This window comes from Loxodonta africana, chromosome 27, assembly GCF_030014295.1.
Source record: "Loxodonta africana isolate mLoxAfr1 chromosome 27, mLoxAfr1.hap2, whole genome shotgun sequence".
Taxonomy (NCBI): Eukaryota; Metazoa; Chordata; class Mammalia; order Proboscidea; family Elephantidae; genus Loxodonta; species Loxodonta africana.
In genome coordinates this window covers 36,841,260-37,129,617 of record NC_087368.1, presented here as the reverse complement: position 1 = coordinate 37,129,617, position 288,358 = coordinate 36,841,260, and the positions used below count along the sequence as shown (strand labels likewise).

Here is a 288,358-nt window from a genome sequence, read left to right as displayed (position 1 = left end):
CACACACAACACATGCGCACACCACACACAATACACACATGCACACGTGCACAATGTGCAGCACGCACAATGCACAGTGCACACACAACTCACACATACACACACGGGTGTGCACACGATGCACACACACATAATGCACACGCGTGCACACAGTACACGCATGAACACACCATGCACAGGTGCACACACGCTTATTTGCATTTTCCTGGGGAAAGGGTCTGCAGCTTTCACCACCTTCTCAGAGGGTCCAGGACACGAAGAACAGCATGCAGGATGGGACTCTCTGCTGGGCTCCCTGTAAAGGAGGTTCTGTAGGGGAAGCACCAGGGTCCAGGGGCTTATCTGGGGATTCTGCAGGGTAGACCACCACAGAGGCCCACTCAAGCTGCGGTTCTCTGAGGTTCACATGCCCTCACCCAGCTGTAGGGCCTGGGAGGTGGGCCAGGTTCTCACATCATCAGCCTCAGAGAGACCTCTGAGGACTGGGGAAGGTGCCCAATCCCCCCAACAGGCAGAGCCTGGAGGCCAGCAGGCCCGAGGACAGGTAGCAGACGATACCCCTCCCTGGCGAGGGGCACTGACAGTCCAGGGCTCTGTGGTCCATGTCCTTGGCAGCTACCACGAGACCAAGGCTAGGGACTGAGGGTCACTGTCCTCACTCACACACACCCTCCTCCCCCTGAGGCAACAGACAAGAAACGTCTTCAGATCAGAGAATGGTAGCCTGTCAGGCCTGCACTTCCCAACGGGACTGGCCCCCCTCCCCAGCCAGCAGCTACTGACACTCCAACTCAGAACACTGCTCCAACCCGCGTACCCTGGGCCCCCAACCTGAACCCCAAGGGCAGAGACAGACACCAGGAGCGCTTGTGGAATACACAGGATGTTGGGGTCATCCAGGCAATACAAGGGCCAAATGACATGTTTCCCAAGGACACTGGGCCAGGCACGGACCAAGAAAGACCTGCAGAACTGACCCAACACCATCTTACCACCAGCACCCTGCCTCACGGTTACAACACAAATTCTGCTTTTCCTTCTAGGCCTGCACTGGCCACTACGGTAACCCCAGACAAACCTGACTACCCAGCACTTGAAGTGTAGAGAATCTGAAATGAGGTGTTCTCCAAGTGTAAAATACACACACTGGATTTTGAAGACCAAAAAAAGAAAAAAAATGTAAAATATCTCAATAAGTTTTAGTACCAACTGCATGTTGAAATGATTATTCAGTATACATAAAGTTAAGCATTTAACTAAGGTGCCCCTGACCCAAGCCATGATGTTTTCAATTACCTCCCATGCATGTGAAAGCTGGGCAATGAATAAGGAAGACCAAAGAACTGACGCCTCTGAACCGTGGTGTTCGTGGAAGAATACTGAATATACCGTGGGCGGCCAAAAGAAGGAACAGATCTGTTTTGGAAGAAGTACAGAGTGCTGCTTAGAAGCAAGAATGATGAGACTTGGTCTCACGAACGTTGGACATGTTATCAGGAGGCACCAGTCCCCGGAGAAGGACATTATGCTTGGAAAAGTAGAGGATCAGTGAAAAAGAGGAAGATCTTCAATGAGGTAGACTGACACGGTGCCTACAACGATGGGCTCAAGCATAACAACGATTGCGAGGATGGCGCAGGATCAGGCGGTTGTTTTGTTCTGTTGTGCACAGGGTCGCTAAGAGTCGGAACCGACTTAATAGCACCTAATAACAATGACAACATTTAAATGTACTTCAAGTATTCTTAATACATTTCAAGGACTTAAAACATTACTGACATTAATTTCACCCGTTCCTCTCCCTTTTTATTAAGGCTAGCAGGTCTCAAGTCACATACGCAGCTCACAGATACTTCTGCTGAAGAGCATTCTTCTAGATCTTCCTTCTACCAGGGCACTGTATGCAGCAGGGCTGGGGGTCTTTCCAAACAGCAGGACAGGAGCTTGAAGGGAGGTTATCCCTGAAGCCAAGGGAACAAGACGGCCAGCTACGCCCTCACCTGGGCCAGGGGCAGCTCTTCCCACCGTTTCCTAAGGTCCAAGCAGCAGCCACCAGAGAGGACTGGCTGGAATAACAAGAACACCCAGCAGCCTCCACCCTTCTCCCAGGGCAGGAGTCTTGATGTTTGGACGAGTCTGGTGGGAGGGGAGAGCAGCACTGCCCACGGGAGGGAAGGAAGTCCTCCCAGGGCCCAATCCCATGCCCTGCCCCGCCCAACGAAAGTGGGAGCGGGTAAGGCTGGTGAGGCTGGGATGAGGCAAACTGGGGGAGGAGTCCCCAGCCCGAAGGCCCGAGGCTGTCCTGACCTGGAAGGGGGCCCTTCCAGCAGTCCTGGGCCTGAAGTGCCCTCAGAGCCCAGGTATGTCCAGGGATCAGGCGCCCAGAGGACTCTAGAGACAGCCAGGCGGCTTCTACTGCCTAGTAAGACAGATGGCTGCCCCCTCCCCTCCGCTGGCCCTTTCACTTCAGAGTCCTCAATCTTGGATAAAACGTCTTAAAGTCCACTGCCACTGAGCGGACTCTCAGCCATTCCATGAGCCACACGGAGCAGGGACGGGACAGAGAGAGAAACAAGCTCAGTAAAATCACCACGTCCCCTCCATCACACAGGACAGGCTCCAGGCGGCCCCCGAGGCCCCCGCCCACGGAGTGTCCCGGTGCAGGTCGGGGGGACTGTCCTCTGGTCCTTGCACTCAGCCTGCGCGGCTCCCAGCCCCCCAACATAGCACTCTCCGTGTAGACAGCTGAACCTATCAACTCCGCAAAGGAGCCGGGTGTGAGTGGGGTAGGGATGGGGAGGCGACCCCCCCCCGCCCCCGAGCAACAACAAGGGGATCCCGGCCCCGCCCCCCAGGCCCGGCTCCGCCCCTCGCGGGTTTCCCAGCCTCCGCGCTGCTGCCACTGAGGGCGGCTAGGGACCCGCGCTGCATGGGTAATGGGGGCTGGGAACAAAGACGAACGGGACCTGGCGCCCCGACCGCCGCGCACCAGGGCCCCGGCTGCCGGACTTCTCTCCAGAGAGTCAATGCTCGGCTCCCCACGCCTCCCAGGGCTGCTCTCCAGAGTCACCCGAACCAAACCCCGGAGCGGGTCCAAGTGCGCCCACCCAAGCTGGGCGCGCCCGGGCACCGCTGCGGGAGGGAATTGCGTGCTTCGGCCTCGGGGAAAGAGCGCTTTCCTGGCGGAACTCCGTGTGTGCACACTCGCATCTACACCGCCCCAACAGCGCGCACGGGCCGAACGCCAGACCCGCGGCCGCCGGCGAGTTGGTGCAGGTCCCCTGCACCCTGGCCACGTGCCTCCCGGAGGCCGGAGCGAACCGGGACCTGTTGGTTTTCCTTTCTCGCCCCACCCCCTCCTCCCAGGCACCCAAAACAAAGCTGTCTCGCAGGGCAGCCGCACCCTGCGTCCCGAGGCCGGCCGCAGGGAGAGCGCGCGCAGGTGGGCGCCAGCACCAGCCGCCCGCCGCCCTGGGAGCGCGACACAGACCGGGTGGGGTGCAGAGGAGTAGGGGAAACTCCTCCCGGCTATGCGAGGCCGCCCCCTTCGCTCCGACGCCCCTCGTGGCCCTGAGGAGCGCGCAGTTCTCCCCAGCCGTTGCTGCACCTACGATCTCGCCGCCCCCCGATCAGAGCTGCCCGCCCCGCTGGGCCGATTCCCCCCCCCCTCCGGTTTTCCTCGCACTCACCCTGGGTTCCAGGCGCCCACGGAGCCTGAAACCCAACTCTGGGGCTCCGGATCCCGGGCCCTATCGCGGGAGGCGCCTCCGGCCAGTGCGCAGCACTCCTCCGCCCCCGAGGTGCCGCTGCGACCCCGAGTCCCGCAGCCAGACGCACAGAAAACATCGTAACCCCAAGATACGCGAGCAGGCACCCCAGCCCCGGGCCCGGCTCCGGGAGGTGCGAGCTGGGTGCAGGTGGCGCGGCGAGGAGGCCGCGGGCCCGCCCTTTGTTGGTAAACACTGCGTGTCCGGGGCCCGGCCCGCACGCCCCCGCGCCGCGCCCCGTCCTTACCCGCGCAGAGCGATCCCAGGAGGAGGGCGAGGGCCGCCCAGGGCGCCGTCATGTTCCGCGGCACCGCCCCGCGGACGCCGGGAGCCCGCGGGCAGGGCCGCGCGGCGCTCCCGGGGCGCGCAGGGCCCGGCGGCTGCTGCGCTCTCCTTCCCGCTGCTTCCTTCGCCCTCGCTCCCCGCGCGCTTCCTGCGCCTTCGTCCCGGGCAGCGTGCGGGCGCCAAGGGCCGGGCGGCAGGGCCGGGCTCAGGGCCGCTGCGGGCGGCGCAGGCTGCGGCCCGGGCTCCGGGGCGACGTGGGGGCCGGGGCGCGGCGGCGGGGCGCGGGCCTTGGCGCGCCCGGCTCGGGCATAGCGCGGCGGGGCTGGGCCGGGGCCCCGGGCGCAGGGGCCGCGTCCGGAGGGGCCATGGGCGGGGGAGGGGCGGGGGGAGGGGAGCTGAACCGAGTCCAAAATGGCTCCGGAGCGGCGGCCGCGGAGCCGAGCCGGCGGGGAAGCCCGGATGTTCGATACAAAGAGGCGGGCGCGCCGGGCGCGGGGGAGGGGAGCTGCCCCTCCGGCCGCGTGGTCCGCGCCCCCCGGGGGCGGGGCCCCAGGAAACAACAACACGGAGGCCCCGCCCCCGGCTGCGCCTCGGAGGGCGCGCGCGGGGGTCCCCGGCGCGCGGGCGCCTTCGCCCCGGGACCCCCGCAGCCAGCGCCCCGGGGCTGCTGCTCCGCGCTCGCCCGTTACCCGAACGCATGCCGCCCTGCGATGCTGGGGTGAGTGGACGGTCCCCCGATTCTTGGCTGGACTCGCCTTGGCGCCTCCGTTCCCTGCCTGTGAACCGGGGGTCACCAGGAACCGTGGGAGAGTCATATCTCTGTGGATGTGCACATTAGTTGGCAGAAAAGGCTGCTTTCTTCGATAGGACAAGTGGCCCCGTCGTCTGCAGTCCCACCCCACACAGAAAGCTGGGAGTCCTGGTGCCCAGTGACCTGGAGTAAGGGCGAGCGCTGAGGCCCGCCCTGGAGAGCAGCAGCAGGTGGAAAAGGGCCTGTGGCAGCCTGCTTCCTTGCCCTTACCCCAAATGGTCGTCGCCACCCCCGGCTCCTTCAGTCTGCACATACAAAACTCCCAGCTGGCCCCCAGATCCCCGAAGTTGAAGATCTTATCCAGTGAATGGGAGTAACCCCCACCTTTTCCCCTTCACACCCCATGTTCCTCCTTGGGGGCCAGGGTTCTCCATCTCAGATTCCGCCCTCCTTAATGGACACCTGAGCTGGAGAGGGTAGAATAGGGCTCCCAGCTAAAGAGGGGAAACCCAGCACAGCTCGGAGTAGAGGTACCAGAACCTCGGATTCAGGAATTGTCCTGCTTCTGCTGACTTGTCACAGCTTCGGTTGGAGCTGGGCAGGAGCAAGACAAGCCTGCTGGAGGGAGGTGGCCAGAAACTGAGTCGTTTCAGTTCTCTGAGCCTCAGTTTCCTCATATGGAAAACGAGTTAGACTCCATCGGTGCTTGGCATTTTTTTATGACAGAAACTTTCTGCAAAAAATACCTTATGTAGAAGTCCACCGAGGAGAACATACACAACAGATATTGCCCTGATTAACGTTGAAATGGGGATCCTCCACCCCCAGTCTCCAAAGTACCAGGAACACCTCAGGAACCACACTTTGCAGACACTACCCAGAAAGACTTCTGGTTCTCTAAGGGTCCCTTCCAGTTCTGGGAAAGCCTATGTTAAAAATGACGGCCCCTCTCCTAGTTTGTCATGCAGTGCATGGGGTCTTAAAAGCTTGCAAGCGGCTGTCCAAGACACAATTGGTCTCTCTTCACCTGGAGCAACAGAGGAAGAAGGAGCGTCAGGAATAGGAGCAGGACCCCTGAAACGATGGCCCCCAGACCCACTGTTAACCCAGAACCAAGACTACTCCGGAAGGCCCACTCTTCAGACAAAGATTAGGCAGGACTATGAAACAAATAAATAATATACGTGGCGAATGTGCTTCTTAGTTCAATTAGATTTACAAGACCAAATGGGCAGCTCCTGTCCAAAAGCAGGATGAGAAAGCAGGAAGGGACAGGAACTGGTCAAACGGACACAGGGAACCTGGGGTGGAGAGAGGAGTGCTGTCACATTTGTCACATTGTGGGAATTGCAACTGATGCCACAAAATAATATGTGTATAAATTTTTGAATGAGAAATTAACTTGAGCTGTAAACTTTCACCTAAAGCACAATAAAAAAAAGAATAGGAGGAAATGGAATGTGTGGCTAATTGCCTCCATGCACAACTGCCTTCTCTGCCACGAGACCAGAAGAACTGGATGGTGCCGGGCTGCCGTTACTGAACATTTTCATCAAAGATTCCACAGAAGAATCCTGATTAAAGGAGGAAAATGCAGAAGAATCTCAAATTCTCCTGGACTCTAGACCCTCTGGAGCCATGGAGGGTGGATGAACCCCTGAAACTATTGCCCTAAGATAATCTTTAAAAGTTAAACCTGAAATCAAAAATATCCCCTGAAGTCTACTTAAAACCAGAGTTTAGCTTACTTCAGGAGTGATCTTGGAGCAAATGCCTGTAGAAGGAAGGATTAGATGCAGGACTGGGCAGAGTGGGAAGTCAGGCTATTATGTCAACCCAGCCACAGCCTCGGCTACGCCCACGTCAAGTTTTGGAGCTCGATTGGTTCTTCAGGATTGTCCCGGGTTGGGCTGTGTTGGCCAAGCCGTAATAATAATCACACATCCATCTCTGGATGCGGGCTACTCGGAGAGGGGGATGACGTTGGGCAAAGTGGCTCTCTGCAGCGGAGAAGATCCCTGAAGGGGCTGACAGCAGAAACCTGTCTGCCTACGTGTGTCTCAGAAGATGGAGGAACAATTACTTCTTGAGATACTTTTTGATTGAAGCGAGATCTGAACAGCACTTAATAGTATCCACAACAGAAAACCAATAAGCCAATAGTGGAGATAAAATGGGATAATTAAAAAAAAAAAGACTCAAATAACTCAAAAGAGAGTAGTAAAAGAAGAAAGAAGGAACAATGAAAAGATGGAACAAATAGAAAAAAATAGCAAAATGTTAGCTTTAAACAAACCACATCAATAATCACAACGTAAAAGGACTCTAAACACTCCCATTAAAATCAATCTTTAGAGTCCAAGTAGGTTAAAAATTAAAGGATTTTTAAAAAGCCATACCATGCAAACAATAATCATATGAATGGTGAAACAGCTATATTCGTATCAGGAAAAGTAGTATTCAGAAGAAGGACTATTACCAGGGATAAAGAAGAACATTTCATAATGATACATGGGTCTACTCATCAAGAAAGCGTAACAATTCTAAATGTGTTTGCCCCCAGTAACAGAACTTCAAAGTACATGAAGAAAAGTGGGGGGAACTGAAAGGAAAAGTAGAGAAATTCACAATGATAGGTGGAGATTTTAACACCCCCTCAATAATTAATATAACAAGTAGGCAAAAAAATCAGTTAAAATATGAAAGACTTGAGCAAGTCAGCCAACTTGACCTTATTGTCATTGATTGAACACTGTACTTAATAAGAGCAGAAAGCACATTCTTTTCAAATGCACATGGAATATCCCCCAAGATAAGCTATATGCTGGGCCTAAAAGCAAGTTCAATCTTAAAATGTTGAAATTATAGACAGTATGTTCTCAGACCACACAGGCTGAAGTTAAATAAATTAAATTATAGCAAAAAAAAATTTGGAAAATCCACTAACATTTGGAAATTAAATAATCCATAAATCAAAGAAAAAAATGAGAAAACATTTTGAAGTGAATGATAACAAAAAATACAACATATGAAAATGTACGAGATGCAGTCAAAGCAACACCTAGAGGGATATTTATAACGTTAAGTGCTTACATTAGAAAAGAGGAAATGTCTTATGTCAATGTTCTAAGTCTCTACCTTGAAAAGTTAGAAAAGTAGAGCAAATTCAACCCAAAATAAATAGAAGGAAATAATAAAGAGTGGAAATCAATGAAACAGAAAAAGGATACAATCAATATAATCAATAAACCTCTAGCTAGGCTGATTAAGAGAACTTCTAGCTCAGAGGATGTCGCTGGTGAATTTTATCAAACATTGAAGGAACAAATATCCTTTCTATACAAACTCTTTCAGGAAATGGAGGAGGGAAGATTTCCCAACTCATTTTACGAGGCCAGTATTAATACTCTCAAACTAAACCAGTTAAAGACATTACAGAAAAGTAAACTAATAGATGCAAACATCCTTAACAAAATACGAGCAAGTTGAATCCAGCAATACATTTAAAGGATGATAGCACCCACATGACCAAATAAGGGTTATCCCAGGAAAACAACCTTGGTTTAACATTTGAAAATCAATGTAATTCACCATTTCATCAAAATAAAAGAGAAAAACTAAAATAGATGCATATAAAGCATTTGCCAAAATTCAAGACGCGCCCAGGCACACATGTGTGTTCTGCTCGCTCGCTCTCTGAAAACTAGAAACAGAGTGGAAATTCCTCAACCTGATAAAAGGCATACACAAACCCCACAGCTAATGTGATGCTTAATGGTTACGATAAAGAATAAGGCAAGGATGATTAATCTCTATACTTCTATTCAACATTGTACTGGAGGTTCTAGCCATTGCAATAAGACAATAAAAAGAAATAAAATTATAGATCGGAAAAGAAAGAAGGAAAACTGTTTTTTCCCAGATGACACCATATATAGAAAATCCTAGACATCCTACTAGTACAAAATACTGCTAGAGCTAACAAATAAATTTAGTAAGGCTGAAGGATACACGATCAAACAAATATTTTCTATATGCTAGCAATAAATAATTGAAAATGAAAAATACTTTTACATTAGTATCAAAAAACATTAATTGACAAGGGTGCGAAGTCCATTCAACAGGGATGGAAGAGTCTCTTCAATAAATGCTGCTGGTGACCAATGTCACAAAACAGTATGTGTATAAATTTCTGAATGAGAAAAAAAAACTGGTGCTGGGAAAACCGGATTTCCACATGCAGAAGAATGAGTCAGGATCCATGCCTCACACCAAACACAAAAACAAATTCAAAATGCATCAGAGACGTAAATGTGAAAACTAAAACCATAAAATTCTTAGAGGAAAATGTAGGGGTGAGGTTGTGGGGCCAAGTGTTTAGTGATAGATCATCAGATAGTACAAAACTTAAACAGCAAAAGACAAAATGGATAAATGAGACCTCATAAAAATTGAACACTTTTGTATATTAAAAGACTTTATCAACAAAGTGAAAAGACAATATACAGGTTGGGAGAAAATTTTCTGGAACCGTATATCAGATAAGGGCCGAATATCCAAAAAATATATAAAACTTTACAACAAAAAGAAACAACTCAATGAAAAATGGGCAAAGGACTTGAACAGACAGTTCACCAAAGAGGACATTCGAATGGCCAACAAGCACGTGAAAAGATGCTCAACATGACTAGCCATTAAGGAGATGCAATCAAAACCACAATGAAATAGCACCTCAGCCCCATTAGAATGTCATTGATCAAAAACAAAAAAAAAGAAAACTACAAGTGTTGGTGAGGTTGTGGAGAAACTAGAATCCTCGTCCATTGCTGGTGGGAATGTAAAATGGTGCAGCCACAGTGGAAAACAGTTTGGCAGTTCCTCAAAAAGATGAGCACAGAATTACCATATGACCCAACAACCCCTAATCCTAGGTACATACCCAGAAAAAGTGAAGGGAGGAGTGCAAACAGAAACCTGCACACCGAAGTTCATTGCAGCACTTTTCACAATGACCAAAAGGTGGAAACAACCAATTGCCCATCAACGGATGAATGGATAAGCAAAACATGGTATATACATACAGTGGAATATTATGCAACCGTAAAGAGAAATGAAGTCCTGATGCACGCTGTAACATGGATAAACCTTGAAAACTTTATGCTGAGTGAAATAAGCCAGTGCAAAAGGACAAATACTTGATGATCCCACTTATATGAAATAAGCAAATATGTAGAAAACAAAGATTACTAGTGATTACCAGGGGTGAGAGGAAGGGACAGGGGAAAGGGGAGTTTCTGTTGGGGGGCACTGAGTTTATGTGAGTGGCGCTGGAATGTTCTGGCCGAGGATAACGGTAATGGTAGCACAACATGAAAAAAGTCATCAATGTCATGAAGTTGTATGTGGAGGTTCTGTTGGCAGATAATAAAAGAAAGGAGAAAAAAAAACTCTAAATATCTACGAATGGGTTTAACAAAATATAGCACGTACGCTAAAAACTGTAAAACTCTGCTGAGGGGAATCAAAGAAGAGCTAAATAGAGAGCTGCCCCATGTTTGTGGCATTCGCTCCGTACCCATACATACAGACCTTACCCATTGTTTTCTGCTGTGTAGATGCCCCATAATCTATTTAACCAGGCTGTATTAATGGGTATTTGTTTTTCCCAATATTTTGCTATTATTAATAGTTTCACAATAGTCTTGTGCCTATGCTGTTTTCGTATGTTGGAGTTGTGTCCTCAAGCAGGTTCTGAGAAGTAGGATTGTTAGAGTATGCGTGTGTACTCGCGTTGTCAGGGGGAGCATTCCCCTCCATCGGTGGCACTGCTACCAGCGATGTACAAGAATGCCTTTTGTCCCGTATATTTTATCTAACTTCTGGACTTGAATTTGATGGGTGAGAAATGGTATCTGAGTGTATTTTTTCTGATTTTTAAAATGTGCTTAAAGACTATTTTAAAGTGTTAAAAAGCAAAGATGTCACTTTGAGGACTAAGGTGTGCAAGACTGAAGCCATGGTATTTTCGATCGCCTCATATGCACGTGAAAGCTGGGCAATCAATGAATAAGGAGGAGCAAAGGAGAAGCGATGCTTTTGAATTATGATGTCAGCGAAGAATATTGACTATGCCATGGACTGTCAGAAAAACAAACAAATCTGTCTTGGAAGAAGTACAGCCAGAATGCTCCTTAGAAGCAAGGATGGCGAGACTTCATCTCGTGTACTTAGGACATATTATCAGGAGGGACCAGTCTCTACAGTAGGACATCATGCTTGGCAGAAGATCAGTGAAGAAGAAGACCCTCAATGAGATGGATTGACACAGTGGCTGCAACAGTGGGCTCAAACATAGCAACAACCGTAAGCATGGCACAGGACCAGGCAGCGTTTCATTCTGTTGTATGTAGGGTCCACCATGTATTTGCTTGTAAAAATTTTTCCATTGGGTTTCTGGCCTTTTACGGTTGTTTTTTTTTGCGGGGGGGTGGTGCTGGGGGAAGGGGGAAGAAGCTGTTTCATTCCCAGGAATTCTCCAAGTAGAGTGTACTGGTCTAAGCTGTAAATCCAAACATTAAGAATGTTTTTTGATGGACGTTTCTAAAACATACTATACATATGTCTGCCTTTGAAAAGAGAGTATGCAATTTAAAAACTCATTGCCACCAAGTCAATTCCTACTCATAGCCATCCTATAGGACAGAGTAGAGCTGCCCCATGATTTCCAAGAAGCACCTGGTAGATTGAGCGATTTTTTTTTTAATAATTTTTATTGAGCTTTAAGTGAATGTTTACAAATCAAGTCAGTCTGTCACGTATAAGCTTATATACACCTTACTCCATACTCCCACTTACTCTCCCCCTAATGAGTCAGCCCTTCCGGTCTCTCATAACAATTTTGCCAGTTTCTAACCCTCTCTACCCTCTTATCTCCCCTCCAGACAGGAGATGCCAACACAGTCTCAAGTGTCCACCTGATACAAGTAGCTCACTCTTCATCAACATCTCTCTCCAACCCACTGTCCAGTCCCTTTCATGTCTAATGAGTTGTCTTCGGGGATGGTTCCTGTCCTGGGCCAACAGAAGGTTTGGGGACCATGACCACCGGGATTCTTCTAGTCTCAGTCAGACCATTAAGTCTGGTCTTTTTATGAGAATTTGGGGTCTGCATCCCACTGTTCTCCTGCTCCCTCAGGGGTTCTCTGTTGTGCTCCCTGTCAGGGCAGTCATCGATTGTGGCCGGGCACCATCTAGTTCTTCTGGTCTCAGGATGATGTAAGTCTCTGGTTCATGTGGCCCTTTCTGTCTCTTGGGCTCATAGTTATCATATGACCTTGGCGTTCTTCATTTTCCTTTGATCCAGGTGGGTTGAGACTGATTGATGCATCTTAGATGGCTGCTTGTTAGCATTTAAGACCCCAGACGCCACATTTCAAAGTAGGATGCAGAATGTTTTCATAATAGTATTATTTTGCCAATTGACTTATAAGTCCCCTTAAGCCACAGTCCCCAAATTCCCGCCCTTGCTCCGCTGACCTTTGAAGCATTCAGTTTATCCCGGAAACTTCTTTGCTTTTGATCCAGTCCAGTTGAGCTGACCTTCTGTGTATTGAGTATTGTCCTTCCCTTCACCTAAAGTAGTTCTTATCTACTAACTAATCAGTAAATAACCCTCTCCCACCCTCCCTCCCTCCCCCCCTCGTAACCACAAAAGTATGTGTTCTTCTCAGTTTATACTATTTCTCAAGATCTTATAATAGTGATCTTATACACTATTTGTCCTTTTGCCTCTGACTAATTTCACTCAGCATAATGCCTTCCAGGTTCCTCCATGTTATGAAATGTTTCACAGATTTGTCACTGTTCTTTATCGATGTGTAGTATTCCATTGTGTGAATATACCACAATTTATTTAACCATTCATCTGTTGATGGACACCTTGGTTTCTTCCAGCTTTTTGCTATTGTAAACAGAGCTGCAGTAAACATGGGTGTGAATATATCTGTTCGTGTGAAGGCTCTTATTTCTCTAGGGTATATTCCGAGGAGTGGGATTTCTGGGTTGTATGGAAGTTCTATTTCTAACTTTTTAAGAAAACGCCAGATAGATTTCCAAAGTGGTTGTACCATTTTACATTCCCACCAGCAGTGTATGAGAGTTCCAATCTCTCCGCAGCCTCTCCAATATTTATTATTTTGTGTTTTTTGGATTAATGCCAGCCTTGTTGGAGTGAGATGGAATCTCATCGTAGTTTTAATTTGCATTTCTCTAATGGCTAATGATCAGGAGCATTTTCTCATGTATCTGTTAGCTGCCTGAGTATCTTCTTTAGTGAAGTGCGTGTTCATATCCTTTGCCCACTTCTTGATTGGGTTGTTTGTCTTTTTGTGGTTGAGTTTTAACAGAATCATATAGATTTTAGAGATCAGGCGCTGGTCTGAGATGTCATAGCTGAAAATTCTTTCCCAATCTGTAGGTGGTCTTTTTACTCTTTTGGTGAAGTCTTTAGATTCGCATAGGTGTTTGATTTTTAGGAGCTCCCAGTTATCGGGTTTCTCTTCATCATTTTTGGTAATGTTTTGTATTCTGTTTATGCCATGTATTAGGGCTCCTAACGTTGTCCCTGTTTTTTCTTCCATGATCTTTATCGTTTTAGTCTTTATGTTTAGGTCTTTGATCTACTTGTAGTTAGTTTTTGTGCGTGGTGTGAGGTATGGGTCCTGTTTCATTTTTTTGCAAATGGATATCCAGTTATGCCAGCACCATTTGTTAAAAAGACTATCTTTTCCCCAATTAACTGACACTGGGCCTTTGTCAAATATCAGCTACTCATATGTGGATGGATTTATATCTGGGTTAGACTGAGCAATTTAAGATCTAAGTTTTCTTGTTTTTTGTTTTTGTGCTTTAGGTGGTTTACAGAGCAAATTAGTTCCTCATTAAACTGTTAATACACGTTTTGTGACATTGGTTGCCAACCCCATGACTTGTCAACACTCCCCTTCTCAACCACATTTCCCATTCCCTCCTGCCTTCCCGTCCTTACCCCTGGGCTGGTGTGCCTATTTAGTCTGGTGTACGCGGTTGACCTACGTGTATTACTGTTTTATGGGCTGTCTAATCTTTGACTGAGGGGTGAACCTCAGGAGTGACTTCTGTACTGCTTTACCGAATTCTCTTATTATTCACATAAAAGGGTGTCAGGGGCCATCTCTTGGGGTTTCTCTAGTCTTTTCAATTTTTAAAAGGTTTTTATACATTAAGAGGATTAACTCTGTCTTTGGTGTAAATTGCAAATATGTTCTCCCAGTTGCCATTTGTGCCTTGATTTTGTTTATGTTTTTTGCCATGACACACACACACCAACAAATTTTATGGAGTCAAATTTATCAATTTTTATATTATTGACTTCTGGATTTTGAGACAATACGAGACACTTTCCCCACTCCCAAATTATAAATGAATTCATCCGTGTTTTCTTCTAGGACTTGTACGGTTTCACTTTTCACGTTTACATCTCTGATCCATTTGGCATTTATCCTATTTGAGGCATGATTCTAATTCTACATTTTTCCATATGGCTATCTGGTTTTCCTAATACTGTGTATTAAAAGGAAACCCTGGTGGCGTAGTGGTTAAATGCTACGGCTGCTAACCAAAGGGTCGGCAGTTCGAATCCGCCAGGCGCTCCCTGGAAACTCAATGGGGCAGCTCTACTCTGTCCTATAGGGTCGCTATGAGTTGGAACTGACTTGAGGGCGCTGGGTTTTTTTAAATGTATTAAAAAGTCCATCTTTTCCCTGTTTTAAAATGGCATCTTTCTCATATACTGTGTCTGTATGCAATTGTTTCATTTTGGAGTTATTCTGTTCTATTGGAGCCAATACCACGTTTTTTAATTTATCAGAGCTTTGTAATATGTTCTGTCATCTAATAGTGTGCCCTCATTGCAGTTCTCTCAGAAGGTTTTCCTAGCTATTCTTGCTTATGTGCTTTTCCAAGTGAACTTGAGAATCACCTTGTCTAGATGCAGGCCAGGAAAAAAAAAAGTTGGTATTTTTATTTGGATCACATTAAATCTTTGTGATGTAAGTAATTCTATCCAAGAATGCAGATAGATACCTTTCTTTTGCCTCAAATCTATTTTTACACCTTTAAGGAACATTTCAAAATTTTTCTTCCTATGTCAGCTTTATTTCTACACATTTTAACTTTTTTCTTGCTATTGTAATTGGACTCACGTCCTCCATGACATCCGATTTTTATTGACTGATTGTATGAACACTACTCTTTTCATACTAAAATTTTATATCCTACTACTTTACTGAATTCTCTTATTATTTGCATTAGTTTAAGCATTGATCCTCTTATCTCTTCTTATCCCTTTTTTAAAACTGTGGTAAAATATACATAAAATTTACCGTCTTAACCATTTCTAAGTGTACAACTCAGTGGCATTAAGGATGTTCAGTGTTGTGTAAACATCCTCAGTATCTATTTCCAGAGCTTTGATATCATTCCAAACAGAAACTCTGTGCTCATATAATACCTTTTCCTACTCTTATGCCTTTGTTTTCTCTTGTTGGACCTGCATTAGCAGCAGCCATAGCTCTTAACCACTGTGCCACCAGGGCTCTTCATGCAACATGTTAACTGGTAGGGGAGACGGTGGGCTTCCTTGACTCGTTCCTGGGTTTAGCAGGAATAACGCTAATGCTTCCTCACTTCGTAGATGCTGGCTTTTATCAAGTTGTTTTTTTTTTTTAAATCAGGAATGAGTGTTAAAGTTTGTCAAAGGACTTTTCAGCAGTTATAGTCGAATTGCTTTTCTTCTTAGATCTACTAACATGGAGAAATATATTTATTGATTTCCTAATTCTTAGCCAAAATACTTTGCGTTTGATCCAGGATGGCTTTGACCAGGCTAGCTTAAGCACAACATTTTCACGACTAAGGCAGAGAACAAAGTGAGCGCAAGCCCAACTGCACAAGTACTTTTCAAGCACCTGCTACTATCACATCTGTGAAAATCCCATTGGCCAAAGCAAGAGACAGCTGGGCCCAGAGTCAGAGTCAGAGTCCAAAAAAACAAACCCATTGCCATCAAGTCATAGCAACCCTATGGGACAGAGTAGAGCTGCCTCATAGGGTTTCATAGTGGTGGTGCATACAAACTGCCGACCTTTTGGTTAGTAGGCCACCTCTTAACCACTGCGCCACCAGGGCTCCCAGAGAGGGTACTACAAAATCCCATAGCAGCATGTGTGGATATAGGAACAAATGAAGACTTGGGGCCAATTTTTCTTTTCTTTGCAACCTGCAAGAGGGATCAATATTATGTTGTTATTGTTGTTAGGTGCCGTCAGAACCAGTTCCAACTCACAGCAACTCTATGTACAACAGAACAAAACACTGCCTGGTGCTGCGCCATCCTTACAGTCGCTATGCTTGAGCCCATTGTTGCAGCCACTGTGTCGATCCATCTCATTGAGGGTCTTCCTCTTTTTCACTGACCCTCTGCTTTACCAGGCATGATGTCCTTCTCCACGGATGAATCCCTTCTGATAACATGTTGAAAGTATGTGAATGAAGTCTCACCATGCTTGCTTCTAAGGAGCATTCTGGCTGTACTTCTTCCAAGACAAATTTGTATTCTTTCGGAAGTTCATGGTATACTCAATATTCTTCGCCAACACAATTCAAAGGTGTCAATTCTTCTTCAGTCTTCCTTATTCACTGTCCAGCTTTCAAATGTATATGAAGTGACTGAAAATATCACGGCTTGGGTCAGGAGCACCTCAGTCTTCAAGGTGACATCTTCGCTTTTCAACATTTTAAAGAAGTCTTTTGCAACAGATTTGCCTAACGCAATGCATCTTTTGATTTCTTGACTGTGGCTTCCATGGGTGTTGATTGTGGATCCAAGTGAAATGAAAGCCTTGACAACCTCAAACTTTTCTCCATTTATCATGATGTTGCTTATTGATCCAGTTGTGAGGATTTTTGTTTTATGTTGAGGTGTAATCCATACTGAAGGCTGTGGTCTTTGATCTTCATCAGTATGTACTTCAAGTCCTCTTCACTTTCAGCAAGCAAGGTTGTGTCATCTGCATAATGCAGGTTGTTAATGAGTCTTCCTCCAGTCCTGATGCCCCGTTCTTCTTCATATAGTCCAGCTTCTCAGATTATTTGCTCAGCATACAGATTGAATAGGTATGGTGAAAGGATACAACCGTGACACACACCTTTCCTGACTTTAAACCATGCAGTATCCCTTTGTTCTGTTCAAACAACTGCCTCTTGGCCTATGTACAGGTTCCTCATAAGCACAACCAACCCCCAAAAAAACCCCAAACCTGTTGCCGTTGAGTAGATTCCGACTCATAGCAGCCCTACAGGACAGAGTAGAGCCACCCCAGAGAGTTTCAAAGGAGTGCCTGGTGGAGTTGAACCGCCAACCTTTTGGTTAGCAGCCATAGCACTTAACCCCTAAGCCACCAGGGTTTTACAATTTGAGTGTTCTGGAATTCCCATTCTTCGCAATGTTATCCATAATTTGTTATGATCCACACAGTGCAATGCCTTTGCATAGTCAATAAAACATGGGTAAACATCTTTCTGATACTCTCTGCTTTCAGCTGGATCCATCTGACATCAGCAATGATATCCCTCATTCCACATCCTCTTCTGAATCCAGCTTGAATTTCTGGCAGTTCCCTGTCAATATATTGCTGCAGTCACTTTTGAATGATCTTTAGCAAAAATTTTACTTGTGATATTAATGATATTGTTCAATAATTTCCACAGTCCATTGGATCACCTTTCTTTGGAATAGGCATAAATATGGATCTCTTCCAGCCAGTTGGCCAGGTAGCTGTCTTCCAAATTTCTTGGCATAGACGAGTGAGCACTTCCAGCTCTGCATCCATTTGTTGAAACATCTCCGTTGGTTTTCCATCAATTCCCAGAACCTTGTTTTTCACCAATGCCTTCAGTGCAGCTTGGACTTCTTCCTTCAATACCATCAGTTCCTGATCGTATGCTACCTCCTGAAGTGGCTGAACATCGACCAATTCTTTTTGGTATGGTAACTCTGTGTATTCCTTCCGTCTTCTTTTGATGTTTCCTGTGTCGTTTAATACCTTCTGCATGGAATCCTTCAATATTGCAACTTGAGGCTTAAATACTTTCTTCAGTTTTTTCAGGTTGAGAAACGCTGAGCATGTTCTTCCCTTCTGGTTTTCTCTCTCCAGGTCTTTGCACGTCATTATAATACTGTCTTCTTGAGCTGCCCTTTGAAATCTTCTGTTCAGCTCTTTTACTTCATTATTTCTTCCTTTTGCTTTAGCTACTCAATGTTCAAGAGCTAGTTTCAGAGTCTCTTCTGGCATCCATTTTGGTCTTTGCTATCACTTGCTTCATAAAAATAACCTGGAAGTATTTCTTCTTTTTCAATGTTCTGGGACAGATTGTATAGCGCTGGGATTAACTGGTCTGTGAAGGTTTGGTAGAATTCCCCCATGAAGCCAGCTGGTCTAGTGTCTTTTTTGTGAGGGTAGTTCTTTGATAATGTCTTTCTTTTATGAAAACTTTGTGTTTTTTTTTTTTTTAATGAAAATTAGCTTTTTTAACTTTCTATCTCTACTGGAGTCATTTCCTAGGTTATCCATTCCACCTAGGTTTTCAAATGTATTTGCAGAGTTGAGCAAAAACAGTCCTTAGGATTAAAGTTATTTAATTTTTTAAAATTCTGTTAATTTTTTTATCATTTTTTCTTGGATGTTTTCTTTTTACTTAAGTTAGCTAGTTCTCTGTTTTTTCTTCAACTAATCAACATACTATTTATGAGTTCAGTGTTTTGCTTTTCTAACTTACTCTAGTTTTTTCCTTCCATTTTTACTTTGTTATTCTTTTTGCAGCTTTTTGAGCTGGATATTTAGTTTACTTTTATTCTTTCATTGTTATTGATATTACAGTATTTTACAGCTATATTCCACTGACCACTGCATTAATTATATACCATGAATTTCATTATCAATTATTTTTTTAAAGCTCTGAAATTTTGGTTTGTATTTCCCCTTTTGCTACAAGAATTGTTTGAGTAGTTTTCTCCAGGGAGGACTTTCAAAAATGTTTTAGTTTTTCATTTTATTGCATTGTGATTAAAGACTGCATTGTTTCTATTTTGCGGAAATTGAGGTTTTCTTTGTGGTATTATAAATGGTCTTTTTTTTTTTTCTAACTCCCAATTCCCCTTTTCCCCCAATCCCCAGTAACCACTCATCTTTTGTCTTGATGGATTCGCCTATTCTAATTTCATGAGTGGGATCATACAATATTCGTTCCTTTGTTTGACTTATTTCACTTAGCATAATGTTTTCAAGGTTCACCCATGTGGTAGCGTGCATTAAAGCTTCATTTTTCTTTATGGCTGAATAATTAATATCCTATTGTATGTATATATCATATCTTGTTTATCCATTCCTCTGTTGATGGGCACTTGGGTTGTTTCCACCTTTTTCACTATTGTGAATAATGCTGCAATGAACACTGGTGTACGTTTGTCTGTTTGTGTCTCTTTCAATTCTTTTGTGTATACACTTAGGAGTGGAATTGCAGGGCCATATGGTATTTGTGTTTAATTTTTTTAGGAACTGCCAAACTATCCTCCGCGCCAGCTTAAATAGTCAGTGTTTCTAACAGGCATTTCTCTATGATCAGAATGTACAGCTCAATACATATTCAGGTCTACTTTATTCTGTTTAGCTCTCCTACATCCTTTCTAATTTTTTCTTCTTAACTTCAGTCTTGGACTGAGAGTAGTGTTTTAAAGTTCCCTATTACTGCTAAGTTTCTGTTTTCCTCACGTAGCTATTCACAACTAATAGATCTTCATTGTGAATTGATGGCTTTTAGAATTATAAAGTATCCTTTTTAGTCTTGTCTAATGTCTCCCCCAAATTCTACTTCGTCAGATGTGAATACTGTAGTCTTGGCTTCTTACGGTTTGAATTTGCCTGGTATATCTCTGCCCATCCCTTTACTTTTTAGCTTTTCTGAATCGGTTTATTTTAGGTGTGTCTCTAGTAAGTAACAAAAAATAAGATGCTGGTTTGTGAGCCAATGTAAACTTTTTAATAGCTGAGTCTTTTCACATTCATTGATTTGCCTGATACGGTTGCCCATATTATACACTTACTGTATATAGTGACCCTACATACAACAGAGCAAAAAACCTGCCCAGTCCTGTGCCATCCTTACAATCGTTATGCTTGAGCCCACAATCGCAGCTACTGTGTCAATCCATCTCGTCCAGGGTCTTCCTCTTTTTCGCTGACCCTCTACCAAGCATGATGTCCTTCTCCAGGGACTGGTCCCTCCTAATAACATGTCCTAAGTACATGAGATGAAGTCTTGCCATCCCGCTTCTAAGAAGCATTCTGGCTGTACTTCTTTCAAGACAGATTTGTTCTTTCTTCTCAGAGTCCATGCTATAGTCAATACTCTTTGCCAATAACATAATTCAAAGGCATCAAATCTCTGGTCTTCCTTATTCATTGTCCAGCTTTCGCATGCATATGCGGCAACTGAAAATACCATGGCTTAGTTCTCAAAGTGACATCTCTGCATTTTAACACTTTAAAGAGGTCCTTTGCAGCAGATTTGCTCAATGAAGTACATTGTTTGATTTCTTCGCTGCTGCTTCCACGGGTGTTGATTGTGGATCCAGGTAAAGTGAAATCTTTGACAACTTCCATCTTTTCTGTTTATCATGATGTGGCTTATTGGTCCAGTTGTGAGGATTTTTGTTTTCTTCACGTTGCTTGCTGACGCCTTCCTTGATGAAAGCGAAGACGACCTGAGGCACTTACAGATGAAGATCAAAGGCCACAGCCTTCAGTACGGATTACACCTCAACAACACAAGGGTATAATCAGGAAATACTGAATTTGGGAAATTCTCCCAGATAAATGACCCAGTTTCTTCAACAAGTAGAGACAGAAAAAGAGAGAGAGATAAGCCCTAAATTGTGCCACCTGGGAGATGACCTCTCCAAGTCATCTGGTGTGCCCAGGAGTCAGGCAGCCATGGTCGCAGCTGAAGGAGGGCACAGGATGCCTGTCCGTCAGGGCTGTCAGGTTTCTCAGGTTGGAGGTGTCACACCAGGTGGAGGGGCGAAGGGAGCAAAGAGGAGAAATCAAACGGGGAGGGGGGCAGATGCTGAAGGGAGAGGAGGATGAGGGAATGAAGGTGGGGTGAGCATGGGACAGATAAGAAAGGAAGCTGGGAGGGCACTTCAGATACCTGAAATGTGGAGGGAAGACTGGGGACATGGGGGGTGTCAGGCTGTGTGAAAGGCAGCTGGGGGATACGGTGGGAGTGGAGGGACGGGGGTGTTTGGCGCGTGGGTGACTGTGGGCCAGAGCTTGGGGAGCGATGGTCAGAGTCAGGGTTGGAGAAGGGGGTGGGCTGGGGTCAGGGTATGGAGGGATGGCTGATGGGGTCAGGGTATGGAGGAGGGATGGCTGATGGGGTCAGGGTATGGAGGAGGGATGGCTGATGGGATCAGGGTGTGGGGGAGGGATGGCTGATGGGGTCAGGGTGTGGAGGAGGGATGGCTGATGGGGTCAGGGTGTGGGGGAGGGATGGCTCATGGGGTCAGGGTGTGGGGGAGGGATGGCTCATGGGGTCAGGGTATGGAGGAGGGATGGCTGATGGGGTCAGGGTATGGAGGAGGGTGGCTGATGGGGTCGGGGTGTAGGGGAGGGATGGCTGATGGGTTCGGGGTGTGGGGGAGGGATGGCTGATGGGTTCGGGGTGTGGGGGAGGGATGGCTGATGGGGTCAGGGAGTGGAAGAGGGTGGCTGATGGGGTCAGGGTATGGGGGAGAGATGGCTGATGGGGTCAGGGTGTGGAGGAGGGATAGCTGATGGGGTCAGGCTGTGGAGGGGGGATGGCTGATGGGGTCAGGGTATGGAAGAGGGTGGCTGATGGGGTCAGGGTATGGAGGAGGGTGGCTGATGGGTTCGGGGTGTGGGGGAGGGATGGATAATGGGGTTGGGGTATGGAGGAGGGATGGCTGACGGGGTCACAGTGTGGGGGAGGGATAGCTGATGGGGTTGGGGTGTAGGAGAGGGATGGCTGATGGGGTTGGGATGTGGGGGAGGGATGGCTGATGGGGTCAGGGAGTGGAGGAGGGTGGCTGATGGGGTCAGGGCGTGGGGGAGGGCTGTCTCCCTCCATTCTAATATCTTTGTATTTGCCTTAATTCTGCTTTCTGAAAGGGGAAACGGCACAATTTTTATTGGATGTATCTCAGACTCAGCAGTGCCCTGCCTCCTGGAATAAGACAGGAAAAGAGAGCTGCTTTCCTGCCCTGGGGCATGAGGGCACAGGGCAAAGGCAGCCCGTCTGTCTTCAGGAAGACGCGCTAAGGCCGGGTTCCAGGTGCTCCTGGCCAGGGCTGGGGCACTGGAGGAGTCAGCACAGGCAGGCAGCGCCCCAGAACAGGGATGGTCTCTGCCGTCCAGGGCCACGTCTCCATGTGGGCTCAGTGAGTCTGGGCAGGCAGAATTTACTCAGGGGGCCCCCGGGTCTGGGACAAGATTCTCTGCTCCAGTTTGGCGTACTGTGGGAGGAGGGCCTCATAGACCTGGAGGGCAGAAAGAGCAGGTTAGAATGGAGGGGACATGCCTCCCGCATCTGTTTGCAACTTAAAATTTTTAAATTTTACATCCCGTTTACTTGCAATTTAATCTTTTTGCTGGCCCAAAGAAAGGAAACATCGATTCACAAAAAAGGCAATAACGGTAGATCTCAAACCTGTAGTGTAAAAACCCTCTTTTTAAACAATGCAAATTACAACAAGAAACCCATTTTTGTTATCGAATCCACAGAGGTTAAAAAACATTCCAGCGGTCGTGCAACGGTGATGGAGTTGGTGGTGCAGCCCTTCTGGAAATGAACTTGACTTTATGTCTGTCTGTGTTGTTTCTGTACCGTTGTCAGCTGCCATTCAACTGGCCCCCGCTCATAATGACTCCATGCACAACAGGACTGGACAGTTGTGGTCCACAGGGTTTTCACTGGCTGACTTTCAGAAGCAGATTGCCAGGCCTTTCTTCCTAGTCTGTCTTAGTCTGGTAGCTCCACTGAACAGCATCATCGCAACAAGCAAGCCTCCACTGGCAGGTGGTGGTAAGTGTGCGTGAGGTGCACTGGCCAGGAATTGAACCCAGGTCTCCCACATGGAGGGCAAGAATTCCACCACTGACCCACCGCTGCCATCACACCTGTTACAAGGGGATTGAAAACATCCTTTGACCCAGTTATTCTACTTCTGTGAAGCTCTCCTAAGGAAATAATCCTAAATGTAGGCTGCCTTGTCCACCAGGGGTCTTCTTAAACTCCTCTCAACATTCAGACTCAAGACTATCATGGACCCCAGACCTTGGTCCTCAGGACACACTCTACAAACAGCCTGTGGGCAGGGTGGCTGCAGGCGCGTCTCTTCAATGGAGACCACCTAGCAGTCCAAACAGCCGTGCACACACCTGTCCAGGAGTCCGTTTCTGACTCCCTGCCTTCCTCCTTTCCCCCCAGGTTACAGCTCAGGTGCAAAGCAGGGCTTCAAACCGGTTTGTTACGGTTTGAACCCCTGCTGAGAATTTGCATGTCCACCCAGATACACTGAATCAGAATCTACACCTGAACCAGACCCCCAGGTGATTCGTATGTATAATACATTCTGAGAACCACTGCTCTACCAGTGACTCTCAGAACTGGTCCCTCACCAGCAGCATCAGCGTCGCCTGGGAACCTGTTAGAGATGCAAATTTTCAGCAGGTGCTCGAAGCCCTCATGCAAAGTGAGGAGACCCACATCCAGGTGCAAGACCCACCTTGGCTTCCAAACGTCGTCGTGCCCTACAGGAGTATCTTTGTAACAACTCCACAGGCAAGAGACATGCCCATTATGAGGCAGCGTACTCAGGGAAGCCTTCAGCATGACTTCCCATCAGGTGTTTATAATGTTCCCAGTCTAGGTGCAGTTTTCCAATCAAAGCCCATTTCTACATAAGCCACGTTGCCTAGAAATACTTCTCACATTCCATTCATATCAGGTCTCCAGGGAGATAAGAGCTAGACAGTTAACCAAAGGTCAAATTCTCAGGCAGACTAGGAAAGGGTTTTGTTAAACTTTTACTCACATGGGGTTAGTTGCAATAATTGAAAAATGAGAAGCAACTGCACTAAGACTTGGGAAATGGTCAAGTACATGATGGTTCCATTCACCAGACAGAATATTATGTAGTCATTAAAAGTAACGTTAGTGGTTGCCGGAGCGGGCAGGAGGGAAGGGGTTAAGGAGACTCACTGTTTAGGAGACACTGAGCTTCTGTTTAGGGTGATGGAAAAAGGTAGAAATGGATAATGTGACAGATGCACACAATAAACAACGTCACTAAATGGTGAACGTGAAGAACGCTGAAATGCAAAATGTTTTGCTCCACACGTATGTACCACAATTTATAAAAATAAATAGAATGGACTACAAGACATAAGATGATACTTGTGAAGACCTAGTTCAAGCAGATGCATGAGACTAAACGGGCAGCTCCCGTCCAGAGCCGAGATGAGAAGGCAGAAAGGGACAGGAGCTGGTTGGACATGGGAAACCCGGGGTGGAAAGGAGGCGTGTGGGGTCACATCATAGGGAGAGCAACTGGGGCCCCATAACAACGTGTGTATAAAGTTTTGTATGAGAAATCAACTTGGGCTGTAAACCTTCACCTAAAGCATAACTAAAAAACAAAAATACAGAAAAAAATAATGTACGTGTGTATGATAATATTTATGTTGTAATGTTGAATTGGAAAAAAAAAGCAGGCTACAAAATCATATACACAGCATGCTGTGTAATAAACCCAAACCTCAGAAACCACCACAGGAAAAAGGCTCAGAAAGAAACACAGCCCCACAGTCTTCCTCTTCCTGCCCCTTGTTTTAAGTGGTTTTCGCCCGTGGCTCTGTGAGTGTTGCCTCAGAAGGTTACACAACCAGGTGAGCACACGCTGTATTCAACACCAAACAAAAAACCCACTGCCATCAAGTCGATTCTGACTCACAGGGACTCCCCAGGGTTTCCAAGGCTGTAAATCTCTGCCGAAGCAGACTGCCACACTGTTCCCTCACACAGCTGCTGGTGGTTTCAAACCGCTGACCTTTCCGTTCGCAGTTGATCGCTTTAACCACTGCGCCATCAGCGCTCCTCATATTAAAGACAAATGGTACTTGAAACCAAGGAACCCAGATTTTTTGCCCCACCGTGGGACTCACAAATTAACAGCAGTAGTAACTCATGATAATCCCATTCCTCCTTAATCTGACTGAATTAGCTCCAGCCAGTTCTAATAACTGATTATGGAGCAAGGGCCTGATCTTGTGCAGCTGGGGCAGCTGTCAGCTGACGGCTCAGGAAAGGCCTCGCAGGCGGTCAGACCCAGGGAGAAGGTGCCTGCTGGCGTCTAAAGCCGTGAAGAGTCTGAGCTGCTGGGGGGGCCTGGAGAAATAACCCCGTTGTTCCCCCAAACGGAGATGACACAAGTGAGGTTCTGATTCTGGACATCCACCTGTGAAGTATGCTGAAATCTCCCGGAAAAACGGACTCCATGGGTAAAATAACGCAAAGGATAACAGCTGGCCCTTCGTGACGAGGCCCCCAGGAGAGGCGTCTTAAGGCCGAAGATGAAGGAGTCAAAAGAATAAAGTTGAGGGGGCTTTGGTTTCTTCCCCGTGGAGGCAAGTGCAACGTTCAGCTGAGCCAAGGAGTAAATGCTGTTACTGTTTGTGTTTCCACGTGAGCACAAGCACAGCTGTAGGTGAGATAAAAGAGAACAAGACATGGTTCTGCTCACAAGGAGCTTACAATCCAGTCCACACACAGGTCACTGTGCCAGCAATCGCAGGCTGGCACCGATTACAGCCCGGTGTTGGGAAGGATTCTGAGCTTACACTGGGGTTCAATGGTAGAGTTCCATGAACTATGAGTCATTCTTGTCGTGGGCAGGACAGGAAGGGTGCGGTGCACACACCGAGTAACCAGGCAGGTGGAACTGTTGGCTACCCTAAAGCTTTGCCAACTACCTTCTTTGTTGCTGGCCTCTAGAAAGCGGAAGAGCCAGACTCCTCCCCAGCCTTTCCTATAGTGAGGGCTGACCCTGTGACCAGGTGGCAGTCTGGTGGGGGCTTTGGAAGGAACAGACATGTATTTCTCTCCCTGATAAGCAAGAAGAGAATCTCTGCTCAAACCAACGAACAAAAAAAAAGTTGCCATTGGGTCAATTCTGACTCATGGCGACCTTGTGTGTTTCAGAGTAGAACTGTGCTCTACAGGGTTTTCAATGGCTATAATCTTTTGGAGGAAACCCTGGCAGCGTAGTGGTTAAGTGCTATGGCTGCTAACCAAAGGGTCGGCAGTTCGAATCCACGAGGCACTCCTTGGAAACTCTACGGGGCAGTTCTACTCTGTCCTACAGGCTCGCTATGAGTTGAAATTGACTCGACGGCACTGGTTTTGGTATTTCTTTTTCTTTTTGGAATCTTTTGGAAGAGCCCTGGTGGCACAGTGGTTAAGAGCTACGGCTGCTAACCAAGAGGTCAGCAGTTTGAATCCACCAGCCCTACTCTATCCTATAGGGTCGCTATGAGTCATGATCAACTCGACAGCAACGAGGATGGTTTTTTGCTATTTTAAATCTTTCTGAAGTAGATCACCAGGCTTATTCTTCCAAGGTGCCTCTGCACGGATTTGAACCGCTAACCTTTTAGTTAGCAGCCATGCACGTAACTGTTTGGGCTACCCGGGGTCTCCTTCTCTGCCCAGAGCCACCCTCTAATTTCTGCCGTTGAGTGCTGATTGTGTTGTGTGAGGACGTAATGTCCGGAGCAGCTGCAGACATCCTGTGACCACCCAGAGAACATCCAGAGTTGCACGTGTGTCTCTGAGCAGCTGGAGTGCATCTAGCGTGTAACTACAACATGCACACCAGATTTCAAACACTTTCAAAATAAAAAAGCATCACATTAATAATTTTTCATACCGCTTACATATTGAAATGACACCTTTTGGGTCTACTGGTTTCAATACAACATTATCAAAACTAGTTTCACCTATCTCTATTTTTACTTTTTTAAAACACGAGACCACCAGAAAACGTTTACATCTGTGGGTCACACTAGGTTTCCACTGGACACCGTTAACGTGGAGAAGCAGCTCAGGGAGAAGACCCAGAGCCAGACGTGCTGAACCACTGAGCCAACGCTGGCACTACCTGCAGGCTTCCTGTTGTGTGAGAACTCTTTCCACTGCAGAGCCGAGGATTCTGCTTGTTTGTTTTTTTTTCTTTGGTGGCTGAAGGCATTCCCATCTGACCCACGTGATGTGGTAAAAAAGCCAACCCTGACAGCTGCCGTCTCCAGCTTGTACCCGCCTTCATGTTTACAAAGCACTTTCGCCCTCACCGTCCATTTCAGCCTCCCCATCAGTGGGTTAAAGGCGGCAGAACGGATGTTGGGTACACTTCACAGGCTCAGAGATGAGGAGTGTTGCTCAAGGTCACGTGAAGGTCACATGGTAAGGGACAGGCAGGAGGAGGAAGAGAACTCACACATCCTTGGTCACAATGCTGGGTCTTCCCACCGCATCCAGCTGCCTCTCAAACATAAAAAAGACCAAACCAAACCCATAGAGTTGATTCCGACTCATAGCAACCCTGCAGGACAGAGCAGAACTTCCCTGTGTGGTTTCCAAGGCTGCACTCTTTACAAACCACCGACCTCTTGGTTAGCAGCCATAGCTCTTAACCACTACACCACCAGGGTTTCCCTCTCAGACATGAGAACCCCAAACCAAACCAAACTCACTGCTGCAGCGTCAATTCTGGCTCGTGGCGACCTTGCAGGGCAGAGCAGAACTGCCCCGTAGGGTTTCCAAGGCTGTCATCTTTACAGAAGCAGACGGCCACATCTTTCGCCCACAGAGCAGCTGGTGGGATTGAACCGCCGACCTTTCAGTTAGCAGCTGAGCTCTTAACCACTGCACCACTAGGGCTCCTTAAACATGAAGACACAACAGGGAACAGGAGCTCGGGCACCGCTACAAGTGTGGGTGTCTGGTCACTGATAAGTATGAGTAGCTGCTTCCAAGGTGTGTTGGCAGACAATTCTCCAGGGCGTGTCTGGAGACAGCTTTTGTTTCAGGCCATCTTGTCAAGGCTGTCTGTAAGCAAACAGCTTCAGAAGATAGAAGGAGTCTCCCTCTGGGGCAGAGGGCAGATCTGTTTGCTGTCCAGGAAAATAAAGACAACTTCTCCTTTGGGGGCAAAGGTCAGGCAGGTTTGCATGCAGCTCCTTTGTAAGGCTTCCTGAGCTTGGGGGCCCTCACCTGGGATGCAGACACACTGTGTACACACTCCGCACCTGCGTCCACTTCACACCACCCCATGGGGCTTAGGGGACAAGGGGAGCCAGTGAGGGCACCAAGCTCATGCAGCCTGCTGGGCTGTGAGAAAGTCCTTGTCTCCGACCCAGGAGTCTTATGTCTTCTGCCAGCAGCTAGGAAACTGTGCAGGCTCATTTGTTAGCTTGCAGGTAGAGTGGACTCTCAGACCCTCCATGGTTCCTGACAAGGTGCATCCACCCTGCTCCTGGACAGCGAGAACCTTCAGGTGTGGTGGAGGCTATGGTGCACCGCCCAGACGCTCCTTCAGGAATGAAGCACTTCTCTCAGCTCCTGGGAGCACTGCTGGCAGACAGCCCTCAGCTGTCAGCCCCCTTTGGGGATTGCTTTGGCTATAGAGAGCTGCCTCACCCCATCCTGGGGAGGCCCACATGCAGTGACTGGTTGACACAAAGTAAAAAGGTCTAGCCCCCTACCCGAACTGGGTAAAACCCAGCTTCAGAATTGGCTGAAGGTACCACTGAGATGGCACGGCAGATGGCCTTCTCCCTCTTCCTCCGCCTTCTCCCTTCCACAGGTGTGGATCCCAAGAGCACCTCCAATGAACCTCCCACATCCTAACTGACATCTCAGGACCTGCTCTCCAGGGAACCTAACCTGTGACAAGTAGGGTCTGTCTTCACTCCCGGCCTGGGTCACTGCATGGCTATCTTGGATCCAGGTTTGAGATTTGAGTGTTAGGAGCCCAGCATATGTTGTGCCTAGGTGACAGCCTTTCAGTGGCTCCTGTCACCTGGTGAGGTGGGGGGGGGTCCATCCTGAGGCACACAGAATAATGACAATATGCTCAGCAATCGATCTGACCCTGGGCTGAAAGATCACCGATATTCATGAATCCGATCTTGTCTTCTTTCGCTCAGTTTTCTTGATCATCTCAAAAAGGAAGGACTGCCCCTTTAGCACATCAAGTTAAATGTGCTGACAAAGAAAAACTGACCTTTTGGGGGGAAAAAAAAAAACCCAGTCGGCTTTCACAATGCAAACGCTTTGACCAGAGTCCGGTGGTCTCTCACCTGAGCGGCTCCTGGGGTCGGGGTCACAGCTAACCTGGGCTGTGGAGCTAACTTCACCACGTCTGCAAAGGGCACCGCTGCTCCAGCTGCAAGGCCTGGAAGGGAAGGCTCATGTCACATGGCTCTCATTCCACAGGAAGACGTCAAGGCAGGAAGCAGGACAAAGGAGCTCACTGGGGGTGAAAGGGCACTAAGACTGGATTAAGGTGAAGGTCGCATGACTTGGTGAGTTTACTAAAAACCACTCAATTGTTCATGTAAAATGGGTAAATTTCACATCTTGCAAATTATATCTCGATAAGGTTGTGTGGTGCAATTAATTACTTTTGTGTGTGGACTGTCTAGCCCTGGTCTTGTAACCCCAACTCAGGTGACTGGGCGGGACTGTGTGACAGGGTAATTGCAGCCCACCAAGGGGATTGGTCAGTTTTGCCTTAAAAGAGCCAATTCCAGAGCAGAGAGGAGGAGCCTACCACCACCAAGGAAGGAGAACGGGAAAGCTGAGTGCCTTTGGGCAGAGACTGAGGACCAGGGAGAAGCCTACACCTGACCCACGAATTTGGGACTTGCCAGCTCCACAACCTCATGAGCCATTTCCTTTATATGGTCCATGAGCTCTGTGAGACGTTGCAGGAAGTTAGGAAACCCAAAGACAGGAGAGGGAGCGGTTGATTTTAGAGATGATGGAGTGGAGAGCAGCTTGGAAAGGTTAGACATTTGGGACGTCTTTAACCTCAGCCTCGTAGGAACCAGCTTTGTGCTGATCCTTATAAAAGACATTATTCATCTAGTTGTTCAGAAAAAGAAAAAAAAATTCAAGCCCAGGTGTCTCTTTGTTGTTAGGTACCATTGAGCTGGTTCGGACTCACAGTGACCCCACGTGACAGAGCAGAGCTGCCCCATAGGGTTTCCTTGGCTGTAATCTTTACGGAAGCAGATTGCCAGGTCCTTCTCCCACAGAGCCGCTGGGTGGGTTAGAACCACCAACCTTTCAATTAGCAGTAGGTGCTTAACCATCTACACCACCAGGGCTCCCCAGGCCTCTCTTTAGTAGGGGTCTAGTTTGTCTTGCTCACTGTGGTAATGACTTTCACAGAACAGGCCAGTTAACCCCAGAAGGAGAAGGAGCACACGCCACCCTCCCGGTTACCCGCCACGTTCAAGCCACCCTGGTCTTTTCAATTCGTTCTGCCTCAGAGCTTTTCACCATATGGAATGTTCTGCTTTCGATGGCCTGTTTCTTTCCCCTCCTGTAAAGATGCACCTAAAAATACCACTTGTTCAGGAGGCTCTTCCTGACCTGCCAGCCCTAAGTACCATCTACTTTTCCTCAGTGTCCTTTTCACAGTCTGTGGCCACATACTTGTACGACTGTTTACAGGCCCTTCTTTGCTGAACTGTAAGCTCCATGAGGCCAGGGACTGTGTCTCCCTGGGTCACCTCCCCAGTGCCAATGCCCAGCACATCGCCTGGCACACAGAGGCCCTTGATAAACACCCACTGCTGTCAAGTTGATTCTGACTCATAGTGACCCTACAGGACAGAGCTGAACTGCCCCATAGGGTTTCCAAGGAGCGGCTGGTGGATTGGAACTGCTGACTTTTTGGCGAGCAGCCGAGCTCTTAACCACTGACCACCAGGGCTCCTGGACATATATATGGCCTCAGAAAATTATCGTCTACCAAACTCCTGGTTAAAAATTTATGTAGGTTGTATATTCTAAACAACTAGCACAGAAACAAAGGAGAAAAAATTGAGGGGAGAAAAAAAACAGAAACATTCATAGTTAAGTGCAAATAAAAGCCAATGATATAAAATATAATTAAAAACATAACCACCTGGAAATAAATTCCCCACATGATCTTGATATAGAAGGTGGCGTGAGGTGGAGGGAGGCGCACATGTAGGGAGGCAGAAGAGGAAGAGGTTAACCCAACTTAGAGAAGGAGAGATACGTTCACTGATTAATTTTCAACGTTGAAAAAAATACCTCAGTTTAAATGCGTGGGTTAAGAAGTCAAGACTCTGGGCAACACCTGCCCCAAAGCAAAGATGAAAAGACAGGAAGGGACAGAGAAAGTGCATGAATGGACATAGGGAACCTGGGGCAGATGGGGAAAGGGGGAGTCCGGACGCATTGCGGGGACGGCACCAATGTCACAACTTGTGTATAAATTTTTGAATGAAAAACAAATTTGTGCTGTAAGCTTTCAATTAAAATGCAATAAAATAAAAAAGATGTCAAGAGTAAACCACTCTAAGAGTGCAAGCACTAGAGAGAAAGAACAAAAACCCTGAGGTACGTGGCAGCCTGAGGGGCTCCCGGAGCGGGCAGCGGACACAGCAAATGGGTCCAGACTGGAGGAAGGATGCCCTTGAGGGCAAGTGCCCTCCCTGGGGAACTCCCGTAGGCGGGGCGATTCCTTTAACTTCTGAAGTTCTGGGGAGGCCGTCGTGAGAACAAAAGGCCTCTGTGGAGCTGTCCAGGGTCCTGGACTGTTTGGGTCTGAAGCCTTCAGCTCCGTCTCAGCTTCCTGCTGAAAAGACTGCTCCCGACTTCGCCGCCTCCCCTCCCAGCAGCTGTGAAGCCCATGCCTGGGTGCTCTCAAGCTTGTCCACGTCCTTTTCCAATATCTGCTGAGCCTGACTCTGACCAGGCCTCGTTCTGGACAGGTCCTTTCCCCCTTTGCCAAGGTATGTGGAGAATAAAGGAACAGAGGGTTTGGGTTGGTTTTGGCCTCGGGGTAGGGAGACAAATGAAGCCAAAACCCCAAAGACTGCAACAGCCTATCCTTACCCTTCCACCCTCCTCAGCCCAGCCAGTGCCCCAAGGCCTTGCAGAGGCAGCTGTCCCCCAGCCATCGACCTACCGTGAAAAGCTCGGTACGCGGAGCCCACACAGGCCGAGTTGGCAGTGTCTGTGACATACACCGGGGCATCAAACACATCTGCGAGCACCTGGAGAGGACACGCTGGTTTTTACTGTCCTGAGTCATTCTCAGAAGGAACATGGACATTTTGGGGTGTGTTTTCCAGACTCCCCTTCCCCATATGTCTTCCTATCCCTTCCATTCCACCTCTACTGCTTTAAAAGTGTGCTTGGCTATGCCACCAGATCCCACCACACTGGTGACAATAAGGCCAGGATGACCTGGGGGAGATCCTGGAGGGAGAGTGCCTCAACATTTGTGAGGTTCTGATGACGACAGGACACAACACAACGATCTCCGGACAGATGAAGGGCAGGACTCTGTTACTTACAGCTCCAAAGGCTGTCACATGAGGGCACACTGGGGGTCCTAACCAGGGAACAGGGAATAGCGAGCTGGAGCTGTGGGAGGGGGGCTTATGTGTGGAAAGTGGGGTGGGGTTGGCTAGGTTTCAAAGGATTCCCAAGGATTGGGTATTTTGAATGATTCTGGAGACCCAAGGATCTATAATCAACGCCCACGGAAGCAGCAGTCAAGAAATCAAACAACGTAATTGCACTGGGCAAATCTGCTGCAAAAGATCTCTTTAAAATGTTAAAAAGCAAAGATGTCGCTTTGAGGATTGAGGTGTGCCTGACCCAAGCCATGGTATTTTCTATCACTTCATATGCATGAGAAAGCTGGACAATGAACAAGGAAGATGGAAGAAGAATTGGTGCCTCTGGATTATGACGCCGGCAAAGAATGTTGAATATACCGTAGACTACCAGAACAACAAACAAATGCGTACTGGAAGAAGTACACCCAGAATGCTCCTTAGAAGCAAGGCTTCATCTTATGTATTTTGGACATGGTATGGGAAGGGACCAGTCCCTGGAGACCGACATCATGCTCAGTAAAGTAGAGGGTAGGCAAAAAACAGGAAGACCCTCAACAAGATGGACTGACAAAGTAGGTACAACAATGGTGTTATGGATTGAACTGTGTCCCCCCAAAACGTACACCAACTTAGCTAGGCCATGCTTCCCAGTATTGTGTGACTGTCCACCATTTTGTCATCTGATGTGATTTTCCTGTGTATTGCAAATCCTACCTCCATGATGTTAATGAGGTGGGATTAGCAGCAGTTATGTTAATGAGGCAGGACTCAATCTACAAGATTAGGTTGTGTCTTAAATCAATCTCTTTTGAGATATAAAAGAGAAAAGCAAGCAGAGAGACACGGGACCTCATACCACCAAGAAAGAAAAGCCAGGAGAATAGCAAGTCCTTTGGACTTGGGGCGCCTGCGCTGAGAAGCTCCTTAACCAGGGAAGATTGATGACAAGGACCTTCCCCAGAGCCAACAGGGAGAGAAAGCCTTCCCCTGGAGCTGGCACCCTGAATTCGGACTTCTAGCCTCCTAGACTGTGAGAGAATAAATTTTTCTTTGTTAAAGTCATCTACTTGCGGTATTTCTGTTACAGCAGCACTAGGTGACTAAGACAAATGGGCTCAAACACAACAATGATTGTGAGGAAGGTGCAGGACCAGGTAGTGTTCCATTCTGCTGTATGTAGGGTCGTTGTAAGTTGGAGCAGACCCGACAGCACCTAACAACAAGAAGGAAGAAGGGGCCGTCCCTGGTGATGGGCATCTGGGGGCCTCTAGCAGTTGGGTGTGTATTTTGCAGCCCAGGCGTGTTACAGAGTCTGATTAAGGAAGTGGTTGGGGTGTGGGCTTAGCAAACTGCCCGTGAACGGGAACCTAAAACTGTTCAAGACAGCACTCGTGAAGTATATCACAGAGGGCCACAGCACTCCCGCTGTCCCTGTGCTGTTTTACTGTTTTATTAAAAATAGGATGAAGACTCAGTATGTTTAATAAACGGTCTAGAGCTGGGGACGGTAGAGTATCAGGCTAATATAAACAAGCTCAAACCAATTCAAATGAAAAACGTTATGTTTCATAAGGATAAAAATAAATTTTCCATCCAAGTCTGAAAGTTCTATCACATAAACGTAGAATGGGAAAGACCTGGGGGTCCTGGCTGAGCAGGGGGATTGCAGGAGGTGGCACTGTTGTCCTGTCCAGACCCCCTACTCCGAGACAGGTGCGCGTCCTTCCCCAGCTGCTGTGAGCACTGGCTGCTAGCGGCTCAGAGCTGCCCCTCCTGGAGAGAACTGCCCTCTGCTGAGCAGTGGCCACCTCTCACAGGAGGCTGTGCCCATCCCTCCCCACGGCAGACAGCTGGTTCTCTTGACCCAAGGCAACCCTGTGGAGTCATTCATGCTCCAAGGCTCCCCATGGGATCAGGCCAAAGCAGACTCCCACCAAGACCATATCCCTCCTTTTCCTTCTTCGGCTGACCTATCCCAATACCCTCATTGCCATTCTCCTGGAAGCATTCTGAAATCACTTCCTGAGAATTCTCATTCCAGACTCTGCCTCTAGAGGACCTTACACAGGACAGGTATATGACAAGCCAACAGCTGACGCAGTCACTCCAACAGCTGGGGCAGCCTCGGGCTGTATCCAAAACACGGGATGTCCCAGTGAGAACACACACACGGTGTGACGGCCCTGAGTGTCAGATATCTACAGGCTGAGTCCACGTTTGGTCATGTATTTCTAGCATGATGGAGGATCAGAAGGACAGTGACAATGTCTGGCAACTGTGTTACAAGAGGAATGACTGGCAGATAACCAGAGATGTTCACAGTGGAAGGGAGGGGACTGGAGGAAGACAAGAGCACTGATGTTAAACGCCAGAAGGTTTGCTACTTGGAAGGAAGGGTACTTTCCATGTGACTCCAGAGGGCAGCACTGGTGTCAGAGCGCAGACCCACAGGGCAGCAGATATCACCTGAGTGTAAGACAGAACCTGCTTACACTGTGAAATGCAACTGAGCTGGCTTCCTGGGAGTCTGGGAACAGCGGTGGCCCTTCCTTTCGAGTTGGTGGCTCCTCCAAGTAACAGGTGGAAGACGCCACAGGGCCTGCTACCCGCACTTACCTGCAAGATGTCTCTGTTGTGAGACGCTCCCCCAGTGGCCAGAATCTTTGTCTTAGGCACTGCAAGGAAAAAAGACACAAATGAATGGCTGTGGCTATTCCCCAAGGGAGAAAGAAGAAAGGGCTATTTTCCAGAATTGCTCAGCCACACAGGGCTTGGGGTGGGCTAACGCCTCCTGTGTACGACGCAGTCTGGGGGGCCGGGGGGGATCCAAAGCTCGCCTCTGTCCATGCAGGCCTGTCAGACATTATCTGCTTGTAAGGCTGTTGCAGAGGACTGCCCCATTCGCCTCTTATTAATAATAATAATAAAATTCTCAATGAACCAGGAATAGAGAGGAGCTCCTTAAACGGAAAAGGGTCACATACCCAAAGCTTACAACCAACACCACTCTTACGAGAGACATGTAGAAGCTTTCTCTATGTCTGAAGTGTGTCCCTCAAAAAGACATGCAGGCGTTCTAACTGCTGGTACCTGTGAATGCGACCTTGTTTGGAAATAGGGTCTGTGAAGATGTTATCAGTTAATAGGAAGTCATGCTGCAGAAGGTTGGGTCCTAACCCCATCTGAATAGTGTCCTATAAAAGAGAAGAGACACAGACAGACAGAGGAAAGATGGCTGTTATGGTCTGAACTGTGTCCCCCCAAAATGGGTGTCGACTTGGCTAGGCCATGATTCCCAATATTGTGTGTCTGTCCACCATTTTGTGATCTGATGTGATTATCCTGTATGTTGTAAATCCCGACCTCTGTGATGTTAACAAGGCCGGATTAGAGCCAGTTACATCAATGAGGCAGGACTCAATCTACAGGATTAGGTTGTGATCTAAGTCAATCTCTTTTGAGATGTAACACAGGGAAGCAAGCAGAGAGGAAAGAAACCTAATTACCACCAAGAAAGAAGAGCCAGGAGCAGAGCACGTTCTTTGGACCCGGAGTTCCTACGCGGAGAAGCTCCTAGACCGGGGAAGACTGATGAGAAGGACCTTCCCCTGGAACTGATAGAGAAAGCCTTTCCCCGGAGCTGGCGTCCTGAATTCAGACTTCTAGCCTCCTAGACTGTGAGAAATATACTTCTGTTTGTCAAAGCCATCCGCTTGTGGTACTTCTGTTATAGCAGCACTAGGTAACTCAGACACAGCCACCTACATGCCAAGATACGCTGGGGGCTCCTAGAAGCTGAGACAGACAAGAAAGGATCTTTCCCTACAGCCCGCAGAGAGAACAGGGCTCTGCTGACTCCCTGAATTCAGACCACTAACTTCCAGAACTGTGAGACAATAAATTTCTATTGTTAAAGTCACCCACCTGACTGTACTTTGTTATAGCAGCCCTGTGAAAGTAATACAGATTTTGGCACCGGGAAGTGTGACGTGTAACAGACACCTGAAAATGTAGAAGTGGCTTTGGAATTGGATAAGCAGAAGATGGAAGAATTTTAAGGTGCTTGATAGTAAAAGCCTAGATTGCTTTAAAGACCAAAACCAAAACTCATTGCCCTCGAGTCAATTTCGACTCATAGCGACCCTATAGGACAGAGTAGAACTTTCCCCATAGGGATTCCAAGGAGTGGCTGGTGGATTTGAACTGCTGATCTTTTGGTTAGCAGCCAAGCTCTTAACCACTGAGCCACCAGGGCTCCACGCTAAAGACATTGTTGGTAGGACTGTGGATATTAAAGGCAATTCTGATGACAGCTCAGAAAGAAGAGAGGAGAGTCGTAGAGAAAGTTTCTATCACCATGAACAGAATGTTGCTAAAAATATGGACGCTAAATGTGCTTCTGGTGAGGCCTTAGGGGGAAATGATGAACACGTCACTGGACACCAGGGGAAAGGCGATCCCTTGCTATCAAGAGGCAAAAAACTTGGCTGAATTACGTTCAATCGTTTTCTGGGAAGTAGAACTTGAAGATTCGGAACATTCTCAGCCTATCCATATCGTAAAAACTGATAAAGCGTGCTCTGAAGAGGACACCACAGCTGTGGCTGGACCTTCCCCGGCACACTCTGGGAGAACATGGCCCTACTGGGGTTTTGTTACAGTGGTAGTAGGAAAGTCAGACAACTGATATGTCAGCCAGATCTAAGATGCCCTCAAGTGATCCCTGCCTCCCGTTCTTCGTGCCCTATTGTAGCCCCTTCTCTCATTTGATAGAGTTGACTCGTATAACCAGTAGGCTATTGTGTAAATAATGGTGTGTGAATTCCAAGACTAAGTCATAAAGGTCTTGGAATTCACACACCATTGTTTTCCAAGACTAACTCATAACAGGGAGCTTTGGTGGTGCAGGGGTTAAGAGCTCAGCTGCTAATCAAAATTCAGGCCGTTTGAATCTACCAGCCACTCCTTGGAAGCCCTGTGGGGCCGCTCTACTTTCTCCTATAGGTCGCTACGAGTTGGAATCGGCTCGAGGGCAACAGGAAAAAAAAGTCATAAGACACTGAGGTTTCCATTTGCTCTCTCATAAATCACTCTCTCTCGGCTGTCAGTTTACTAACAGTGCCTATTAAGAGGCAAAAAGATGGAACGAAGAAAAATCACCCAAAGACATTTACAAAATTATTCATAGCAGCACTGTTTATAATAGCAATGGCTATCACCGTAGATTGGATAAATAAATCCTGGCATAATCACGTAATGCAATACTACACTGCGATGGAAGTTAACTCCTAATAGCTAGGCTCTTTAACATGGATGAACTCATAACACAACATTTAGTTAAAAAAGCAAGTCACACAAGAACACACACAGTATTATTCCATGAATTATGAAGTTCAGAGGAAGGCAAAACAAAACAAGGTAAGGCTGGGGATGCGTACAAAGCTGGCAAAAGTATTAAGAACCCCTGAAGAATGATAATACAAAATCAGGATAGAAATTACCCCACGGGGGATGAGGATGCAACGGAGGAGGTACACACAGAAGTTCTGTGGTTCTGGCAGTGTTCTTTCTTCACCAGAGTGCTGAATAAACAGGTATTGGACTTATTAATAGCTTTACAATTAGCCATATGATGTATAAACTGTACGCATGATATTTTTCACAATAAAAAATATTAAATCTCAACCTACTAAAAGATATATAGTTCAGATTCTGGTTAAGACAGAGTTGGTCAAGAAAGAATACCACTTGTGCTGTAACAATGACAGAATGCTGAATAAACAAAAATATCCATATTTTAATTAAAGCTATCAAAAAGTTGTGGATGTACAATTGGTCTCAACCCACCTGGATCAAAGGAGAATGAAGAGCACCAAGGACACAAGGCGATTACAAGCCCAAGAGACAGAAAGGGCCACATGAACCAGCGACTACATCATCCTGAGACCAGAAGAATTAGATGGTGCCTGGCTACAACCGATGACTGCCCTGACAGGGAGCACAACAGAGAACCCCTGAGGGAGCGGGACAGCAGTGGGATGCAGACCCCAAATTCTCGTAAGACCAGACTTAATGGTCTGACTGAGACTAGAAGGACCCCAGTGGTCATGGCCCCCAGACCTTCTGTTGGCCCAGGACAGGAACCATTCCTGAAGCCAACTCCTCAGACATGGATTGGACTGGACAGTGGGTTGGAGAGGGATGCTGGTGATGAGTGAGCTTCTTGGATCAGGCAGACACTTGACACTATGTTGGCATCTCCTGCCTGGAGGGGAGATGAGAGAGTGGAGGGGGTTAGAAGCTGGCGAAATGGACATGAAAAGAGAGAGTGGAGGGAGAGAGCAGGCTGTCTCATTAGGGGGAGAGTAACTGGGAGTATGTAGCAAGGTGTATATGGATTTTTGTGTGAGAGACTAACTTGATTTGTAAACTTTCACTTAAGGCACAATAAAAATTATTAAAAAAAAAATTTGTGGATGTAGTCCAAAGGACTAATGGACCACAACTACCACAGCCTCCACCAGACTGAGCCCAGAACTAGATGGTGCTCAATTCCACCACCAACTGCTCTGGCAGGGATCACAACAGGGGGTCCCGGAGAGAGTGGGAGAAAAATGTAGAACAAAATTAAAAAAAAAAAAAACAGGCCTGCCAGCCTGACAAAGACTGGAGAAACCCTACAAGTATGTCCCTTGGACACCCTTTAAATCAGTACTGAAGTAGCTCCTGAGGTTCGCTCTTCAGTCAAAGATTAGACAGGTTTATAGGGTCAACAATGATACACGTGAGGAACGTGCTTCACAGTTCAATCGTGTATACGAGACCAAAGGGCACAGCAGCCCAAAAACAAAGACGAGAAGGCAGGAAAGGACAGGAAAACTGGACGAATGGAAACAGAGCCTGGGGTGGAGACGGGGAGACTGTTGACACATCGAGGAATTGGCAACCAGTATCACAAAACAATTTATTAACTTTTTAACGAGAAACTAAATTGCTCTGTAAACTTTCACCTAAATCACACACTAAATAGCTGTGAATCCAGGCAAGACTAAATAAACTATCACAGAATGAGATGAGCCCTTACGTGCTGATTCATCCCTGTAGTATGGAAGGGGTCGGGGAGTAAGTCTCCAAAGGCAGAGAAACTCCACCCAGGATAAGAAGAAACCCGTCAGACATTGAACAACTGCGTTTCCGTTGGTGTGGCAGACTGGAATCTCCAGGAGATTCTCTCTCAAATGTAGAGCTACGTCTCCCCACCCATCAATTCTCCCATAGACATCTACTGTTTAAGTGTGATGTGGAAACTAGGGGCAGGGTTGGAAAGCAGAAAGAGATTTCTATAACATCACAGTGCTTAGATCCCAAAGACCTGATTGAGAAGGGGGCCTGATCCCAACCTCAAGACATTGTAACCACTGGTGAACTAAAACTAAGTAAAGTGGCAATACTATGTTGACCCAACTCACAGTTAGATTTAGAAAGACCACACTCTTACCCTAGCAGGCTGAAGAAGAACAAGCAAAACCTTTCTACAGTTAAATGCCGTATTTTTACACAAAGAACGTGTGCCTTCTACATTTGCCAACTGCACCCTCCCCGCGAGGTATTTTCGTAAGCATCATGATGCCAATGTTTTTACATGTTGCTGTAAAAGATTAGCGTAGCGCACTTATGAAAATACCTCTCGAAGGAAGGTGAGGTTGACAAACAACCACAGAAGGTGCGCATTATTTGCGTAAAAATACAGTATCAGACACTTATTACAACTAAATGTGAATCTATAATTATCTCAAAGTGAAAGGTTTTGAACCAGAGACCTACATCATCCTGAGACCAGAAGAACTAGTTGGTGCCCGGCCACAATCGATGACTGCCCTGACAGGGAGCGCAATAGAGAACCCCTGAGGGAGCAGGAGATCAGTGGGATGCAGACCCCAAATTCTCATAAAAAGACCAAACTTAATGGTCTGACTGAGACTGGAGGAATCCCGGCGGCCATGGTCCCCAGACCTTCTGTTGACACAGGACAGGAACCATCCCCGAAGACAACTCATCAGAAATGAAAGGGACTGGTCAGCGGGTGGGAGAGAGACGCTGATGAAGAGTGAGCTAATTATATCAGGTGGACACTTGAGATTGTGTGGGCAACTCTTGTCTGGAGGGGGGATGGGAGGATAGAGAGAGAGGGAAGCTGGCAAAATTGTCACGAAAGGAGAGACTGGAAGGGCTGACTCAAGAGGGGGAGAGCAAGTGGGAGTAGGGAGTGAGATGTATGTAAACTTATATGTGACAGACTGATTGGATTTGTAAACGTTCACTTGAAGCTTAATAAAAGTTATTAAAAAAAAAAAAAGGTCAAAAAAAAAAAAAAACTAACTACTTCAGTTACCACTGTACTTTAAATACAATGTCCAGCATTTAATCAAAACCACATGACATTTTAAGAAGCAGGAAACAGGGGCAAAATAGTCAATAGAGGCAGGCTCTCAGCTGAATTAGCAGATAAGAACTTTACAGTAATTATAAAAATTCAGAGGAAAAGATGGGTAATATGGCTAAAATATGGGCGACTTCAGCACAGAAATAAGAAACTATAAAAGAACCAGATGAAAATTCTAGAACTGGAAAAAAACACAGTATCTAAAATGAAGAATTTGTTAGATGGGCATAACAGCACGTTGTCTACATCAGGAGAACGGGTTAGTAAACAGGAAGAGCCAATGGAAATTATCCACACTGAAGAAGGGAGATAAAAAGAGAAAACAGAGAGCCAAAGGCCTATGGGAAGATAACAAATGTGTAATTTACGTCCAGAAGAAAAGAAAAGAGGTAACAGAGGGACAGAAATATTTCAAGAGACAATGGCTAAGAATTTTCCAAAACGGGTAAAAGATATCAACCTACACATTCAAAAAGCTGAGTAAACCACAAGTAGGACAAATACAAAGAAAACCATATGTAAACCCAGTGCCGTCGAGTAAATTGTGATTCATAGCGACCCTACAGGACAGAGTAGAACTGCCCCACAGAGTGTCCAAGGAGCGCATGGCGGATTTGAACTGCCAACCCTTTGGTTAGCAGCCGTAGCACTTAACCACTACGCCACCAGGGTTTCCAAAATCATATGTAGGGCTGCCATAATCAAACAGTCAAAAATCAGAGATAAATAGAAATATTTTACATCAGCCAGAGAAGCAAACTATATTATATTCAGGGGACCAGCTCTAAGAATGACAGCGGTCTCTCATCTCGAACATTACTAGGCCAGAAGACACTGTAATGACATTTTGAAAGTGCTAAAAGAAAAAGTGTCAACCTAGAATTCTGTAGCTAAAAACAACATGAAAATAAATATTCTTTTGGACATGAAAATAAATACATTTTCAAACAAACAGAAACTGCGAGAACCCACTGCCAACATATCTGCACTCTTAGAGTTGCTCTATATTTTTCCTAAAGATCTGACTTTCCATCTGGTATGATTTTTCCCATTTGCCTGAAAAAAACTTCCTTTAGTCTTTCTTCTAGTGCAAGAGTACTGGTAACAAATTCAAGAGTATAACATTAATTAAGGTAGACTGTTTTAAGGACTTCACTTTAAAACTTATTACAAAGAAGCGTAGCTAAAAGGGAAAAAAAAGAAATACTAAAAATTACTCAGTTAATTCAAAAGAAGGCTAAACTAAAAAGGAAGTGTGCCTTTGTCCAGCCTAGCTAGATGCATATATTTGATGGTGTCTGTAAACATCGAGAGAGCCATCATTCCTTAAATAGAGCAGATTGGCCCAGAGGTTAAGAACCAGGAGTCTAGGGACAAGTTGGCTTGGTTCAGATCCCAGTTCTGCCGAACTTGAGCAAGTCACTTAATTGCCACGAGACTCGTTTCCTACTTTGTGAAGTGAGAGCAATAACAGTACCTACCTTAAAGGACTGGTTAATAAGGATGACAGGCTTAGGAACAAGGCCAGGCACACAGTAGGTGCTCACTAAATGTTGGCTCTATTATCACTCATGAGTTCCTGGGTGGTGCTCGACTACTAGTAGAAAGTTTGGTGGTTCCAACCCACCCAGAGGCACCTCAGAAGACAGGCCTGGCAATCTGCTTCCAAAGATCACAGCCTTGACAACCCCACAGAGAACAGTTCTACTCCATACACATGGGAATGACAAATAACAACAACAAATTATTAGTACTATCAACAATCTTCGTGAATTACACCTCAACATACAAAAAAACAGAAATCCTCACAGCTGGACCTATAAACGACATTATGATAAATGGAGAAAATACTGACGTTTTCAAGGATTTCATTTTACTTGGATCCACAATCAACACTGGCAAAGGCAGCAGTCAAGAAATCAAACGACACACTGCGTAGGGAAAATCTGCTGCAAAAGACCTTTTTAAAGGGTTAAAACGCAAAGATGTCACTTAACGGACTACGCTGTACCTGACCCAAGCCATGGTGTTTTCAATCGCCTTGTGTGCAAGTGAAAGCTGGACAATGAATAAGGAAGACCGAAGAAGAATTGATGCCTTTGAACTATGGTGATGGCGAAGAATATCGAATATACCATGGAGTGCTGGAAGAACGAACAAATCTGTCCAGGAGGAAGTGCAGCCAGAGTGCTCCTTAGGAACAAGGATGGCTAGACTCTGTCTCATGTGCTTTGGACACGTTATCAGGAGAGACCAGTCCCTGGAGAAGGACATCACACTTGGTAGAGTAGAGGGTCGGTGAAAAAGAGGAAGACTCTCAATGGGATGGGTGGACACAGTGGCTGCAACAATGGGCTCAAGCGTAATGACTGTGAGGACGGCGCAGGACAGGGCAGTGCTTTGTTCTGCTGTACACGGGGTCGCTGTAAGTAAGAACATTATCACCATTCTTAAGGAGCCCTGGTGGCACAGTGGTTAAGTGCTTGGCTGCTAACCGAAAGGCTGGAGGTTCGAACCCATCCAGTGGCTTCATGGGAGAAAGATGTGACAGTCTGCTTCTGTAAAATTACAGCCTTGGAAACCCTATGGGGCAGTTCTACTCTGTCCTACAGGGTCACTGAGTTGGAACTGACTGGACGGCAACAGGTTATCATTGTTCTTATGTAAAGTGCCTTTTTATCCTTTTTAGACACTCATAAAACGGAGTAAGATTATGATCAACCACGAACAAAACAAGAGCTGGTCAACGCACGTATGTGCCCTCATGTAGGTCTTTGTATATGGTCTCGTATGTATTTTCTCATGTACATCTTTGGTGAACACACGCATGCATTTCTGCTGGACACTGACCTAGGAGTGAGGCCGTCGGGTAGGTATATATTCAGCTTTAGTAGATGCTGCCCATAAGGTTTTCAAAAAGGTTTACCTAATGCATATTTTTATAGTATCCTCTTCCTTGATTGGTTCAAAGATGTAAAGCATATAGAACATGGGTTGTCCACAAAAGTATTGCAAGCAAGCCCTCAAGAACGAGACTTCTGAGTTTTTCCATCTTCTCCAGTGACATCAGCTGCTACCCAGAGGGACAAATACCTCTTAGAAATACATCTGGGAGTCCATGGTCCATCAGTTCAACCTCCTTACAGACCATCCATTCCAACGCCATCAGTAAAGGGAGTTCACTGACCTCCTAAAGCTGTCCGTTCCACAGCTCAGGTTCTTAGAAATCCCCTTCTCCCCCTTATCTGCCTCCCCATGGCCCCAGTTCTACCCTCTCAGCCCCTTCTCTGATGCAGTCTTCTGAGTTTTGACAGAGGTAACATATCCCCAGTCTTCCCTGCTCCAAGCTGAAAGGCCCAGGATTGTCTCCATAAGGAAACAGGGCCTGGCTGGGCTAGAAGGCCAAGGTCCAGCCATGGCTCCAGACCAGACTCCTCCCATCTACACGGCCACACTGCCCATGTCCTCAGGGTCCAGAGCTTGGGACATTTAGTCTGGGGCTTGAAGCTTGGGGTTGCAGAAAGACCTCTCCAAGTCCTACCGCACTGGCTAGGAGATCTGGCTACGGGGGGGGACAGGAGAGAAGCAGGAACAAGCTGCCTCCTAGTCCACGCCTCACCACAGGTACCCGCTGACTCACTCACCCCACCACTAGGGGCCAGACTCCATCTCCTTCTAGCATGAAGCCCCCTGTAACAGAGCCTCAATGGACCCTGCTCTGCGAGCCCAGGCCTGGAGGATGAGAAACACTCAAGCACCTCAGGGTGTGAGCCAGGTCCTGGGACCCAACCCCAGAAGAGATCTTGCCAGCAGCTCACTTACTGACTCGGTAGCCCAGGCCCTCGGCATGAATCCTCTTGGCCATGAATTGTCCTTCGATCAGTGCTCGAATCTCCACATCCCTGGGGAATGCTGAGACCTGTGTCCAGAAGAAGGGGCACAGGGTGAGGACTCAGGTTGTCCACTCACGCGTGTGTGTGCCATGTTTTTAAACCATGACCCAGACTGGGAACTCCAGTGAGCTCCAAATGTAGTCGGGCTCTTTAGGCACTAACTTTGCCTGTCTCTCTCTGTCATGCACACACCCAGTTACACTCACACACATCTCATACACCCACACATCACACCCACATTCACACACACCTCACACACACACTCACACCTCACACACACACCTCATACAACCACATCTCACAAATCTGGACAGATTTGCACAAATGAACAGGCATACCTCCTCTCTGTGGGCAACAGGGACCAAACTGATCCTCCGTCACAAAACTGGAATCAACTCCCCAAATGTGACATAAAGCTTTCCATTTGCAATCCAATGGGTAACGCTATCGTCAGCTGCACAGTCCAGCGCCGACTCTGGCTGTCACGGTTACGAGCTAGGGCGTCTTACCGCACAGTCCAACGCCGACTCTGGCTGTCACGGTTACTAGCTAGGGCGTCTTACCGCACAGTCCAGCGCCGACTCTGGCTGTCACGGTTACTAGCTAGGGCGTCTTACCGCACAGTCCAGCGCCGACTCTGGCTGTCACGGTTACTAGCTAGGGCGTCTTACTCAAGCTCCCCAGACATTTATCAGTTTCAGAAACATCTCTCAGGTCTGACCCATAGTGTGACGATGTCTCTGGTAACTAGCTGAAGGGTCAGCTCATAGCAGCAAGTACTGCCTGGGTCCTTCCTGCAGGAAGGCAGGTGGTGGTGGTGTGGGCGGGGGGCACCAGCTTCGGACCCAGAAGACTGGGTCTGAGTTCCCTCCACTACCAATGACCTTGTGACTTTGGGCAAGTTATTTAACCTCTCTGAGCCTCAATTTCTCCATCTGTAAAGTGGGTAGTAATGCCCACCTCAGAGTTGCTTTGAGAAATGAGATGTAGAAACCCACCAGCACAGTGCCTAGAACCAAATCACAGTCAGTAGAAGTTTATGCCTCCACCGGCCAGGAGGCTCCTTCAATCAGAAAGAAACTCATGACCTCAAGGTCAGTGTACCAGGGCTTTGAACTCCTTCACTCAGGTTTGAACCCCTGCTGAGAACTTGCATTTCTAACAAGTTCCCCGGCAATTGCTAATGCTAATGCTGCTGGTGAGGGAACAGTTCTAAGAACCACAAGTAGAGCAACTAAACCAAAACCCGCTGCTGTCCACTTGATTCCGACTCATAGCGACCCTGTAGGACAGAGCAGAACTGCCCCATAGGGTTTCCAAGGAGTGGCCGGTGGATTTGAACTGCCGACCTTTTGGTTAGCAGCCAAGCTCTAAACCACTACACCACCAGGGCTCCATTCACTGAGGCAAGCCCTTGGGTTTTCTGTGCTCTCTCTGAAGGACAGGATGGTGCCTGTCTTGGGCCCTGCTGACTCCACAGCACCTAGAATGCGCCCCACAGGGCTCACCCAAAACGTCTGTAAAAGCAACGGACGTGCAAATGAATGAAGTCTCTAAAGTTAGTATAATTTGATGGGTGATTATTAAATTTAATACTCAGCTCCGACACTAATAACACACGTACCTCGCAGTTTTCTGCATTAAACCTGTGGCGCCCAATAATTTCTGGGGTGATCTCCATTACGTCAAAGTAAAAACCTGAAACAAGGCCAGAAGGAGATGAGCCGTCAGCGGTCAGGGAGCAAACAGCAGCTTCTCAACAGCCTTAGACAAGAGGACAACAAAAGGACCCCACGTCCTGGCGTCCCCAGGCCCCTCTGGCCCCCAGACCTTGGGATACTCTCAGTTCTTCTTTCCAACAGGATAGAGGGGACTGGAAAGGCCTAGGCTAGCTTTTCTTTGTGAAAAACTTCCTACTCTCACTTGGTAGCCCAGATCAGAAAGAAGCTGCCCAGCACCGAGAACACCAGCCAGGTTCTGATCCAGGGAGGCTCACCCTTTCCCTGCTCAGAAGGCTGCCCCAGGTGCTGGGCACTTTTCCCAACAGAATGTGGTGTCTGGGGCAGAAAGCTGTGAACAGGGCTACACCAGGTAGAGCAGGTGTTGCAGCTGCCACCTCTGATGCTGTCACTAGGGGCTTCAAGGGCTTCATGGAGTGATTCACACTCTGTACAGACAGAGGCAGCCAAGGGATCCTTGGGGCCCTACCTGCACCCACACCATGGGGTCCCACACCATCTTGTAAGGCCTGCAGAGCAGACGTGCAGACAGACAGGGCCCTCCTCTCCCCCCACCTATGGGAGCCCAGGCCCTGGCCCTCCATCAGGCAGCAGCTGCCCTTCGCAGGCCGGGCATCACCGAGCAGCCTACCCAGGTTTCCGCCGTTTCCCATCTCCGTGGCCAGCAGCGCCTTAGAGAACTCACTCCAGGAGCAGGAGGCTGACTCATCTCGGATCCTCTCTCTCATCAGGGAACCATTTTTAAAGCTGCAGAAACACAGGCACCAGCTCTGGGGGAGGGACTCAGCGCTTACTGACAGAACCATACCCATCGGTAAAGAGTCCTGGGCAGAGGGGCTGCAGGTCAGGCTGGACCCCCAGCCAGTACACACAGGTGCCCTGAACCACCCTCCTTCAGGTCTCAGGCCCCAGCGAGACGCACCTGGCTTGGGTTCTGTTTACAGAGGAGGCTGCCATGAAGGAGCCCCAGGTAGACACAGGCAGCTGAGGTTTCCGCATGTTGTATCACTTGTACAACACACAGGGCTGATTAGATTTACAAGTGCCCGGGTGGTGCAAACAGTTAAAGTGCTAGGCTGCTAACTGGAAGGCTGGAGGTTCCAGTCCACCCAGAGGTGCCTCAGAAGAAAGGCCTGGCAATTGACGTCTGAAAAATCAGCCACTGAAAACCGTACGGAGCACAGCTCTTCTCTGACACACGTTGGGTCACCATGAGTCAGAGTCGACTCAAGGATGACTTTTGGTAGCAGGTGCTGTGGACATACTCTCCCGTGGTTTTGGGGGGCTCAGAAGGCTGAGAAACCTTCTCCCGTGGTGGCCTCTGACAGGTGTCCAAAGGTCTGCAGTCAGACTGCAGAGCAGGCCCTTCTGTGAGCGTGGCCAGGAAGCAGGTGTCTCACTCCACGTAGGACGAGCCTGCTGTTAGACACTTGTGAGGCGTCAGGGGTTACAACACGTGAAGTAAACACTCTGGCTCTCTCCACTTTAAGAGAGGGAAGTGGGGCTCGGATATGTCAAGGGGTTTGCTGAAGGCCACACAGGACATGAGTGGTGGGTCAGGATTTGAGTCCAGGACTGGGGACTCCCCACCCAGCCCTGTTGTCAGCAGTAACCCATGGGTGCTGGGGTCTGAGCTCCCACACGAGCCTGCTTCATGGAAAGACTAGGGGTGCTCAAGATGGCTTGGTCTGCCGCGTCTCCTTCCTCCCCACCCCGGGAGTGGGGCACCAATGCCCAAGCCTACCACAGGAGGGCCATGTAGTGCTGGGGGTCAACCGGGTTGCAGAAGATGTGGCCTTCCAGGGAGGGCGTGGGCTCCCGGAGCCAGAGAAACAGGGTGTCGCTGGTGCCCAGGCTGACCTGGGGCAAGATGGGTAGAGGGGAGGGGCGTCAGGCTGCTCCTGGCCTCTGTGTGCACACAGATGGCCCTCTGTAGAGAGCCCTCTATGCTCAGCACCCTGACCCCAGCACTACACACCTTACACTGCAGCCCTTCAGTTCAATTCCCCTTCCTCCAGAAACCTGTTCTGACCCTCCCATACCAGACAAGTTCATGGTCAGCACTCATTGAGCCTGTGTGCTGGCCTTCCAGAATCTCTACCTAAACTATGCTTTGAGTAATGACTGGTTCCCCAAACTTTCCCACCAGGCCCTGGAGGGACCAAGTCACGTCTCCCTCATTCATCCGGGGAGCTCACAGCCTCTGCCCAACACATGACCCTTCTACCACTGTGCCCCCAAGCCTGGCCACTTAGCAAAGGGCAATAACTTTCTCAGAAAGGAGATGTGGGCAGGGCAAGTCCTGGGCCTCCCCACTGCCTCCCTCAGCTGCCTTCTGGGGTTGGCAGACCCTCTGCTAAGTGAAAAAGATGCTGCTAAAACCCAGCCCCTTCTCCCCCAGGGCAGAAGGAGCTGTGGGTGTGAGGAGAAGTCACCTTACCGCAATGTCCCCTTCCTCCAGCCGCATGCCTGCCAGAGACGCTGAGAAAGGGAGCGGAGCCTCTGGTTAGCTGGAGGCCACACAGGAGTCACAAGGCAACCACAGCCTCCCTTCAGATGCAGGCTCAACCCACTCTCACCCAACCCACCCCCCAGGGAGGAGGGTGAGCAGAGGCCTCAGGGGGCCCTGAGAGGAGATGGGCTCAGGGGCCGGGAGGTGGGGCCTCTGTGCCAGGGCCTCTTATTTGGGTGGGGAAGCATCTTTCCTAAAGGGGTCCAAACCCTCCACACCTGGCAGGTGTTCCCAGGAACCAAGGGGCTTTGACAGATGCACAAAGCAAAGGCAGGAGTGAGAGGGGCCTCACCCCATCTCAGCAGTGTGGGAAATAAGGGGCTGAGGTCATGTTTACCATGTGTGTCCCCCACTTAGACATGAGGCCCCAAACAGAGATGTCTTGGAAGAAAGTCCTGGCCATCTACTTCTGAAAAACCAGCCCCTGAAAACCTATGGAGCACAGTTCTAGCACGACACACGCGGGGTCTCCATGAGAAACTACCACGACACACACGGGGTCTCCATGAGGAACTACCATGGCACACACGGGGTCTCCATGAGGAACTACCATGGCACACACGGGGTCTCCATGAGGAACTACCATGGCACACACGGGGTCTCCATGAGGCACAGCTCTACCACGACACACACGGGGTCTCCATGAGGAACTACCACGACACACACGGGGTCTCCGTGAGGAACTACCATGGCACACACAGGGTCTCCATGAGGAACTACCATGGCACACACGGGGTCTCCATGAGGCACAGCTCTACCACGGCACACACGGGGTCTCCATGAGGAACTACCATGGCACACACAGGGTCTCCACGAGGCACAGCTCTACCATGGCACACACGGGATCTCCATGAGGAACTACCATGGCACACACGGGGTCTCCATGAGGCACAGCTCTACCACGGCACACACGGGGTCTCCATGAGGAACTACCATGGCACACACGGGGTCTCCATGAGGCACAGCTCTACCACGGCACACACGGGGTCTCCGTGAGCCTCAGTTCTACCACGGCACACACGGGGTCTCCATGAGGCACAGCTCTACCATGGCACACACGTGGTTTCCGTGAGCCACAGTTCTACCACTGCACACACGGGGTCTCCATGAGGCACAGCTCTACCATGGCACACACAGGGTCTCCATGAGCCTCAGTTCTACCACGGCACACACGGGGTCTCCATGAGCCTCAGTTCTACCACGGCACACACAGGGTCTCCATGAGGCACAGTTCTACCACGGCACACACGGGGTTTCCATGAGGCACAGCTCTACCACGGCACACACAGGGTCTCCATGAGGCACAGCTCTACCACGGCACACACGGGGTCTCCATGAGGAACTACCATGGCACACACGGGGTCTCCATGAGGCACAGCTCTACCACGGCACACACGGGGTCTCCATGAGGAACTACCATGGCACACACGGGGTCTCCATGAGGCACAGCTCTACCACGGCACACACGGGGTCTCCGTGAGCCTCAGTTCTACCACGGCACACACGGGGTCTCCATGAGGCACAGCTCTACCATGGCACACACGGGGTTTCCGTGAGCCACAGTTCTACCACTGCACACACGGGGTCTCCATGAGGCACAGCTCTACCATGGCACACACAGGGTCTCCATGAGCCTCAGTTCTACCACGGCACACACGGGGTCTCCATGAGCCTCAGTTCTACCACGGCACACACAGGGTCTCCATGAGGCACAGTTCTACCACGGCACACACGGGGTTTCCACGAGGCACAGCTCTACCACGGCACACACAGGGTCTCCATGAGGCACAGCTCTACCACGGCACACACGGGGTCTCCGTGAGCCTCAGTTCTACCACGGCACACACGGGGTCTCCATGAGGCACAGCTCTACCACGGCACACACGGGGTCTCCATGAGGCACAGCTCTACCAAGGCACACACGGGGTCTCCATGAGGAACTACCATGGCACACACGGGGTCTCCATGAGGCACAGTTCTACCACAGCACACACGGGGTCTCCGTGAGCCTCAGTTCTACCACGGCACACACGGGGTCTCCATGAGGCACAGCTCTACCACAGCACACACGGGGTCTCCATGAGGCACAGCTCTACCACGGCACACACGGGGTCTCCATGACGAACTACCATGGCACACACGGGGTCTCCATGAGGCACAGCTCTACCACGACACACACGGGGTCTCCATGAGCTGAAACTTACTCGATAGCAACTGTTTTTTAATTATTATTATTATTATCATACATGAATTTTAACAAAGCCCTTCAGCTCTATTTCTAGGCATACGACCCACTTCCAGACGTATGTGTCTCTCTCTTTACATTTTTCTTTTTTGTGTCCATTTCCTTCTCATCTGTACAACTACTAAGAGGTAAGTGCAGGGAAGCTAATAAATGGGTATGGAAACCCCCAAGACTATGGTCCCTGGACACCCTGCTAACTCAGAACCGAAGCCACTCCCGAAGTCCACCTCTCCACCAAAGAGTAGACAGGCCTATAAAACAAACGATAACACATGCAAGGAACATGCTCCTTAGTTCAGTCAAGTGTATGAGACCAAATGGGCAACACCTGCCCAAAAGCAAAGACAAGAAGGCAGGAAAGGATAGGAAAACTGGACAAATGGACACGGGGAACCTGGGGTGGAAAGGGAAAGGGGGAGAGTGCTGACACGTTGTTGGGGTTAAACCAACATCGCAAAACAATTTGCGTACACATTTTTTTGAATGAAAAACTACTCCGATCTGTAAACTTTCACCTAAAGCACAATAAAATTAAAAAATGGGTATGAAGACCAGGAGGACATCAGAAAATAACTGAAAAGAGAATTTTTGAAGAGGAGGAGACAAAAGAAGAGTGAGCCACACGTCCTGACCCCAAGAGAGGCAGCAGTGGTTCTAAGGGGACGTCAGGCTCCCTCGCCATGCAGCCCCCAGGGACCATCCCCTCCACGTGGCTGTGCTGCATCCTGTGATCCTGTCACCTCCCCCTACCACACACAAACACCTGGACCAGGAGCGGCTACTCAGGAAGGCGGCGGGGCAGAGTTACCAGAGAAAATACAGGACACACAGTTAAGTTCGCGTTTCAGATGAACAGTATTTGGAACATAGCAAAAGAAAAAAACAAAAACAAACCCACTGCCATCAAGTCGATTACGAGTCACAGTGACCCTATAGGACAGAGTAGAACTGGCCCATAGGGTTTCCAAGGAGCAGGTGGTGCATTCGAATTGCCGAACTTTTGGTTAGCAGTCAAGCTCTTAACCACTGCCCACCAGGGCTCCACCTGAGAAATACTTACACTAAAAAAATGATTTGTCATTTCCCTGAAACTTAAAATTTAGCTTGGTGACCCATGTTTTTATTTACTAAACCTAGCCACCCTGATTTGGTGGCTTATTAAGTATAGTGGTGTTGGTCAGTGTGGCCCACCCTGGTCTTTGTTCAGCTGGTCCCTCGAGGAGGAGTGGGTCTCAGGACCCCGTGGAAAAAAGGAGAAGAGGACGAGAGGCTGGAGGAGACAAAGGATGCAGATTACAAGGACGTGAGGACAACAAGCCGCCATACCTACAGCATACCTACAGCATGCCTACAGCATACCTACAGCGTGCCTACAGCGTGCCTACAGCATACCTACAGCGCGCCTACAGCGCGCCTACAGCGCGCCTACAGCATACCTACAGCATGCCTACAGCGCGCCTACAGCGCGCCTACAGCATACCTACAGCGCGCCTACAGCATACCTACAGCACGCCTACAGCGCGCCTACAGCGCGCCTACAGCATACCTACAGCACACCTACAGCGCGCCTACAGCGCGCCTACAGCATGCCTACAGCGCGCCTACAGCGCGCCTACAGCATACCTACAGCGCAATGACAGGGCGGAGATGCAAAGCCACTCCACAGAGGAAAGGCTGGAGGAACTGGAATGCTCGGCTTGGAACAGAATAGGCAGAGTGGTGGAAGGGTTAGCATGCTGCCTAATTTAATGTCCTGATCAGTTTTTACCTGGAGGGGGCAGACGGCTGTGCCTGAGTGGCTCCAGAGGGCAGAGTTAGGGCCCAGGTGGGGGCAGGTACAAGAAGTCACCTTTCAGACCAGGAGCAGACTGCCAGGGAGGGAGGGAGGGAGGCCCACAACAGAAGGCTTCACCAAGATGCCTGACTTGAATTCTCAAATGTCCAGCCTGGACCCAGTCAGGCTACCTGGAGAGTGAAGTACCCCTGGTACTCACCTGGGTTGTCCCCAGTGAAGGCCACCACTTGGCATCCTGGGTGGAATCCATAGCGCTGGACGTAGTAGGAAGAAATGGTGCCCTGTGGAGAAGAAGCACACTCTGTGAGGTAAAGCCCACCTCCCCAGTCAGCGGTGGTCACACCCCACGGGCGTTCTCACCCCAGACCACAGTTACCTCAGGCTCCAGGTCACTGGAGCTGAAGGAATTGTTTGTGGCGCCTCCTGTCACTTCACTCTGTCACAGACCAGGGATGTCCCTCCTGTCCACAAACACCAGAGGAGCCCAGTGGGGATTCGGGACCACAAACACGAGGACAGCTGTCTCGGGCTCCAGGCATCTCACTGCCTTGAAGACCACTTGATTTTGAGATTCAAGTAGCTAGAACAAGCCAGTCCCCAACTTGTATCTGTTTTGTGAGCCCCAAATAAATAAGCCCTTGTGGCACAGTGGTTAAGAGCTTGGTTCCTAACAACCAAAATGTCGGCAGTTCGAGTCCACCAGCCGGTCCTGGGAAATCCTCGGGGCAGCTCTACTCTCGTATAGAGCCACTATGAGTTGGAACTGACTTGAGGGCACCTAACAACAAATAAATTAACAACAGAACACCAGTAAGCAAACTCACGGGAGTAGATACAGCCTCACCCCACCCCTCATCAGTGGATAACGGGACAAGCGAGTGCAGAGGCCAAAGCTGTAAAGCAAACAAACCAAAAGAGGCAGGCCCTGGGGAGGGGGTTCAACCAGGAACCACAGCCCTCAGGGCTCCTCCACAAGAGCCCGTGAGGTCAGAGGACAGAGACACCCTCTGGGTGGATCTCTAGTCTTTAGAAAGCACAATTATAAATAAAAAAAAAAATTTTTTTTTTAATTTCCCTGACTTTATCTTAGTTGCAAACATTTAAAATAAACGAGGGGATTTTTGGGTGTCTGAGAAAGAAATTTTGCTCCAAAATTTCAGATTTAAGCCAGAATAGCCATCTCTCAGGAAAATAAATGTTTTGGCCTCAGCTGCTGCAGAAAACAGAGCAGGAGACAAGGCATGGTGTGCAGGGGGTTTGTTTGTGGGCGTGATCTCAAGAAACAGGAGCGGGAACCAGGAAGAAGGAACCAGGAGGAGGAAAAGCCAGCCCAGGGTGTCTGGTAAGCTTGTCACCACACGGAAAACTGCAGCTCAATCCACTGGAAATCTCTGAGAGCTGTGTGAAACGCACCACAGGACTGTCCACCCGGGGTTGGGAGGGGCAGAGCCGTCCACCCGGGGTCGGGAGGGGCAGGGCCGTCCACCTCCTATGGGTGAAGGATGCCCCAGGGGTGGGATGAACCCTGTGCACCCCCAGGTTTGTAGAGCAGACGTGGAGGCAGAGAAGGCCATGGTGGAAGGTGAGAGAAATGTGCAGCAAATAAGGCAGGGTGCTGCCAGGTGACACCTGGGTAAAGCCACACAGGTGGGGTAAACGGTAGGCTGACAGAGCATGTCTCCAGGTATCTTCCTATAGAAAACTCACTCTCACATTAACTAAAAGCCATGCATGGAGAACTTCAAATGACATCTGGGGGCCCTTCCTTTGTCTTTCTGATCGACATCAGAGTGTCTGGGCCCCAGCTTCGGGGGGGCAGCACACGCTTCCCTAAGCTCCGTAGGTAATCACACCTGGCGTACGTAACCACAAACGACGCATGGCCTCATGCGTGCTCTGGATGATGTGGGCTGGCTTTCAGATCTGCCTCACAGTGCTGAAGGCTGTTTCCAGAATGTCAGCCTTAATCTGAGAACAGGGGCATTTCTGTGGGTGAAATCCAGCTTCAGCTTTGACAGGGAGTCCCAATGTGGAGTGCTTTCAATGGCCATTGCTCCTTGGGGCCCATCCTCCCAGCTCCACCTCTCCCCAGGCCTCCGGGTCCTCCTTCTCCTTCCCTCACACACAACACTCCATCTCACCTGGGTGTTCTGGTTGTCCTGGCCGTGTGCCTGTGCTACCCACCAGGGATCCACTAAAACCAAACCCACTGCAGTCAACTCAACTCAAAGCAACCCCGTGGGGTTTCCAAGGCTGTATCTGTCTACAGGAAACCCTGGTGGCATAGTGGCTAAGTGCTGCAGCTGCTAACCAAAGGGTCGGCAGTTTGAGTCTGCCAGGCGCTCCCTGGAAACTCTATGGGGCAGTTCTACTCCGTCCTATAGGGTCGCTATGAGTCAGAATCAACTCGACGGCACTGGGTTTGGTTTTGGTTTAGTTATACATCTACAAAGCACACTGCCACATCTTTCTCCCATGTAGCTGCTGGGGGGTTCCAACGGCCCACCTTTTGGTTAGAAGTCGATCACTTTACCCACTATGCTACCAGGGCTCCTAAAAGACTCTCCAGCCAGGACCCAGGCCTCTCTACTTCATTCACCTAACAGGACAGACAAGAACAGGGCTGGCCAACTCAGGCACCCAGGGGCGTTCACAGCCAGCATCTATTCTGAATGGATGGTGTCACATTGACGGTGTGTATTTTTAATATTAACGTTACCTCTGGGACCAAGCACTCTCCTAAGCACTTTAAATGCATTAAGTCATTTAACCCACAGAACAGCCCCAGGAGGTAGACAGTCTTATTCCCATTGTTCTAGATAAGAAACTAAGGCACAGGTTAGAGTCACAAGCTGGCTAGTAGTACAGCCGGGATTCAGCCCCAGGCAGCAGGGCATCAGGGTCTGTGCTCCTCAAATTACACTCCATCAAGCTCACTGTCTTTTCTGTTTCTTTCCCCCGAGACTGCCTACTTCAAGCTTCAGTGGTGGTCCCTAGAATTTCAGGATTCTGTGCATGTTTTTCCTCAGGTGTGCAATCACCCAGAAATTATGCCTTCAGTTTTTTCCCCTATACTAATAAATTTCTAGTGGAACTTTCCAAAGTTTCCCTTGCCCTCAGTCACAAAAAAAAAAATCCGTTGCCCTCAAGTTGATTCGGACAGAGGAGAACTGCCCCATAGGGTTTCCAAGGAGCAGCTGGTGGATTCGAACCACGGACCTTTTGGTTAGCAGTTACGATCTTAACCACTACACCACCAGGGCTCTACCCCTGCCCCCGCCCCCAACCTTGGCTGCAGGCCATAAGGTCAGCAGTTTGAATCCACCAGCCGCTCCCTGAAAACCTTATGGTGGGTTCCAACCGCCTCGTCCAAATAGCTCTCCCAGACTCAAACACCACAGGTAGCCCGAGAGCTGCTGCTCCAAGTCCTGGTCAGAGGTGGGGGCCTATCAGCAAAATGTCTCTGTGGTTCAAAGTATCTACTCAGAGACGGCCCTGGTACTGAATGTGGGTCAGCCCCCAGGGATTTCCCCATCACACCTAACTTTTCCAGGGATGCTCAGACTCCTCTCCTCAGACAGCTCTACTCTGTCCTACAGGGTCACTACAAACTGGAATTGACTAGGCAGCCATGGGCCCCCCGCCAGGAGGCGGTACTTTATGTATGCAGTTAAGTGCCTATCACGGGCAAGGCACTGACACGGACACTTGTCTCACAGCAGACTGAAAATCCCGTCTGCGCGCCTGTGTGTAAACTAAAGACGTGTACGTGTATTGTACATATTGCCCAGTAGCTGCTAGCTCTTAAATGAGCCATCTCCCTGGCAAAGGCACCTACCAGAACTGAAGACGAAGGCACAGGCCGTCCGAGCTTCTCCTCTAAATCAGGGGCACAGGCACTAAGACAGGCCTGGGACCAGACTTTGTCACAAATCTGCAACAGGTTCATCCCAGAACCTAAGGAAGGGAAGAAATGAAAAACAAAAGGACACAAACCAGGCTCATTCGTTCACAGCAAACCTGCCCCTGGAGCTCTTCCCTAATGGAATGCCTGAGTCCTTCTGGAACCAGAGAACCAGAACACCAGCAGGCAGGGCCCTTGGAAATGCCTGGCACCACCACCTCCTCCAAATTCCCTCACAGACTCAAACACCATAGTTAGCCCAGAGAGCTGCTGCTCCGTGTCCTGGCCAGGGGAGAGGGCCTATCGGCAGGCAATGTGTCCCTGCGGTCCAAAGCGTCTACCCAGAGGCAGCCCTGGTCCGAATGTGGGTCAGCCCCTGGGGTTTTCCCAATCACACCTAACTTTCCAGGGATGCTCAGACTCCTCCATGCACCTGATGCTGGTCACTGAGATCAGCTCTCTAAACCCTCCCTAAAACAATCTACTCCCTCGAGGCTTCCCTGAGGGTGGGAGCAGGGAGTGAACCCACAGCCCAGGTGGAGAGACCTCTTCCTCCACTGGGCAAAGCCAAGGGAGACTGGGATGCCGACAATGCCACCTGTCTGGGTAAATCAGGTGATTTCTTAGGTGAGTGATGGGATCAGTGTGGAGGCTCCAGCTGAGGTTGGAGAATGTGAACCTTGGAAAGCCTACTGGGGAGGTGGTGTGGCTTTCTCCAGCGGTGCTCAACCACCTCAGGAGAACTGTGTTGAGAACATGGGTGGACGCTCAGGCTGTTCCAAGCTGAGGGCTCTGCCAGTCTGAGTTCAGTGGCTATGGCCTTAAGGAACCTTGTCTTCCCATCTAGACTGTGAGCGAAGCTTGGGGACTACGCCTTAATCACCTGCTTTTCCTCCCTGAAAGCCAGAATAATGTCTGGTACACATCAGCATTCAAAATCCTTCAGACGGATTCCCACAAGGCTTGAGCATTCAGGGTTCCTTTCTACAGCCTCTTTCATAGGTCTGGGTTCTTGCTTCGCATTCTCCTTCCATCTTCTGTCCACATTCCTCTTGGTCTAGCCTCATCGTGAGTCCCTGCAGCAACCTCCTCCCAGCTTCCTGGAACTCCTCACTGGCATCGTCTGCATTTATTTTTGTCAGAGTTTTGATTCCGGAAGCTCACAGCTCTCATGAGTTCCCCCAAAATGAATGAAAACTCTAATAAATAACCCCTTATTGTAGCCAACCTCCCAGATGGTGACCATTGATCCACTTCCTGGTATTCACACTCTTGTGTACTCTCCCTATGCTGGGTTGATCTGTGTGACCAATAACAGAGAAGGGACAGTAGGTCACATCCAAGACTAGGTTATAAAAAGACTCTGCAGCTTCTGTTGGGCCATTCTCTCTCTCGCCACATGCTTGGGGGGAATCCAGCTGCAATGCCATTCAAAGCCTTATGGGGCAGCCTCCACGAAGAGGAACTGAGGCCTCCTGCCCATGGTCGTGTGAATGACCTAGAAGTGGATCCCCCAGTCCTGGTCAAGCCTTTATACGCATGCAGCCGTGACCAACAGCTTGACTACAACCTCATGAGAGATTCTGAGCCAGAATCACCCAGCTACGTCACTCTGAGATGCCTGACCCTCAGAATTATGTGAGACTGAGAATAAATGTTTGTGGTCTTCAGCTGCTAAGTGCTGGGGTCATTTTTTAGGCAGCAAAAGGTAACAAATGCCCTCCTTGGTTGGCAACAGATGACAGGGGTAAAGGTTGGCACCTGCCCAGGCTGCATGAGGCTCACACTGCCTGCCCACATGCTGCCTGCCACCGTGCTGCCTGCCTCTGTGCTGCCCGCCCACATGCTGTCTGCCCACGTTACCTGCCCCCGTGCTGCCTGCCACATGCTGCCTGCCCACGTTACCTGCCCTCATGCTGCCCGCCCACATGTTACCTGCCCCAGTACTGCCTGCCCACATGTTACCTGCCCTGGTGCTGCCTGCCACATGCTTCCTGCCCACATGCTGCCTGCCTCCGTGCTGCCTGCCACATGCTGCCTGCCCACGTTACCTGCCCCCGTGCTGCCTGCCACATGCTACCTGCCCCCGTGCTGCCTGCCACATGCTGCCTGCCCACGTTACCTGCCCCCATGCTGCCCGCCCACATGTTACCTGCCCCAGTACTGCCTGCCCACATGTTACCTGCCCTGGTGCTGCCTGCCACATGCTTCCTGCCCACATGCTGCCTGCCTCCGTGCTGCCTGCCCCCGTGCTGCCTGCCCCCATGCTGCCTGCCCACATTACCTGCCCCCGTGCTGCCTGCCACATGCTACCTGCCCCCGTGCTGCCTGCCACATGCTGCCTGCCCACGTTACCTGCCCCCATGCTTCCTGCCCCCATGCTGCCTGCCCCCATGCTGCCTGCCTCCGTGCTGCCTGCCCCCATGCTGCCTGCCCATGTTAGCTGCCCCCGTGCTGCCTGCCCACATGCTACCTGCCCTGGTGCTGCCTGCCACATGCTTCCTGCCCACATGCTGCCCGCCCACATGTTACCTGCCCCAGTACTGCCTGCCCACATGTTACCTGCCCTGGTGCTGCCTGCCACATGCTTCCTGCCCACATGCTGCCTGCCCACATGCTGCCTGCCTCCGTGCTGCCTGCCCCCATGCTGCCTGCCCACGTTACCTGCCTCCGTGCTGCCTGCCCCCATGCTGCCTGCCCACGTTACCTGCCCCCGTGCTGCCTGCCACATGCTACCTGCCCCCGTGCTGCCTGCCACATGCTGCCCGCCACCGTGCTGCCCGCCCACATGCTGCCCGCCACCGTGCTGCCCGCCCACATGCTGCCTGCCACCGTGCTGCCCGCCCACATGCTGCCTGCCCATATGCTGCCCGCCCACATGCTGCTCGCCATGTGCTGCCCGCCCACATGCTGCCCGCCACTGTGCTGCCCGCCCACATGCTGCCTGCCCACATGCTGCTCGCCACTGTGCTGCCCGCCCACATGCTGCCCGCCACTGTGCTGCCCGCCCACATGCTGTTCGCCATGTGCTGCCCGCCCACATGCTGCCCGCCCACATGCTGCTCGCCATGTGCTGCCCGCCCACATGCTGCCCGCCACTGTGCTGCCCGCCCACATGCTGCCTGCCCACATGCTGCTCGCCACTGTGCTGCCCGCCCACATGCTGCCCGCCACTGTGCTGCCCGCCCACATGCTGCCCGCCCACATGCTGCTCGCCATGTGCTGCCCGCCCACATGCTGCCCGCCCACGTGCTGCTCGCCATGTGCTGCCTGCCCACATGCTGCCTGCCACCGTGCTGCCTGCCCACATGCTGCCTGCCACCGTGCTGCCTGCCCACATGCTGCCTGCCCACATGCTGCTCGCATGTGCTGCCCGCCCACATGATGCCCGCCACTGTGCTGCCCGCCCACATGCTGCCCGCCCACATGCTGCTCGCCATGTGCTGCCTGCCCACATGCTGCCTGCCACCGTGCTGCCTGCCCACATGCTGCCTGCCACCGTGCTCCCTCCCACGTGCTGCCTGCCCATATGCTGCCCGCCCACATGCTGCTCGCCATGTGCTGCCTGCCCACATGCTGCCCGCCACTTTGCTGCCCGCCCACATGCTGCCCGCCCACATGCTGCTCGCCATGTGCTGCCCGCCCACATGCTGCCCGCCACCGTGCTGCCCGCCCACACGCTGCCTGCCACCGTGCTGCCTGCCCACATGCTGCCTGCCACCGTGCTGCCTGCCCACATGCTGCCTGCCACCGTGCTGCCTCCCACGTGCTGCCTGCCCACATGCTGCCCGCCCACATGCTGCTCGCATGTGCTGCCCGCCCACATGATGCCCGCCACTGTGCTGCCCGCCCACATGCTGCCCGCCCACATGCTGCTCGCCATGTGCTGCCTGCCCACATGCTGCCTGCCACCGTGCTGCCTGCCCACATGCTGCCTGCCACCGTGCTGCCTCCCACGTGCTGCCTGCCCATATGCTGCCCGCCCACATGCTGCTCGCCATGTGCTGCCTGCCCACATGCTGCCCGCCACTGTGCTGCCCGCCCACATGCTGCCTGCCCACTTGCTGCCTGCCCCCTGCCCCCGCCCCCGCCTGCCCACATGTTATGTGCCCACATGCTGCCTGCACATCAGACAGGCTCACACCAGGTCTTGGAAGGCTTACCATCGCTGTAGTCAATAGAGGAGTAAGACCCAAGGAACAGGGAAGCAGCAAAGCTACTGACCAACGAAATCCTCTGTAAGACAAAGAAGCACAGTGAGACATGACTCATTTCCACGTACTCTAGCACACGCACAAGACGAGAAGGGTTTTAAATTGTGGAGGGAAGTTGAAACTTGGAGTAAGATGCCCAAGTAATGGAGAAGACTAACCATCCCAGCTAAGAGTAGCTGGAATTCCTACAGAACAATCCTGATCCAAAGGGGGAAGCATGTAAAACAGAATTTCAAATTCTCAATGGAATCCAGGCTTTACGGAGCCACTGAGGCTGGATGAACCCCTGAAACTACTGTCTTAAGATAATCTTTAAACTTTAAACCAAAACTGTCCCCTGAAGTCTTCTTTGAACCAAAAAAGAGTTTATCTTAATAAGTAAAGTATGTTTGACTGGACCATTGTGGGTTTTATTTTTTGCCAGTTAATTACTACGTTACTACTTAGATCAGTAAATATATTTTGTGTGTTTTTTCTTTTAATGTTTTGTTTAAGGTGAAAGTTTACACAGCAAGTTAGATCCCATTTAACAATTTTTATACAAATTGTTCTGATACTGGTTACAGTTTCCACAATGTGTCAGCATTCTTAATATTTCCAGGCTGTTTGTTCTGTTTCCATTGATCTAGCTTCCCTTCCCCTCCTTGCTGTCTTATCTTTGCTTCTGGGTAAATGTTGACCATTTGTTCTCATACAGTTGATTGTTTAACGGAGACCATTACTCATGGGTGATATTGATTATTTTATAAGCCAATCTGTTATTTGGTTGAAAGGGAACCTCCAGGAGTAGCTTCACTACCAAGTTCAAAGGGTATCTTAGGGTGACAGTCTCAGGGGTTCCTCTAAATCTCTATTGGTCCAGTGGGTCTGGCAATTTTTAAGAACTTGTGTTTGGTTCTACCTTTTCCTCCCATTCTATCTGGGACCTTCTATTGTGTCCCTGGTTGGAATGGTTGTTAGTGGTAGACGGGCACCATCTAGTTCTTCTGGTCTCAGGCTAGAAGCGGCCATGGTTTGTGTGGGCTATTAGTCCTGTGGACTAGTTTCTTCTTTGAGTCTTTGGTTTCCTTCATTCCCTTTTGCTCCAGATGAGTAGAGACCAATAGTTGTATCTTAGATGGCCTCTCGCAAGCTTTTAAGACTCCAGACACTACTCACCAAACTAGAGTGTAAAATATTATCTTTATGAACTATATTATGCCAATTGACTAAGCTGGATCAATTAGCATAATACAGCTCTCTGATCCTAAGCCTTTTAACCCAGTAAGCCAATCCCATGAGTTGTTTGGATACGTCTAGGAAGTCTCTGTAACTGTGCCCCCATGTGCCTTACTATATTAAAAAAAAAAAAAAAATACATGGGTGTATATGCAACACACACAAACATGTATGTACATACACCTACGGATACACCTGGAGCCCTGGTGGGCAGTGGTTAAGAGCTTGGCCACTAACCAAAAGGTCAGCAGTTCAAACCCACCACCTACTCCTTGGAAACCCTATGGTGCAGTTCTACTCTGTCCTACAGGGTCACTATGAGTCAGAATTGACTTGACGGCAACAGGTCTGGTTTTTGTTTTTTGGTACTATCTGGAAAGTGATTCCACCTCCCTCCTCTTCCCATCCCTGGTAACCAATCAAAGAATTTTGCTTTCTGTGTGTACATCTATCCCTGACTTTTTATAGCAGTGGAACCATACGATATTTGTCCCTTTATAATTGACTTATTTCACTCAGCATAATGTCCTCCAGATTCTTCCATGTTTTAAGACGTTCCGTAGACTCCTCATTATTCTTTATAGCACTGTGCTCTCTCAAAGAATCATCTAAGTGAAATCAAATTGACAACAGCAACTCAAAATCTTAGACGAGGAGCTTGTGGGGGGCAGTGAGTTTAAGTCAACCGTGGTGGAACGATCTGGAGAAGGATGGCGAGGATGATGTCTTCAAGAATGTAATCAATGTCACTGAGCTGTAATGTAGAAATTGTTGAAATGGTGTATGACTGTATATTTTCACCAAAAAAAAAAAAAAAAGGGTAGCTGTAATCCCAAGAACTGACTCCTCAGGACAACACCCCACTCTCTGCAACTTCTTAATCTGCCAAAAACAAAAAGCCCTGTGAAAAAGCCATACTTCAGGAAATAGGGTTTCCACCCGGAGTTCAAAGCCTGGGGAATGTGGTGCCCTGATTTCCTCCCTCTGCTTCTCTGGTCTTTTCATCTGGTCACAGGGAAGTGGGATGTGTGGTCACCAGACTCAGAATAACAGAAACACTTGCAGGGTTCCCACTAAGTGAAAGTTGGCCCCGCAGAAGCCACAGACCCTAAACAACAGCTGGAGAAACTATGTTGATATTGTCGTTAGCTGCTGTCAATTCGTCTCTGACTCGTGGCAACCTTACGTATCACAGAACGAAACGCCCAGCCCTGTGCCATCTTCATGATCACTGGTGTGTTTGAGTCACCGCATCTCAATGAGGGTCCCCTCGTTTACACAGACCCTCCAGGAGGAACTACTATGAATTTTAAATGTCAGCCTGGGGTCTCTGTTTCCACACAGGAATCACAGGCTCTTGGTATCATTTGCTTCCCCCACCAAGTCCACCCTGTTCCACACATAGAACATGGGGAGGTTTTTTATCCCCCACCTGCAGTCTACATAAACGGCTAATGCTATAGAGTAATCTGTAACCTAAAGCCATTAAAAAATAAACTGTATGCTAATCTTACTTTGAGGACTAAGGTGCACCTGGCCCAAACCATGGTATTTTCAATCAGGGACACAAAGGTCCAACTTTACACATTTCCAAAGAAAACACTGAGCCCCCGCCAATCAAGTGAGTGGTGGCCATCCTCATTTATAGTACAGGACACTGAGTGGGCACAGCCTAAAGGGCTCCCAGATCTCCTAATGAGATGGTCACAGGGAGACACCAGTCCCACTGCCCCCACCCTGACACTGGCCTCACCCCATCTCCCGTGAGAGTCCCTGACTCTTCACCCTTCCGTTCTTTTCTTCCTCTTCAGAAAGAGCCCAAGCATGGGAAAAAAAAGCAAATTGAATGCGCTCTTAAATGTCTGCTATTCAATGTTTTTAGCCAATGCACACAATGGGTTTATGCTAAAGGTAAAGTACTGTAAAAGAAAATCAGCCGTGACCTTCAATCACATATGAAGGTTTAATTATGCTGAGTGAAATTTAAGTCCGTCACAAAAGAACAAAAAGGACAAATACTGTATGATCTCCTCCTGTGAAACAGGCAAACATTGTTGTCATTGAAGTCATTGGTGGTCACCGGGGTGGGAGTGAGGGGGAAAGAGGTAGTCGCCGCTTAGAGGGCGCTGAGCTCCGGTTAACGGTGGCGGAATAATTCGGAAAAGAATAGTGGTAATGGCCGCACAACACGAAGGATATAACCCAGGCCACTGAATGACATACACAAAAACTGGTGAAATGTCAAAGGCTTTGTTTTGTCTATTTTTACCACAATACAAAACATATTTATGAATGTTTAACCCACCTCCGTGAGGGAGTAGGCCTCAGGGCTCTCCTGGAATATCTTTGCGATTTGGTTTCCTGTAAAACGCTGGAAAAGGAGTGCAAATCTTAGAAACCCCAATACACACAGGATGCAGGATCAGTTCCCTACAGTGAGTTCACCATGGTACACTCTGGATATTAGTATCACAGGAGCTTTTAAGAGGCCCCAGATCTGAAAAACCCTTGACATCTGTGGGGCACCCAAGGCAACGGGATTTTGGCCTTTGAGTCCTTGCTCTTGGTAATCTAATGCCCGGGCACTTAGCAATTGCTCAGCACACACAGGCACAAGGATGCTGATGAGTTAACTCCTCAGGCCTTCCCAGGAGGGCTTCTCTCACGGCAGGACCCAACAATTCCTAGTGGATAATCCTTGCTCTGCACCCAGCAGGATAACCGCCCTAACCAAGGGCGCCAGTGCAGAGCACTCATGTATTTTTCCCTGCCCATTTTTTTCTTATTTCACGTGGCCCAAGTAAGGTTGGGAAACCCTGGGTGGTACAAACAGTTAACACCCTAGGCTGCTAACTGAAAGTTTGGAGGTGTAAGTCCACCCAGAGGCACCTCAGGAGAAAGGCCTGGCAATCTACTTCTGAAAAATCAACCAACGAAAATGCCATGGAGCGTAGCTCTACCCTGACACATACGGGTCACCCTGAGTTGGAATCAACTCAACAGCAACTGGCTAGGAAGGCCTGGCCCTATCCCAAAACTCTACTCCAGTGGGAGCTGTGTGACCCAGCCAGGCCAGCCATGGCCACCCCGGGACTATTGCTGAGGCCAGCAGTAAAGGCTCTCTTCTTTTTTACTCTTCCAGGCACTGCATAGAGGTCTCACATGTACCAATTCCTTTCAACCTCTACATAACCCCAAAGGAAGTCCTACTTTTATCTCCAGTTTACAAGGCTGACATGATTTCCCATTGTCACCCCCATCCTGTTCACACCTCAGCTCTGACCTGGGAACAACAGAGAGGGGGCCTGCCCTTGCTCCCCAGGTACCACAGGGGGGCAGGGGGGCCCTGGCAGAGCCCAGGCCCAGAGTGCCCAGGCCTGACTCCACAGAGCTGGCGCACACACACACACACAGCCTCATGGGATCCCCACAGAGGCAGGCCACCCAGCTCTGTCCTCCTAGACACCCAGGGGTGGGGTCACAGCCAGCCCCCAGCCCATCCCAGGCACTGCCCACCTCATAGGCGTGGGACCCCGTGAGGCAGCTGAGAGCCTGCGCCCCACCCATGGCAGCCTCCAGCTGGCGGCACTGGGCTGTGGTGCTGGAGTCCATCCACACCGGAGAGTCGCTGATGGAGAAGCAGGCCTGGAAAAGAGAGGTGAACACAGGCTTCAGCTCTGCCTGCCGGCTCTGGAGCCATACCAGCTCTGGCAATCACACGCCCAGCACTGCAGCTGTGGGCACCTCTTGCCCAATGCGGCCTTAGAAACCCAAGGACAAGCCCTGCCCCAAAGCTCAGCCAGGCCCACGGAGTCCCTCCCCAGAAAGCCTGAGGCAGAAAAGTTCCCCAGTGAGGGCACAGGGGCACTGCAAGCAGCAAGAAACGGGCACGGTGGGGAGCTGCAGCTGCAGTCAAGGGCAGGCTCCAGATCCAGGAGAAAAGGAGGCGCCAAAGCTCCTGACCTCCCAGCAGCATCACCAGGAGGCACCAGGCACCAAGGGGAGATTCTGGGTGGAGAAGCGACCCAGGGTGGTGGTGGGCAGGAGAGGCCCCCATAATGAGGGTTAGCCCAGGCCCTCTGACCAGACACCACTTTGGGAGGCAGGGCAGAACAGGCATAAAAGCCCCAGACTTCAGGGCTCACAGGGTGTGGAAGCCTCCTTCTCCTCCCCAGTGAAATGTTTCCTCTGGAACAGGTTCTCAATCTCCTGCCACATGGGCAGTTACCTCCAGCTGCTGGTGTAATGGGAGGTCTGGTGACAGGCTTGTCAGTGCCTGGCTGGCCCCGGCCTTCCAGTATACACTTCCGTGTTGCTGTCAGGAGAAAACCCAGACATGGGCTCACGCAGCTGCACACACCACGCCACAGCTTTCTGGAGGCTCGGAAGAACCCCCAGAGCACACAACAAAGAACTGGGTTCCAAGTCGGCCCTGCCACTTCTTCATCTCATGGCCGGCTGCCCTTAAGAGACTCAGTTTTCATTCCTATAAATGGGAGGAATCCCACCCTGTCCATTTCAAAATTTGTGGGAAACCAAACCCATTGCTGTCGAAGTCGACTCCAACTCACAGTGACCCTATAGGACAGGCAGAACTGCCCCGTAGGGTTTCCGAGGTGCGGCTGGTAGATTCGAACTGCTGACCTTTTGGTTAGCAGCTGAGCTCTGAACCACTGCACCACCAGGGCTCCACATGTGGCCCAGTGTAGACAGGGAGAAATCCCTGAGAAAGAGACCCAAAAAAAAGAGGTCTGAGGGAAGATGGAGCACTCAGTTTGGGACACGGTAAGTTTGAGGTGGAGCCCTGGTGGCGCAGTGGTTAAGAGCTCAGTGAGTGGGGAGCCAGGCAGTGCCTAGGAGGCAGATGAGCATCCAGGCCTGAGGTTCTGGTGCAAGACGTGGACAAGACGACCCAGGGAATCTCTTCAGTTTAAGGAGGACCGAACAGCAAACTACTGTTGGGTTTGAGATCAGGCAAGGGCATAAGACTTCAGAAAAACCAGTGAACGCTCTCAACTGAGGATGTGAAAACACGGTCATCTGGTGCGGTGTGACGTGATTCCAGCAAAGCAAAGTGATCCAGGGGACGAGACGGGGCTGGGTGCTGGCTCCCCTTTCCCTCCATGTGACCTTGGGCAAGTGACGTCGCCTCTCTGTGCCTCAGTTTCCCCAGGTAAATGGCAACAATAACAAAAACAGTAGGTAAAACTTAAATAGGGTTCGTTAGGTACCAGGTTCTGCTCTGTGCACTTAACACGGGAAACGGTCCTACAGCATACGGTGTTACCAGAAGGCTGGGTAACTTGCCCCAGGTCACTGCTTGTAAACGGCAGAGCCAGGAATCAAACCCAGGCAGTCTTCCCAGAACCCCTGTGCTAACCACTCCACAGTACCACATCATAGAGTCATTATGGAGCAGGTCTACTCTGTCCTGTGGGGTCGCTGTGAGTTGGAATCGACTCGATGGCAATGGCTTAGAAGCAGTATAAGGATTAAGTTAGACAATGTATGTGAAGCAGGGCTCAGTAAATGTTCTCTCTGCTCTGATTATTACTGCTATTCCTACCACTAAAACGACTATCATTATTAGTATAATTTCTTTCATTTTATTTCCAAGAAATATGAAAGCAATTTTAATGCCCTCAATAGCCCCAATAAATTCATATCAACACTTTCTCCATTTCCTTTGCTGCTGTCGTCAGCAGCCGCCAAGCTGGCACCCAACTCACAGTGCCCCATACACAATGGGATCAGACTGTTGCGATCCAGCAGGATTTTCACTGGCTGATTTTTTGGAAGTAGATCTCCAGACCTTTCTTCCTAGTCCATTTTAGTCTGGAAGCTCCACTGAAACCCGTTCAGTGTCACAACAACACACAAGCCTCCACCGACAGACGGGTGGTGGCCGCGCAGGAGGCACACTGGCTGGGAATTGAACCCGGGTCTCCTGCACAGAAGGTGAGAACTCTAACATAGAACCACCACTGCCCCCATTCTATCCCCTGGGTTGTTGTCAATTGCCATTGAGTCAATTCCGACTCACGGCACCCCATATGTTCCGAGAACCTCTATTTGGTTTTTTTAACCAAGTGTCCTGTTTTATATAACGCTTAATTGTAAGAATTGTCTCAGATCCTTCTGGAAGGAGCTAAGTTACTCAGCCACCAAGGTAAAACAGCTGTAGAGATTTTAACTAACAAAATGTGTGCAGCGGCTATTGGGAACGAGCATCTTCCTTCCTGGGGCGCCATCGCCTCAGCACCCACACTGTTGCCCACAAGCCATAAATGAGCCATAAACGAACCTGGCCTGCCCCCGACAAGGCGAGGATTTGAGAGAAGTCAAAGCCTGAAGACTTCATCTTCTCCAAGATGACATCCAGAGCCTGAGAAGAAAAACAGAATCCACCGTGACTACAATAAACCAGTGAGTTAGGCAAATATGCAAACCTCCAAAAGGAAACATAAGCGCCTGCCATTATACACAAGAGCTCCAGGACAGAAGATGAAGTAACTGATGACTCGGGATTTTTAGGCACTAGAATAAACTAATTAAACAAGTCGTGTCAACCAAATAAAAAGGTGAACTACGCTAAAAAACGTTTTAAAGAAGCAGAAGCATAAACCGCCAATCCTCAACTTATTCTCCAATTTAGGACTTAGGAGCACTCAGAAAAAGCAAAAAACAGGGAGGCACACATTTTGTTTTCTTTTATTTGCATTTCCAACCCACCGTATCAAGATCTATCTTGTAACAGAGACTTTCCTTAAGACCAAGGTGGGGCCCCATCAGAGCAAGGCTCCGGGGCCAACTCCCGTGTCCAGGAGTACAAGGTGGAGTGTCGGGGGGGCAGTGGGTGGAGACGGTGGCCATTTGTCCCAATCCCCCATCCACCCTCCACCATCTGGATGGCATCTTCTTTCTAGAAAGACCCCATGGGTGGGATGGGTGGTGGTGCCCAGCACAGCCCCACATTTTACCTAGGATTTCAGAGGAGGAAGTTAGAGCCTCACCTGGGCTTCTGTGTCTCCTAGAGGGTAGAGAAGCCAGTATCCCCTCCAGCTTTTGCTCACCCAGTGCCCCTACCCTATGTTTGCAGGGCTCCTTTCAGTCCTGCCTGTGGCTGGCTGCCAACTCAAGCAGCGGGTACACACAGCTGAAATAGGGACCAGTCCTGGGGGGCTGTTCAGAATTAGAAATCGCCCTGGCCCTCTAGCCCCCAACTTGCCTCCCTGTGTTAAGGCTTTGGCCTACCAAATGTCCTTGACATCATCACTGGGACCCCCCCAGACACTGACCATCGCCTGTAACCCACTACCACCACTGCCCTGTGGTCTGTGTGTCCCCTGAAGTGTATCCCTACCTGCCTGTCTGGCTGAAAACCACCTTTACCCTAACCCTCCAATATCTCAGTCAGGGTCAGGCTGACAAAAAAACAGCCCTTACTAGTTATTTTAACAGAAAGAATTTAATACAGGGAATTGGCGAAATGGGTACCGGAGGACTGAAAAAAGCTCTGGCAGATACACTAATGCTGACTTTGGCTGGCATCCAGGTTCAGGGAATCAGGCCCCTTGTTGTATACGAGGCAGCCCCTACCATGCCTGCCTGTGTGGTCCTCACCCCATGGCCCACCCAGATCTCGTTGGTCCTGGACAGGCAGGCCTGGCTTGGGATGGATCTAGCCTGATCTAGCCTGGAAGCTGACAGGCCTGGGGGCTAGGCACTAAGGGCTGTGTTTGGATGTGAGGGTGGAAGGGAGGGCACAGGGCCAGACTGCAGAGTGGTCAGGGAGGATGTGTCCTGTGGTGTTTTGCAGATGGCACTGGAGGACCTGCCAGTAACTGTCCTCTCAGCTGGGGAGTGCTGAGCGCCAGCTGAGCCTGAGCCTGCCCCAGAACCATGCAGACTCCACTCTCCCCTGAGGACCTCATCCCAACAGACACTTTCATGGGCTGCCACCTTTGGGCTTCCCAGCAAATCACCAAGCCTGCCAGGCGAGACAGGCTGGGAGACATAAGAAGGACAGGAATTCCCGTGCTTACCTGGACCCACATCAGGACGGGAGAAGTGACCGTCAGCCCATCCTTGTGGATATGCACACCACCCTGGGTCCTACAAGGAGAACAAAAAGTTGGTGGTTCGAACCCACCGAACGGGAGAAAAGACATGGCAATCTGCTCCCATAAAGATTACAGCCTACGAAATCCTATGGGACAGTTCTACTCTGTCACATGGGGCCGCTTTGAGTCAAAAAAACAACTCGACAGCACCCAACAACATAGCTCACTCTTGCCTATCTGAAGCTCTAAAATGTCACAGTCAAAAAAAAGTTAAAAAATGTAAAGCAGGCACAGAGCTACCCAGGTCCCCCGAAAGACACCAGACCCAAATACCTTCACAGAAAAATTCTACCAAACACTTAAGAACAAATACTTCCAATACTACTTAAATTGTGACAGAAACAAGGAAAACTTACCACTTATTTTTATGGAATAAACAAAGTTTATGAAGTAAACCTAAAACCAAGGAAAACCTCCCAATTCTTTTTATGAAGTAATATAAAATTGACACTCAAATCTGACAAGCACTGCACAAAAAGGATAAGCAACAAAAGAACACAAACTGGATTTTATCAAGATTAAAAACCCTTGTCTTCCAAAAGACGCCATCAGGAAAGGGAAGAGAAAACCCGCAGAATGGGAGGAGAGTTTTGAAACCATATACCCCCACTTCTCATTATCCCAGTCTATAAAGGAACCGCGGACAACGAGTCAGCGAATACAGAACGTCTACTCACAGGTGAAATACAGGCTCGGGACCCTGTGAGCCTCGGTCACGTTTTCATCAACCTATCAACCCACAACCCTGTTTTACGAGTGTTTCTGTTTAAAGACTCCTTATTTATGTATATTGTCGATTCATCAACATTGAGCTCCTGGCCAGCAGCTCTGTAACTCACGCCTGAAGGAAGCTGACCTAACACACGTATTTTCTCCACAAGGCCCATCACAGCCCTCTTGGGCCTAAGAACTCTAGGTAGCACTTCAGCAGTAGGCTTGGGGACCTCTTTAAACTGCAAAATCGTCAACAAAAAGCACAAAAACATGAAAAACATGGCGCCAAACAGACCATGAAAAGGACACTTGTTTACAGTGTGAAAGCCAAGATAAGCAGGCAGGGCGCTGTCACCTGGTTCAACTTTAGCTGGGAATGTGTGTGTCAGGGGACTCGAATTTTCTGCCGCTCTGTGCATTGATGGGGAAGCATAATCAATAATAAAATCTCCTGCCAAGCCAGACAAACTTGCCACAAAAGTCGAAGAGGAAGAAAACAATTTTACTATTGAGTAAGCATTAAACCAGGTGATGTACATCACAGGCGAGCCACCGAGGGGACAGAAAGGAATTCTATGCTTTTATATAGCCAAGCAGAGCCCTGGTGGAGCAATGGTTAAGAGCTTGGCTGCTAACAACCATAAGGTTGGCAGTTCAAATCCGCTAGCCCCTCCTTGCAAACCCTATGGGGCAGTTCTTCTCTGTCCTACAGGGTAGCGATGAGTCGGAATCAACTTGATGGCCATGGGTTTACACAGCCAAGCAAATGCAACGGATTTCACACATGCCCTCAAGACAAATGGTAACCAGTCCTTAAGAAGGAGGACTTGGCAGCACCATTTGTCCTACATAGAACCCCACTGCTGTCAAGTCAATTCCGTCTCATCACGACCCCTATAGGACAGAGCAGAACTGCCCCACAGGCACCTAAGGCACGATAAAATAAATAAAGGGATGGAGAAAGATATACCACGTTAACAGAAATCAAAAGAAGCTGGAGTAGCTATATTTATTTCAGACAAAGCAGACTTCGGAATAAGGAAAATTATCCAGAATAAAGAGGGGTGTTTCATCCTGATAAATTCACCCAAAAAACATTAAACCTGTTGCCACGGAGGCATCTGGGGTCTTAAATGCTTAGCAACCGGCCATCTAAGATGCATCAACTGGTCTCAATCCACCTGGATCAAAGGAGAATGAAGAACACCAAGGACACAAGGTAATTACAAGCCCAAGAGTCAGAAAGGGCCACATAAACCAGAGACTACGTCATCCTGAGACCAGAAGAACTAAATGGTGCCCAGATACAACCGATGACTGCCCTGACAGGGAACACAACAGAGAACCCCTGAGGGAGCGGGACAGCAGTGGGATGCAGACCCCAAATTCTCGTAAAAACACCAGACTTCATGGTCTGACTGAGACTAGAAGGACCCTGGTGGTCATGGCCCCCAGACCTTCTGTTGGCCCGGGACAGGAACCATTCCCAAAGCCAACTCTTCAGACATGGATTGGACTGGACAATGGGTTGGAGAGGGATGCTGGCGAGGAGTGAGCTTCTTGGATCAGGTGGACACTTGAGACTATGTTGGCATCTCCTGCCTGGAGGGGAGATGAGAGGGTGGAGGGGGTTAGAAGCTGGTGAAATGGACGTGAGCAGAGAGAGTGGAGGAAGGGAGCAGGCTATCTCATTAGGGGGAGAGTAATTGGGAGTGTGTAGCAAGGCGTATATAAGTTTTCGTATGAGAGACTCACTTGATTTGTAAACTTTCACTTAAAGCACAATAAAAATTAAAAACACAAAAAACCTGTTGCCACCGAGTTGACTCCAACTCACAGCAACCCCGTGTGTTACAAGGCGGAACTGCTCCCCAGGCTCTTCTTGACCGTCGTCTTCACAGGAGCCCTGGGCCGCACAAACACTTAGGCGCTCAGCTACCAGCCAAAAGGTTGGCGGTTCAAACCCACCCAGAAGGGCCTCAAAAGACAGGCCCCGTGATCTGCTTTCAAAAGGTCACAGCGTTGAAAACCATACCCCACACACATGAGATCACCCTAAGTCAGAGGCTACTTGACAGCAACTAACAACAATCTTTAGAGATGCAGATTGCCAGGCCTCCTTCCCGTGGTGCCACTGGGTGGGCTCGAACCTCCAACCTTTAGGTTAGCAGCTGACTGCAAACTGCCTGCACCACCCAGGGACCTCTTCATACTGATAAAGGCGTCAATTCTCCAAGAAGACATAAGATTTTAAAGGTGAATACATCTACAACACATCATCAAAATATTTAAGGCAAAAACTGATGGAACGGAAGGAGAAATGGACTCACCCACGGTCATAACTGGAGACATCACCCCTCACAGCTCAAGGAGCAACAAAGCAGCACCATCAATCAACTTGATCTAATCGACATTTACAGAATACTTTAACCAAAAGGTCGGCAGTTTGAATCCACCAGCCACTCCTTGAAAACCCCACAGGCAAGTTCTACTCTGTCCTGTAGGGTCACTATGAGTCGGAATCAACTCGATGGCAACAAGTTTGTTTTGTGTTTTATTCGACAACAGCACACTTTGCATTCTTCTCAAGCTCACATGGAACATTCACCAAGAAAGACCACATTCTGGTCCATAAAACACACCTTAACACATTTAAAGGCACAGAAATCACACAATGTTTTCAGACAACAATGGAAGGAAACTAGAAATTAATAACAGAAAGATAGACAATCACCAGATATTTGGAGATTAAACAACATACTTTTAACCATGGGTCACAGAAATCTCAAAGAGAAATTTAAAAATATTTTGAATGAAATGAAAATACAATGTATCAAAATTTGTGGGATGCAGCAAAAGCAGTACTTAGAGGAAAACTTATAGCATTAAATGCATGTATTAGAGAAGAAGAAAGATCTCCAATCAACGATCTAAGCTTCCACCTCAGAAAGTAGAGAACATCCACTCCTGCCACACACCCTCAATTATTCTCCCACTGTACCCAGGGGCATCTTTTCAAAGCACAAATGCAATGTGTCACACACATAGACTTCAGTGGCTATCCATGGCTTTCAGGATAAAGACAAAATCCATACTACGGCCTATATGGCCCAGCCCAGCTTCCACCTCCCTCTCAGCTCCCTAGCCACGTTCTTTGCTGACACAGAACCTTTGTACTTGCTGTCCTTCTACCTAGAATGCCCTCTCCCTTCCATCAGGTGACTGATCGTCCTCACTCAAATCTCAGCTTAAGCAATACTCTCCTAGGAATGCTCCCTAATTCCACCTCCCCCCCGCCCAAAGTATGGAGTGACTCCTTTATAATAAGCACTTGGAAAAGTGAGTTCTTTTCCTTCAGAGGCCTTCTCTGAGTTTATAACGAAATACTCTTTTGTGAGTTTCTTTGATATCAGCCTTCCTCACTGTCATGAACTGCACTGTGTCCCCAAAAAATATGTGCATCAACTTGGCTAGACCATGATTTCCAGTACTGTGTGAATGTCCACCATTCTGTCATCTGATGTGATTTTCCTATGTGTTATAAATCCTGTCCCTATATGTCTACGATGTTAATGAGATGGGATTGGTGGCAGTTACGTTAATGAGGCAGGACTCAATCCACAAGATTAGATAGTGTCTTAAGCCAGTCTGTTTTGAGACATAAAAGAGAAAAGCAAGGAGAGAGACATGTGGGGACCTCATACCACCAAGAAAGTAGTGCCAAGACAAGAGCGCATCCTTTGGACCCAGGGTCCCCGTGCTGAGAAGCTCCTAGATCGGGGAAGATTGATGACAAGGACCTTCCTCCAGAGCCAACAGAGAGAGAAAGCCTTCCCTTGGAGTTGACGCCCTGAATCTGGACTTCTAGCCTACTAGACTGTGAGAGAATAAACTTCTGTTAAAGCCAACCACTTGTGGTACTTCTGTTATAGCAGCACTGGATGACTAAGACACTCACTCAATGGGAAGTTTTTGGTTCACTATCAAATCTGCAGCACCTATCACAGTACCTGGAACAAAGTAAGTTTCAATTGACCTATGAATGAATGAAAAGAAGGAAGAAAAGAATTGGGACGGGATGGGGGAGAACACTCAGGCCTAGGAAAAGAGACTCTGAGGGCTCTACCAAGATGACCACCACTGCAGTTGTATGAACCAAGATGACAGCCCCTGCAGTTTAACAAAGCCACAACAGTGTGATCTGAGAATGCAAGAGATTAGGGGAGGACCCCAAAACTGACCGCCCGCTCCACATGCACACCACATACATACCCAAATTGTGGAAGGTCTCTGTCAAAATGCACACTGTCCTCATAGAAGACATTCAGGTCTGCACCAACAGCAACAACTTTCACCTGGAAGGCATTTTAGGAAGTGGCATGTAGTGTTTCCCCAGCTTCTACACTGGTATAAGGGGGTACTCACGTCACCAGGGGAGGCCCAGCACCCCAGGAGGAGCTCGGCCTGGAGACCTCATGCCCACAGAAGGGCCTCGTGTGGGGGGACACACCCAAAGATTTTAGTAAAATGAGGAAGCTGAGGCTAAGTGGAAACACCCCAATATCTCAAGGAAACTATACCCCAAACAGTCAACGCCCAGACTTTCTAGAGGTGGATGATCACAGATAAGCTGGTTCCTGTGCCTGGCAAGCAGGCGAAAACCCAAAACCAAAGCAAACCCATTGCTCTGTCAATTCTGACACACAGAGACCCTACAGGGCAGAGTAGAATGGCCCCATAGGGCTTCCAAGCCTGGAATCTTTACGGAGGCAGGCTGCCACATCTTTCTATCAAAGAGCGGCTGGTGGGTTCCATCCGCACACCTTTTGGCTAGCAACTGAACTCTTAACCACCACACCACCACCAGGGCCCCTTAAGCAGGCCCAAGAGAGTCCTAAAAGGGAAAGAATGGGAGGCAGGGCTTGGAGTCGTCTTTGGGGGTCCACACCTGCGGTGGTCTGTGGGACCAGGCCAGGCCTGTGAGCTATTTCTACAGACCACAATCACATGATGTTTCAGTGTGGCGAGTGGACGGCCAAGCTCAGGAGTACGACTCCTTTCCTGGGCAAATGGGGAAAGTGAGGTCTAGCAAAGCAAACCAGTTCGTCGAGGGAACTGCAGAACGTTCAGGTCCCGGACTGGCCAAAGGCTGCCTCTCATAACTAACTCATTTGAGGACAGAGGTTTGAACGCAACTTATGTTTACTCCTCAAGTACTTTTCAAAAAAAGGAGCCATTCTAGCCCACCACGTTTTGATTCTGCTCCCCTGTCTCTGGGGTCTTGGGAGCAGCACCGCCCGCCCTTGGGCCAGAAGTCCTCGGCCCGCTGACCCTGGCACGCTGGGGCCAACCGAGGGCTGTCACATGGAGAGGCAAAGTCCATTTGTGCGTTGTGTCCGCTGCACTTTAAAAAAAAAAAAAACAAAGTTTCTAGGGTGATCTGGTTCCAGGTCACTGGGTGCGGCACGTGTGCGCTCTCCCCGCCCATCTGCTCTCCAGCCTCACTGCAGCAGCGCCCCTCGGGGCCCACCCACCACGGCGCGCGAGCCCGGGGGCTCCCCGCGCCCCTCTGGGCACCTCCCCACCACGTGCCCGGGGACCCAACGGGGGCGCCCGGCGTTTCCGGGGGCCGGCGTCTGCACCCCGGGCGGCACCGGCAGGCACCCCGGGGGTGCGCGCGCCCGGCTCGGCCCAGCCCGCCCGGGGTCGCGGAGAGGCCCACCCGCCGGCCGAGCCCCCGTGACCGGACCTGCTGCGTGCTGAAGTCCCAGCCCAGGCAGCAGCGGCGCGCCGGCCCAGCCATGGCTGCAGCGCGTCCGGCCCGCGCCCGCCGCCGTCGCTCCCGGGCCTGAGTGTCGCCCCAGCGCCCCGACGCGCCCCAGCGCCCCGCGGCGCCGCGCCCGCCCCTCGTCCCGCCCGCTGGACCCTGCACCCGGGTCACGAGGCCGGGCCTGCGCTCTGGCGCCGTCTGCCGGGCACATGGGCGCAGCCGCCGCCGGCTGCAAAGCTGGGGCTCTGCACCCGTGAACTGGGGCGCCCCCTGCAAGGCCGGGGCTCTGCCCCCGTGAACTGGGGCGCCCCCTGCAAGGCCGGGGCTCTGCACCCGTGAACTGGGGCGCCCCCTGCAAGGCCGGGGCTCTGCCCCCGTGAACTGGGGCGCCCCCTGCAAGGCCGGGGCTCTGCACCCGTGAACTGGGGCGCCCCCTGCAAGGCCGGGGCTCTGCACCCGTGAACTGGGGCGCCCCCTGCAAGGCCGGGGCTCTGCACCCGTGAACTGGGGTGCCCCCGGCGCAGCCGCTTGTCCCCCAAGCCACCCCTCACCTCCCCACCCTGCAATCTGCGGTTGGTTTCCCGGGAGGACGCCTGGGCCAGAGGCTTCACCTTTACCCTGGGCTTGTCCCTGCCTGTCCCTCTGGTGCCCCTGGGCCTGGACACACCCAAGTTGCCTCTTGAGTACTGGAGCAGCTGCCCACCCATAGCGTGACTCGGGGCTCAGGGAGAATGCGGCCTGGAGTTGGAGGTGTTGGGCTCTGACAGGCCCTGTCTTCACCCGGGGTGTCTGAATCAGGGCTTTGAATTGGTTTGGTTCGACCCCCTGCTGAGAATTTGCGTTTACACCCCTAGATACACTGAATCAGAATCTACATTTTAACGTTGAAAGGCAACAGGAGCGGCTTAGATTGTGCAGAAGGGCTCTGGAGAGCCCCGGAGGGAACTGTGCCAGGTTAGCAAAGACGCAGGTGAGGGGGCGGTGGGTGCACCCCATTAGAGGAGCTCTTCTGGGAGACGGGGTCGGCAGGGTCAAATGCTGCATAGAAACCCCGCCACCGGTTCAGCGGTGAAGAGCGGGGTCAGAATGCCGAGCCGCATAGGCCTTACTTTGTTCAGTGCTGTTTTTATTCACCACTGGTTTTAAGATTTATTCATAGTGTTATCCGTGTATTTAATTATGTGATTCCCAAACTGTGCCAGGGTGTTTTGGGAAGCTGCAGTGAACTCATAGGAGTGGCAGGGATGAGCAAGGTGAAAGAAGAAAGGGTGGCAGTGTCCAGTCTGATTCCAAGATCTGAGGAGTTTGTGCAGTGCCCAACAGGCGCACACATCCTTTTAGGAACTGATCCTGGTTATTTAAGAATGAAATTAAATATGATTTTCTCTTTTGATTTATGTGTGTTTTTTTTTTAGGACATACATATGGATGAAGCCATATACATACTACTTAACAAACACAACAGTTGGACACTTCTTTTGCCCTAGGAGCACCGCAAGGGGCAGTAATGGTTTAGTGGTAGAATTCTCCCCTTCCGGGAAGGAGACCCAGGTTTGATTCCCGGGCAGTACACCTCATGCGCAGCCACCACCTGTCCGTCAGTGGAAGCTTTGGTGTTGCTGTAACGCTGAACAGGTTTCAGGAGAGCTTCCAGACTAAGACGAGGAAGAAGGGGCTGGTGATCTGCTCCCAAATCAGCCAGTGAGAGCCCTGTGGACCACAGTGACCTGATCCAGGACCCATCAAGGTGACAGTGCAGGACCAGGCAGCGTTGTGTTCCCCTTGCATGGGGCCACCGTGAGTTGGGGGCCGACTGAGTGGCAACTAACAGCGACAACAGGAGCAGCATAAAAGCTGGGACAGTAGGGGTGCTGTACAATGAGAAGGCTGGGAAACCTGTGATCCGGTTTGCTGCCTCTAGCTGCTCCGTCACGTCCGCTAGTGTGCAGACACCGCAGTGTACTCTCTGGCCTACCAGGGGGTGACGGTTAGGTGTACTCCAGTTCCCCACTAATACCGACACCTTCGTGGAACGTCCTCATCCGCGGCCCTGTGTGAGAACATGTCTCTGGGCTTTATATCCGGGACTGATACTGTGTGGGCATAACTAACTGGACTGAAGAGAGCTCGACTGCTTTTGAGGATGGCTGCGTCAGCCTTTGCTCCCACCTGCAGTGCACCAGGGTGCGTCTCCCTACATCCTATAGGGCTTAGCATTCTCCGTCTCTCTGAGTCCCAGGTGCTGCAACGGTTAACATGCTCAGCTGCTAACCAAGCGGTTGGCAGTTCGAGTCCACCCAGCAGAGCCTTGGAAAAAAGGTCTGGCCATCTGCTTCCAACAAATCAGCCATTAAAAACCCCGTGGAGCACAGTTCTACCCTGAGACGCATGGGGTCACGAGTCAGTCCTATGGCAACTGGCAAACGGGAGGAGCGATTTCTCACTGTCGTTCCAATTCGCATTTTTCCCATTGCTGATGACACTCAATAACCATATACCCTTTGCTCATTTGCCAGTTGGATATTTTTGCCTTTTTTTTGTGTGTGTGTGGATTTGTGGAAGTTTCTCACATTTCAAGATACAAGTCCCCTGTTTGTTTGAGATATTTCAAACATCTTCTTCCAATACGTCATTAGTCGCCTAGCTTTTTCCGTCTTGCCCTTTGTTGCCTGGAAATCTCTAATCTGAATATAATAAAATCCATCAAATTTTCACATTGTCCGTGCTATTTCGTCTTGTTTAGGAAGTCCTTCCCCACCCCCGGGTCACAAAAGCATTATCCTACATTTTCTACAAAGATGTTAGCGTATATTCTCTTCTATTAGCAAGGTTTTTGATTTTTTAATCATTAATTTTTGTTTGACTCTGTTTTTTCAGCTGAATAAATTACATAACACACAGACATCAGCAAAATCTAATCCATTGGAAGGCAAACACAAGATGCTTCTTTTTAGAAAAAGAAAAAACAAACTTTCCATTTGGTAATAATAATAATGAAAACTCATTATAAAACAGCAGAACTGAGACAGATACAAATTGGGCTCTCTGGTCTCACTCAGCACCAGCGTCTCTCTTCCTTCTTTGACGTTCTCAGCCACCTGCAACATGGCTTTTCTCAAAAAAAAAAAAAAATCCTGAAGAAAATATGCTTTCTTCAGAAAGATGCCTTCTCTTAAATTCCAGTATGTTTTAACTTCTTAATGTAAAAATACCAGTCCGGTCGACGCTTTTATCCCACCCAGCCGAAACCTGTATTCCTGAATGTTGATGACTGCTGAAACCAGGCAGGCTTATATAGTTTTTTCTAAACAAGTAGTTTTAAAAGGGAAAAGTTGGGAGTGTATCAGTAGCTTTAATTACGGTGTCTTTTACTTCCAAGATAAAGGCAAGAAATCACTGAATCAAACATAATCAGAAATTAGGGAATGAAATGGACAAATCAGTTACCCAGATTCACAGATTTATTGAATCTATCTGAAATTTTATAATGAATACACACACAGAAGATTTCATTTTGAAACATGTTGGAAATTATTCTGTCTGTCGTATCTCAGAAATAGTAAAAATCTATAATTCTTTGTAAGATCATTGGGAAGCTGTAATTTAAAGACTAGTGTTGAACTACGGTCCCTAGCAGGGCAAACAAGATTTGTTTGTCCACGTTCGAGGGTCGGGTAGAACTTGCCTCCAGCTAAATAAGTAACTTAGCTGAGGTGAAGACATTTTTTTAAGCTGATTTTATTTTTATATCTGGAGAAAAGTGTGACAGACTTTGCCGTTTAAGCAAACCGGTTCTGAAGAGCTCAAAGGAGAAGGTACCTACTGCCACTGAGTGTGAATATACCTGCTGTCTAGGTGTTTGTCCTCGTCCGAGAAACTGATTGGGTTTGTTGTTGTTGTCGTCGTTAGGTGCCGTCGAGTTGGTTCATGGAGCCGGTTCCGACTCACAGCGACCCGATGTACAACAGCACGAAACACTGCCCGCTTTAGGAAAATTGAATGTTGTTTGTGCAAATTGTCAACGTTCCTGGTTTTACCGCATTCACCCTGGGGCCCTGCCCTTCCCGGCCCCAGGAGGAGCAGCTGAGCAGGTAATGAAGCTGAATATTCCTGTACACCTGGAAGAAAGGCCTGAAGAGATACAGGCCAAGTTCTCAACAGCAAGCATCCCTGGGAGTGGGATTTAGAAGCCGATGGTGAAGGAATGACAAGTGCATTTTTATTTACTCTTTATTGCTGAACTTTTAACCTTTGGACTAAAAGAATAAAGAGAAACAGCCCAAAACAATAGCATTAATTGGGGCAGAGGGGAATCTCAGACTGCTTAGAGCTTTTGACTGATTCTCTTAAATAATCTGAGGGTCGAAAAGAAGGTAAAAATACAACACACTGTTTAGAAAGCTGGAAAATAAAAGTTCTTATCAGAACCTTTGGAATGTACACAGAGGTGAATGGGTATCCTGGAATGCGTTCACTAAATAAAAAGATAATAGTGAGGGTGAAATAACTAACCCCGGACACAACGCAGGGAAGTTTTGAGAAAGAAAAAGGCAGCGTCGGCAGGAAGGCCGGAAGAAGGCAAAAAAGGACAAAAGTCATGAGAAAACAGCAAAAAGCACAAAAATGATCAGTAATTTCAAGAACTGGTCTTAGAATCCAGAGAAAAACGCAAACCTCTTGAAAAACAAAATCAGAAATTAAAAAATAATGAAAGCACGATATTGAACTCTGCCTCAGCCCAGCCTCTGCAGCCCTCAGGCCCGCTCACAGGTGTGTCTGTAGAGGGGACATGCTGGGTTCCTGTTTGGCTGCAGAATCAAGTCCAAAGCAACGGTGACCTCAGGCTTCCAGGACACGGCTCACCAGGCCCTACCAAGGCCCCAGACAGTGGGGCAGCACCCTGAGGTTACGCCGACTCTCCAGGAGTGAGCCTGGGTCCAGCGTGTGAGGATTCACGTTCACCTCTTCATCCAGGACAGGCTTTAAAGCGCTCAGAGGAGGAACTTCATGATGGCGCCCGTGGAAATACGGCTCTTTGCCCTCTCCTCCAATGGCCTTTGCCTCATTCCCACTTTAGCTCTTAGACCTCTGAATCCTAACCCTCTCTGCCCCACGTGTTCTCTGCCTCCCACCCTCCCACTCCTACTAAGTTCTAAAACCTCATCCAGACCTATCTACCTTACCCTTCACCCCACTCACTCTCTTTTGGCTCCATTTATTCTGCTAACTTGCCCATCACTTTACCCACTGTCTGGACCTTACACTCAATTCTTGGCATCTTATACCCAGTGGAGGAGCCTCAACCCTGGATTAACCCAGCTGGGCTTCCCTCTCTAGGAGCCGGGGCTGCTGGGTAATGCTGAAGAAAATTGTACGTTCTTGGCCTCCAGCATCATCTGGGCCTTGGGGCAGCTCCGGAAGTCTTCTGTGAGGTCCTGGTCAGCTTCTCCCATCCCCCACAGCACCTCTTTCAAGCCTTCACCACCAGCCTCAACCCTACTCAACTCTGCAAGCCTTCACCACCAGCCTCAACCCTACTCAACTCTGCAAGCCTTCACCACCAGCCTCAACCCTACTCAACTCTGTAAGCCTTCAACACCAGCCTCAACCCTACTCAACTCTGTAAGCCTTCACCACCAGCCTCAACCCTACTCAACTCTGTAAGCCTTCACCACCAGCCTCAACCCTACCAAACTCTGCAAGCCTTCGCCACCAGCCTCAACCCTACTCAACTCTGCAAGCCTTCACCACCAGCCTCAAACCTACTCAACTCTGTAAGCCTTCACCACCAGCCTCAACCCTACTCAACTCTGTAAGCCTTCACCACCAGCCTCAACCCTACCAAACTCTGCAAGCCTTCACCACCAGCCTCAACCCTACCAAACTCTGCAAGCCTTCACCACCAGCCTCAACCCTACCAAACTCTGCAAGCCTTCACCACCAGCCTCAACCCTACTCTGCCCCACCAGGCTCAGCAGGAGAATTGCTTCTTCTCAGGAAAAAATGGAGGCCATCAAATTCCCCACATCCTCCCGACAAACCTATGGGCATCAATACTCAACCACGGTTAGGAAACCTAAAAGAAAATTTAATACAATTCCTTGATAGTATCAAGTCAGTATTGACATTTCAATTGTCTCTTAACCGCTGTAAATGCTTGTGTGAATCTAGATCCAAAAATGTCCACAAATTTGATTGGCGGATATGGCTTTTAAAAAAGCAAACCAAACCAAATGCATTGCCATAGAGTGGATTCCAACTCCTAGCAATCCTATACCACAGAGTAGAACTGCCCCATAGGGTTTCCAAGGCGCGGCTGGTGGGTTCGAACTGCTGACCTTTTGGTTAGCAGCTGAGCTCTTAACCACTGCACCACATGTCTTTTAAAACCCTCTTAATCGATAGGGTCTCCTTCCATCTTTTTTTTCCCCTGCAGTTTATTTGTTGAGAAAAATGGGTTGTTTGTTCTGTAGAGTTTCTCGGAGTATGGATTTTGCTGATTGTGCCCCGGTGCGTAGTTTAACATGCTCCACTGTTCCTGTCTTTCCCATTAATTGATAATTTTATATCTAGAGGTCTGATCAGATACAGGTTTGATTCTTTTTTTTTTTGGCAAGACCACTTCATGGTGGTTGTCTTCAGGTTTGTTTTTGAAAGATCACTCTGGCTGCTGAGTGGAAAGTGAATTAAAGAGAGAAGGAGAGAATGGAGGCAGCGATAAAAGCCATGAAGGTGTCACAGATGAGGGGTGATGGTGTCCTGAACCAGGGAGGTGGCAACGAAAATGGAAGAATAGGTCAGATGCAAAAGATATCCTGGAAGAATCAGCAGGCCTTGGAGACAGAATGTGGGAACACAAGGGTCTTCATTTTGTGCCTTGAAATTTGGGGACCTCTTCTCACACTCCATGGAGACCTGGTGGTAGAGTGGTTAAGAGCTCGGCTGCTAACCAAAAGGCTGGCAGTTCGAATCCACCAGCCGCTCCTTGGAAACACTCTGGGGTAGTTCTACCCTGCCCTATAAGGTCATTATGAGTCGGAATCCATTCGATGGGTTTGGTTTCCTCACACTCTATGCCCCTCCTGAAGCTCTCTGGTAAAAACACTGTACGAGGCTGGATATATGAATGGACAATGGCCAGACCACCTGTGACAACAGGACTCTGTCCCACTGTCTGCAGCAACCAGTCCCTGAACCCAAACCACAACCTCTGCGATCAGCCCAGGACGGTCAGGGCTTGGTCAGTGACTGCCAGCTTCCCTGGTTTTTGCTTCTGCTTCCAGCTCAGGGCCAACCAGAGAAAGCCAAATATGCTCCCTAAATCAATTACACAGGACACCCTGCTCCTAGTTAGCCCACCTCCAGCTTGCCCGTGCCAACAACCTCCGACCAGGGCACAGCGGAGATCAGCTGCCGTCCAGTCGGCTCCGACTCGTGGGACCCCAGGTAGTCTTCCCCTCTTCCCACCATAAAGCTTCCCGCTCCCCTGCCTGCCTTTGTGTCTCTGCCAAATGCAGGTCCTGGTGACCGACTTCAGGCCCTGAATAAATAGCCTTTACTTCTTCTCATTTGGGTGGTCTGCATGTTTATTTTCAAAACTGCTTGGCATTGTCGTCTGGTGTAAAGCCAGCTCCTTAGCCCAGGTATTAATTTGGACCTGGACATGGAAAGAGTCTTGCCTCCTTGGCTAACACATTCCAAAGAACTACACGAGTGGTGAGAATTTGGGCTGAAAACCTGCTTGAAGACCGATGTATAGTTATGATTGCTAAAGAGATATTTTATTCTTCTACCCAGTGCCGAAGCCAAGTTAAGGTAAGCTGCTTTGATCCCACCTTCTGCCTGGGAAGGTTTACCTGTTTATTCATCCTCACACCTAGGCCAGACGTCTTGGAGTCCCAGATGTATACATACAGAGGTCTCTTACTGGGTCTTTATTGTGGGAAAACCCTAGATGAGTTCTTAACCTTTTCTCTGGTGTGGACCCCTCTTTTGAGAAGGATGTTGATAAATGCATAAAATACAATATTTAGGATTATAAGGAAATCAATTATATTGAAATGCAGTTATAAAGATATTAAAAACCAAATTATGGTATAATAATATATGAATTTCCTTATTAACACATCCACCAACAAGATCTAGGGAGCATCTAATTCGCATAATTTGGAAGTAGTAATAAGCACAAACGATGCTTCAAGGTAGCTGCAGTCACGGAGACGATCGATACCCGCCGTTTCAGCGGGTGATTGAGTTACGGGTCTTGCTAGAACTGCTGCGGGGTGTTGCCCGCGTTTATAATTAAAGAACATGTTAAAAGCCATTTAAATGTTAGTGAAAATAAAGATGTAGTTTTTCCCACCCAAGTTTACGGACCTCCTGAATCCTATCCACATACCGTTTGGGAGGTCCACGGACACCAGGCTAAGTCCTGCCGTCATAGACTGTCTCCCGCCTCTGTGCTCTGCTCAGCCATCCAGGCGGAAGCGCAAGGTCATCGAGATGTTGCAGAAATCCTCGAGGTACAAGCTGACTTTGAAGCTCTCTTACCACCCCCGTTCTTTCTTTCGCTTTGTTTTGGGCTTCTGAGGGTTCTTTGCTTTTATGCCAGCTCAGCAATGTATTCACAATCTATTTTTCAAATATTTTCTTGGAGATTTTAGTGGTTTTAACTGGGGAGGTCATGCAGTGTATCTTCTCTGCTAAAGTCCTTCATTAAGGCAGATTAGCATTAAAAATAGAGAAAAGTCAAAAACAGCCTTAATACCACCGGTAGAGGTCACTAGTTTTCACACCAAGTAATCAATACAATGTGTGACAAAGCCCTGTATTTAATTACGTGAAAAGATGCCCAGGACACACTGTTGGGAGAGGTAAGCAGCTGATAGACTCTCAGGGGCAACGTGTGCCAGCAACGTGAGATTTAGGCATTTGTTGACACGTGAAGATGTCCAAAAGGTCGCACATTAAAAATGTGAACGGGGTTTCCACTGGGTAGAGAGTTTGAAGAAATTTTTTTTTTTTTAACTTTCTTATTTGTATTTTTCTGTAATGTTGACGTTAAAAAAAAAAAAAGGTGTATCATGTTTACAAAGACATTTAAGGCTGTTCCCAAAGGGAGGAGCCCTGGTGGCGAAGCGGTTAAGTGCTCGGCTGCTCACCGAAAAATAAATTTAAAGGAAAGTTCTACTGTCTAGCTAAGAAATGTATAAACCAAACCTACACAATATTTTCCAGAAAATAGTTCTGAACTAATTTATGAGGGTTTTATCATTGATAAGCCTTGATTTAAATTAAAAAAAAAAAAATCCAAGCCAAGTCGATTCTGACTCATGGTGATCCAACGTGTTACAAGGTAGAACTGCTCCACAGGGTTTTCTTGACTGAAATCTTTATGGAAGCAGATAGTCAAGCCTCTGTTCCGTGGTGCTGCTGGGTGAATTCGAATCACCAACCTTTAGGTTAGATTAGTCCAGTGCAAAACATTTGCACCACCCAGGGACGTTTTATTATTATAATTGAAGTTAGGACAGCTGTAAAAAAGACGTAGATCAAGGCCATTCATGAACATTGCTGTAAAAATCCTAAGCAGCATACCACAAACCAAATCCAGCAAAATAAAAAAAAAAAAGGGATTTTTGACCAAGTTTATTCCTAAAATGTAAGGTTGGTTTAAGATTAGAAAATAGATTAATATATTTAACCACATTAACAGATTTTAAAATTATCACCTAAAATTTCAACATGTTTGCTGGTTTAAAAAAGCTTTGTAGCAATCTAGCTCAATTGGCATAATGTAGTTTATAAAGAAAATGTTCTACGTCCTACTTTGGTGAGTGGCATCTGCAGTCCTAAGAGCTTGTGAGTGGCCATCTAAGATACTCCGCTGGTCCTACCCCACCTGGAGCAAGGGAGGATGAAGAAAACCAAGGACACGAGGGAAAGATGAGTCCAAAGGACGAACGGACCACAACTACCACAGCCTCCACCAGACCGAGGGCAGCACACCTAGATGGTGCCTGGCTGCCACCGCTGACGGCTCTGACAGGGATCACGGTAGAGGGTCCGAGACAGAGCTGGAGAAAAATGTAGAATAAAATTCTAACTCACACACACACAAAAAGATCAGACTTACTAGTCTGACAGAGACTGGGGAAACCCCGAGAGCATGGCCCCCAGAAACCCTTTTAACTGAAGTCACCCCTGAGGTTCACCCCTCAGCCAAAGATTAGACAGGCCCATAAAACAAAAGGAGACTAAATGGGCACACCAGCCCAGGGGCAAGGATGGGAAGGCAGGAGGGGACAGGAAAGCTGGTTACAGAGAACCCAAGGTCGGGAAGGGGAGAGTGTTGACATGTTGTGGAGTTGGCAACCGATGTCACAAAACAATGTATGTATTAATTGTTTAATGAGAAACTAATTTGCTCTATAAGACTTCATCTAAGGCACAATTAAACAAAAACTTGTAGTGAAAATTTAAGAATGAGAGAATTTATTCAACTTAATAAAGGGCATCTATAAAATTATACAGCAAAGTTTATACTTAATGTTAAAATGTTGAAAGCATTTCTTCTGAGATCAGGAAATCTGCATTCTAACTACCTGTCTTCAGCATGTCTAACATTCCAGCCAGCGCCGTAAGATCAGAAAAATAAATGAATTGTGAGGATTTGGCAGGAAGATAAAAAATTATCATTATAATGGCAGACAATATAACGGGCCATGTAGAAAATCCAGAAAACTCTGTGAAAAAATTAGATGAGTGATAGAATTTGGCAAGATTTCTGGATATAAAAATCGATTTTCAAAAGTCAATTGTGAAGGTGTATATAAGTTTTTGTGTGAGAGGCTAACTTGATTTGTAAACTTTTCCTTAAAGCACATTTAAAAAAAAGTTTATCGTGTTTCTTCCATATACCAGCAAAAATCTGTTAGAAAATGTAATTTTTGTAAGTTATATATTTTAAAAGTAACGTCAATCACTGTATTGTTCATTTCTAGGGTTTATGTGTGTCTTTATCCAAGTTCCTGTCTTAGGGGTTTTGATAGTTCAGCTCTTTGAACGTTTTAAATAAAATGTAAAGTCCTTTTCAGAGAGCTCCGTCACCGCTGGCTCATTGGTGGTTTACTGTTTCTACTTGTTTCGTCTGTTTCCTCAGTAATTTTTGCTTGCGAGTTCATTCTCAATAAGATTCGTCTTCCTGGAAAGCCATATGAGTCCTGTGTTGTGGCAACAGCACTGTGAATGGGTACAGCGTTCGCATCTGCCGCCACCTTACAGGATTCACACGTTTTTAAGTTAGCTTCCGAGCTTGAGACTTGCAGTTACGGGGCTGTTTTCCACCCAGGGCCCAGGGGTGTAGCCCAGTCCTGAGCTGCTTCACCCTCAGGGCACACAGCCCTGCCTTTAGCTCTTTGGTAAATTGTGAGTGGCGATCGTGTCAGGGGCAGGGAGGAACCCGAAAGGGGAGGGGTAACCTACAGTAAGGGGCTGGGTCCCACATTTAAGTCAACGCCCAGGCAGTGGGAGAAACATCTCAAAGGCTGAAAGATTCAGATTCTCGCATCTGTGGTCCGTGACCGGGAAGATGAGAGCAATTCCCAAGCCTGGGAGTAACATCTTAAGTTTTGGAATCGACTTGACAGCAGTGGGTTTGTTGTTTCTTTTTGTTTATCTTCCCAAACAGGGAGAATCTTGCTGACAGCACTATTGTAGCATAAAGGCATTGGGTTTGTGGGAAAGAGAATTTATCACCAACACGTACTTTCACGCAATTTTGGCATTTCATTTTCAATATTACACTAAGAAGCCTGTATGATCACAGTGCTGTGTGAAATCAATAAAAGGGACCCTGTGGCCTAGTGCTGCCTAGTGGAAATACAACGGGAGCCACAAGTGCAAGCCACATGTGTGATTTAAAAATACCCGGCAGTCACATTTTTAAACATTTAAAACGACAGGTGAAGATATCAATTTTATTAATTCAGTATATCCAAAATATCATTTCTACATGTAATCCATATAAAAACATGAATGAGCTCTTTTACCATTTTTTTTTTTTTTTTTGTACGAAGTCTTCAAAATCCAGTGTGTATTTTAAAGTTACAGCACGTGTCACTTCGGGCCAGCAGCCACATCATGGGCTTGGTAGCCACAACTGGCTAGTGGCTACCGTATGGGACAGCATGGATCTAGTCTGTCAAAATATATAATGTCAAACTCTGGGTAATATGAACAAGGCATCCCTTGGTGGTGCAAATAGTTAATGAGCTCAGCTGCTACCAAAAGGTTGGAGGTTCAAATCCACCCAGAGACACCTAGGTAGGAAGGCCTGGTGACCTGCTTCTGAAATCAGCCAATGAAAACCCTGTGTAGCACAGTTCCACTCTGACGCACACGGGGTTGCCACGAGTTGGAGCACAGCAACCGGTCGGCTAGGCAAACAAACCTGCTAAGTCCTATCTGGAACTGACTGGCCAGTCCTGGCCTCCTAAGAAAAATCTGAAGGTCACGTAGGATGCAGCAGGCCCTGCAGACAGCCACACCCTGCAGCCTCCAGCTCCTTCCACACTCACACTGTCCCATCAGTTTTCTGACCAATCCCTCTCCCTGTTCCCTGCAGCACCGGCTGAATTCTGGCAAAGGGATTTGAGGCCGGCCTAGTGCTTAATCATGAAGGAGCCCTGGTAGCACAGTGGTTAAGCACTTGGCTGCTAACTGAAAGGTTTGAGTCCAGCAGCTGAACCGTGGGAAGAAGACATGGCGGCCTGTTTCCGTAAAGACTGCTGCCTTGGAAACCCAAGAGAGCGGTGCTGCTCTGTCATACAGGGTTGCTATGAGTCGGAATCAACTTGACAGCAACGGGCTTTGGTTTTGGGCTTAATCATGGCTTATATGTTGGCCCTCCCAGCTCAGACAGGCCTCCCCAGAAAGGGTGGTAAGAGATGGAAAACTTTAAAGCATCCTGGGCATTCCTGGGTGGCACAAACGGTTAAGTGTTCGGCTCTTTGGAGGTTCGAATCCACCCAGAGGTGCCTTGGAAGAAAGGCCTGGCAATCTACTTCCAAAAAATTGCCATGAGTCAGGCAGGGTGGACTCGACAGCAACTGGTTCTGGTCAGTGTTGTGTGAGTGGGTGCTTCGCGAGACCCCTTTCTGGGCTCCTGAAGCCCCACTTTGGAGGCAGTCCCAGGAAACTTGGTAAAGAACCAAGGGGCCGGAAATCGAAACTGAAAGGGGAAGGGGGGGGACCTGCTTCTCGACGTCTGAAGCTTAGAGAGCACACCCCAAGCTGTGTGCTCACCCGGGGAGCCTGAAGTGCTGAGGCTGCTTTCTGCTTCGTGGCACGTCCGCCCGCCCCAGAGACCCTGGGCCTGTCTGCCTGTGCTCCGTGACAGCTGCTGTTCTTCTGAGCCCTCCTTCCCACAGAAGCCCTGGGTGTTAGATCACGGCTACGCCCTGCAAGCTTATGGCCTTGCAGCAAACCGGGTGCCAGCAGAGAAGACCCAGGCCCACCCTCAGGACCTCCCCTCCCAGGGACAGAGGAGGACAGGGCCTGTCCCCAAGGCCTCCCCACTCCGGCTAAAGGATGAGGTATCCTGAGCCTCCCTGGGGGAACCTCAAAGCTGGCTGGGAAGGCAGGGTGAGCTGGGGTGTGGGGGCTCCTTATCAGGATGGAGGAGGTCAGAGGTCAGCTAGGCAGGAGCCACGAGGCAAGGCATCCCCAAGGATGAGGACTGAGCGGGGTCATCCTCAAGGACATTCTTATGTGGAAGTATCCAAGGAAAAACGAGTGCGAAAGCCCTGTGCAGTGGTGCAAATGGGACAAGTTCTCATTAATCCTCTGTCGTCTACCTCTGCCTTGACCAGTGCATAAAGGTGGGATTTGAAATGTGCCCCAGCCTGTGCTGGAGCTGAGAGCCCACCCCCTAGCAACGCTGGGATAGGGGCATGGTCGGCCTGGGGGTGCAATCCTGCCCGGACCCTCCCCTCCCAGAGAGCTCCTCCAGCGTCCCCAAGAGTTTGGCCAAGGACACTGGCACAAACAGTTAAGTGCTTATCTATCTGGAGGTTTGAACCCACCCAGAGGCACCTTGGAAGAAAGGCCTGGCAATCTACTTGCAAAAAATTACCATAAGCCAGGCAGAGTTGACTCGACAGCGACTGGTTCTGGTTAGAGTTGTGTGAGTGGGTACTTTGCAAGACCCACAGGCCAGGACCACTGGGTTCTCTGGACATAGCCAGTTTTGACCCGAGTCATCTCAAGACCAACACGGCAGCTTTATTGGAACATATACTACACTAGCTCCCCCAAAAGGGGTATTTTGCACCTCAAGGGCTAGCGTTGGAGTAGGACTGGCCCTGCCTCCGAAGCTGGACTGGGCCCCAGTCACTTAACTGCAGGCTGAGACCCTCGGGGGCCTGGCCTCGGAGGTCCTGTGTCTGCTCACTCTCTGGGCTGCTGCAGCCTGGTGACAAAGACTTTGGAGTCCACCTTCTGAACCATAGTGTTGAGAATTGCATTCTTGGCCGCCTCCTCACTCACATCCTCAGACGATGTGTCCTCAGTGAGGGCCTCAGAAGGGTCTTCGAACCACGAGTCCTGGCTCGCCTCTTTCTGTAAGCTGAGCAAAGCAGGGGCTCTGAGGCCCTGCAGCCACGGCTGGCTCTGCTTTTGCCTCAAGGCAGGGTCTTCCCACATCTGGAGATCTCAGCCAAGCTTCTCCATGGGCCCGTGAGCAACCCTCGCCTCCAGGGTCAGTCCTGTTCTATCTCCCAACCCTGGCCAGACCCTTTATGCTTCCATGTCTCGAGGTTTCTGTCTACCACCTTCATTGCTGAGAACTTGCTAACTTGCTACATGCCAGGCACTGTGCCAGCTGCAACATGTGGGCTCAATCCTCCCACAAACTCGACGGGAGAGGAAGGCTGGGCTATGTGGCTTTACGTCTCTGTACCTCTGTTTGCTCATCTATATAACGGGGGATCAACGATAGGACCTACCTCACATGTGGTTTTTGTGAGGACTAAGTGCGATGAGGAAACCCTGGTGGTGCAGTGGGCAAGTGCTACGGCTGCCAACCAAAGCGTCGGCAGTTCAAATCCGCCAGGTGCTCCTTGGAAACTCTATGGGGCAGTTCTACTGTCTTATAGGGTCGCTATGAGTCGGAATCGACTCGATGGCAATGGGTTTGGTTTGGTTTTTTTTGGAAGTGTGATGAGGCATGTATAGGCCAGGATCTGACACACGGTACATGCTCAGTCAGTGTTAGCTGTTGTTATTACTATGTTATCCTTTTTGCAAATGAAGAAACTGAGTTTCAGAGGTATCAGGTAATGGTACGGCAGAAACAGAAATCCAGGCCCTTTGGCTCCAGTGCCTGTGTTCTTAACCATTATGCCCTTTACTCTGTTGCATTGTACTTCTCTCTATCCTGGGGCAAACTCCTATTCACCCTTCAAAGCCCTACTCAAATGTCACTTCCTCTGAAGCCTGCACTGGCTGTCCACACTGAAGCTGCTTCCTTCTTGGGCTCCTATAGGTCTTGCACATCCCTCTGTCAGAGCCCACTGGTGTTAACTCTTTGCATATGGCTTCCTCAAGGGTGGAGTCCTCTTACCTCTTACAGTACAGCCCCTGGCACAATGCCTAGCCCAGGGTTTGAGGGGCAGGGAGGGAGGGAGGAGAAGAATGGTGAGAGGTCAGAGGCAGCGTGCTCTGGTACAGAGCAGAGGGCACTGCGGGACCTCAGGCAACCTCTGTGCCTCACTGGTCCTCAGGTTCTCTGAGGTCTGGGCAAGTGTCACGGGCTCTGTTGGCCCAAATCCCAAGAGGGGTGGTTCTACCAAGCATGACAACTCCCCTCCAGAGGCCAGCAGTGCCCACAGAGGGCCTGGGTGGAATTCGGTTCCCAAATGTAGCTACTGGAGCCAAGGCCAGAGTTGTGAATGAACCTGGGTCAGTAAGAGGACTAGGCGTCAGACAGGAAAGGAGAGCTACTCAGAGAGCTGGTTCCACGCTGGTCCCCTGTGCTCTGGGAAGGGAGGGAGGTCAGGCCACCATGGAGCACCCCTGCAGGTATCTCCAAGGGCAGTGCCCAGCCCAGACAGGCAGGCAGCTGCCTCTTGGTCGGGAGGAGGGAACAGAGGGGACCTGGCCAGGCTGGATCAGGAGAGCCAGGCAGAGAGGGAGCTGCAAGAGGGTGGGCTGGAGCCTAGGAAGCAGGCAGACATCCAGGAGAACTAGGAGGCTTCTGTAGCCGCGGGCCGGCCCTCATGTTGCTGGGCCTCTGACAAAGCAGCAGCAGTGGATGGTGTCTGACATACGCTCAGAGACAAGGGCTTGGGGAGCAGGCTCCATGCTGGCTGGAGCCAGGGCCTTGCACACGCACCTTAACTGTGAGGATATGTGCTCTATAGTGTCAGCGAGGGGCAGGTCTTGTGTTTCCGGCAGCAGGGAGCAGAGATACAAGGCCAGGACAGCTGAGGCACAGGACAGACAGGTGGGCAGGATGGAGGGGCTCTGGCTGATGCGCAAGATCGTCAGGGACGAGATGGCTCCAGCCGCAAAGGCCAGAGACACCAGCCCCAGACCTGTCGCCCTGGAAGGAGGAGTGAAAGATCATCTGGGAGGCCCTCTAGGCCTGGAGGCTGGGGAGGAGGGCAGGAGGAAGCAGTTCCTGCAGCCCCACAGCCTCCATTCTCCACCCAGTCCTCATTCGTTGTGTAACATTGGAGAATTGTGGGAAACAACTTCTGGGTCTGCTTGTGGGGGCAGGTGGTCGTGAGAGGGAGAAATGAACCCATTCAGTGTTGTCTGGGTGTAAGAGACACCAGGTGGGCAGGGACCACTGCTGTCTTCAGTGAGGGGCCCAAGGGTCTGAGCTCAGGGGGCCCAAACACTTTCCACGAGTGTGTGCGCAGGGCTCTGGAGTCAGACTGCCTGGGCTACGTCTGAGTTACAACAAGGGCCTTCGTCTCTCTGATTTTCTCGTCTGCGATAGGGTTTATGATAGCATTTGGGGGATTCTGGTCAGGGTTAAAAGAGGAAACCCACGTAAAGTGCTTAGCACAGTGCCTGTCACCAGGGAAGCGCCTAGGAAATTCAGCTGCCCTTGTTGATGTGGCTACTGACCATCCCCCTACGGCCCACCACCCCTGCCCACTGCCAGGCCCAGTACCTGAGAACAGTGGGGAGGAGCTCGGCAGTGTAGATGAAGAGCAGGGTGACTGAGCCGGCCAGGCTGAACTCTCCCAGCAGGATCACCAAGACCACCGTGAATTTCAACTCTGTGGCCAGCCAACATGGCCACCTGAGTCTGGGCCCATCCTCCCCTGGGCGGGTGGGGGAAGCCTGCCCGTGGACCCTCCCTCGGTCCCTCCCGGAAGGCATCTGAACAGTCCATCCCCACCACCTGGTCAGTGGGTTAGCAGACTCAAGCATTCGGCCAGAGGAGAGTCAGCATGCCTGAGGCCCAGCCAGGCTGTGAATTAGTACATCTGCAGTGGGAGAGCTGGTCAGCAGGCGTGGGGGTTCCATTGGGACCCCGCTGGCCTCGCAGGCTACCATCTACCAGGCTGGACCCAGCCCTCATACACCCCTTCCTCTTCTCTTCCAAATCCTCACCAGCTGCAGCTTCCCCCACCCTATCTCACCTCACTCGCCCACTCTCTCCTTGGGCATCCACTTGGTTCCTGGCCTACTCAGCAAACTCTCCTGTGTCCAGTGGACCAGGCTCCCTGACCTAGGCCCTGCTCTCAACCCTCCCCTTCATCCACGCTGGGGTGGACAAGGGCAGCTGGGGCCTGAACAGCTGGGACTGGAGTTAGGCCTTCCAGGATGCCCAGTTTTGGGCAGGTGGACATGTACGTTGAAGGAGAAAGAAAACAGCCAGTATCTGGGGAACCCCGCTCCGGGGGCGTGGTGAAGCTGGGGGCTGCAGACCCCACCCACAGGCTGGAGCTGGGCAGTTGGCAGCTCCCCCCTCTCAGCCTCTGCTGGACCCTGCCCCAACGCCACGCCCAGCTCTGGCCCCAGGATGCAGCTGGAGATCCAGTTTATCTTTGGGAATTCTACTGCCAGTTTCTTTCACGTTTGAGAGTTTAAAATATCTCTGCTTGACTCACTTACAAAGACCAACTATTAATAATAAATTTGTTTTCCCAACTGCCAGTCAACACTGCCAACATCTAGGAGAGTAGAGCCCCTTCAGACATACACAAGTCCAGGGCCCTGATAAAGGGGGAGCCCCTGAGGCCGACCCTAGACATGGCTAAGAGGGCTCTCACAGACAGCAATCCTAAGTGGGTATGTGCTGACCTCCTCACGTCCGAACTCTAGCCTTGCCAGTCTTCAGCTCTGTGACCTGGGGCCTGTCCATTGTCTTGGGGTTCTCTGAAATGGCCAAGATAATTGCCAGCCCTGCCCTGCTTCCTTCTCCAGCTCCGAGCCCTGTGGCAAGCACGGCACTGAGCCCGGAAACAGATAGCTTCATGTAAGAACTGGGCCTGAGAGCTTAGCCTAACCTTACACTCAGTTTCCAGCAGGCGGGTTATGTTTCCTGGTGAAGTTACAGACCAAAACCAAAAACCAAACCCATGACCGTGGAGTCAATTCTGACTTACAGCAACCCCATGTGTTACAGAGTAGAGCTGCTCTGTAGGGCTTTCTTGGGAGTCCCTGAGTAGTGCAAATGGTTAGGTGCTGGACTACTGGCCGAAAGGTTGGTGGTTCAAACCCACCTAGAGGTGCCTCAGAAGACAGGCCTGGAGATCTGCTTCTGAGAGGTCACAGCCTTGACAACCCTCTAGAGCAGTTCAACTCCGCACACACACGGTTGCCGGGAGTCAGAATCAACTCTTTGGCAACGAAAAACCACAATCTTTATGGAAGCAGGTCGCCAGGTCTTCCTTTTGTGGTGAACCACCGACCTGCAGGTTAGTAGTTGAGTGGAAACTGTGCCACCCAGTGTCCTTTGAATTTACCAAACAGGCTTTCCCAATGACAGATGAGAGACAGGGCCTGGGGTGGCAGTTGGGCAAACGTTTTGCCATCATATGCTCACATTTAGCCGTCAGACCTGCTTCTGACAGGCTTCCATTCAGGTGGAAGAAGGACGGCCACTCTGCCGAACAAGGACAATTGCTCTGGGCAGCATGCTGGCCTCTCTCGGGCCTCAGAGAGTGTGCGTGTGCCCTGTTTGGGCCCCCCCCGCCAGGAGGCAGGCAGTGCCCCAGTGACGGAGCCTGCTCCCAAGGTGCACCCTCCTCAGTGTGGGTGGGCTGTGGGTGCAGGAGGCCAGCTCCCAGGTGTATCAGGTTGCTGGGCTGGGCAGGTGAACTCAGGGAGGGTCAGAGGGAGGAGGAAGGCTGGGTGGAGAGGGGTGCCACCCCCTGGCGAGCTGTACCTTGGGGAAGGAGAAGGACAAGCAAGCATACAAGGGAGGCTTGGAGGAGGGTCAGAGCCAGGGTCCACTTCCTCCCAAGGTGCTCCAGGAGCAAGACACAGCACAACCGGGCAGGCACCTCCATGAGGCTGGGGATCACCTGCCGGGTGTAGGGGTTCACACCAAAATCCTTCACCTTGAGGCTCAGTGTCAAGTAGGTGTAACTGATGGTAAACCTGGAATGCAGCCAGGAGAGAGACAGACAGACACACAGAGCAAGGCATACAGGCAGAAGACAGCAGGGGAAGGGTGGGGATGGGGGCAGAAATACACGCTGAGGCCTGTGACCTATGGGCCAAGCTGGCGTCCTTCAGGCCTCACCCCTTGGCCCCTGCCCCTTGCTCCCCTGGCAGCCTGGCCATCCCCACCCCTCCAAGTTCCTGGCTTCCATATGCCCGTCTGCAGCCAGCTCTGAGCACTCACCACAGGCAGCCCATGACCAAGGTCACCTTGCGGAGGTACCTATTGCTATAGAAGTCCAGGACAGAGGTCTTAACTGGCTTCTTTCCGGACAGGTGCATCTATAGGACAAGCAGGACCAGCCAGAGGTGGGGCCAAGACCCCAGCTTGCTCTCCCCCCACAGGACCCAGGAGGCCTGCCTGCCCCCCACAGTGCCCGCTTAGCTTCTGGCCTTCCCCCAGCAGGGTTCAATTTTGCTGTTCCCACTCCCCTCAAGCAGTGGGCTGGGGACACCCCCTGGGCTGAGGCCCCACGTGAAAGGATGACGAGGGAAGAGGCCCTTCTACAGCCTGCTGCCCTGCCCCACTCCAAGCCTGAGGACTCTTACCTGGGTCAGCAGATTTAAAGGAATGACCTTCTTATTCACGGAAGCTGCACGGCACAGAATCTGCTTGGCCTCCTCCACCTTCCCTCTCAGCATCAGCCATCGTGGGGACTCCGGGAGAACCCTGTGTGACACACCCCTCTCTCATTTCATCCTTCCAGGGTGCTCCCAAGACCCAAGTCGGCCCCGCCCCAGCCTCGCCCGTGCCCATCCTGTCCCAACAGGAGGTGGTGTAGACTCTGGAGGCCTTGAAGACCACCACCACCCTGGGGATGCCCTCTGTCCCTCCCTTGCCCAAGCCACATAGCCCTAAGCCCTGCTTCTCTACCACTACAGCCTCCTCACTCGCAGGCCCTCCATAGGAATGCTCTCCTTCCTTCTCTACCTCAGGGGATGTCCTCAGGGCACCATCCCCCAAGCCCACGCCTTCTGTGAGAACCCCGGTTCCACAGCTGGGATTTTTCTTGCTCTGTCTCTGTCTCCCTGACAGCACAGGAAGTATGGGGGGAGAGACGCCAACTCCGACCCAGGCCCAGCACCCTGCCTGGGTGAACGGAGGGCGAACAAATGTCCCCCACCCCCCACCTCGGCTCATCTCCTCCCCTGCCACATCCCCCACTGCCTTTGATCTCAGAGCAACTCTATCCCCTCCGTGTGTTCCAATCCTCCGAGGCTGTCAGGATCCACACAGACAGACACATACAAGCACATGTTATACCAGAAGTTGTGCTTGGTACCCTTACATACGTGGTCTTGTTTAATTCTCCCCATGATTCCCAGCCTCAGGGAGTAGGGACCTGCCCAAGGTCACAGAAGTTGACCGGGTAGGAGCCTGGCATCCCAGGTAAGGCACTCTTTAGGAAACTGTCATCAGCCCTGCTGATTTCACATGCCACCACCCCGCCTCTGCCTGAACTTTGTGGCTGGTCACCATAAACATATGCTCAAGATGCTACAGACAAACTCATCCCCCAGCCTGCCCGTGCCTTTGCCCCCACCCAGGGGCCAGCAAGCAGTAATCCTCTTCCACTCTAAGGCTGCAGACGTCTCAAAAAGAAAGTCATCACACTGGGACTTCCTCAAAAGATGGGGGATTGACCGCATGTCCTCTAAAAAATCTTGTTGTGAGTTGCCGTCAAGTCGATCCCAACTTCTGGCGACCCCCTGTGTGCAGAGTAGAGCTGCTCCATGGGGTTTTCAAGGCTGTGACCTTTCGAAAGCAGGTCACCCAGCCTGTCTTCTGAGGCAACTCTGGGTGAGGTTGAACTACCAACCTTTTGGCTAATAGTTGAGCTTAGCTATTTGCATCAACCAGCCACCATCCTTTATAAAATAAACCAAATCAAACCATACCCATTGCTATCAAGTCAATTCTGACTCATAGCGACCCTATACAACAGAGTAGAGCTGCCACATAGGGTTTCCAGGGAGTGACTGTGAGTTCGAACTGCTGACATTTTGGTTAGCAGCCAAGCTCTTAGCCACTCTACCACCAGGGCACAGAGAAACAAGAAAAGATACAAACTCTCGCAAACAAAGAGAATGGGAGCAAGAACACAGTGGGAGAGGTTGAGACATTACTGAAGCCCTGGAGGGGTGGAGGGTCCTGCTGACTGAGCCAGGTCTGCAGAGGGAGGTGGGGGGAACTGGACAGAGCACCCCAGTGCTCAGAGATGGGACCCCACCAGCTCCCTCTGCAGTTTCCACCTGGAGCACAGGGACAGCAGGGACATCTGGGGCAAGGGCTGAGGCTAAACCCAGGAGAAGTGAGCAGAAGTCCTATAAAGATGACAAGATGCCCTACCTTCACTCCCACCAGGGAGCAAGACAGCCTGAGCCGGGCAACTACCTGGCTTTTGTGGGGGGGGCCCTCAGGGAAAAGGCGCTGGCCACTGATCACCGAAGAGCAGTGGTTCTCAAAGTGTGTGGAAACCCTGCTGGCACAGTGGTTAAGAGCTATAGCTGCTAACCAAAAGATTGGCAGTTCGAATCCATCAGGAGCTCCTTGGAAACCGGTGGGGCAGTTCTATTCTGGCTATAGGGTTGCTATGAGTCGGAATCTACTTGACGGCAATGGGTTTGGTTTGGTTTTGGTTTCGAAGTGTGGTCACGGACCAGCAGCATAAACGTCAGCATCCCCTGGGAATTTGCTAGAAAATCACACCCTTGGGCCCCACCCCAGACCTGTTAAATAAATGCTGGGGGTTTTGATAGGCTGGCAGGGGATTCCGGTGCCCGTTACAATCTGAGAACCACTGCCCTAAAGGGTTACCTGACAGTCAGTCAGCTGACTCTCACTCAGAGTTGCCTGTTACCCCTCAGTGACCCACTCTTCAATATGAAAGGATGACCATAGACCCCTCGCTATTGAAGACAACCTTCCAGATGCAAGAGAGTCCTCAACAAACAAACCAGACCCCAGAGGGCACAGATAGTGCCTAAGGGAACAGGAGGGAAAAGGAAAGAAACGAAATAAGACAAAACTCTTACTTGTATCCTCAAAAACATTTGAGAATGTTTAGTCATTTTATATTCATAAAACAAGATCCAAGCGCTACTGAAGAAAAAAAAATCAGAGAATAAGGAATAGCAGTGTAACAGAATGTTAAGTGGGATTTTTTGTTTTGTTTTGTTTTGTTTTGAATGTCCTGGAATTTCAGCTGAAGCCCCAAAGCTGGTGACAGTGAGTGATAACCACACCTTCTAAAGAGAAGCCTTACCAGTTCAGAGCAGGATTAGTAAACTAAAAAAAAAAACAAACAAAAAACCAGCAAAACAGCCCAGGGGCCACCTCCCCCAGCCACCTCTATAACCAAAACCAAACCAAACCTAGTACCGTCAAGTTGGTTCCAACTCATAGCAACCCTATAGGACAGAGTAGAACTGCCCCGTAGGGTTTCCAAGGAGTGCCTGAGGGATGTGAACTGCCAACCCTTTGGCTAGCAGCCGTAGCACTTAACCACTATGCCACCAGGGTTTCCGCCACCTCTATAGGCTGGAAATATTCAATTCGCGGAAGTGAGAGGGTCTTGAATCTCTTTCCTTCCTCCCTGGAGCAAGCCAAGTGTGGGGACACCAAGCAAACTCCTTAGATAGATTGGGGGCTGCCTTTGAGAAATGGGGTCTGGCCCCCATTCCTTGGCTGGGGCTCGCAGACTCAGACACTTGAGGGCCTGATACTCCAGAGTTTATGGAAGAAGTCTTCTGAACTTTGAGGGCCTACACAGACCCAGAGACGGGCGCCCTCTCTCACTTGGGCCTGATAAAGGCGGGAGGTTGGCGGGAGAAGCCCACAATGGCAGGATGCGGGCTGGGGGGCAGTGAGCATATCACATCTGGATGTTGAGTTTTTTTGGCCAGGTGGACCTTGCTGTGTTGAAGGCACACATGTACTAGGGTGAGAAGACCTGCACGTGTGGGGTGAGCTGCCAAGGGCAGGGGCTGGGGGGGAGTCATGAAGAGGTTGGCCAGAGGGCCCCTGTGCCTCAGGAGACTATGGACTCAGAAGGCCGGCCAGTGTGCTCTGAGACAATGGGATTTGAACGCCCCCCCACAGGGGGCACTGACAGGCAGACTCTATCTGCCCCTGTTACTCTATCTGCCCTCTTTTCTCTGATGCCCTCATCCTCTTCCCCACAATAGCATCAGAACAGGCCTCATCCTCTCCGCACACTGCAGGTCGAGATGGGGCCTTGGCTAGGGGTCAGGAGAAGCTGTGAATTGGGTGTAAGACTCAAGTTTTAAATGGGGCTGCTCTGGATTTTTTAATCCTGAAAGCCAGTCTTAATTATCAAAACTGAGACTTATTCTTACAACTAAAAATGACTGGGAAGAGATGGAATCTGCTCAAGATACTGTCAAGTGTCAGGGAAGAGACAGCCGATGGGGCATGTCTGAAGGCAGTGGCTAAAGAAAAATGTACCCCAGTGTGTTCAGCCCATCAATAACTGTCTTTTCATTTTACATAGAACGACAGAGACATCTATCAGGAGAAAGAGCTGAGAGAGCTCAGTGTGATGGCTTCTGGGAAAGGAACTGGGGGCTAGGGTGGTGGGAGAGACTTATTTTCATCACAAACCTTTTGGCACTATTTAATGTTTAACCATATGAATCTATTACATTAATAATATTAAAGAATATTTGAAGTTCAGGCCATGAAACTCTATTTCCCAGCTACAAGACAAAGTCATGTCATCTGGCTGGATGGGTCCCCACACTCACTTGGGTACCTCAAGGGCTGTCAAGGCTGCTCTCCAGCTTCTGCATAATTTAGAAAGTCTCCAAGCCATCTGGAGCCCTGGTGGTGCAGTGGTTAAGAGCTTGGGTGCTAATCAAAAGGTCGGAAGTTCGAATCCACCAGCTGCTCCTTGGAAACCTTACGGGGCAGTTCTACTCTGTCCTACAGGGCAGCTAAATCCTACAAGCCCTCCGACTATGAGTTGAAATTGATTTGACAACAATGGGTTTCTGGTTTTCCAAGCCACCTACATGTCCTCTCTTAGCTGGTAGCCCCATCTCCCATAGTCCATGCTGTGTATGGGGCACTGGTTAGAGTGCAGGGGCTCTGAGCCAGACAAGCTGGGTTCAAATCCCAGCTCCACCACTTTCCAGCTGTGTGACCTTGGGTAACACAGCATTATGTAGACTCTCTGAAGCCTCAGTTTTCCCCCCACCATCCCTCACCCCATAACATGGGACTTGCATGGCCTATTTTTTAAGGTTGTAAAGATGAAATATAATTTCAAGATTCAATATGATAATTTCTTCATGCAGAACTGCCTAGCCCTTAACAAATGAGTAGCCTCCCTCCCTCTGCCTTCCCTCCTGTTCATCTCCTCTTCCCACCCATTCCTCTCCTCTTCCCACCTCTTCTTTTCCTATTCCCACCTCTTCCTCTCCTCTTCCCACCTGTACCTCTCCTCTTCCCACCCGTTCCTCTCCTCTTCCCACCTGTTCCTCTCCTCTTCCCTCCTCTTCCCACTTCTTCCTCTCCTCTTCCCACCTCTTCCTCTCCTCTTCCCACCTCTTCCTCTCTTCTTCCCACCTCTTCTTCTCCTCTTCCCTCCTCTGCCTCTCCTCTTCCCACCCGTTCCTCTCCTCTTCCCACCTGTTCCTCTCCTCTTCCCTCCTCTTCCCACCTCTTCCTCTCCTCTTCCCACCTCTTCCTCTCTTCTTCCCACCTCTTCTTCTCCTCTTCCCACCTCTTCCTCTCCTCTTCCCACCTGTTCCTCTCCTCTTCCTACCTCTTCCCACCTGTTCCTCTCCCCTTCCCACCTGTTCCTGTCCTCTTCCCACCTTTTCCTTTCCTCTTTCCACCTGTTCCTCTCCTCTTGCCAACTGTTCCTCTCCTCTTTCCAACTGTTCCTCTCCTCTTTCCACCCATTCCTCTCCTCTTCCCTCCCGTTCCTCACTTCTTCCTACCATCCCACTCTTGTTCCCATCCGCTCCTTTAACACCTCCGAGTTTTGCTCATCGGCTGCTCCTTCGCTGCTCAATCTCTCATGTCTGTTACCCCTCTCCAAGTGAACACATCAGCTCCCAGACCAGTCATCACATCCCTGCTCACCTCAGCTCAACACCATGAAAGAGGCATCTCCTGCATGGCACCCTTCCTCAGCTCCTCATCACTCCTCAACTCTCTGCCACTCCACCAAAGCCACCTGAGAAGGTCACCAGGGCAAAAAGACCCTTCCCCAGCCTCACTTTCTTGCCTTCAAGCCTGACCATTCCCTTCTCCTTGAACCTCACCTTTCCTCTCCTCCTCCTGACTGACCACATCCCCGACATCTCTGAGTTCCGGGGTCTTAGCCCTGGGCTTCTTTTCAGCTCACCCCAGGGGAACCTCACCTACTCCCACAGCTTGGGGACCCTCCACACCCCCGATCTCCAACCCATCAGACCCTTCTCGTGCACGTCTAGCACTCGCTTGCTCACCAGATGTAGGGGATGACACAGAACACGGGTGCCCCACCCACCAGAAACAGCAGCCGCCAGTGGGGGATGCTGTAGGCAAGGCCGGACAGTATCAGGATCCCAGCGGTGAAATAGCAGTGTGAGACGATGATGGCCCGGGCCCGGTGCACGCCCACTAGCCACTCAGTGACTGTACAGAGTCCAGAAGACAAAACCACAGTCGGCTCAGGTCCCCAGGACTGCCCCTGTACCCAGCCCCTGAGAAGCCCCAACCCTGCCCTGGGCAGCTGAGACTGGGCAAAGGATCTTCTGCCTGCTAGTAGCCTGTCCCAGGTCGAGACAGCCCCTCAAAGCCAGGCAGAGTTGCTTTGTGCTCCCTAGGGCACACGCACCCGAGGCCTCTTGTCTGACCCCCCAATCAAGTACCAGTCCCTTCTCAACCTCGCTGCTCCTTCCAAACACCTCCTCCTGACCACACACCTCTCACAGAGAAGGCCTGGCCTGTGGCCCAAGGCAAGGAGTCACAGACCCCGCTCTGAGCACACTGGTGCTTTGGCCAGCGAGGCCTAGGGCTCTGTGGGGAGCCCAGTTCCCTCCGGGGTAGCTGGGGCAAGCTCCCAACAAGGAGAGGGTTCCTGACAGGGACCCTGAGCACACCAGGCCGTGCCAATCAGGCCACTGCAGGTGTAATGCTGTGAGCGCATATGGGGCTTTGGGATGGTATTCCTCCTCCTTCACTTAATAGCTGTGCAAGTTGCTAACTTCTCTGAGGTGCAAGTATCCTTCTCGAAATGATAAAACAGCGTCTACTGAATAGAGTGTGGTAGGACGAAACGAGACAACGCATATAAAGGACTTAGCAGCTCGTCTGTCCCTCCTAAGAGCGCAGTAAACGTAAGCCATGCGCGGGGGTTCGCAAGGGGCACGTGGGGAGAACGCGTGGGGCCCGAGGGGCTGGGGCGGGGCCCGAGGGTGGAAGGGCAGGCTAGGCACTGACTCGGGCGCATTCAGGCAGCCGGGGGCCGAGGCTGCTTCCCTCGCTGCCTGCCCGAGCAGCCCTGGCTCTGCCCTGCGGAACCGGGGAGGGGGCCCCGGCCCATCCTGGCCCCGCCCCCAGGCCCAGCCCCAGCCCAGATCCAGCCCCGCCCCAGACCCCGCCCCCACATCAGACCCAGACCCCACCCCAGACCCACCCCCCCGCATGCTCTGCCCCACCCCCACGCTCTGTCCCACCCGAACGCCGGATCCCACACCCCACACTCTTCCCCACCCCCACACCAGGCCCCTCCCCACCCCACCCACCACACCTGGCCTTGCCCCACACCTGGCTCTGGCCCTCCCCATGACAGCCCCACCCACTCTCCCACCCCCCCACCTGGCCCGCCCACTCCCCACCACACCCACACCGGGCCCCACCCATTCCCCGCCCCACCCACACCTGGCCCCGCCCCTTGCGGCTGGCCCTTACCTAAAGACATGCTGCCGATACCGTAGCCCGCCACGGCCTGAGCGACACTGAAGCGGAAGAACAGGTAGCTCTCCATGCTGTTGACGAAGGCCGTCCCGAAGCCGAAGATGGTTAGCCCCAGCAGCGACACTAGGATGGTGGGGTAGCGGCCCAGCCTGCGGGCGTCGACAGACCTCCTTGGCTGCTCCCTGGCCCCAAGCCCTTCCCGGTTCTCGGGGTGCCTCCACCTGTACCTCCCCCAGCCTAAGAGGCTTCAACTCTGAGTGTCCACGAGGAAGGTGGGGCATCCCAGGGGCTAGTGAAACTCAGACTCACCTGTCACACAAGAACCCGAAGGTGACCGATCCTATCAGGAAGCCCGCCATGTACACGGTCATCGCCAGTTCCCAGTTGAACTCTTTGCCACACACCAGGTCGAACTGCAGGTGAGAAGCAGCCATTGGCCACAGGCGCCCCCCCCACCCCGGGTCAGCTTTGTGGGTCCAGAGACTGAGCCTTCCCTCAGGGTGGGGCCTTTAAGGAGAAAGCCTGGGAGGAGGTAACTGTGTGCAGCAGGCCCTGGCTGTTACCTGGGCCTCGCACCTGCACCTGGCTCACCTGGGAGCTAGGCCTGTATAGCATGGGGTGGGGCGGTAAAAGGGCACGGGCTGGATCACTGAGGACTCTCCTAAATACAAATGCTGGGCCCAGCCTGGAGAGTCAAGTTGGACAGGTGTGTGTAGGGCCCAGACGGCAGCTCTGGTTGGGAAGCCCTGCGAGAGGTACCAGATTGAAGTAGCTTCTTGCCCATTTCTTATTTTCTGTGGGTTCAGAGGGCAGAGCCACAATGACAAAAGCAACTTCCTGTGAAGATGGCGAACCCTGTGGTCCAGTATCCACCCCTCCCCCCAGATCCCTCCACCTTCCTGGGTAAGGTAGGCGGGGCTGGGACTGGGTAGAAGGAATTCTAGGTTTCTTTCCTGGCCCAGCCTCTGCAGGGTGACCTCAGGTCAACTGCTTCCTCTTTCTGGGCATCAGTTTCCCCTCCTGTTCAGTGAGGGTGGGAGCATCTATCTGGGCCCTTGAGGAGCCTACAGACAACCCAGAACAAGACACACCTCATCTGTCAGCATTCGCTTCTTGGACTCGGGATAGATCCACCCATCCTGGCACATCTCTGTGCGGTTGAGGCCAAATTGGATGATGGAATCCAGATTCCAGTCCACAGGTGAGTACATGAGACATGTCAGGAAGCTGCCGTTGGATTCTCGGGGCAGGGTCAGATTCATCTGCTCAGCCTCTGACAAGTTGGGGTACATTGCTAGGATCCAGCTGGTGTTGCAATAGGCCTTCTGGGCTGTGAACACTAGGGAGTCAGCAAACATGAAGAAGGCTGCCAGGATGTTGGGGATGAAGGTGAGGGCCACCAGCCTTCTCTGGAATGGTCCAAACTCCCCCACTGCGTCCAGGATGCTGGCAAGCTTGTCCTCCTCCTCCTTGGATTTGATGGCTCTCAGTCTGTTTAACAGCATCTCCATAGACCGAGAACGGGAACTTAAGGCCCTGGAAGAGCGCTGGGATTCCATCCGCTTCACAGTGGGGTCGATTTCTGTCACCATCTGTTCAAAGAAAGGATGCAGCTCGGTCTGTCCTGATACCACTCCCCAGATGTCAGAGGTCAGCACAGGAGACACTGACCAGACAGTGGTCTCTCTGGCTTGGAACAGCATGCATTCCAATCTCGATGTTCTCTGTACTTCCCTTCTCTGCTCCTGACGTTTCCTGGTTAGCATCATTTGCCCCTCATCGACCCCCGCCCCAATTCTGCTGTCCGGTGACTGAGTTTTTAGGAACTCTTCTGCAGCTGTCATACAACAGACACTCTGTTCACACACACATTGAGGCATAGGTAGGAGGGGTTTCTAGGGACAAGTCCTTCAAAAAAACAAACCCAAAAGATCTGTTGTCAGGAGTGGCCAGGAGCTGGGGCCAAGGTGGGGTGGCTGGAAGCCTTGGCCACAGAGGTGGGAGCCAGGGCTGGTGCCGTGGGTCTAGAATAGTAGGACGGCTTACAGTGGCAGGGAGCCAAACTGGAAAGGCAAGTAAGAGAGAGAAGTAAGGTGGCAGTACTGACTAAGGCTATTACCTTGGAGCAGCAGTAGGTGGGGAAGCTAAGCGTAGTGCTCTCCTTTCAGCCAGGATCCTCGGCAGAGCTGAAGAGGCCGTGGTTGGGGCAACCCTGGGTACCAGCAGAAGGAAAAGCCTCTGAACGAAAATGTCTCCAAATTAAGCCTGCAGAACTCTCACAGGTTCAAGTCACGCAATGAGCTCAAAACCAAGATTACCAAACACCCAAGACAACCCCTTCTGAGAGTCAGCAAGAACAAGAAACAACAGACTTGAGTTGCAGATGTTGGGAACTGTCAGATACAGAAAATAAGCAGCTATCGTATGAACTTTTTAAAGAAACAGAAGGCACAACGACAAAGATGAACTTAAAACAGGAAGCTACTGGGGAGACACTGAACTTCTAAAAACGAAAACTATACTTGCTGAAATGAAAATTCCAAAAGGAAGGTTAAATAGAGTAAGACACAAAGAAAGCAGTGGACTAGAATACACAACTGAATTGTGACAGAGAGCTAAAGGACATGGAAGATAGACTTGGAAGTTTTGTGTGTGTGTGTGTGCTTTAGGTGAAAGTTTACAAATCCAGTCAGTCTCTCATACAAAAAGCCATACCCACCCCGCGGTGCACTCCCAGCTGCTCTCCCCCTAATGTGACACCACACTCCCCCCTCCACCTTGTATTCCCCATGTCAACAGCTCCTGTCCCCCTCTTCCTTCTCATCTCACCAGCAGACAGGAGTTGCCCACATAGACTCAAGTGTCAACCTGAGCCAAGAAGCTCACTCCTCACCAGTATCATTATCTATCCTATAGTCCAATCCAATCCCTGTCTGAAGAGTTGGCTTCAGGAATGGCTCCTGTCTTGGGCTAACAAAGGGGTCTGGGTACCATGACCATCAGGGTCCCTCCAGTCTCAGTCAGGCCATTAAGCCTGGTCTTTTTACAAGAATTTGAGACCTGCATCCCCCTGCTCTCCTGCTCTCTCAGGGGTTCTCTGTTGTGTTCTCTGTCAGTGCAGTGATCGGTGGTAGCCAGGCACCATCTAGTTCTTCTGGTCTCAGGCTGATGGAGTCTCTGGTTTATGTGGCCCTTTGTGTCTCGTTGGCTCATCTTTACCATATGTCTTTGGTGTTCTTCATTCTCCTTTGCTCCAGGTGGGTTGAGACCAGCTGATGTATCTCAGATGGCTGCTTGCTAGTGTTGAAGACCCCAGATGGCTCTCACCAAAGGGGGATGCAGAACATTTTCTTAATACATTTCATTATGCCAGTTGACCTAGATGTACCCTGAAATCATGGTCCCCCGACTCCCATCCCTGCTACTTTGGCCTTCGAAGCATTTGGCTGTATTCAGGAAAATTCTTTGCTTTTGGTTTACAGACTCAGAAGATTTAACATACATCTATGTAATTGGAAGGCCGAAGGAGAAATGGAGAAGCAATATTCAAAGAGAGAGAACAGCAATAAATTTTCCAAAACTTGAAAAGCATGAATCCTTAGATTCAGGAAACACAACACATCCCAAAAAAGATAAACAAGGAGGCGGGGCCAAGATGGCGGACTAGGTGGATGCTACCGCGGATCCCTCTTGCAACAAAGACTCAGAAAAACAAGTGAATCGATCACATACATAACAATCTACGAACTCTGAACAACAAACACAGATTTAGAGATGCAGAACGAACAAATATGGGGAGACAGCGATTGTTTTCAGAGCCAGGAGCCAGCGTACCAGGCAGGTGACCTTCAGAGCCCAATTTGGGGCAGAGCCCAGGGCGGGCAGACGGCACAGACAAGGGGCCCAGCCCTAGCCCCCGAACTCATCCTGGGAGGGAGCCCAGCCGGTTGGCGCGGGCAGCGTGGCGGCGCAGCCGGAGGGAGAAGTCCCCGGGAGGCAGTGACTGGTCTTGGAGCGGGGAGAGCAGCGTCCCAGCCGGGGAGCCGTCCCACCGGGAGTTTGGTGGTGAGCTGGCGTGGCACGAGCGTGGGGACCAGCTACATTCCCCTGAATTGACCCCGGGGGGGCCCAGTCGTTCCTGCGGGTGGCGCCCGCCCAGTTCGCGCGAGCGGCGCGGTGCGCCGGAGGGAGAAGTCCCCGGGAGGAAGTGACTGGTCTTGGAGCGGGGAGAGCAGCGTCCCAGCCGGGGAGCCGTCCCGCCGGGATATTGGCAGGCGCGGGTGGGGTGTGAGCGTGGGGATCAGCTACATTTCCCTGAATTGACCCCGGGGCGGTCCCAACCGGTTCGCGCAGGCCCAGCCGGCTCGCGCGGGCAGCGTGGCGGAGCAGCCAGTGGAAGAAGTCCCCGGGAGGCAGTGGCTGGTCCTGGAGCGGGGAGAGCGGCATCCCAGCTGGGATGCGCAGTCGCGACTCAGGCACGGGGAGCTGCCCTGCTCTCCTGAGCTGACCCCGGCGGGGGGAGCCCACCCGGTTCGCGGGTGCGGTGCGCGACGCAGCTGGCAGGACGGAGAGTCCCCGGGAGGCAGCCACTGATTTTGGAGACGGGAGTGCGCCGTCCCAGTAGGGGAGCCTTAACTTTGGGGATGGGGCTGACAGTGGAGGATCTGACCGTGACGCCAGCGGGCCAGACCCCCCGGGGGGCAATCTCCACACAACCAGTACATGGAGGTGACTCGCCCCACGGAAATCTCAGATATAAGAGTCATTCCAAGTAAGACAAACAACTCTGGCTATATTCTGAGGTGCCACACTCCTAGCTCTCTGATCCCTCCCCCACCCTCCCCAGGCGGCTCCATTAACATGTGAATAGCCTGAGCCAGAGGGAGAACTCTGATAGGGATCTGACTGCATTTTTTTTTAGCGGATTTTCTGGAAAAACTAGTTTCCCAGTGATGGCTTGGAGACAGCAGTCCATATCAAACCACATAAAGAAGCAGACCATGACAGCTTCTCCAACCCCCCAAACAAAAGAATCAAAATCTTTCCCAAATGAAGATACAATCCTGGAATTATCAGATACAGAATATAAAAAACTAATTTACAGAATGCTTAAAGACATCACAAATGAAATTAGGCTAACTGCACAAAAAGCCAAGGAACACACTGATAAAACTGTTGAAGAACTCAAAAAGATTATTCAAGAACATAGTGGAAAAATTAAGAAGTTGCAAAAATCCATAGAGAGACAACATGTAGAAATCCAAAAGATTAACAATAAAATTACAGAATTAGACAATGCAATAGGAAGTCAGAGGAGCAGACTCGAGCAATTAGAATGCAGACTGGGACATCTGGAGGACCAGGGAATCAACACCAACATAGCTGAAAAAAAATCAGATAAAAGAATTAAAAAAAATGAAGAAACCCTAAGAATTATGTGGGACTCTATCAAGAAGGATAACGTGCGAGTGATTGGAGTCCCAGAACAGGGAGGGGGGACAGAAAACACAGAGAAAATAGTTGAAGAACTCCTGACACAAAACTTCCCTGACATCATGAAAGACGAAAGGATATCTATCCAAGATGCTCATCGAACCCCATTTAAGTTTGATCCAAAAAGAAAAACACCAAGACATATTATCATCAAACTCGGCAAAACCAAAGATAAAGTGAAAATTTTAAAAGCAGCCAGGGAGAAAAGAAAGGTTTCCTTCAAGGGAGAATCAATAAGAATAAGTTCAGACTACTCAGCAGAAACCATGCAGGCAAGAAGGGAATCGGACGACATATACAGAGCACTGAAGGAGAAAAACTGCCAACCAAGGATCATATATCCAGCAAAACTCTCTCTGAAATATGAAGGAGAAATTAAGATATTTACAGATAAACACAAGTTTAGAGAATTTGCAAAAACCAAATCAAGGCTACAAGAAATGCTAAAGGAGATTGTTTGGTCAGATGACCAATAATATCAGGTACCAGCACAATACAAGGTCACGAAACAGAACGTCCTGATATCAACTCAAATAGGGAAATCACAAAAACAAACAAATTAAGATTAATTAAAAAAAAAATACACATAACAGGGAATCATGGAACTCAATAGGTAAAAGATCACAATATTCAAAAAGAGGGACTAAATACAGGAGGCATTGAACTGCCATATGGAGAGTGATACAAGGCGATATAGAACAATACAAGTTAGGTTTTTACTTAGAAAAATAGGGGTAAATAATAAGGTAACCACAAAAAGGTATAACAACTCTATAACTCAAGATAAAAACCAAGAAAAACGTAACGACTCAACTAACATAAAGTCAAGCACTATGAAAATGAGGATCTCACAATTTACTAAGAAAAACGCCTCAGCACAAAAAAGTATGTGGAAAAATGAAATTGTCAACAACACACATAAAAAGGCATCAAAATGACAGCACTAAAAACTTATTTATCTATAATTACCCTGAATGTAAATGGACTAAATGCACCAATAAAGAGACAGAGAGTCACAGACTGGATAAAGAAACACGATCCATCTATATGCTGCCTACAAGAGACACACCTTAGACTTAGAGACACAAACAAACTAAAACTCAAAGGATGGAAAAAAATATATCAAGCAAACAATGAGCAAAAAAGAAGAGGAGTAGCAATATTAATTTCTGACAAAATAGACTTTAGACTTAAATCCACCACAAAGGATAAAGAAGGACACTATATAATGATAAAAGGGACAATTGATCAGGAAGACATAACCATATTAAATATTTATGCACCCAATGACAGGGCTGCAAGATACATAAATCAAATTTTAACAGAAGTGAAAAGTGAGATAGACACCTCCACATTTATAGTAGGAGACTTCAACACACCACTTTCGGAGAAGGACAGGACATCCAGTAAGAAGCTCAATAGAGACACGGAAGACCTACTTACAACAATCAACCAACTTGACCTCATTGACTTATACAGAACTCTCCACCCAACTGCTGCAAAATATACTTTTTTTTCTAGTGCACATGGAACATTCTCTAGAATAGACCACATATTAGGTCATAAAACAAATCTTTGCAGAGTCCAAAACATCGAAATATTACAAAGCATCTTCTCAGACCACAAGGCAATAAAACTAGAAATCAATAACAGAAAAACTAGGGAAAAGAAATCAAATACTTGGAAAATGAACAATACCCTCCTGAAAAAAGACTGGGTTATAGAAGACATCAAGGAGGGAATAAGGAAATTCATAGAATGCAACGAGAATGAAAATACTTTCTATCAAAACCTCTGGGACACAGCAAAAGCAGTGCTCAGAGGCCAATTTATATCGATAAATGCACACATACAAAAAGAAGAAAGAGCCAAAATCAGAGAACTGTCCCTACAACTTGAACAAATAGAAAGTGAGCAACAAAAGAACCCATCAGGCACCAGAAGAAAATAAATAATAAAAATTAGAGCTGAACTAAATGAATTAGAGAACAGAAAAACAATTGAAAGAATTAACAAAGCCAAAAGCTGGTTCTTTGAAAAAATTAACAAAAATTGATAAACCATTGGCTAGACTGACTAAAGAAAAACAGGAAAGGAAACAAATAACCCGAATAAGAAACGAGAAGGACCACATCACAACAGAGCCAAATGAAATTAAAAGAATCATTTCAGATTACTACGAAAAATTGTACTCTAACAAATTTGAAAACCTAGAAGAAATGGATAAATTCTTGGAAAAACACTACCTACCTAAACTAACACATTCAGAAGTAGAACAACTAAATAGACCCATAACAAAAAAAGAGATTGAATCGGTAATCAAAAAACTTCCAACAAAAAAAGTCCTGGCCCGGACGGCTTCACTGCAGAGTTCTACCAAACCTTCAGAGAAGACTTAACACCACTACTACTGAAGGTATTTCAAAGCATAGAAAAAGACGGAATACTACCCAACTCATTCTATGAAGCTACCATCTTCCTGATAACAAAACCAGGTAAAGACATTACAAAAAAAGAAAATTATAGACCTATATCCCTCATGAACATTGATGCAAAAATCCTCAACAAAATTCTAGCCAATAGAATCCAACAACACATCAAAAAAATAATTCACCCTGATCAAGTGGGATTTATACCAGGTATGCAAGGCTGGTTTAATATCAGAAAAACCATTAATGTAATCCATCACATAAATAAAACAAAGGATAAAAACCACATGATCTTATCAATAGATGCAGAAAAGGCATTTGACAAAGTTCAACACCCATTTATGATAAAAACTCTTACCAAAATAGGAATTGAAGGAAAATTCCTCAACATAATAAAGGGCATCTATGCAAAGCCAACAGCCAATATCACTCTAAATGGAGAGAACCTGAAAGCATTTCCCTTGAGAACGGGAACCAGACAAGGATGCCCTTTATCACCGCTCTTATTCAACATCGTACTTGAAGTCCTAGCCAGGGCAATTAGGCTAGACAAAGAAATAAAGGGTATCTGGATTGGCAAGGAGGAAGTAAAGCTATCACTATTTGCAGATGACATGATCGTATACACAGAAAACCCTAAGGAATCCTCCAGAAAACTACTGAAACTAATAGAAGAGTTTGGCAGAGTCTCAGGTTATAAAATAAACATACAAAAATCACTTGGATTCCTCTACATCAACAAAAAGAACACCGAAGAGGAAATAACCAAATCAATACCATTCACAGTAGCCCCCAAGAAGATAAAATACTTAGGAATAAATCTTACCAAGGATGTAAAAGTTATACAAAGAAAACTACAAAGCTCTACTACAAGAAATTCAAAAGGACATACTTAAGTGGAAAAACATACCCTGCTCATGGATAGGAAGACTTAACATAGTAAAAATGTCTATTCTACCAAAAGCCATCTATACATTTAACGCACTTCCGATCCAAATTCCAATGTCATATTTTAAGGGGATAGAGAAACAAATCACCAATTTCATATGGAAGGGAAAAAACCCCCGGATAAGCAAAGCATTACTGAAAAAGAAGAAGAAAGTGGGAGGCCTCACTCTACCTGATTTCAGAACCTATTATACAGCTACAGTAGTCAAAACAGCCTGGTACTGGTACAACAACAGGCACATAGACCAATAGAACAGAATTGAGAACCCAGATATAAATCCATCCATGTATGAGCAGCTGATATTTGACAAAGGCCCAGTGTCAGTTAATTGGGGAAAAGATAGTCTTTTTAACAAATGGTGCTGGCATAACTGGATATCCATTTGCAAAAGAATGAAACAGGACCCATACCTCACACCATGCACAAAAACTAACTCCAAGTGGATCAAAGACCTAAACATAAAGACTAAAACGATAAAGATCATGGAAAAAAAAATAGGGACAACCCTAGGAGCCCTAATACAGGGCATAAACAGAATACAAAACATTACCAAAAATGATGAAGAGAAACCAGATAACTGGGAGCTCCTAAAAATCAAACACCTATGCGCATCTAAAGACTTCATCAAAAGAGTAAAAAGACCACCTACAGATTGGGAAAGAATTTTCAGCTATGACATCTCAGACCAGCGCCTGATCTCTAAAATCTACATGATTCTGTCAAAACTCAACCACAAAAAGACAAACAACCCAATCAAGAAGTGGGCAAAGGATATGAACACACATTTCACTAAAGAAGATATTCAGGCAGCTAACAGATACATGAGAAAATGCTCTCGATCATTAGCCATTAGAGAAATGCAAATTAAAACTACGATGAGATTCCATCTCACACCAACTAGACTGGCATTAATCCAAAAAACACAAAATAATAAATGTTGGAGAGGCTGCGGAGAGACTGGAACTCTCATACACTGCTGGTGGGAACGTAAAATGGTACAACCACTTTGGAAATCCATCTGGCGTTATCTTAAACAGTTAGAAATAGAACTACCATACAATCCAGAAATCCCACTCCTCGGAATATACCCTAGAGAAATAAGAGCCTTCACACGAACAGATATATGCACACCCGTGTTTATTGCGCCTCTGTTTACAATAGCAAAAAGCTGGAAGCAACCAAGGTGTCCATCAACAGACGAATGGGTAAATAAATTGTGGTATATTCACACAATGGAATACTACGCATCGATAAAGAACAGTGACGAATCTCTGAAACAATTCATAACATGGAGGAATCTGGAAGGCATTATGCTGAGTGAAATGAGTCAGAGGCAAAAGGACAAATATTGTATAAGACCACTATTATAAGATCTTGAGAAATAGAAAAAACTGAGAAGAACACATACTTTTGTGGTTACGAAGGGGGGAGGGAGGGAGGGAGAGGTTTTTTTATTGATCAATCAGTAGATAAGAACTGCTTTGGGTGAAGGGAAAGACAACACTCAATACATGGAAGGTCAGCCCAATTGGACTGGACTAAAAGCTAAGAGGTTTCCGGGATAAAATGAAAGCTTCAAAGGTCAGCAGAGCAGGGGCTGGGGTCTGGGGAACATGGTTTGAGGGGACTTCTAAGTCAACGGGCAAAATAATTCTATTATGAAAACATTCTGCATCCCACTTTGAAATGTGGCGTCTGGGGTCCTAAATGCTAACAAGCGGCCATCTAAGATGCATCAATTGGTCTCAACCCACCTGGAGCAAAGGAAAATGAAGAACACCAATGCCACACGACAACTAAGAACCCAAGAGACGGAAAGGGCCACATGAACCAGAGACCTACATCATCCTGAGACCAGAAGAACTAGATGGTGCCCGGCCACAATCGATGACTGCCCTGACAGGGAGCGCAATAGAGAACCCCTGAGGGAGCAGGAGATCAGTGGGATGCAGACCCCAAATTCTCATAAAAAGACCAAACTTAATGGTCTGACTGAGACTAGAGGAATCCCGGCGGCCATGGTCCCCAGACCTTCTGTTGGCACAGGACAGGAACCATCCCCGAAGACAACTCATCAGACATGAAAGGGACTGGTCAGCTGGGGGGAGAGAGATGCTGATGAAGAGTGAGCTAATTAAATCAGGTGAGCACTGGAGAGTGTGTTGGCAACTCTTGACTGGAGGGGGGATGGGAAGATAGAGAGAGAGGGAAGACAGCAAAATTGGCACGAAACGAGAGACTGAAAGGGCTGACTCAATAGGGGGAGAGCAAGTGGGAGAAGGGAGTAAGATGTATGTAAACTTATATGTGACAGACTGATTGGAATTGTAAATGTTCACTTGAAGCTTAATAAAAGTTAATTAAAAAAAAAAAAGATAAACAAGAAACCCATGTCTAGGTACACTGTAATGAACCTGTAGAACACTAATGACCAAAAAGATCCTGAGAAACAGCTAGACAGAAAACTGACAAGTGGAGAATCAGCTGTCTTCTAGACAGCGACAGGGAACCAACAACAATGGAAAGAGGGAAGAATATTCTTCAAAATGTTGACAGAAAATCACGCCAAGCTGGAACTGTTGACTCAGCCAAGTGATCTGGCAGGAACTGTGATAAAGACCGTTACAGATAATAAAAAACTGACGAAGCTTACAAGCAAGAGACCTCCTTGAATGGAACTTCTGAAGAAGAAGGGAAATTATCTCAGAAGGATGGCTTCAAATACATTAATGAGGAATCAAAATAGTAAACATGTAAGCAAATCCAAACATGAATTTGTACTAAATAATACAAATACTGTCTCATTTGCAGCGTTAAAAAAGAAGAAAAAAAGATAAAGTGATGGACACCACTAATATGTACGTCAGGAGAGGGACTAGCAGAGCCGAAGCACCCTAAAGTCTTTCTATTGTTCAGGGTGGGGGGAGGGAGGTACAATTCAAAGTTATATTTGCACGATGCAATTTTTAACAAGAATAACTGCTGCAATAACATATAAGTAGAAAATAGTAGTAGAAAAAAGTAGACTAAAGGGAAAAACAAAAATACTTCCATCCAGAAAAAGTCAAGGAAAGAGCCTGTAATAATTATGGTGGGAGAAATGAATCAAGGTATACTGATGATCATTGGTTGAAAGACAGAGGTGGCTGGAGTTCAATATTTTTAGTCAAAATAATATGCTTTTTAAAAATGGGGAGACTAATATTCCCCAAAACATACCCATTTATGCCTGCTGTGCTGGTACAATTACTCATACTCTTCCCTTTCCTTCTCAGACGTGTCTTGATTTGGGCGACGATTCGGTCACCCTATAAGGTGGGCGACGATTCGGTCACCCTATAAGGTGGGCGACGATTCGGTCACCCTATAAGGTGGGCGACGATTTGGTCACCCTATAAGGTGCGCGACGATTTGGATACCCTATAAGGTGGGTGACGATTTGGTTACCCTATAAGATGACACACTTACTTAAAACATAAGGACATGAGTAAAAGGATGGAGTAATATTGGGCCAACAATCAAAAGAAAGCTGAGGTAGCAACACTGGTACGAAAGAAAACAGGCATTAAGTCAAAACATCATCTGAAGAGAGAGGTTCACTGTCTAAAGATAAAAGGTGGGCACACACTCACACACCAAATAATTAATTCTAAATATATATGCACCTAATAAATGTCTTCAAATATATGAAACAATAATGGCTAGAACTCACAGGAGAGACTGGCAGCCCCAACATCGTAATGAGAAATTTCAGCGCATCGCTTTCAATAGATCACATATACAAAAATTTAGCAAAGATATTGATGATTTGAATAACACAGTGAAGCTGTATCTAATGGCCATCCATAAAACTTTGCATCTAACAAAGAAAACACATTTTTCAAGCCTTTGGAGCATCGGCAGCAACAAAGCAAGTCTCAACAAATTTCAGAGTATCCCGTAGACCTGGTCTTCTGACTACAGGACAATTAAATGCAAAGACAATAACAATTTATAGCTTACTTTAAAATTCTGATATATTTTTCATACATCTGTAATACAGTTACATCCTTTTGTCACAGTCTGCATTCCATCCTGGGTTTCCTGAATCTCCTAAATTACTTTTTTTCAATTTACATACGTTAGGTTCAGTCTGGAAACGCTGGTGGTGTAGTGGTTAAGTGCTACAGCTGCTCACCAAAAGGTCCGCAGTTGGAATCCGCCAGGTGCTCCTTGGAAACTCCATGGAGCAGTTCTACGCGGTTCTATAGGGTCGCTATGAGTCGGAATCGACTCGACAGCAGTGGGTTTTTGGGTAGGTTCGCTCTTTGTGGTGTAAAGCTCTATTTTTCAATTGTAGTAAAATATGTATCACAAAAGATTTTCTGTTCTGACTAGTCTTGAGTCTGCTGTTCAGTGTCATTAACCGCATTCACCGTGCTATGCAACCATTATCACTAAGCATATCCCCAAAACTTTATCCTCCCAAACAGAAACCTAGTACCCCGTAAGCAACAACGTCCAATTTCCCCTTCCCCTCATTCCCTGGTAAACTTGTCTCTATGCATTTCCTGTTCTAGATATTTCATGTAAGTGGAATCACACAGAATTTGTCCTTTTCAAACCCACCCGTATTATACCATGTAATAGAACTTCGTTTCTCCTTTTGTGGCCGAGTAGTATTTTGTTGTGTGCATGGACCTCATTTGGTTTATCCAGTTATCTCTTGATGGACATTTGGGTTGTTTCCACCTTTCGGCTATTGTCAATGATGCTGTGATTGTGTGATTGGTGCACAAATAATCTGTTTGAGTCTCTGCTTTCAAGTCTTTTGGGCATACACCTATGAGTGAAATTGCTGGATCATACAGTAATTCTGTTTAATTTTTTGAGGAATTGCCAGACTGTTTTCTCCAGCCACTGCACCATTTTACAATCCAGTGGAGGAGGGTTCCTGTTCTTCCACATCCTCTCCCAGACTTGTTTTTAATTCTTCTGATAATTGCCATCCTAGTGGGTGTGAAGTGGCATCTCATTGTGGTTTTGATTTGCACTCTCTAACGACTAATGACATTAAACGTCTTTTTATGTGTTTGTTGGCCATTCACATAGCTTCCTTGGAGAAATGTTTATTTAAGCCCTTGGCCCATTTTTGCCTTTTTACTGTTGAAGGGTAAATGTTCCTTATATATTCTGTGTATTAAACTCTTATCGGATATTAAGTTACCAAGTATTTTCTCCCATTCTGTAGGTTGCCTTTTTGTTGGTAAAGTCCTTTGATGCACAAAAAGTTCTCAATTTTGATGACATGATGGTGTCATGCCTAAGACTCCATTGTTAAAAACTAGGTCCCGAAGCATTACCTCAATGTCTTCTTCTAAAAGTTTTATGCATTTTCCCTCTTTTTTCTTTGTCAATCTCGCTAAAGGTTTCTTGATTTTATTGATCTTTTCAAAGAACCAACTTCTGGTTTTGTTGATGCTCTCTATTGTTTTTTAATTCTCTATTTCATTTATCTCTGCTCTGATCTTTGCTATTTCCTTCCTTCTGGTAGCTTTGGACTCAGTTTGATCTTCATTTTCTATTTCTTCAAGTTGTAAAGTTAGGCTATTGATTTGAGATCTTCTTTTTTAATGCAGGTGTTTACAGCTGTATATTTCCCTCTGAGCACTGCCTTTATCGCATCACGTAAGTTTTGGTATGTTAGTGCCACGGACTGAATTGTGTCTCCCAAAAATATGTGTCAACTTGGTCAGGCCATGTGTGGTTGTCCTCCATTTTGTGATTTTCCTGTGATATAAATCATAATCTCTGCCTGTGGTTACAAGGATTACTCGGGTCAACTCCCTGATCCAAAAGGGAGTTTCCCTGGGGTGTGGCCTGCAACACCTTTTATCTCTCAAGAGATAAAAGAAAAGGAAAGCAAGCAGAGAGTTGGGGACCTCATACCACCAAGAAAGCAGCACCAGAAGCAGAGCACATCCTTTGGACCTGGGGTCCCTACACCTGAGAAGCTCTTTGGCTAGGGCAAGATTGAGGACAAGGGTCTTCCTCCAGAGCAGACTGAGAGAGAAAGCCTGGAGCCGACGCCCTGAATTTAAACTTGTAACCTACTAGACTGTGAGAAAATTTCTCTTTGTTAAAGCCATCCACTTGTGGTATTTTCTGTTACAGCAGCACTAGATGACTAAGACAGTTGTGCTTTCATTTTCATTCATCTCTAAGTATTTACTGATTTACATTTTGATTTCTTCTTTGACCCATTGGTTGTTTAATAGTGTGCTGTTTAAGTTCCACATATTTATGTAATCTATGTAATAATGGAATAACAATTGAGATGTTTCAACAAATGGATGCAACGCAGGAAGCACTCACTTATCTGTACCAAAAAATTTGGAAGACAGCTACCTGGCCAACCTACTGGCAGAGATCCATATTTGTGCTCATTCCAAAGAAAGGTGATCCAACAGAATGCGGAAATTACTGGACAATATCATGAACATCGCATATAATAAAAATTCTGCTGAAGATAATTAAAAAATGGTTGCAGCAGTACCTCAACAAGCAACTGCCAGAAATTCAAGCCAGATTCAGAAGAAGACATGGAATGATGGGTATCATTGCTGATGTCACATGGATCCTGGCTGAAAGCAGGGAGTATCAGAAAGATGTTTATCTGTTTTACTGACTATGCAAAGGCATTCAACTGTGTGTGCATCATAACAAATTATGGATAACGTCGCAAAGGATGGGAATCCTGGGACCCTTAATTGTGCTCATGAGGAACCTGTACATAGACCAAGAGGCAGTCATCCAAACAGTGCGAGGGAATAGTGTGTGGTTTAAAACCAGGAAAGGTGTGTGTCAGGGTTGTATCCTTGCACCATACTTGTTCAATCTGTATGCTGAGCAAATAATTCCAGAAGATGGACTAAATGAGGAATGTGGGATCAGGATTGGAGGAAGACTCATTAACAACCTGCAATATGCAGATGACACAAACTTTCTTGCTGAAAGCAAAAAGGACTTGAAGCATTTATTGAAAGACTACAGCCTTCAGTATGAACTATACCTCAACATAAAGAAAAATTTTCACAACTGGACCAATAAGCAAAATCATGATAAATGGAGAAAATATTGAAGCTGTCAAGAATTTTGTCCTACTTCAATCCACAATCAACGCCCATGGACGCAGCAATCAGGAAACCAAATGACGTATTGCATTGGGAAAATCTAAAAAGACCTCTTTAAAGTGCTGAAAACCAAAGATGTCAATTTGAGGATTAAGATATGCCTGACCCAAGCCATGGTATTTTTAATTGCTTCACATGCATGCGAAAGCTGAACAATGAATAAGAAAGACTGAAGAAGAATTGATGCCTTTGAATTATGGTGTTGATGAAGAATAATGAATAGACCACAGACTGCCAGAAGAATGAACAAATCTATCTTGGAAGAAGTACAACCAGAATGCTCCTTAAAAGCAAGGATGGCAAGGCTTCAGCTCATGTACTTTGGACACATTATCAGGAGGTACCAGTCCCTGAAGAAGGACATCATGCTTGGTAAAGAAGAGGTCATCAAAAAAGAGGAAGACCCTCAATGAGATGGACTGACACAGCGGCTGCAACAATGGGCTCAAACATAGCAATGATTGTGAGGATGGTGCAGGACCAGGCAGTGTGTTGTTCCATTGTACATAGGGTCACTATGAGTTGGAACTGACTCAATAGCACCTAACAACAACAGGGCACAATAACTAGAGTTATAGACCAAAAACACCATAAAATTGGCTACCTTAATTACCTAGTGCTGCCATAACAGGAATACAACAAGTGGGTGGCTTTGAAGAACAGAAATTTTCTCAGAGTTCAGGAGACTAGAAGTCCAAATTCAGGGTGTGGCTCTTGGGAGAGGACCTTTCTTGCCTTTTTAGCTTCTAGTAGTTGCCAGCAATCCTTGGCATTCCTAGGCTTGTCCGAAACCAAAACCAAACCCAGTGCCATCGAGTCGATTCCAACTCATAGCGACCCTATAGGACAGAGTAGAACTGCCCCATAGAGTTTCCAAAGAGCGCCTAGAGGATTCGAACTGCCGACCCTTTGGTTAGCAGCCATAGCACTTAAACACTACACCACCAGGGTTTCCTCCTAGGCCTGTAGATGCATTTATTTCCGTCATGTCTTCCTCTTCCCCCTGTGTGTGTTTCTGTGTCTGTTCTACTCTTTTTATATCTCAGACATGTTTAGGTTTAGGACCTACTCTGGTGTGAATTCATTAACATAACAAAAGAAACACCCTATTTACATAATAGGTCCTATTTATAGGTACAGAGGTTAGGATTTGAACACATATTTGGAGGATACAATTCAATCCATAACATTGACTTTTATATCTTCCCATGAAATTACCTTTACCAGAATCTTATTTTTATTCATACAATTTAGAGCTGCTATATTTAGTGTCCTTTCCTTTCAACTGAAGGAATCCCTTTAGCATTTCTTTTCGGGCAGGTCTGGTCATAATGAACTCCCTCATCTTCTGAAGAATAGTTCACCCTTATTTTTTGAAGGACAGTTTTGCAAGATGTAAAATTCTTGGTTGAGAGTACTTTTCTTTCAGCACTCTAAGTATGTCATCCCACTGCCTTCTGGCTTCCATGGTTCCTGAGGAGAACTGGCACTTACTCTTACTGAGGATCCCTTGCATGTGTCAATTGCTTCTCTCTGGTCGCTTTCAGGATTTTCTATTTATCTGTGGTCTTGAAGAGTTTGACTATAATATGTCTCAGTGTGAATCTCTTTTGGTTTATCCTACTTGGAGTTTGTTGAGATACTTGGGTTTGTAGATTCATGTCTTTTGTCAAATCTGTAAGAATTTTTGCCATTATTGTTTCAAATATTCTTTCTGTCCCTTTCTCTCTTCTCCTTCTGGGATTCTCATGATGCATATGTTAGTTTGCTTTATGGTGTCCCACAATTCCATTAAACTTTGCTCAGTTTTCTTTATCCTTTTCTCTTCAGACTCAATAGTTTTGATTGTTTTATCCTCTAGTTCACTGATTCTTTTGCTAGCTCAAATCTTCTGTTGAGTCCCTTCATTGAATTTTTCATTTCAGCTATTATATTTTTCAGCTCCAATAATGTTTGGTTCTTTCTAATAGTTTCTATCTCTTTATTGAAATTCTCATTTTGTTCCTGTATTGTTTTCCTGATTTCCTTTAGTTCATTGTCTGTATTTTCCTTTCGTTCTTTGAGCATATTTTAATATTGCTGTTTTAAAGTCTTCTTTTAGTCTGTCCATTATCTAGGCTTCCATAGAGACAACTTCTGACACTTGTTTTGTTCTTTTGATTGGGCCATCCTTTATTTTTTTTGTATGCCTTGTGGTTTTTTTGTTGAAACTGCAACATTTGAATATTATAATGTGATAACTCTGGAACTCATATTCTTTCCCTTCCCTAGGGCTTGCAGCTTTTTAAGCACTGAAGGTTATAACAGTACATCTGCTCAGCAACCTCCCCTAACTGTTTATGAAAGACTGCCCCCCAAGACGCACACGGACATCAAGGATTCTATCACACAGCTTGGGCCCAGCTAGTGCTTCAAAATAAATTTTCTAGTACTCCCAGGAAAAAATAAAAGGCAAAAAAAAAAAAAATCTGATTCTCTCACTTCTGTGGCTATTGTTACTTGATGAAGGCTGCAATTGACCATTTAGTGACTTTTCCAAACTCTTTTTGCAAAGGGTGTATTCCAATTCTGTTATCTCTTCAGTCAGTCAGTGGCCTAACAGATTTCAACAACAACCTCAAAAAGAAAATAAGAAAACAAAGAAAGAAGAAAAAGGAAAACAAAAAGATGGATTGGCCCTTTAAATTGCTGCCCCTAGGAAAAGCCACAACTGCAAGAGGGCTGAAACTACCACAATCATCTGGTCCCATCTCTCAGAGCACTGCCAGACCAGCTCAGCTTTGCAAACTGTGGAAGCCCAAATCCTGTGAGGACAAGGTCCCACTGCCTTCCCTGGCTCCAGCCATCCACTCCAGGAACACAGGTTGTTATCTCGACCACTGCAACAGGGCCAAGAATGGGGAATGGCAGCCAGGTGGCACACGTGACTCACCCAGAAAATAGTAGTCTTTCCCACCATCTGGCACTTCCTGTTTGGCTTCCAGACCAGGTTCCAGAGTTCCAAAATTGTTGGTTCCTATTGCACTTTCTAGTTCAGCTGTTGTGTTGTGGAGGGACTGACCACTAGAGCTCCACTATCCTGTGTGACATCCTCTATCAGTTTTGACTGAATGCATAGTGTCATAAATCCTCCACTAGAGTATCATACAGAAGGTTTCACTGCCCTAAAAAAATCCCCTGTACTCTGCCTTCTCCATCTTGAGACCAGAAGAACAAGATGGTGCCCAGGTACCACTACTCAGTGTTCTGATCAGGAACACAATAGATGGATCCTGATAAACAGGGAGAAAAATGTGGAACAGAACTCTAAATTCTTAAAGAATCCAGACTTGCTGGACCTATTGAGGCTGGAGGAGTCCCCATTACTATGGCCCTGAGTTGCTCTGCAAACCTTGAATTGAATCTATTCCCTGAAGTCATTTTTAAACTAACAGTTTAGCCCAAAGAGTAAAGATTGTCACCTTTGAGTATTGTGTGTGTGTTTTTTAATTGTATATTTAAGACCAAAGGGTCAACAACTATTTCAAAGCATAGATGAGAAGGTTGAGGGGCAGGGATATTAAGTGAATGGAAGTGAAACCACTAGGACAGAAATAATGAGAACGTTGACATAATGTGAAGAAGAGAACAATGTCATTGGTCTAGGAACTGAAAAATGGGAGTGGGTTTTACTGTGTGTATTATCACCAAAAATTAAATTGAATTTAAAAGATCACCTGTACTCCACCTCTTCAACCCTCTCCCCTCCTCCACTCTAGCAACCGCTGATCTTCTTACTGTCATTATAGTTCTACCTTTTCCAGAATTTCATATAATTGGAATCAAAGTATGTAGACTTTTCAGACTGGCCTCTTTCACTTAGCAATATGCATTTAAGGTTCATCCATGTCTTTTCATGACTTGGTAGTTCATTTCTTTTTACTGCTGAATAATATTCCATTGTACGGATATACTACAGTTTGTTTATTCATTCACCCATTAAAGGGCATTTTGGTTGCATCCAGTGTTAAGCACTTATGAATAAAGCTGCTATAAACATTTTCATGCAGGTTTTTGTGTGGACATCAGTTTTCAAGTCAGTTGGTAAATACCTAGAAGCACAATTGCCGGATCATATGGTAAGACTATATTTAGCTTTGTAAGAAATTGACAGCATGTCTTCCAAAGTGGTTGGGCCATTTTGCATTTCCAGTGGCAATGAGTGAGTCCTCCTTCCTCTGCATCCTCTCCAGTAATTAGCATTGTCAGTTTATTGGATTTTAGCCATTCTAATAGATGTGGAGTGGCATCTCATTGTTTTAAGTTGCAATTCCCCAATGACAATGCTGAGCATCTTGTCATACACTTATTTGCCATCTGTGTATCTTCTTTAGTCAAGTATCTGTTCAGATCTTTGCCCATTTTTAAGTTGGGTTGTTTGTTTTCTTTTTGTTGAGTTTATTCTTTGTATATTTTGGATACAAGTCCTTTAATGTATATATATTTTGCAAATACTTTCTACCAGTCTATGCTTCTTTTTATTCTCTAAACACTGTCTTTCACAGAGCAGATTTTAATTTTAATAAAGTCTAACTTATCAATATTTTCTTTCATGGATCATGCTTTTGGTGTTGTATTTAAAAAGTCATCACCAAATCCAAGGTCACTTAGATTTTCTCCTATGTTTTGTCTAAAAGTTGTGTGTTTTACGTTTAGGTCTATGGTCCATTTTGAGTTAATTTTTGTTAAAAGTGTAAGGTCTGTTTCTAATATTTTTTATTGTGGTATAATATATGTAACAAAACATTTGACATTTCAACATTTTATATGTACAATTCAGTGACATTAATTAAATTCACCAGGTCGTGCGCCCATTACCACTTTCCACGTCCAATTTTTTTTCATCACCCTTAACTGAAACTCTTACCCCTGAAGCAATAACTCCTCATTTCCCCCTACCAAGACTAACATTTTTGCATATGTCCAGTTGTTAGAGCAGTGTTTTTTGAAAAGATTTCTTTCTCCGTTGAATTACCTTTGCTCCTTTGTCAAAGATCCACTGACTACTTTGTATGGGTCTTATTCTGGGCTCTCTGTTCTGTTCCATGGTTGTGTGTTTATTCTTTTGTTCATATCATGCTGTCTTGATTACTGTAGCTTTATAGTAAGCCTGAAAATCAAGTAGTGAGTCCTCCAACTTTGTTCTTCTTCACTATTCGTTGGCTACGGTAGATCTTTTGGCTTTCCATATTAACTTTAGAATCAGTTTATTGATAGCTACAAAATAGCTTGCTGTGATTTTGATTGAGATTGCATTGAATCTATATAGGCCGGGTTGGAAAGAAAAATTAACCAGGATGGTATTTTTTTAATTAAAAAAAAATTGTGAGTATCTCAAGGGTCAAAGAAGAAATCATAATGGAAAATTTAAAATATAACTAATGATAATGAAAACTACTACATATCAAAACTTACAGGTGGCGTAAAAGTGTACTTTGTGGGACATTTATAGCTTTAATTGCTTTATAACAGAAAATAAAAAAAGGCTGAAAGTTAATCAGCTAAATGTCCATCATAACAAATGAAAAAAAAAAAAAACAGAATAAATACAAAGAAAGTAAAGTGGAAAAAGATAAAGTCAGAAATAAAGAAAATATAAAACAAAAATGTAATAAGAGAACCAACAAAGCCCAAATTTGACTCTTTGAATAGATTAATAAGATAGAGAAATCTCTGGTGAAATTAAGTAAAAATTTAAAAATACAGAAGGTATAAATAAAATCTTTTTATGCAAAAGGAAATACACAGGTACAGCATGATTAAAAATATTAACTGAATACTATCATCAACTTTATGCCAAGGAATTTGAAAACAGATGAATCAAAATGGACTCAAGAAGAAACAGAGTGCCTTAAACATTCTATAATGATCAAAGAAATTAAAGCAGAAGACTTCTCACAAGAAAACATCAGACCCAAACTGTTTTATAGGTAGGTCTACCAGACTTCCAAGGAATGGATCATTCTAACTTATACAATATTTTTCACAGGATATACAAAGAGGTATAGCCCAGCATCATTCTATCTCCATAGGGTGAAGACGGCCATGTGGCAATGGAGGCAGAGATTGGAGTTACCCTGCCACAAGCCAAGGAACACCTGGGGCGACCGGAAGCTGGAAGAGACACGGAAGGATTTTCCCCTAGAGCTTTCAGAGAGAGCATGGTACCCTGAATTCGGACTTCTAGGCAATGAATTTGTTGTTTCAAGTCACCCATCTTGTGGTATTTTGTTACAGCAATCTTAGGAAATGAATGCAGTGAGCTTCTGCCTGCTGCTACTTGCTCTTAGTACTTTCCACACCAATCCCGCCTTCACACTTACTGTGTTAATGGCTGCAGGGTTTTCATTGAGCCAAGGCACTGTGGCTCACTTCACTATTACTTGCTGCCAGACACCAGAGTTGTTTCTCGCTGTTTTCTCCCTATCCCGGACAACTCTTTGGGGCAGGGTGGATGGCGACAGGGAAAGGTCACTGTCTGCTTGGGTAGAAGGAGCCAGGTCTGGCTGCCTGCAAACAGGCTCAAGTTGCATCCTCGGCTGGGGGTGTACCCTTGAGCACATCCCTTTCCTCTTGGGGCCTTAGTTTTCTACCAGTCACACTAGAGGGCTGCCCTGCCCCCCATCCATGACACCCCCAAAAAACCCAAACCTGTTGCCGTCAAGTCAATTCCGACTCATAGCGACCCAATAGGACAGAGTAGAACTGCCCCAAAGAGTTTCCAAGGAGTGCCTGGTGGGTTTGAACTGCTGACCTTTTGCTTAGCAGCCATAGCTCTTAACCATTATGCCACCAGGGTTTCCTCCATGACCCTGCTGGTCTATAATCTAGCCTACAGACACATTTTCTTTGGCTAGACTATATTGCCCCACACATCTGTCAGTTTGCCATACCGTGGGCGCTTTCATGTTGCTGTGATATTGGAAGCTATGGTACCACTATTCAAGTACCAGCAGGGTCACCCAATTGAGACATTTCAACAAATGGTTGCAGCGCCGGAAGCGCTCACTTGTCTATATCAAGAAATTCGGAAGACAGCCACCTGGCCAATCAACTGGAAGAGATCCATATTTATGCCTATTCTCATGAAAGGTGATCCAACCAAATGCAGAAATTATCGAACAATATCATTAATATCACACACAAGTAAAATTTGCTGAAAATCATTCAAAAGCAGCTGCAGTAACTACCTAACAACAACAACAACAACAAGATTATATTAGTCCCTCCTGGTGTCCTAGGAAACCCTGGTGGCATCGTGGTTAAGTACTGCGGCTGCTAACCAAGAGATCGGCAGCTCGAATCCACCAGGCGCTCCTTGGAAACTCTATAAGGCAGTTCTACTCTGTCCTATAGGGTCACTATGAATCAGAATCAACTCGACAGCAGTGGGTTTGGTTTTTTTTTTTTTTTTGGTGTCCTAGAGCTGAATTAGCTGCCAACAGATTTCACATAAGTTCAGGATTTTCTTCTTCAAGTTTAACCAACTGGGTCAGAACTCCCACATGGCAAGAACTGGTTAACGTTGAGTAGGGGCTCTCTCTTTATAGTGAGGATTACTCTGCTTACCACATGGCTCATTACTACTGATTTATTCCAACAGGAGGCCAAGGTCCAGCATCATTTGTCTCCTACACATAGCCCTTTTCATTCATCTGTGCCTCCTGCTTGCCCCCAAAATTCAGGATCCCTGATCTCAGCAGGAATAGGACATGTACAAGAGAATACTAGAAAAGTGCACATGAATGTTGATGGGGGCGGTGGGGTGAGCAAGCAGAATAAAGCCCCCTACCCAAGATGTCCATGTCCTAACCCCTGGGACCTGTGAATATATGTTATATTACAAAGCAAGGGGGAATGGAGGTTGGTAACCAGCTGGCTTTAAGATAAGAAGGTTATCCTGGATTGTGTGGGTGGGCCCCATGTAATCATGTTGTTAGTAACCGTAGAGTCAACTCAGACTCGTGGCGACCCCGTGTGCCGGACAGAACTGCCCCACAGGGTTTTCAAGGCTGTGTAGTAATAAGGGTCCTTTACACGTGGATGAAGGAGCAGAAGAATAAGTGTCAGAGTGATCCGATGTGAGAAAGATGTGACCAGCCAAGATGGAGGTTTTGAAGATGGGAGTCAGAAGGCAAGGAATGCAGGCGGCCTCTAGAAGATGGAAAAGGCAAGAAAGCAGATTCTCCCCGGGAGCCTCCAGAAGCACAGCCCTGCTGACACCTTGATTTTAGCCCAATGAGACCCGTTTCAGACCTCTGACCTCCACAGCTATAAGATGGTAAGTTCCCGTTGTCTCCAGATGCTAAGTTTGTGGTGGTTTAGTACAGCCGCGATAGGAAACTGATACAGAGTGTAGGTGTGTCAGGTCACAGGGGAGTTGGAGTGGACGAGAGAAACTTCCCAGGAAGGGAGGGAGGTCTTTGCCCCCTCACAGAGCTCTGGCTTCCAGACCTGGAGCCAGCTTACCAGCCTCTCCTGGGAGCGTCCCTTAGGTCTCCCCAAGGCATCAACTGGGTACCTGCAGGGGCCTGATGGTCTGCAAAACCCTGAACACTTGCTCCCTCAAATCATCCCAAAGGTCCCCTGCCAGGTCCACGTGCCCCAGGCAGTTGGTTCTCGATGTACAAAAAAGGAAACTGAGGCCTGGATAAGGGGAGTGTAGGCCAGGAGCAGCGTTCTACCTGAGGGCCGGAAATGGCCAGATGCCACACCTGCAAACTCACGCTTCCTGTGAGGCTGACCTGGTCTTTCCACAGATTCCCTACAGCCGAACAAGCCCAGGCAGGCTCCTGTCCACATCTGTGCTGAGAACGCTGCCCCACAATTGCTGGGTGTCATCACAATTGCCACCTTCCACACCCTTCCGGACCCTCCTCCCTGGAGACAGGACCACAAGCCAAAGCCAGGGTCCACCTGACCACAATCCAGGCCCAGTCGGACCCTCGGAAGCAGAACCCTTGGGTTCCATTGGTGGTCGGGGAGTAGTGTCACAATGGGGTGCGAGGTTCTCAGGGTGGGGTGGGAATGGTGAGGAGCAGCATTTCGCTTCAGGGGCAGGACGGGCCACAGCCCCTAGGGACAGAATGAGGTAAGGCTAGGATGGTCTCCACATGAGCCAGCGCTGTGAGCTCTAGTCCCTGTGCCTTTGTATGGGGAGCCCATCCCCACTTAGGGTAATTCTCCCCATCTTTCCAAATAGAACTGTGGTCAGCTGTCTCTCAAGCCTTCCTGATGTCATCACTGGAAGTGGCTTGTCCCTGCCCACATTCCTTGCTGTCTGTCCGTCTGCAATACCTTGCTGCCAACAGCACTGGTCAGATCTGCCTGCAGGTGCCCCAGCTCCCCCATAGCCCTTCTGCTGGCTTAGGGGTACAGCGCTCCAGTCTGTGCGTGAGGGGGAGACAGGGGGCCAGCACAGGGCCAGGTACACAGCGGACTTGGGAGAGGAACTGATGGCCCCTTGCTGGGGAAGAGAAAGCCTTGTCCTTTCCTGCTGAGCTGACCCATGGGAGCCAGACAGAGCAGATTTCAGAAAGGGGTCATTCACCATCAGATACCGCCCTCTGAGCAGCCCAAGACCCAGCAGACTTCAAGCCCCAGCAGCTCACGGCCGGGCCTCTGCTTCCTGATGCTGCAGCGACAGAGCTTTCTCCTCCTCACCCCATTCAGGATGCTGCCCCGATAAGCTTCGGAGGGAAAAATGAACAACTGCAGAAGCTGGGACTCAGGCCTGCCTGATACGGTCAGCAGATGCCACATGTGCCCAGGGTAATGGAAAAACCGGGGCACCAAAACGTTGAAAAAATGGTTTTGAAAAGAATTTGGTTTTGAAATGATACTTCAGTATAGAGCCATCAAAGTATTTATCATGGGGAAACTCAGGTTTTGAACCTCTTTATGCCTGTTTTAAGGAGCCCTGGTGGTGCAGTGGTAAAAGCACTCGGCAGCGCACCAAAAGGTCGGTGGTCCGAACCCACCAGCCACTCTGAGAAGGAAAGATGTGGCAGTCTGCTCCCAGAAAGACGACAACTTTGGAAACTCTATGGGACAGTTCTACCCTATCCTATAGGGTTGCTATGAGTTGGAACTGACTCCACGGCAATGGGTTTGTATGCCCATTTTGTACAGCTTCAATTTTCACTTATTTGGGGGCTCAGCAGTGAAATCCGCTTGGTGTTTGAAGAACCTGACCCTCCAGCTTTCACAAAGCCTCCCTCCAGGCATCTGTGGTCTACCGAGTGGCTGGTCCTAGGCCCCCCAGACTCCCCAGAGCTCCCTGGCCTGAAGCAACAGCACTTCTGGGGCTGGAGGGCCTGAGCAGGCAGGCACAGAGGGTATCCACTATCAGCGAGACCGATGACCAGGGCAGGGAGCACTCCTTGGCCTTGCTTACATGAGACCCCAATCTCTGGGTGGAAGAGCGCCCCAATAATAATGGCCGAGGTTGAACTTCCTTTCAGCTCGGTGAGATGGAAGCTCATAGTATAATTTAAAGAAACATAGTATTTCCTGAAGACATGAGTTTACAGACATAACACTCGTACCAGCTACAGATGGTAATTATCTTTGTGAAAAATTATGAAGTTATTTCTGTCTCCCTTGATAAGAGGCTGAGGAATTGAATAGACACCGGGTCCTTTGACGCACTTTGACTGAATGCTCAGGAGCTGACAGTCCCTATTGTCTTGATCTCTGAAGAGCAAAAGCAAGAAGTTAGGTGGACAGGGCCTAGCAGGGGCCACCACCTCCACCCTACAAGGGTGAGGGCTAGCCCCAGGGAGGTCGTGGGCACACTCTGGGTACTGGGAAGCTGGACTCTTCCTGAACTGATGTGGGTGACTCTATCAAGGCCCTGCCCTGCCTCAGACCTTGTGGGAGCAGTGGTTGGTAAGCTTTTTCCATAATCAGATGGGGCAAAAACGCATGGTGTTCTTGTAGGCTTCCCATAGCTTGATGGGACCTCACCCCCTGGGCTGTCTTCTAAGGTAAGAGAATGCCGCAGTATAGGAGGAGCAATGTTGGGGGCAGAAGCTGAAAAGGGGTCCCAAGAGTTCAGTTGTGAGTATACTGCTTATATTAAAGAAAAATGCAGAGGTCTTGAGAGGATCTCTGAAAACCCACAAGTATGCCACCATGGAAGAACCAGTTTTTGGAAACCTGCCACAATGGACTGACAGACGATCAGCTAGTATAAGCCTGGAGAAAGCTACCAATGGCAGCAGTTAAGTGAAGACCTCTCTCCTTTTCCCTCACTTTGTGTGGGCCCTGGGGGAGCCAGGTGCAACAGAGCTTGAGGCGGGCAGGGGTGAGCAAGAAGCAGAACAAACCCCTTCTCTCTCCTTCCCCACTGCTTGCTGGTCCCTGAGCTACACAGAGCTTAGACAGGAGCCAAGCTTGGGCTAAATGGGTGGAGGGTTCTTGAACAGAGTGCAAGACTGAAGCTTTGATTTGGAGCCGACATGGGGTTTTCTCTCAAGAGTATCAAATGTCCTGTGGGGCCTCATCTTAGCCAGAGGGGCCTGGTCCAGGCACCAGAAGGAACCACAATCTTCTCTTCATCCACCTGCCTTGATAGCGTCCACAATTTCAAATTTATCCTCCTCCTGTTCCCACATACCTGGAAAGGTGTTCTGTTCTGGGTGTGGGGTAGGAGGACTCCAGATTGAAAGGATCGGGAAAGCCATACCCCCACAAGATGAGCAGAGAACATGTTAAGCCCAAGACACAACCCAGAAGCTAACCCAGGGTATTGGAGATGGGATGCCTGATCGGGGCTCTGGAGATGAGAAAGGTGAAGAAGGGTGGGGGCGCGTCTCTGATGGTTCTGAATTTGGGCTTAGCAGTGGGCTCAGCAGTGTGGGTTGGGTTCATGGTGCCCTGCCTCCATAAGCAAGCCTGGCCTTGGCCCTGGTCCTCACAGGTCCTGGGCATATCCAGGGGATGTTTAGGCAGGTCCCCTGCTGCTGTCTGGCTTTTACTGGCTAGAATCAGAAGTGCTGCTCACAGAGGTCACCCCCTCGTCCTGGAAGCTCTTCTTGTGGTTTTTGTTCTCCTTTCTGAGGGTGCTGGCTTCAGACATCTAGAGGGAGTAGAAGGCTGTCACTGGGTGCCCAGAAACTGGTCCCATGGCAGTGTCCCTCACCATTCCCCTGCCCAAAGTAAGGGAGAATCTGACCCAAAGCCAGTCAGAGGACTATGGTTCCAGAGGGATCCACACTTAGCCTCTAAGCAATGATGGACTAACAGTGAGGTGGAGGCCTGAGCCTCTGGGAGAGGGGCCACTGATGTGAGGCCCTGGTCCTGAACTGCAGAGAAAGGAAGCATCTCACCAGGTTGGGACCAGACTCCAGGTCCTCAATGGTGTCCTTCAGGGTCTGTCCACGTGTCTCTGGTAGCAGGATACAGAGTAAGCCTGCCACGATGGGGAGGCTGCCATAGATGAGCATAGGGAGGGGCGCATAGTACTCTCCCAGTAGGACCACAAGTGGTGTGATGATGCCCCCGATCCTGGAGAAGATGGCCACCAGCCCCATGCCTGTCTGCCTGGGGGAAGGTCAGCCTCAGCTGAGCACACCTGGCCTGAACTCCAGGCCACAGCTCTACCCTAACACACTTCCTTGGGACAGCCCAGACCCTTTACTATGGCCCCCGAAGGTCCACAGGCTCTCCAGCCTCATCCAGGCCCCCCTCAGCCCTCTTGCTCTTTGCTTCTGTACACCGGACTACTTACAGTCTGTCATGCTTGTAGTGTGCCATGTTTGTCCCACCTCCAGGTATCCAGCTACTGTCTCCTACATACCCATCAAGCCTTAGGTCAAAGGCTACACCCCCCTTCCTCCCCCCACTGAGAGTCTCTTCTGCCTGGCCACTCATATCCCATATTCCAGTCCTGACCTGGTAGGGCATGGCCTACTTCCTTATCTGTCCTCCATCAGCCTAGGTACAACTTGAGAGCTTGGACAAGATTTCTAATTGCCATGGACCCCACCCAGCACTGCTGCCCCAGAGCCAGCCCCGTCAACTGTTTGTGGAACGGTGGTGAGGGCAGGAGGAGGGATGGTCAAAATCAGGGTATCAGGAGCAGAGAAGCAAGACTTGCACCAGCAGAACCCTTACCGGATGACGGTAGGGAAGAGCTCAGCAGAGTACACGTAGGAGATGGTAAATCCAGCAGAAATGGCAAACTTCCCCATGACGGCCAGCACAGTGACCACCACGGGCAGATCTGGGGGAGGATACTGGTCAGCCACATGGGAGACAGACAGTCCCATCACCTGGGCCCTGCCCTGTCTACCCAAACTCCTCACCCATTCTGTACCCAAACCCTGGGGAAGCCTTCACTCCTAAAAGGGAAACAATGTCCATAGGTCTAGCGTCTGATGGGAGGTGGGTGGGAATGGATGGGGATGGGGACAGCCAGCCCTGGTACCTGCTGGGATAAAGATGATGGTGAAACACATAAGGCCACCAGAACTAAAGTCCCCAGCTGGCTGGGATAAAGATGACGGTGACACACATAAGGCCACCAGAACTAAAGCCCCCAGCTGGCTGGGATAAAGATGACGGTGACACACATAAGGCCACCAGAACTAAAGCCCCCAGCTGGCTCCACTTGCGGCCCAATCTCTGCATCGTGAAGATGCTGCAACAGCGGGAGGGCACCTCAACTGCTCCGAAGATTAGCTGTGTCAGGTAGATGTCCAGGCCGAAGTCCCCCACCTGGAGGCCCAAGCCGAAGTACACAAGACTGTCCACAAACCTGCAAATTGTCCAAGAGTCCCTGTCACTGCTGGGTGACAGGCCACTGTTACACCAAGAAGGAGATCCTGCCTTGGCTGGAAGTCACAGCAGGAGACAGCAGCACAGCCAGGGAGAGACAGTCATTCCCAGACAGACCATCCCAGCCAGAAGGCCATCATCCCACCAGACAGACCATCTCAGCCAGAGGGCCATCATCCCACCAGACCACCCCAGCCAGAGGGCCACCATCCCACTAGACAGACCATCCAAGACAGAGACCCACCATCCCACCACACAGACCATCTCAGCCAGAGAGCCTCTGTCCCACCAGACAGACCATCCCAGCCAGAAGGCCATCATCCCACCAGATAGACCATCCCAGCCAGAGGGCCTCCACCAGACCAGAGAGACCACCCCAGCCAGAGGGCCATCATCCCACCAGACCACCCCAGCCAGAGGGCCACCATCCCACTAGACAGACCATCCAAGACAGAGACCCACCATCCCACCACACAGACCATCTCAGCCAGAGAGCCTCTGTCCCACCAGACAGACCATCCCAGCCAGAAGGCCATCATCCCACCAGATAGACCATCCCAGCCAGAGGGCCTCCACCAGACCAGAGAGACCACCCCAGCCAGAGGGCCATCATCCCACCAGACCACCCCAGCCAGAGGGCCACCATCCCACTAGACAGACCATCCAAGACAGAGACCCACCATCCCACCACACAGACCATCTCAGCCAGAGAACCACCACCTCACCAGACCATCCCACCCAGAAGGCTTCCATCCCACCAGACAGACCATCTCAGCCAGAGAGCCTCTGTCCCACCAGACAGACCATCCCAGCCAGAGAGCCTCCATCTCACCAGATGGACCATCCTAGCCAGAGAGCCTCCATCTCACCAGATGGACCATCCTAGCCAGAGAGCCTCCATCTCACCAGATGGACCATCCTAGCCAGAGAGCCTCCATCTCACCACTCCACTGATACAGACCAGGGCAGGGCAGTTCTTTGACTCTGTCCTCAGGGAGGGACATAGGCCCTGGTGTACTCACCAAACGCAAAAGAGAATCAGGGTCACCTTCCGGAGCTGGGGGTGTCGGAACAGGTCCAGGGCAGTCCCTGAGGGGCCTGTCTTCTCTGGACCCAGCTGGGAGGAAGATGTAGAGTAAGGGGCCAGGCAAAGAGGTCTATGGAAGTCATATTTGGGGGCAGAGCTGCGCTCAGGCCTGCTGGAGGTACCTGGCTCAGGAGCTCCGGGGAGAGTTTCCGCTTGTTGACTGAGGCTGCCTTCTGGATCAGTTGTTTCGCCTCCTCTACCTTTTCCCGGGTCAGGAGCCACCGTGCGGATTCTGGCAGAACCCTGTAGGCCAGGAGTGGCTGTGACCATTGTGTCCTGGGGTCCTGTGGAATCTCCTCCCTTCTCCAAGGAGCCTTCCTGGGCTGCTCAAGGGCACAGTGAGCCCTGCACTCCAGCCCTTACAGGCACCTGCTCCTGGCAGGCCTGTGTCTTGTGGGATGGATCTGGGGCTGTGCTCTAGCCTCCCACAGCACAGCTCGCCTAGGGGTGGCCTGTTCCTGGGAAGCGTCTCCTCACCAGATGCAGAAGAAGAGCAGCAGGACAGGTGAGACGCCAATGATCTGAAAGAGCCGCCAGTTTTGGATGCCATAGGCAAGTCCTGCCAGTGCCGTCTGCCCAAGGGAGAAGGCACACTGGGCCAGGACCACGGCCTGGGTCCTCCACGAGGGCCCTACCCACTCTGTAACTGTGGGAAGAGAGACGCTGAGACTGGGCCTCCTAGAACTCCCCAGACGCCACCCTGTCAGGATCTGGGGACTCAGTGCCAGCACTAGAAGGTCCAGTATGACCAGTTCAGGTGCGGGGTGCCTGACAAGGTCCCCACAGGCAGTTTGAGGTCCATGGCCAGCCTGGGCTTTTGGAACCCTGCCATCATGGACATAGATCAAGTCCTTAGAGCCCAGACACTCACGTAGGGTGACATTGCTGAAGGTGGATCCAGCAACGGCAGTGGCCACAGCAAAGCGCAGGGCTGTGTAGAGCTCGAAGCTGGGCACGAAGGCCGTGGACAGGCCAACGAGGGCGAAGAGCAGCAGCTGCACCAGGATCGTGATTTTGCGTCCAATCCTGGGTAGCAAAGGGGCAGGTCTGTGGGGTAGGCTCCCTCCTGGGAGTCTATCTGAGGGGAAGAAGCGAGGAAGACCCAATCCTGTCCTGGGGTCTAGGAGGAGACAGGGTCTTCCCCTGGGAGCCCCATCTGAGGGCGAGGGGAACACAGCCTTGTCCTGGAGTCCAGTGGGAGGGGCCCAGGGGAAAACCTGGTCCTGGGCCAGGAGCCTAATCACGTGCCAGGTGAGGGAGAGCTGGTCAGGGCTCTTACCAGTCACAGAGGGGCCCAAAGATGAGAGCTCCAACGAGGAGCCCAGCCATGTACACTGACTGCGAGGTCTCCTTCAGGGGCTTCCGGTCACAAACCAGGTCAAACTGAGGCAGAGAAGGCAGGTGGGAGTCTAGGGCAGTGCTGCGGCCAGGTCCTCCAATACCCTGCCCCCTGCAAATCTCCTCAGGGCAGATACCCAAGCTGTGTGCTGAGGTACCCAGGCATACCAGTGAACTCACGAGGCACACCAGGATATTTTAAATTTTAAGGGGAAATACAGCAATATTTGACATCAGCCCAATAGCACGCGAACTATTAGCTCAGGACAGTTCACAGTTTGAAACTGCCTCCCTTCCAATGACATCCTATGTCAAGCTGTGCTTTTGGCAGTTGCTGTGATAAAAAGCAAGTAGTTATGTGAAAATCAACGTGGAACAGTACGTGGGTGTCAGGGATTGAATTGTGTCCCCCCAAAAATGTGTGTAGCAACTTGGTTAGGCCATGATTCCCAGTATTGTATGGTTGTCCTCCACTTTGTGGTTGTAATTTTATGTTGAGAGGATTAGGGTGGGATTGTAACACCACCCTTACTCAGGTCACCTCCCTGATCCGAGGTAAAGGGAGTTTCCCTGGGGTGTGGCCTGCACCACCTTTTATCTCTCAAGCCATAAAAGGAAAGGAAGCAAGCAGAGAGTTGGGGGCCTCATACCGCCAAGAAAGCAGCACAAGGAGCAGAGAGCATCCTTTGGACCCGGGGTCCCTGCACCTCAGAAGATCCTCGACCGGGGGAAGATTGAGGACAAGGACCTTCTTCCAGAGCCCACAGAGAGAGAAAGCCTTCCCCTGAAGTTGATGCCTTGAATCTGGACTTTTTGCCTACTTCCCTGTGAGGAAATAAATTTCTCTTTGTTGAAGCCATCCACTTGTGGTATTTCTGTTACGGCAGCACTAGATGACTAAGACAATGGGGATGGTGGCGTCCGAGGCTTGGACTGAACTGTTTCCCCCAAAAAGCTATGCTGAAGTCCTGACTTCTGGTACCTGTGAATGTGACCTTTTTTGGAAAACGGGTATTTGTAGATGTAATTGATTAAAATGAGGCCATGACGATGGACTCTAATCTACTATGCCTGGTGGCCTTAAAAGAAGAGACACAGACACGCAGGGAGAACACCAGGTATTGACATAGGCAAAGAATGGAGTCATGGCCTACAAGCCAAGGAATGCCAAGGGTTGCTGGCAACCCCCGACGCTAAGGGAAGCGAATGGAACAGATTCTCCCCTAGAACCTTCAGAAGGAGTATGGCCCTGTGAATGTCTAGCCTCCAGAACTGTGAGAGAATAAGTATTGTTTGAAGCCACCCAGTTTGTGGTAATTTGTTACAGCAGAGTAAGAGACGAATCCAATAAGTGACTGTATTTATTAGGAATGGGATAAAAATATTTTCTCTTTCGATTTATATGTGTATTTTTTTAATTTTTCAAACAGCTACTAAGTTGTTAGGACACAAGTACTTGTTATTTGGACCTAATTACTTAATAAAAAGAACTGCTAAGTATTTCTTTTGGTCTGGAGACGCCGTGTAAAAAATACTGATACAGCCAAGGATACAAAAGTTGGGACAGTCTTTGAATTGCTGCCTCCTGACTGCCTTGGCTATCTAGTGCTGCCAGAACAGAAATACCTCAAGTGAATGGCTTTAACAAACAGAAATTTATTCTCTTGCAGCCCAGGAGGCTAGTAGTCCAAATTCAGGGCACTGACTCAAGGGGAAGACTTTCTCTCTCTGTTGGCTCTGGGGGAAGGTCCTTGTCATCAATCTTCCCCTGGTCTAGGAGCTTCTCCGTGCAGAGACCCCAGGTCCAAAGGATGCACTCCGCTCCTCATTCTTCTTTTTGGTGGTATGAGTTCTCTCTCCTCTATCCTTCTCTCTTTTATATCTCAAAAGAGATTGACTCAAGATATAACTTAATCTTGTAGATTGAGTCCTACCTCATTAACATAACTGCCTCTAATCCCAGCTCATTAACATTGTAGCCCTTAGGATTTACAACACATAGGAAAATCACATCAGATCACAAAATGGGGGACAACCACACAATACTGGGAATCATGGCCTAGCCAAGCTGACACACATTTGGGGGGGACACACTTCAATCCATAACACTGACCAATGGGGCCTCTTCCCCACAGCCAGGGTGCCCTTGTGACTCACTTTGGCCTCTCCAAGCTTTTCCTATGGCTGCAAAATCCCCGTGAAACTCCCACCATTCACAGGCAGTCCTCACATAACCCTTGAGGAAGGAGACTAGGACAGAGAGACAGAGAGAAGCCAGCCCACCTGGGGATGGACACAGACAGAAGCTGCCTGAGAGACAAGCTGCAGAACCTCATGGAGAAAATGTGTGTGGCCGTGTAACTGCACACGTCCATTACATGTGCACACACAGTACATGGGACTGACTCCCATCCCCACTGGGTAGTCGGCTCCTCACGGAGCTCTGTGTTCCCATGTAGACAACTCAGCTCGGGGTACACACATCATGTTTGTGAGGGGAACCTAATATGTGAGCTCTCCCCCAGGGCTCAACAACAGGGAGAACGCCTTTTGCTTGCTTACTCTGCGCTAGGAGCTGCGCTAGCTGCCTTACCTGCAGGATCTCATACAATTCAGACAACAGCCCTGGGCTTCTTAGAGCGCTGTTTATAGATGCTTGTACTCTGTTCTCAAGGGAAACTGTCCACTGTTAAGAACTTTGTGTCAAATGATCACCTATGATCGCCCCTGGGTAATGACACAGGCCAGGAAAAGGATGTGAACTTGTTCCACCTGGCTCTGTCATGTTTCGTTTCTCCAGCAACCACTGACTGGCTTCATAGTAAGAAGTTAATTAAAATAAATAATAGATAAAGGCCTTCTTCTGCCAGGCTCTGGAGTCAGGACTGAGTGACTTTGTGGGACCTTCGGCCTGAGAGCCAGCCTGTGTCTTGGTTATATATTAACCCCATCTTGGACAAAACGGGGTAATACATAATACATGGTATCACCTGATGGGATTAAGGGAAGTAACATACGTAACATGCTTAGCACAGAAGCCCTGGTGGTGTAGCAGTTGTAGCTTCTAACTGAAAGGTGGGCGGTTCGAACCCACCAGCCACTCCTTGAGAGAAAGACGTGGCAGTTGGCTTCCATAATGATTACGGCCTAGGAAACGCTACGAGGCAGTTCTACTCTGTCCTATAGGGTTGCTATGAATCGGAATTGACTCAACGGCAATGGGTAACATGCTTAGCATAGTGGTCATTATACAGCTTAGCACAGTGGCCGTTATACAGCTTAGTGCAGTGGTTGTTATACAGGAAGCTCTTGGTAAAGGGTGGCTTAGATAAGGGTGTGCTGGTCCCTGTGCTCATGAAGCTCACAGCTGGTGATGAAGACATGTCAAACATGAGAAGGTACAGTGCTCTGAGGCTATGAGTGTCAAGTCATGGGAGTCTTCCAAGGCTGGCAGCCCTGGTCAGTGGACACCATTCACTACCTCCCTGCAGACTGCATACCCTCACTCCATTTGACCCTCAGACTGACCCCATAAGGGCTTATCCTTCCCATGTGCACCAGCAGAGACTGGGGCTTAGAGAGGTGACAAGGCTTGTCCAACTCGTGGTTGTGTCATGCTACTGATGGTGCAGAGATGACCAGGGCTCCCACTTGAGATGCCGGCCATCAACATCTCCAGCCCTATCACCCACAGTAGATGGCTGTGTCCGGGAGTTGCCACAGTGATTTTCACGACCCATGCTCTCAAAATCCTGTCCTCATTCCTTGGAGGAGATGCCACCACATGTCAGCATTCCTCAAATACACCAGGCTTTTCTATGAACCCTAGCCGTAGAAAGGAAACCCTGGTGGCGTAGTGGTTAAGTGCTATGGCAGCTAACCAAAAGGTCAGCAGTTTGAATCCATCAGGCACTCCTTGGAAACCTTATGGGGCAGTTCTACTCTGTCCTATAGGATTGCTATGAGTCGGAATCAACTCGACGGCAGTGGGTTTGGTTTGGTTTGTTTGAGCCCTAGAAATGTCTTCCCCTTCCTCCCATTTCTACCCCTTCTTTGGTGCCAGCACAGATCACACTGCTACTGGTCTCCATCGGTGCTCTAGTTCTCTCCCTATTCAGAGGCCAGGGCTCTGTGGACATGGCTGGGAATCTATCATTTTTTATTTTACCAAACATGGGCAGCCAGGAAACGTGAGGTTGTGAGGTGGGAGGTTGAGAAGGAGAAATGTACTCTGTTTTCTAAAGGCACACAACCTATAAGGAAACTTGCTCCTTTCTTTTCAAATTAGGATTATTTATCTGTATTTCAGTTTGAATATGAAGCTTCAGGTTAGAATAAGGCAACTTGGGATGTCAGCTCAGAGAGGGTCAGAGTGGCAAAGCCCCTTCACAGACAGGAAGCAGAGGCAGAAAATCTCCCACCAAGTTAGCTCTGCTCTGGAGCCAAGTTTGGGGTTTTCATGTGGTGCAGGACACAGAGTACGGAGGGTGTACACTCATGGGAAGGGCGGAGTCCCTGCGAGGGTGGGCATGGAGGGAGCATGTCACAGGAGGGCAACAGGCTCACAGCCCCCACCCCAATGCCAGAACCGTAGGTGGATGATGGGGGACAAAGAAAAAAACAAAACCCAAATCTGTTGTCCTCAAGTCTATTCCGACTCACAGCGACCCTATAGGACAGAGTAGAACTGCCCCATAGGGTTAGAGAAGGAGTCCCAAATCCTTGAGAACATGCCATCAAATAGCCACACCCCTGCCCTCCCTTCTGTTCCAGGCCCACCAAGTTGCCTACTGTTCTCCTGCTTCTTGATGCCTGGCCGGCCTTTCTCTTCCCAGTCTCTGTCTGCAAAGGGCTTCCCTTCTTCTCTGTCAACAGTTTTCTGGTCTCTTGGTGCCCAGCTCACATGCCACCTCCTTCAGGAAGTTGTCTGCCTACTCCCTCCCCAGGAGGAAGCAAAATCTGGCCGTCAGGGCCCACCCAACCCTTTATCCCTCTACAAGGGCCCCAGATCTTCCCCCGACCTCCAAGAGTCCTTGGAGAAGGTGAATGGGACACCTCCCTCCGCTGACTGATCTATGCACAGTTAAGGCTAAGGAGGCTTTGTCTGAGCAGAACTGCACGAACAGCCCAGCACAGGGGGTGAACAAGGGAGAGAGTGGGCTCTGAGCAATCCGGAAGTTTTCCTAGGATTTAAGGATGATAACACCTGGCCAGGTGGACAGGAGAGTTTATGAGCACGCGTAAAGGTAGGCATACCCATAGCACCTGAGGGCCAGTGAAGGCTACAGCCTCCTCTGGAGGTGATGCTGGGGATGACGGAAAGGCTGATGAGGGCCAGGCTGAACTAGGCTGGGCTGGGTCCAGAGGTTAGGAGGTTCCATAGGCCACCCAGCTCGCCTTGTGGAGTGGGATGCAGAGAGTGTCAGGAGGAGGCTGGAAGGATGTACCTTCAGGCTGCCAGAGCTCAAGGGGCAGGTGGACTGTTATGTGAAAAAGTGAACGTCATCTCTGGACTCTAGGCTCCCCTTCCCACACAGGCTCAGCATTTGCCAGCACAAAGGTGAGGGTTACATACATCTCCCTGATGATCCCAATCCCTGCCCCTTGGGTTTCTGGACTATGCCATGTCCCCATGGAACTGGACAGCAGGGGCCTGTATGGGAGTTCAGCTCCACTACCAACTTACTGTGCTCCTCAAACCCCCTCTGTGCTTCAGTCCCACCTTTTGGGAAGGAACAGAGTGGGACCAGGTGCTTTCAGAGGGACCCTCTTGCTCTGAGGTATCTGGGAGTCAGAGTCTGTTTGTCTGCCTGGGTCTCTCCCAAGAAAATGAAGTTAGCAAAAGCAAATACTCGGTTGTCCAAAGGACAAGCTCTGGAGTCATGTGTGGCCACCAGGCAGGCAGGTGGAGACCTGCAGAGCTGAGAAGATAAAAGGCAGGAAACCTGGGGCCAGCAAGCAGGAAGGCAGACAGACGGTGGACAAGGGGAAGGGATGGCATAAGAAGAGAGGAAAACACAGGAAGATAGGCAACCAGACAGTTATGTGTGCAGATGCAAAGACACAGGCAAATGGACTGACCGGTGGGAACACTGGCTGGAAAGAAAGGGATAAAGACAAAACAGAAGGGGACAGGAAGAAAGGCAGGCAACTGGGCAGATGGGCAGAGGGACAAGTAGGGAGAAGGAAAGGCAAAGGGTAGCAACGATGATTAGATTACGAATAGAAAAAAAGGGCAGAGAGGTAAATGGGCTGATAGGCAAAGGGTAAATAAAAAAAGCAGGGTTATTGGGAAAAGCAAAGCGGGGATACCTGTGGTCAGTCATACACAGGCAGACAGAACAACGGGAGTGTCCAAAGGCAGAGACAGGCAGAGAAACTCACAGAGCTCAGACAGACAGACGGCCCTACCTCATTCAGTAGGGATGGGGGCCTGTTTTCAGGATAGTCCCAGCCAGCCTCGCAAGGCTGTGTCTCATTGAAGCGGTGGCTCAGGATGTCCTCCAGGCTGGCGTTTTCAGGGGGTGGCCGGAACATGAGGCAGGACTCGGGGTTGCCGGCAGCATCCAGAGGCACGCTCAGGCTCAGCTGCTCAGCAGCACTTAGGTTGAAAGTCTCATTCTTGACCCAGGCCACTGAACAATAGTGGGTCTCATCTAGGACCACAAAAACCTGGGCAAACATGTAGAAGGCAGTCAGGAAGTTGGGGATACTCAGCAGTATCAGTAGCTGTATCTGAAAGCGACCAAAGTCGCCTATCTCCTCTAGGACCTCGGCAAATTGGGCCATGTCTGCAGGCCACCAGCTTCTCAGCCTGGAGCCACCAGGTAGCTCTGTACCTTGGCTCTGGGACGCTTGCTCCTCTGGGCAGTGAATACAGCTGCATTAATATTTAATCCAGTCCCGCTCAGCCCCACCTGTCACCACTCAGCTCTGGTAGAATATGATGAAAAAATAATTTGCTCTGGATTGTACAATCTAAGGATGTTTTATTGACCGTGTGATACACACAGGCATCAAGGGGGCCAAGAGAACCTTCTCAAGTCCAGCACATCAAATCTTACACGGTGTACAGCAAGCTTCGGTCAAAACCTTCATGGCATACAGCAACCCACCCTTCAATTGTAACTTCCCCCATAATTCAGCCAGACTCTTCCCATTATGGTAGAACCCAAATTCTGAGAGTAGATGCAATACTCAGAGGCACCCAGGAGTCCCTTCTGGGGACTGGTCCACACCAGGCATGAGGAGTTAAGTCGGCAGAGCAGCAAGGACCTACCCTGCACATGAGCTCTGCCCGCAGCCCAATCTTTTTTTTTTTTTAATTTTACTGCGCTTTTGGTGAAAGCTTACAACACAAATTAGTTTCTCATTCAAAAATGTATATACAAATTGTTTTGTGCCATCAGTTGCAATCCCTGCAATGTGTCAGCACTCTCCCCCTTTCCACCCTGGGCTCCCCGTGTCCATTCGCCTAGTTTTCCTGTCCCTTCCTGCCTTCTAGTCTTCACTTTTGGGCACGAGTTGCCCATGTGGTCTCATACACTTGATTGATCTAAGAAGCACGTTCCTGGCGTGTGTTACGGTTTGTTTTATAGGCCTGTCTAATCTTTGGCTGAGAGGTGGACTTTGGGAGTGGCTTCTATTCTGAGTTAGCAGGGTTGTCCAGGGCCATAATCACAGGGGTTCCTCTAGTCTGTCAGACCAGCAAGTATGGTCTTTTTTTGTGAATTTGAATTACGTTCTACATTTTTCTCCTACTCTGTCTTGGACCCCCTATTGTGATCCCGTCAGAGTGGTTGGTGGTGGTAGCCGAGTACCATCCAGTTTCTCTGGGCTCGGGTGGATGGAAGCTGTGGTTCATGTGGCCTATTAATCCTCTGGACTAATGTTTTTCTTGTATCTTCTTTTTGTTTTTTTTCATTTTCCTTTGCTCCAAATGTGATGGGACCAGTAGGTGTATCTTAGATGGCCACTCGCAAGCTTCTAAGACCCCAGACGCTACTCACCAAAGCAGGATGTAGAGCATTTTCTTTATAAACCAAATTATGTCAATTGACCTAGATGTCCCCCAAGACTATCGTCCTCAGCTCTCAGCCCCAGTAACTCAGTCTCTCAACCAATTTGGCCTCTTGACCTTGATCTTACCCTGCCTTCGTGAAGCCCCTGGTGTGTGGTAGTATGCAAAAATCCCAGAAGGCTGCATGCAGGCCAAAAGAACCACCAAAAACATAACTGCCCTTCCTTTTCAGCATCAAATGCAATCTAAGAATGCAGAGCAATTAGAGTTGAGACAAGAGTTGCATTTTGAACAGAAAATAACAAATGTTGGCAAGGTTGCGGAGAGACTGGAACGCCTACACACTGCTGGTGGGAATGTAAAATGGTAAAACCACTATGGAAAATGATATGACGCTTCCTTAAAAAGCTAGAAGTAGAAATACCATATGACCAGCAATCCCACTCCTAGGAGTATATCCTAGAGAAATAAGAGCCATCACACGAATAGACATATGAACATCCATATTCATTGCAGCATTACTCACGATAGCAAAAAATGGGAACAACCTAAATGCTCATCAACAGCTGAATGGGCCAACAAATTATGGTACAAACACAATGAACACTACGCGGTGATAAAGAACAATGAATCTGCAAAACATCTCACAACATGGGTGAACCTGAAGGGCATTATGCTGAGTAAAATAAATCAATCGCAACAGGACAAATATTGTATGAGACCACTAGTACAACAACCAAAAAAAAAAAAGGTTTATACACGTACATAAAAACAATCTCTGATGGTTACAAGAGAGGAGAGGGGTAGGGAGGGGAAGTCACTAATTAGATGGTAGACAAGGTTAACTCTGGTGAAGGGAAAGACAACACACAATATAGGGGAAGTCAGCACAACTTAACCAAAGCAAAGTCAGACAGGCTTCCTAGACACATCCAAACACCTCAAGGGACCGAGTTATGGGGGCTGAAGGCTGGGAACCATGGTCTCAGGGGACATTTATGTCAATTGGCACAACACAGTTCATAAAGAAAACGTTTTGCATCCTACTTTGGTGAGTAGTGCCTGGGGTCTTAAAAGCCTGTGAGCAGCCATCTAAGACACATCTTTCGGTCCCATTCCATCCAGAGCAAAGGAAAATGAAGAAAACCAAAGACACAAGAAAAATATTAATCCAAAGGACTAATGGACCACACGAACCCTAGCCTCCACCAGCCTGAGCCCAGAAAAACTAGATGGTGCCTGGCTACCACTGACAGCTCTGGAAGGGATTCCAATAGAGGGTACCAGACAGGGTGGGAGAAAAATACAGAACACAATTCAAATTCACACACAAAAAAAGACCAGACTTACTGGTCTGAGAGAGGCTAGAGGGACTCCAGAGACCATGGTCCCTGGACACCCTGCTACCTCAGAACTGAAGCCACTCCTGAAGTCGACCTTTCACAGAAAGATCAGACAGGCACGCTTGAGGAGTTCAATCAGGTGTATGAGATCAAATGGGCAACACCTGTCCAAAAGCAAAGACTACCAGAAGGCAGGGAGGGACAGGAGAACTGTACAAATGGACAAGAAGAACCCGGGGTGGAAAGGAAAAGGGGGAGAGTGCTGACACATTGTGGGGATTGCAACCAATGTCACAAAACAATCTGTGTATACACTCTTGAAGGAGAAACTAATTTGTGCTGTAAACTCTCACCTAAAACACAATAAACTTAAAAAAAAAAAAGTTTCATTTTGAGCTCTCCTCTAATCAAGAAGCATTAACACAATTCCAAGATAAAATCAAAGGTAAGCTGCACCAGGGTAATGGCAGCTGCCCCAGGGCAGTCTCAGCGATAGTAACAGAGCAACAGAGGACAGAGTCTCCCTCTTCCTTGGCGGCTACGGAGGCCCTGTCGTGGCTCCTCAGAATCTCGGTGAAGTCAAGGTTGGGATGGAAAAGAGCATGGTGGCTGACAGGTCAGCATTCTTACAGAACTGGGACTGCCAGAAACTCAGGACCTCAGAGAAGAGGAATCGCTCAGATAAAAGCCCCCATTCTTTTTACCCTGGGGGAAGTCGTACTGGAGACTGACCCAAGTTTAGGAGTCCAGTTCAGGCGTGGAAGGTGGGGAAAGATGGGACCAATCGGAGCATCAGGAGAGTTATGGGGGAAATACACATGCACATGTGCACCCCCACCATGGGCTGTGCGTGCACACACACAAACACGGGCTTGTACATGCGTAGGAGAGCCTTTTCACATAATACCCTTTTTTATCTTTTATATTTTGAGCCACATAAATGTATTTTAAGAGATGGGTAGGGAAGCATGAGTGAAAAAAAATACAAGGGAGCAAGACTGCGTAGGGCAGCCCCGGATAGAGTGTGCCTGTCTGCTGCAAAAGCCCTCTTTAAAGTATTCAAAAGTAAAGATGTCGCTTTGAGGACTAAAGTGCGCCTGACCCCAAGCCATGGTGTTTTCAGTCACCTCACATGCTTGCAAAAGCTGGACAAAGAATAAGGAAAACCAAAGAGTTGATGGCTTTGAATTATGGTGTTGGCAAAGAATACTGACTGTATCATGGACGGCCAGAAGAATGAACAAATCTGTCTTGGGAGAAGTACAACCAGAATGCTCCTTACAAGCGAGGACGGTGAGACTTCATCTCACATACTTTGGACATGTTATCAGGAGGATCACTACCTGGAGAAGGAGATCATGCTTGGTAAAGCAGAGGGTCAGTGAAAAAGAGGAAGGCCCCCAACAAGATGGATTGACACAGTGGCTGCAACAATGGGCTCAAACATAGCAACGACTGTGAGGATGGTGAAGGACCGGGCAGTGTTTCGTTCTGTTGCACACAGGGTCTCTGTGAGTCAGAACCAACTTGATGGCACCCAACAACAACCTTCACGGGAGATCGCCAGCTCTTTTCTCCAGCGAAGCTACTGAACTGCTGACCTTTTGGCTAGCAGCTGAGTGCTTAACCACTGTGCCACCAAGGCTCTTCCCATTTTACTTCTATGATCCCCCAATCCTAATTCTTTGGTGTTATGAATTGTGTCCCCCAAATTATGCTTAAGTCCTAACCCCTGTATCTGTAAATATGACCTTGTTAGGGAGGATAGGTTTTCTTGTCATGTTATGAGGTCACACCAAAACAGAGCAGGTCCTAAACCTAATCCCTTCTGAGTGGTATCTTATAAAAATAGCAGAATAGAGAGATGCAGGGGAAAGACAGACACCATGTGAAGATACATGCAGATGAATTTACAAGCCCAGGAATGCCAAGGACTGCCGACAGCTGCCAGAAACTATAAGAAAGAACCTTCTGGTAGAGCCGATGCCCTGACTTCTAGCCTCCAGAGCTGAGACAATAAGCTTCTGTTCTTTGAAGCCACCTGCTTTGTGGTATTCTTGTTATGGCATCCCTAGGGAACTAAGGGATTTGGTTTACTTTCTCTTCTTAACCCTGCTCCCAACCAGTCTACCAAAGATTTCCCATGCTTAAGGCACTCTCTTTTTTAAAGATGCTCTCTGCACATCACTGTAGCCCCAGGGCCCCAGCACCCCACAGTCCCACCAACCTCTGGACCTGCAGGGTACGCTCAGGGTTTCCTCTAGCCCTTCTGCAAACCAACAGCTGTCTCTCCACCTTATGTCCTTGCACCCATCCTCATTCGAGGACAGAACTAGGACCAGAGGGGTGTAACAAGAATTTTCTAACCATTGTAGTTGTTTTAGGTTAGCACTGACATTCTCCTTAGAAGTGTTCCGGAGTATCACCAGGAATCACCTGTCTAGGGGGTAGGTAGGTATGTATATGGTGGGCAGAGGGGGCAGAAATTTGAGGGGATGTTGCTGTTAGCTGCCGTCCAGTTGGCACCATCTTTGTGGTTTTTGGCGTGTTTGTGTTGAGTCGGACAATACAGTGTTCTCATCTGTAATGTTTTCATTGGCTAATTTTTGCAAGCAGATCCCTAGTTCTTTCTTCCTAGTCATGTGAAGCTGCGTTGACATCTGTCCATCACAGGTGATGCTGTTGGCATTTGAAGGGCTGGTGGCAACTACAGCATCAGAGCAAGGTGTAAGCCACCACAGCAGGACAAACTGACAGCCGGGTGGTGGACCTGAGGGAAGTGTGCGAGCCACCGCAGTAGGACAAACTGACAGCCGGGTGGTGGACCTGAGGGAAGTGTTCCTCAGACATTCCTTGTACCAACAGCACTATAAACGGTATCTCAAATTTCTTCCAAATTTGAGAATTAACAATTCTAGTAAGGAACCTTGGTAATGCAGTGGTTAAGAGCTTGGCTGCTAACCAAAAGGTCGGCAGTTCGAATCCACCAGCCGCTCCTTGGAAACCCTACGGGGCAGTTCTACCCTGTCCTGTAGGGTCACTATGAGTCAGAATCGCTGGACAGCAATGGGTTTGGTTCAGTTGGTTTAGAATCTTATATGAAACCCCATTTCAATGTTGAAGCCCAACAGGGACAAGTTCACTTTCCGAAAAGGATTCCCAAGGGCTTGAATCTGGCATCTTTTCCTGGCTCAACAGTGTGAGCAGGACCAAACAGAAGATATTCAAACACAATGCTGGTAGTTCCATATCCCAATCCGGCAGATGTCCTTGGGATTCCCTCAACCCTTCCTTTTAGGGTTTCGGTTTCCCTATCTGTAACACGGTTTTACGCTGCTGGAGGGAATTTGTAGATGGGCACAAATTATCTTATAGTTTAGTGCATTTGGGCTTCTTCCCACTCACCTGAGAAATTAACATGGGAACTCTGACCCACTCCCCACGGGCCCCACCGACAGCCACTGAAGTAAAGCACCCGTACACCACAATGGACAATTTACTCTTTATTGATTAAAAATGAAGGAAACATGCGGTAAAATACAAAGTCCAAAAAAAGAAGAAAAAAAAAGTTGAAAATTTTACATCTTTCATAATCTAGCATACGTCGTAAGGAGGACCTCCCATTTATTGACACCATCATTTTATCCTCCAGATGATTAAATACTACGGGCTCTAGAGTTTGGGTCAGAACGTAAGCAAAAAAAACCCAAACAAATCCATTAGTCATTTAGAAAGACCACGTATTTCACAAACTGCATTGGCACATGTTACCTGTACTACAGTTAGTCCCTACCCTAGGGGCCAGAGGGTCCCAGGGCCCTAAAGACATGTGCACGCTGGGCCATGCTCCTCGTGACATCACCTGCTAACCCACCTGGGCAGTTTCTGTTCACTTATTTTCTCAGCACCACTGCACAAGCCAGCAAAGGGAGTCTACCACACATCATGCAGAAGAAGTTAACATGTCCTGGGGCCTGGTGCTGCTCCTAATTCCCAGCAGGGCAAACAACGAACTGCGAAGAGAAAGAAGGCCCAGCCTAGTTCTACTATTGTGCCTGCCCAGTGCAGTTCAGAGGTAAAGGCCAAGGCTGGAGAAGGTAAGCACGGTCAGCTCGCTGCTCACTGCCAGCCTGGGCACCAGCCTACCTCCACGCAGAAAGCTAGACCAGAATGATGTCAGCCAGCCTTGGATCCGTAAGTAAGCAGGTTAGGACGGGTTTGTCTGAAGCCAAGGTTAAGCCAAAGAGGACAGCATCTCTGTTCCATACCTCACTCCCAACTCACCTCCCTGTCCCCTCCCCAGCGCCCCCACAAAGACAATGCAAATGAAAGCTAAGTATCCTTCCAGCAAACTATCAGTCTCCTTCTCTCTCCCAGAGGAGCAGATTCTTGCCCTTCATCCGTCCTGCTGGGACCTTAGGCTCTTGTGCCTAGCTTTCTAATCTACTTTCCTCCCCACCTGTCATTCCAAACCCAACCCCTCTCTCTCTTCCTCCCCAACACCCACCGCCCCCCACCCCAAGTCGACCCCTACTTTCTTCCTCCCCAACACCCATCCCCTTCTCAAAGTGCCTCTGCACACCTGGAGCCAATGAAGACAGCCCAGGACTAGAACTACAGGCTCAGAATGAAACAAATGGCATTCCAATCAACTGTGGGGTGAGCTTTCAGAGATGCTCCAAGATAAAACTAGCTAAAGCGGTCTTCTCTTCAGATCGGCAACACCAGAAAGGGCTTGAGTGACTCTGTGAGAGGCAACTCTCCCCTTGCCATGGGGCCAAAACCCATCTTCATGTGTCTTTAAGGCCAGATTAAGTATCCATCCTGCTCGTATATAAAACTTCGTAGAGCAATTAGCAGATAGACAAAGGCTGACCGTGAAACAGTAGGGACAAAAACCAAAACCAAACCAGAATCAACCCCACTGATTATTCACATATTGCATTATGAGTGCTCTTATTTAAACCTAAAGAATAATTTATATTATTTCTGTAGAAAATCAAGTGAACACTGTCTGCTCATAAACCCTCAAGGTCGCGGCACATGTGGTTTCCCTTGCCATCTGGAGCCAGGTTCAGCCCACGAGGTGCCATCCGGAGCCAGGTTCAGCCCACGAGGTGCCATCCGGAGCCAGGTTCAGCCCACGAGGTGCCATCCGGAGCCAGGTTCAGCCCACGAGGTGCCATCCGGAGCCAGGTTCAGCCCACGAGGTGCCATCCGGAGCCAGGTTCAGCCCACGAGGTGCCATCCGGAGCCAGGTTCAGCCCACGAGGTGCCTTCCGGAGCCAGGTTCAGCCCACGAGGTGCCATCCGGAGCCAGGTTCAGCCCACGAGGTGCCATCCGGAGCCAGGTTCAGCCCACGAGGTGCCATCCGGAGCCAGGTTCAGCCCACGAGGTGCCATCCGGAGCCAGGTTCAGCCCACGAGGTGCCATCCGGAGCCAGGTTCAGCCCACGAGGTGCCATCCGGAGCCAGGTTCAGCCCACGAGGTGCCATCTGGAGCCAGGTTCAGCCCACGAGGTGCGGCCCCTCCGCAGGGTCAGTGCGGGGGAGGGCAGGGGCAGGCGTCTCTGGCAGCCGCCTCCCATATTGCTGTGGGATCTCAGCTCCGTACACCCACTTCCTCTTGACTCGGACTTGGGCTCAGGCAGACCGATTTACACGGGAGTCGAGGAGCAGCTTTTCTTCAAATTTCATCTTCAGAGAGTTGAAAATAAATACTTCTCCAATGATAAGTTATGATTTTTCCTGTTCAAAAACCAGCTCACTTTTGCAAGCCATGGCTTGATGTTTTCTCTAAAAACAGTCCAAAGTTCCATTCTGAGGGGTCTGACGGCTGAAGGTGGACGACAGTCAGATGTTTTGCACCAGCTGAAGTTAAGGCTAGCACCCCTTTCTGGAGGGAGCAATGAAGAACAGGGTGCTTAGAACATCATGAACAAAACAACAACAGTTTAGGCTGCCTCCATCTGAGGCTGTGCTTCTTCCTAACAAAGGTACAAAGAAAATAACACGAAATGGAATTCTCTGGGTTCCAGCTGATCAGCCAACTTTTAACCGCTCCTTCCGTGGTAAGGAGACAGTCCAAGATGCCCAAGCCGACAGGGATGGGCAAACGGGCAGGAAGAGGACCAGAAAACAGCTGCTACTTCCCACCCAGGGCTGTCACTGCAGTAAGGCAAGAATGAGCTGACAGATCTCCTTCCTGGGTCTAGAGGCTCCCGGGCACACCTCAAATGGAGGAAGAGAGGGGACACGTGCGGCAAGTTTACTAACGCAACCCGTTAGGGGGATGCTGGCCAGTAGTGATCCAACTTTTCTTTCTCTGTGGGGAAAAGGGGGGTGATGGCAGAAAGAACATAACAAGACCTCTAAAGCTCCTAGCCAGGGAGGTTTGCTGCTGGGTTCTTTGGCAGTAGGGGGCTTAGGCCAACAGGAGCAACAGAGATACGCATGTGTGGGATCTCCTCGGGCCGCCGCCTCTTCTGGGCTGTGGTTTAGCTGATGCTGAGCTGGGCAAATCCTATTAGTTTACCATCATCAGGGATATCCGAGCCTTCTACACCAGATGCCTGAGAATCAAACAAAACGAAAAGCTATGGTTATTTACGAACAAAATCCAAGAAGCAATCAGAACTCACACGGGGCCTGTGGGAAGGCAGGTAGGGGGACCAGTCCCTGGGATGCAACCAGGAAGCTGGTGAAGGTGTCTCTTCCAGAAAAGATGGAGGCTGGGTACACAGCTGGAGCAAATGGCTAATAATCTCTCCTGAGAACAGTCAAGGGCCTGGGAGAGGAGGCTGGGGCAGGGGAGGGAGGGAGGCTACTTGAAGAGAGACAGCAGCCCGGGGCTTCAGGGAGGCTGGTCTCCCGGGGCTGCTGGTGCATCACAGGTAAGGTGGCTTCATCAGGAGGGAGGGGTGAATACCAGTTTGAAAGTGACAGATCGATTTGACTGAGGCTCTTCCACAATTTTCTGCAAATTAGCTGCCACTGTAATCAGACAGACAGACAGACAGACAATGAGAACAGTACATCTACCTTCAACTGCATTTAAAAGGCTTTGAGGTAGCTCAGAATCTTCTAGGCACAAGCAAAAAGGAAGTAAAAGATCAAATAATAACCCCCTAAAGAAAAATTTCTTTTAAACTCATCTCCAAGTGGTACAAATAAAAATGGAATCACTGTCTAATTAATTTTCTTTAAAATGCTCTATCGACTGAGGAAAGACACACTGTGAAAAAGGTATGACCTGCCCCCTCATGGACTAGAGAGCCTCAGCCTGGGAGCCAGCACACTACGGCCTGTGGCCTGTTTTGGTTCCGCCCGCAAGCTAAAAATGGTTTTAAAATGACAGAGAGCACAAATCCCATAAAGTCTGAACCATTTACTATCTGGCTCTTTTTTTTTTTTTTAATTTTTATTGTGCTTTAAGTAAAAGCCTACAAATCAAGTCAGTCTCTCACACAAAAACTCATATACACCTTGCTACATACTCCCAATTGCTCTCCCCCTAATGAGACAGCCCACCTGTCTGGCCCTTTACACAAGTCGACCAATCTGCTCTAGATGACAGTTTCTCCCTCAGTCACATGGCTCTGTGGCTTGACTGCCTGCCTTCCAGCTTTCTACAGCTGAACTGCTAATGATTTCTGCTCCCCTCCTGGCTGCACAGGGTGGAGCTCACCCTCCTGGAAGGACTAGATACGGCCTTGTGGCTTTTGTCATCATTTCACTAGAGTCTTCCAGATGCCTGGGTCTACTTTCATTGACTATCAATGGACATCACAAAGCAAACTGAGAAGTGAGATTTTCTGTGTGTGGGTGGGGGTAAGGAACTGTCCCCAGTAGCCTGTAATTTCAGCAAAGCCAAGAACCACCCAAGAGCCATTAGACCTACTCGGTGGAATCAAAGTCTGGTTTCGTGGGTGCTAAGTGCTTGCATAGTGGTTAAGAGCTGGGCTGCTCACTAAAAGGTCGGCAGTTCAAATCCACCAGCAGCTCCTTGGAGACCCTATGGGGTAGTTCTACTCTGTCCTATCAGGTCACCGTGAGTCAGAACCAACTTGAAGCACCTAACAAATAGCAGCGCTTGCACAGAGAGAGTGAGAGAGATCAGGACACAATGCAGTTACCTATTACTAAATCCCTTCCGTCGACCAGGCCAGCAGAAATGAGCTCCTGAGAGACACCCTCCGCTGTATCTGTAAGGACAAAGAAGAAGGGGCTCTGTTCCCCGTGCACACACGTCACTGTTAACTCTAGAAGCCAGCACAGCTGTCAGCACTGCCAGACCCAAACCAGCTGCTAAACCCACACAATCAGGAGGGTAAGCAGGGCGGTCCCCACATGAGGAGCTTCCCTACCACCCGGCAGTATCTCAGGTGAAGTACTTTTACGGGTGTTATCTAGAGGGCAGGATCTATGTCGCCCAGGTGGCAGACATCAGCTCGTTGTAAAGGTAACTTTGTAAGTAACAGTGTCATTCCAAAGGGTTCAGGGCCATTGTCAGACGAGCACCTGATGGGCACGCTGCAGCACAAATCCCTCTTCTGAGGGCAGCCTTGGACCCTGATCCCTCTCAGACCTTGGGCCTGTGACTCATGACGGGTGCAGAACGTCCCCAGGGCTAACAAACACAAGGATTTATTCTCCATTAAAACTGCAGGGAACACACTGACTTCTCTTTGGGGATCACTCTCTAAGTTTTTTGCTAAAATCACTTATTTTTCATGTTGGTGGGCTTCTCTTCCTATCTAGTCATCCCGGGTGGTACAACCTGAGCAATGGCTATAACCAGAAACTAAAGATAGGACAGAGTACCCCAGTTAACCACATCGCCAAGCTCAGCGGTGCTGGTTCCAGAGGGCTGAGTGCTGAGCTCCTCAAAGGCACGGGGCTGTCACACACCTGCACAGATGACCAGTGATTTCAAATAAGCCCTTGAAATGTGACCTTGCCTGGCTTTAAAAAAGTACAACTTACTTCTCTGTCCGCTGTTCTCTTTTAACAGCCAGTTACTGATGAGGCTAAGAGAGCAGGAGAGTGTACGGGGCTGGGGGCCACGGGCTGCAGACACTCCCCACGTCAGACCACAGTCACGAGGCAAGAGATAAAACAAGCCTCATTCCAGGACGGGTTCAGGGCCACCAAGAGTGCCTGCCTGATAGGGATCACGTCCAGCCTAATGACTTACTATCACAGAGGGCAATCAAGTACAGTGATAAAAGGAGGAGCTTTGGACTCCAACAGATCCGGGTCTGAGTTTCGGTTACTCTTCCCAGCTGTGTGACCTTGAGAAAGTTACTGTGCTTGTCTCGAAGCCTTGATCTGCTCCTCTATAAAATGGGATAATACTCTTCCCTTAGGGGGCTATCATGAGAATTTAATGACATAGTGCTTACAAGGCCTGGCCCACAGCACGCAGTAAATGAGAGCTACATTCACTGCCGTTTGCTATTAGACTCAATGTTCTACATGAGTTTAGTAGTAAATTAACTGTATTTGTATTTTTTCATCTGTCCACCAAAAACTTTTAAAGCAGGAAAACTTTTACTATCCTTTAAAAGCAAAACATATCCATAGGACAAACTCTTCAGAGCACTTTTCATTAAACAACTGGAGGAAGAATTACAAGTTATCTTCTTTTAATGTTTTTGATACCTCACCTCTCCCAGGAGTGAATTCGAATCGGATATCGTTTAGTTCTTTTTTTGAATTCCTATGAAAGAAAACAGAATGTGAAATAAAGATCTCTGAATTTATAGACTCCGCCAACATTTTTTTGCCAACGTACATTAGTAACATTTTGCCTCAAGAAAGGCGGTTCTGTTCCCATAAATCATATCATTTGTCCTGATGAGCTCACACTGCTGGGTTTCAGAGCAAACAACTAGAAGTGGTCATCCCACTGTCCTGCAGCCCTTTTAACTGAGGCCCCCTACTCCCAAGGATAAACATAAAAATCTCATGCCTTTGAGAAGATTCTCCTAGGCCCATTACCATCCCCATTTCCATTAAAAGGATCATAAAAGAGGAAAAGGAAAACCCGTCTGAGCACAGGGAGGTAGGACTGAAAGGATGGGTAGGACTTGGGTGGGTGGAGAGGATGGGGAAAAGAACGGGGCCGCCCTGGCAGCACAGTCAACACGCGGCTGTGGCTGTGAGTTTCAGTGTAGGATGTTTACTGATCACGCAGCGTAGGAGATTAACCAGGCTCCCTGGAGGGTCTGGTTGAAGATAGTGAATTCAGAACACTGTATCTAAAGGCAGACACAACCAATCACTTAGGACCCAAAAATATTTTATCTAAAGGGCACAGGGGGCTTAGGTCTATTCTCATGGACTCCACGCTTCCTGGAGCCATGGAGGCTGGATGAACCCACGAAGCTATTGCCCTGAGATAATCGTTAAACCTGAAACTGGGAACTATCCCTTAAAGTCTTCTTAACACCAAACAACAGCGTAGCTGAACTCCTAAAGAACGTCTGCCTTGAGCGTTGTGTTTTCAAGGAACTATCTATAAGGGAACAAAGTAACAACAGTAACGGGAAAGGATGAAGAGTAAGCTCGAGGGCAGTGAGTCTGTCCACGGGGAACAATTCAGAAAAGGAAGGCGAAAACGGGTGCACAGCTTGAACGTTAGTGATCCCTGTCGCTGAATGCACACGTAGAAACTGATTAACTGGCATGTGTTCTGCTGTGTATACTCTCAACAACAGCAAAGAACCAACAGTTCAGAACATCTGCGGTAAAACAGAGAAACAGACCAAATGTATAGAGGTTTTTCCTTTCATCTCTAAAGAACAAGGCCTTACCTGCCACAATCCTGGGTTAGCTGATTGTAGAGTCCATGCTGCTTAGGTGGAAAAAATTACAAGTCTAATCTTCAGATAAGGAGCCCTGGTGGCACAATGGTTAAGTGCTCAGCTGCTAACCACAGGGTCAGCAGTTTGAACCTACTAGCGGCTCCACAGGAGAAAAGACCTGGAGATCTACCTTATAAAGATTTCAGCCTAGGAAACCCTCTGGGGCAGTTCTACTCTCTGATACAGGGTCACTGTCATGAATGGAATCTCTCCAAATATGTGCCAACCTTCCAGACAGAGGTGGAGAAAAATGTGGAACAAAATTCTAATTCACAAAAAAAGGCCAGACTTACTGGTCTGACATAGACGGAAGAAACCCCAAAAGTATGGCCCCTGCACACCCTTTTAGCTCAGTAATGAAGTCACTCCTGAGGTTCACCCTTCAGCCAAAGATTAGACAGGCCCATAAAACAAAAAGAGACTAAATGGGCACACCAGCCCAGGGGCAAGGACGAGAAGGCAGGAGGGGACAGGAAAGCTGGTAATGAGGAACCCAAGGTCGGGAAGGGGAGAATGTTGACATGTCATAGGGTTGGCAACCAATGTCACAAAACAATATGGGTATTGATTGTTTAATGAGAAAAAATGTGTCAACTTGGCTAGGCCATGACTCCCAGCAGTATGTAATTATCGTTCATTTTGTGGTATTATGTAACTATCTTCCGTTTTATATGCTTTAAGTCCTAAAACTTCTATGAGGCGGATTGAGGGTGCAGTGTATCTTGAGTTACATTGCCTTACTCATGTGACCCTAATACTCCCCAGCTTGTTTTCTCCTTTTCAAAATGGGCAACTGAGAGCTTGACATAACTAACGCCATCATGAATGAACTTTTTTTTTTTGCCTGACTTCTCCTTTCCACAAACCTTTGTTAATGACTTTGTGCCACCTGTGACTTTCGACCTCCCACAGGAAGATTAGAGCCCAGATGTCTGGCATTTATCTCTTTAGTCTGATGAAGAGTTTCTTGTAATTACCCTGTAATGAATAATTCATCCAGCCATTCCATCTGTGGGCTATAAAGACACTTCCAACCTTCATAAACAATTATATATAAGTTCTAACGTAAAACTGCCTTTTGGGAGTCCACAGAGACAGCCTGCGTTGCTGTCAGATTCTCCGCGGGTGTCACCTCCTAAACTAGCTTTCCCCCTCTTTCTGACTTGGAGTACATTTCATTGGCTCCACGGCTCCAGGGCAGGGACCCTAATGGGGCAACGCTTAGGACACGCCCTTACTCAACCAATGAACTTACTCAGGTCTCACCTTGACTCAAGTCAGGCCCTTTCACGCCCTTACTCAAGTCACACCCTTGCTTGAGTCACACCTTTCATTTTACAACAACAACAATCTTCAGAGAAGCCAGCTAGTGCTGCTCCCTTAGAAACGACTCCTCAATACAGACACACTCTTAGCTGCAGCCCACTACACTGCAAACACAAGGACCGCTCACCATCAGCAGAGAAACAACTAAGAGACTGTACCAGCACTGGTCATTGGCAGAAGCTACCACCTCCAGGTTGTCACACTGGTCCTGGGATCTCTGAGGGCAACAGGACCCCTGGGACAACATGTAACCCTCCGCAGCTACTCGCAGGCACAGACTGTTCAAAAAGGAGCAAGCCTCAAAAAGAAAACGGCACATTCAGGGTATTCAGAGAACCAAACATGTCTACTTACCTTAATCTTAGTACTAGACTGATTGGGATCTTGGTCTCTTGTGAACCTGCTCCTGAAGACAGAGCCTAGAGCATTGAAAGGTATAAAGTCACTGCCTGAAACACTAAGTAAGCACGGAGGTGACAACGGCCAACCGCAGGTCAATCGTCCATCGGCAGCAATGCTTTTCATCTCCAGGTGGGGTCATCCTGGCCCCCAAGGCCTGCCCTGCTGTGGAGGGATACGCACCCCACACAGCAACGCGAGCTGAATGTCGGCCTGAGTCAAACACAATTCAAAAGGTAACTCTCAAACCCAGATGCACACATTTTATATGGTCACATTTAAATTTCCTATTTTTCAGACCTCTCTGCTTCCCTCTTTGGAGGAGAAAGAAACGAAGCTGCGTTTCTTACTTTTTAAAATATCTGCCAGTACGCCACAAAGTAGGGCCTAAATCAGCTGCCCCCCCAGGAACCTGTTCAATTTTGGGGTTGCAGATCTTTTTACGGTAAGCTAATCCTCTCTGAAACCCCTCGCTTACTGGAGAAAATACATTCCCCAGAAGCTGTTTATCAAATCAGATCAACCTTCCCATACGTTTTCATAAGAACCTTTTCGCATGTTAACATCCAGAAACTGAAAGCCTAGGTGATGAGAAGGTTAAAAGGTAGTCAGCTCCACGGCTGAGTAGGAGGGCTCCAAGCAGCGGTCTCCAAGGTGGAACATAAGATGATTCACTGGAGCACAAGAAGAAAAAGCTAGAACTTCCTTTTCTATTTCTTTCCATCTAAAACATTAGGAGAAATGATGCCTCTAATATTTAGTAAGTGAATTGACTCTGGAACCCTAGTATAGGGTCACAGGTCAAACACAGCTGTGAGTCTCTTGAGGGAAGAGCAGGGGTCCGCAGCGTAAAGGGTTCGTGCAAGCTGCTTTCAGTGTGCAAGATCTCATGGCGTTTGTGTGTACCTGGTAAGCCGACTTACAGATTACATCACCCAGTTTAATAAAACCAGCTTTCAAAAAACCGACAGTATCTCAAAAGAGTAATACAGAAAAACTCATCGACTGAACAGAGTTTTAAGAAATACAAGCCTATGTGAACACGGAATGAACGGTATGGTATGGCCGACGGTCCTGCTCATCTTAGGATGAGCTGTCAGCTGAAGTTAAATGTAGCAATGATCTAATTAAGAGCTGGTAAGAAATGAGGCAAAAAATTCAGGGTACTTGGGATATTTCAACTGTTAACTGATTTTCCTGCTTAAGGTAATGTGTGATCCTTGTAAAACTATCTTATCTGCACACCTTTACAGCTGTGAAAACAGATTTCTAACTTGTTCCAAATGTACCAAGAGACAACCTTAGGTGCTATCCCAGATTTAATATCTGCTTTTCTCATTTACCCAGAAGGCTGGCCATCAAAGCGTATCCTCACTTTACCTGAGCTGTTTGTGCTGGCTCTGCGGGCGGTGGGAGAGAGACCTGAGTCGGCTGTGCAGGGGCCTGGCCAGCTGGCTGAGGTAGATGAGCAGAAATCTGTTCTGGGACTTGGAGCAAAGTACTCACAGGGTCAGCTGCTGGGAAGAGCTGTAACACACACACACACACATACACACACACACACAGGGCTTTAAGTCGGGTGGAGACAGGGGGCCCACTGACAGGCAAGCAGAGCCTCCCTGGGAGACGCTTCCACAGCAGTTTGTGTGTAGCGTCCTGGCGTGTCTACACTTCTGAGTGCACCCATCCCAGATGGCAGTCAGACGTTTCTAGGCCATCATTTACTTCTTGTTTTTAACAACTTTTTGAGGTATAATTTACATCCTACCAAAATCATTCATTATGAATTTTTAGATTTTATGATTTTTAGAAAATTTATACAGCTGTACAGTCATCACTACAACCAGTCTGGGATCACTTCCCCAACCTCAGAAAGCTCCCTTGTGCTACTGTGCAGTTATTTCTGCTCCCCGCTCCAGCCCTAGGCAACCACGGATCCACATTCTGTCTCTACGAGTTTGCCTGTTCCAGGCATTTCATATAAACAGAGCCGTTCGATGTGTCGTCCCTTGTGTCTGCCTTCTGTCCCTTAGCTGAGGATCCTGAGGCTGAGCCATGTTGTGGCGTGTATCTGTAGTGTGTTTCTTTTTTTTTGCCTTAATAAGTAGCCCAATACATCCTATGCATCTGTAACCGTATCTACCCCATCTCCTTTGTCCAGCAAAAAGGCACCTCCGAAAAAACCGATTTAAGTACATAATACAAGATTACAGAAACGACATTTTTCTACGCCTGAGGCCTTCCATTATTCATAAAGAAAGGCAATTAATCAATGATTCCTTAACATATCTGAAATGCATTTCAAAAGTTAACAGGAAGCTTTATAACTAACATATCTCATAAATTTTAATGGTGTGATTTGTGGAAAAAAAAAAACACTGAGGCGGAGTACAAAAACAAGTTAAACACATTCAAAATCGTAAGTTAGTTTAAAAAAAAACGTACACCACCACAATGGCCAAAAATTGAAAGAGAAACTGAAAAAGTTGAAAGAGAAAAAAAAATTAAAAGGACAGTAATATATGCCTAAGAGTTGATGGGGTCCCTTGGTGGTGCAAAGAGTCAATGCTCTCACTGCTAACCAAAGGTTGGTGGTTCAAGTCCACCAAGAGGTGCTTCAGGAGAAAAGCCTAGCGGTCTACTTCCTAAAACTCAGCCACTGAAGCCCTACGGAGCACAGTCACACCCCGACACACACGGAAACCCTACGGAGCACAGTCACACCCCGACACACACGGAAACCCTACGGAGCACAGTCACACCCCGACACACACGGAAACCCTACGGAGCACAGTCGCACCCCGACACACACGGAAACCCTACGGAGCACAGTCACACACCGACACACACGGAAACCCTACGGGGCACAGTCACACCCCGACACACACGGAAACCCTACGGAGCACAGTCACACCCCGACACACACGGAAACCCTACGGAGCACAGTCACACCCCGACACACACGGAAACCCTACGGAGCACAGTCACACCCCGACACACACGGAAACCCTACGGAGCACAGTCACACCCCGACACACACGGAAACCCTACGGAGCACAGTTACACCCCGACACACACGGAAACCCTAGGGAGCACAGTTACACCTCGACACACACGGAAACCCTACGGGGCACAGTTACACCTCGACACACACAGAAAGCCTACGGGGCACAGTTACACCTCGACACACACGGAAACCCTACGGGGCACAGTCACACCTCGACACACACGGAAACCCTACAGAGCACAGTCACGCCTCGACACACACGGAAACCCTACGGGGCACAGTCACGCCTCGACACACACGGAAACCCTACGGGGCACAGTCACGCCCCGACACACAAGGAAACCCTACGGGGCGCAGTCACGCCCCGACACACAGGGAAACCCTACGGGGCGCAGTCACGCCCCGACACACACGGAAACCCTACGGGCGCAGTCACGCCCCGACACACACGGAAACCCTACGGGCGCAGTCACGCCCCGACACACACGGAAACCCTACGGGGCGCAGTCACGCCTCGACACACACGGAAACCCTACGGGGCGCAGTCATGCCCCGACACACACGGAAACCCTACGGGGCACAGTGACACCTCGACACACACGGAAACCCTACGGGGCACAGTGACACCTCGACACACACGGAAACCCTACGGGCGCAGTCACGCCCCGACACACACGGAAACCCTACGGGGCACAGTTACACCTTGACACACACGGAAACCCTACGGGCGCAGTCACGCCCCGACACACACGGAAACCCTACGGGGCGCAGTCACGCCCCGACACACACGGAAACCCTACGGGCGCAGTCACGCCCCGACACACACGGAAACCCTACGGGCGCAGTCACGCCCCGACACACACGGAAACCCTAAGGGGCGCAGTCACGCCCCGACACACACGGAAACCCTACGGGCGCAGTCACGCCCCGACACACATGGAAACCCTACGGGGCGCAGTCACGCCTCGACACACACGGAAACCCTACGGGGCGCAGTTACGCCTCGACACACGTGGTGCTGCCATGACTTGGAGTCGACTTGACAGCAACTGGTTTGGCTTTTCTGGTGGTGGTGTTAAGAGCTGATATTTTATAAACAAAATTCAGGAGAGAGGGAAGTAAAATTTTGTGTTCATTTAGCTTCATATGTAAGAAGACATCAAAAGTTACTTACCGGCTCTCAATTTTGACAGAATAATAAAGCTTTGTTACAGATTAAATTGTGTCCCCCCCAAAAGTATTTGGAATTAACCCAATTAACTTGTTTAGAAATACGGTCTTCAAGAGGAGATCATACGGGAGTAGGCAGGTCCTAATCCCATATAAAAGAGAAAAGATACACAGAGACACAGTGAGGACAGGCGTGTGACTAAGGCGCTGTGCCACAGCCGCAAGCCAAGTAATGCATGGGGGTCCCAGAAGCTGGGGGAGACAAGTAAGGAGCTTCCCCAGGGGTCTTCCGAGAAAACCTGGGCCTGCTGACGTCCTGAACAGGGCCTATTAGCCTCCAATACTGTGAGACGACAAATTTCTGCCCTCGTAAGCCACCCTATTTGTGATATTTTGTTGGCTGCCCTAGGAAACTAATAAAAGCTTTAAGATTAGTTCTGAAAATGTTAATATAACCATTTGCACTATTTCAAAAGGAAATTATGCGCGCGTCTATGTTTACCTGTACTAAGTAAGGGTACCTGTACTACAGACAGAGAAGACACCTAAACAAAGTAATGAGCATGAGAACATGGGTATATGAGAGTTCACACAGAGATAGTATCTGGGCAAAGAAACAGGGGACGACTAAAACAAACATCTCTGGATATTGTGTAAAATACCTCCTCATTCAGTCTCTGAAAAAATTTATTAGTTAAGATGGGCTAAACTGGGGAGTAACAAAGAATCCAAAAATCCCAGTAGATTAAAACAACAAAAGTTCCTTCCTGCACACACTTCATGTCTATCTCTGGCTAGCAGGGGCTGACCTTGGTATCATCCTCACCCAGGGGGGCGGGTCACGGTGGCACACAGTACCTGGGCTCAGAGTTCACGCCAGAAGTCACTGACGTGGCCACGCCTAACTTCAAGGGGCAGGAAAAGGCAATCCTACCATATACAAGGAAGAGGGGGAGCTGGACGTTATTAGTGAACAGCAGTTTTAGGTAAGCTGTCAGGCACTGACCTCTTACGATGCTGAGGTCCAGTACTTATTCTCAGTCTTAAACAATACCGCACTATGTGCACAAATTTTTGAGATAGTAAAAATGATGTGAAGAAAGTTACTTTTAAGGATGGGGCAAAAACAATATTGGTTTAAGATGAAGAGATGTGTGCCATTAAACGCAAGACGGAGCCCTAAGTGACCAGACGTGGCCAGATGAAGAAAGCATGACAGAATAGGCCCGTGAAATGCATATGCTCCTCAGCGAGTGAGAACAGGGAAGGCCAGCCGGACAGGATCCTGTTGAGTAGGATTCCCTATTGCAGTGGGGGCAGAAACTACAGAAAACAGACTCTACATAGGAGAAGAGGCGCGGGTGGGAAGGGTGCTGAAAAACCCTAGACAGAGGAATGCAAAACGACTACTTCCCACTTCAAGCCAAAGAAGCAATTCTTGAAGTCAGACAAGCAAGGATGAGCATTCCGGACCCTAAGGGCAATTTTTTAAACGCGTGCAAAGGCACCAGTCTGCCACTCAAACTGAGAAACGATGTCTCTGACAAAATTCAGCTGGTGTAAATTCTCATTCTCATTTAGGCATATAAAATAATGTTCTGAAAATGAAAACAAAAGCATGTACACTTTAATGAGAACTCATTAATCACGATTACTTACCTCAGAATTTAATGGTTCTTTCACTCGAGGCGACTAAAAGAAATACAAAAAAGGAGGCTTGTTAATGCAGAACTCAGGTTACTTGCAGTCAGTCCTAATCTGCAAGTAATGTTGAAATGCAACTCAACCACTTTTCATTCTGACCTACATGCTAACTTGCCATTACAGTAGTGAAAATTTTCTGGAAAAAGAAAACTGTCACACTATTACGGTACATTATCCAGGTAGCCCACAACACATTAATAAGCAAACGTCGGCAATGGCCAGGTTCTTGGGGAGTAGGGAAGTCACGTTCTTCAAAGTACAATTCTTTCCACTAATCACAAATATATTACGTGCCTAAGACCCAGACCAAACCTATACCTGAAGCTAACTACCCAACACATTTTCAAAGCAGAGTAATTCTGATTATGGGCTTTAAGCACAAAATTCTGAAATCAAAACTGAAGAACAATGATTTTAAGGGTCTACTATCCTTAACTCTAAGGAGCCCTGGTGGCACAAAGTTAAGAACTCTGCTGCTCACCAAAAGGTTGTGGGTTTGAACCCACCCAGCGGCACCTTGGAGAAAGACCTGGCGATCTGCTCCCGTAAACACTACAGCAAAAAAAAAAAAAACAAAACAGCAAGGCACACCAAAAAGAAGGGCAGACCAAAACCAAACCATCAGCTCTACAACTCAAACAAATGGATTAGAGCAGAAAGACATGAAATAAAGAAGAGAAAAACAACAGAAAAAAAATCAACAAGGCTAGAAGTCGGTTCTTTGACAAGATCAACAAAATCAACAAGCCACTGGCCAAATTGACAAAAGAAAAACAGGAGAAGAAGCAAAATAACACAAACAAGAAATGAGATGGGGGGTGTTACAACAGCTGTAACTGAAATAAAAAGGATCATAACAGAGTACTATGAAAACTTGTACCCCAACAAATTTGAAAACCTAGAGCAAATGGACAAATTTCTAGACACACACTACCTACCTACACTAACAGAAACTGAGACAGAAACTCTGAACAGGCTCATGATGAGAAAAGAGATTGAAGAAGTAATTTTAAAAACTCCCAACCAAAAAAAGCCCTGGCCAGGACGGCTTCACTGGAGAATTCTATCAAACATTCACAGAAGAGATCACACCAATGCTACTCAAACTATTTCAAAGCATAGAAAAGGAAGGAATACCTGAATCCATTCTACAAAGCCACCATAACCCTGATGCCAAAGCCAGGCAAAGACACCACAAAAAAAGAAAATTACAGACCAATATCTCTCATGTATATAAAAACCAAAACCAAACCCATTGCCGTCAAGTCGATTCCAACTCATAGCGACCCTACAGGACAGAGAACTGCCCCATAGAGTTTCCAAGGAGCATCTGGAGGATTCAAACTGCTGAACCTTCGGTTAGCAGCTGTAGCACTTAACCACTGTGCCACCAGAGTTTCCCTCTACGCAACCAGGGTTTCCCTCATGCGTATAGATGCAAAAATTCTCTACAAAATTCAGCATTTAACACACACCCACACCCACGCACACACACACCCACGACCAAGCAGGATTCACACCAGGTATGCAAGGATGGGTCCACATTAGAAAATCCATCAGTGTAATCCACCACATAAATAAGACAAAGGAATCACAAGATCCTCTCAATCGACACAGAAGAGGCATCTGATAGAGTCCACCACCATCCCTGATAAAAACTCTCAACAAGACAGACACAGAAGGGAAACTCCTCAACATAGTAAAAGGCATCTGATAGAGTCCACCACCATCCTGATAAAAACTCTCAACAAGACAGACACAGAAGGGAAACTCCTCAACATAGTAAAAGGCATCTGATAGAGTCCACCACCATCCCTGATAAAAACTCTCAACAAGACAGACACAGAAGGGAAACTCCTCAACACAGTAAAAGGCATCTGATAGAGTCCACCACCATCCCTGATAAAAACTCTCAACAAGACAGACACAGAAGGGAAACTCCTCAACATAGTAAAAGGCATCTGATAGAGTCCACCACCATCCCTGATAAAAACTCTCAACAAGACAGACACAGAAGGGAAACTCCTCAACATAGTAAAAGGCATCTGATAGAGTCCACCACCATCCCTGATAAAAACTCTCAACAAGACAGACACAGAAGGGAAACTCCTCAACACAGTAAAAGGCATCTGATAGAGTCCACCACCATCCCTGATAAAAACTCTCAACAAGACAGACACAGAAGGGAAACTCCTCAACATAGTAAAAGGCATCTGATAGAGTCCACCACCATCCCTGATAAAAACTCTCAACAAGACAGACACAGAAGGGAAACTCCTCAGCACAGTAAAAGGCATCTGATAGAGTCCACCACCATCCCTGATAAAAACTCTCAACAAGACAGACACAGAAGGGAAACTCCTCAACATAGTAAAAGGCATCTGATAGAGTCCACCACCATCCTGATAAAAACTCTCAACAAGACAGACACAGAAGGGAAACTCCTCAACATAGTAAAAGGCATCTGATAGAGTCCACCACCATCCCTGATAAAAACTCTCAACAAGACAGACACAGAAGGGAAACTCCTCAACATAGTAAAAGGCATCTGATAGAGTCCACCACCATCCTGATAAAAACTCTCAACAAGACAGACACAGAAGGGAAACTCCTCAACACAGTAAAAGGCATCTGATAGAGTCCACCACCATCCCTGATAAAAACTCTCAACAAGACAGACACAGAAGGGAAACTCCTCAACACAGTAAAAGGCATCTGATAGAGTCCACCACCATCCCCGACAAAAACTCTCAACAAGATAGACACAGAAGGGAAACTCCTCAACACAGTAAAGGGCATCTGATAGAGTCCACCACCATCCCCGACAAAAACTCTCAACAAGATAGATACAGAAGGGAAACTCCTCAACATAGTAAAGGGCATCTATACAGAACCAGCATCATTCTGAATGGGGAGAGGCTGAAAGCATACCCTCTGAGAACAGGAACAAGACAAGGACACCCTTGATCACCACCCCTATCGGAACACTGTACTGGAAGTCCTAGCTAGAGCAAGAAGGCAAGAAAAAGAAATAAAGAGCTTCCAAATTTGTAAAGAAGAAGTAAAAACTGTCCCTATTCGCAGATGATACGATTCTATACATAGAGAACCACAAAGATTCTGCAAGAAAATTACTGGAACTAATAGAAAGATTCAGCAAAGTAGCAGGATACAAGATCAACATAAAAAATCAGGAGGATTCCTGTGCACCAACGAGAACGTCAAAAAGGAAATCAGGAAAACAATACCATTTATAATAGCCCCTAAAGCGATAAATACTTAGGAATAAATCTAACCAGGGATGTAAAAGACCTATACAAAAAAAACTACAAAACACTATTGCAAGAAACCAAGAAAGACCCACATAAATGGAAAAACATGCCATGCTCATGGATAGAAGACTCAACATTGTGAAAATGTCAATTCTACCCAAAGTGATTTACAAATACAATGCAATCCCGATCCAAATACCAACGGCCTTGTTTAACGAGATGGAAAAACGAATTACCAACTTTACATGGAAAGGAAAGATGCCCCAGATAAGAAAAGCATTACTGGAGGAAAAAGAACAAAGTAGGAGGCCTCACATCACCTGGTCTCAGAACCTACTGTACAGCCACGGTACTCACAACAGCCTGGTACTGGTACAACAACAGACACACAGACCAATGGAACAGAATTAAGAGCTCACTTGTAAACTCATCCACCTATGGTCAGCTGATCTTTGACAAAGGACCAAACTCCATTAAATGGGGAAAAGAGAGTCTTTTTAACAAATGGTGCTGGCAAAATTGGATGTCCATATGTAAAAAAAAAATGAAAGGAGATCCATATCTCATGCCATACATAAAAACTAACTCAAAATGTATAGAAGACCTAAATATAAAATCTAAAAGATCATGGAAGAAAAAACAGGGACAACACTAGGGCCCCTAATACATGGCATAAATACAATATAAACCATAAACTAAATACACACACACCATAAGATAAACTAGGTAAGTGGAAACTCCTAAAAATTAACACTTACGTTCATCAAAAGACTTCACCAAAGGAGTAAAAGGAGAACCTACAGACTGGGAAAAATTTTTGGCTACAACATATTCAACATGGGTTTAACCTCCAAAATCTTTGCAACACTTCAACACCGCAACAACAAAAAGAAATAATCCAATTAAAAAATGGGTAGGAGATATGAACAGACACTTCACCAGAGAAGACATTCATGCAGCTAAAAGACACATGAGGAAATGCTCGTAATCACGAGCCATTAGAGAAACACAAATCAGAACAACAATATACTATCTCACCATGACACTACTGGCACTAATCATAAACACGGAAAATAACAAACGTTGGAGAAGCTACATGGACATTGAAACTCTCATGCACCGCTGATGGGGACATAAAACGGTACAACCACTATGGAAAACCATACGGCACCTCCTTAAAAAGCTAGAATACAAGTACCACACGATCAGCAATCCTCTCAGGAATGTACCCTAGAGAAATAAGAGCCGTCACACAAATAAAGTTTCTATTGCTATGCCTCCAAGATCACTACCCTTTTCTCATGCAATATATAACTGGCCATTAATCCCAACCAGTGTATTTTTCACCCCAAACATTATAGTTTTCATCTCTGCAAGTTCCATTTGGGTCTTTTCCAAATAATCTAGATACTGTCATATTCAAACAGACCTGTCAGTGCAATTTGCTACAGAAGAATTAACTGGACTCCTGTGGTTAATAAGTTCATCAGAAAAATTCTGTCACTAACATGTGTATCCTTTATATTTTAACTGGTTGAGTTGAACAAGTGTTAAAAAGCAAAAATGGCACTTTGAGGACTAAGGTGCACCTGACTCACGCCATGGTATTTTCAATCGCCTCATGTGCATGAGAAAACTGGACAATGAATAAGAAAGACCAGAGAAGAACTGATAATTTTGAATCATGGTGTTCACAAAGAATATGGAATATAACATGGACTGCAGAAGAACGAACATATCTGTCAGGACGCTCCCTGGAAGCAAGGATGGCTAGACTTCATTTCATGTAGTTTGGACATGTTATCAGGAAGCACCAGTCACTGGAGAAGGACAATATGCTTGGCAAAGCTGAGGGTCAGCAAAAAAGAGGAAGACCCTCAACAAGATGGATTTACAGTTTCTGCAGTGATGGGCTCGAGTGTAGCAACGATCATGAGGCTGGTGCAGGACCAGGCAGCGCTTTACTCTGTTGTACACAGGGTCACTATGAGTCGGAACCAACTCAACGGCACCTAACAACAAGCTGACCAAGAACCACAGAGCACGGTATTATCTCTGAGGCTTCAGACAAAGACAGTGCTCTAGCTAAAGTATATTTACAAAACTTACCCTGAGTTGTGAAATTGCTGCTTTCCCTTCCTCACTTTCTTCATCAAATTCATCATCACTCCACTCCCAGCCACCATCCTCTGTTTTATGAAGACGGCCACTGGAACCCGGTACTCTCCGAACCTGCTCATTACAAAGGGATGTAGGTTATGGTTCGACTTTTACTAAACAGAACACTCCATCATATTTTCTTCTCTCATTAAACACATTACGTAGATAATTATTTTCCCTACGATGAAGTTTTCCCAAATTCATGTCCCCCAACTCTCACTTGCCCTTCATTCACGCAATCTACCGTCTGTCTTTATCACAAACCTTCCCTGTACGTCTATGCTCCGAGCCCAAACGAACATCAAAACTCCCCTCACGGAGGTGTTTGCAGCCGCTGCCGCTCCACCATCGCTCTCTAACACCAGTGCTACCTCTAGCTCGCTGAGCACCAGCTGAAGGAGGAAGGTGGTGAGGGAGGTCTCTAAACCATGGCTTGTACAAAGCAGAACCAACTGGCCACAAAAGCTGCTCGCAAGGGCGTGCCCTCTACTGGAGGAGCGAGGAAACTGCACCGTCACAGGCCCGGCACCCGCACTCTAGGACATCAGACGTGATCAGGAGTCCACTGACCTTCTGATTCACAAGCTTCCCTTCCAGTCTGGAGCGAGAAATTGCTCAGGACTTCAAAACCGCCCTGCTTTTCCAGGGCGCAGCTACTGGTGCCTTGCAGGAGGCAAGTGAGGCCTACCTGGCTGGCCTTTCTGAAGACACCAACCCGGGCGCTATCCACGCCAAAGGTTAACAGTTACGCCAAAAGACATCTACCTAGCACACCACGTACATGGGGGACATGCTTACGAATCCACTATGATGGGAAACATCTTATTTTTTTTTTTAATTTTCTTCTTCTTGTCATTGGTAGTTCTGAACGTTAGATATATCTTTTTCTCCATGGGGTCAAAAGGTACCTAAGTATAGGACTGTGAACGAACAGAAAAACAGGGACCAGAAATCAGGTACTGGCAGTTTCCACTTTCATTTGTGTGTGAATTTTTAATATAACTGCGAGGACATAAAGCATTAATGCAGGTCAAAACGTTTCAGGGAACAAGTTTCAGCAGTTCAACTTTCTCACAATTATAAATAAGCCTGCTAAATTTTTCTGGACAATGCTGGTATTTGGGTTTTTTTTTTTTAAAACAAGTAAATTTCTTATTGATGGCAACTAAATGGTGTTTGTAGCATTTTTATCATACAGTAGATTTTACCACTCGCTCTACTTTTCTGAGTTGTCTGTCTTCTGTGCTGTTCCTGTAGGTCTGCTATTAAAATACCTTAAACTATATTATGGAATAATGTCATGCAAAATGACAGAACAGGAAGCCCTATGAGTCGGTCCCTCCGCTGAAACAACCATTAACTAGGAAAAACCAGCAGAATCAACTATTTCAGAACTCTGGAACCGGACTGGCACTTATATCCACCAGGACAGCGCTGATGAAGGGAGAGGCTGCTGAAATTTGGTAAGAGAGTGGCAGGCACAAGCCAGATACCACCCTCCACTCCATTCCTCAGCTCCACAGCAGCTGTGGAGACAGTGGCCCGTATTACTGGAGTGGCCGGATGGTGCTAGGGTGAGCAGTAAGGTCCCTCTCCTTCAAAAATTTGGGGTGTGCGTTTTGTAAGTCTGGTAGTTCCTTGAAAGACTGGTGCAAACATCTGCCTTGGTTTATGCCCTCTTCGGCTTCAGTAGCTTCCCCCTGCAATGTTTATTGGAAACCCAAACCCGCTGCCGTCAAATCGATTCCGACTCGTAGCGACCCTATAGGACAGGGTAGAACTGCCCCATAGAGTTTTCAAGGAGCACCTGGCAGATTTGAACTGCCGACCTCTTGGTTAGCAGCCATAGCACTTAACCACTATGCCACCAAATTTTGTAAAACATGAACACTTTTTTGTTTTTTGGAACCCTAGTGGTGCAGTGGTTAAGAGCTTAGGCTGCTAACCAAAAGGTTGGCAGTTCGAGGCCACCAGCCACTCCTTGAAAACCCTATGGGGCAGTTCTATTCTGTCCTACAGGGTCACTATGAGTTGGAATCGACTCAACGGCAAAAAGGTTTGGTTTTTTTGTTTTTCATTTGAAGTCAGACATTTAAGGAAATCGTCGTCAGGTCACTTGCTGAATGGAAAGCTAACAGAAAACAAGCGTCAGTGACCACATGCAACAAAGAACACAAACTTTGAAAAACAGTTTGGAAAAATCACTAAATAAATGAATAGCTGTAGCCCTCAACAAGCAAAAATCAGCAATCTCTGAGGAGGGAGGGAATTTGATTTCCAGAGTTACCACATTAAAATACTAAAAACGTCCAGTTTCCAACATAAAAATTACAAAGAATACAAAGAAAAAGGAAAGTATGGCCCATTCACAGGAAAAGAAGAGTCTGACAGAAAACACTGTCGAGAAAGCCCAGATATTGGAATTACCAGTTAAAGATGTTAAGTCAATTGCCTTAAATAATGCTCAACGAGGTAAAGAAAACCACGGACAAAGAAGTAAAGGATCTCATGAAATAACGCACAAACAGATAGGAAATGTCAATAAAGAGACAGAAATTTTACAAAGGAACAAAACAAAAATTCCGGAGCTGAAAAGTACAATTGCTGAAATGTCCCGTGTCCTGTCTGTCCCCTTCAGTCCAAGCTGGCATTTCTGCTCAGATGGCTGACTAGGTCCATAAACTACATGCCTAATCTCTTTAGCCAACAGCTGTCCAGCCACACCGCTGGTTTTCTCCCCAGAGCATGCTTTCTCGTTTTCTACAACATGGACAGGCTGAGAATCTTCCACATCTTCAAGTCCTGATTCCTTTTTGCTTAATGGTTCCTTCCTCAATTGACCTCTTTTCCCTTGCATTTTACTGTAAGCAGCAAGAAGAAACCAGACTGTGCCTTCAATATTTTGTTTGGAAATCTCCTCACTTACAAGTTCTGCTTTCCACAAAACAGGAGACCACCATTGAGCCAAGGTTTCTGACACTGTCTATTAAGGGTCACCTTTCCTCCAGTTTCCTCCAGTGACACGTTCGTCATCATTTCCCGGTAAGGCTCATCACACCGTTAATGCTCACACTTGTACTAGTCGTCTTTTCAAGGTAATCTAGGCATTTTCTATCAAGCACCTCAAAAGTCTTCCAGCCTCTACCCATTACCCCATTCCAAAGTCTCTTCACATTTTTAGGGATTTGCTACAGCAGCACCCCTCTTCCTAGTACCAAAATGTACGTTAGTTTCCTAGGGGCGATGTAACAAATTACCACAAACCGGTGACCTAAAATAACAAATTTATTCTCCCACAGTTCTAGAGGGTAGAAGTCTGAACTGAGGGTGTCAGCAGAGCCATACTCCCTCCGAAGGCTCTAGAGGGAAGACCCTTCCTTGTCTCTTCCAGCTTCTGGTAGCCAAAGGCGTTCCCTGGCTTGTGACAGCATAACCCCAACGTCTTCCTGTCTACACGTGGGTCTCTTCCAGTCTTTCTGTGTCTTCACACAGCTCTCTCCATGTGCTTCTGTCTCTTCTCCTCGTATAAGGACAAGTCAGGCTGGATTAGGGCTCACTCTACTCCAGAATGACCTCATCTTAATCAATTGTATCAGCAAAGACGCTATTTCCAAACAAGGGCACGATCACAGGTACTGGGGGTTAGGGTTTGAACAGATCTTTTTGAGGGACACAGATTAACCCATAAAAAATTAATTTTGTGTATAGTGTGAGGAAGGGTCTGACTTTATTCTTTTGCACGCTGCTAACCACTTGCCCCAGCACCATTTGTTGAAGAGACTATTCTTTCCCCATTAAATTTTCTTGGCGTGAAATGTTTCTTTAATAGCACCCTATTCATCTTTCATGAATGCAAACACTTAACTTTAAAGACAGTCATGATTTTAAGTTGTCTTCCTATATAATCTGTGCTTCCTCGCAGCTTCTTTTTATTTTCTTGGGTGTTTATTTTGTCCTCTATCTTTTGCGTTAAGAGGTTTTCCTCAGATACCCTGTGATCTCCATTTTCTGCTCATGTTTAAGAGCAAGGAACTAAAAAGTTAACTGGAAGCAATGAGCTTTTAAGCGGGTGAAGCTTACTGACTACGGGCTTCACTGCAGTGGGCGGGCATTTAACTGGGGAACCCTCAGTGTCAGTACCTTTAGGATGTTCCCCTTGGGGTGGTCAGATTGGCCAGTCAGGATCTCCCAACGTCCTGTCTCGGTGAGTCATGGATCTAGATGCTGGTGTTCCAGGAGCTGAACCAGGGAACATGACTGGGGGTCCCCAGGGAACATGACTGGGGTCCCCAACAGTCTGTATACTGTATATAAGCATCCACCTGAATGCTCATTTTTATCTCAAAGGAACTTAACTCAAGATACACCCTGCACTAACCCTGCCTCATTAACGTAACAAAGACAACCCATCCCCAAAGAGATTATAACCACAAGCACAGAGGTTAGGGTTTACAACATATTTTGGGGGGACATAAAATATCCATAATATCTACCGAGTCACTTGCCACTCGTTTATCTGCTTCACGGTTTCAAAAATTTGGCGGCTGCTGTCACTTTCCCATTCTTTGTCCTTTTTTTTTTTTTCCCAATTGTTCTTTTATTAGGGATTTTTAGGCAGGAAGGTGAAAATAAGTGCAGGTATTTCACTCTACTGTCTTTTTCAGGCTCGCTCTTCTTAAATGCATGAGATTGCAGATACTACATCAAGATGCCTCTCCCTTAGGATTTATTGTAAACAAGCACGGAGATTTAATATTCCTTCTATTATCCGATAAACATTTACAGCACCTACTGTGTGTCAAGAACTGTTCTAGGCCAACTACAGATATAGCAACGAACAAAAGTCCCTGTTCTCACTAAGCTTTTGCTCCAGTGGTGCAGACAGACAAGTAAAACGTCAGACGGGAGGGTGCTATTTCAGTTCAGGTGGTCAGAGAAAACTATTCTGAAAAAGTGCTGTTTGAGTAGAGAACTAAGTAAAGTGAGAGAACGAGTCAAGCGAGTGTTTAGCTAAGTGGCCACCCCCATAGAGATACTAACTTCCTTGGTTTAGGATGACACTGGATTTTGTCGTGGTTTTTAAAGTCCCCAGGTGATTCTGACGTGCAGTAATGGACGAGGGAAAGAACATCCCAGGAAAAAGGACTCCTTTGCAAATGCAAAGGTCCTGAGGTAGGACAGAAAAAACGTCCAGAAGGAAGGCGGTCCAGAAGGAAGGCGGCCAAACTTCAAGGAAAAAGTTGGAAACAAAAATTAACTTGGTGGTGTTTCTCAAGAACTCTTGATAACTACATTTGATATTCTAGTCTCTAGACGGAAATATCCCTAAGTAGAGACAGGTTACTTTTGCTATCATGACTTAGTAAGAATATCACTTCAAAGTGTTTAATATACTTCTCTGGTTCTTCATTAATCAACAACCTTTTAAGTAGTATCAGAGTTCCCAAGCAGTGAGATCTATGGAAAAGAACAAGCCAAATTATTTCAATGTCCTGGCTGGTCTACCGCGGTATTACAGGCGGTCCAGAAGCTCTACCTTCTTCAGCTCCACCATTAACAGAAGACCAGATCGCCTCATTTCCTTTACACCAAATGAGTCTGCTTTGAGCAGAGAAGTCAGAGGAGAGAAGGGCAGGGTTTTCCCCTACCTACTGTTCCAAAGGTTCCTAACTGTATCACGTAGGGAAAACTCGTATTTTACCCAAACTAGAATCTTAACGCATTCTCTAGTTTGGGCTTGGATTATAACCAAACTTTTCAGAAATTATATATGCATCACCAGGTTCCTTTGGTACTTAAGTAAAATCAGTAGAAAGTCTGGAGTCAGAAGAGGGTCCTGTGACTTATAACAAAGCTACAAACACTATGTGTAAAGTCACAACTCACTTTGGTAGTCAGAAATAGTGAGTTAACAGGGTAATTAAGTGTAGTTAATTCATCCAGTATTGTGTAACATACCTTTTCATTCCAGTATAACAGAGTACTATCCATCTGCTGAATGAAGGTATAAAAGGAAGCTATGGTGATAGCTGCTATAAAAAAACCAACCAGTGCCGTCGAGTCGATTCCGACTCATAGCGACCCTACAGGACAGAGTAGAACTGCCCCAAAGAGTTTCCAAGGAGCGCCTGGTGGATTTGAACTGCCGACCCTTCGGTTAGCAGCCGTAGCTAAAATAAAAACAGTCCTACTCACACACTGCTAACGAACTGCTACTTAACGCATACTTTCCAAACCCTAAAAGAAAGTAATCTCCTCTAAGCAATTTCCCATGAAAAAACGGAGTTAAACCCTCAGGTACCTTTTTAGCTCTTTCAGAAATGGTTGGTGCTTTCTGTAGTATTTTTTCTTGAAGAAATTCTTTATTCTAGAAAGGAAAAAATAAGTATTTTCTTCTTATCAAAAGTTTTATGAAGAAGTATCAGAAAAGCTTCTATTCTTTTACTCTTTCCGTCCCTTATCACCCCCACACGTGGTTTCACAAACCGGGACAGAGCTTTCCTGAGCCGTGCCGAACCATCATCCGTGAAACGTCTGCTTTACCACAGGCCCTCTGGGATGATGGTCCCGCACTTCCATCTACAGTGACACCCCCACAACTGACATTTTTGGGAAATGGGATGCTTACTAATTCAATAGTGAACCCTGAAATGAGAGGACAGTGTTTTTTCACAGATTGTATTTATAAGGGCAAATTTGATAGTCTCCATTCATACTGTAAGCCTGACCCATCTAAATTAATTTATATAAAAAACGTATTTACTAAATTCCAAATTTAATTTTAGAAAAGCATTTGTCTTATTACCAAAGACTGTGCAGCCAGAGCCCCCAGCAATTATTTGATCTACTATCAGTCCTCCAATCACCTCAAGAAATGCCATTTGTAAACATTCAACATAATTTGGGTAACTGAGAAGCATCACATGAACACATACAATCAAAAGCTAGAATTTCCTACCTTTGCTTTCTGGAAAAATTTGTTTCTCAACAGTTCTGCTGCTGTTGGTCTGAAATCAGAAAAGAAAGTTTTTATAGTTAATTCAAGTGTAATGTGGGTTTCCATCTTCAAAAATGATAACATGATTTTGTGAGCAAGATAAAAACACAGTATACTCCACTGCCTACAACCTGCTAAAGCAAGCAGAAAGGAGGATAAACTTGGTACAAGGCGTTGAACAGAACAAAAGGCTCAAACACAAACGCTCTGATAATCACAGCAGGTTCTTTGAAAACTTCATCTGCGAAATGTTTCTTTTGGAAGCATGGTTTCTCAATGGGTTCCAATATATTTGTTACTTAATATTATTATTGCGAAGAAATAGTTCAGACAATATCTACCTTAGCAAGTCATAAAAACACATTTAACCTTACAAAGAAGAAATGGACCAAGCCTGTGCGTCCTGCCATATGGCTGCCCTGCCAATCTTCAATATAACTATGGATTCTCAATATTAGATTTCATAATTTTCTTTAAAAAAATTGAGAACTCCAAAGTATATTCCCAATTTAACGTAAACTCAGTTTTTAACTCAACCGTGCAGTCTTAGTTTGTTTTTAGTAAAGACGTCATTGTCAGTTTTATCAACCTTTAAAAAGAGTATGATTCAGAGGAAAGAATAAAGAACACTCCACTTCGAGATGGGGTCTGGCCTCACCACAAACTACAGCCTAACCCTGGGAAATCACACCTTCTCTAAGGTTCAGGACTAACAGGCTAAGTCCCTGAGAGCACATTAGAATTCCTGAGAGGTTTTTCAATTCCCTAATGCCCAGAGTGTACTCTGTTCCAATGACAGCAGAATCCTTAGGGGAGACCCAGGCATCAGCAGTTTGTAAAACACCCCAGGTGATTCCAGCGTGCATGCAAACGTTAGAACCAGTGCCTCAGAGGTTACTGGAAAGACTAAAGGATAATAAATTTGAAAGCGCTATGCAAGCTGACAAGTGCTATATAAATGCAACGGGGCAAAAATTAATTAGGTCCTCCCTAAGCTAGAAATTTTACACAGTTGTGATCATAATCATAACAATTTTTTTCTAACTTAAAAAAAAAAATCACCTTGAAGTTTATCCGCAAAAATGTATCATCAATCTAGACAAGAAAATTTGGGGTGGGTGGGGAATAACGGCAGGGCTGAGGGAGAACCTAGTCTGCCAGACGACAACGACAACGTGTAGTAACTCCAACTATGACATGCACAGGAGCCGACAATGCCTGCTGGAACAGGATGTTGAAACAGACGCAAACCTCTACAATGTAAGAATTTAAGGATGCTCTCCAAATCAGTAAACTCTTGGAAGAAATGATTAAGCGCTAGGGAAAAAAAGTTGTATGAGCACCTTACATCACATTGTACATTAATAAATTCCTGAAGACTGAAATACTAAAAAAAAAAAAAATGAGAACATACATTTTAGTAATAGCTATAAACTGCAAGGAAAAAGACTAATACATCGCACTACATACAAACTTAAAACTTCAATACAAAAATTTTTTGAGAAGAAACAAAACCCAGACTTTCGGGAAGATGGTAGGTCAGCAGGTCCACCATCCCAGCCCCCACCCTCAACAATCAACACAGAAACAACTAGAAATTTGGCACCTCAACTCAACGTTTAAGAACTCTGAATCGCAAAGGGAGAGCTGCAGCAATGAACCGTCTGCTGAAGCAAAAGAAAGGCCACTTTACATGGTAGGAGGCTGCCTTTTTCCAGTACTGTTTCCACCCCTTCCATGATCTCCGAGAGTAAGCCCACGTGTCTGGCTGTGCCGTGAGCAGGGCTGACTTCGCTGGCTTGGCAATAATTTCTACTTTTTAATCCCGTGGGTTCCTGAATAGCGTATGTTGTATAAATTCAGACAAAATCTGTAGAATGTCTAGGTCTGAGGGCCTGATTATTCAGGGGAGATTTTTGTTGTCTCTTTGGGCTGATGGAGATTTTTCTTCCACCTAGGATAAAGACTTTGGAAGGTCCTAGCTTTAAGCAGTGCTCTCAGTTCAAAATGGGTGGGCTGGGCCGAAGATCTCACCTCCCGTCTCCACACGGGAGTTAGAAATCCAAGCCAGTAGGTTACTGAGGGCATCACAGATCAGTTCCTACCTCTCTAATTTACAACTGCCTCATGTTTCCAGCAGCTCAGGACCACCCTGCTTTTTGCAAGTTCACCTTTCAACTTTCTTAAGTTTGATACACTTTACTTGGCATTTCTAGCTGTTTATAACAAGAGAATTTTCATTTCAGTCAACAAACTGGGCAGAACCAAACCATTCCGTACCTTTTAACCATTTATCCAGAAATAGAAAAAAAAAAATCCTAAAAGCACAAATCTGAACTTTGCTACCTCTGTCTTCCTTACCCTTTCCAATATTTCCAACAGTAAATTTTGAAGCCCTGTTAAATATACTAAAGCTGGGAACAAAAATGTCCATGAAAATCTTTTTCTTTCATTGGTCTTTAGAGAAAGCAAAATTAAAGAGCTCTCAGTGCTAGGGAACTGAGTAGAATATACATGTGAAACAGAAAAACAAGATACAGCGGAACAGAGCCCTAGATTAAGAATCAGGAGTTCTGGAGTCAAGTCCCAGCTCTACGGGACTCAGGTTAACCAGGAAGGCAGCAAGCAGGGCGATTTCAGTTTCACAAAGAGACAATAAAAGGTTTTACTCGACAATCTCCAACATCCTAGGATTCTGTTTAATTCATAAAGACACACACACCAGATGATCTCGTTTATTTGCTTACTTGTCCATCCAGTACGCCTGTTTGGCTTTTTGGTCTGTTTACAAAAATATCCTTCAAACAAGGAAACGTGTACGATTACTTGACATTACACACAACATTTGCTATGTGTATTTCTTTTGTTATAAAAACTGTAAAGTCGTGAAGATACTTGTTTACAATATAATTTTTAAATGCAAACTGAAAACAAGCCCCTCCCACTAACCTGACATTTTATTAATACAGAATTCACAAACTATAATTTAATAATCATAAGAAATTAATCAGAAAATAGCTGAGCTCTTTACGGTATGTTATATACTGAAAAGGGAGAAGTTAAGGCAGTCGTCATGTCCCGTCTAGTATAACAATCTCTACACTTTTTCTGAAGTTTACACTAAAGTTCCTTGAAGTGTGCACAAACGATTCTCTGTGAGCGTGTGTGCGCAGTGAGTGTGCACAAACGATTCTCTGTGCGCGTGTGCGCGCGGTGAGTGTGCACAAACGATTCTCTGTGCGCGTGTGTGCGCGGTGAGTGTGCACAAACAATTCTCTGTGCATGTATGCGCAGTGTCAGGCTTCTCAGGATGGCTTACACAGGACATGGAAAGTAAGCTTCATCTGCTTTTTTACCTTTTTTCTGGATCTTTTTGAAGACACGATGAAATCATTTTTCTAAACGACTTCCCGTATTTTTTCAGCATTTCTTTATCTTGGACACCAGTTTCCAAAGAAGGTGGGTCATTCTGCAGTGTCAGCATTAAAACCTGTAAGAATTCCCAACATAACGTACACTTCTGAAGAATCAATCGAGTTTAATTAAATACTGTGGCCAAGACATTTTCAATATAGGCAACCCCAGCACACAAGCAGATTTTAATTTTCTAAGAGTTTACATCTAGGTCAGATGTTTGGGGCCCAGAATTATTTGTGCACCTTTTACATAAATTATATGCTATAGATGGTTGGCTTCTGCCCTAGCCATCTAGTGCTGCTATAACAGAAATGCCACAAGTGGGTGGCTTTCACAAAGAGAAATTTATTTCTTCACAGTAAACTAGGCTAAAAGTCCAAATTTAGGGAGTCAGCTCCAGGGGAAGGCTTTCTCTCTCTGTTGGCCTTCTCATCAATGTTCCCCTAGACTAGGAGCTTCTCTATGCAGGGACCCCAGGTCCAAAGGACACGCTCTGCTCCCGGCTCTGCCTTTTTGGCGGTATGAGGTCCCCATCCCATCCCCCATCTGACCCCCTCCTCACTTCCCTACCCTTTTTCTCTCTTCAGAGATAAAAGGTGGTGCAGGCCACACCCCAGGGGAACTCCTTTACTCTGGATCAGGGATGTGACCTGGGTAAGGATGTTACAATCCCACCCTAATCCTCTTTAACATAAAATTACAATCACAAAATGGAGGACAACCACATAATACTGGGAATCACGGCCTAACCAAGTTGACACATATTTTGGGGACACACAATTCAATCCATGATAGCTTCCAAGCAAGTTCATAAACGCCCAGTGCGTCACCATTGCCATGTCCTTTATTTAGAATCCGTCGCTTTTTCAGGAAACCCTGGTGGCACAGTGGTTAAGAGCTACAGCTGCTAACCAAAAGGTCGGCAGTTCAAGTCCACCAGGAGCTCCTTGGAAACTCTACGGGGCAGCTCTACTCTGTTCTGTAGGGTTGCTATGAGTCGGAATTGACTTGACAGCAATGGGTTTGGTTTTTTGCTTTTTCACGTTCCCCATTCCCCACTCTTACATTGCCAAACTACCTTTTGAAAAAACTAAAGCCATAACAAAATAAAGACTGTGATCTTGCTGGCTTTATCTCTTCGTGGCCCTGTTTCTCCTTGATCCCTTACAATCTAGCCTTCTCTTCCCAGAAGGCCTCAAAAATCTCTCTCGCAGACATCACCGATGATGCCCTACTTAATGAAGTTAGTCTTTTATCAGTCCTCATTTTTTTCCCACGCCTTTGATGATCTTGATTACTCTGTCCAGCCTAAATCTCTTCATTTGTTGACTTTCATGGCAACATACTAACTTGATTCTCATCTTTCACCATTTCTCTGCTTCTCATGTTTTCTCTCTTCCCCCACTCATGTCTCTTCTAAAGATAAACATTACCTAAGAGTTCTGCCTTTGGGTCTTTTCTTTCTCGGCTCTGCGTTTCTCCCAAGTCTCATTTGTTCGCACAGATTTAATCAACATCTCTACTGGGATGATCTTCAAATCTACACAGTTAATTCTGTCTGCTAGATACAAGCACCTGAACATACTGCTGGCAAATTAACTGATCAAGTCCAGAACCGAGCTCGTCATCATATTACTTCCCAGATTCATTACTTCTTCTGACTTCCTTATTTCATTTCCCCCAACAACACTGAGTGTGGTATGGCAAGTCCATTGGCTGCCAATGCATTCCAACAGTCACCCAACAACGGATCACTAAGTGTCCACGATGTGATCAGCACTGTTTTGAAGAGGGAAGATAGAAACTCGAGAGGAAATGCGTCCATCATTCACGGAAGACACGACTTACGACTTGCAGGGGAAGGAATCCAGGGTAGATGTAGACACAGTGTATTTTTAGTATCTGGCCATGTCAACAAGAAGAAGCCAGGAAAGAAAAGACTTTGAACAAAAAAAATTCTTGGCTTGAACAAAGTTAAACAGGTCACCAGGGTCATTTAGGTCTGGTGTTTCATTTACCCTTATGGGTATGGCATTTGATAATCCTGACAAAAGTGAGAAAAAACTGAATTCTTTGGGAAAAGAGAAGAAGCCATGATGAAAGGACTAGAAGTGAGCAGTAGATCGTTTAAACACAGAGAACTGAGACTAGGCCACTGAGGGAAACGTGGCTGCTGGGGGGCAGAGTAAGTGCTTTGCATCTACCCTGACAAAACAGAGATTACAGAAGCCACAAAAACTGGGAGGTGGAGGCCCTGTCAAAGGGTTATCTGAGCATTTCCTCTCTCTGGGCAGGGAACGAATCATAGCATGTAAAACCGGAACTTGCAATTTAACAACAAACATAATGAATCCAAATGCTTATTGTCATCTTTTTTTCTTAAATCTTAGAGAGATCTTTAAGACATATATTTACTTTGTGTTAAAGAAACAATTACCTAAAGGTCAAATTTTCCTTCAGTTTCTTTTACAAAATGAACTGACACTTTCATTTAAAATAACATCGTGCATACGGTGATTCCATTCCTACATATTTATTACTCTTTATACATCTTCCCACCCACCCACCCAGTAAACATGCATTGAGATGGATGGACTGAAGACTGAATTTATGTAGGCAGATTTGGGCCATCTCTTTTCCATACCGTTTGACCTTTTTATAAAAGCAATATACCATTTCCGTAAATATAAAATCAATACTAAAAAAGAAAAGGGGACTACTGAATTTTTACGCAAATAACATGTACCTTCTACGTTTGTTTGCCAACTGCCCCCTCCCCACACAAGGTATTTTGTAAGCGTGCTATGCTAATTATTTTTACAGTAACATGCAAAAAAAACTGGCTTAGTGGTGCTTATGAAAATACCTCGCAGGCGGAGGGAGCAGCTGGCCAACAAACGAAGTGGCACACTATTCACGTAAGAAATACAGTATAGCGAGAGTTACTACTTGCTCTTCAGATTTAATTTACCGTTAGGTAATGCATGTCTGGCTACAACTGTAGGAGTTAACTACCTACAGTGGATGTTGTAGATTGAATTGTGTCCCCCAAAAACGTGTGTCAACTTGGCTAGGCCACAATTCCCAGTGTCATGTGGCTGTCTACCATTTCATGATCTGATGTAATTATCCTGTGCGTTGTAAATCCTAATCTCTATGATGTTAATAAGGCAGGATTAGAGGCAGTTATGGTAATGAGGCAACACTCAATCTATAGGATTAGGCTGTATCTTGAGTCAATCTTTTTTGAGATATAAAAGAGAGAAGTGAGCAGAGAGGGACCTCGTTACTACCAAGAAAGAGCCAGGAGTAGAGTGCATCCTTTGGACCTGGGGTCCCTGAGCTGAAAAGCTCCTAGACCAGGGGAAGACTAAGGACAAAGACCATCCCCCAGAGCTGACAGAGAGAGAAAGCCTTCCCCTGGAGCTGGACCCTGAATTCAGACTTCTAGCCTCCTAGACTGTGAGAGAATAAACTTCTGTTTTTTAAAGCCATCTGCCTGTGGTGTTTCTGTTACAGCAGCTCCAGATGACTTAGACAGTGGATGAGAAGCAAACCTTACTCCACTCCCCTTCTTTAAAATAAATCATTTCTTTGGCGGGAAAATGGTCTCCCACCTTACAGTTATAAAAACACATCTTTTCAAAACCTTGTGAATACCCATTTACTCCCATGATCTTCAACCACTAGGCAGAGCAGGACCTTAAAGTATCCCTAACCTTCCACATGACCAAAACCTCATCCATCAAATATGCAGATAAACATAGGCGTGCCCATGTCCTGAATATGGAGATACAGAGAAGTTTTCATGTTATCTTTTTGCTGGTTTTGTGAGGAAGCCCCGCTGACTCAGTGGTTAAGAGCTCGGCTGTTAACCAAAAGGTTGGCAGTTCAAATCTACCAACTTCTCTCCCTGGAAACCCTATGGGGCAGTCCTACTCTGTCCTACAGGGTCACCATGAGTCAGAATTGACTCGACGGCAACGGATGTGGAAAATACCAACATTCACAATTAGGGTTGCCATTTCAAATAACATCACAGGGCACCCTGTGAAATGCGTAAGCAGGGCCACAGACAACAGATACAGCTGCAAACAAAACAGAACCCGTGTGCGTATTATAATTAAAGGGCTGGACACACTGATAAAAATTGTTTCCAAACATACTGGCAGTACCATCTTGAAACACAAAAACTCATCCTTTCACTAATATTGGGACAGAATTAGCAACTACACTTGAGGTAACTACTGTATCGGAGTACGGTTTAGGTTTGAGGGGTCAGAGTAGCGTTCCTCTTGTTTCCCAGTTGCCACTGAGTTGATTCCAACTCATGGGAACCCTGTGTGTGTCAGAGTAGAACTGTTTTCCATAGCGATGGCTGTGACCTTTGGGACACAGCCTGCCAGGCCTTTCTTCCGAGGCACCTCTAGGTGAATTTAATCTGCCAACTTTTCAGTTAGTAACCAACCGCTCAACCCTTTGTGCCACCCAGGGACTCACAATGGCAGGCCTTTTAATAAATGTTGCTTAGTACCCTGCCACGAAGCACACTTTTATTCTGTTCATAGTAAGAATAATAAACGTGTCTGGTACATGACTACTTTGCATAGATTATATTATTTAATAATATACGAAAAGCACTCACCACACTGCCTGACACAGATAAGTATTCAGTAAATGTTTGCTACAATTACTATTAATATTTAATCCTACCAACGGCCTTATGAAGTTGAAATGATCAGCATTCCTATTGAGGCTACTCTGCACAGGTGACCATGGGGCACACACCAAATTTTATGCAAATAACGTGCACCTTCTACATTTGTTTGCCAACCGCTCCCCTCCGTGGCAAGGTATTTTCACAAGGGCTGCCACACTAATTTTTTTTTACATGTTGCTGTAAAAAAAATCAGCATGGCACACTCATGAAAACACCTACCAAGGGAGGGAGCGGTTCACAAATAAACATAGAAGGTGCACGTTATTTGTGTAAAAACACAGTATGTAAAAATGAGAGGTATTGGCCCCAAATATCAAACTAGTAAAAGAGTCAGAGATTGAGAAAGGAAAAGGTATAGCACATAAAAAAGTCAACTACAAACGCAAAGCCTTCAATGTGGAATACCCAGTATCTAATACAGACTTTACCTGCTACAGCATTTAGAAGGAGCACAGGGCAGAACACTGTGGGCAAATGAAGAAAGGCAGAAAAGGAGTTGAGACCTAACCTGGGGTAGGATTCTGGATACAAGTCTCACCTTCATTGGTGGGTACTTGTGATAAGGAGCTGCCCCGGTGGCCAGTTCAATGGCCGTGATCCCGAAACTCCAGATGTCAGCTTTGAAATCATAGCCTCGGACCTGTGAACAGCAGAGAGATGTGTAAGGTTATTTTTACCAGCCTAAAAACGCTTTCAAAGGTAGCTTCTAATATGCATTAAGAACCATGGAAGTGTTCACAAGCTTTAAACCAATAAAATAATTTAAAATAGGCAAAAGCTAAGAATACTAGGTAATAGTGGAAAAAAAAAAAAAAAAGGCAATCCCAACGTTCACCGACAGTAGGGAAATGGTTAAGTATGGTATATTCACTTAAGGGGATATTACACAGTCAACTAAAAGCAATGTTTATGAGTTCTATGAAAATATGGAAAAAAGCTTCACATAAAATACCTAATAAGAAAAAAAGAATAGAAATTGTTCACAAGTTTTGATACAATTACAAAAAAAAAGACTAGAAAGAACTAGAACAAAATGTCTACCAGTAGTAACAAGATCCCCCCGCCCGCCCCAAAATATTCTGTACTATGGTATTCTTTTATCGCCTTAACTTCTATAACGAAAAAAGTTACAAAGAGATAGCTTCTTAAAAGAGTTTAAAATTAAAATGAAAAGAGATAAAAGCTAAAGAAAAAATGAAAGCTGCTTCTTGAAGCCTTTTCCACAATCCTTAAAACTCAATGAGAGAATTCACTGGTGGTCAAGAGCCCTCCCTTCAACACAAACATGTAGGCTTTGTAGCAGCAGGACCCAGCTGAAGACAGGAAAAGTGCTTTCTGAATCCGAGTGGTAGCTGGATTCTATTCTTGAATCTCTGAGCAACCTGCAAAACTGCTTAGCTCTGTCAGGGAGCAGACTAAGGGGGCTTCCACGGCTCCCCTCTGCCGCCGGAACCCCTGTCTCTCTTCCGCGGCTCCCCTCTGCCGCCGGAACCCCTGTCTCTCTTCCGCGGCTCCCCTCTGCCGCCGGAACCCCTGTCTCTCTTCCGCGGCTCCCCTCTACTGTCGGAACCTGTGGCTCTAAAGCTAGGAGCACACATCGAAAGGAACAGCCCTCCATACATATTAACCCTGCCCAACCTCCCCACAAAAGGAGACGGGCAATGATGATTAGGTTCACCTATAAGAAAGTCCATTTTTAGACAAACCCAGGAAGTGTATTTTATTAACTTATGCTCAAATTAGTAAAATTACATCCTCGATGATGCTTATTTATACTCAAATAACAGGCTAAACTTGGCAAAACACAAACTATAAGAAAACATCAACTGCAAGTCCTCTGCCAGCCACCCCAACCACAGTCCTCTGACTCAAGCCTGGCAGGTTCCTGTCAGCTACAGCACGGTGGTTCTTGTCAGCTACAGCGTGGTGGTTCCCGTCAGCTACAGCGCGGTGGTTCCCATCAGCTACAGTGTGGTGGTTCTTGTCAGCTACAGTGCAGTGGTTCCCATCAGGTACAGTGCAGTGGTTCCTACCGGCTACAGGGCAGAGGTTCCTACCGGCTACAGTGCTGTGGTTCCCATCAGGTACAGTGCAGTGGTTCCCATCGGCCACAGTGCAGTGGTTCCCATCAGGTACAGTGCGGTGGTTCCTACCGGCTACAGCACAGTGGTTCCTCACCAGCTACAATGCATGGCTACATACTCATAAATCCAGGACCAGAGTAGCAGAGCTCAGCTCATGGTCTGCAATGCACCACCATAAATTCAGGATCAGAGTAGCAGCCTCAGCTCATGGTCTGAAATCCACCACCGTAAATCCAGGACCAGAGCAGCAGGGCTCAGCTCACGGTCTGAAATGCACCACCGTAAATTCAGGACCAGAGCAGCAGGGCTCAGCTCACGGTCTGAAATGTGCCACGTAAATCCAGGACCAGAGCAGCAGAGCTCAGCTCACGGTCTGAAACGCGCCACCGTAAATCCAGGACCAGAGCAGCAGAGCTCAGCTCACGGTCTAAAATGCACCACCGTAAACCCAGGACCAGAGCAGCAGAGCTCAGCTCACGGTCTGAAATGCACCACCGTAAATCCAGGACCAGAGCAGCAGGGCTCAGCTCACGGTCTGAAATGCACCACCGTAAGTTGAGGACCAGAGCAGCAGAGCTCAGCTCACGGTCTGAAATGCACCACCATAAATCCAGGACCAGAGCAGCAGGGCTCAGCTCACGGTCTGAAATGCACCACCGTAAATTGAGGACCAGAGCAGCAGAGCTCATCTCACGGTCTGAAATGCACCACCGTAAGTTGAGGACCAGAGCAGCAGAGCTCATCTCACGGTCTGAAATGCACCACCATAAATCCAGGACCAGAGCAGCAGGGCTCAGCTCATGGTCTGAAATGCGCCACCGTAAAACATGCTCATATCAACTTTTCTGTCCATTTGCTGCTGGTGGTGGTTGGGTGCTGCAATTAGTTTTTCAAAAAAATTTTAAGATACAGCATACGGTAAAGTACACAAACCCTAAGTACATATAGCTCAATGAATTTTTCCCTGTATAAAAAGCAAAGATGTAACTTCTTTTCTAACTTCTATCCCAAAGACTCGTTTTGCCTGTTGTTGAATTTCATACAAATGGCATCGTACGTCTGAGTCTATCTTCAACATAGCAGACGGAAAGACCCAGTTCAAATATCAGTCAGACCATGTCATTCCTGGGCTCGAGCCCTCTAAAGGCTTACTATGTCACTCATATCAAAGTAAAAACACAGGCCTCCATGATTTACTAACACCTCCACCGCTCTGGCACAGTCACTACCTCTGTGCCCTCACTCCTGGCCACCCCCAGCTCATGCCACCCCACCGACACCGGCCTTCTTACTGCTCCTCAACAGACCAGGTATGCTCTACCTCGGAGCCTGTGTTCTTGCCCTTCCTCTCCTCAGCTTGCTCTTCCGCCAATAATACCACTTGGCTCCTACCCTCACCTCTATGTGGTCTACCCAACTGTCATTCTGGCCATCCTATCTTACACTGCAGGCCCCTCCACTGTACCCTACCTCAGGCATGTCCAAGCCACCTGGCCTGCTTTTACCTCATTCACACTCATCACTACCTGCCATACTATTTATTTTCTTATTTGCTCCCCCAGCAGAATTTAAGCTCTAAGTGGCAAGGTTTGGTCAGTTTTGTTCACGCCATGTGCCATCACCTACCTAGGACGGTGCTCAGCAAGCAGTAGACACTCTATAAATATTTATGAACTGAGTAAATGAGGATAAGGCTGAGATATCAATAGATACAAGAGAAAAATGAATCCAAGTATACATTAGAAAATCACAGGGGAAAGACTGAATTATATAAACTATTGGGAAAATATATTAACTAAATAAAAAATAAATCTATTTTCCTACCATAACAGATTGTACCAATAAAGAAAAAAAAAAACCTATTAGAAAATACAGGTAATATTCTCGAATCTCAATGTAAGAAAGGCCTTTTTAAGCGTAAAAGTGATAAAAGACATAAATAAACTGACAAGAAAAAATTAAAATCATACACAATTATACAAAATTAAAATCCTAGTTCTGAAAAAATATTTGTAACGTGCACAATAAAGAGTTACCACCCTTATTTCGAAAGTGTATAGAAAGCAACAAGCGAAGGAAAAACAGTCTACTATAAATACGGCCAAGTTTGAGCAACAGATGATTCGGAAAAAAGAAAGACTTCCAATAAACTTGTTCAGTTTCCACAGTAACAAAGAAAGGCACCAGTCAAACACTGATCTTCCCACGTTTTACCGATCGAAATGAAAAGGATAAAGTTTATAGTTATACACTGTGATCAGGGCAGTATGAGAGGCGACAGACACACACAAATACTTTAAAAACGCTCACACCTTTTGCTGCTGCTGCAATTTTCCCTCTCCATGTTGGAGAACTGTAAGGCTTAGGAAAACGCTGACAATGCATTGTTAGATAAGAGAAAGGTGCTTTAAAAATTTTTTATTCTAATTTTTGTTTTAAAGTATATATGTATATAATGTAGATTTTTGGAAGGAAATGGGAGAGAAAACAATAAATTTAACTTCCTTCAAAAAGCTGGTAACAATGTTGGTATCAATAAGTTGTTAACAAAGAAATACATACTATTCCAATGATGTTACAAGCAAGGAGCTCTGACTACATGGCTAGATGAGGGAGGGAAGAGAAAGTCGATGTTGACTTCTACTTTTCTATCTTAAGCAATATAGGAGAAGTAGGTTTTGGGGGAAGGAGCCCTGGTGGTGCAATGATTAAGCACTCATCTGCTAACCGAAAGGCTGGTGGTTCAAACTCACCCAGCAGCTCCACGGGACAAAGACCTGGTAACCTGCTCACACACAGATTACAGCCTAGAAAACCCTACGGGGCAGTTCTGCTCTGTCACATGGGGTCATTAGGAGCCGAAATCGATTGGCTGGCACTTAACAACAGGTTTTGGGGATGAAAAAGGAATTCAGGTCTGAACATACTGAGTTTTATGTACCTATTTTATAAGACATTATGTAAAGTATCCGCAGGGAGGAAGCACACCTGTCTGGAGGCTCAGGAAACGAGAGACTAGGCTGGAGAGATTTTGGAAATCACTAACAGGTGGAAAGCACGGATGAGAACACCTAGTGAGCATGTTCGGTCAGTGAAAAGGAGAACAAAGCCCTGGAAAACAGGATCGTGCAAGAGCAGGAGGAGACCCGAGAAGGAGTCAGAAAAACGACCTGACAAGCAGGAGAGTGAAGAATCGCTAAGGAACGAAGGAAAGGTACAGGTGGTCAACAGCTCCAAATGCCACCAAGAGGCCAAGTAATCAGACTAAGAAATGAGCACTGGACTCAAGAATCGGCAGAGTTTCTGTAAACCGAGGGGAGTCTACAACACCAGGTTGCAGTTGTTTCAAGGGGAAAAGGGAAATGAGGACGTGGAGACTAGTGTTTCAAGAAGCACAGCAACCACAGAACTACACGTAAAAAGTTGAGGTCATTTTATTTGTATTGAGGGAATTATTACTAAAGCATTGATTATATTATCCCTTAGGTTGTCTCCGGTATTATACAGTTCTGAAGTTTTTTTGTTTGTTTGTTTTCAAGGGTGAATCAGTCTCAACCATGCATCAGACGTGTATTTTCCAAAGCTAACCTGGTATTTAACCTGGTATGCCAAACAAAAGCCAATACTACTCAGTCCTTTCATTTTTGTAACAAAACACCAAACCATTGAAAAAAAACAAAAGACACAGTACCTGTTCCATCACTTCAGGTGCCATCCAGCAAGGGGTGCCCACAAAGGTCTTTCTCACTTTATTTCGTGTAATATCACCGCCAGTTGCTAAAAATGCACTAACCCCGAAGTCTGAAATAAAGTAAAATAGTACAGTAACTACTCACGTACAGATAGAAAAATCATATAATGTCGTTGAAGTCCAATATGCAAATAAGATAAATGGCATGACACTTTCTCTTCTTTCTGCCGGACTTCTTCACTAAATCAGGGCACAGCTTAACAGGTATCTCACTCCATCCCTCTTCACCCCCACACATCATTACCTTCTCAGATTCTCCTCCTTGCTGCAATCCATTCTACACACCACTATCAGGTTTTTTGTTTTTTAAAATATCACTTTGACCATGCTCCTCTCAGCTCCAAAACCTTCAATATCTTATTACCCTACAAATAAAATCCAAACAGCTTGGCATTCAAAAAGCTCTCAAGAACCTGGTCCCAATAAATAGTTAGTAACCCTGAGTTCACACTCTAACTCGACCACCAACTAGGTGTGTGACATTGGAAAACTCAGGGCACCTCTCAAGGCCTCAGGATTCTCCCTACGAAGATTTTTATCTCAAAATAGCGAAGCCTGAGTAAACCCACTGCCATCAAGTTGATTCCAACTCACAGTGACCCCAGAGTAGAACTGCCCCACAGAACTTCCAAGGGGCACCTGGTGGATTCGAACTGCCGACCTTTTGGTTAGCAGCCGTAGCTCTTAACCACTGCGCCACCAGGCTTAGCCACCAGTAGGTAAGACTGCCTTTTCACCACGATTCCTCCTTCTCTGACAACTGCACCGAGCATGTACCCACACTCTCTGGCCTTGACTTGGGCACCACGGACTTGAGCCAGAGTTAGTCACCTTACTCAAGCCGGGCCAATCACGGTCTCTTCTGGGAATCCGAAGCTTGAATGGAAGACATGCAAACTGAGTGTCACTGGAGCTGAGCAGAAGGGCAGCAACCTGGGAGGAACGTTACCGGCACAACCAGCTTCTTGCCCATCCTGAAGCTTAGCTGTTGAGCTCACTCTTTGCTTTGGTTACTTCCCAGTACAGTTCAGAGGACTTCCTTTCTGTCTAAGGGAGGCACTGATGGTTTCTCGTACAATGAAAGAACCTTAACTAACACAGTGAGGTTTTTATATGGTAGTCTCTGGCGCCTCTCTTGCTTTTTGTGTTTCAGAATATTCCACAGGATATAAAATAGATCTATATTTGAGAACAAATTATGGACAAACCCAGTGTGGGAAGAATGGTTTTGGCATTACAAACTTTAAGTTTCCAGAAGTCTATAAATTCAGATCACCTTGTAACAGCCTGTCGCCACGTAAAACTGCACGCCCAGACAACATAGGTTTTTTAAAAATAATATTAATGGGTCCCAACGCTCCTAAGCTGGCAAGCTGTCTAGGTATTTTAAAATGCTGCTCTATTTGTAACCAAAAAAAATTAAATATTTTAAAGTACATTCTACTACAGTCCCCAGACACCCTGCTAACTCAGAACCGAAGCCACTCCCAAAGCTCACCTTTCAGCCAAAGATTAGACAGGCCGAAAAAAATAAACAATAACACACGTGAGGAACCTGATTCTTAGTTCAATCAAGTATACAAGACCAAATGGGCAACACCTGCCTAAAGCAAATATGAGAAGGCAGGGAGGGACAGGAAAACTGGACGAATGGACACGGGAGCCCAGGGTGGAAAGGGAAAGGGGGAGAGTGCTAACACACTGCAGGGACTGAAACCAATGTCACAGAACAATTTGTGTATAAAATTTTTCAATGAAAAACTAATTTGAGCTATAAAATAAAAAAAGTACATTCTAGGGGAAAAAAAATACACGTAGTGTATTCAGCTCTGCCACTAGCTAGCTGAACTCAGGCAAGTCACCTCCCACCTCCGTGTTAGTTTCTTCACCCATAAAAAGCAGAAAATAACACAACTACCTAATACAATTGTTATGAGGCTCTAATGCACCTAGAATAGTCTCTGGAATACACTAAGCACTGAACGGATGCTGAATATTTTCACTGCCAACTAGTGGAACAAAACTATGCTTTCGAATACTTAAGTATATATATACACACACACACACACACGTATACACACATACATACATATACGGAGCCCTGGTGGTGTAGTGGTACAAGAGCTCGACTGCTAAACAAGAGGTTGGCAGTTCAAATCCACCAGCCACTCCTTGGAAGCCCTATGGGGGCAGTTCTACTCTGTCCTATAGGGTCACTAGGAGTCGGAATTGACTCTAGGGCAACAGGGTTATATATATATATATATATATAAAACACTCAAGTTATATACGTTATGTTCAACCACAAGATATGTGAATTCCAAAACCTTCAAATCGCAATAAAATTTCCAGAATTTTAATCTATAATTTAAATCTATAAATTTTAACTATAGATTAAATTTATTTTATAGATTAATTTATTTTTACATTAAATTTTAATCTATAATGATCCAGAAATTTTAGATATTTAGCTGGTACGCCTGAAGACTCTAGTTAAACATTTAGCTACAGCAGGTAAGGGAAAATATGCACTTTATGAAAGCCATCCTGTGAAACAACCCGTGCAGCCACAATACCACGAAAAACCAAGTCAAACCACCTGCAATCTGAGGACAGAGACCAAGCAGCAACACCACCTCCCGCCTTTGCCTGAAGCTGTCAACTACAGAAGAAGGAAATGACTACAGCGTGTCTGAAAGGAGTAATTTTGGCTCCTTTGTTAACATAATTTCAATTAAAGTACCAGACACTTCGAAGCCTACTGTGGGACAGTATCAAAGGTGACGACCAGAAGAGACACGGTCCCTGGTTCCTGTGCGACTTACAACATGGGGCAGAACCAGGCGATCACGATATTCTATACTATAATGTGCTGTGCAAAGTTCTAAGTCCCAGAGATTTTTAACTCAGCCTCGGTTAAAACTGTAGGTAAAACCAAACGCCGCAAGTTTCAGCGACAGTTAACGAAAACTTTAAGCGAAGAACCTGCTGACAGGTTAGGCACTGCCTTAGGAGAAAACTGACGGCTACTTATTTAAAGTGTTCACAGGTAAATCTACACTTACTCTGAGTCACATCATTATAAAATTAAGTAATTTACCTGAAAGAAATTCACCTGTGAAAGTCTCCTTCGCCCACAATGGTTTACTGTTACCTAACCCTTCTTGCTGTTGTTGTTAGGTGCCATCAAGTCAATTCCGACTCACAGTGAAGTGATCCCATGTGACAAAGCAGAACTGCCCCAAAGGGTTTTCCTGTCTTAATCATTACGGATGGGGATCACTAGGCCGTTCTCCCACGGTTCAGCTGGGGGATCACGAGGCCGTTCTCCCGCGGTTCAGCTGGGGGATCACTAGGCCGTTCTCCCGCGGTTCAGCTGGGGGATCACGAGGCCCTTCTCCCGCGGTTCAGCTGGGGGATCACGAGGCCCTTCTCCCGCGGTTCAGCTGGGGGATCACGAGGCCCTTCTCCCGCGGTTCAGCTGGGGGATCACGAGGCCATTCTCCCGCGGTTCAGCTGGCTAAGTTCAGACCATCAGCCTTTCATGTAGCAGCTGAGCGCTTAGCCATTTGCGCCACCAGGGCTCCTTATAAAACCCTTCAGGTACAGAAGTATAGCTTGTTTTACGTGTTGAGAAAGTCTGAATTTATTCATCTAAAGCATAATATTTCACACACTGACTGTGCCTTAGCTGGTCTTGTTATAGTTAACCCACTGGAAATACGAAAAGGAATGGATTCTCTTAGAGGTCTGAAAAGTAACTGTTTCTCTCTTTGCATACATTCGTGGAAGTAAATAATAATACATTCTCTTCACCTATTTTATGGTAAAATGTTACAAACATATAAAAGATACGGGGAAATGTATCGAACATAAACATGCAGCTAAATAGATTGGTACAAAACACACAACCATGAAACACCCAAGGCCATGGAAACACTGCCGGCGCCACGGAAGCACCCCATATACCCCTTTCTCAGTCACAACCTCTGTATCACCTCTATGCCCCACTCCCATAGCCACCACTATGTTGGCTTTTACGGTATTCACATCCTTGCTTCTCTTTAGTTTACCACATAATTTTGCATCGCTAAACAATATCATGTAATTGTTTTGAGCCTAGTTTTGAACTGACAAAAATGGAATCACACAGTGTCTATACTGTTTTGACTGGCTTCTTTCACTCTATGTTATGATCTACTAATGTTGCACGTAGCTATAGGTCTATTCATTTTCATTGCTAATAAAAATGAATATTATTATTAATTTATTATCATTATTCAGTATCATGCAATTTCTATATCCATTCTACTAATGAAGGGCATTTGGACTGTTATGAGCTTTTTAATAATCATGAACATCAGGGCACAGGTAAGTATGAGTTTCTCTAGGACACACAACTAGGAGCCGGAGCGTTAGGGCATCATACCTTCAACTTAACAGATAACATGGTTACGCCAGTTTATATTCCCACAATCAGAGAATGAGGTTTTTCTTCCTTGCTTTACACACACACACCAACAATTGGTACTGTCCAACGTTTCTGCCAGGCAAGTCGGTATAAAGTGGTATCCCAACGTAATTTTACTTTGCAATGAATGGATTACTAATGAGATTGAGCACCTTTTATTATATTTACACTTGGAGGTCCTTCGTTTGGGAAGTGTCTATGCCAGCCTTCCGCTCGTTTTTTTAATTGGAATACCTGACTTTTTTTTCCATAAGCTTATTTTTTGTTGGTGTTGAGAATATACACAGAACATATACCTTTTTTATATACCTATTTAACAATGTCTACACGTACAATTCAGCGACAGACAGTGATTATTACAGAGTTGTGTAACCACTCTCATCCTCCTTTTATGAGTTGTTCCTCCTCCATTAACATAAACTCACGGCCCCCTGCGGTTCCCATCTATTCTGTTTGATCCTATACAGACAGGTGCTAAAAGAGTACCAGGCTCAAAGCTGACGTTTGTTACTAGTTAAGCTAAACTACTGCTTGGCTTTAAGAAGACTTCGGGGGATATTTTTTGGTATAAGATTTAAAGATTATCTCAGGGCAACAGTTTTGGGGTTCATCCAGCCACCATGGCTCCAGGTTACCTGATTTTTTCTTAATGAATTCTTTATATACTCTAAATTTGAGCCCTTTGTCAATTACTCTTGCTGCGAATATCTTCTTCAATCTGTGGCTTGCCCTTTTACTCTATTAAATACGGTAAACCTCTGCTCCTCTTGAATAAAAACTAAAAAACCAAACCTGTTGCTGCCGGGTCAATTTCGACTCATAGAAGTTGCTAATTTGAAAGCAGCCAATTTTATCAACCTTCTCCTCTTAGAGCTTTTTGTGGCTTGGGTAAAATATTCCCCTACCTTGACGACAGAAAGATGTCCACCTAAATTGGCTTCTAAGACTTGAAGGAATAACTGAAGGTTTGGGTAATTATCTTCCTCCTGCCCAGACACCCAGCTGTTCTAGCATAGTGAGACCAAGGACTCCTCAGCCACCCAGAGGACTATCCCTGGAAACAGCCACTCAGGAGAATCAGCAGGGAGGAGGAGGTGTTTCACTAGGGTATCTACCTTTGACTGGCACTGGACGCCAACGCTTGTCCCTCCAGTTCTGTGAATCTGCCCAAGTACACTTCCACCTCCTGGGCGGCTCTTCCTAACTGGCAAACACTCCTTCTCCCAGAACAGAAGTAGTTCTGATCACCTTCCTGCAGCATATTTATCCTCAAATACAATGAGAATTCTTGGCTACTTCCCCTCCAAAGGAAAGTACAGAAAGCCATGAAAACCCACAGCAGAAGACCCTAATGGGGTAAGGAACAAAGAGCTGGAAGAGAATGAATAACAGTCAGAAAAAAGGTCTAAGATCAGAAACGACGGACGAGCAGCAGATGGTATGTTTAGAGTCAGCAGGGACACGTCCGTCAATGTCAGATGCTTCAAAGAAGCAGAGACAGTCCAAGGAACAGGAAAGAAAACTAAGGAAAACATAGAAAATAAGTAATATGATCCAATTATCAGTAAATCAAAATAAAAAGGGCTAGTAATTACCTGCAATTTGTACTGAGCCATCTTCTCCAAGAAGAATATTTCCAGCTTTCACATCTCTTTGAGGAAAAAAAAAAGTTACATATAAAAAATATCTATTTTTGGAAAAAAAAATCTATTTTTGAAATCACATATAAGCAATTGTTTACTCAAACGACACTGGCAATATTTAAATATTCTATTAAGGCTAAGAATAAAATTTTAGCAATCGAAGACACTTGTACCAGAACCTAAACGTTAGCTACGATAAGACGTAGCTTCTTACGGCCATTATCTAGAAAACCCAAGGTAATGGATTACTCTTGACTGGGATAACAGTGACCCAAGAACGTGACCCTTGAAATATACGGATTTTTTGTTTAAATGGTCAACACTCAGTTGAAAACAGGTATCACTCTGCGGCTGTAGCATAAAGTATAAATTATTCAGACTCTACACTTTAATTGTTGACTTTAACAACTCCAGTAATACGGGAATACATTCTTGTTATAAAATCCTAACCATTACTAAAAAAGTCACAGTCTCTTTGACCATCATTCTCAAGTTTAACATTCTCTCCAAAGTTTCCAACTGTTCACTCTGATTAAAAGTATGTGCCTGTGATATGGCTGAAGCCCCTGGGTGATACCGCGACTGGCTGCTAACCTAAGGGCTGGTGGTTTGAACCCACCTCCTGTAGAAGGAAAGCCTGGCAATCTACTTCCATATAGATTACAGCCACGAAAGCCCTATGGAGTAATACATAAGGCCACCATGGGTTGGAAGTGACTCAGTGACAATGGGTTTGGGTTTTGTTTTTCTTTATCACATACGACAACCCGAGTCCCACAGTGGTGCAGTTAATGCACTTGGCTGTTAACCAAAAGGCTGGAAGTTCAAGTCCACCCAGAGGCAACTCGGAAGGAAAGCCTGGCGATCTACTTCTGAAAAATTGTCCGTTGAAAACCCTATGGAGCATGGTTCCACTCTGACACACGTGGGGTGGCCATGAGTTGGAGCTGACTGACAAGCCGGTAGTTGGTTCTTCTCGACATCAACAATACTGTACTGTCTGTTCAAATCTACTACTTGCTTTGTTTTTCATGCAACGTTTCAGTAGTATCTGGTAAGATTAAAAAATCTTAAACCCTATTAGGGCTAATAATCCATTTCTTGATAACCTAGAGAAACTCTCAGGAGGTATAAGGGATGCACAGGGGGTTCAATGCAGCACTCTCGGAAATAAATAAATATGGCAATGACCTAGACAACCAACAACAGCAGAAAGTTCCATAAATCCTGCTACATCCATGAAATGGAATCAGGTGACGTGAAATACCCTCCAACACACATGGATAGGTGACCAAATCAAACTGGGAAACAGTACATTTTGTAGGACACCGTTAAGGTTACACCTTCCCATACACAAACGGAGAGCAACGTGGAATGTGGAAAGAATTGAAATCCACGTCATGCGAACAGTGTTGGAATGTCTTATGGGAATGTACTCATGTATTCATTCTGAAATTAAAAACAATTCAGTCAACCAAAGAAAGGCAGCCCTGGAGGTTGGACGAGAGAGGAAAGCAAGCGCAGCTCACGGAGAAGAGCCTTGTCTGTCATGAAAAGGAGTCACAGAAAAGTACACTACCCTGTCTCTGTGCTCCTTTGCCTCCATCCTTAGACACATTTCATGGTGAACAACGGACAACGGTCTCACAACAGTGTGCAGCAACATCACCAGACCACAGTATAGGATGCCTTCCCTAAAAACACACTGCAGAATAAGGAAATCATGTTACCGTGTATTCTGTACTGCTTACAAACCCAAGCAGTTTACAGGACGTTTTCCCAGAGGCTGACTTAGTAGGGTGGAAGCTGGCCAGCAGCAGCAGAGAGCTGAGGACATTCCCTTTCCTTGGTGACAAAGGCCACCCAACTGTGTCAAACACTAACTCCCAAGAGCCTTTTCTGTGCTCATCTGGAGTGACACCTACAACCCTGTGAACATAACCAGTGCAGTGGAGTCACTTCCTCCTCTGTCGCTGTGCAGCAGGCTGGAATACAGTGTCAGCTCAGTAGGAACATGCTTTCGGGTCTGTCTCCCCCACTTCACCAAGAGCAAGGCCTGGGTCTGTACCGTAATACACTTCTGCGTCACCTGCACATACTTGTATGATCAGGACCTATAAGTCCCAATACAGTTAAAATATCATATAGGACATAAACAGTTCCTAGGTATTCATCAAACAGATTCATGTAACTAAGTGACAACCTGTTTCAATCCTCTTCTGGAAAGAAAAATAACTAAATAAACACACAAAACACCAACTGAACACTGAAAGAAACTAGACTGTGGCCAACCCCCACTGGGTCCCAATCCCCGCTCTCCACCTCCTGATGTCAGGGCTATAAACTATCACACTGCCGTCAGACAGCAAGAACAGACGGGACTGTCCGTCTGTCGGAGACCAGCTCAGCTCTGGATGTCTGTGTACTTCGACACTATGAGACGTATCTAGGCGTGTCCATATGGAACAATCTCCATTTATATTCTTAAGTGAAACAGAAAACCATACAGAGTATGCTGCCATTTTTTTTTTTTTTTTAAACTGGAAAGGAGAGGGATACGTATATTACAGGGAAATCTGTGACAGCCAGAACTTGACAGGACTGCCTTGTTTTTCTCGTTTTCCACCTTTGACAGGGTGGAGTCTTATCACTTTCCTATCTCGTTTTAGCAGAAAATAGTTGAGTTTTCCTTCTCTGACAGGTTTCTGCCTTACACAGGTTCTGGCTTTCACAGGTTTTACTGTGTATTTATACAGGCATAACATCTCTCAGAGGAGTCATAAGAAAATGGCAAGAAGGGGTTCCTTTTGGACCAGGGTCCTGGAGACTGGGGAATGAACTTTTTTTTCCTTTTTAACAGGCATTCTTTTTTAGAACAGTTTTAGATTCACAGAGAAACTGCAAAGAGAACTCCCACATACCCCGCACCAGTTCCTCTATTACCATCTTATGTGAGCATGGTGCTCCTGCCTAATTAGTGAACCAGGTGTCGATACACTGCTATTAACTGAGGTCTACCGTTAATTCAAAGGCCCTCAGCTTTCGCGAGTGCCTTCTGCTGCTCCAGAAGCCTACTCACAATCCCACGTCACACGTAGTCACATGTCTCCTCAGGCTCCGCTTGGCGGGGACCGTTTCTCAGACTTTCCTTGTTTTAGATGACCCTAACAGTTTTGAGCACTGGTCAAGTATTTTGTAAGATGTCCCTCTATTCAGATATGTCTGATGCTTTTCTCATGATTACATTGCTATTACGTATCGGGAAGAAAACCACAAAAGTTAAGACGCCACTTTTTCTCCTCATCAAGGGCATATAGTACCAACATGACTTACCTCCATGGATACTGAGAAGGCTTTTTACTATACACCAGTTTGTACCATTTTGCCTTTCATAAGTAAAAACAATCAATTTTCAGTACAGCCTGCAGTCTGGGTGACTACTTTTCCTGATCAATTCCCCAGATAATCCACGCTTCCCCTTTAAAATGAAAAGTGCACTCTGTACACCAGCTTCTGGGAGTTAGAGCTGAGGAACACTGTGGAGCCCAGCGGCTCACCGGGCAACAAGCCTTCCCGTTCTGTCCTCCCACAAGTCAGGGCAACCGACCTTGTCAGGGAGAAGATCTGTAAGTCAACACAGTCCTCAGTTAAAAAATCTTTCCCACTGTGCCACGACGACCATCGAGCAGCTCAGCAGTCACACAGGCTAAATCCTCCACCCACTCTGTGTCAAGACAGCCTGGTGCCATTTGTCACATGTCCCTGTTGCCCCATAGTCACACATTCCTCTTAAAATTAAGAGGAGTATCACAGCTGAGCTTGACTTTCTCACCAGTCAGAACACAAGTTTCTATCCGTTACATCTTTATTACTCACTGACAGGCACAGCTTATGGAAAACTTGAAAAAAGATCAAGAGAAGCAATCAGCCAAAGCCAAAGCTGGAAAATACCCTAACTTAGACATCTTAAACTGACCTAAAATACCAAGAATTTCTGCTACAGCTAACCTCTTTGCAACGGGAGAAAGACCTGAGTAGGCAGACACAGAGAGAAATACATCAGTCTAATTTAGAGAGCCTTCAATCTTGGTCAAAGCCTCCAAAGTCTAGAAGTTCAAGGGGAAAACAACATAGAGATGGAGGAAAATTATTTAACCTGATCCACCAGGCTAACAAAGAAATGGACCTGAAGTAACAAGTGGACTTTGAAGACATAAGTAGCTGAAAAACCTATTTTAAAAAATCCTTCTCTCATTTCCAATAAAACAACATTCTCCTAAGCCTACTGAAGCCTCAGTGCCTCTCAGAGTTGGTCACTGCTAAGGTGTAAGTAGCGGCTCTCAGCGCTGACTGCATGTTAGGATCCCTCCGGGAGCTTTTAAAAGCCCCAAGGCCCAGGCTCAGCCCAGATCAATTAAAGGAACCTCTGGAGGAGAACCCAGGCATCAGTACTTTGTCAAAATTCCCAGGTGACTCCAATGTGCAGCCAAGGTTGAGAGCTGTGATTTGAAGTGTGAAACAGAGAATGCCCATTCCAGGAACACGGCAGACTGCTAACAGAGAACTTCCATCACCACTACCCAGGTCCTTCCCCTAAAACCCAGCCTTCCTGGGCTGCAAACACAAAGAAGTGCTGGATTAACTGGGGGGCAGATCCCATACCTGAACATGAAATAAGGAAAGAAGTCCTCAAGGTTCAGAATTTAAGAGACACAAGAAACAAAGCAGCAAGCTATGGGGAGATTAAATGGGGATACTGCCCTAAATGCCTAGGGGGCTCAGGTTTTAAAATCCACACCTAGGTACTAGGTGGGTTTAAGGTTGGGGGCTAGCACTGACACCGCTTCATAAAGCCACAGTACAAGATATATTTACCAAACCGCTGAGTCATTTCTGACTCATAGGGACCCTATACAACAGAGCAGAGCTGCCCCATAGGGTTTCCAAAGAGTGGCTGATAGATTTGAACTGTTGACCTTTTGGTTATCAGCCAAGCTTTAACCACTGTGCAACCAGGGCTCCACAGCTAGTATGGCTATATTAAGATAAGACCATCAGTGAGACATCACTATACACCTACCGTTGTTATGTGCCATCAAGTCAGCTTTGACTCATAGCAACCCTATGGACAACAGAACAAAACACTGCCTGGTCCTGTACCATCCTCACAACAGTTGCTATGCTTTACCCCACTGTTGCAGCCACTATGTCAATCCACCTCACTGAGTGTCGTCTTCTTTTTCGCTGATCCTCTCTACTTTACCAAGCATGATGTCCTTCTCCCAGGGGCTGGTCCCTCCTTCTAAGGAGCATTCTGGCTGTACTTCTTCCAAGACAGACTTGTTCGTTCTTCCAGCAGTCCACGGTATATTCAATATTCTTTGCCAACGCCATAATTCAAAGGCATCAATTCTTCTTCCATCTTCCTTATTCATAGTTCAGCTTTTACATGCGTATGAGGTGACCGAAAATATACCATGGCTTGGGTCAGGCGCACCTTAGTTGCTTTTTAACACTTAAAAGAGGTCTTTTGCAGCAAATCTGCCCGATGCTATACAGCTACTGCGCCTATCAGAATGGCTAAAACCCACAACACTGACACCACCAAATGCTGGCAAGGACGTGGACAGTGGGAACGCAGACTGGTACGGCCACTTCGGAAGACAGCCTGGCAGTTCATTACAAAGCTAACACAGGCTTACCATAAACCCAGTAATTGCACTCCTAGGCATTTACCCAAACGAGATGAAGACGTAAGTCTACATAAAAGACCTGCACACTAATGTTTACAGCAGCTTTATTCATAATTGCCCAAAATCGGAAGAGCCAATAGATGAATGGGTAAACAAACTGAGGTACAACCATTCCACATCCATGGGGTATTATTCGTCAATAAGGAATGAGAATGAGCTATCAAGCTAAGAAAAGACATGGAGGAGCCTTAAATGCCTACTGCTATGTTAAAGAAGCTAGTGTGGAAAAGCTACATTCTGTATGACAACAACTCTACAATACTGTGGAAAAGGCAAAAATATAGACAGTGAAAAGATCACTGGTTGCCAGAGGGACAGGGATGAATCGCAGGAACACAGGGCATTTTTAGGGCAGTGAAACTATTCTGTATGGTACAGCAATAGTGGATACATGATATTATGTATTTGCCAAAACCCACAACACTGTACAACACAAAGAGTGAAGCCCGACGCAAACTATGGACTTTAATTAATAATAATATAGCAATGTTGGTTTATTAATAGTAATAACTGTACCACAGGAATGCAGGAAGTGAATAACAGGAGAAAAGGGGGAGGCTGCAGGGGGAACTTACGCTGGACAGCTTCCAATGCATCCTGTTAACTTGGTCCCCACTCAAAGGATGCTGATTTACTGTTTAGCTGACATGAGGGACCGTGTTGAATGTCCAAGCGCAGCACACGCTATCTCTAATAGGGTGTAAGGTAAGCCCAATAGGGTGCGAGGCCTCTTTTTTGATGGTGGTGGAGAACATGGGGAAAAGGCCAAAAAGACAGCAGTTTCCTTCAGCTGCCAGAGGGACTGAGCACTGTGCATCTGCCCAAGCAGGCCCTTGCATCTCGTCAGATCTAGCATCCACCCCGTGGGGAAGACGTACGATCAAACTCCAAGTCACAGCCTTTGACACTGAGGCTTCCAACTTACCAACCAACAGGACATCATCTGTATACTAAAAGCTGTGACACAAGACGGTAGAAGCATCTAGAATTTCAGATTAGGGTGTTGTCTAAAAAAAATCACCCACTTAAACTTGATCCTTCGGCAAACAGATAAGCAAACAAAAGCCCAGAAAAGTGACTAAAAGAAGACAACTACCAAGCTGCAACACTGAGGTTTCAATGAGTAATGAGAACATGGACTGAAAAACATAAGGGCCCATCTCCCCCCCGAAACACATACAAACAAAAAACCTTGACCAGGCTACTCTTAGAACAAGAGCATTAAAAAAAAAAAAAGATCAACATACAATATAGGTGAAATAAGTCATCTATAGATACACTCCACACAGGAAAAAATGAGTAATTCTTTCCAGTTGTCTAAATTTCCCAAACTGCTTAAGTCTTACAAAGGAAAATGACCTCTTTTTTCATGGGGATGAAGGAGAGCAACTGACTCCAAGGAAGAATAAATAAACTAGGAACCCTGAGGGTATACTCTTACGACAGCAAGAGAATTCATCTAAAACTGTACCTAATCAATTTTTTTGTATCCAGTTAAAATAATGTGTTATTTATTCTATATAAGGGATAGGGCCAAAGAGTAAAAATTTGGGCGACCAGCAGCACGCCCGCCATCCTGAACAGGCAAAGGCCCACCACCTTCTGTGATATAGGAACTAACTCCCTGTCTTTAAGCTATCTCCTTACTGAGGTATGTTTACTGCTTCTGGCCAAGATAAGAAAAATCCGAGGCCGGGCTGGCAGGTCACAGAACCAGTTAAGACCAAATCTGGCCCTTCTGACACTTGCAGAATCATTAACCTCTGCCCCCCACCCCCGCCAATCCTCTGGGTGACCCCTGAACTGTTCTCCCACCACATGGAACCAAACTTCATCAGCCCATGATTGGGGGAAGGCTTTCAGAAGCAAGGGATCTGAGCCTAAGACTGAGTTTGAGAGACCCCCCCTTTTTAGACTGAGCAAGGACAGAAAGGCCAGGCTGCCCTGGGAATGCCTTTCCAGGCCAGACCAATCAGCAAGCTAGCCCCACCTCGAGGTGTTCCTGAAGACCCCAGACCCGATTTACTTCACCCATAGAAACCCCCTGAGCTATTCTGGGAGGCATCTTGGCGAGAAAAGTCATGGTGTGGTCTTCTGCTTGGCCAACCAAACATAGCTGCTGCTTTCGCTTTCACCCGTTTCACGTCTCTATGGCCACACGGAGCAGGCCTGGAACGGTCTCGTTACACTTGGGAGTATACTTCCAGCACTGTAAAGAGGAAAAGGCACCCTGAAAAACAGAGGACCCCAGTCTTCTGGATGGTCGTAACCCTATGGATACATTCCTCGGTAACAGTAATTAACATAACCCAGTTAACTACCTCAGCCCTGATTCCACGTTCACCAGGCAATCTTCTGGGGGAAAAATACTGCTATAAGACTGTTAACTGCCCCCTTCTAGAATTAAAGCATACACACACACACAAATGTGACATTTTAACTGAGAACATGACCACTCAGAAGAAAGGTAACGTTTCACAGCCTTCGAAGCAGGTTAGATATGACCACTGTGATTTACACTCTAACCACTATGTGAACAAAAGTGTCATGTGAACAAAACTACTTCCAAGCTGTTCCCTCAACACAGGTTTTCTCAACCCCGGCACTACTGACATTTTGGGCCGGATAATTCTTGGTCATTGGGGGCTGTCCCCTATCCCCTAGATTCCAGGAACACCCCACCCCTCTGTTGCGACAACCAAAAATGTCTCCAGACATTGTCACATGTCCTTTGGAGAACCACTGCTAACTGGAAGTGGCATAACCTTTATTTCCCCTTTCCCCACTTCACTGAAATGTGGATGTGGGAGTAAGCCATCTTGGACCATACAGACAAAAGCAACAACTTACAGAGAGAAGAGCAACAAAACAGAAGACGCCTGAGCCCGACTCCATGAAGCTGCCACACTGAGTCGATGTCACTTACGCCCAGACTGTTTTGTGAGGAAGGCAATCTTCTACAGCCACATACATCAGGGGCTGACAAACTACAGCCCACAGGTGGAAACGTCCAACTGCCTGTTTTCAGACAAAACACAGCCATGCACGTTCACTTACTAATTATCTGTGGCTACTTTCATGATACAAAGGCAACAGAGAACATCTGGCCTGCAAAACCTAAACTATCTCCTGGCTAGTCCTTTACAGAAAAAGGCTGTGATCTCTGGTACAGATAACACCTAGCACTCACCGATACTGGTGTGCTGGGCACTATTCCAAGTGGCCTCCTCTTCTAACTTTAAAAGTGGAAGTGAGAGTCATTATCAGCACCGACAGCCCAGGACTAATTCCTGAGGTCAGACATACCTCCACCCTCCAATCCTTCTACCAACTCTGCCACAGCACTCCCTACTTCTCTGCTGGGTTCAATGACCCACTGCAATGGCCCAGAGAACTCATGGACCATCCTCAAGATTATGGGGTTTATTAGGAAGTAACAGGTTACAATTCAGGCTCAGGAACACACAGAACACAGTTCTTCCATCAGTTCTTCTCAGACGTGCCCGCAGGCAGGCCCCTCCCTGGACCTTGGCCTCGAGGCCTCACCTCTGCCCTGCTCTGGCTAGTGTCACAAATCTCTTCAGCTCTACAGATAGGTGCCTGGGGGCACTCCCCCTGCCAGTAAGCCTCAGCCAGAAGGTGCTCAGCTCTCTAGCTCCACAGGTCGACAAGCCTAGCTCCACTGACAAGAGCCTGGAGGCATCCCACTCTGTCAGCAAGCCTCCTGCCCAAAGGTGCTCAGCTTTCTCACTCCATGTGTCAGGAAGCCCACCTTGCCATCTCCCGGTTCTGCTGCCGATGTTTCTCTGCCACTGCTTCCCGTCGCCTCCGGACTTACAGCTCTCTGTCTCCTAGATCTAGGAGGTTATCAATGTAGGGATCCCAGGTCCAAAGGCGGCACTCCACTCACGGCTCTTCTTTCTTGGGGTAGTGACGTCCCTCCCTGTCTGCTCTGGGATGGATCGTTTCAAGCTTAGCAGGATGGCAAAAATGACCAATCCCCTCGTCAGTGTTCCATATGCCTTATTTGCATGGTCTCACCCCCACGAGAGTGCCATGTACCTTATCTGCATTGTTAGCAAGCTGTCCAATTCCCTTGGTGGACCACAAACACCTTATTTGCATGGTCCAATGCAATCATTTGGTGGCAGTAATAAGACCATGGCAAGAGAGGCTGTATAAAAGCAATCCATTGCACCACAGTTATACATATTACCTCATTTAATCTTTGCAACTACTTTATGAGATAGATACTACTATCATTCTCATCTTACAGATGAGAAAACCAAAGCAAAGACGGGTTAAGTAACTTGCCAAAGGTCTCCCAGGTAGTAAGTAACAGAGATAGGATCTGAACCTTTGAAGAAAAAATAAAAATCCCAGAGGACGATGTTCATCACAATGCTGAAAACAACGTAAATATAAAATATTTGGACAACTGTCACATATGTCACATAACCACCTCTAACGTTACATACTAATGATCCAAACTCAGGAACAAAATAGATTTAAATAAAATGGTGGTGCTATTCCAAATCTAGAGACTAGTTCTGGACCCAAACGAGATGGCATAGGCTCATTTTTCCCTGCTTCTCCCTCTTAAATACAACTGAAATTACCAGAAATAACTGAACGATCATAAAAGGACTTAAAAGAAGAAAGAGGAGGACAGAGTGACTAGGAACTTCGGGATTTGAAGAATGGCCTTGCAGTAAGTCCCCTGGGATTCCTTTTAATCTCACGTATCCCACATTGGGCACTAGAGTCCTGCAACCCAGAACCATCAACAGGCATAGACAAAAAAAAGCCACCAAGAAAAGCCTGTTCCCTTTGTCCAAAGGGTAAGCCTAGCAGAGACCCAGGAGACGCCGCCCCCCACCTCCATACCTGGAGTTGCAGGAAGGCCCCCTATGCCTGAGCCAGCAGTTTCAGTGAAGACCAGATGTGAAACTCTATCCCTCAACCCACTCCCAGTGCAGCAGGCAACCTCACACTGCCCACACCAGCAGCACCAGCAGGCCCAGCCAGCATCTCCCAACTCTTCATCCAGCAGCACCTTCCATCCTCACAGGGAGTATTAGCAGAGATTAAGTGGGAGCCCCACTGTTGTCAGGCAGCCACATGGTGGGTATGGGAAAGCACTCACCATTCCACAGGCCCAGGTCTGACCTTCTACATGGCGGCGCCAGGCCTGGGGACGTGCACCTACGCTTACATATGGCAACAGCAGGGGTCTAAGGGGAGCCCCAGCAGTGCCAGGTGAACCACGTAGAGCAGAACAACAATCAAATTTTCACTGGAGCCACAGTCCACAAAAAGTAGAGCAATTGCCAGCTGAGTAGATAATTTTAAATGGGATCAAGAGTCTCCTAACAAGAAAGGATCTTTCATTGAGCCTTCAGAGAGGGTATGGCCCTGCCAACACCTTGAATTTGGACTTCTAGCCTTCAGAACTGTGAGACAATAAATCTCTGTTGTTTTAAACCATCCAAAATACAAACAAAAAAAGAGTCTAGTATCCAAAATGTTCATGATCTAACTAAAAAAAAAAACGACAAACAAAACACTCGTCATACCAGAAACCAGGATAAACTTAAAGAAACTTAAAGAAAAGACAATTATCTGATGGCAACACTGAGATGAACCAGAGGCTAGAATTACCTGAGAAGAATTTTAAAACAGCCATCATAAAAATGTTTCAACATGCAATTATGAATTCTCAAATGATAAATTGAAAATCTCAGCAAATAAGCTATAAAAACAGAACCAAATGAAATTATAGCACTGAAAAATTACAGTAACAAAAATTAATAAGAAATCACTGGATGGGTTCAACAGCAGAATGGAGATGAGACAGAACAGAATCAGTGAACTTGAGACCACTTCAACAGAATTTACTTAATCTGAACAATAGAGAGAAAAGAGACTCAAAAAAAAAAAAAAAAAAACCCCAGAGCCTCAGGAACTCTGGCACAGTAACAGAAGATCCAACATTTGTATCATCGGAGCTCCAGGAGAGGAGAGCGTGTGGGGCTGAAAAAGTACTCAACAAAATAATGGCTGAAAACTTCCCAAATTTGATGAAAGACAGAAACCTACAGATTCAAGACGCTTAGCAAGCCCCAAATAAGATAAATCCAAATAAATACACATCAAGGCACATCATAATTAAACTTGCGGAAAGCAAAGACAAAGATAAATATCTTGAAAGTAACCAGAGAAAAACAACATATTATCTATGCAGGAACACCAATTCAAATGACAGCAGACTTCTCATCTGAGATCATGGAGACCAGAACCAAGTCGCGTTATCTTCCAAGTGCTGGAAAAAAAGAAGTGTCAACCATGAATTCTATACCCAATGAAAATAGTCTTCAGAAATGAAGGGAAAATGAAAAGATACTCTCAGATGAAGGAAGACACAATCCAGGGACTAAACATCTGGACAGCACAGAACCTATCGCCATGTGAATTCCTGCAAATCTGTCCTCAGGGACTCAACAGGTCTGGATAGCCAGTAATACCTGAATGATGAAATGTTACACAGCTCTCAAAATGTTAGTTCACAAAAAGCTTTTAATAATTAGGGAAAATGTTCAAGACACAGTGCAAAACTAATTAAAAAAGTAGCAGACAAAATTATATTTACAGTATTATTTTAAATATTCTTTTTTCAAAACACATAAAAGAAATTGGAAAGCAATATTCCAGAGTGTTATCAGTGACTATCTCCTGGTAGCAACTTATGGATTTTTCCTGTTTTTGTATTTTCCAGTTTGACTAAAGTACACACTTGACTCTTTTTAAATGCTTAATAGCAGAGTAATAAAGCTTAACCTAACCGCAATGTACTGAAACTAGTGATACTGACAAAGAGCCATGAGAACGCTGAGAGATCATGATTAATTGTGCAGGAGGCCGGGGAACGGCCTCAACGACATGACAGAGCACATCACCTGCCACTGCACTGATCCCACAAAGAGTGCTGTTGTTCACACACCTGTGATTCTGTCCATTCTTATGCAGGTACTCCAAGCCTTCCACCACTTCTCCGAGGACGATGGCAACGGTGGGTTCAATGACATGATAGAGCACATCACCTGTCACTGCACTGATCCCACAGAGAAGAATGCTGCTGCTCACATACCTGTGAATCTGTCCGTTCTTATGCAGGTACTCCAAGCCTTCCAGCACTTCCTTGAGGATGGTGGCAATGGTGGGCTCATCCAGGACTCCACTTTTGTGTTCTCCCTTTGCCACAATGTGCTTAATAATGTCCAGAACAGACCCTGGAGGCAGAAGACACGGTTTCCCATAAATGTTTAATTCATTCAATACAATTCAGAGTAACTTTAGAGTCAAAACACATGCAAACCTTTTCATAAACTTAACTGTGTAAGAAAGAAAGGAAAAAATAGCATATAGGAAATGCAAAGCTTAAAATTAATAATTTATTTCCAATTTCCATCTTAAGCAGAAAGCATTCTGTTAATACCCAGATAACAGTGCTTCCTCAGCATCTTCTTCAGACTTCTAATGAGAACTTGGAAGACGTGGCAGGGGGTTTTTAACTACCTCTGAAGAATCCCTAGGGAAACCATGCTCATCAACAACACTTTACTGTAAGATACCGCAAACCAATGTAGGCTTCCAACATCAGATTAGAGAATGCAGTGCTGTACTGATAAAGATAGAAAAATACTGAAATGAAGATCAGATTAGAGAAGAAATACTTGGAAAGTAAAGATTGTATCTGTATATAAGCTAACTTAAGGGCTAAAATTATTTAGATTAATAAATTATAGAAATAAAATCAGGCAAAGAAAAATACGAAAAGAATAAAAATGGCAGTTGTGTTTAAACGACAGCCCAGATACAGCAGTAACTATTTTCACAATTGCTCTATCAACCCCACCCTCCCAGGACAGGAAGCAACGCTCCTACTGAAGATGGGAAGGTGGGACCCTACATCGTAATTAAAATCACAGCACAATGACTGCCAAAACTGATGACCATAATAAAACGTTTTGCTAGAGATTCAAAAGATTTCCGACAGTACAAGAGCCCATCGAGGTCAGAGATGCAAAACGAAACAATCTCCGATACCAGAAACTGTGCGAAGACGTACGGAACGGAGGGCAGCGCAAGGTGGCGGCGTAAGCAGTCGCGCGCTCCCATCCCCCACAACAAATCTAGAAGACAACATGCAAAAATAAGTGGAATTGACAGTCTAAACACCAGTCAAAGGATGGGAGCATCAATGTGAGCACTGCATCAGGAACACTGGCAACATATTAAAGAACAGTGGGTGAGCAACGGTTCTCCACCTGTCCACACCCACCCCGCCCCAGCTCGGCATGGCTATCTTGGGGCAGCTGCAGTGACTGGTACCCCCAGGCAGGCAGTCTCTGTTGGAGCAGAACAGCCACCACCTCCAGGTAAGGAGGCTGGCAGTGAATCACTGATGGTGGCCCCACAATAAGACAGCCTAGTGGTGAAGCAGCGACGGTGACGCTCCCAGGCACGGACCCTGGTGGTGATATGCAACAGCTGTTGTCTCCAGGTGGGGAGTCTGCCGCTAGAGCTACACAGCCAGCACTCCCAAGCAGGGAATCTTGTGGTGCATCTGTGATAGCTACCACAGCCAGACGGGCACGGCCAGCAGGGCATGGCCAGCGTGTCAGAGCCACGGGCCCCAGTGGAATCCTAATAGTGAAGCAGCCACAGCAGGTGCTCCAAGGCACAGCCAGCACCCCTACTCAGGTAACCTAGTGGTGAGACACTAACAGCCAGCACCCCCAAACAAGGAAACCAGTGGTGAAGTGGCCAAGGCACATGCACCAAAGTGGGGAGCCTGTGTTGAAACACAGAACTATAGCATACAAATCAAAAAACCAAACCCAGTGCCATCGAGTCAATTCCGACTCATAGCGACCCTATAGGACAGAGTAGAACTGCCCCACAGAGTTTCCAAGGAGCTAAAATAAAAATAACAAAGAAAAGCAAAACCTAGAGAAATGGAAGAAGCTGGTTTCCATAGTTACCACAGTAAAATAGTTAAACGTCCCAGTTTCAACAAAATATTACAAGGCATATGAAGAAAGAGGAAAGAATGGCCCATGCAAAAGACTAAAAAATGACAGAAACTGTCCCTAAGGAAGAACAAACAGTGAACTTACTAGGCAAAGACTATAAAACAACACGTGACTATTAAGGTTGTGTGTCAACTTGGCTGGGCCAAGTTATGATATAGTTTGGCAGCCAAGTAATGATGTAATCACCTATACGACGAGATCTGATGTGATCACCTATATGACCAGATCTGACGTGATGTAATCACCTATACGACGAGATCTGATGTGAGGTGATCACCTATATGATGAGACCTGATGTGATGTGATCACCTTCATGATAGGATCTGCTGTGATGTAATCACCTATACGACGAGATCTGCTGTGATGTGATCACCTATATGACATCTTATGTGATGTGATCACTTATATGACGAGATCTGATGTGATGTGATCACCTGTACGATGAGATCTGCTGTGGTGTGATCATCTGTATGACGAGATCTGATGTGATCACCTATATGACGAGATCTGCTGTGATGTGATCACCTATATGACGAGATCTGATGTGATGTGATCACCTGTATGACGAGATCTGATGTGATGTGATCACCTGTATGATGAGATCTGCTGTGATGTGATCACCTATATGACAAGATCTGATGTGATCACCTGTATGACAAGATCTGATGTGATCACCTGTATGACGAGATCTGATGTGATGTGATCACCTGTATGAGATCTGCTGTGATGTGATCACCTATATGACAAGATGATATGATCACCTATACAATGAGATCTGATGTGATGTGATCACCTATATGACAAGATCTGATGTGATCACCTGTATGACGAGATCTGCTGTGATGTGATCACCTATATGACAAGATCTGATGTGATATGATCACCTATACGATGAGATCTGATGTGATGTGATTACCTATACGAGATCTGATGTGATCACCTATACGAGATCTGCTGTGATGTGATCACCTACACAATGAGATCTGATGTGATCACCTATATGAGATCTGATGTGACGTGATCACCTATACGACGAGATCTGACGTGATGTGATCACCTGTATGACGAGATCTGATGTGATGTGATCACCTGTACGACGAGATCTGATGTGATGTGATCACCTATATGACGAGATCTGATGTGATGTGATCACCTTCATGATAGGACCTGTTGTGATGTGATCACCTATATGACGAGATCTGATGTGACGTGATCACCTGCATGATAGGATCTGCTATGAGTAGCCAATCAGTTGAAAAGGAGCTGCCTTGAGGGTACGGCCTGCATTCAGCATAGGTCGACTTTCTGGCAAGGCTTGCAGGCTCGAGCTCCAGATCTTGTACCCGGCTCCTGTTCATCTGACCTCTGGTTCTTGCGGCTTGAGCTAGCAGCTTACCTGCCCATCTTGGGACTTCGTCAGCCTCTACAGCCTGTAAGCAAGAGGTCTGCTGTCTGACCTGCCAATCTTGGGTTCACCAGTCCCGGCAGCTACACGAATCAGGAGAAGCCTCCAGTCTGACCCACAGACTTGAACTTTCCAGCCTCTAAAACTGCATGAGCCATTTCCTTGATATAAACCTCTCGCTCTCTCTAAATGTATATATATCATATACACACACACACACACACACACACACACACACACACACACAGACGCTTCACTGGTTTTGCTTCTCTAGAGAACCCAGCCTCAGACACAACGGTACTTAAATATGCTCAAGGAGCTCAAGAAAAACATGAACAAAGAACTAAAGGAAATCAGGAATACAGTCCAAGAACAAAACAAAAATTCCAATAAAGAGACGGAAATTATAAAAAAGAACCAAACAAACTCTGAAGCTGAAAAGTACAGTAATGGAAATGAAAAATCACTGGAGAGGCTCAACAGTAGATTTGAACTGGCAGAAGAATCAGCAAACTTGAAGATAGGGCAATTGAGATTACAGGCAGTCCCCGGGTTACAAACATCTGACTATGTACAACCACAGTCACAAACCAACCCCACAAAGCCTACTGTATTAAAAACTCGCGGCACATACAATGGCTCATAACAACAAACGGGTGCTACTTTGCAAAGTGCATCAAAACATCGTTATTATCATTACTGATTACGTTAAAGACGTTTTAGCGTGCCTGGAAATGTTTAATGTTTTTTACGCACAGAAAGGTACGCTATACACTAAGACAAACATCTCACTAACTGATATTAGATACAAACCATACCTAGCCGTTCCCAATTTACGTACAAATTCAACTTAAAAAAAGATTTAGGAATGGAACTCATTTGTAATCTTGGGACTGCCTGTATCAAGTCTGACAAGCAAAAAGGACCGATATTTTACAATCGCACTTACATGAAATACCTAGAAAAGGCAAATGTATAGAGACTAAAGTTTATTAATGGTCATGGGGGCGAGGAGGGAGGGGGGAGGGGGGCAGGAGCTGATTCCTGCTAATGGAGTCGAGATAATTTGGAAATGAATAGTAGTAACGGTTCCACAACATGATGAATAAAATCAGTGCGCTGCATTGAACACGTAAAAAACGCCAAAATGGCAAATGTTTTGTTATATATATTTTTACCGCAATAAAAAAAGACAAAAAAGTCTGGAACATAACATAGGCTGCACTGAAGAGACTCAATACCCACTTCTTGACACAATACCTCAATGATCAAGACTCAAATCAAAACAACTACTTACAGGCTTCTTTTGAAAACTTACCGTTAGGTACTTTTATTTCACACTCTTAAAAAGAAACAATGTACTGCCAAACACACGGAAAGAAGTCGTCTAACTAGATTCCTCAAAAACATGGAGGACTGAACACACATTTATTTTGGCTCCCACTAGAAATCCACTAACTTGATAAACTGGTATTAAAAAAAAAGCATAAACATAAGAGAGAAGTGAACAACTTTTTAGAAGAAGTAAAGCAGAAAAAGAAAAGGTAACTGACTAAGCAATCTGAAACTGCAGTGCTTATACAGAGAAGTATGCCAATTAGAAAAAAGTGGACCCTCACCTAGGGCTCCAGAAAGACTCAGAACTATAGACACCAAGTACCACGTAAGAGGAAGTGAGGTAAGACTGAAACAAAGGCTGAAAACAGGAAAACTGGTTCAAAGTCTATATGAGAATAAGATTCCCTGATCCTTCCTCCTCCCCTGGTCCCCAGTTCTAGAAGGAGATAGATTGTTTACTCTCTGGAGACAATGAACCAGAGAAGGTACAGAGTCCAGATAGCTTTTCCTAACACATAATTACACTGGGTTCTCTTCCTCTCTCCAAGAAGGCAACATCTGAATACCCACAGATCAAGTTTCATGTTTTTAACGTAAAGGATGCACATTCTTACTGGAAATTAAAAGTTAACTCAATTTATTCATTCAGCAATTGAGTAAGCCTTATTATACCCAAGCTCTAGGGCTGAGTGCCACAGGATATGCCAAGACATATATGACACAACTGCTGACTTTAAGGGTACTTCCAGTCTGGTAGATCAAAGAAATGAAACACCAAAGATCTTGTTGTTTTTGAGGTAGAGTTGATTTTGACTCACGGTGACCCCGTGTGTGCAGAGTAGAACGGCTTCACAGTGTTTCCAAGGCTGTGACCTTTGAGAAGCAGATCGCCAGGCCTGTCTTCCAAGGTGCCTTTGGGTGGGTTCAAACCACCAACCTCTGGGCTAACAGCTGAACACTCAACCATTCATGCCACCCAGGGTCTTCCACTAAGATCTTAGGGCATGTGAAAAAATTAAGTCTGTATTTTCAAAGGGCTCGAAGAAGGAACGGGTGCCATGAGCTCCTTTTCAAAAACTTAGAAGGTTTTCACTGATTTCCCATCACCCAATGATCAATAAGGACACTGAAGCACTGGACATCCCGGTCTATATCCAGAACATTCTGAACAAGGCTTCCCCTGGCCTAACAGTTTCTCTTCAATTTTGGTCTCCTCCCAACAGTATAACTTACAAGTGGAGGGATTAATGTGCCACTAAAGCCTTTGCCCTTAACTGACAAATATTTATCTGGAAGGTTCCCCTTCTTTTCCATGTTATTTCCTTTGCATTTTGCAGCATCTAACTCAGCCATGGCGTATGCAATCTACCCTCTTCAAATATCAGAGTTACACAGGGTAGTTCATATCAACTAAGGGAAAGGCACAGTGCTTAAGAGCTCAGCTGCTAACCAAAACGTCAGCAGTTTGAATCCACCAGCCGCTCCTTGGAAACTCTTTATGAGGCAGTTCTACTCTGCCCTATAGGGTCGCGATGAGTCAGAACCAACTCAACAGCAAAGGGTATATTTTGCTCTAAGGGAAAGGTGAAAGTAAAATATGCTAAGCAAAAGGAGACTGTAGGCTATCACTGGACAACTCAAATTAATGCCTAAAGAAAGGTAGAAGTAATGAGTGGAAGTCCGTAACAGTGTGTTACAGACTGAATCATGTCCCCCAGAAATGTGTGTCAACTTGGCTAGGCCATGATTTTCAGCATTGTGTGGTTGTCCACCATTTTGTAATCTGATGTGATTTTCCTATGTGTTATAAATCCTACCTTTATGATGTTAATGAGGCAGGATTAGAGGCAGTTATGTTAACCAGGCAGGACTCAATCTTCAAGATTGGGTTGTGTCTTAATCTCTTTTGAGATATAAAAGAAAGGAGCAGAGAGACAGCGGGACCTTATACCACCAAGAAAGTAGTGCCAGGAGTGCAGCATATCCTATGGACTAGGGGTCCCCGCGCTGAGAAGCTCCTAAACCAGAGGAAGACTGACTCCCCCAGAGTCAACCAAGAGAGAAAGCCTTCCCCTGGAGCTGATGCCCTGAATTCAGACTTCTAGCCTCCCCAACTCTGAGAGAATAAATTTCTCTTCGTTAAAGCCATTCAGTTGTGGTATTTCTGTTACAGCAAGCAGCACTAGATGACCAAGACGCAGTGCACACAGTATTACGTCTTTGGGCACGATCTGGAAGAAATATTCTACAGCAATAATCAGTTTTCAAATTTTAATATATGCAGGATTACTTGGCAAGACAGTTATGAATGCAGGTTCTCAAACCCTACAGAATGTTACTCAGGACATGTGAGGTAGGACTCAACAAACTGCATCTTAAACCCCTCCCCTCTTGCCTAAACATCCAAAGCTGCTCACTGTTAATACCAGGTATTTCACCTGGGTCTTGTTTATACCAAAGAAGTTCCCATACCTTTTATCTCTTAGAAGACAACAAAGTTTAGGGCATTCTTTAAGAACAAAATAATTCACTATGTAAGACAATAAATTTAAATTAGATTTCTGCATTTCTACACTTCATCTTTTTAAGTCTTACGGATATATCTTTCTCTTTTCCTCTCAGAACCTTTCTTAATTATTTTTATTTAAAAAAAAAACCTTACAGTGTACTTTGATGGTAATAAATTGTGGAAATAGCGATGTACATCAAAAGTGCTCCCAATTTCTAAAGATTAACTTTCTGTTAGTAATTTTAGTAAATCTCACATTCACCGTCAGGGTTTTAGTTAGCAAAAGATAAGAATATTACTGTTATAAAGAAGTATTACAAAATCATTAATATTGAGACACTGAGTTAAACTTACTTTAACCATGATGCACACCTGGTTGACAAGTGTAAGTTGCTTTTCATTTTGGAATTTAATCAGCTTGAAGCTGCTAAATCAAAAACATACTTTTGTTTTTAAATCTTTCAGCTGAAAAGCTGATGGAAAAGATGGCGCTTAGTACACATTTCAGTTAACTATGGCTATTTACGTTTTTTAATAGTCAAGTGAGCCCTTGCTTATTGGTAAGGCACGTTCTCTCCTCTCACAACCTCTCTGTTCCGGGTCTGATCTCCTCTCAGTTCCCAAGAGACACCACACGCCTCCATCCTGCCCCCAGACCCTTTTCTGCAGTGCTCCCTCCACCTGGATTGCTCCTTCAGTCCTTCCCAGTACCACCTCTACCCCCATTTCGCTTGGCCAGTTAGGTCTCAGCTGAACACTGCCTCCTGAGGTAAGCCTTTCTTAACCCCACCCCTTCCATCCTCCCTCAAAAGGTTAAGTTCTCCTGTTACTTCCTCCCACAGCACCAGATAGATACTTCTCCACAGCACTCTACAGAGGAAAAATTACTTAATTATAACTTTTCCCTATTCAGTACAAGGTCCATGACAGCAAGGAACCGACAGTTTGATTAGCAATGTATTGGTGATTAATAAGTATCTGATAATTAGCATTTTAATTGAGCTAGAATCCTGACACAACTTCCCATTACATTAAAAAAAAAAATTTTAAGTTGTGCTTAGCTCTAGCTTGTTTTCTAAACTGTTTAACACAGTTCTTCAGTTTAAATGTTTATTCACTTTATAACAATAAAAGGAGGATTTCATCATTCTAAAAATGAAGCAAAACATATTAATATTTTTAAAACTTTAGATATAATGATTATGCTGACTCATAAGATATACGTAACTACAAAAAGTTATACATGGAACGTGTCTGAAAATTTTTCCGCTAGAAAAACTGGACATTGTCCCAGAAAATCTAAGACCAAAAGACACCCCTTCTCCCCAGCTACACGTCCTGCTCCTTCTGTGACCACAACATATACACACTGAAAGATGAGTAAGGATTCTTTTAGGAAAAAAAAAGTCATTCTGCTTAAGAATAGCAGAAAGGATGGACTCGCATACAGGCATGGATGAGAGAATTAAGCAAACAATTTATTCCTATTAATCAGAGAACTTTTTTGCAAAACATTAAAAACTTTGGATTATACATTTTTATAAATTACAAGTAAAATTACGCTATAGGTGATCAAGAACGAAAGATACAGTATTACCTAATATTCCCATATCTGTCCATACTGAAAGAACCATGCTTGACCACCATCTTGAAAGGTGGTTGGTGTTAGCAAGGCTTCCAACCATCATATGAACAGGGTCTTTAACAAAGCAATCCAGTTTCTCCAGTGTGTCACTAATGGGATTAAAACAAAAAGGTGATTCTGGCTACACTGAAAAGCATCAAAGAGCAAGGGATTTGTTTAATAAGTATTTAATAATTAATAGTTAATATTACTAATGTCTACAATTGCTTGTACACCTGCTACATGTCAGCACAGTAGTAGGTGCCTCATACACATGTACATCGTCTCCCGGGCTCCTCATAAATACCTGGGAATGCAGAAAGGTGTCCTCAACTAACAGACAGGTAAACAGGTTCACAGGGTGGAAGGAGTTTGCCCAATGACACATAATTTCTAAGAAGGGAAGCTGGATTTAATTCTAAAGCCCATAGCCTTTCCTTTGCGGCCTCTCTGGGGAAGCAGGGTGTTCAGTGAGATACAGTATTAAAATTGCAAACTAAACAAACACAGATTCTCTTTTCCTGAACCCTACATTCTAAAATGGAAAACAATGTTCTCCCACAAAATACACGCGCAAACCCACACCAAGAAGCGCCGTGATGACCAGGCCAGGCGGCTCCATCGCTTGCTAGTCCTGCCAGCCCTGCCCTATGACTCAAATCCATGCCTTGGCAGAACAGCTGATTTACTACATACTACAGGCCTTCAAGTAATTAACAAAATGTTCACTCTATACCTGCCAAGGTTCCACTGTTTGTAACCAGCAATACTTAATGTTTATCGTAAGGACTAAACAAGAAATAATTATACATTACAGGATAAAGCCCATAAATAATATGGGGGATAAAGATTTTCCATGTAAGGGAAGAGAGATTAATGTATAATATTGAAGAAGTTTGTTTTAAAGCCTTAAAGTTAAATTTTAATTGGAAATATTACTGTCAAATCATGATTTCTTAAAAAAAAAAACCCTACCTCCAAGCTCCATCAGCCAAGAAAAGTCTAGAAGCATTAACACCGTAGCAGCGATAAGCACCGCCAGCATCCAAGCTATGCTTTCTAAATACCATTCCCTCAGAGAACTGGCTGATTCTGCTCTGGGAAAAGGAATATAAAAGTTAGCCTAGAAAATCTTAAACTAAAAAACAACACAGTAATCAAAGATTGATGGGTTCAGGTTAAAAAGACGTCAGCGTGAGCTGGAAGTGACTCCCAGTGACAAAATTTTCTACGACTTGAGCATCAAAAATAGAGTATACTGAACAGAAAGACGCTGAGCATATAAAAATCCCTGAGTCCATAACGATACTCAAAAAAATGAAAGTCCTATCCACCTGAAGCCCACCGGGGGGGCTTCATTTGCGACCACTGGAAATGACTATTAGGCCAACACTTTAGTCTGAAAATTGGTACTTAAAAAAAACTATCAAGTATTTATCCTGCCTTCTTCAATAAGAACTACAGTATAGATTAATCAAAGAGCCCCAGTTGACAAGGCAAAGTTCCTCTTCACAGGAAAATGCAAAGTTTATAAATGTAAAAGAAATTCTGATATAAGCAAAATCATCATTTTGCAACCTCTAAGGAAACGATTGATTCAAGCAAGGATTTTTAACAGATGCTAACTAAAACCATTAGACAAAAAAGTGATGGGGAACTCAGATACAGCGCAGCGCAAAATACCATCTCGTGGGGAACTCACACAGCGCAGCGCAAAATACCATCTCGTGGGGAACTCATACAGCGCAGCGCAAAATACCATCTCGTGGGGAACTCACACAGCGCAGCGCCAAATACCATCTCGTGGGGAACTCAGATACAGCGCAGCGCAAAATACCATCTCGTGGGGAACTCACACAGCGCAGCGCAAAATACCATCTCGTGGGGAACTCATACAGCGCAGCGCAAAATACCATCTCGTGGGGAACTCATACAGCGCAGCGCAAAATACCATCTCGTGGGGAACTCACACAGCGCAGCGCCAAATACCATCTCGTGGGGAACTCAGATACAGTGCAGCGCAAAATACCATCTCGTGGGGAACTCACACAGTGCAGCGCAAAATACCATCTCGTGGGGAACTCAGATACAGTGCAGCGCAAAATACCATCTCGTGGGGAACTCACACAGCGCAGCGCAAAATACCATCTCGTGGGGAACTCACACAGTGCAGCGCAAAATACCATCTCGTGGGGAACTCAGATACACTGCAGCGCAAAATACCATCTCGTGGGGAACTCAGATACACTGCAGCGCAAAATACCATCTCGTGGGGAACTCAGATACAGTGCAGCGCAAAATACCATCTCGTGGGGAACTCAGATACAGTGCAGCGCAAAATACCATCTCGTGGGGAACTCACACAGCGCAGCGCAAAATACCATCTCGTGGGGAACTCACACAGTGCAGCGCAAAATACCATCTCGTGGGGAACTCAGATACACTGCAGCGCAAAATACCATCTCGTGGGGAACTCAGATACACTGCAGCGCAAAATACCATCTCGTGGGGAACTCACAAAGCGCAGCGCAAAATACCATCTCGTGGGGAACTCACACAGCGCAGCGCAAAATACCATCTCGTGGGGAACTCAGATACAGTGCAGCGCAAAATACCATCTCGTGGGGAACTCAGATACAGCGCAGCGCAAAATACCATCTCGTGGGGAACTCAGATACAGCGCAGCGCAAAATACCATCTCGTGGGGAACTCAGATACAGTGCAGCGCAAAATACCATCTCGTGGGGAACTCACACAGTGCAGCGCAAAATACCATCTCGTGGGGAACTCAGATACAGTGCAGCGCAAAATACCATCTCGTGGGGAACTCACACAGCGCAGCGCAAAATACCATCTCGTGGGGAACTCACACAGTGCAGCGCAAAATACCATCTCGTGGGGAACTCAGATACACTGCAGCGCAAAATACCATCTCGTGGGGAACTCAGATACACTGCAGCGCAAAATACCATCTCGTGGGGAACTCAGATACAGTGCAGCGCAAAATACCATCTCGTGGGGAACTCAGATACAGTGCAGCGCAAAATACCATCTCGTGGGGAACTCACACAGCGCAGCGCAAAATACCATCTCGTGGGGAACTCACACAGTGCAGCGCAAAATACCATCTCGTGGGGAACTCAGATACACTGCAGCGCAAAATACCATCTCGTGGGGAACTCAGATACACTGCAGCGCAAAATACCATCTCGTGGGGAACTCACAAAGCGCAGCGCAAAATACCATCTCGTGGGGAACTCACACAGCGCAGCGCAAAATACCATCTCGTGGGGAACTCAGATACAGTGCAGCGCAAAATACCATCTCGTGGGGAACTCAGATACAGCGCAGCGCAAAATACCATCTCGTGGGGAACTCAGATACAGCGCAGCGCAAAATACCATCTCGTGGGGAACTCACACAGCGCAGCGCAAAATACCATCTCGTGGGGAACTCAGATACAGTGCAGCGCAAAATACCATCTCGTGGGGAACTCAGATACAGCGCAGCGCAAAATACCATCTCGTGGGGAACTCACACAATGCAGCGCAAAATACCATCTCGTGGGGAACTCAGATACACTGCAGCGCAAAATACCATCTCGTGGGGAACTCAGATACAGCGCAGCGCAAAATACCATCTCGTGGGGAACTCACACAGCGCAGCGCAAAATACCATCTCGTGGGGAACTCACACAGCGCAGCGCAAAATACCATCTCGTGGGGAACTCAGATACAGTGCAGCGCAAAATACCATCTCGTGGGGAACTCAGATACAGCGCAGCGCAAAATACCATCTCGTGGGGAACTCAGATACAGCGCAGCGCAAAATACCATCTCGTGGGGAACTCACACAGCGCAGCGCAAAATACCATCTCGTGGGGAACTCACACAGTGCAGCGCAAAATACCATCTCGTGGGGAACTCAGATACAGCGCAGCGTAAAATACCATCTCGTGGGGAACTCAGATACAGCGCAGCGCAAAATACCATCTCGTGGGGAACTCACACAGTGCAGCGCAAAATACCATCTCGTGGGGAACTCACACAGTGCAGCGCAAAATACCATCTCGTGGGGAACTAAGATACAGCGCAGCGCAAAATACCATCTCGTGGGGAACTCACACAGTGCAGCGCAAAATACCATCTCGTGGGGAACTCACACAGTGCAGCGCAAAATACCATCTCGTGGGGAACTCAGATACAGCGCAGCGCAAAATACCATCTCGTGGGGAACTCACACAGTGCAGCGCAAAATACCATCTCGTGGGGAACTAAGATACAGCGCAGCGCAAAATACCATCTCGTGGGGAACTCACACAGTGCAGCGCAAAATACCATCTCGTGGGGAACTCACACAGTGCAGCGCAAAATACCATCTCGTGGGGAACTAAGATACAGCGCAGCGCAAAATACCATCTCGTGGGGAACTCACACAGCGCAGCGCAAAATACCATCTCGTGGGGAACTCACACAGTGCAGCGCAAAATACCATCTCGTGGGGAACTCACACAGCGCAGCGCAAAATACCATCTCGTGGGGAACTAAGATACAGCGCAGCGCAAAATACCATCTCGTGGGGAACTCAGATACAGCGCAGCGCAAAATACCATCTCGTGGGGAACTCAGATACAGCGCAGCGCAAAATACCATCTCGTGGGGAACTCACACAGCGCAGCGCAAAATACCATCTCGTGGGGAACTCACACAGTGCAGCGCAAAATACCATCTCGTGGGGAACTCACACAGCGCAGCGCAAAATACCATCTCGTGGGGAACTAAGATACAGCGCAGCGCAAAATACCATCTCGTGGGGAACTCAGATACAGCGCAGCGCAAAATACCATCTCGTGGGGAACTCACACAGCGCAGCGCAAAATACCATCTCGTGGGGAACTCAGATACAGTGCAGCGCAAAATACCATCTCGTGGGGAACTAAGATACAGCGCAGCGCAAAATACCATCTCATGGGGAACTCAGATACAGCGCAGCGCAAAATACCATCTCGTGGGGAACTCACACAGTGCAGCGCAAAATACCATCTCGTGGGGAACTCAGATACACTGCAGCGCAAAATACCATCTCGTGGGGAACTCACACAGCGCAGCGCAAAATACCATCTCGTGGGGAACTCACACAGTGCAGCGCAAAATACCATCTCGTGGGGAACTCACACAGCGCAGCGCAAAATACCATCTCGTGGGGAACTAAGATACAGCGCAGCGCAAAATACCATCTCATGGGGAACTAAGATACAGCGCAGCGCAAAATACCATCTCGTGGGGAACTCACACAGCGCAGCGCAAAATACCATCTCGTGGGGAACTAAGATACAGCGCAGCGCAAAATACCATCTCGTGGGGAACTCAGATACAGCGCAGCGCAAAATACCATCTCGTGGGGAACTCACACAGTGCAGCGCAAAATACCATCTCGTGGGGAACTAAGATACAGCGCAGCGCAAAATACCATCTCATGGGGAACTCAGATACAGCGCAGCGCAAAATACCATCTCGTGGGGAACTCACACAGTGCAGCGCAAAATACCATCTCGTGGGGAACTCAGATACAGTGCAGCGCAAAATACCATCTCGTGGGGAACTCACACAGCGCAGCGCAAAATACCATCTCGTGGGGAACTCAGATACAGCGCAGCGCAAAATACCATCTCGTGGGGAACTCAGATACAGCGCAGCGCAAAATACCATCTCGTGGGGAACTCACACAGTGCAGCGCAAAATACCATCTCGTGGGGAACTCACACAGCGCAGCGCAAAATACCATCTCGTGGGGAACTCACACAGCGCAGCGCAAAATACCATCTCGTGGGGAACTCAGATACAGCGCAGCGCAAAATACCATCTCGTGGGGAACTCACACAGTGCAGCGCAAAATACCATCTCGTGGGGAACTCACACAGCGCAGCGCAAAATACCATCTCGTGGGGAACTCACACAGCGCAGCGCAAAATACCATCTCGTGGGGAACTCAGATACAGTGCAGCGCAAAATACCATCTCGTGGGGAACTCAGATACAGCGCAGCGCAAAATACCATCTCGTGGGAAACTCAGATACAGCGCAGCGCAAAATACCATCGCGTGGGGAACTCACACAGTGCAGCGCAAAATACCATCTCGTGGGGAACTCACACAGCGCAGCGCAAAATACCATCTCGTGGGGAACTCACACAGCGCAGCGCAAAATACCATCTCGTGGGGAACTCACACAGAGCAGCGCAAAATACCATCTCGTGGGGAACTCAGATACAGCGCAGCGCAAAATACCATCTCGTGGGGAACTCACACAGCGCAGCGCAAAATACCATCTCGTGGGGAACTCAGATACAGCGCAGCGCAAAATACCATCTCGTGGGGAACTCACACAGCGCAGCGCAAAATACCATCTCGTGGGGAACTCAGATACAGCGCAGCGCAAAATACCATCTCGTGGGGAACTCAGATACAGCGCAGCGCAAAATACCATCTCGTGGGGAACTCACACAGTGCAGCGCAAAATACCATCTCGTGGGGAACTCACACAGCGCAGCGCAAAATACCATCTCGTGGGGAACTCACACAGCGCAGCGCAAAATACCATCTCGTGGGGAACTCAGATACAGTGCAGCGCAAAATACCATCTCGTGGGGAACTCAGATACAGCGCAGCGCAAAATACCATCTCGTGGGAAACTCAGATACAGCGCAGCGCAAAATACCATCGCGTGGGGAACTCACACAGTGCAGCGCAAAATACCATCTCGTGGGGAACTCACACAGCGCAGCGCAAAATACCATCTCGTGGGGAACTCACACAGCGCAGCGCAAAATACCATCTCGTGGGGAACTCACACAGAGCAGCGCAAAATACCATCTCGTGGGGAACTCAGATACAGCGCAGCGCAAAATACCATCTCGTGGGGAACTCACACAGCGCAGCGCAAAATACCATCTCGTGGGGAACTCAGATACAGCGCAGCGCAAAATACCATCTCGTGGGGAACTCAGATACAGCGCAGCGCAAAATACCATCTCGTGGGGAACTCACACAGCGCAGCGCAAAATACCATCTCGTGGGGAACTCAGATACAGCGCAGCGCAAAATACCATCTCGTGGGGAACTCAGATACAGCGCAGCGCAAAATACCATCTCGTGGGGAACTCAGGTACAGCGCAGCGCAAAATACCATCTCGTGGGGAACTCAGATACAACGCAGCGCAAAATACCATCTCGTGGGGAACTCAGATACAGCGCAGCGCAAAATACCATCTCGTGGGGAACTCACACAGCGCAGCGCAAAATACCATCTCGTGGGGAACTCACACAGCGCAGCGCAAAATACCATCTCGTGGGGAACTCACACACTGCAGCGCAAAATACCATCTCGTGGGGAACTCACACAGCGCAGCGCAAAATACCATCTCGTGGGGAACTCAGATACAGTGCAGCGCAAAATACCATCTCGTGGGGAACTCAGATACAGCGCAGCGCAAAATACCATCTCGTGGGGAACTCACACAGCGCAGCGCAAAATACCATCTCGTGGGGAACTCACACAGCGCAGCGCAAAATACCATCTCGTGGGGAACTCACACAGCGCAGCGCAAAATACCATCTCGTGGGGAACTCAGATACAGCGCAGCGCAAAATACCATCTCGTGGGGAACTCAGATACAGCGCAGCGCAAAATACCATCTCGTGGGGAACTCACACAGCGCAGCGCAAAATACCATCTCATGGGGAACTCAGATACAGTGCAGCGCAAAATACCATCTCGTGGGGAACTCACACAGTGCGGCGCAAAATACCATCTCGTGGGGAACTCAGATACAGTGGAGCGCAAAATACCATCTCGTGGGGAACTCGGATACAGCGCAGCGCAAAATACCATCTCGTGGGGAACTCGGATACAGTGCAGCGCAAAATACCATCTCATGGGGAACTCAGATACAGTGCAGCGCAAAATACCATCTCGTGGGGAACTCACACAGCGCAGCGCAAAATACCATCTCGTGGGGAACTCACACAGTGCAGCGCAAAATACCATCTCACAAACTGCTTGCGAGCTGAAAATTAAAGTTTCCAAGGACAGGTCTGGCTGCCATAATGTTAAGCAATCCAAGTTAACATCACTATTCAAGATACGATCAGGCAGCAGAGGTTTCCAGAGGTGATACAACTGGAGTACACAGCATCGCCTACAAGGTATTCTGTCCAAAACTTTTTTAACTTGAATCTAATCAAGATCTAATTTTCGATTTGTAAGAAACAGGAAAATAGAACCAAGTTAAATACCACAAAAAGCAAATAACCAGATAATCCATAATGTGAGACATTCTAAAAGTTAACTGAACCAGACCCTTCAACAAGCCTATTGTCACGGAAGGGAGGAAGGGGAAGGCAGCCATCCTGGATTAAGAGAGATGAAGAGGCAAGACAACTAAACACCATGTGTGGAACCTGTCTCAGGTCATATACTAGCATCTTTAACCAGTAACCACTGGCCATCAAGTCAACCCCAACTCACGACGACCCCCATGTGCGTCAGAGTTGAAACGTGCCCCACAGAATTTTCTTCATTGGCTGGTTTTTTGGAAGTAAACTGCCAGGCCATTCTTTCAAGGCATCTCTGGGTAGATTCGAACCTCCAATCTTTCAGTCAGCAGCCGAGCACATTAGCCATCTGTACCACCCAGGGACTCCCAGCATCTTCAGCAGATACTATAATCACAGTATCTTCTCAAATGTAAATATTCATGAAGACTAAACCAGGATAAAAAACACTTATGTGCTTTTCAGGCCACGGACATTAATGTTTCGTCGTACCCTACTCACCTCCACTCAGCAGCTTCATGACTAGCCAGAGCTCATCTTTTACCACGAAAGATGTATAGTAAGACACGATATTGGGGTGATTGCACTGACTCATGGCTTGAATTTCCTTCTACAAAGAAAAGGAGAAAGCATGGTGACTCACAATACGCAAGCCTAAACAAACATTACAAGTTAGCAAATGCAGATCTGGAATCTCAATACTGTGTCACAGCCTTCCTGGGATCTCTGTGGCCCTGACCTCTTCAGGAATAGTTAAGTCAAAAAGAAAAACAACAACAGTCGGTTTCCCTCAGCACATTGTGATGTCCCTCCTTCACTCACTGCACTAGTAATCTTTGAAACTAGAAACATGCACTATTTAATCACCCTGGCACAGCACCACAAGAGGTCTCCACTGGGACCTTATTTTTACTTCAAGGTACTTCTGAAGAGCCATCTTGGGAAAGCTGGTTTTAAAGGTTAATAAACAGCAGGTGTTTTTCAACGTTTTTGTTTGCTTGTTTTTGGAAAATCTGTACCTGCAACAAAATATTATTAGTTTATCACATTGCTGTGATATGATTAACAATTCTCACTCTAAAGAGAGACACACTGAAATACAGGCTCAAATGATTCAACCAAGGTCTTGAACGAAATCCAGACCAGAAACCTGAGCCAAAAGCCTAAGCCACTACCTCAGCTGATGAATTTAAGTTAGATTTGGTGTGATTCGGGCCCTGCTTATCTCACTGGTCTCATTCCTTCCCTCTCAGCTGAACCTACCCCAGGAGCCAGTCCCATGATCCAGCCATAGTAAACTTCACGTGACCCTGGACATTGGGTTCCCTCTGCTTCAAATATACTTTCCCCATCAGCCTTGCCTAGGTAACTCCTATTCTTTCTTCCAATCTCAGCCTAAGTATCATTTGCTTCCAGCTCCCCAAGGTGAGTTAGGTGCCCCTTATCTTGGCTTCCAGGCACCCTGTGTATCTCCTCCCATCCCACATAACATACTGGACAGTACATTGTGTCTTTTGGCTGTCTTTCCCACTAGACAGAGAGCAGAAGTACTTAAAAGTGGATTCATAACCACTGTGGAACTTATTATACTCTATTGTAACTGCATATTTAATTTTCTGCAGCCCCGACAAAACTGTAATCCCAGTGAGGGCTAAGACTCTATATTCCTGGCAATGATGGTACCTGACACACAGTACAATTCAATAAATATCTGTTGAATGAATGAAATCCTACAGCACTTTATACAGCTTTTTACTTATTCACGTATTTGTCCTATGCCCTCAGAGGGTGTACTTGTTCAAAAAGATCAACTGTGTGAAATTTTTCCATAATCCTAGATTCATAAGCACTAAATAAATGCTAGCTTTCCTTCCCTAGTCTTCTCTAAGTTAACTTCTTTTGTGGCAAGGACCTTGTCATTTGCATCTCTGAAAGTCCCGAAGTCACCTGCACAGTAATCTGCACTAAAGGCTAAGTAAATGTGAAGGAAAAGGAAGCAGGAACTAAAGTAAGCACCTGACCATTGACATAGCTACACAGGATTTGAAGAGATAAGATATGTACACATAAGAGGGAATTTATAAGACAGTAAACATGTGCCAAATGAAAGTAAAGATACTAAACGCCATAAAAACTCAGAGAAAAAAACAGTAAGGCAGGCAAGGGTGATCAAAGAAGACTTTGCAGAGAACTTTAATGGGGAACTAGATTTGGCTCAGCCGAACGCAGAACAATTACGGCAGTTCGAGGGCTAGAAGTGCCAATTCAGGGCGCCTGGTCTACAGAGAGCTGTGTGCGTGTACGTGTGTGTACTTTCGCTCTCCCTGTCCACCCTGGGGGAAGGTCCCTGCCTCTTTTCAGCTTGTACTCCTAGGTTCCTTGGCAGTCACATGACATGTATCTTTCCCTTCATCTGTCCTTGCTTGTTTGCTTTATTAATCTGCTCTTTTACATCTCAAAATATTGACTTAAGACCCATACTTTCAGCATTGCATCAGTATGCTGAAACATCTCAGTTGGTATTCTGTCAACTCCTGGAGCCTTGTTTTTCCCCAATGCCTGCAGTGCAACTTGGCCTTCTTCCTTCAGTACCATTGGTTCTTGATTATATGCTACCTCCTGAAATGGCTGAACATCAACCAATTCTTTTTAGTACAGCAGTTCTGTATATTCCTTTCATCTTTTTTTTTTTTTTTTTGATGCTTTCTGCACCATTCAACATTTTCCCATAGAATTCTTCAATACTGAGACTCAAGGCTTCTTTTCTTCAGTTCTTTCAGAATGAGAAATGCCAAACATGTTCCTCCTTTTTAGTTTTCTAACTAAAACTAAAGACTCCAGGTCTTTGCACGTCCTTTTAATACTTTGCCTTCTAGACCCATCGTTTGAAATCTTCTGTTCAGCTCCTTTACTTCATCATTTCTTCCATTCACTGTAGATGCTCTCTGTTCAAGAGCAAGTTTCAGAGTCTCTTCTGAAATCCATTTTGGTCTTTTCTTTCTTTCCTGTCTTTTTAATGGAGCCCCGGTGACGGAGTAAAGAGCTCTGCTGCTAACCAAAGGTCAGCACTTCGATCCACAGCTGGTCCTTGGGAACCCCACAGGGCAGCTCTACTCTGTCCTAAGGGCTGCTGTGAGTCAAGAGTCAACAGCAACGCAGCTTTTTTGTTTCATTTTGTTTCTGCTTTCTTCATGTATGATGTCCTTAACGTCATCCCACAACTCATCTGGTCTGTGGTCATTAGCATTCAATACATCAAATCTATTCTTGAGATGGTCTCTAAATTCAGGTGGGATATACCTGTCTTAGTCATCTAGTGCTGCTGTAACAGAAATACCACAAGTGGATGGCTTTAACAGAGAGAAATTTATTTCTTCATAGTAAAATAGGCTAAAAGTCCGAATTCAGGGCGTCAGCTCCAGGGGAAGGCTTCCTCTCTCTGCTGGCCTTCTCCTCAATCCTCCCCTGGACTAGGGCCTTCTCTGCGCAGGGACGCCTGGTCCAGACGATGCACTTTCCTCTGGGTGCCTCTTTTTCGTGGTGGTATGAGGTCCCCCTGTCTCTCAGCTCTCTTCTTTCCTTTATATCTCAAGAGACTGCTTCAAGACACAATCCAGTCTTGTAGACTGAGCCCTGTCACACTAACACAACCGCTGCCCGTCCTCCCTCATTAACATCACAGAGGCAGGATTTACAACACACAGGAAAATCATCCAATACCGGGAATCACGGCCCAGCCCAACCGATACATACATTTTTCAAGGGACATAATTCAATCCATGACAATACTCAAGGGCAAACTTTGGTTCTCGTGGACTTGTTTTAATCTTCCTCGGCTTCAACTTGAACTTGCACATGAACAACTGATGGTCTATTCAGCAGTTGGCCCCTGGCCGTCTTCTGACAAATGATATGAGCTTCTCCATCATCTCTTTCCACCGATTTGATTCCTGTGTATTCCATCTGGCAAGGTCCGTGTATATAGCTGCCATTTATGTTCTCAAAAAAGGGTATTTGCAATCAAGAAGTCGCTGGTCTTACAAAATTGTATCATGCGATCTCCAGCATTGTTTCTAACACTGAGGCCATGTTTTCCAACTACCAGTCCTGTTTCCAACCTTCTCATTCCAATCGCCAGTAATTAGCAACGCATCTTGACGGTGTGTTTGATCAACTTCAGACTGCAGAAATTGGTAAAAATCTTTATTTCTTCATCTTCGTCTTTTGTCTATGCCAAGAGATTTGGAAGACAGCCACCTGGCCAACCAACAGGAAGACATCGATATTTGTGCCCATTCCACAGAAAGGTGGTCCAACAGAATGATGGAATTACTGGACAATATCACTAACATCACATGAAAATACAGTTTTGCTGAAGGTAATTCAAAATGGCTACAGCAGTGCATCGACAGGGGACTACCAGAAATTCAGGCCCGATTCTGAAGGGGATGTAAATGGAGAGTATCACTGCTGACGTCAGGTAGATGGATCTTGGCCGAAAGCAGAGAATACCACAAGTATGTTTACCTGTGCTTTATTCACCAGTGCGAAGGCATTCGTTCCACTGTGTGAATCGTAACAAATGATGGATTACACTGCAAAGAATGGGAATTCCAGGACACTTAACTGTGCTCATGAGGAACTTGTGCACAGATCAAGAGACGGTCATTCGAACAGAACCAGGGGATTCTGCGTGGTTTAAAATCAGGAAAGATGTATGTCAGGGCTGTATCCTTTTATCATACTTATTCAATCTGTACGATGAGTCAATAATCCAAGAACTGGACTATTTGAAGAACATGGCCATCGGGTTTACAGAAGACCCACTAACAACCTGTAATATGGGGATGACACAACCTTGCTTGCTGGAAGCAAAGAGGACTTAAAGCACTTACTGATAAAGATCAAAAACTACAGCCTTCAGTATGGATTATACCTCAACACAAGGAAAACAAAAAATCTCACAACTGGACCAATAAGCAACACCATGATAAACGGAAAAAGACTGAAGTCGCCAGGGATTTCGTTTTACTGGAATCCACAATAAATAACTCTGGAAGCAGCAGGTCAAGAAATCAAATGATGCATTGCATTGGACAAATCTGCTGCAAAAGGCCTCTTTAAAGTGTGAAAAAGCAAAGATGTCACTTTGAGGACTAAGGTGCGCCTAACCCAAGCCAAGGTATTTTCAATCGCCTCATATGTATGCGAAAGCTGGACAATGAGTAAGGAAGACTGAAGAAGAATTGATGCCTTTGAATTACAGTGTTGGTGAGGAATACTGCATATACCATGGACGGCCAGAAGAACGAGCTAATCAGTCCTGGAAGTACAGCCAGAAAGCAAGGATGATGAGACTCTGTCTCATGTACTTTGCACATGGTATCAGGAGGGATCCGTCCCTGGAGAAGGACATCATGCTTGGTAAAGTACAACGTCAGCGAAAAAGATGAAGACCCTCAATTAGATGGATGGACACAGCTGTTGCAACAATGGACTCAAGCCTAGCAATGATGTAAGGATGGCGCAGGGGTTGGCAGTGTTTCATTCTGATGTACATAGGGTCGCTGTGGCTGGAACCAACTGAGAGCACCTAACAACAACACTAATACTGCCTCAATGATATAACGAAGAAAACTCACCCCAAATGGGATACCACAGGTACGTTGTTGTGTGCGGATCAAGCTGATTCCAACTCAGAGCAGCCCTACAGAACAGAGTAGATCTGCCCTATATAGTTTCCTAGGCTGTAACCTTTATGGGAACAGATTGCCAGGTCTTTTCTCTTGCAGATCCACTAATAGGTTTGAGCCGCTCACCTTTTGGTTGGCAGCTAAGCGCCTAAACACTGAGTCATCAGGCTCCTTAACCACAAGTAAACCCACGGCCTTCAAGTTGATTCCAGCCCATAGCGACCCTACAGGACAAAGTAGAACTGCCCCACGGGGTTCCAAGGCTGTAAATCTTTACAGAAGCCAACTCATAGTGACCTCACAGGACAAAGCAGAACTGCCCCACGGGGTTCCAAGGCTGTAAATCTTTACAGAAGCCAACTCATAGTGACCCCACAGGACAAGGCAGAACTGCCCCACGGGGTTCCAAGGCTGTAAATCTTTACAGAAGCCAACTCATGGCGACCCTACAGGGCAAAGCAGAATTGCCCCATGGGGTTCCAAGGCTGTAAATCTTTACAGAAGCCAACTCACAGCGACCCTACAGGACAAAGTAGAGCTGCCCCACAGGGTTCCAAGGCTGTAAATCTTTACAGAAGCCAACTCACAGCGACCCTACAGGACAAAGTAGAACTGCCCCACGGGGTTCCAAGGCTGTAAATCTTTACAGAAGCCAACTCATAGCGACCCTACAGGACAAAGCAGAATTGCCCCATCGGGCTCCCAGGCTGTAAATCTTTACAGAAGCCAACTCACAGCGACCCCACAGGACAAAGTAGAACTGCCCCATCGGGTTCCCAGGCTGTAAATCTTTACAGAAGCAGATTGCCACATCCTTCTCCTGTGAAGCAGCTGGTGGGTTTGAAACACCAACCTTTTGGTTAGCAGCAAAGCACTTTAGCCACTGGACCACCAGGGCCCCTTATAACCACACGTATACCAAAAAAAAAAAAAAAAAAAAAAAAACCATTGCAATCGAGTGAATTCTAACACATAGCAACTCCACAGGACAGGGCAGAACTGCCCCACAAGGTTTTCAAGGAGCAGCTGGTAGATTCAAACTGTGGACATTTTTTGGTTAGCAGCCAAGTTCTTAACCACTGTGTCACCAGGGCTCCAGCCACAGGTATAAAAACTGGTTGCCAAAGAGACAATTCCGACCCATTGCGACACTACAGGACAGAGTAGAACTGCCCCTCAGGGTTTCCAAGGAGTGGCTGGTGGATTTGAACTGGCAACCTTCTGGTGAGCAGCCAAGCTCTTAACTACTGTATCGCCAGGGCTCCACCAAAGTTACAGGGGTTAGAATTTACAACATGTATTTGGGGGGGACACAATTCAATCCTAACAGGTCGCAAACATTAATGGATCATGAATAAATTTAGTGTGCCACATTTAAAAAAAAAAAAAAAAGATAGAAAATCAGAATATATCCCACATGAATGGTTTTATGAAAATGGCGTTTTCAGTTACATTAATACTTATGAACATACATATGTATATACTGGGCTATGATATTTTTTACCAAGAGTCACCATCAAAAGAGTCTTAAAGCCACTGATGTGGCCCACAGCAAGGCCTACTAACTAGTCTTTTTGCCTCTGATCTCTGACTCCTGTGAGTCACCCTACTAACTGTTAGGAATTAATTCACTAGAACAGCTATAATAAAAGACAGGCAATAACAAGTGTTGGCAGGGAAGGGAAGAAATTGGAGCCCTAACACATTGTTGGTGGGAATGAAAAATAGTCACTTCGGGTAATAATTTGGCGGTTCCTCAAAAAAAAACATAGAACTATCATGTTTACCCAGCAATTCCACTCCTAGGTACATACATAAAAATTACTGATCTAAGCCCTGGAATGGGAGACTCAGAAGAGGCGCAATGAGTCCTTTCAGAAGGGTGATACGTGAGATAGGATTATTCAGAGTGACACACATTCAAAGTGGCCCCGTCGGCCGCCATCTCCGAGCAGGGCACTGCTGTTTCTGACTCTGCTCAAAATCCAACAGGCAAGAGGTGTGGTTGCTATGCAGTGTGTACGCTACCTTTGTTTTCTAAGAGGGAGGTCAGGTTTCTAGCAGGGCTTTGATCCATAATTTTTCCTGTTCCAGTTCACCAAAATTCAGGCCTGCTCTAGTTTCACCTCCTCAGCCATGACTGAACCAGGAAGAACCAGTCCGAAGCCCTGGTTTAAAGTGCACCGAAATGCCTAGTGTTGAAAAGATGATTGCTATCATCATCATCATATGAACTTGGCCAAGTTACTTAAACTCTGAGCCTGTTTCTTTAGTCACAAAGTAGAAACCAGAAAGACCTACATTCATCTTTACTCTGCCCTATGGATTATATAAAATAACTGAGAAATGACAGATATTCATAACGGGCTTTTCAAATTCCAGTTTTAATATGCAATTTTTTTTCTTTAACAAAATTAGTTTACAATTAACAGACGTCTCTTATCATCGCTGAAGTTCAAACGTCCAAATGATGCTCCAAGGTATTGCTGGCATCAGTAAATCCAAGATCATCAAATACGGTTTCCTTTTATTTATTTATTTTCTTAATTCAAAATGTGTTTATTGGGATGGTTTCCCAATCATCTTGATTCAGGGCACTTTTAGTGCTGCTTTCGTCTGAGGGAACGTCCTTCTGGAGGCGTCCCTTTTCCTCCTGTAGGCTGGCAGACGGTCGTGGAGCAGCCAGCACACAGAACTACTGTTTGTGCACGGCTAAGACCGTGGCGATTTCATAGCATCCTGGGCATCTACACCCCTGAAGTAGGAACTAGGGCTCTGCACCAGGCGCCTCTTCTTGTGTTTCCTCTTCTCTTCTTCTGGAGAGGGATGAAGGGCCTTTGTGAGATGCACGCTTGCATGTGGAGGTCGGTCATCAACACCGGAAAGGTCTCAGATAGGATTTCAATCAGCATCTTCTTCCGAGTGCAAGTTCTCTCACCAGGGACTGCTCGAGGTCACTCCAACACCTCACTTCTCTGGCTTCTGCTTATGCATCACCAACTACTAAAGAAATACATCTGTCTCACCTCCTACAAGTTCAAAATATAATTTTGTTATCACTTTTTCTTCCACTCAATTATTCTCTAATACTCAGTAGAGACTATACCAAAAATTAAATCCCATCTGGGACAGCAAAAAAGCTTCTGGACTGTCAGGTAATCCAAGTATTAATGTCTGTCCTTTTTGCAGTAGCTGTACATGATCTTAAGAAATTAGTTAATAAAATTAAAATATTAGTTCATATTTATACAGAAGTTTATAGTTTTCAAGTACTGTGTCATCTGATCCTCAAGAAACACCTCATGAGGTAGGTAACACGGGAATTATTGTTTCCATTTTAAGCCAAAGAATCTGAGGATTAAAAAGCTAAATGATCTGAAAAATCACCTCATTTCCCTCTCTGAGCACTTACTACATACTTAAAACTATCTGGGGGTCACAGTGCCTAAAGGAAGCACAAGACAGTAACTGTGTGAATTTTAATGCCAGAGAGCATCTCTTGTAGCTATCGATCCTTGGGACCTCCCTCTCCTATTTCTTCCTCTAGCTTTTTGAGAAGTCAATGCGGCCAGGGTTACTCTATCTCTCATCTTGCATTAATGGTCAGAACGCACATTGGTACCATATTTCTAGGAGGCCAAAAGCCTTTTAAAAAGGATATTCCATTTGACCCAGGAATCACAATTACATGGTATTATTTTAAAGAAACAGAGAAGTTAAGCAAAGCATTGCTAGTAACAGCAAAAAGAAGAGGAAACAAGGTAAATCATCTACTATCAGAGAACAGGTTAAGTAAACTGTGGTCTACCTATTCGATGGACTACTACACATTCATTGAAAACAATACTGACCCTATTTACAGATACATAAAGATTTCTATGGTAAACTGTTCAGTGAAAAGAGCAAGTACGTTGTTGTCAGCTGCCTCAAGTCAGACCCCGGCTTGTGGTAACCCCACATGTTACAGGGTATAACTACTCCATAGCGCTTTCCTGGCTATAATTTTTATGTAAGCAGATTGCGAGGCCTCTTCTTTTGCAGAGCCACTGGGTAGGCTGAAACCGCCAACCTTTTGATTAACAGCCGATCGCAAACCGCTTGAGGCACCCAGACTCCTAAGAGCAAGCATATGATTACATTACTGAAAAAATATAAAAATACTTATATAGCAAACATTAATCACAGAGTCACAGAATTAGAACTAATTTCCTTCTATCCACTTCTACGGGTTTCATAAATTTTACAATAAACATTACTTAACGAAGACATCACAAGTCCTTTCTTTAAAAATAAACAAATCAAAAACTTCAAGTTATTTCCCACTCTAACAGGAATATACAGGAGGCTATCTCTTCACACAACAAGCAGGAGATGTGCGTACCAGGAGTTCATCCATGCTAGTCTGACATTTCTCAAGGTTTATCCGTTTGATTGCCACTTTCTCCTTCTTAGGAATACAATACGCTGCTTGGACCACGGCAGTTGCTCCACTCCCTAAAAATAAATACACAGATAGATAAATAAATGGATAGAAAGGTTAAAATATGACATTTCTACTTCCGACAATATTTAAACATAAGAGGAATCTTGCTCTTGCTCCTATACTGAACAACAGATGCAGAGAAACACCCTACAGGGTAGGATGTCAGTAAGAGAAAAAGCCTTGACCATTTCATAGACTTGCCAATAAATACCAATACAAAAAAAACCCAAAGCGTCAGGGTTCTGGTTCCAGGACGATGGCACAGGCTGGCACTTCCCTGCTCCTCCCCTCTAAGTACAAGTGAATACCCTAGAAATAATTCCACAGACAATCATAAAAGGACTCTGAAAGACAGAGAAAAGACGGCAGGCTGACTAGGGCCCTCAGGGCTTGAGGAACAGCACCGCAGGGAGGGCGTGGCTTTCCTTCCATCTCCTGTACATCCTGGACTGGGCACCAGGAAGCACCAACAGGCATAGACAACGACAACAAATAAGGAAAAGCCTGCTGTCTCTAGTCAAAGCCTGAGGAAGCGGTCTCTTAGTGGAGACCTCCTAAGGAGATACAACCCCCAATACCCACCCAGGACAGCAGGGAGCCCAATCTACCACGGCATCAAGCATCAGTGGGATCTCCAGCCCACAACTCACACAGCAGGCCAGATCCACCACAATGGCAGTGAGGTCCCTGTCACACGCCTGGGACAACGCGGAGCTGATCTGCCCTAAGCAGCAGCAAAGCCTGGGCCCCACACCCAACAGTCCGCCCCAGTGGCACCCGTAAACATCAAGCAGAATCTCCAGCAGCGCCAAAAGAACACAGCAGAAGAAAACAGCGTTCTGAAACTAAAACGTCATAGGACTTACCATTTCACAAAGTAAACGAGGACCTACACATTAAACCTCGGTAGGGGACCCGTCGCTGCAAGTCAGCCCCGACTCACGGCGACCCCGTGTGTGTCAGGGTAGAACTGTGCCCCACAGGGTTTTCAGTGGCTGTTTTTCGGAAGCAGATCACCAGGCCTTTCTTCCAAGACACCTCTGGGTGGACTGGAACCTCCAGCCCTTCAGTTAGCAGCCAGGCGCGTTAATGTCTCGTACCACCCAGGACTTCTGCTAAAACAGGGGATTCAAACAGGATCAAGGGACTCCTTCTAAAATAGGCATATGCATCGAGACCACAAAGTTCACTAGTGGTTACCAGGGGTGGGTGGAAGGGAGCGGGGAGGGAGGAAACAACACTTAGTAGACAGTGAATTTCTGTGAAGGGCGATGGGAAACCTGGGAACAGGTAAGGGTGACGGTGGAACAACATGACAAACACAATTAATAACCCAACTGTACATATGAAGAATTGCTGAAATAGCCAATGTTTCTGTTACATATATATTTACCATAATAAAAGAATCGAATATCCAAAATGTACACGATACAACTGAAAATTCACAAGTCACACCAAAAACCAGAAAAAACACAACTTCAACGAGAAAAGACAACCTATCAACACCGAGATGAAGCAGAAGCTGGAACTACCTAACAGAAGTTTTAAAGCAACCATCATAAAAATGCTTTGACAAACGATTACCAATTCTCTTGAAACAACAGAATATATCAGCAAAGAAATAAAAGTTATAAAAAACAAACCAATGGAAATTATATAACTGAAACATACAATTACTGAAATAAAAAGAAACTGCTGGATACGCTAAGTAGTGGAGTTAACAGAGGATAGAATCAGTGAAGTTGAGGACAAAGCAATACTTTACTCAATGTGAACAACAAAGATAAAATAGGCTGGAAAAAATGAGAGTCTCAGGAAGCCATAAGATGCAGCCATGACCAACGAGCAAAACCTGATCCCTAATACAACAGGGATGAACCCTGAAAACACACTAAGTGAGAGAAGCTACACACAGAAGGTCACATACTGCACAATTCCATTTATACGGAGTGTCCAAGCAGACAAACCCACAGAAAGTACACCAGTGGGTGCCAAAGGGCTGGGAGAAGGGGGATATAAGGAGTAACTGCTAAATGAGTATGGGATTTATTTTTGGGATGATAAAAACGTTCCGGAATTAGGTAGTGGGGATGGTTGCAAAACACTGTGATATACTAAAAACTACCAAATTGTGTATTTTAAAACAATGAATTTTATGTTACATGTATTTCATTTCAAATTCAAGGGTAAGGGAATACTACGAACAACTTCAGCTCATAATTCAACAATTTACAGAAAAAGAGAGATGAATTCTTCAAAAGTGACGAACTACTAAAACTCAGCCAAGATAAAATTGGTAACATAAATAGCCCTGCAACCATTAAAGAAACTGGATTTGTAATCTATGAGTTCCTGAAAAAATCCCCAGGCCCAGATGGTTTCCTGGAGAATTTTACCAAACATTTAAAGAAGCATTGACACCCATTTTATACAAAATTTTCCAGAAATAGAAGAGGAAAGAACACTTTCCAACTCATTATGTGAAATGAATATTACCTATACAAATATCAAAGATATCACAGGAAAACTGCAGACCAATATTTCTCATGGACTTAGACACAAAAAATCTTTAACAAAATATTAGCAGACTGAATCCAGCAAAAAATACACCACTACCAAGCAGAATTTATTCCAGGTATGTAAAGGCAGCTTTAGTATTAGGGAAAAAAAAAAAATATATATATATATATATATAATCTATCATATCAACAGGCTAAAGAAGAAAAATCAAATGATCCTATCAATGGACCCAGATAAAGCATCTGACAATACGCAGCACCATTCAACACCCAACAGCTAACATCACACTTCGTGGTGTAAGACTGAATGTTTTCCACTTAAGACTGGTAACAAGCCTAGTACGTCTACTCTCACCACTCTTAACCAATATAGTCCTGGAAGTCCTAGCCAGTGCAATAAAGCAAAAAATAGAAGTAAAAGACATGCAGATTGGAAAGGAAAAAATACAACTACTCCTATTTACAGTTATCTGTATGTACATATAAAATCTCCATGGAGTCTCAAAAAAAGAACTCCTAGAACTAATAAGCGAGTTGCAAGGTTGCAAGATACAAGATCAACACACAAAAATCAACTGCATTTCTACATTCTAACAAGAAACAAGTGGAAAACAAAATAACAATTACCATTTACAATTGCTCCGGCAAGGGGTGGGGGGGGGACAAAGAAAGAAATACTTAGGTACAAATCTAACAGAAACATGTACAGATTCTGTAAGCTGAAAATTACAAAATACTGATGAAAGAAAAAGAAGACCTAAATAATTGGATAGGCGTACCATGTTCATGGTTTAGAAGACTCTGGATAGTAAAGGTGTCAATACCCCCCTAACTAATGTACAGATTTAATGCAGAATCCTGGCAAAGTTTCTGTGAACATAGACAAACTCATTCTAAAATTTATATGGAAAGGGAAAGACCCAAAAAGAGCCAAAACAATTTTCATGACTAAAAATGTCCAAGGGTTCACTCTTCCTGACACGAAGGCTTACTATATTGCTTCAGTAATTAAGACAGTATGATACTGGCAGAGGGACAGACACACAGATGAAATACAGAACCCAGAAATGAGTTCACATAAATATGCTCAAATGATTTTTGACAAAGGTGCAAGAGCAATCCAAGGAAGGAGGGATAGCCTTTACAACAGCTGGTGCTGAAGCGATTAAGAAATCCACCGGCAAAAATTAACCTCAACCTAAACCTCACGCCCTGCACAAACAGATCACAAACTTAAACGTAAAGCATAAAACTAAAACTTTTCCAAAAAAGCACAGAAGAAAATCCTTGAGACCTAGGGCTAGTCAAAGAGTTCTTAGACACGACACAAAAAGCAAGATCTCTAATAGAAAAAACTGATAAACTGGACCTTATCAAACTAAAAATGTCTGCTTTGCAAAAGACCCTATAAAGAGGATGAACATCTGACAGAACTGTATCTAGGATATGCTAAAAAAATAAACTAAAACTCTCAAAACTAATCATTTTATAAAAAGTCCTCCAACTACAAAATGGGCAAAAGACATGACATTTCACCTAAGAGGACATGAAAAAATGCTCAACAACATTAATCATTAGAGAAATGCAAATTAAAGCTACAAGGAGATATCTCCACACACCTATCAGGGTGGATAAAAACTTTTTAAAATGTGACAAAACCAAATGACGGCAAGGATGTGGTGAAGCTGGGTCACTCAGAATTACCTACCGGGGGAATGTAAAATGGTACAGCCACAGTGGAAAAGTCTGGCTATTTCTTTTCAAATTAAAAATGGACTTAACCTTAAAACCCAGCAACTGCACTCTTGGGTATTTATCCCAGAGAAATGAAAATTTACGTTCATACAGAAACTTGTACATGAATGCTTACAGGAGCTTTATTCCAGAGAGCCAAGAACAGCAAACTAAATCACCTGGAACAGGAGAATGGTCAAACAACGTATAGTACACACCTGTACCGTGGAACACTACAGCAACAAAAAGAACTATGATGCACTCAGTAACTTGGATGAACCTCAAGGGCATTTTGCTGAGTGAAAAACGCCAGTCTCAAAGTTATATACTTTATGATTGCATTTACATAACACTTTTCAAATAATAAAATTATAGAATGGAAAACAGAGTAGTGGTTGCCAGGGGTTAGGGATATGGGGAGCGGGGGTAGTTGTGGCTATAAAGGAGTGGCCCGTGGAGCCTTGTGATGATGGGACAGTTCTGTATCTTGGGTTTGGTGGTAGTTAACAAGGCAATGCATTATAAAACTACACAGAACTATACACACATACAAATGAACGCATGTATAACTGATAAAATCTGAGGTCTGTGGGTTGTTTAGAAAAAAACCTGCCTAGGCCTCAATCCATCCTCTACCCTTAATAAAATAATCTTCACACACCACTCCTCAGCTCACTAAACCACAGCAGCTACCTGATACTGTACTCCCTGAGGACAACTGAACAAGTGAACTGATTTCCCAGACGCGGTGAAGTTGAAGACAAAGGAATACTTTACTTGGTCTCGTATACCATTCACCCAGCTTTCTACATACCTTGCCTTCCTTTCAAAGCCCACTCAAAACTCACCTAACCTCAGGTAGCTCCATGGGAACCAGACTTAGACGCAGCCTTCAGCTCCACCACTTACTTATCAGCAGGGTGAGTTTCTGTTTCCGGACTATGTGCCTGAATCACAGCTGTGCTCAAAAAATGGTTGCTATCAGGAAGCGGATAAATGGACCCAGGGAACCCAGGGTAGAAAGGGAGAGAGTGCTGTCACATTGTGGGGACTGCAACCAATGTCACAAAACGTGTATAAAAGTTTTGAATGAGAAACTAACCTGAGCTGTAAACTTTCACCTAAAAAAATTTAAAAAACCATTGCTGTTGAGTTGATTCCGACTCATAGTGACCCTACAGGACAGGGTAGAACTGCCCCATAGGGTTTCCAAGGAGCGGCTGGTGGATTCAGTCTGCTGACCTTTTGGTTTGCAGCCGTAGCTCCTAACTTTCACCTAAAGGACAATAAAATTTTTTTTTAAAGTTGCTATTGTCAATTTACTTACCCTTTATCTTATTGTTAAACACTTAAACTGTTAAAAAAACATTTCCGTGTCTCCTCAAATACTTGGCATAGGGTAGGTCTTAATTTGATTCTAAATACTTGTGTCTTTATCCCCACCAGCTTCCCGCCTCTACTCACTCATTAAAACTGTAGCTTCTTCAACACTTTAATTATTAGGTATGACTTTAGTTCTCCTGTACAAATAGGCAGCCTTGGATAGAGATGAAGTGTAAGCACTAAAAAAGGAAAAATGTGCAAATTCTGTCCCCCTTCCTCTTCGTTCTCTCATCCTCTTCCCAAATAAAAAGGGATTTCACCAAAATGTTGTTTTAAGAGGGTATGAGAAAAGAAACAGAGCTGTAAGTACTGCCATACCAACTACACGAAGAGAAAGCAGCTCTAACCCGATGTGTCATGTAAAACCTAACAGGCTTTCAGTATTCTGGACGAAATGCTACCTAGACTCTCCCACAGAGAGGAGTCACTTAGGAGAAGAGACTTTACTAAGACCTTATAACTGAGCAGCCTATAAAATCAGCTATTGAGATAAATGAGCTAATCAGCTTATCTAAGAGCAGCACAAGGGAACCCGTGAGAGCCAGAACTCCAGGGACTGACTTGTTGGTCCAAGTCTGGCAAGTTTTCCCGCTTTGACAGGGTGCAGTCTTATCCCTTTTTATTGCTCTCTATTAGTGAAAAATATTTTAGTTTTCCTTCTCTGACAGGTTTCCGCTTTACATGGGTTTCAGCTTTCACAGGTTTTACTGTACATGACAGTCTAGCACTGGAGCTTTGAAACTTAAATTTCTAAGAGAAAAATTTTGTAGCGACCTTATAGGACAGAGTAGAACTGCCCCATAGGGTTTCCAAGAAATGGCTGGTGGATATGAACTGCCCACCTTTTGGTTAGCAGCTGAGCTCTTAACCAACTGCACTACCAGGGCTAGGATAGTTATTATTAATTCCTTTAAAAAAAAAACTACAGTTGAGTCAACTTCAACACATGGCAGCCCCAAGTGTTTCAGTGTTCCACACCGTTGTCATGGCTGTGACCTTTCAGAAGCAGAAAGCCAGGCCTTTTTTCCAAGGCACCTCTGGGTGGATTCAACCGCCAACGTTTCAGTTAGCAGCCCAGCAGCGCTTAACTGTCTGCATCACCCAGGGACTCCTTTTAACTCCTAGTCATTACTAAACACAGAATCAAATTTCAATAATCATGAAACACCAGGCCTAGGTATTTACCAATCTAAAATAACTTTCTTCCACTCAAAGATTCATTTATTTAACAAATTTCCCTAGGAGCATGATATTAAGTTCTGGTGTGATTTAACAAACGGACGAAAAGACAAATTGCTAACATGTCCCACACCTGAAGATAAAAAGAGACTGGCAGGCTCCAATTCTTCGATGGTAACAATTTCATTAATCTTCATATGAACTTCCCAAAACAAATGTCAAAATATTTTCCAGGAATTGAAAAGTATTTTAAGGTTCCAACATGAAGGATTACGGTAATGTAGTAAAAACTCTCTAAAACCAAAACCAAACCCATTGCCGTTGAGTCGATTCTGACTCATAGCAACCTTATAGGACAGAGCAGAACTGCCCCATAAAGTTTCCAAGGAGCGCCTGGCGGATTCGAACCGCTGATCCTTTGATTGGCAGCCGTAGCACTTAACCACTACGCCACCAGGGTTTCCAAAAACTCTCTACTTTCTGAAAAATGTTGAATTGCAAATGTTGTAGTAAATGTATTTTTACAATAATAAAATACATATGCCAATAAAGATACATATTATCCTTATAAACAGTGTGAAATAAAATTATTTGAAATGGCAAAAAAAAAAAAAAAACTAATTCAACACCACTAATTCAGAATAGCCAATGATGCTCTTCCATCAGAAAAAAATTATAGAAAATAACAATAAATAATGTAATTAAGGCAGGAATGGATATCTTAAAATCTTACTTGAAATTATTTCACCTGTTCTCTAATATTTTCCAAAAATCTACTAACATAGAAGGGTTAGAGATACAAATGGAAACAATATTTCATCTCTCCTTTTTTAAAGCAAGTTCTTTAACGCTGTGTTTTTCAAACTACAAGTGAATTCACTGGGTTTCTATCATCATTTCCTGAAGTAAACAGAATCAAGCAGAAAACACTAATATGAACTGCACATACAAGGGCCAATGTTATTCTATAAAACTTTAACTTCAGTCTAAACACACGGGCATCTCTTGGGGATGGTTCAAACTGTGAAAGCTACTTCCTCGACGCCTCTACTAAGCATACGTTGTTGGCCTGTGTGAAGAACAATGAAAATTCTAGAACAATTTCCAACAAAATACCCTACCTCTGACCTGGACTATTTCACACTGTTGAAGGACCTGGAGGTACCAGCCCCCCCACCAGCACTTCCTCCACCCTTCTGTCCTCTTCCAGTTAGTCCCTCAACTGCAGCTAAGTGTACACCACACAGCAGGACGGCGTAACAGACTTAAGCACACGCCTTCTCCCGAAATGCTTCAAACTGGCTAACTCTTTACCTCTTGGTACAAAAAAGGAGCTGGCCAAAGGCACTGGGGAACTAAAAAAAAAATTTCAGTCTCTATCAGACCCAGAAATTAAAAAAAAAAAGAGTAAAAAAATGGGTATTATTCCTAGCCATGAGGAAAATAAGTAAATGAATCAAATCAACTGAAGAGAATTTCCTCCAAAATTTGGCTGGCCATCACCATGTTGTTGCTGTGTGCCCTCGAGTCGACTCCAACCCATGGCCATCCTGTAGGACAGAGCAGAACTGCCCCATAGGGTTTACTAGGCTGAAATCTTCACGGAAGTAGATCACCAGGTCTTTTCTCCTGCAGAGCAGCTGGCGGGTTCGAACCAAGGACCATTCGGTTAGCAGCCAAGCATTTAACCACTGTGCCGCCAGCGTTCCTTAGCCATCACCGTAACAGATACGTATTCTAAAGATTATGTTTTTAATTATTCTTTAGTAAGGTTTTACATAGAAAGGAGCTAGCTCAGACTGTTCAGACAGGTGACTAAAGGCATTGTCACCTGAACCATGGAAAATACAGGAATTTACGATTTTGTAAACTCTTTTCCAAATAAGGGCTCTTGTCAGAGTCATGTTGAACACTGGCTCCTAGAATTGGAGACACAGCTGTAAGAAAAGTCACCATCCTAAGAATCATGCTATTTTCTCCATATGGAGATGGAAATAAAGGTGCACTGTCATATGCTCGGGGCAGTTACTCAAGCAGCCTGGTGGTTCTGCAATGAATCACCCAATCGCTCTTCCGTTCCAGCGGATGGTAACACCATCCTTCCAGATGCTCCGGCCAAAAATCATGGAACCATGTTGGCTGCCCTTCCTCTCCCACCTAATCCAGCACAAATCCTCTAACTTCACAACATGCCACCTCCACAATCTGACCACCCTCAGCACCTCCACTACTCTCCCCTGGGCAGCCTTTCCTGCCCCTATGGTACCTTACAAACCTACTCTTCACGTAATACCCAAGACATCCTTTCATAAGATAAGTCAGATCACATCACTCCTCTGCTCAAAACCCTGCCATGACTTTCAGTCTTACTCAAAAGCAAAAGCCAAGTTCCTGCAATGACTTACACAGCTTCATGCAATCTGGACCATTTGTCCCTACCACCACCACTTGTCTGACCTCTTCGCCTAGTCCTCTTGCCTGGGCACTCTGCTGCAGCCAGCCTCAAGCCCTTTCTGTTCCTTACCCACCTCGGCATGCTTCTACTTCAGTGCTGGGGGCAAACTTCCTGCAGACAACCACCCCCATCCACTTCTTCACCTCCTCCATTCAGGTCTTTCTTCGAATGTCACCTTCTTAGTTATTTTGCTTGAGCAATTTAAAACTGCAACCTACCTCCGTTCCACGAAGGCAGGGATATGTTTTTCTGCTATATCCCCAGCATCCAGTGTATGGCACATAACAGGAGTTCAGTGAATATTTGTTGAACAGATTAATCAATCAAAAAGTGGAATGCACTTTGAAGGAAATAAAATACTCACCTGGGGCAGAAGAAACACAAAAATAGCCCACTCTCCACTGGCATTATCTCCCTATTACCAGGGCGACCATCAGTGCTCAGCGAGTACTGACTCGGTGTGCCAAGTATCATGCTGGGCACTTTCTTTGCTGACATTTGCTTTCACCTTTCCTCACAATAATCCCATGAGTTAGGTATTATTACCCCTAGCTTACAAATAAGCAAAGGTAAGCATGAGGTCACACAGCTAGTAGGAGGCAGAGTAGGGCCTAGAAACCAGAAAATGATGTTTGAACACCATGCTCTCAATTGGCAAGCAAAATCCTTCATCAGATTAAAGCTAATATTTATTAACTGATCACTATGTGTCCAGTTAAATTATTCACCTGAATAATTTATTCATCTTATTTTACTTAATTCACCTAAAAAACGAAACCAGTGTCTTTATGAGTTGCCTTTCCGACATAAAATTCCCATTTCTTTAACAAGAGAATCCTCATCAATTGTGTCTGAAGAAACAACGCACTCAGCCACAAATCACCTCCCAGCCTCCTTTGCAAATGCCCAAATTACACAATTCTGGCCAGTAAAATGGAAATGGAACTCACTGAGTAAGGCTTCCAGGAGAGAATGCCCTTTGAAAGGGAGCAACCTCAGCTGTCACGTACTTTCTGTCCTGTTGCCATATTCTTCCTGCCTGGAACACAAGCATGAGGCTAGAGGGGGAATCATTACCTTGGCAGAATAAGTGTAAGGCAATCCATGTCAGAGAGCGAAAAATGAGGAACCAAGCTCCTGGGGGCACCTAGGCTGACACCTCCAGTCTTCTTGTTACATAAGGGGAAAAGCATTTCACTGCCCCTATTATTCCTGTTTTCCATTACATGCAGACAAATGCAATCCCTCTGACACAACCCCGTTACCTCCATGGACAACTGCTCCTTTGCCATGAGACCCTAGGAGGCTGTGTCAGAGGGACTGCATTTCACTGCATCTAACCCTGGCCTCACTGAAGATGTGGCCTTAGTGGAGTCTCCCAGTGAAGGGGAAATCCATTAACTAAACCTCACTACTGACAGAACACGAAGTCTCTCCGGCTCAGAGGGCTAGGGGAAACCACTACTCAGACATGAAGATGCGTGGCTCATGAACAACTGATGAAAATGTACAAGCAGGGAGTGAGCAGAGAGTAAAACCAGTGGGTTGCCTTCACCAAATGTCAAAGCTAGGCAAGTCATACCCCACTAAATACAAAAATTTTTTATGGATTTTTTTTAAAAATTTTATTGTAAGTGAAAGTTCACAGCGCAAATTAGTTTCTCATTCAAAAACTTAGACACAAATTGTTTTGTGACACCGGCTGCACTCTCCACAATGTGTCAGCTCTCTCCCCCTCTCCACCCCAGGCTCCTGTGTCCATTCACTGTCCAGTTTTCCTGTCCCTTCCTGCCTTCTCATCGTGGCTTATGGGCAGGTGTTGCCCATTTGGTCCCGTGTACTTGGCTGAACTAAGAATAAGAAGCACATTCCTCACGTGTGTTAATGTTTGTTTTATAGGCCTGCCTAATATTTGGCTGAAAGGTGGACTTTAGGAGCAGCTTCAGTTCTGGGCTTGCAGGGTGTCCGGGGCCAGAGTCTCAGGGCTTCCTCGAGTGTCTGTGAGACCAGTTAAGTCTGGTCTTTTTTGTGAATTTGAATTTTGTTCTACATTTTTCTCCCAGTCTGTCCAGAATCCTCTATTGTGATCCCTTGTCAAAGTAGTCGGTGGTTGCAGCTGGGCACCATCTAGTTCTTCTGGGCTTAAAAACAAATTTTAGTGAACAATTTTCTAATTCTAGTCTGAGATAAACAGTAAGTATTTACAGAGACTTTTCAAGATGAACAACAAAAACCAAATGGCAAAGCCCTTGCCAGTGTGGTTTCTCTCCCTGCTGTCACACTATGCTGTTGACAATACCACACATGGTGGGATCCTACACAGCTGTTTCTATGTCCACCATAAATCCCTAACTCCATCTAAACTTGAATACAACCTGGAAGTAAAGAAAGAAAGCTGCAGTGGTGTTCCAATATGCACTAAAATAGATTCAAGATATTTAACTTGTATAATATCATAACCACACAGTATTCCATATTTCATGGCAACACCAAAAATTGGGACCCATAAGGACAGTGGAAAGGAGAAAAGGAGAAAGGAAAAAAAAAAGACAGTAACGACTGCCACCTATGAAGCATTTAATATAAACTACTTTCCATAAACAATTACACTTAATCCACAAAACAGCCCCAATTACACAGCTACTATTACCCCATTTACAGATAAAAAGCTGACACTAAAACCAGTTACATAATTTGCCCAAGATCACATAGCTAGTAGGTAAGAGGTAAAGCCAGATCAGTCTAACCCCAAAGCAGAGATTGAACTGGTTCAAACCAGCTCCATTATGGCCAACAAAGCAAGACCAGAACAGACCAGAATTTGTGCCATTCCTGTGATCTGGAACAATAACCAGAACAGGAGAAATTCCAGGGGAAGCTCTGGAATGGAAGGCTCGGAAGAGGCTAGCGAGTCCTTTCAGGGGCCTGATGCGTGAGAGAGGTCTGCAGAGAGTGACGTTCAGAGCAGCGCAATCAGCCGCCATCTTTGAGCAGAGCACTGCGGCTTCAGCTCTGCTCAAGCTCTAACAGGCAGCATACGCTGCCCTTGTTTTCTAGGAGGGAGATTAGGTCTCCAACAGGGCTTTGGCTCATAATTTTTCTCATTCTGGTTCACCCAAATTTTAAAAGTTCGGGTCTGTTCCAGTTTTGCTTCCCTGGCCATGACTGAACCAGGAAGAACCAGTCTGAAGCCCTGCCCCAAAGCCCCTACTCTTAACACATGGCACAACACCTGTTTAGAAATTCCAATGCAAATAACGGCTAGAAAGAAGCTCAAAAACACTGAGGAGATGAAAGATTAATGGAGAAAATAATAACAGCTTTTAAAAATAATCATACTTAAAAAGAACTTTACATCTTGCCAATGCCTGCTTAAGGTCATAGGATTCTTTTAAAGAAAATCCTTTGAATTAATGTGTCACTAAGAAGGGATTTTTCTTTCTCCTGGCTCTTTACCAGAAATATGGAGAACAAAACAGAATGTGAAAAATAACCAATCCCACAAATAATACGGTGCTAAATAGCATATGGGAAAACATTAGAGTTCCAATAAATGTGTATGGTGTGATGGCGAGGGAAGCACCATTACACTGATTTCCCTAGAATACAATCCTTCAAAAACAGAACATTTAGATCATCTCCTAAATCCTTTTTTCTGGGCTCCAGTAATATGTTTCTCGAAAAATTGAGTGTACCTGAAGAAATCACAAGGATTCATTTTGAAATCTATAGATTATTACAAAATGTGTGTTCCAAACATTTTGATATGGAAACAAAGTTAGAACACCCTGCTTTATTGAGCCTTGCTATTTGCGTTAGGCTGTAGTTCAAAGAACAACTTTTTTTTTTTTTTTTAATGACAGCGTAGAGTGAGAGAAACGGTATGAGGACTAGAGTAGAAGATGGAACTTTTAGGAACTAATGAATGAGAGAACATTAAAAAATTATAGACTATCACAACTGGTCTCTATTCACCTGGAAGAACAGAGGAAGGACAGTCAAGAACAGGAGGAGGACATGGAATGTGTGGCTAATTGCCTCCATGAAAAACTGCCTCCTTTGCCATGAGACCAGAAGAACTGGATGGAGCCTGACTACCACTACTGAAGATTTTGATCAAAGATTCCATAGAAGAATCCTGATCAAAAGGGGGAAGACGCAAAACAGAATTTCAAATTCTCAGGGACGCCACACTTCCCGGAGCCGTGGAGGCTGGATGAACCCCTGAAGCTACTGCCCTGAGATAATCTTTAAACCTTAAAACTGCAGTCTTCTCAAAACCAAACAATAGTTCAACTAGTGAAAAATGTCTGCCTTGAGCACTGTGCTCTTTTAAGAACTATCCATATGGGATCAAATGAACAAGAGCAATTCCAAAGATTAGACAGGAACTTGAGGGGGCAGTGAATTTATGTTAATGGGGAGGAACAACTCAGAAAGGGAGGATGAGAATGGTTACACAACTCGAAGAATGTAATCAGTGTCACTAAATGGTACAAGCAGAAACTGCTGACTGGTGTGTGTTTTGCTGTGTATAGTCTCATCAACAACAAAATAAATAAAATTATATAAAAAAATAATTTAAAAAATTACAAAATAGGATACACACAAGAGAACAACTCCTACTACATCCAGAAGGGTCATCTAAAAATTTCTGCTCCTATCAGATTTTTTTCATTGTAAGGATATGTCCCTTAATCTGTGGGATTATGACCACCACCTTCCAGTTTATATCCAAAAACCAATCAAATGCAGATGCAGGAGGAAGGATCCTGAGTTAGTCCACAGGAGAGTAAGACACCGGTATTAGGCGCTCTCTCTCCCATCTTCATCTACAAAATACGGTGGATCACCTTCGCACCATACACAAAACAACTCAAAATACATCAAGAGACCTGAATGTAAGAGCTAAAAGTGTACCGTTTCGACGAAAACACAGGAAAAAATTTTCATGCTCTTGAGTTAGGTAAGAATTTAAATTCAAAACCAACAGCAATAAGTTAAACTTCCATCAAAATTCAGAAGTTCTCCACTTCAGGATATAATTAAGAAGGTTCAGAATGACAGAAAAATTTGAAATAATTTATCTGACAAGGAATAACATACACATATCCAGAATAATATATAATACATATATAATATATAAAATGTGTGCGTATATGTGTGTGTAGACGTATACATACATACATTGTTAATAAAATTCTTATTACTCGACAAGCAACTCAATGGGCAACCCAGATGGGGAAAAGATTTGAAAAAACATTTCACCAAAGAAGATATACAAAAGGCTAATAAGCACTTGCAAAGACGCTCACCATCATCAGTCATCGGGGAAAAGGCGAATCGAGACCACGAGATACCACTGCACACCCACTAAACCAAAACCAAACCCACCGTCAGCAGAGTCAGTTCTGACTCACTGAGGCCCCAGGTGTTACACTGGAGTAGAAACGCTCCATAAGGTTTCCTTGGCTGTAATCTTGACAGAAGCGCATCGCCAAGCCTTTCTCCACGGCGCTGCCGGGTGGGTTCAAATTGCCAACCTGTGGTTAGTAGTCGATCCCAAACCGTCTGTGCCACTCAGGGACCTTCACACCCACTAGGATGGCTACAAGTAAAAAGACAGACAACACAGGCAAGAAAAAGAAATAAAAGGTACCCAAATCAGGAAGGAAAAAATAAAATTAGCCCGTTTCCACAGAGGACACGATCCTATATACAGAAAACCCAAAGATTCCACAAGCAAGCTACCAGAGCTAATAAATGAATTCCACGAAGCGCCGGACGGAGTACAAGGTCAATACACAGAAACCAATAAGGTTTCTACACATTGGCAATGAGCATTCTGAAAAGGAAATTAAGGAAACAATTCCACTCACAAAAGCATCCAAAATAATAAAATACCTAGGAATAAATTTAACCAAGAAAGTAAGGGAGTTGTATATTGAAAACTAGGTCATTAAAGAGACAGGAAAGTAAGAAAGGACAAAACCTAAATGAGACTTCATTAAAATTAAAAACTTTGGTTCATCAAATGACTGGATCAACAAAGTGAACAGACAACCTACAGACTGGGGGAAAATTGGGAGGAATCATTTATCTGGTAAAAGTTCAGTATCCAGAATATATAAATAACTCCTACGACTGAACAACAAAGACGACCCAATCAAAAAATGAGCAGAGGACTTGAACAGGCATTTCACCAAAGAAGAAAGATAAATGGCCAATAATCAAATGAGAAGATCCTCAACATCATGAACTATTACGGAAATGCATATCAAAACCAAAATGAGATACTACTTCACCACTATGACAAGAAAAAAACCTGCGAACAACGGGTGTTGGAGAGAATGTAGAGAAGCCAGCATCCTCACCCACCGCTCGCTGAGACTTTAAATGATACAGCCTCCGTGGAAAACTGTTCGGCAGGTCCTCAAAAAGCTAAATGTAGAATCACGAAGTTGTTGTTAGCTGCCATCGGGTCAATTTCGACTCAGGGTAACCCCATGTGTGCAGAGTAGAACTGTTCAATAGGGTTTTCAGAAGCAAATCACCAGGCCTATCTTCTGAGTCCCCTCTGGGCGAGTCGAACCACTAACTTTTCAGCCAGCATTTGCTCGATCCAGGCACTCCGCAGAACCATCATAAACCAAAAACCCTCTGCCTCGAGTCAATTCCCACTCATACTGACCCTACAGGACAGAGTAGAACTGCCCCACAGAGCTTCCAAAGAGCTCCTGGTGGTTTCAAACTGCCAATCTTTTGATAAGCAGCCGTAGCCCTCAACCACTGCACCACTAGCGTTTCCTAGAACCATCATATGACCCAGCAATTCCACTCCTAGGGACGCAGACACCTGTACACCCACGTTCACTGCACCACTATTCACAACAGCAAAAAGGTGCAAACCACCTAAATATCCATCAACAGGTGAACAGATAAACAAAATGTGGTAGATATAATGGAATACCACTCAGCCACAAAAAGAAATGAAGTCTTGACGCATGCTACAACATGGATGAACCCTGAAAACATGCTGAGTCAAATAAGCCAGCCACGGAAGAGCAGATATTGTATGGTCCTTACATGAAATGTCTAGACTAGGCCAACGTACACACAGCGATGTTTGGCTGCCAGGATGAAAGGGGCCGAGAAGGAGGGAGCCACTGCTTATGGAGCACCCAGCTTCTACCAAGGGTTATGGGGAGTCCTGGAAGGTAAGTGGTACCGGCTGCGTAACACGAGGGTCGTAATAAACGTCACTGAATCACATAATCAAGAAATGTTGAGATGGCAGTGTTGTTACACAGACACTTACCAAAAAAAACCACACAAATGTCAGCCAGGAGGTAGAGAAACAAGAGCTCCCGTACACTGCTAGTGGGGATGCAAAAGGGTCCAGTCACTTTGGAAAAGAGTTTGGCAGTTTCTTAAAAAGCTAAACATAAACTTATCATACAACCCAACAATCTGCTCCTTATACACCCAAGAAAAATGAAATACATATTCACACACAGATTTACACATGAATACTTATAGTAGCATTAATCCTAACAGCCAAAAAGGAGAAACAACCCAATGTCTGTTAAATGGTGTTGGCAATAAAAAGGAACGAAGTACTGACCATGCTACAGGGATGAACCTCGAAAAACATTACGCTAAATGAAAACAGCCAAACACAAAGGACCACATATTATACGATTCGGTCTGCACACAATGTTCAGAAAAGGCCAATTTATAGAGACAAAGTAGATCAGTAAATTGTGTACAGCACAGTAGCTGCCTGGGTGGAGGGTAGGAACAGGGAGTGACTGCAAATGGACATGAGACATCTTTCTGGAATGATGGAAATGCTCTTTAATTGGATTGTAGTCAAGATCGAACAACTCTGTAAATTTAGTAAAAATTGCTGAGTACTTCAAACAGGTGGATTAACAGTAAATTATAACACAATAAAGCTGTTTAAAAATTTTTTTTAATTATGACAAATGAAAAAAGCCAAACAAAAAATCATGTATTGTTTGATTCCATTTATATGAAATGTCCAGAAAAGTCAAATCTATAGGCACAGAAAGTAAATTAGTGGTTGACCGGGGCTGGGTGTGGGAAGAGGAATTAAGTTTAAACAGGCACAAAGAATGTCACTGGAGTGGTAAAATACTCTTTAAACTGGATTATCGCAATGGGTGCGTAACACAGTCAATACATGAAAAAGAAGTGAATTTTGCTTTTAAAATGAGTGAATCTTTTGGTATTTAACCATACACCAATAAAGTGTTTTCTTCGTTTTTAAGAAGGTGGTCATATCACACTGGTACTCCTAACCTTTTATGAACACAGACCACTTTGAGAAACAATGAAAAGCTAACTCTGTCTCAGAGGACTGAGAGAGTCTTCTATGCCCACCGACACACTACCAGTTTGAGGACACCAAACTAATTAATCCCTAAGTCCCTACAGCCCTTGCCAACTCTGAAATTCTATACCGTCTTACCAGTAAAGGTATTAAGAATAGCCACCACCAGAAAGACGCACACCCTACCAAGAAAGAAAACGTGATTTCTCTTCTAAAACAAAGATGGGGCCCCCTCTCTTCACTCTTCATTCTGGAATCTCCCACTTAATCCCCTTCTTCAATATGAGCCCCTGACTGAGGGACCCGGAAGCAATCCATCAACACAGAGACCTGCTAGTTGATGTTAGAACCAAACCAGTACCTGTCAAAGACCCAACACACTGCAAAACACAGGCCCAGGGAGTAGCTTCAGGATAACAAAGAAAAAGAAGTCTTTCAGGGAAAATTTAGCCCGGGTTTGTTTTAAAACAAGAAACAAGGTAAAAAAAAAAAAAAAAAAGAAATTTGATAAAATTTCTCTAAAACAGACACACCGCCATGACTACTCAGAGCCCCACGGCAGCTGCGGAAACATCTGCCAGTCTTCACTATAAAGCTAACCTCACTTTTCTGCACAGGGTGCAGATTCACAAAATAGAGGATTCCTCCAACACAGGTGTCTGCTCTGTCAGAGGGAAGGACCCTGTTCAGCTAAACCCACCCGCTTTTGATTTCCAAGTCACTGGGTTATTCCTGTTCAACCCTTCCCTGGGCCCCACCTCCATCACAGTCCCTGTTTGTGGGCATTCTGGTCCCTGCACCCCTTCACACCACGTGGCCAGATTTATCAGCTCATGTAACACTCCTGCCTGAAACCTTCCAAAGACAGTTGAAACAAGAACCCAAAATCCTCACCAAGGGTCCTGGCCCTCCCTCATCGCCCCATCCTGGCCAGTCTTCTTTGTGGTCCTAAACCCCCTCCAGTTCTCCCCTCGCCCCTCAGTGGGAAAATCTTCCCCAGGCGCTGTCACCTGTCAGGGCTCAATTTAACTGTTAGCGCCTGGAAAAACCTATTTTCCCTGAAATCTCCCCAAACCAATCACCAGGTGACTATCAGCACACTTTCTTTTCACCTCTTGCCAAAAGCTCTAATTCTTTCATTTGTGCGTTTATTTCACGTCTGCTTCCCCGACTAGGGAGCCCTGGTGGCGCAGCGGTGGAGGGCTCAGCAGCTGACCAAAAAGGTCCGCAGTTCGAATCCACCAGCCGCTCCTCGGAAACCCTATGGGTCAGTCCTACCCTGTCCTGTGGGGTCGCTATGAGTCGGAATTGACTCCGGGACAACGAGTTTGGGGTTTTTTGTTTTGCTTTGATTCCCCGACTAGGTAGTAGTTTCCAGGAGTCCGAAGTCGAGTCTACGCTGCTCAGAGAGTGCCTGGCACTTCGGGGGCACGCAAGCGGCCCGGCAGGAGTGCGAGAATGAGCCGAAGCCCCCCACCAGTCCAGACCCGGAGGGCTGTGCCCACGCCCCCGGCGCCCATCTCTCGCCCGCCCCGAGGCCTGTCCCGCACCTGCAGCTCGCCTTCTCCGGGGCACACCTGCCGCCTGTGCCAACACCTGCCACGACGCGCCCCGAGAGCCCCCAGGCCCCGCACGCGTCCCGCGAGCCCTCCAGGCCCCGTGAGCCCCCCTACCCCGCCGCCCCCCCGGCCCCGCGAGCCCCCCAGGCCCCGCACGCGCCCCGTCAACCCCCCAGGCCCCGTGAGCCCCCCCAACCCCGCCGCCCCCCAGGCCCCGTGAGCCCCCAGCCCCACCGCCCCCCAGGACTCGTGAGCCCCCCCAGCCCCGTGAGCCCCCCCAACCCCGCCGCCCCCCAGGCCCCGTGAGTCCCCAGCCCCACCGCCCCCCAGGACTCGTGAGCCCCCCCGGCCCCGCGAGCCGCCCCCCACGGCGCCCTCAGCCGCGCCTGCTCACCGATCACCTCCTGCAGCTCGTAGTCGTCCCGGTTGATGGACCAAGGCAGGGCGCCCGCGTCCTCGGACATGTCGGCGGCAGCGGCTCCCGGTCCTCGCGCCTCCTGGCCGCGCCGCTCCCCGCCCCCAGCCGCCGCCGCCGCCGCCGCCGCGCCCACCGACCGCCTCGGAAACAGCTACGGCTCAGGGGCCCGCCGCGGCGACCAGCGCGGCACAGCGGCGGCGGCTCGCGGCTCCGGCCGACCTCGCCTCCTGCTCCTCCGCGGCCGGCACCCCGACCCCGGCCCCGACCCCGACCCCGACCCGGCCTCGGCCTCGGCAGCAGCAGCCACGGCAGCCTCACCCCGGCCCAGCCCCTCCGTCCCGCCCTCTGCCCGAGCCCCACGCACTGGCCGAACTTTCCCTTCTGCCTCCACCTGCCGGCACGCAGCGCGCTGACGTCACCGCGCCGGTCACGCCCCGCCGCGGTCAGCCTCCGGCCGCCATCTTAAGTGTGGCGCGGCATGTGGCGAGCGGCAAGAACCCCGCCCGGGAAGGGGGACGGAGACGCAGGAGGGGAAGAAATGCTCAAGAAGGAGCTCGTCTAGTACATGGGAAATTCACAAGAAAACCGAAAATAGCACGGAGACAGTAGCCACATTAAACATGGAGGCCAAGGCGCGACCGAGCGGAAGGGGAGGAGCCACCTTTAGCGTCTGGGGCACGCTGTCGTCTCCATCCTAGTGCTCATTGGTTCGTTTGAGAAGGAATCGGAAAGGCGATGGGTGCTTGTGGACGTCAGTCATAGGTTAGTCCCGCCCACAAGCTCTGCGGGCTTCTCCCGTCGTCCGCTCGCCTGACGCCATCTTTGCGCGACGTCACGCCGTACTGTCACACCGCGCGCGACGTGTAAACGGCTGCGCAGGGTGTGGAGCGGCCCGGGGGAAGCTGGGTGGGGTGCCTTGGGGTGCGGACGGCTGCCAAGTCGGCCAAGAGGCCGTGGGCTGTGGGGCGGAGTGGGACCAGAGGCTGGCCCCGTGGCAGTTTTTTCCAAGGCGGAACTCGTCTTTGCAGCGCTCTCTGGAAGCCTGTTTGGTGGCAGGGAGCTCGGGTCATTCTCAACTGGGGGTCAGGAGCCCAAGTGAGCACCTCCCGAGGGACCCGCCACGGACTTTAGTTTTGTTTCGTTCAATACAAGTGAGATTAGGTCCGCTCTGGTCTGGGTCGTTTCAAGAGCCGTGACCTTTGTGTGACCTCACTGTGGTTAAATTTTATCAGGTTGACCACCCCCGGGGCTGTCGGGGAAGTTGGTGAGCTGAAGACTGTGAACATGCACAGTAAAAGAGGGAAAGAAAAGGGGGAGAGACAGTATCAACGTGAATAGGGCCACGTGAGAAACTGCTCAGTCCATCATCTTTCAGACAATAGCAGCCATTATGGATGAGACTGGAGCGCTGAGCTGAGCTCTGCTGTAGGAGGTCCAAACTCACTGCCGGTGGAGACGATTCTGACTCCCAGCGACCCTATAGGACAGAGTGGAACTGCCCCATAGGGTTTCCAAGGAGCTGCTGGAAGATTAGAACTGCTGACCTTTTGGTTAACAGCCAAGCTCTTTACACATGGAAAGTAGCTTTTATTACAAAAAGCAGCAGACAGCATATAACAGATAGGGGGAGGGCAGAGACAGAAAACTTATATATATACCCTGTTACGTACCACAGAAGAGGGACCCGAAGGGTACAGTTAAATGCAGCCGCTGGTCCCCCCTGGCTTGTGGAAGTTGTGGGGGAGACAACTGTCATGCCTGCCTCCACCTGGCATGGTGGGTGAGGGACAAAAACGGGTCTACCTTTTGCAGGTGTCTCCCTACCCCCAGGCAAGCTAGGGTAAATTAGGTGGGATGGGCACTTAGGCTACGCACCCTTCCACCTAGCACCAAAGCTAAGGGACCTCGAGGTCCCTCTGCCAGCCATTTTTATCCCCCAAAGCACACGTGGCAGGCTTCAGGGGCAAACAACAGACCTCTGAAGGTGGGAGGGTGGTGGAGGCGGCATCCTGCCCCCTACTTTTCTGAGGCTCCAGGCCAAGGTGCTGAGTTGGGAACTCCCAAGTCATTTACAAGTGTTCAAGTGTTGCCTGGCTGTTTTAGAAAGGCAAAGATCACCTTAATTGCCCAGCTGTTTTCAGAAACCAGAGAAAAAAGATCAAATTTAGTTCCTTGTCCTGCACTAGGTACCTGCTATGGAGCCCTGGGTGCTTCAGTGGTTAAGAGCTTGGCTATTAACCTAAGTGTTGGCAGTTGGAACCCACCCAGTGGCTCCACCAGAGAAAGATCTAGTGATCTGCTTCCTTAAAGATTATAGCAGAGAAAACCCAGTGGGGCAGCTCTGCTGTGCCACGTGAGTTGGAATGGACTCCATGGCACCCAACAACAACCGGTACTTGTTACATGTCAAACACTACGTCTCAGAGATCCAGTATGTCTAAAAACCTACTTCATTAGGGTGTTTATTGTAGCATTATTTGTAATGGTAGTTGCTTGTATATAGTATGTGGAACATCTACGTAGGGATACATAAACTTGTGTGTGAGTGTAATTAATGCTAGCTGCAGTAAAAACCCAAAAATCTGAGTGGTTTAACCCAAAAGCTTATTTCTCAAGCACATGGATTCCAATGCAGATGGCCCTGGTTTCACTCTCTAAGCAGGGACTCAGAGATTCCAGCTCCCTCCATTCTGTGGTACCTCTACCTTCCAGGGCTTCCTTGGGGTCCTCCCTGAATCCTCTGCAACCAGCCGCTTAGTCAAGAGACAGGGAATACCACAAAAGCTAGCCATGTCTGCAAGTTACTTTTTCCTGTATTGGCCAGAGCCCAGTTGTCTGATCCCAACTTAGGGAAGGCAGGAAATACCTCCTGGGTGCTCAACTGGAAGAAACAGGTGGGACTGGTGAGGATGGAGCCTCTCTCTGGCACAACTGGTTAACTTTGGCTGCCCCCAGGTATGGGGGCTAGGTGGCTGAGGAAGAGGAGCAGGAGGAATATACTGTTGTTCATTTTGGATTTTGTAAATTTAAATATTACCTGTCTTTAAAAAAAATAAGAAGGGGGGGACTGGTGAAATTATGATTCATCGATATTATGAAATACTACATAGTAGCTACAAAGAATGAGGTAACTCTATACATTCGAAAACAAACAAACCAACCCATTGCCCTCGAGTCAATTGCAACTCATAGTGACCCTATAGGACAGAGTAGAACTGCCCCACAGAGTTTCCAAGGCTGTAATCTTTACGGAACCAAACTGCCACACCTTTCTCCCACGAAGGGATGGTGGGTTTGAACCTCTGACCTTTTGGCTAGCAGCCAAGGACTTAACCACTGCGTCCCTGGGGCTTCCTTATCTGTATATGGCCGGATCGATCTATACACACAGGAACGGAACGGGGTGATCTACAATTAAAGCAAACAAGCAAGCTGTAAAATAAATTAGATTTCTGCATGTATGTAAATAGAAGGAATAAGGTCTTGGTGGTGCATGGTAAAGAGAGATTTTTGCTTTATGTGTATTGTTTGAACACAATGCAATTTAGACAGATTACTGGAACTAATGCATTAATTCTGATACATGAAATTATTTGGGGGGCCCATAAACATAAATCTCAAGAAAATGAAGATTAAACGAGGTACCATTTCACCCTCACCAAAAAAAATGACAAAGAGGATTCTGTTAAAAATAAAAACTCACCGAAATTTGAACAAAAGTTTTATTCTGAGCGGTTACTCTATATGCAGATAGGGAGACCATTTTGATTCCAGAAAAAGCAAATGGCTGGAAGCAGCTGGGTACAGTGAGTCTTATAAAGAGAAGAGGAGGGAGGAAAATATAAGATCGGCCATGACTGAACCTTGAGATTAACTGATGTCTGGTCTCTTCTGGCCTTAAGAAAAAAAACGTTGCCAAAGAGTCAATTCGAGCTCACAGCAACCTGACAAGACAGAGCAGAACTGCCTGCAGCGTTCCCAAAGAGCAGCCGGCTGGTGAATTTAAACTGCTGACCTTTTGCTTAGCAGCCAGGTTCTTAACCACTGTACCCCCAGGGCTCTACTTCTGGCTTGACTGCTGAAAATCTGGCCCTCGGCCACCTGCGCCCAGAGGCTTTTTGAGAGTTAAATTAGGAGGTAACGGTTTGACAACTATTCTTTTCGAGCAGGACAAGACCAACGTACCATTGCTTTAGAGAAGTTTCTGGTAGGTTTTTGCAGTTTGGGTCAGGATTTTTATGGTTAATATTTGGTTTTGTGGATAAGAAAAGCCTTAAAAGCAAAGTCAGATGTCTGTTACGAATTTTCCCATTGAACAATGCAAAGTATGGGCCAGGAGGCGGAGCAACAGAAACTTTCATCCTGCTACTGGAAATGTAACACAAGCTCTTTGGAAAACAATTTGGTATTATTACCTGATAAAGCAGAACCTAGGCTTCCCCTGGGGAAAAAAAAAAAAAAAACGTTGCCTTCAAGTCAATTCCAACTCATAGTGACCCTACAGGACAGAGCAGAACTGCCCCATAGGGTTCCCAAGGAGTGGCTAGTGGATTCAAACTGCCCACCTCTTGGTGAGCAGCCGAGCTCCTAGCCACTGCACCACCAAGGCTCCTGTGCTTTCCCTACGACCCAGGAATTTCACTCCTAAGTACGTACCCTAAATACACACATACCCCAACTCACATACACAAAAATTCCTATAGCACCACGTGTTGTTATATTAAAAGAAACCACCCAAATGTCCATTCATAGAATGTAAAAACGTTCATATGGCCGATACCGCGCAGCAGTGAAAACATGCTCCGTAGGATAACCCTGAATGAATCTCAGAGCAGTGCTGATAGACACAAACAGAAAATACGTAAAGTATGACTGCATTCACATAAAGGTCAAAAGTAGGCACAGCTGAATAAAATGTTATGTATTAAATACTTAAGAACAAGGAAGCAAACAACGATTTAAGTATTTAAGTTTAGTGATTAGCTGTGGGGGTGGGGAGGGGCAGCTGCAGCTGGAGCAGGGCGAACGGAGGATTTAAAAGATGCAGGTAGTAGTCTGTCCTTAACCTGGGTGCGCAAGATAGCTTATGTGCTCTTTTGAAGTGTATTTCATAATTTGAATTAAAGATTTTTCCCACATCTCAGGCACTGCTAATGTTTATAGCACCCCACAATCCTGCCCTTCCCCTCTTTCAAAGTGACCTCCCACCTGGGTCTTTCCCACACTCTACTCCAACCTGGTCTCATTATGCCCCCCTCTGCCCCTTTGTTCAGGCCACGCCTCCTTCCAGGAAGGCCGCTTCTCTTCTGCTCCACCCATCTGAGTCTTACCTGGTCTGTCAGGTCCAGGTGAGGGTTCACCTGCTTCTCCCCTCCCGCCATGCGTTTTCTGAGATTGCACCAGCCCTGAGGGAAGCCATGTACATTCACCACCTCACCCGGACTGTTGCTGGGCGCTTGGTCTGTGCAGCCATGGACCGATGGTCTTCTCTTCTCATGGACGTTCTATATCTCAGACTAGGCTGTGGGTCACCGGTAAGGAGTAGGTGATACCCTGTCACTGGGGAGAAAGTAAAGTATTTGTGCAGGGTCTTTGTATTTTTGCCCCCCTTAAGCCCTGCCAGCACACTGACAGTCTGGAAATAAACAAAGAGCTGCTCTTCTTCCGTTTTAAGGAAAATTTATAAAACCGTTTATACCAGGTGGCTCTCAGCCTTAGACAGGGGCATCAATCTCTGAGCAGCAGGTATAGTTTATAAACATTCAAAACACAGGCATCCCTCACTACCTCCAGCGGCCCTGCAGGACAAAGATGTGGCAGTCTGCTTCTGTAAAGATTTACAGCCTTGGAAACCCCATGGGGTCGCTATGAGTCCGAATCCACTTGACGGCAGTGGGTTTTTCTCACTACCTAAACTCAGAAACTGAACACCCATGTTGTGATAACTTGGTATACCCCACTCTCTGAACTCAGGAACTGAATAGATTCAGACAGCAAGGAATATAATACCTAGTTTCATAGTGTAAAATACAGATACTAAAGCCTAAGAAAGTCTTCATAGCCACAATTAGATTTGAGTGCTTATTAGGTGCCAGGCAATGCGCTAAGGGTTATAAACACCTAATTTAATCAGTAAAATAACCTCATGAGGTCCTGATGCCTGTGTTACAGGTAAGGAAACAAACTCAGAAGGGTTACAAAAATTGCCTCTAGAAGTTCCTGGAAATGCTTAGCACAATGCCTGGTCAGTCTTTAAATGCTCAGTAACCACACAAAAAAAAAACATCATGGTCGAGTCAGTTCTGATTCATAGCAATCCTATAGGACAGAGTCGAATTTCATAGTGTTTTCAAGGATCAGCCAGTGGATCTGAGATGCTGACCTTTTGGTTAACAGCGGTAGCACTTAACCACTGTGCCACCAGGCTTCTAAGTAAGGGTACCCAGTGCCGTCGAGTCGATTCCAGGTAAGGGTAGTTGCTATTTATTGTCTGGTGGAAACAGAGTAAGCCCAAGAGGCTGAGCAGTGTGCTGGATGGTCTGATCCCGATCTGCTTCGGCAGGAAGAACTGGTTTCGACCACCATCTGCCTGACGTCATCCTCGACATAGGCTGCCCGATCCTCGCTGCCTGTAAAAAACAAACCAAATCCACTGTCATCAAGTCGATTCCAAGTCATAGTGACCCTAGGGTTTCTGAAGAGTGGCTGGTGGATTTGAACTGCCAACATTTTGGTTTCTTAACCACTGCGCCACCAGGGCTCCATTGTGGCCCATATCACTGCACTGCCTAATCTCTTACAGATCAAGGAAATAAGGACTTTCTCTTCCTCAGCGATTTCTAAAGTCTTTTACACCCAGTGGGGTCTACCAAAATTAGAGAGGCCTCTGCCCGCCTTGGCACTGAGCTGGGAATATTAGGACACCAAGAAATGAGGACTAAACTGTCCCTTCCAAACCCACTGCTGTCCAGACAATTCTGACTCACAGTGACCCTACAGGACAGAGCAGAACTGCCCCTTAGAGTTTCTAAGGCTGTTATCTTTACAGAAGCAGATGGCCACATCTTTCTCCCCTCAGAACAGCTGGTGTGTTCGAACCACCGATCTTTTGGTTAGCAGCCAAGTGCTTTAACCACTGTGCCACCAGGGCCCCTTTAAAACCATCCTTTTGTACCAAATACAGTGTGCAAACATTTACGAACTATTCCCCATATGCACCATGGCTGGCAGTATGTCTGAAGAGAAAATCATTTTCCATCATCCAAGGGACTCTGCTCCCAAACTGCTGTTGCTTCCCTTGTGCGTGGCAGTGGCCCATGACAGAGGGAGACTCCCATGACCACAGAGCTGAGCATATGCTCTGGACACCCCATCCAGCAGACAGGGAAGGAGTTATCCTACTCTTAGAAGATTTTTCTGGCTCAGTCACTTAGGTAAATGCTAATCCAATCAGCCCCGCATCTCCCCGTACTATCCCTCCCAGAGTGTCTAGCTGGACATGAGGTAATAAACCCCACACTGACACACACACATACAAGAATTATATGACAGTGTTCTGCAGAATGCCCGGCCTGAGAACTGAACCTGCCCAAATCCTAGAAAGAAAAACAATTTTAAAGATTTAGTAGTTTTGGGGTAGCTATTTTTTTTTTATTACAGAACAGCTAGTGCAGTGATGGGCCTTCTTACGTAGCTGGTAAGACTTGGGACACAGCCTGAGAGCAAGAAAACAGAGGAACCAACTCCATTTAATATTACGCCAGCGCCAAGTCTGTCTTCAGCAAGGCAAACTGTACAGACTAGGGTGCAGTTAGAAAAGTATCTTTCTCTTCTCAGTGTGGAGCTGGGTTATTCACCTCTTTATGTGTCCTTGGGAATAGATTGGCATATTGCATGTGGTGTGTGTGTTAACGTTTCACCTGGCAGGGAGACCTTGAAAGAAAGGCAGCGTGGAGTGCTGTGGACCCCTCGGACAGTCCTGGTGAAGCTGTGTGCGCGCACGGGCCTGTACCAACGTGCCGTTCTTCTAGACCAAGTAGCAGGCTGCAGGAAAGGTACTGCCAGCACGTGAGTGCGTCCACAAGCAGCCTGGAGGAGGGGAGTGGACCGGAGGGGCACAGCGCCTGGGTATCAGTGGGCAGAGGAGAGGTTTGCACTGTGAAACTTGAAAAAGAGAAATGGGCACCTGGGGGCAGGAGGGCAGAACCAGCAACAACGATGTTTCCACAAAGCACCCCGGTGAAAGGTCTTCATGCCGTAAAAGGGATAAAATTCAGGGGACGGACCATCAATGCAACTGTCCTTGGGAGTTCCTAGTTCACAGCTATTGTGTAGCCCCCAGATCAAAAACCATGTCTTACTCAGATCATGGGTTCCTTCCATACTGTGAGGGGAAACACCATCCACCTGTAACGCCCAGACCCTATGGTTCACAGCCCTGGATTAAAGGGAAGGGAAGTAAAAGCACCACCGGCCCTTTCCTGTCGACAGGCACGTGGCCAGGAGGAACAGAAGAGGGAAAGTAGGAGGGCGAGCAGGCCCAGGGTCCTCACTTCCCCCGTCCATCCCCACCCCCACCACAACTCATTCAGATCTTGAGTGGGGAGAACTAGAAAAACACCCAAGACAGGTATGGAGAATATGATGAACCCAGAAACATCAGAGGCTCGTGGACCACTTGCCCAGGCATGGCTTGGGGGAGGTGGCCAGCTGCTAGGAGAAGCTCTGCACTCACCTTTGCATCATATCCAACACGCTGTAGGAACAACCGTGTAGCAATGATGGAGGAGAGAGTCCAGGCCAGTGGATGCCAAGATACCATGTCTGGCTGCCCACAGTCTATACTGGGTTTGCATTAGATCAAATGCTTCTCTGTGCCCCACTGAAGGGGCCCAAAGAGGCCAGCGGAATGGAGAGCTGAAATGAAGATCCTGCAGAGGTGGGACTTTGTGGCCAGAAGCAAAGAGTTGAGACCATGGTCTTCAACTCAGGGTGCTAGTGTTATGCTGCAGAGGCCAAAGGAGGCCTGCTGCACCTCAGCAGGTGCTGCATGGGACCTCAGGACCAAACCAGGCCAGGCCCTCCACGGTACAGCCAGACGACAGTGCAAGACCTGCTGCAGACCCAAGGCGGCCTTTCCTTCCACCAAGAGGTCGCAGGAGCCATTCCTGGACGCCATCTTGGCAAGATGAAGGGGGAGGAAAGGAAACCTGAAAAACTAAGCATTTACCTAAGAGACACCAAGTTACTCCCAAAGACACTGTTTGAACCAGAAGAATCTGATATATTCTTTTCTTTTTTAATCTTCAATTTGTTTTCAGGTTTTTTTTTTTTCTTTTTGCTTCCAAGAATCTGATATATTCTTAATAGGTAAGACTATATTTACCACACCTAAACAACAGGGTGACGGTTCATGGGAAAGATTAAAACCCATTGTCATTGAGTTGATTCCAACTCACAGCAACCCTACAGGTCAGAGCAGAACTGCCCCCATAGGGTTTCCAAGGCACACCTGGTGGATTCTAACTGCCAACCTTTTGCTTGTCAGCTGAACTCTTAACCACTGCGCCACCAGGGCTCCATGGGAAAGATCAGATGGTAGAAAACAAAGACGCCATGTTGAGTTTTTACCCCTGAGTCGTAAGGTAAGTGTGCAGCCCTGCTCTAACTTCATTTTGTGGCTTTAAGCTACTGGACAGACACAATGAAGTACCAGTTATATCCAGCCCTTCCACGAAGCCTGATAAACCCACATGGCTCGCAGGAGGCCTTTGTGATGGAGGCAGTAGTAAATCAAGGGGGACCATGGGCCCTGCGTCCAGCAGCCAAGTTGGTAGGACCCACGGCCGAGCAGGAGGAGACCATCAGTGGACCTGCGGGCCTGTGTTGGATGGACACTGTAAGGAACTTCAGAAAACCCACCATGACAGTTAGGTCTCCTGGTTGCTAGTGACAGAAAACCCAGACTATGTTAGGGTCCCAGCATTCCTGCTGTAATGACAACCACAGTAGAAAGGTGTTTCTCCCTGACATGAAAGTCTGAGTGTAAGCAGTGTTGGGCTGATAGTTCACCTCCACACCTGGGACCTCGTGTCTGCCATCTTCGAGGTGCAGCTTCCAGCTCCCACCACCACACCCACATTCCTGCAGCATGAAGGGAGTCTGGGAAGCAGAGGGCACACACCTTCTTTTTAAGGCCGTGAACTGTGAACTAAAACTTGCACATACCACTTCCTCTTACAGCCCTCTGCTTATAGCTTAACCACTTGGCCACACCTAGGATCTCAGTTAGCTGTTGCCATGAAGATGCTGGGTAACAAACAACCATAAAATATCAGCAGCCTACAGCAGTGAGTGTTTATTCCTTTTTCATGTGCCTGCAGATCCTCTGGCGTTTGGGTGATCCATGCTGCACTCAGCTGGGCCTGGCTCCGGGTTCCAGGCTGGGTTCAGACCTGCTCCAGGTGTCTTCATTCTCCTGCTACCGGCAGGCTACTGATGTCATGGCAATCATTTCCATGGTCACAGCACACGCGTATGCCTTGGTTAGTCCTGTATCTAAAATAGGAGCCGTGTGGAGAAGGTGGTCTTAGCGTAAGACGGGTGACCCACAGGTCTGAGCTCCCTCATTTCTGCACTTACCTATCCAGGGTCAGGATGGCCTGAGCCCACACAACTACATGGAGGGAGGCTGGGGAAGGAGGAGCAAATGTTTTAAAAGCAGTGATCTAATCTACCAACCGTAGCTACCAAGGACACTGGGAAATACAGCCTTTAGCAAGGCGGCCATATGCCCAGCTAAAATTCTGGAGTTGTGTTCCCAAAGGAAAGAAGGGAAGCTGGGGAGTCTCTGCTATCACGTGTATCATTCAGGAGGCAGTTTCTGCTTCTAGTTTACGAGAACCACGGTTGTCTTCCCGTGGAAGCATTCTTCTCTTTGGCACTAGAACTTCTGAACCCACTGAAACCAAAATTGCAGAGTTGGGAAGCGTTAACAATTCCTTTACCAGTTTATTTGGTGTAAGAGTGAGAGGGGTAACTCCACCTTCACCCCTCATTTCCTAAACCCCTGCATTCTAGTTATGGGAGAGATGGCAGCACATATTCGCTGCTGGGTTAAGGCTTACAAACTAGGGCTTTGAACTGGTTCAGTTGGAACCTCTGCTAAGAATTTGCAATTCCACCCCAGATACACTGAATCAGAATCTACATTTTAACAAGATCCTCAGGTGATTCTTAGGTATCCCAGGTGACTCTTGTGCTTATGTAAGACTCACAGGGGCCCTTTGTTAAAGTGCAGATTCTAATTCAGCACGTCTAGGGTAGAAATGCAAATTCCCAGCAGGGGTTCAAATTGAACTGGTTGGAAGCCCTGTTATAAACAGAGCCTTAAACAGGCCAATCCCCAGTTCTGCCAAACCAGCTCTTCCTGGGTGATAGGGCATAGGGCAAAACCAGGAATTCCAAGAGTGTGAGGTCACCGTCATACTTCCTTTGCCATAAAATGTGTCCTGTAGGTGGAAATAGTGTCAAGGCAAGGGATAAGACACTCTGCTCACAGAATGGTAGTACTGGCAGAAATGCCACGGTGACTGATGTGTACATCCCTGTAAGGACACATCCCTGCCCCTAACACGTGGGAAGTGACCTAATAACCAGGTGTCTGACTGGTCTTTCCTGAGCTCAGCACAGCCTACCCCAATAAGTCAGGCACGCTTGTGCCTGCGTTACAAAAGAAGAATGATCTCAGATCAAGGACCTCACTTGCATCTTAAAAACTAGAAAAAGAAAACCAAATTGAACCCAATGGGACCAGAAAAAACACATAATAAAGACCACTGCAGAAATTAATGAAATAGTAAGCAAATAGAGAAAAATCAATGAAAACAAAAGTTGATTCTTCGAGAAAACCTGTAAAATCGTTAAGCCTTTAGCCAGAACGACCAGGAAAAAAAGAGAAAAGACACAAATTGCCAATATCAGGAATGAGAGATGTGATATCACTATCGTTTCCACCAATGTTAAAAGTATAATCCAGGAATGTTATGAAAAACTTTATGCCAATAAATTTGGCAATTTAAGTGAAATGGACAAATTCCTTGAAGCAGAATTAAGAAATAGATAACCTGCATGGCCTATATCTATTAAAAAATTTTAATGTATAGTTACAAACCTTCCCACAAAGAAAACCATAGCAGTAGCCAGATAAGCTTGGTGAAGGCAAGTCTACCTTGCTGACCCCATGCATGGCCTCCTTCCCTGGAGCCGTGGCCACTTTGTAATTGGGCCTGTTACACAAGCACTAGAAAGGCCAAGGAGGAAGCCAACTGCCATCCGCATTGTCTCAGTTACCTAGTGCTGCTGCAACAAATACCACAAGGGGATGGCTTTAACAAACAGAAGTTTATTTTCTCAAGGTCTAGGAGGCTAAAAGTCCAAATTCAGGGCACCAGGCTTTCTCTTTGTCAGTTCTGGAGGAAGGTCCTTGTCATCGATCTTCCCCTGGTCTAACAGCTTCTTGGTGCAGGGACCCCGGGTTCAAGGGACGCTCTCTGCTCCTGGCACTACTTTCTTGGTGGTTTAAGGTCCCCCAAAAAGTCATGTCCTTGCCACATGTAAACACATTCACCCCATCATATCATAGCAAAAGTCCTAAATCAACTCCAAGTCCAAAATCCAAAAGCTCTTCTGCATCTGAGAAATCCAGAATACAAGTTATCTGCTTCCCAAGTACAACGGTGTAACGTAGACACGAGATAGACATTTCCATTACAAATGGGAGAAACTGGAGGGAAAGAAGGGATAACAAGCACCAAGCAAGTCAGCAGAACACATTACATTAGCTCTCAAGGCTTGAAAATAATCCTCTGTTCTCTGAGACCATTTATACAATGGCCCTACCCTCCAGACTCTGGGTTTTGGCCACACTCTCCGAATTCTGGGTGAAGGCCCGTTGACCCTAGGCTTCAGCTCCGCCTTCCAGGCCCACTAGAACGGCAGCTCTCAGGTTGGGGCTTCTAGTCCTGCTTATTGAGAGCCTCATCCACAGCAGATGGCCTTTGATGAGCATTTACGTGGGACACAAATGTTTCCACACGCTGTTCTTTGTGAGGAGTCCATCCATGCATCTGCCCACTACCTCCTTGTCACCAATCCTCTAATCTCATTCTTTCCAAATCCCTGACCAACCGGTTAACCTATGAACCACTAGGCATGACTCCTGGTAGACCTGCACCTGCGGTAGAGCACTGCCCACTATAGAAAATCCCTTGGCCACTGCCTTTTGGGGCCAGTCCTCAGTGAGCTGTGGTGCAGCAGTTTTCACTTCTGGCTGGTTCCATCGTGGTGTGCAGATCTACCTGTGAAAGGGGCTGGTGCTTCTCTTGTCCTCTAGTTACTGACCACCTGGTGTTCCCCCTGAGGGCACAGGCAGTATGCTGAAGAAGACATAGCGAGGCAGTGGGATTGGGTATGCTCAGATTGTTTGCTGTGCACTTCAGACCTGCTCAGTACATCCCACTTCCATCTTACGACAGCAGACTAATATGCCTGTCTGATTTTCTGGTTTCAGTAGACCAGTGCGTGACAGGCACTTCGGGTTGGCCGAATCTCCCCATGTACTGGCCCTCCACCTATACTTTATTCTATGCCACCACCAGTGACAATCTGCTTATTTGTGATGTCATTGCGCGCCATGGATTGCCAGGATCCCATTAACCCACAACAAGGTTATCTGTACCCTCCTTGTTGTTGTTAGGTGCCATCAAGTCAGTTCCAACTCATAGTGACCCTACAGAACTTCCCCATAGGGTTTCCAAGGAGTAGCTGGTGGATTCGAACTCCCGGCCTTCTGGTTAGCAGCCGAGCTCTTAACCACTGTGCCACTAGGGCTCCATGCCCTCCTTATATAGCTTAAAAAAAAAAAAAACAACCCACAGCTGTTGAGTGGATTCCAACTCATAGCGACCCTATAGGACAGAGTAGAACCACCCCATAGGGTTTCCAAGACTGTAATCTTTACGGAAGCAGACTGCCACATCCTTCTCCGGCAGAGCGGCCGAAGGATTCCAACCATCAACCTTTCAGTTAGCAGCCAACTGCTTTAACCACTGTGCCACCAGGGCTCCTCATATATCTAAACAACTCAATTCCGGAATCCTACTTTAAAGCCATTCCTGGCGCCAATTACTTATTAGTCAGTGTCCTGATAGGAAATAAATGGCACATCAGAATGGATATTTTGAGGAGAGCTTAAAAAAGGTGCTATGTGTAAAGGATAAACAGAGTACAGGGAAATCAAAAAGGGTCATGCAGGACTACAGGGATGGGGGAGCCCTGGTAGAGCAGCGGTTAAGAGCTCAGCGGCTCACCAAAGGGTCGGCAGTTGAAATCCACCAGGCGCTCCTTGGAAACCCCATGGGGCAGTTCTATCCTGTTCTGTAGGGTCGCTATGAGTCTGAACTGACTCGACAGCACCACCACTACCAACGGGAATGGCAACCTTGGAGTCATCACCGCCCAAAGGGGCAAGACGACAGATGGCTACTGGAACCAAAGAGGGTAGCTGAAGAACATGGTCACCTAACAGTAGCTGTGGCCCTTGGTAAAAAGGCAGTCAGCCCTCAGCAACCCCACAAGAAAGGAACCAAGGGAATAAACGCCTTGACTTCACTCTCCTCCCGCTCTCTGATCTGCTGGTGCTTTCCATTGGACAAGCCCAGCGGGAAACCAGTGGGCAAGCGGAGCCTGTTGATGTAACCCTCGAAGGAAGGTCTATATCCTGAGGCACAGAGCCTGATGGAGAACAGGAGAGAAAGTGTAGAGGAGAGACAGATAAGATCTACCACACAATCAAAACTAGCTTAAGCAAACAGAGAATTTTTTGGTTCACCTACCTGAAAATTTCAGCCTTCAGGCTTAAAGCAGGGGCTCAGAGGATGTCCTTGGTACATACCTGGTTTTCCACCATTCACAAGCTTCACACACAGGCAGCCTCGCCTTGCAAGATCCACGTGGGCTCCAGAACTCACAGCCTTCATCATTCGGGTGTGGTGGGAGCCCTGGAAGGAGGCTTTGGCTGGGTCACATGACATCACATGACGTCCCTAAACCAATCATGGTGCTCAGAGCAAGGAGAGCCGTGGCTTGGTGGAGGTCTCTCTGCAGCTGGGATGGAGGGAAATCACAGCTGGGAGTGTGAATTAGGAGCAGGGACGCTGAGGCCGAGCAGCCACAACACAGCTTGTCCACCTTCCTGCACCTGTGAATCACGGAGATCTGATGAAAGTACAGATTCTCATTCAGTAGGTCTGGAGTGGGATTCCAGCTTTCTTGTTTCTAAAAGGCGATGTCACATCCACTGGTCCAGGGGCCACAGGTGGAGTCGCCCGCCCTCCTGCCGCCAGTTGCTGTGAAGTCGATTTAGACTCATAGCGACCCCCTGTGTTAAAGAGTAGAACTGCTCTGTAGGGTTTTCGATGGCTGTAATCTTTATGAAAGCAGATTGCCAGGCCTTTCTTCTGCCTCCTCACGGGGTGTGTTCTAATCACCAACCTTTCCGTTAGTAACCAAAAAACCGAAATCCGTTGCCTTGTAGTGGATCTGGACTCGTAACGACCCTATAGGACAGAGTAAAACTGCCCCATAGTTTCCAAGGAGGGCCTGGTGGATTCAAACTGCCGACCTTTTGGTTAGCAGCCGTAGCACCCAAGTGCAAACCGTTTGCACCACCCAGAGGCCACACCAGGAGTAGCGAGGTGTTAACAGCTGTACCGTCCAGTGTGGCAGCCACTTGGAAGCTGCGGCTAGCCAAACTGACCCGTGCTGTAAGTGTGAATGGTCACTAGGAGTCGGAATCGACTCGATGGCACTGGGTTGGGTAAGTGGAAAATCCGCGCCATGTTTTGAAGACTTAATTTGAAAAAGAATGTAAAAGACCTCTTCCATAATTCTTAGATTGATTACATGTTGAAGTGATAATTTAGGTACACTGGCTTAAATAGACTGCATTACTAAAACTAGTTTCATCTGTCTCTTTTTTACTTTTTTAATGTGGCTACTAGAAATTTAAAAACTACATACATGGCTTACGTTATGATTTTATTGGGCAATACTGCTCTAGGAGGAGGTAACTTTTTTTTTTTTTTAAGGAGATAACTCTTGAACTGGGTGAGGCTGGTGTTATTAAAACACACACATTTTTACTTATGAACACTCAACCAGAAGAGCCTGACTAAAACAGAGGCCACTTGAGACTTACCTACTGGATCCCTGGACTCGGCCTGCCCTCAGGACCTCAAGGTTAGGTACCTGCACGTTGACTTGATACCCAAGTACTCAGACAGGGGAAACTGGGGGGGTCTGATCTCAGGAAAGTGGAAGTTCCAGGAGCCCAGTGTCCCTTCTCTGTGCCTGTGGTCACTTCATTTCTCGTTTTGGTTCGGGTCATTGCCTGAAGCAGACATGACCACTGTGCTTATCAACTTCCCTAACCTATCAGGCACGCAAACACTAGATTAATCTGCTCCGTACTCTGGTTCCAACAGCCCTTCTCTTGCCTGGACACGGTTTATTCTCATGTTCCAGGGCCCCAGCCGTCCTTCCCACGCCACCTCCCTACTGAACCCATATGGTCTTGTCCCACCAGTCTATTCCTCATCCATAAATGTGCCTCTCAGTTTCCCTAAGTTGGCCTCACTGCTTGAACCTCCTTCTCCTCCTCCTAGTCTCTGCCCTGCCAAGTCCATGACCTTACAAAGCCCAGTTCAAGGTCACTGGCCTCTGGAGGCCTTTTCAAGACCTTCTGGCCCACAGAAGCCTGTCTCAGGACTTGGAGCACATGCTGCGACGAGTATGGAAGTCTCTGTTGCCTGATTCCTAGGTTACCCAGATCATTTTGCTTTTGTGCTGACGTTCTTCGGCTGGGCTGCAAGTCTCTAGAGAACAGAGCACTGCCTCATTTACGGTCTGCTTTCAGTCTGGACCAAAATAATAAGTCTTTAAGAAACATAATCGGGTTCACTTTCTCAACATAAAATGAAACGATGGTTAAAAATACATACTTTTTCACATATGTATAACTATATGTTCTCGGTGATCATTTTCATAATGAAAATTATTACTTTTTTAAAAGAAAAATGGAAAACTGAGCCTCAGTCATTACGTAAATACTCAGGGACTTTATTTTTTACTGTATTTTTATATTAAACTTTTTATCTTGAAATAATTACAGATTCACAGAAAGTTGGAAAGATGGTGCAGAGAGGGTCTACTTACTCTTCACACAATTTCTCACAATGGCTACGTCTTTCATAACCACAGGACACCGCCAGGCTTTGGTACGATGTCTGCGTAGTGCTGTGCCATTCTGTGCACACTCCTGTAGCCACCACCAGAGTCAAGATGCAGACCTATAACATCACGTTAAAAATCTCCCTCAGCTACCTCTTTCTGGCCACACCCACTCCTACCAGCCATCGCTAACCCCTGGCTGTTGTTGGGTGCCCTTGAGTCAATTCCAGTTCGTAGCGATCCTACAGGAAAGACTAGAAATGCCCCGTAGGAGTAGATCGCCAAGTCTTTTCTCCCTTGGAGCCTCTGGTGATCTCGATCCGCTGACCTTTCAGTTAACAGCCGAGTGCTTAACTGTTGTGCTGCCAGGGATCCTTCCCTAACTGCTGGCATCCACTCATCTGTTCTCCATCTATGATTTTGTCATTTCAAATAGAATTTCATTTTGATTAATTCATACGGGTTTCGAATGCATCTCTTTGTGTAGATTTTTCAACAGGCGCTGTAGGCACCAAGATGTTACTTTGAGGACTAAGGTGCGCCTGGCTCAAGCCATGGTATTTTCAATTGCCTCGTAAGCGTGTGAAAGCTGGACAATGAATAATGAAGATGGAAGAATAATTGACGCCTTTAAATTACGGTGTTGGTGAAGAATATTGAATACAGCATGGAGTGCCAGAAGAACAAACAGGTCTGCCTTGAAAGTAATACAGCCAGAATGCTCCTTAGAAGTGAGGATGGCAAGACGGCGTCTCACATACTTTGGACATGGAGTCCCTGGAGAAGGACATCATGCTTGGTAAAGTAGAGGGTCAGTGAAAAGGAAGAAGACCCTCCACGAAATGGATTGACACAGTGGCTGCAACAATGGGCTTAAGCACAGCAACGATTGTGAGGATGGCACAGGACTGGGCAGTGTTTCGTTCTGTTTTATGTAGGGTTGGTATGAGTCAGGACTGACTCCAGGGCACCTAACAACAACAACAACAGCAACAGGTATTAGATAACTTATAATTCTACTTGTGTCAACATTCGACCTGCTTAAGTGAGATGTAGAAGCCTTTCCTGTCTTCAAGTCCCTCTCCTGTCCGCTGTTGTTGATATACTTGTCTTAAATATTTCCTCTACATACACTGACAGCCATGAGTGCTCAGGATGGGGGACACTGGACAGGAACTGGTGGGGTGTGATCTTCCGAGGAAAGAGGAAAGCCTGGGGACCCAACCAGCTGTCAGTTCATTTTCGCTCTTTCATTTGTGAAGTTTTCTAAAGAAGAAATTACCACAATGCCTATCAACTTCCCTAATCTACCCTGCAGGCAACCACTAAATTAATCTTTTGCTTAAACCATCAGATATAATTGAGAAACTCAAGAGAAGAAGGGAAGTATATTGAATTACCGGTATTTTTACTCTTTCTGTTGTTCTTTCTTCCTTCTTGATGTTACAAAATTCCTTCTTTTACTTCTTCCTTTCTGTTTTGAAAACTTTCTTCAGCAATTTTTTTTAGGTCTGCTGGTGACAAATTCTCTTAGTTTTTCTTCATCTGAGAATGTCTTGATATCCCTTTCATTCATGAAGGATATTTTCATTGGATATAGGATTTGAGGTTGACAGTTCTTTTCTTTCAGCACTTGAAAAATCTTGAATGACATTCACTATCATTCATACTGTCTTCCTGATTATAGGTAAGACATCATTTCTCTGGTTGATTTCAATTTTTTTCTTTGTCTTTAATTTTCAGAAGTTTGACTGTGATGTGTCTTGGCATGGATTTCTTTGGGTTTATTCTGTTTGGGGTTTGCTCAGCTTCTTGAATCTGTAGATTTTATGTCTTTTGCCATATTTGGGAAATTTTCAGCCATATTTCTTCAAAGACTTTTATAGCCCTACCCTCTTTCTCCTCTCACTCCCTGACTTTGCATACACAAATCTTAGATCTGTTGTTATAGTCCCACGAGTTCCCGAGACCGTTCATTTTTCGAAGTCCATTTTTTTCTGTTGTTCAGATTGAGTTATTTCTGTTATTCTATCTTCAAGTTCACTGATTCTGTCGTCTTTCTCTTCCACTCTACAATAGAGCCCATCCAACTGGGTTTTTTTTTTTTTTTTAGTTATTGTACTCCTCGGTTCTAAAATTTTGATTTGGTCCTTCTTTATAACTCCTATTTCTTGGCTGAGACTTTCTATTTTTTTGTTTCACACGTTTTCATAATTGTTCACTAAAACATTTTTACAACGGCTGCTTTAAAATCTTAGTGAGATAATTCTAACATCTGCGCCATCTCAGCACTGGCATCTGTCTTGGTCATCTAGTGCTGCTATAACAGAAATACCACAAGTGGATGACTTTAACAAATAGAAATTTATTGTCTCACAATATAGGAGGCTAGAAGTCCAAATTCAGGGTGCTAGCTCCAGGGGAAGGCTTTCTCTCTCTGTTGGGTGTGGGGAAGGTCCTTGTCATCAGTCTTCCCCTGGTCAAGGAGCTTCTCAGCATAGGGACCCCGGGCCCAAGGGACGCGCTTTGCTCCTGGTGCTGTTTTCTTGGTGGTATGAGATCCTCTTGTCTCTCCGCTCACTTCTCTCTTTTATATCTCAAGAGAGATTGGTTTAAAATGCAACCTAACCTTGTAGATTGAGTCCTGCCTCGTTAACATAACTGCTGCTAATCCCACCTCATCAACATCATTGAGACAGAATTTACAACACATAGGAAAATCACATCAGATGACAAAATGGTGGACAGTCACACAGTATTGGGAGTCATGGCCTAGGCAGGTTGACACCCATTTTGGGGGACACAATTCAATCATGACAACCTCTGCTGATTATCGTTTCTCATTCGAGCTGACATTTTCCTGGTTCTTGGAATGACAAGTGCTTTTCAATCCTGGACATTTCAGGTATCATGCTAGGAGACTCTGGACTTTATTTAAATCTTCTCAGCAGGCTTTCTCTGGTACTGCACTGATAGGGTAAGAGGGAGTACTGTCCAGTGGAGGTAGAAGTCCAGGTTCCCCACTTGGCCTCTGTTGACATCCCAGTGGTGCTCCTGGTTACCAGCCAGGCTCGGTAGGAGTTCAGGCTCCCCATTCGTTCTGATACTACCTGGGTGGGAGGGGGAAGAATGCCTTGTTCCTGTCCCTACATGATCTCCACTGACATGGTGGGGGCACATTACTCCTGGGAGCAGTGAAAAGCCTGACCCTCCACTAGTCCTCCTCTAACACCACCCCTGCAGTGGGGGCTGGGGGTGGAATTCTAGGCTCCCCATTTCTGACACCACCCCAGCCGGGGTCCTGGGGGTAGAAATCTAGGCTCTCCATTTGTGACACCACCCCAGCACTGGGGACTGGGGGTGGAAATCTAGGCTCCCCATTTGTCTTTTCATGACGGGGGGAGGATTCTGGCTTGTTTTCCAGTTTGGCTGGAGGGGGGCGGTTATTGTCTAAAAGTTTTCCGTCTTCCTAGGTTGCCCCTTCCTGGCTTTTTAGCTAGAAACAACAGGTTTTTCTTGGGGCTCTCTTTTTTTTCCATCTCTCTCTCTCTCTTTACACCCATTGATTTCTGAATTGCTGGCTTCTCAGGTGCCCAGCCTGAGATACATGGGGCAAAATGAAAACTCAGTGTCTTAAAAGCTTGTGAGCGACCATCTGAGATACAATTATTGGTCTCTACTTTTTTTTTTTCTCATTCAGAGCAAAAGAGAAAAAAGGAAACAAAAGACTCAAAAAAGAAACTAGAGAGGGGCCTAGGGTCAACCAGAGACCACTTGTGGTCAGTGAATTACTTAATATGGCCCTTCTAGCCATTCATGGTCCTGTGACTCCCAAAAAATAATTGGGTGGGACTATGCAAATTGCCATTTGTGGCCCATGAAGGCGATTGGACAGCCCGCTAATAAAGTAAATAAGGTGCATGGAACCTTGGGGGTGGGATATACAAATAAGATGTATGGAACCATTGTACCAGATTGGTCAGTTTTGCCATCCTGCTAGGCTTAAAATAAGCCAACTCCAAAAGCAGAGAAAGAAGACCCAGGAGTAAAGTGTGCCCTTTGGACCTGGGGTCCCTGTGATGAGAACCTTGTAGACCCAGGAAACAGCTGTAACACGAGATGGCAGGAGATGGTGAGAAGCCGTAGCAGCAGAACCAGGAGACTAGTGCAAGGCAGCATGGTGGCAAGAGAGCTGAGTGCCTCAGGCAGGCTTGCTGGTAGAGTGGGGTGCCTCCAAGCACTTACCAGGAGAGCTAAAGAGCTATAACACTTGTCTGAGCAGGGCGGAGGCCAGGCCCAAGCGAGGGTGGAGGAGTAAGAGAGCAGGCCAGCTTAAGGGGCTGAGAAGAGCCTGTTCTTAGGAGGCCAAGTGGAGCCCTGAACAGCCCAGAGGACCTGAGAGATCTGTCCTGTACTGAAGAAGGGAGACTTTGCCTACACGCTTCCTAGGCCTGATCCCAAGTTGTAGCCTGTTACATCCCTAATAAACCCATAACTGTGAGTATGGTCTGTGAGCTCTGTGTGGCCATTGCAATGAATTATTGGACCCAGCGGAGAAGTAGTGCGGTGGGAGGGACGGTTGATGTCAGAATTGGTAAAAGGTTAGAAAGAGATTGTAAGTCTGACCTCCACCTCACAAGAATCAGCTTTGGGCTGATGTTGACCTTGAATCTCCTCCCCCATCCTGAAGTTAGACGAGGCAGTCAGACATAACCACACCGTTTCTATACCCCTGCATGACCTGAGTGGGCCCAAGAACTACCTCCCCAGCCGCGGGTGGCACCGAGCAGATCCTGGGGGCACTGCCCTGGTCACACTGCGGCTCTGCCCCCAGGGGATGCAGAGAGGAAGGTCCTGCAGGGCTGATCTAAGCAGTCAGGCCTTCTCTGGAATCCCTGAGGGAAGAGGGGCCAGGCAAGGGGGCCTCAGGCACCCAGACAGCTCGTGAGCCAGGACACGGTGACAGAGAGATCGTTATCACTGATAATGTCTAAATCAAAACAAATCAGCTGCCACTGAGTCAATTCTAACTCACAGAGTCCTTGGGTAGCACAAACTGTTAAGCACTCTATTAACCAAAAGGGTTTGAACACACCCAGAGACACCTTGGATGAAAGGCCTGGTGAACTTCCTAAAGGTCACAGCCATGAAAACATTACGGAGCGCAGTCTACTCTCCACACGGGGAGTGGCCACGATAATCTCTTGAGTGAAGAGTGAAAAGTGATGTATTTTTATTAACAAAATAGATCAATACTCTAGTGCCATGAACTGAATTGTGTCACCCGAATATGTGTGTCAGCTTGGCCAGGCTGCAATTCTCCCTGTTGATTGTCCACCATTTTGTCATTTGATGTGATTTCCTATGTGTTGTAAATCCTGCCTCCAAAATGTTAATAAGGCGGGATTAGCGGCAGTTATGTTAATAAGGCAGGACTCCATCTACAGGATTAGGTTATGTTTTAAATCAGCCTCTTTTGAGATACAAAAGAGAGAAGGGAGCAGAGAGACAAGAGCCTCATACCACCAAGAAAGAAGCACCAGGAGCAGAGCACATATTTGGACTTGGGGTTCCTGCACTGAGATGCTCCCAGATCAGGGGAAGATTGATGTCAAGGACCTTCCCCCAGAACCCACAGAGAGAGAAAATCTTCCCCTGGAGCTGGCGCCCTGAATTCCGACTTCTAGCCTCCTCGACTGTGAGAGAACAAATCTCTTTGATAAAGCCATCCACCTGTGGTAGTTCTGTTAAAGCAGCACTAGGTGACCGGGACACCATCCACTGTGGTGTTTCTGTTACAGTAGCACTAGGCGACTGGGACACCCTCCACTGTGGTGTTTCTGTCACAGCAGCACCAGGCGACTGGGACACCATCCACTGTGGTGTTTCTGTCACAGCAGCACTAGGTGACTGGGACACCATCCACTGTGGTGTTTCTGTCACAGCAGCACTAGGTGACTGGGACACCCTCCACTGTGGTGTTTCTGTCACAGCAGCACTAGGTGACTGGGACACCATCCACTGTGGTGTTTCTGTCACAGCAGCACTAGGTGACCGGGACACCCTCCACTGTGGTGTTTCTGTCACAGCAGCACCGGGCGACTGGGACACCCTCCACTGTGGTGTTTCTGTCACAGCAGCACCGGGCGACTGGGACACCCTCCACTGTGGTGTTTCTGTCACAGCAGCACCGGGCGACTGGGACACCCTCCACTGTGGTGTTTCTGTCACAGCAGCACCGGGCGACTGGGACACCCTCCACTGTGGTGTTTCTGTTAGAGCAGCACTGGGTGACTGGGACACCCTCCACTGTGGTGTTTCTGTCACAGCAGCACCAGGCGACCGGGACACCATCCACTGTGGTGTTTCTGTCACAGCAGCACTAGGCGACCGGGACACCCTCCACTGTGGTGTTTCTGTCACAGCAGCACTAGGCGACCGGGACACCCTCCACTGTGGTGTTTCTGTCACAGCAGCACTAGGCGACCGGGACACCCTCCACTGTGGTGTTTCTGTCACAGCAGCACTAGGTGACCGGGACACCCTCCACTGTGGTGTTTCTGTCACAGCAGCACTAGGTGACCGGGACACCATCCACTGTGGTGCTTCTGTTACAGCAGCACTAGGTGACTGGGACACCATCCACTGTGGTGTTTCTGTTACGGTAGCACTAGGCGACTGGGACACCATCCACTGTGGTGTTTCTGTTACAGCAGCACCGGGCGACTGGGACACCCTCCACTGTGGTGTTTCTGTCACAGCAGCACCGGGCGACTGGGACACCATCCACTGTGGTGTTTCTGTCACAGCAGCACCGGGCGACTGGGACACCATCCACTGTGGTGTTTCTGTCACAGCAGCACCGGGCGACTGGGACATCCTCCACTGTGGTGTTTCTGTTAGAGCAGCACTGGGTGACTGGGACACCCTCCACTGTGGTGTTTCTGTCACAGCAGCACTGGGTGACTGGGACACCATCCACTGTGGTGTTTCTGTCACAGCAGCACTAGGCGACTGGGACACCATCCACTGTGGTGTTTCTGTCACAGCAGCACCAGGCGACTGGGACACCATCCACTGTGGTGTTTCTGTCACAGCAGCACCAGGCGACTGGGACACCATCCACTGTGGTGTTTCTGTTACAGCAGCAGTAGGTGACTAGGACACCATCCACTGTGGTGTTTCTGTCACAGCAGCACTAGGTGACTAGGACACCATCCATTGTGGTGTTTCTGTTCTATGAGGACTAGATGACTAGGACACCACGCACTGTGGTGTTTCTGTCACAGCAGCACTAGGTGACTAGGACACCTAGGATTAAGACAGCCAAGCCCAAAGAGGACCATTAATGAAAACAGCTGAGATTTCAGGAGACCTGTGGACTCGAGTACGTAGGGCCTTGAAGCCCAGCAGAGTACCCTCCTTCATTGACCAGTCTAGGACCCAGAAGCACAGCCCACCCAAAAGCAGACCTCAAGTAAGCTCAGGAGGAGGACAGTGGTCTTCAAGTGTCTGGGGCCAACTGGGACTTCTGCTGAGGCCTGGGGCCTATGGGGAAGGGGCCAGCCTTCCGGAAGCCCCTGCCAAAGCTGCGAGAACCTACCCACAGGCTAGCTTCTCTTGTGCAGAAGCACCTTTACCCCGGTCACTGCTCTCAATCTCCTTTCAGACACAAACGAGACCTGCTGTTCCCAAAGCAGAGACTTCTTTATTGTAAACCCAAAATATAGGAGGAATGACAAACACTGGCATTCAGAGAGACAGGTCTCTCTGAGAGTTTCACAACGTATACAAAAGTGCCAACGATACTTCCTTGAAATTGCTTTAAAAGCCTCCCCTTTATCAAAGGGGGCAGGGGCATGGCAGCTAAGGGCTTCATGAAGATCAGATGTTTCAAAATCCTCCAGGCAGAGATCCTAAGGGGTACCCCAGCCGTGGCTGGGGGCAGAGCACAGAAGGAAGATCTTTTCTATTGGATTTAGAGACCTGAGACCCTGTCATTCTCTCCCTGAAGGAGAACTGAAGGGACCTGCAAATTTCCCTGGGAGAAGGAGCACAGTCAGCTGTCTCTGCTAACCTGTCGTGTGAATTTGGGCGGCCCTCCTCCTCCCTGAAGGTGTAAATGCTGGCCTATTGGTTCCTTTCCAAGTCTGGTTTCAAGGAGTAGGGAAAAAAGACGAGGAGGAAACCCCACTCAGAAAGAATAAAGGAGAACAAGAGTGGCGCATCTGTCCAGGGAGATGGTTGGGCCCCCTTGATGGCAAGACTTTTTAAAAATATCTGTGCCTAGAAGCTGTACCCAGGGAAATGTGCGTGCGCAGGGATCGGTGAGTGAGTGTGTGTGTGAAGGTGTGTGTGTTTGCACGCATCTGTGGGCACACATGCTTCGGGGCTGGTGGCCCTTGTGTGGCCGCCGTTTGTAAACTGGGCCCAAGAAACGCTCCATAAGGCAACGAAGGTATAGAAAGTCCTGTGAAAGCTGGCTGTGGGTGGTCCAGAGAAGAAAGCTTCCTCCCCCAGGATCTATCCTTGATAGATACGCCAGAGGCCAGGACCCCATCTCATGCCAGGCAGAGCTGAGAGCCTGGCTGCAGGCAACCCGATAGGTCCGTGAGAAGCAGCCCCCGCTGCTCTGGCTAGACTTGGACATTCGGAGATGCTAAAGGTGGAGCAGAGGTTGGGAGGTCCCATGAGGCAGACGAGAGGCGGGCCCAGTGGGGAATCAGGGTCAAGATGGGATCTCCCTGCTCTGGGCTAGCCTGCTCCCCCGCTTGCGCCGTGGGTACACCCACCACCCGGATAAGAGGGGAGCCCTGGTGGCACAGTGGTTAAGAGCTCAGCTGCCAACCAAAAGGTCAACAGTTCAAATCTACCAGGTGCTCCTCGGACTCTATAGGGCAGTTCTACTCTGTCCTATAGGGTCCCTGAGTTGGAATCGACTCGACAGTAACGGATTTGGGTTAGAAGAGGAGTGGAAAGTGAAGCGTGCATGGAGGCACTGAAGCACCAGCGGGCACCATTGCGGAAGCAGCCGCCCAGCCTTGCTGTGGTCCCAGCACTGCCCAGTATGAGGCCCAGGCAGCCAGCTCACTCTCAGCAAAGGGGTCTCCCCAGGAGATCCAGAGCAATGCATCACCATTTCCTACAGTGATTCAGACGCAGTTGCAGCCTCCTCTCCTGCAGCTGCTCAGTCTCAGGTGGGGAAACCGGGGCCAAAGATGCCTGGATAGGTCAGAGCTGACTCTCCCGGGCCTCCTCGTGGTCCCAGGTGGCCTTGCTCCCCGCTGTCCTGGCTGATCATCCTGAAGGAGGACGCACCTCTCAGCCACTGGTTTCGTGCAGGACACAGGACGTGATGTGAGACAGCGAGGGCAGCCACTGGGGCTGCAGATGTGCCTGTGGTATCGACATCTAGAAGTCTTGCAGCAAGTGGAGCGCAGAGCCCCTGCAGTCACAGCAGGAGGCAGGGGCAGCAGTGCAGGGGCAGGCAGACAGACGCACGCAACCCCAGGGTCCCAGGGGCAGTCTTCAAGGCAGGGACAGGGCCTTGGCAAGGCGGATCCAGAACCAGGACTTGGTGCAGGGGTTGGTGTAGTCACAGACGGTGATGAACCGCAGGATGCTGGGGAACTCCTTCTTCATTGCCTTGTACTTGATGGGGATCAGCCGCTTCTGATGGGCACCTGCAAGCCACGGGGCACACTGCTGGCACCAGGCCCTGGCCTCAAGGTAGAGTGGGGTCTGTGCCCAGCACAGAGGTTAACAGAAGGCACCAGCCTCCCCTGACTAGCCATCCAGCACATGTTCACCCACGTAAAAGGGCACACACACTTGGGTGTGCAGAGACCCACAGGGTTCCATGGCGCTGCACCCATAGCCTCAGTAAGGAAAGGCTGGCATCCTGAGGCCCTGCCCGCCCAGCCAAGAGAAGGACAGATGGTGTCCTCCCGGGCCAGGGCCGGGCTGAACTTACCTGGACAGAGGCTGAGCGCAAACTTGGTCTGGAAGTCACATTCCTTGCTCTGCAGGTAATCATCAGAGACAACCACCACCATTCGGCGACACCTGGGGGGAGTGGGCGGGCTGTAGGCACTATGGCAACCTAGCTGGGCATAGCCCCACGTGCCGAGTGACATCCCCGGGAAGGACCTCCAGTGCCCAGGCTAGAAGCCTGGCGTAAGGATCCCTGTGGAGGGCTTCAAGCACCCACCCGCCTGTCCCTGGCCCACCTTTTCTCAATGAGCTCGCTGGCAATGGACCAGACACAGGTGCCAGGCAGGACATCGCGGTCAGACACACACAACTTCAGCCGATAGTCTGTCTGCTCTAGCTGCCGGATCATCTCCTGCACAAACTGGATGTCGCTGGGGCAGTAGCAGATGAAGGCATCGAAGCGCTCGGGCACTTGCCCTGTGGACAGAGCATAAGGGTGATGGGCAGGGCTCCACAGGGAGGCTGGGGAAGAGCCCAGACCAGGCCACGCTGGTCCTGGGTCCTACACCCACCCCGAGATGACACTACACAGAGAAAGTACCCCTCCCAGCAGAGCCACACGCCACCCCACCCCCAGCCAAATTATGGGTTAACTGTTCAGCAGACAGATCTTAACCATCAGCAGACAGACCTTAACCATCGATAAACAGACCTCATTTCATGAGAGGCCCATAGCCACCCAGAGATAGGACCTTTATCACGGCCATCTCTTAGGAGCAGAAACAGGCTTCCAGAGATTAAGTGACTTGTCCAAGGTCCCACAGCCATCGGCTTCCAGCATCCATGCTCTGAACTCCACACTGTCCTATGGTCCACCTGTCCCACCTGGCCCAGGGGAGCAGCGTTGGGTCCTTACCCAGGGGATCATCAAGCGTGGTGATGCCTGCCACCTCTGCCGTCCGTGGGACGCTGCTGTCCACGGCGGGCACCTGTAGAGGCTTCTCAGACTCCTCCTGCTTCTGCTTCAGAATATATTTCTGGCAGTCCTCCTCTGCGGGGCAGAGATAGGGCATGGTAGGCTCCCCGGGGGTGCCCCAAATCTCTCCCCACAGGCAGGACCCAGCCCCATCTCACCTCCCCAGTCCTGCTTTCCCCAGCCCACCGGCACCATCCTCAGCTGTGTAGCTCTGAGAGGCTGAGTCCACACCTGACTCTGACCTTTCCAAAGGGGTGCCTTGAGTGGGAAGACATCCCACTGGCTGCCTGGGAAGCCGCCAAGGTCAGAGCCTGGCTCTCTTCTGTCACTTTGTGCCTGCCCCCCTTCCTAGAAGCCCCCAGTACGGAACCAGGGTCTGCTCATTCCGGAATCCTAGCAGATGTGAGCGTGGGGTTAGGCATGCCAGCCGGCCGAGGAAGCCCAGGGGTTGCAGCTTGGTGACAAGCAGCAATGGCTACAGAGCTCGGTGTGCCTGCCTGTGGGCCCTGTGTCCTCACCTCATCAGTGAGTGGTCGGAAGTGGGGGCTGCATTTCCCTGGGACACGAGTTTTCCAGTCGACTCTATTGCCCTACGTTAACCTTCCTAGATCCCCTGACTCCTGGCCCTACCTAAAGGACTTTGCTTAAGCTATCGCCTTCTCTTCTTAACCTCTCTTGGCCTTCACTGCCTTTCTACAGTCTCCACTGCACCCGGATATTGAGAAAGGGAACTGGCCTGTACAGTTCCTCTTGGCGGGCTGCCTCCAGCCCCCCAGCCAGGACATGAGGGCCTCTCCAGGTGGGGCTGGATGCTGAGGCAGGAGAAGAGCAACCCCTACACGCCCTGGGGGCCAGCCGAGCCAGGAAGGGGGCGTCCTCACCGATGCTGGGCCCCAGCTCTTCCAGGGCGTCCTGGCGGCCAAGCTTGGCAAGCAGCTCGAGCAGGCGGCTCACAGAGGCGTCAGGGCGGCCCTCCCAGGCGTCCAACAGGCGGCCGGTGGGGTTGGGGTACGCCTCCAGCTGCCGGATCTCCAGGTACTCGAAGCCCAGCTCCTCGGCCAGCGTGGTCCAGTCGGCCGCCACCAGCGACTGCACGTTGAGGAACAGCGACAGGCGGCGCCGCACTCGCATGTTGAGCGCAGCCAGGGGCACCCAGGGCGCGGAGGACCCCGAGGGCGCGGAGGGCGCGGAGGACGCAGAGGGTGCAGGGGGCACCGAGGGCGCAGAGGGCGCGGAGCCCGGGCCGGGCGCTCCCGCAGCCATGGCGCGTCGCCTGGAGCCTCGCTGCGGCCGGGTAGGCAGCGGCCAGTGCTTCCTCCTTCCTGCCGCCAGGATCCGCCCCGCCCCCGGTTCTGCTTTCCCAGAAGCGCCGCCCGCCCCGCCAGCTGGGGCCCCGCCAGATGCGCGGAGGTGGGGGCGCCCCAGCTCTGCGCTCGAGGCCTGGGGGGTGCGGATGTGGGAGCAGGGAGCCGCCCCTGGGGATCTCGAGGGCCTCGGTTAAGTGCTACAGCTGCTAACCAAAAGGTCGGCAGTTCAAATCCACCGGGCGCTCCTCAGAAACTATTGGGGCAGTTCTACTCTGACCCATAGGGTCGCTAAACCCAAAAAGCCAAACCTGTTGCCGTCGAGTTGATTCCGACTCCTAGCGACCCTATAGGACAGAGTAGAGCTGCCCCATAGAGTTTCCAAGGAGCGTCTGGTGGATTTGAACTGCCAGCCTTTTGGTCAGCAGCCATAGCTCTTAACCACTGCACCACCAGCGCTTCCATAGGGTCGCTAGGAGTCGGAATCGACTCGACGGCAACGGGTTTGGTTTTAGGTTTGCCTTCCGGAGAGGAAACCCTGGTAGAGCAGTGGTTAAGAGCTACAGCTGCTAACCAGAAAGGTCCGCAGTTGGAATCCACTAGGCGCTCGCTGGAGACCCTATGGCCCTCCCTGTACTCTAGGGCTGCTATAAGTTGGAATCCACTCGAGGAGAAACTGTAGCTGGGTTGGTTGTGTTTTGGCCCCCCCGGGGGGGGGTCCCTGGTGGCACAGTGGTTAAGAGCTCGTCTGCTACCCAAGAGGTTAGTGGCTGGAGGATTCCTTGGAAACAGTCAGAATCCACTGGACGGCAGTGGGTTTGGGTTTTTAAATATATTTTTTGGGCAGGGGGAAACGACCTTCCTGGGGGGGTCGAAGAGGCAGGGGCCTTGCCCTTGGGATCTGGTGTGGCCACACTTGGGGTTCAAGCTGGATGGCTGGGGCTGGGCACCAGGGCATCCCTTGAGTCACTGGGGATTCACATTCCCGACCGAGGGAGTAGGGGAAAGGACTCCTCTGGGGTCTGCCCGAGACGTGGATCTCCTGGGGAAGCGAACGGTCACAGCCCTACTCTGTGGGGTTAGGGCCACAGAGTGCCCTAGCTTTTGGTGTCTGTGGCGAACCCCGTATTACACCCCCGGATTTCAGAGAAACGCATGGCCCTGCCCTCGGGCGTCGGAGAGGCACCTTGCCTTGTCCTTTAGGGTTAGGGGACACAGTCCGGAGCTGGGGAGCCCTGGCCCTTTCCTTCCTTCAACAGCTGTTTGCTGATCACCAACTAAGTGTCAGGCATGTTGCAGGCTGCGGGGATGCTCCGTCCTGCCAGGGCCTGGCTGCACACTGCCGGGATGGATGCTTGGTCCTGCCCCGGCCTGGCTGCAGGCTCCGGGGATACTCGGTCCTGCCCCGGCCTGCTTGCAGGCTGCAGGGATGCTCCGTCCTGCCCCGGCCTGGCTGCAGGCTGCCGGGATGGATGCTTGGTCCTGCCCCGGCCTGGCTGCAGGCTCCGGGGATACTCCATCCTGCCCCGGCCTGGCTGCACACTGCT

The 288,358-nt window shown here is 47.1% G+C and overlaps 5 protein-coding genes, 1 long non-coding RNA gene and 1 pseudogene across 13 annotated transcripts; all 7 read right to left on the bottom strand.

Annotated features, from left to right (window-relative positions):
- Positions 1–19,278: 19,278 nt before the first annotated feature.
- On the bottom strand, positions 19,279–77,257 carry XYLB (xylulokinase). Of its 2 annotated transcripts, XM_064277498.1 has the most exons (19): positions 77,195–77,257; positions 75,718–75,800; positions 70,654–70,723; positions 68,913–68,993; positions 66,837–66,923; positions 66,125–66,253; positions 64,914–64,979; positions 61,340–61,412; positions 57,111–57,229; positions 53,472–53,553; positions 49,161–49,201; positions 48,465–48,580; positions 47,352–47,467; positions 46,606–46,679; positions 44,911–45,007; positions 35,262–35,320; positions 32,207–32,294; positions 29,337–29,431; positions 19,279–22,456 (listed from the first exon to the last, which is right to left on the bottom strand). In XM_064277498.1, exons 1-19 carry the CDS (start codon positions 77,246–77,248, stop codon positions 22,379–22,381), a joined length of 1,608 nt encoding a protein of 535 aa, XP_064133568.1. In that variant the 5' UTR covers positions 77,249–77,257; the 3' UTR covers positions 19,279–22,378. The 2 variants fall into 2 exon arrangements, with proteins under 2 accessions (XP_064133568.1, XP_064133569.1); XM_064277499.1 differs by lacking the exon at positions 66,837–66,923.
- A 10,253-nt stretch (positions 77,258–87,510) lies between these two features.
- Positions 87,511–108,686, bottom strand: SLC22A14 (solute carrier family 22 member 14). The gene is made up of 9 exons (XM_064277496.1): positions 105,926–108,686; positions 105,144–105,247; positions 104,829–104,983; positions 103,382–103,550; positions 97,451–97,571; positions 97,086–97,183; positions 96,624–96,838; positions 94,398–94,551; positions 87,511–93,818 (listed from the first exon to the last, which is right to left on the bottom strand). Exons 1-9 carry the CDS (start codon positions 106,712–106,714, stop codon positions 93,491–93,493), a joined length of 2,133 nt encoding a protein of 710 aa, XP_064133566.1. The 5' UTR covers positions 106,715–108,686; the 3' UTR covers positions 87,511–93,490.
- Positions 108,687–128,313: 19,627 nt separating this feature from the next.
- Positions 128,314–149,884, bottom strand: SLC22A13 (solute carrier family 22 member 13). The gene is made up of 9 exons (XM_023554829.2): positions 143,535–149,884; positions 137,065–137,168; positions 136,263–136,811; positions 135,908–136,028; positions 135,721–135,815; positions 134,490–134,678; positions 134,349–134,392; positions 134,036–134,144; positions 128,314–133,462 (listed from the first exon to the last, which is right to left on the bottom strand). The coding sequence occupies exons 1-9, from the start codon at positions 143,910–143,912 to the stop codon at positions 133,159–133,161; spliced, it is 1,893 nt and encodes a 630-aa protein (XP_023410597.2). The 5' UTR covers positions 143,913–149,884; the 3' UTR covers positions 128,314–133,158.
- A 92-nt stretch (positions 149,885–149,976) lies between these two features.
- OXSR1 (oxidative stress responsive kinase 1) lies at positions 149,977–257,408 on the bottom strand. Of its 5 annotated transcripts, none has more exons than XM_064277493.1 (18): positions 257,286–257,408; positions 237,605–237,717; positions 228,032–228,140; positions 210,376–210,517; positions 197,428–197,483; positions 191,302–191,411; positions 186,065–186,166; positions 180,746–180,879; positions 177,351–177,399; positions 176,694–176,759; positions 170,342–170,464; positions 164,916–164,948; positions 160,460–160,606; positions 159,035–159,099; positions 156,155–156,207; positions 154,622–154,690; positions 153,415–153,479; positions 149,977–153,058 (listed from the first exon to the last, which is right to left on the bottom strand). In XM_064277493.1, the coding sequence occupies exons 1-18, from the start codon at positions 257,353–257,355 to the stop codon at positions 152,984–152,986; spliced, it is 1,581 nt and encodes a 526-aa protein (XP_064133563.1). In that variant the 5' UTR covers positions 257,356–257,408; the 3' UTR covers positions 149,977–152,983. The 5 variants fall into 5 exon arrangements, with proteins under 5 accessions (XP_064133563.1, XP_023410599.1, XP_023410598.1 ...); XM_023554831.2 differs by lacking the exon at positions 257,286–257,408 and adding an exon at positions 238,573–238,818; XM_023554830.2 differs by lacking the exon at positions 257,286–257,408 and adding an exon at positions 237,293–237,338.
- LOC135228772 (uncharacterized) lies at positions 200,223–210,369 on the bottom strand. The gene is made up of 2 exons (XR_010319616.1): positions 206,079–210,369; positions 200,223–205,437 (listed from the first exon to the last, which is right to left on the bottom strand). It is a non-coding gene; the product is annotated as an uncharacterized LOC135228772 (long non-coding RNA).
- LOC111752168 (small ribosomal subunit protein eS27-like) lies at positions 230,205–236,423 on the bottom strand (annotated as a pseudogene).
- A 19,283-nt stretch (positions 257,409–276,691) lies between the features above and the next one.
- Positions 276,692–286,785, bottom strand: MYD88 (MYD88 innate immune signal transduction adaptor). 3 transcript variants are annotated; one of them, XM_003415755.4, is made up of 5 exons: positions 286,389–286,785; positions 285,448–285,582; positions 284,828–285,008; positions 284,572–284,663; positions 276,692–284,281 (listed from the first exon to the last, which is right to left on the bottom strand). In XM_003415755.4, the coding sequence occupies exons 1-5, from the start codon at positions 286,768–286,770 to the stop codon at positions 284,127–284,129; spliced, it is 945 nt and encodes a 314-aa protein (XP_003415803.3). In that variant the 5' UTR covers positions 286,771–286,785; the 3' UTR covers positions 276,692–284,126. The 3 variants fall into 3 exon arrangements, with proteins under 3 accessions (XP_003415803.3, XP_064133561.1, XP_064133560.1); XM_064277491.1 differs by having other exon boundaries at positions 284,154–284,281; positions 284,847–285,008; XM_064277490.1 differs by having other exon boundaries at positions 284,229–284,339.
- Between the last annotated feature and the right edge of the window lie 1,573 nt (positions 286,786–288,358).

Excerpts from the sequence above, each read along its gene's own strand:
- XYLB (XM_064277498.1), bottom strand. The coding sequence starts at position 77,248 with ATGGCTGGGCCGGCGCGCCGCTGCTGCCTGGGCTGGGACTTCAGCACG. Across the intron at positions 53,554-57,110 it reads TGCCTTCGTCTTCAGTTCTG|GGCACCATTTCTTCCTACTA; the intron begins GTAGGTGCCTTT and ends TCTTCTCCACAG. Across the intron at positions 46,680-47,351 it reads GGGAAACGGCGGAAACCTGG|GTTTTTACTTTGACGTAATG; the intron begins GTAGGCTGCTCG and ends GCCTTGTTTCAG.
- SLC22A14 (XM_064277496.1), bottom strand. The coding sequence starts at position 106,714 with ATGCCTCAATGTGTGTGTGAACAGAGTGTCTGTTGTATGACAGCTGCA. Across the intron at positions 104,984-105,143 it reads TTCGGGTTCTTGTGTGACAG|GCTGGGCCGCTACCCCACCA; the intron begins GTGAGTCTGAGT and ends CGACGCCCGCAG. Across the intron at positions 103,551-104,828 it reads TATCGGCAGCATGTCTTTAG|TCACTGAGTGGCTAGTGGGC; the intron begins GTAAGGGCCAGC and ends GACTCTGTACAG.
- SLC22A13 (XM_023554829.2), bottom strand. The coding sequence starts at position 143,912 with ATGGCCCAATTTGCCGAGGTCCTAGAGGAGATAGGCGACTTTGGTCGC. Across the intron at positions 134,145-134,348 it reads CATCATCTTTATCCCAGCAG|ATCTGCCCGTGGTGGTCACT; the intron begins GTACCAGGGCTG and ends ATCCTCCCCCAG. Across the intron at positions 133,463-134,035 it reads CTCTTCCCTACCGTCATCCG|GCAGACAGGCATGGGGCTGG; the intron begins GTAAGGGTTCTG and ends ACCTTCCCCCAG.
- OXSR1 (XM_064277493.1), bottom strand. The coding sequence starts at position 257,355 with ATGTCCGAGGACGCGGGCGCCCTGCCTTGGTCCATCAACCGGGACGAC. Across the intron at positions 197,484-210,375 it reads AAGAACGGACAGATTCACAG|AGATGTGAAAGCTGGAAATA; the intron begins GTATGTGAGCAG and ends TTTTCCTCAAAG. Across the intron at positions 177,400-180,745 it reads CAAAAAGATCCAGAAAAAAG|ACCAACAGCAGCAGAACTGT; the intron begins GTAAAAAAGCAG and ends TTCTGATTTCAG.
- MYD88 (XM_003415755.4), bottom strand. The coding sequence starts at position 286,770 with ATGGCTGCGGGAGCGCCCGGCCCGGGCTCCGCGCCCTCTGCGCCCTCG. Across the intron at positions 285,583-286,388 it reads AGAGCTGGGGCCCAGCATCG|AGGAGGACTGCCAGAAATAT; the intron begins GTGAGGACGCCC and ends TCTGCCCCGCAG. Across the intron at positions 285,009-285,447 it reads CACGCTTGATGATCCCCTGG|GGCAAGTGCCCGAGCGCTTC; the intron begins GTAAGGACCCAA and ends CTCTGTCCACAG.